The sequence below is a fragment of the Ptychodera flava genome, chromosome 2, assembly GCF_041260155.1.
Source record: "Ptychodera flava strain L36383 chromosome 2, AS_Pfla_20210202, whole genome shotgun sequence".
NCBI classification, from domain to species: domain Eukaryota; kingdom Metazoa; phylum Hemichordata; class Enteropneusta; family Ptychoderidae; genus Ptychodera; species Ptychodera flava.
In genome coordinates this window covers 37,086,273-37,334,009 of record NC_091929.1, presented here as the reverse complement: position 1 = coordinate 37,334,009, position 247,737 = coordinate 37,086,273, and the positions used below count along the sequence as shown (strand labels likewise).

Below are 247,737 nucleotides of genomic sequence, written 5' to 3'. Positions count from 1 at the left end.
TCGTGTTACTGCTAGCTGCTGGCACGGTTTTGTGTTGATCTGGGTTGCCTAGTGGGCATCTAGTGGGCAACGGAGAATTTCAGTAGTGGGGAGAGGGCAGTGGGGAGCTTGAATAGTTGTGGGGAGCGGGGAGACTATAGATACTGGAGGGCAGTGGGCATCAAAATTCAGTGGGAGGCACATTTTCCGTGTATGCCAGTGGGAGGGCAGTTACGAACAACTCTACTTTCCCCCTTCAAATTTTAGGTCAGGGTCAAAAGTAAGCAGAATTGGTGGTATATCAGCCTTCAAAACATGTTTTGTGATGATTTTGCGAAATTGATGAAATTTATAAATTACCAGTTGGCGGCACCTGCCAATGAGAGAGTAACAACACGTTGGTCTTCAGTGGTAAATAATTTGAGGGGAGACTGCTCACTGACAGCAAGAGAGTAATATTTAGCACGGATTTACCAACACGAGGTGTCTCCTTCGACAGCAAAAAAAAGGAAAATATTCACAAGGGAAACTAAAGATGAGTTGTGAGATATAAAAGCAAACATAAGAGGCGTTGAAGATGTAATAGAAAGCAGCAAGTGAAACTGACGGTCAAAAATTATAGTTATGTCTCATATGCAAAAAACTCATACTTTTGCTTGAGTCCTCCTGAGCTTTTAGACAAATTGCTGTTTAATGTTGGTTTGATAGTTGTCCCCCTTTCAACATTGAAATCACTTATTTAACGTGATGCTTGTTGATAAAACACGGTTTTCATGTTTTTCCATTCTCTGTGGTCCTTGGGGGAGTAAGCTAAAAGCTAGGGAGCCCTCTAAGCAATTAAATTATGCTAGGCTAAGGGGCCTGTTGGCGCCAATCTCTACGTCGAATTTATGATTGCTCAGTTTTATTGCTAAGTGGTAATGATTGATCCATTTTATTGAAAAGTGGTAATCCATGTACAAAGGGGTATGGCATTTTGTCAGTGACAGCGTAGATTACATTCTTTTAATAGATTGTCAAATTGTTTATTAATAATTGGTCCGCTTATGCCAACATGAAAGTTCAAAGGTCGAGCTGGTCCTTGCCATGCAAGGATCAGCCGCTTGCAGAACAGTGTGCAGTACTTGCTTACAGTAAATACAACACGTACGATCTGTAACCACGAAGATGCGAATAAAAATAGGCATGAAGGTTTATCCTCATTCTTGCTACAATACTTTCTTGAACAACTTACATCGAATATGCCGCATCACCACAGAGATTTAAATGACTGTAATTTCAAACATGCAATCGGTTTGTTTTGATTACACAAGCAAAGATCAAATCTTAATGTGGCGTATGGCGGAAAATGTTCTGCTTCAGCTATTGATCACCTTCAAGATTTAAATTGTTTCCCATTGTCTGACAGTAACAACAAAAGATCAGATCTTCAGACAGTTGAGTAGGAGATGCTCCACTGTCTGTGACCTAATAGGCCCAATTTCAGTTGAGTTTCCGTTTTCACAGTAAAGTGGTATGCGCCTCGAAATTAAAAGACTTAAACTTTCGCTCAAACTTTCTTCAAGGAATCTTTCAACCCTACACTTTTAAAATCAATGATAAAAATCGGGGTCACGGTGCAAAGTTTGGTACATGAGAAACAAATTACTCAAGATTTACCGATATTTGACATTCAAAATGGCCGCCCTCCACATGTTAACTCTATGGAGAAAAATAAAATTTCCGATTTTCAAAAAAACTAAGACGGTAAAAGTTTTTATCACTCAAAGACCTTCAAAATGAATCCCCACAAGTGGTATTTCAAAAAAGAATTTAAAAAGTTTGAGAGTGCAAATATCTGTCCCCGAGCCACATTCTACCCTAAATAATGACATTTCATCCCACTGAACTTTGAAAAGTCTTCACAAACTGTAGTATAGTAAATATGTATTGCTATCATATTTTACACGACAGCTGTGTTATCACAGGTAGAGACGACTTCAAGTTATCATAAAAAGGGATGTTTTACATGTAAATATATCATTTAAACTTTTGAATATATATTAAAATGTCCCTGGAAGATGGAAGCCGCCAACGATTTGAATATTTTAACCTAGCCCATTACAGTCTATTAGTCCCTCACCCCAACGCTTCACCTTGAAACTAAATTTGGTCCTCCTCCTATCATAAAACTTCGCACTATACAAAAGCCCCCATCCCTCTTTAGGCTGCACTGTTTTGCCTTACACGTATTGCAACCCCCCCCCCCCCCCCCCCCCACCCCACACAAAGAAATTTCTGGTTTAGGCCAGAGAAAAAAAAAATCTTGTTCATCGGATTTTTTGGACCAAGTCCCAGGAGCGGCGAGCGAAAATTTTTTTTTTTATTTTTTTTTAGGCTGAAGGTAAACGCGGTTCTCTGGCATTTTTGCACACATGCAGACAAGGCAAGATAATTGTTTTCCTTTTTACCAGAAATATCTCAGACAAGAAACACTGATACTGGTAACTGAATTCAATACTATATTTCCCAACAATAACATAGGCCATTACATTCACAGTTAGTGTTTGCACAACATATTGTGAGCATTTCAAAATTCTCTCAGAATAAAACTGAAATGTACAGCAAATCACTGAAATTCAACAATTCAGTATTGTCCTTTAATATTGTCCTGGTGGGACCTAGCATCTGAGTTTTTTTCATTTTACTTTGGCCCCATGTTTTGGCCTCTTTACCACTGTCTATACTCATATACACATTTTACACAATGGTCTAACAACACTGTACTGTGATCGGAGTGAAGTTATATAGTCATCATTCAGATCGTACTTTAACATCGACGCAACCATGTGTTTTGTCATTGCCGTAAATTTTTATACTTTCGATGCAATTTTCATTCAATCGGATGCACCGTCCATCTATATCTGCTGTCACGATCTTGTTGAACAAATCGCCGAACGTAATATCAGGACAAACACTGAATAGCGTCTCTGGAACTAACTGTTGGCCATCATGTCGAATGTTGGCGATCAAATTAATACTCATGATGTGACATGTACTAACCTTTACAAAACGAGCAAATTTCTGGCCAAATCGACCTACTTTGCGTTGTGATTCGCCAAATTCAGACGTCACAACAACGTGTTGGCGGTCAACTAAGTCCGAACACGCATGAAGTCTCATTCAAAATCCCGTGCCCGCGAAAACCCGACACAGTGTAGGGCGCCACCAGCGGCAGTACTAAAAATGTTTGAAGTAAGAATTTGCCAGGATCAAAAAAAAAAAAAAATTTTCCAAATATGCCAAAGTAGAAGCGGCGATTCCGATGAACAATTTATTTTTTCTTCCTGGCCTTATTAGCTGCTTAGCGAACGAAAATATATTCCCGCCGCTAAGAAGCGAAAAGTACCAACAAGTCCCAAAAGAAGTAATTTTCGCAAACTCTTCACTTTCGACTGCCCAGGTTCAAGAGCAAGTCGTTGAGCAAATACGATACATTTCGGCATGAGTTTTGGACAAGAATAAAAAAAACACTGTCTCTCAAACTAGATAAGTAAAGCCCAACGAGCTGTAGATATCTTTTAGCATTATTTTTATGATTTTACTTTCAAGCTAAAATAAGTTTGTGAGAATGTACCCATTCAGGTGTGTGTATGCACACTGCTAACTACCAGCTGGGACTGTATGTGTAATTTTAAACAAGATAAAGATTTGCCCAAACATTAAATCGCAACCCCAAGCGGAAAAGTAAAAACCGTGGATACTGTGCATATCTGCACTGAAATCTTCACATAAACTGCACAGAGAAGTCCTATGTAATGCATAGGGGTGAATTTTTCAACTGTGACATTGTATGTTCTGTTTCCTTTTTAATATAAATTTATCAATTTTTGAAAATGGCAGGAAATCAAAATGACCGTTAAAAATTGAAGTTGCTTGTAGAATTCTTTACTGTGCAAAGGAATGGTTTCCTAATGCAGTAAAACCCATATCCCTTCAGAGGGTAGAATTCAGAGAAAACCAGGAGAGAATAGGAAGATATTTTGAGGTCAAAATTTCAAGATTTACAACTAGTGGGGCTTTAAACCTTTGATGCATAAACAAGCATCTTTTGCTCATTGTAAAGTACAGGGTCTTCCTCTCGTCCCAAACTCATGGCGAAATACCCAATATTCAACGTGTCAGAACAGCCTGTATGTGTGGAATATCAAAGGTTATTTTTCAAAATTGAATGGTGGTCTAACTAGAATTACATGTACGTGTACTTTGTCTGTGGTAACTTTGCATATTGTACGAAATGTGTTGTGTTTGCAAACCCGATGCATATTTCAACATCCTTCAGGAAGAATATGAAGACAGTGTGCTTGTTTTATGGCATAAAAACGATTGAAAAGTATCATGCACTGAAGCTATTTCCCTATAGACTGAGTAGAAAATACTCACACCGCGTCTCCATCTGTCCGGGAAACAGTCGGGGAAGGTAAATATGTTGCCTAACAAGATGACATGCTACGGTTACCCTGCCCCATGGAAATAATTCCTGTTATTTAGTGCGCTGAGATCATAGGTGAGGTATGCGGAACATACAATTATCGAGACAGGTGCTATATTTTTCGGACACGTCATTTGTTATGTTACATGTTTAGATGTATGTCTGGTTGTTTTTTCTAAAAAATCCTCACCCCCTTCTTTCATAATACAACGAAAACTAAACTAAATTCACATCAAGATTGAAACACTGTGGTACATCACTGTTAATTTGTCTTTGATTTCTACAAATTCTCAAACAACTTCGATGTAAGTCTGGGGGGTTGCTGCATACTTACTAGTTTTTAAAGGAATGTTATCTTGATTTGCGACATCAACGGCGGCCGATAAAGGGCAAGTAATCCATGCAAACAAATATTGAGGGGCGCTATTGATACCGGTCTTCCGGTTGCTTGTCTTACAGGTCAGATGAATTGATAATTATTTACCTTTAGATGCAGAGAGAGAGAGAGAGAGAGAGAGAGAGAGAGAGAGAGAGAGAGAGAGAGAGAGAGAGAGAGAGAGAGAGAGAGAGGGAGAGAGAGGAGAGAGAGAGAGAGAGAAAGAGAGAGAGAGAGAGAGGAGAGACGGGGAGAGGAGGGAGAGAGATCCTACATGGACGGCACAGGTATAGAGATCAGTACAAGTCGAATTCCATTTACAGATTTAGCGCTCCTTGGACAACCTGACTTTCAACATGTTCAAGTGACTACTTAGGGGAACACCATTTGATTTCGGGGGGGGGGGGTATGGAGGATTTTGAGAAAAAAAAATTTGTCGCCAGGTGAGATAGAAGAAGAAAAAAATTGATCCTGCCATGGCCTGAGAAAAAAAAATTGTCATAACAGACAGAAGTGAAAAAAAAATTGTCACAATACACCAGAAATTAGTAAAATTTGGTAACCCTATTCTCATGTATTCTTTGCCGGCGCGCCGCCATAGGCGGCGCAAATGTTTTTACCACAAGCAATTCTTATGTTTTTTTCCCAGCACTTATGATATAAGCATGCACTACATAGGTCTACTTTACACCTCAGTACACTCAATGTTTTCCTTAATTCCCTTTTCTGACCCAAGAAAAAATCATATTCAGGATTTCTGTTGCAATATCTCAATGGCATAGGCACTATCTAAAGGGGACTTTTTGACTTCTGTAAATTGTGAAAATTTTAAAACACAAGACAGGAGTCAATAAACTAGTGTTAAAATCAATATATTATTCTCTCAATATAAATATATTAGGAAGATGTACAAGTTGACAATGAAAAATTGAGGAACAACAAATATAATGAAATACAAGGGAGGGGGTCACTAAAAAATTGAAAACTTCAGGGGGGCGTTACTCAAAATGTGGCGAGGAAGAAGGGGGGCAGGGTTACTCAATTTTTTGGGCGAAATAAATTTAAACCATCTCAGCTTGCACCATTGCACACATCCATTTCTCAAAATTTTCAATGCGAGAGGGGGGCACCCCCTCTCGTTTGCTCTCCCCCCCTTGGGTCTTCTAACAGTTTTACTTGTAAAAGACAAATTTAAAATACCTATCGGATTGCACTACACTGCACCGTGGCGCACATCAATTTCTCAAATTTTCACAGGATCTAGGACAAAACTGAACTGTTGTGAATTCATCCTTTATTATCACAGAAACACGTTTCATTTACCTCAGTTCAATGACCATTTTGACAGTTAAACATACCATATTCATGCTTTTCATTAGAAGCTGGCAGCTGGAGAAATGACACAAGAAGGTCACAGATTTTCCGTTCCTGTATATTTATTTATCTTCAGTCTCTGGCAAACAGAACTTGTATTGCCATTGTTTGGTTGTTGAATATTGTGACACAAACACTGATCATGCATAAAATGTGAAAAAATATTGCAGTATGCAATGTCATTTTCAAACAGCTTTACTGAGTGCAAAATAACCTGAAACTCCTCTCAGATTGCACCATTAAACACATCAATTTCCCAAAATTTCCAATACGAGAGGGGGAAACCCCCTCTCGTGCTCTCCCCCTTGGGGTGTTCTAACAGTTTCACATAGTAAAAAAATTAAAAACCACTCTCAGATTGCATCAGACTGCATTATTGCACACATCAATATCTGAAAAATTTCCATGCAAGATAGGGGAAAGCCCATGTGACACTTTCCCCCTAAGCCTCTCGCGTGTTCCCCCCCCCCCTGTACTTTCAAATTCTGCCCGGTCAGATATCCTAGTGAAAACCCTGTCATAATACCCATCCAAATTAACAATATACTATATGGTTAGATACTGCGTGAGCTTTTATATCTTTATTTTATTGTGACTTGCAATTTCATTTTGATGGGTTCACCTTTTTTGAACCATCATGAGATAACTGATGATAGTCTAGCAGAGTACATCAGGATTTCAAAGGTCTTTACTGTTGCTGTATTTTGTAAATTTTACAAATACATGTATTTGTATTTAACTTTTCTAAGTGGGGGGTATCAGTCAAAATTTCAGAGTTAGAGAGGGGAGTTACTCAAATTCATCATGGTTGACGGGGGGGGGTGTCACTCGAAATTTCTGAGTTTCAGGCCGTAAATAATGACAACGCATCACAAACTTGATGACAAAGAAAAAAAAAATTTGCATTGCTACTCCATTTGAAAAAAAAAATTGACGCAGCTCTGACAGTAGAAAAAAAATTGCTGTCACTGTGACAGGAAAAAAAAATTTGCTCCCATACCCATTTCCTCCATATCCCCCCCCCCCCCAAAAAAAATCAAATGGTTCTCCCCTTATCATGGAGCTGCAGTGAAACTTTAATGTTCTTGGCTTGGACTGTGAACATGTCTAAACGCTGTGATCATGTCGCGATGTGTGAATATGAATATCCCATGAATGCATTTCTAAAGATATTTGGGGGGGGGGTGGTTGATAATGACATGACCGTGTGCGCAAATACAAATGGCAATGCGCTGTAGTGCAAGCTGCGACCTCTGATGAACTTTAGATGGGTTCAAATTGTCAAGCTGTGCGAAGCGAACTGGTCTGTTTGTTGATGTTGAACAAAGGCTAACAGTTAAGCGTCTGGGTGTGTTCGATCGCTCAATTGAATTGACTTGACAATCACGCCGTAATATCGGTCATGGCTGACCAATGAATTGAACTACTGTGAAATACGTCCGCACGCAGCTGGGGTAGGTCGGGAGAGGGTCCCCTACCCGTGTGAACACACTTGGTAGCGAAGGTGTTTGGGAACAGACGTCCAGGGATTCAAAGTCGATTAAACTCCATACTGTTGCTCTTTTGGAATCATTTGTTAAAGCCCCAGTATTTGTAACTTTTAACAATTTTTTTCATATTTTTGATTAAAATGACATCCTCAGTATGTGAAAGTAGACCATAATTAATACTGAATCGCATGGTTTGCATGCCCAGCCCGCCTCACGATTAACAGTAAAAGGAGTGAAAAATGACTTCTTGTCCGGACCAGAAGTCAGCTTTGTTGACACACGAAACGAAACGTAATCACACCACTGCGCATGCTCAACCACATCTACGCAAGTTTTACTGTGGCGTCCGTAGAAACCATACGCTCTTCGAAAAGGTCTGGTCCATCGAAACTGGAGACTCAGCTAAAAACGCGCGAAAGTTGGGTGAAATACCGGAAAGATATAAATATGTAAGTGTTTACAGATTGTTCCGACTATAATGAGCCGTGCAAACAAACGTCTTGAACAGCTAAACTAACGACGGAGGCAGTCGATTGTAAGCTTCATGCAAGGCACTGCACGTTGTGACCGATGGTACGGAGATCAAGTTTGCTGATATATTGAGAGAGAAAACATGTATGAATAAAAATTCAACACTTCACCATTGTAATCATTGAACTAGTCGTTTCTTCCATTATGGAGTATAATGAAAATTTCGTGGAAAATAAATGACGGGACTGATTCTGCTCCGTCTACTCAAACGAAGTTTTGTGTACGGCCAGGCTACGCTGCAGGCAACACAGCCTATCAACTTCGCATATCGTTGCCGTACGGCGTAATTGAAAACGCTCAGAAAGGAAAAATTATATCTTGAATGCAGTACAAAAGTCTTACTTATTAAATTTAAAAGTATTTCAAAATAACATCGAACGTAACGGGTATCTAATCCTCACAAGGAGTACAGTAGTACAACAAGTATCGGCTAGCTGCGATGCGATGGAGCTCCAGGCATTGTAAGCTTTAGTTCGAACACAAGAGAGATCCCGGCCTCACTGCAAAGTCGTCCCCTGCGCACCCGGCCCGACAGCAAACTAACCTCCTGGTTTGATTCTGTTGTTTGTATATTTTTTGTATAAAATTCATGATACATATCTGACTTTCACAACTGTACAATTTGCTCAGGACTGTGAATTTGACTGCAGTCTACAGACGATCGGAGGGAGCTAAGGCAGGCCCCAAATTTGCATGGACAATGCCCGGGACAATAGTCGCGGCTCGATGAGAAAGCGGGTGAGAAAGTCATTCACATTAAACCTAAATGAAGTGATCAATACAAAACTTTTAAACATCACTGGTTCTGAAAATTTATGATCAACGGTTCTGACCTACGGATTTTACACTGCGACGTTGTTTTTTGTGTGTTTGGCCGGCTACTAGTCCTGTAAGGCTGTACTACATGGAGGTCGCCATCGTAGACTGTATGTGCAGCGGGGCCGGGCCGAGATTGGTGTGGGGCCTGCAGCAAGGTAAATTGACAGCGTCCATTGCAGAATGCCCGCGTGCTATCCTTTCTCGTTTGGGAGGAAATTTACCGCTGTATTCAGAATGCCTTTTTACCAGTATAAAAGCTCAGTAATTGATGCATCAAGAGCCAAGAGTCTGTAAATTTCTTAGCAGTAGCTCCATTGTTATTTTTCTAAATTTTCGCTGAGATACAGCAGTGATCGGGACCAGTATACGCACTGCAGTGCGTATACTGGTCCCGATCGTTCGATCGTTCTGACTCAGGCGTTCACAGCTGTTTAGGGAGCCGTCATTATTTACGATCTGGGGGTCGGAGGAATTACATTAGAAACTCCGAAATTTTGAGTCACACCCCAGCCAACCATGATGACTTTGAGTAACCCCCTCTCTAACGGAAAGGTTGGCTTATTACCTGAGCCCATGTAACAATATGTAGATATAAAGCTCACCTAATAAGCAGTCTCCAACCATATAGTATTGTTAAATTTGGATGGGTAGCATGTCATTATAAAGGTTGTTGAACTCAAGTCAAATAAAATATAAATTTCTATGATAATATAGCCTAAAGGATGAATTCACAACAGTTCAGTTTTGTCCTAGATCCTGTGCACTTATAGTGATATCTGTCGATAACATTTCTCCATGACCCAGCCTTTCCTTCCAACCCTGGTAACGACTGCAGAAAACTACTGCGTGACATCATCATCACCACTGTTGATCCTCATCTTTAATGTCGCTGGTGCCATTGCGTACATGAACAACGATATCATTCTCATCGTCACTATCTTCTCTTTCATAATAAGTATTGCTATTAGTAGCAGCTACTTGTAGTTTTTTGCCTTGCTTCATCTAGTTGATATTTATTTGTACTGTTAGAGTATTTATTTTCTTTTTATTTAATATGTATCAGAGTAAAATATATATAATCAACTAATCATTATGTCATTGAAGACAGAGTAAGACAAAGAAACAACATTTTCAGCACCCCCTTAAAACTTTCAATTTTTGAATGACCCCCAGGTCGTAAATACTGACGGTTCCCTTACTTGCTGCCAAAGGCCATCGCGTTCACTGCACTCGACAGCCTACCATACATTGCCAAACTATGTTGCTTCGATTTCGCAATCACCTTGCCGCTAAAGCGACAATCAGCTGAAATTTATTACTTCAAGTTACTCAATTTTGATAGCTATTTGCCAACAGAAGTGAGCCAAGTGTATATAGTGTCGTCTTGATTTTACATCGGTACCCGGAGTTCTGAGTGACCAACTGCAGGGTGCGCATCGGTGCACTGCCGACTGCAGTTTGAATAATCCGTATATAACGCACACGGTACCAGAATAGAATGTCAGCCTCCTCTGCCAAAGTTCTGTATCCTCTGAAACACAGTAGCAGTACGTATTTGAACGGAGAAGAACAAAATAAAACCATTCGCAGGTCATTCAGCCGGCGACCATGGGCGATTACCCAGGCAGTGTGGCGTGGCAAGGCATGGCCCCAGGAATGTTGCTGGCTCGATGATGTCATCAGTATCGGCGTTCTCGATCACGTGCACAGCCTACAAGTTGTCAACAAACCCGCGCGGCAATCCAACTCGATCGGGCAATATTTAGCGTTTGTATGTCACTACAGGAGCACAAATTTGGCTTATTTCTTTACTGAACAACATTTCACGATGGATGTAAGAGAATAATATGTAATTTCGAACATAAAAAGGTTAAAAGTTACAAATACTGGGGCTTTAATCTGCTATAGTCAACGACACTATCAGTGAACCTTCAGTCTGCATTAGGGTGCAACAAGGTCCTAGCCTAGATTCCTTTTCCGTCCGCTTGCCTCCGTACCTCCGTCCCCACTACGGGGACGTAGTGGGACGGAGGTACGGAGGCAAGCGGACGGAGAAGGAATCTAGGCTAACAAGGCCCTTGCTCTGTCCAGTTTGGGTCAAACAAAAAGGTGTATGTTTCTTGTAACCCGACCTATCCTATTCAAAGCCTCCAACCTTAAACTCTTTTTCCATTTTCAAATTCACACATGGTTTTGCTGAATTTCGCTGTTTCTTGATGGGTCAGGCTGAAATAAGATATATAAAAAAGTTCCCGACCGCCCTTGTTAAGGTAGTATGCGCCTCGAAAGTGAAAGACTTAAACTTTTGCTCAAATCTTTCCTCAATGAATCTGTTGACAATTCTCTTTCAAAATCAAGAAAAAAATCGGGGATCACTCTTCAAATTTTAGTACTGGAGAGAAAATTAAGATTTATTGACAGTCGAAATTCAAAATGACCGCCATCCCTGTGTTAACTCTATGGAGAAAAATAAAATTTTCGAATTTGGAAAACTAAGCCAATGAAATTTTTTCTCACACCAAGAGCTTTAAAATGAACCCCCACAAGTGGTAGATTAGAAAAGAATTGGAAAAGTTTGAGAGTCTGAATATCTGTCCCCGAGGCGTATTCTACCTTGACGGAAACACATTTCCCCCTAAAACGCCTGACCACATTGCCAGCTCAGATTACCTAAGGTAGTATGCACATTGAAACTGGAAGACTTAAATATTTAGGTCACGCTTTCCTTCAGGAAATTTTAAACCATTTTCCTTCAAAATTAAGAATAAAATTCAGAGGCCACAGCGCAATTTTTTTTAATTGGTACTAGAGAAACACATACCTAAGGCCAAAATTTACCGACATTTGAAATTCAATATTACAAAAACAGGAAATTCGTAGTCTTCTCTCTGATAACCATTTAAGGGTGGCCATGGTCCGTTCCTGTGTGAACTCTACGGGAATTTTTTTTCTATTTTCAAAAAATAAGACGACGAAACTTTAATTAGTATCCGAGGGCTTCAACACCAGAAAACCCATCACCATACCTAAGCCTGCCGCACACGAGAGAAATTAGCTGAGCAAAATTTCATTCGAGGCTGTTTGCTCAGCTAGTTTACCCTCGTGTGCGGTCGATTTTTCGTGAGTTTTTGTCCTCGCGAGGCGTTGAGCAAAATATCCAACCTGTTTGATATTTTTTGCCTCGCGAGGCAAATTCCTCACCGTGTGCGCCGGAGAAAGTCATTTTCCTCACGTCTTTTTGACTAAAAGCGCGCGACGTGTTGAGATCACATGACAGTGCAAAATGACCGCCCGTAGCCTGGCCCGTAGCATTGAAAACGCAGTCGCTTGCGGTTCGATACACGGCGAATGCCGTCAAAATACATAACAAAAAGATAGATTGACCTATCTTTCTAATGCGTACAGCAGCCTTTGCCGTGTATTGAACCACAATACAGTAAGGTGTACAGTAAGGTGTACGGAATCGCGTGGTTGTCAGTCCTGAACACACGGAATCAACGCTGACCTACAATGTAGCTGTGGGTCCGTAGCTGTGGTGTTTTTTACGGGCTGTGGTGGCGGGGTTAAAATCGTGAAAGTCAAAACCAGCCCGTAAAAGGCAGGAATCCCGTCTGACAACACCACAGCTATGGACCCACAGCTAACGCTGACCACGCTGACCACGACACCGATCCTTGTGATCAGTCATAAAAATAAACAAACAACAATAATAACACATAATTTAGTAAACTGACCTTCAATTACTGATCCTCTACTATCTTGAACTTCACCTTTTCTAACTTTGGGAAATGTTGTTTTATTCCAGTGTAAAAGAACGTCGCGTCGTAGTACCGTGAAAGGACTCTGTGTGCATACCGTATGGGCGTCAACGTGGACGACAAAAAAGTGTATTGTGGCAGTACCCCCAAGGCAACAATAATCGGTTTTCACATGATTGATATATGAATAAAGAAGGAGCTATACGAAAGTAGCGTACACGTGATGGGGTGTGATAAGCGGTCAAAGGGTAAAATCTAGGGAAGGGTGCTCAAAAATTTGGAAATCGTTGCAAAAAAAAAAACAAACAAAAAACTACGAAAAGCGAGTCATTGTCAATGACACGGTCCCAGCAAAGATAACTATGATTGGATCTGTTGTTCCACTTCAATTGATTCTGACAGGAGACCATACAGTTGAAATAAACATGACATGACATGAGTTTTTTTAAAGTTTTGATAAGAAGTTTGCTCGTCATTCACAGTTTGTACAGGTAGGGTACATAATCCGTAGGCTTAGGCCTACAAGCTTCTTGTCGGGTATGGTCAGGCCTAGGTCTTTTAGTTATAATGTAAGCATATACTTTTAAACAGCAGCTCAATTGATTTTCAAAATTAAGCATTGTAAAGTTGCATTGCAGTCGAGTTGTATAGACAATGTACATAATATAATTTCGATCATTGAATTAAGGTAGAACGCTCCTCGGGGACAAATATTCGGACTCTCAAACTTTTACAATTCTTTTCTGATCTACCACTTGTGGGGGTTCATTTTAAAGCTCTTGGTGTGAGAAAGACTTTCAACGCCTTAGATTTTCAAACAGTTTTTTTATTTTCCCCGTAGAGTTAACTCGTCGATCATTTTCGAAAATTTCAAATATCGGTACAAATGTTAGGTAAGTTGTTCCTCTAGTACCAAAGTTTGCACGGTGACCCGTCATCATTTGGTACGAGAATGGATGAAAGTTTTGTTAAGCAAAGTTTGACAGAACTTTAGGTCTTTCATTCACAAGGTGCGAACTACCTTGAATGAAAATGGAAAACGAAATTGAGCGTTGGTTTTAGGCAACTGTATAATAGGTACGCAAATATACTTTGGAAGATAACCTGTTCGACGTTATTGGGTATGTGTTTACTTATATATACATTTAATGTATCCCATTGGACTTTCATATAACAAAATATTTGTTATCAATTTTTATAGCTATATTTATAAATCGCTTTCCACTTTTGCTACTACACTGAAAATGCTCCCTGTATAATATTCCCTGGAATTCAGAAAGAAATGGTCACTCCGTTTCTAGTCTCTAGTCTTACTTCCTCTAGCCTCTTGCCAAACTTGGCAAACCCAGTTTCAATTATATTGGTCAAAGAGTGTCTGAGTTATGATTCAAGACGGACGGGAACCAAATTTATACCTCCTTTCCCAACCGACTGTTTGTCCAGCGTGGTCCGCAGTGACGAAACATTTGAAGCCATGCTTTTGACAAAATAAATCATACTAAGTCTTGAAGATCAGCCGAAAAACTTGTGGATATCGGGGTTTGGGAGTATGCATACCAACCGAGAGAATGTCAAATTTTGGTGCAGATGAGAAATTTGTGAGTTGATTTTTTAACCATCCCCTCCTGAAGTCCCATTATATGGTCCGCCCATCGGTCTCCCCTCGCTGCTCTGAATGCTCCGTCTCGCCATTGGTGGCGCCGACGACAACCTGTCCAGGTTTTTAAAAGGTTCAGAGAATCAAGGAGATATAAAATCGAGTTGAAATAAATGGACGGGCATGTATAAAATTAAACTTTAATGGCATTTAAATTCATCTAAAGAAAGGACTAAGAGGGGTCACTTTTATAAACTTCCCAAGTCGGGCTAAACCCCACTTTCAAGTTGCGAAACTGGTACTTTCAGCTCTATACCGGACGCTATGGAGTCCTGAAATTGCCAATCCATGTGGGCAACAGAATTACTCCATATCTACAGGTCGCAGTGAAGAAAGCTCTCTGACAATTAATTGAACTTTACACGATACGTCCCGATCTTTTAATCTTATGATTGAGCTCCAGGTACAGCATGAAAAAAAGTTCTTCGCAGATGAATGTTAGAGGTCGCCCTACACTTCAGCATAACTGATATCCCCTCAATCTATAGCTGCCCCACTGTGTAGCTGCCCACCCCTGTTGAAAACAATATAATCTCCCAGCGCCATGATAAGTGGACACATCTGCCGATGTGATTGTGTGTATGTGTTGTCTATAGATGTCACTTTCATCGTGTCGGCTATGACGAAAGGAAGGGACTCGCCATGAGGTTTCTGCGAAAGTTTGGGCTCAAAACGCGAGTTCCTCTTCTCTTCTACCTTTTGATCGTCGTGGGGATTTGTCTGACACTGTTAGTCTTCAGAAACATCGAAAATGGTCGACATAACTCCCAATACTACGCGGATCGCAGTCACGTTGATCTCGAACGACGATGGGCCGAGTTCAGCAGGTAATGGTCACTATGTGTGTGTACGTGTGCCATAACATTGCAATATCCTTTATATAAGTTTTAATCTCCTGGTTTTATGCATCAGGGACGCGTGCAAAACCATTTGTCCTTCATGGGTCGCTGGATGTGCGACAACTTTACCCTACAACTTACATAAAGCAACCAGGCGATTATGATTCGTGTAAATGAGCTCGGTGAAATGGGAAGATATTCAGTAGATGATTTCACAGACTGAGTGACGCTGTCATAATCAGAGCCCTTAGGAAGACCCCGCGATAAAGACGCCAGTATCACCTATATCATCATCAGTTTTTGTCAATGTAGCGAGTACCTCCATGGTTTCTGTCAACAAGCATGAACCGTCAATCTTTTATGTCCACAGAGTTGTGCGTCTCACCACAGTTCCTCAACCCACAGTGCCTCAACCCATCCGGACTGGGGTCTCGCAAAATAGTCTGGACGGCATCTGGGGCTTAGGATATATATGATTAATGAAGTAATAATACCATAGATGTGCACATTATTAACACGGAAATCGACTTAAATTTTAACCCGCAATGTTTACGCAAATTGCCCAGCGCAACGCTACCCGTCAATATGTGTACTTTCAGCAACAGTTATCGCCATGGGTGGACAACCCGTAACTGTATTGCCCAGTGAAGGTACCTTGCAGGTATGATCGTCATAATGGGGGATGGACCATTTGATATCCGGGGGGGGGGGGTGGTGTCTACAAGATTTACAAAAAAAAAGATTCCCAGCAGATGACAATAAAAAAGCCAAAGAAGTCTTGAACCCCCACCCCCAAAGAAGATGGGAGAGTTGAAAAAATGTATAATGGTTCTGGTAAAAATATCTTGCTACCTCATCAATCTTCCAGACAGTGACCCCGCCCAGGATATCAAATGGTCCATCCCTTTTGATGTGATGGACATGCCAACATTCGGAATTTCATAAATAGTACCGACTGAAACTATGCTTCAATATTCTAACCCTATTCAGCTTCGGAAAAATCTAATTACACCCTCATCGGTTATGTTTCTGTCTCCTAGTAATTGTTGCCGGTATTCAACATTCTTACTGTTTGTAGTCAGGATTTCAGTCAAATTAGTTTCACCTTCGGAACTTATAACACTAACAGCCTCAGGGTTTTGCAATGCCATGGTACGGTCACAATATTGCATCTTCAGAACCTATAACACTAACAGCCTCAGGGCTTTGCAATGCCATGGTACAGTCACAATATTGCTCAGTCGTACCATTATCAACTATATATTGCAGCTATAGAATGAAAGGGTAAAAATATTTTCATAGCAATTTTCCCAAACATTTATGCAGATATCTACAATTTAGTTCAAGTCTTGATGATAATCTTCATACAAAAAGTGTTAGGGGTACTTCCAAGGTCAAATGCGCATGTAATATGGAGTGAGTTTGGTGTTTACAACACATAATCCACAATATTTATAGCAGAAAAGAGAATAATATCGTTTGGAGAAGAAAAGTCTCCCATGATAAATACCAATCAACATTTTTGGTAATGCTAGACCAGTTTACCGTTACATTTAGTCAGCATACTGTTGAACAGTGTGATACATGTACAGTGACATTTTGCAGTTATCGTAAGTGTAACTTACAGGGAGATGGCTGTAAATTTTCATAATATTTCAAATCTTTTTGTATGTAAAATGCTTCTTCTGTTTTGCCTAAAACCATCTTGAAATTACTCAACACTAACCTTGATAACAGGACACAATACATACTGTATCGTACGATATGCATTCATATAATTGTAAACAAATGAATTTTGGTCCGGACAAGAATTCACTAACAGGCTTTGTTGACAATTTGAATACTGGGTATTTGGGACATAGTTGTAAGAGCAGCACAAGAAAGTGTTCTAGCATTGTACAAGCTGCCGCTATAAACACCTCAGCTAAGACTTCAGTTTGGAAAATATTTTGTTGAATCTAGATGCTAGAGCAGATCTCACGACTTGTAACATTAATATGACATACCCGTATTAGTTTAATAATACATTTATCTCCTGATTCTTTTTTGTAGGAATAAACATTTATTCATTTATTTAATCAGAAATCTGAAGCATATCAGTTTCTTCATGTTCATTATTCATCATCCGGAAACTATTTACTCATGATGCAGTACTCTGTCAAAATTAGAGTGAAATTAAAAGTTAATTATGCTCATTATTAATAAATTTATCCCTGTGTATCATGTGAAAAATACGATGAGATAATATTCAGGGGGAAAGAACTACAATAAAAATTTTGTGTTTTGAAACAATACATTGGTTGCTAACAATTAAGGGTAAAAGAGAAGGATGATAAAATATTTCTGCAGGTTGTACTCTTTTAAAAGATTGTGTCAATCAATTTATGGAAAACAGATACCTCAAATAAGACACCGTATTCTATTTTTGTTTCCCTTCCCATAGATTACTTGATACCAATAACTTGAAATGTATGTGCTGGTGTTTCAACTGTTGTACTGACATGTTTTGTCTTTTGAACAACTCGTCTTACTCATATGAGAAAGATGTGAAAAATTCAGATTTTGATAACGGAATTTTAAGTCGCTGTGACTTTCAAAATATTTCAAAATATTGTTGTGATTTTACATATATCAGTATTGGAGGATGTATATCTGCCTGGTATTAGTATTACACTTGACAAAGTAAATTACGCATGGCTCGATTTGAAGTGGTAAATGTTACGCTATCAGTATCTATTTGGTGCATCCGGAGTCATTTCCACCGATATGTAGCTTCATATAATTTAGACATTAAAGGTACAAAGTCGGCCATTTTTCATGAATTTTGTTTGATACAAGATACTACTTATATTATTTGACATGTTGAAAGATACTGAATGAATGGGTGACCATGCATATAATTCGACCCCGGTTAGATACGATACATGAAACCATTGAGAAAATGAATTAATAATGGTCATGATCATTAATTCATTTTCGCGATGGTTTCGTTTATCTTGTCTAAAAACAGGGTCGCAAATATGCATGGTCACCCATTCTCACGTACAATGGCTCGGCCATCACAATTCTGAAGAATCAAAGGATACTTGTCTGAAAATTGATGTAGTTTCTGTGATAAATCTTCTCAGAGTCAGACTAAAAGAAGATGAAATGAACTAGCCATCTATATTTGATTAGATGCTAGCCTGTCTTTCGTGTACTTCAGTGTGACAGTGGCATACTCGTTCTCTGTGTTCACCATTTATATGCAGACTATTTATTTGCCAGTGTCTGTACTTGACCCACGTTTCTTAATGTCTGATTTCAGATTACTTGGCTTTATCGAAAATTTGTGTGGATGGAACACTTGACAAAAAAAGTTTATCTCCTTCAATTCATTTGTTTGCAGCAGAAATACATCTCACCTGCTGCTAAACAATGTTTCAACTTTTGCAGAGTTGATTCCTTTATGATCGACTCATATTACTGGCTGATAACTGCACCTGACAGTGTTGGCAACACCTCGATTCAGACAATATGTCTAGTTCATCAAATGCCAACGGGTCAATGCAAACCTCTGTAATGGATGATAATCTTGCTTTAGTGTTCACTGAAATACTTGTGTCTACACATACAGTATTTATCAATATTTTTACCTTAGTTATTTATTAATAAGCTGTTTATATGCAAGCAAGATATCACCAGGGTTCTAGCTATAAACCTATAGAATGTATGATACAATGATGCCAAGAATTTAAAAATAAAAAATGCAACTTTGTGAAAGCCTAAATATTGCATTGTGTAATACATTCACATAGCATTAGGACTTTCTCATAAATGAGTGAAAAAAAGTGATTTTAAACAGGTACAGAATTTCTTCAATATAGATACTGTGTTCAGTTACCATATGTCATGGGTATAGAAATATCCGCAAAGGACAATGTGCACATTATGGGCAACATATTGTTCACAGGATTTTCACGTTTATGAAAATTGATATACGATGCGGTAGGGGATAATGTCCCATCTCGTTTGAGTTCAAAATACGGAACTGAAAAGGTCTGTTAATTGGAAATTTGAAATTTACCTGGCGGAAGTCACGACCTTAATTAGACATGCCAACGAGGAAAGCGATAATCAGACGCAGTTACGGACAACATGTCTGTCCTTGAGCAAAATGTAATATGCTAGTGTTTGCAAATTGATGAAGGGAGTTATACAATTTTTTGTTACCAGTTTTTGTCACTCTCTGCCATGAAAGGATCATCTTGTATAATGAATATCTTATGTAATATTCAATATCATATGTGATATTCAATATCTTATGTAATATTCAAAATCAAATGTAGAAAAAATTGCTAAACATTGCAGTGGCGATTGTCCCATTTATGTTTTAGGAAAAGATTAAAAAATAATGAATGTTCTGTGAAGTCTAGTGTAAAATAATATTGAAGATCAATTACGGTTTAAGATTTAGTCAATAGGTTACATAATAATTGTGAATAAAGTTAGTATTACAATATTATAGTTGAAGTTGAGAGGTATTATTTTCAGTCTTTGTAAAAACCACTCAAAGTAAAAATAAATAGTAAATGAATAAAAAATAAATAAATAGACTGATAAGTGTATAGGTAATTGTTCATGCTCCAATAGACAAACGATACCAAAATAAATGAAAAAAGGATATTTTTACCATGAACAATCCGTGTACACTGTTAGCATAAACAAATCATTTAAACTTTAATACTGGGTACATGAATACCTTCTAAGAAAGATACATATATAACAAATACATTTCTGGTAACCATGGTCAGATGAAAAACAGTCAAATCAATATGCTGCTCGAACCTGTGCATTCAACAATGGCGCCTTGAAGTGGTCAATTCAACTCGATATATTGTCTTCATCTTTCTGTAAAGTAGAGGGCAATTGGTAATAACGCCTACACTGTGACCGTCATGCCACATACAAATGTGATACTCCAGGCTAAGCGCACTTTGTATCTACAATGTTAAATCATTTATCTATCCACCCTGCTACACAGGATAATCCATTTGTCCACAAGCGTCTGTTTCTATTTCAGTCAAGTCGCTTTCACATCACCATTTTATCACCATTTTTCAACCAATCTCATTGTGAACTTGTACAGGTCTGTGCTCATGGTCACAAGTTCACAATGAGATTGGTTGAAAAATGGTGATAAAATGGTGATGTGAAAGCTACTTGACTGATATAGGGTGACACGTAATAACTGTAACATTTAATGATATTTCATTGCTTTTACAACATAAAACACGCACTTTCTTTTTCTCCCTAGGTTATGTTGAACAAGAAAATATTAGCTTTAATACAGATCAATCCATTGAGTACAATACGTTGGTAAATGTATGAGTTATATTTTCCACAATTTTCTGAAATGAGAAAAAACGGAAATGGTGCCCTTTAATTTGATATTTCAAAATGTGTGGGGAGACTGTGTTGCTATGGTGATTTGTCCAGCCTAGCCTATTTTCTCGTTATATTCACAACATTTGTCAGCAGTACCCAGGAGAGGATTGGGGGGGATTTACTGAGTTCCATGTCAAATACACGCCGTTCGACATAGTCTGTAGATGATATGTGGTCATATCTTTCTTCATAGCTTGTTAAAATGTAAAATTAAGAACAAACCAAACCTTTCATATATATTTCAGTTTTTAGTTACCTTGTCTTGTCTTATGATGAATTTGAAGTAATTTGTACTTTTCATAGAGTGTATTTTGTTGTGATATCTGTGTACCCTTTGACTGGCAATTAGTGCAAGACCTAGCCCTGGTTTCCAACTCAAAGCTATAGTACCAAACAAGGACAAGATTCTCGCCTAATTTACATACTTTTTAAAATATTTTTGTTTGACAAGTTGCCTGACATTACCAATTCAACATTTTATCCCAAATTTACATTTCAAACAACATAACTATACAAAGTGGCTGTCGTTGGTGATATCGTTATCAGTGTTGTACTGTTTTACAATGTCAGGGCCTCGGAAGATTAGGAAAGAGTGGTTGATATAGTTAACATTCAGCCTTGCCTACTTTATTAACCCTTTGCGCCAAAGTCAATTTTTGTTGCTTTTATAAAATATACTCCCGTCAATTTTTTTAGATGTTTGCCAAAATTTTAATAAAAAATTGTAACCAATGAGATGTGATGTCCATCTGGTCCAAAATTATCAAAAAAATTACAGAAAAATTCATAAAAATCTGTAAAATGTTGCACTAAAATTTTGGTGGGAAAATTGCAGCACTAAAAGGGTTAATAGTATTGATATGGGAAGTGAAACATTATGATCAAATGTGGTATCTACCAAAAATATCCACTAATTAATTAATTCTCTCGCACTGTACAAAGCTTTACCTTAACAACCACAATGGTGTCACGTTCAATTATGTTTAAGTTCATGCACGATTTTCAGGTGGGGAATGACAGAAAAGCAAAAAACTACTGATTGTTCCCCGTTAACCTGTTAAAGTACAGATGATTTTTTTCCAAACTGCTAAAATTTGCAATCAATAGTGTTTCCCCTGTGCTGTGATCAATTAAAAAATTAGTGAAATATATTGTGCCTGTATACAATTGAGGTAGAACATGCCTTGGGGACAGATATTCAGACTCTCAAATTTCTACAATTCTTTTCTGATCTACCACTTGTGGGGGCTCATTTTAAAGCTCTTGGAGAAAAAAAAACTTTCACCATCTTAGTTTTTCGAAAATCCAAACATTTAATTTTCCCCCGTAGAGTTAACACAGGAATGGCGGCCATTTTGAATTTCAAATATCGCAATATGTTGGGTAATCTGTTTCGCTAGCTCCAAACTTTGCACAGTGACCCCGATACTTATTGTTGATTTGGTAAGAGAATGGTTGAAAGTTTCATTTCCTAAAGTTTGAGCAAAAGTTGAAGTCTTTCACTTTAGAGGAGCATACTACCTTAATACATTTTCTCTGTTTGCAATTGATACAATTTGCTCATTTTTCAGGCACAATGCTGATCTCTTCGATGACAAACATGAAGGAGACTACCTGAGTCTGAATTTACTGATGTATGATGGTGATAGCAGGGGCAGACACAAAAACGAAACATTGCTGGCTGACCGTAGGAGACAAGATGTGGCTGATAGACTGTGGCAGCTGCGTCCACAGGGAGATAAGTTGTCACAATTCAACATAGTGAAGCCTTGCACCAGGCCACGTCATAACATCACGTTTTTGAAAATTCACAAGACTGGAAGTTCAACTGTACAGAATATGTTACTCAGATATGGCCGCCGTCACAATTTGAAGTTTGTCCTGCCGCCACGTGGGCACTACCTAGGCTACCCATATTTTTTCCAAAAGTCAAATATGCTTGAATCTCCAGACGGTATTTATAACATATTCTGTCACCACACAAGATTTAATAACCATGTAATTACGGAAATCATGCCTCCGAACACAATCTTTGTCACAATTCTACGAGACCCTGTCACGGTATTTGAAAGCGCGTTCACGTACTTCCTCATCGGCAGAAGATGTGGCTATGCAGATGATGACCCCCTAGCTCTGCAGAAATTCTTAGAAGATCCAAGAGCATGCTATAACAGATTGACGAAACGTTCACATGTACGAAATAATCTCTTCTTCGATTTTGGCATGGAGGAAGGTGACTTTGACAGTGATGAGTTGATCGATAACGCAATCAGGATGATTGATCAGAAGTTTTCGCTCGTAATGATCGCAGAATATTTTGAGGAATCAATCATTCTACTTAAAAATTTACTCTGCTGGGATTTTGGTGACATCAAATACTTTAAAATGAACGCCCGAAATGAGGAGTCCATCAAACAAGTCACAGACGATATGAAACGGAAAATCCTGTCATGGAACAGTGCTGATAAAAGACTTTATGATTACTTTAACCAGACATTCTGGAGAAAAGTAAAACAGTATGGCCTGAATGAAATGACACGCGATGTAAGCGAACTGAGAGAAATTAATCAACTCTGGAAACATAAGTGTTTGCAGTCGGACGAGATCACAGAAAAAGGGGCCGGCAACTTTAAGATTTTTCAACCACCAGGAGTCAAGATCAACAACTTTCAACTCAGACCTGAAGCAGAACACAACACGGAGTGTAAAATGATGGTGCTTCCTGAAATACAGTTCACCAGCGAGCTGAGGAAGAGACAATTTCCACAACTACAGCAGCAAAGTCCAAAACGAAAGAGAATGAATCAAAGAGTATTGGTTTTATAAATCTTTACATGTACAACTTGATGTGGAGTCTATCACACCAATTTGTTTTTTATCGTGTCAAACCGACTGTTTATGAACTGAGCAGACAGTTTCAGTAACAGCATTGATGAGGTGTCCGGAGTGCACAAAAATGTTTCCATATAAAAGTGGTGTTGAAGGAAAGACATGAGTAAAAGTATGTGAAAGCAGCCCTTTTGATATGAACTGCAAGGGCTTTCTTAGGGGGCTTCTATGACTTCCCAAATGACTCCTTAGGTTACTGATGATTACTGATGATGGCAAGTTTCTTGTGTGCTAGATAGCAGTGGATGAGGGACACAGTATTGTTTAACAGCCTTTCCTCATTGCTGACGTATCAAGCTGAAGCAGTGCATGTGCTTTTGACAAGAGTGAAAATTTGATGTTTTTGTCAGTCATCCATCCCTGCAGATAGTTGTCTGCAGAAATGCAATATATTTTATAATTTCTTAGATATTGAGGCATCAAACCGGTGCTGTTTTTAATGTTCTTTCACCAGGGTCGCTCTGGGTTCCAAAAAAATAGTTTATACCACTGTAGGTGTTTGAATACAATTTGTTGTATGCAGTCAACGGACCATTTTTTAATACGTCCAAGTCCACGAGAATTGATTCACCATTGACAAAATGTTTATGAAGTACAGTTAGCAATTTTTACTGTGTATTTTTTAATGTATTATATAGTCACTTGTAAGACCGTAGACAACTGAAATAGAGATGGCATCATTTTCCACAGCTGTGCTGTGAATGGCTGTGACCTCAATTTGACCCTGAATTTGCAAATGAGAATGAAGAACTTCAAACTTTATTTTAATACAGAGTACATTTCTTGCACTCAGATTTCTACAGCAAGGTTCACGCTGTATCTCCCTCAAATGACTCTATAAGATTTCCTTGTAATCTAGATCAAGCATTTCAATTTTAGCACCAATACCCCAGGGTATTTGCTTTGAGTTCATTAAAGGTATATAGTCACCTGTAATCTAAATATGCCATATATGGTCAAAGGGGCGTTCCTTGGTATTCAAAATGCCCATGTGAGGGCGCTGTTTTTAAAAAGCGGCCACCCGCTTAAAATCTGTGATTGGTTAGATTTTCTCTTTCCATGGTAACTGTGGCAAAATTGGAACAGGTGACAGTATACCTTTAACCCTATCGCAAACAGTCATTTTATTGATGCCATTTTTGGGACTTTTACGCTCAAAATACAAATACTGGAAAGAACTCATGGTTGATAGCCGTCGTCAAGAGGTGCTGCAAATTAGCAATACACAGACATACCATACAGAAACAGCACAAACAGAATTGTGATGGCAGAATTGTGATCAGTGACTACCCACAGTACGTAGATGAGGAAAGCGCATAGATGATGTATTCATTGTCGAGTGGTGCTACTACTAGTTCAGCAATACAATGACATACAATACAGTAATAGCACTTTACGATTTGTCTCTGCTGGAATGTTATCAATGATAACTTTAATACAGTGTAAAGATTAGGAAACAGCATTTAACAATATCTGTGCTGAATGGGTGGAACAGAAGGCGACAGAGTATGGGACTCAATGCACTTTGAACTCATAAACTTTGCATTTAGGCTCACAATAGCACTAATCGCAAATGACATCACTATTTCTCATTAATATGCATAAATAAATATTTGTCTGCGTTTACCTCATAAAAGACGAATAAAACCTGCTAGTGTTACAATGGCTACTAAAAGTCACACTAATTCATATGAAATTATGGCTCAGACTACAAGTGCAACAACAGCCGCACATACAACAACAAAATTTGTCTGAATTTAATTTTTGGCAGCATTGTCCAATGTTGCGTGCATGCAGCTATTTTTAGTAACAAACCTGAAATCGCGATCAACGCCATTATCTTTTCACATTGATATCAACAAGCAGTGTGCTCAACTTTCAACATGATACCAAGAAATAATCGATTGTACTTAATTTTAGCAAATTTGATATTTATGTTTGTAAAGAGTTTTACTTTATGACAAGCCATATGTGGTGCCCAAATTCTTCTCGCAAAAAGCGCTACCATCACATGGGTAGGGGATTGTACATATCTCACACGCACATACAAGATCCATCTCTCCAAGTTTATGTAATTTTTCACCAGTTTTGTAATGTGTGCTTTTAAAACCAAAACAACCAAAGACTGCCAGATTTTTTATTTCTGACAAGTTCCAATTCCTGAAAATATGGCAGGGATATCACCCGTGGATATTTATCCTTTCTATTTATTGAAAAACATGTATTTTGTTCTTCCTGTATGCAATATTAAAGTTCTTTGAAATATGTTTTATTGGTCTATTATAGTTTTTTTGTTACAACAAGGTAAAATTGAAGCACCACTACGTAATCACAGTTATTCATCCCCATACTGGAGCAATTTTTCTTATTCATTAAATCTGTTCTTGTTTGATTGTAAGATGAAAAACAGTTGTTGCAAATCATATTTGGCATTGTCTGTCATCCAAGGAATTTAACATCAAAATTATTGCGGAAATTTTGTGATTCTTTACATAAATGAAAAAAAACTAAGTAGCAGGTTCTGTTTCTTGCCAAGAAAAGCAGTGGATACATTAGTTTTTGCCAAAGTCAAGTTTCTCTTTCAACATATAAACAAAAACAAAAGACTGCATGCTATTAAGTTTTGTTGATATGTGCTTGCTTTAATACTCTGAACAAATACTCTGAACAGCAAACTTATGAAATGCGTCATGGGTAAATCTTTGACATTGTCACTGATCATTATTTTAAGAGTGATTTTTCATTTTATTAAAATCCAGTTCAAAAATAGCTTTATAGCTTTGTGTGTTGTCTACCATTTTAGATATCTTAAAATGGCATACACTTACCTGTTCAACACTATGGTTTGGCCCAAACTTATTGTTATCAATGGTGATGGTGGACCAGTATACATGGAGTAGGGGCGGACAGGTTAAATGAGAAAAACACATCTACATTCATCTGATATTGATCCTGTAGGGCACTCTGCATCACAGTGACATTTCAGCTCAAGACAAAGATGAATTATTCAAGTCGGTGGTGGCTAGAGAGACACGACTCGAAGGTAAAATGTGCTACAGAGACAGATATGAGGACACTCAGATTTTTACAATCCTTTTCTGCTCTACCACATGAAGGGGCTCAATTTAAACCTACTGGATCTAGAAAAATAATTCACCTCCGTAGTTTTTTGAAAATTATTTTTCCTATAGAGTAAACACAGTTATGGCGGCCATTTTGAATTTCAAATTTTGGTAATATTAGGTTGTTCCTCTAGTGCCAAACTTTGTATGATGACACCTTTTTATTCTTGATTTGGTAAGAGAATGGTTTAAGTTTCCTTTGGAAAAGTTTGAGTAAGAGTTTAAGGCTTTCACTTTCGAGGCACATATGATACTCCCTTACATTTAAAAGTGGCGGCAAAGGATACCACAAATGTTGCTTATTTTCAGTGATATTCCAAATGTGTGTTGAAACTGAAAATTGGTCTCTCTGTACTCAAAAGGCTTTAGGTACGTAGATGTGTGGATCCAGGTGTTTTTTGAAAGCTTAAAAGTTACGGTGTTTTTCAATAAATTGCTGTCAATCTTGCTTTGTACACTACTGTGAAGCATACTCTATGATAATTTGCACACGTGAGATTCATGGGGTGCTAGGTGCACTGAGTGGATGAAAAAAACATAATTGCTTTGAAAGTGATTGACCAGCAAGAGATCTGTGGATTTTTTTCATTTATATCAAATAGTTGAGTGCCCTCACAGATGACAGATAAATTATGAGAGTGGTCAAACAGGTGAATTAGGACAAGCAAAGCATTGTCTACAGTGCAAAATAAACTCAAAATCACAAACCACCTTCCCTGTGTCACACATTGCTCATTATAAATTACTTGAGACAGACAGTTCAAGTGTTCACACTGTTTTATTTGCATGCGATGTAAAATACCCCAAGCCATGTCTAGAGCAGCGACATTATTAAGTATTAAATATTCATGCTACAAAAGTTGATATAGTGTAAATTTTTGCTTTGTAAAAATCATATTTCCAGCTTACACTACCAGCCTGAATAATTGCACAAAGTCAGTTGACTCAATTGCTGTTTAATGGATTTCTCAAACAGATAGCATAAATTAAAATCACTAGAGTTCTGACAAAATACAAGAAGAAGTAATTCTTACATCTGACGGCCGATTACCATGGCACCAAATATACCATGGTGAGAGATTAGGTTAAGGCTTTCAATTGCTCCCATAATGCATTATGACATGACATCACTTCCTGTTTGGCACATGCAAATCTTCTATGCCCGATCCGTATTAGCTATACTGGCATTTCTAGTCTAAAGGTTACTTGCTTGAGATATGATCCTCATATCAAGATAGCAAAGTCTGGGAAAGTTGACAAGTTTCTCTGAAACTTTTGAAGTTCAAAACTTACGCATATAAAGCCTGAGGAAAAGAGTTGGGCTGCAATGTGTTTTATACATTTCTTCATAGAAAAAGTAACACCAACCAACCTGTAATACCCTTAATATCTACGCATTTTTATAAAATATTTTACAACACACAATTCCATGTTCAACAATGCCATTTTAGATTGGTCCATGGAAGCATTTATTTCATGGCAACGGTACACTCCAAAACTTTCTTTCTATTCACTGAAACTATCATAATGGATATTTCAGAATAGGACTAGTAATTGCCTATGAATCTAACTTTGTCCATGTCTTCGTCCAGTTGAGCATCTGTACATCCTTGATCTCATTGTAGACTTTGCATATGTCAAAGGTCAAATTAGCATAAGTATTGTGAGAACCAATCAAATACATTATATATCTTATATTGTAATCTTTCTTATATATTCTAATTAAAAAGTAAATTAAATAAATCATTACTGATAGCAGAATTTGAAACTGTTGTTTTCTTGGTTTGCCTGATTGGCTGGCTTATGTCATCACACCTGCTAAATAGCCAATCAGAAACAAGCTGTGACAGTTTTACAGCTGAGATGACACGGCTAAAACGCTTTATTTGTGTTCAAGTCAACATTGTGAAAATTTGGTGTCCACAGGGTGGAATTTTGTGCTTTCCACACAATGTAATGGTAGAATTCAACATGTACGAATTTCTCAGTTTATCCTGACAAACTTGGTAAATGAAACCATTATGCTGTTTAGCACCTATCAGCATAGAATACTGGCTGCACATTTCTGACACAAACTTTACATTCTTTAAAATTATATCCTTTGTTTTCATTTCTGATCTCTGAGCGTACACATATATTTGAAATTAATACACAGCTTCAAAATTTTCTGATCTGTGAACTTATATCAATTGCACCATATTCACTTCAATCTTGAATCTTACATCAAATATCCAAAAAACATATAATATCAAAAACTTGGATAGAGCAAAACTTCATGATCTTAGGCAGGAATACAAATCCCAAATTTCATGTGGAAAATGAAGTGTCCATATTTAAATGCAATTTCCAGGAAAATTTGACAAACAATACTGTGTACATTGTATCTATCATGTGCCTTCTTGGTCACATGACTGTCATGTGGTCTCTCCATCACATGATTAAAAATTATTTCTATAACGAATGCCATGTTTTGGAAGTAAATTGAAATCTCTTCTGATTGGAAAAAAAAGGTATATATTGTATCAAGGGTGGATCAGCAGTTCATAAATAGGACAAATAATACAACATGAATCACTAGGAAGTATAGAAGCATTGTGGTGCGGATTCCAGGTCTTGTACGGAGAAGTCTGTAACAGTAGTTGCTGAAAGAAAAAGAGAAATTGTATGTGAGTGATTGTGAAGGATACAAATATAAGACTTTGATAGAAACAGGTGCATATGTTGGTATTTTTTTACAACGGAAATACATAATGTATTAATGGAGCTGAAAATGTGAGCTGAAAAATCTGGTTGGATATATCAACATTGACCGCATTTATTTGTTTTCCAATCTGTGGAAGCACTATTCACACCTTTTGAACATTTGACCTTCCTTATTCAATCAATGAATTGTAACATACAAAATCCATTCAGTGCCAGCTGTAGTTTTTTCAACCAAAATTTTAGTGCAACATTTTCCAATATTTATGAATTTTTCTGTAACTTTTTTGACAATTTTGGACTAAATGGACATCATGTTTTATTGGCTACAGTTTTTGATCAAAATTTTTGGAAGAATCTGAAAAAATTGTCTGAATCTGACAAAAAAAATAGTCTGGGTTATAGGCGACAAAAATTGACTTTGGCACTATAAAGGTTAATGGTACAACAGCCTAAATAAAACAATTTATTCAAATTTGTAGTCAGATATGGTCATATCTCTTCAACCTCATTGCAGTATTGTGTTCCTTTAAAAAGCACCAAAGAAAAGACAAATTGTTTTCTTTGGTCATATTAATTTCTGAAATGCATTAGTCTAGAAACTTTAATGAGCTGCCATTTTATAAACATGAGGCCACCTCTGTCATTTTGAACTAACAATAGACAAAGGTCATCAAATGACTCCCATCATTTATTTTATTGATGACATTAATTTCAGTGTATCAGAACTGGATCTTTTTTACAGAACACATCCTGGCCATGATTCAGAAGCCTTCTAAAATGTCGTCTCTTTTCTCTTTCTGTCAGTGAATTCACTTCAGAGTAGCAAGTTGATTCTGTGTGTTCACAAATCATTCCCACGGCAGCTGTTTGTGTCACGTTTTACCCAAACCCACACACGTCATGTTATCATCCTAGTTTATTTCAACACATATATCCTACTAACTGAGAACAATACAGGTGCTGATACGAAAATCATCTGCTTTGTGCAAATTTCACATTTTCTAGGCAAATTTCAAAATGAATTTTACGAGATCATTAAAGTGGGTTCCATTATCGTATCATGACTCTAATATAGTGAAATGTCCCACAGCAAATTTCAACAACAGAAATATCTGATTGTCAAAACTCCACAATCTGAAAGGGCAATGATTCATTTTAATACACTGATTTCGCTGGTAAGCTGAATCTGAGTCTGAAAAGGTTCCTGACGATCAGTCTGTTTTTCAAGAAGCGAAGAATTGTCAGATAAAAATCTCAAATGATCACAGAAATTTAACAGAGAATAGGAGACTGAGAGGAAAATATTTGGGAAACTAGGTGGCATTTACTTTGGCAAAGCAGTCTTTCAGAGAGCACCACAGTGTACGACTATCACCATCTAGACATCTATAACAACATGCATCCAAACTGTCTCCCCTGAACTAAGTGTATTTGTTTGTTCTGGAACATCACATCAGCATACAAACATATGGCACATGTCAGCTCAACATCAGAGTAATAATGACAGCCCATACACATATCCCACTTACAATGTATTATTAATTCACTATCATGTGTAAATGTTTCATGTACCACAAGGAACACCCTCATTGTTTGAATTTTTGCACAAATAAGAACATCTAACGTCTGGTAGATTATTTATGAAGATCGGATGAGTTGTCGTGCAAACATGATCAAATTTCAATGTTACACAAGTCAACACAAAAGACTCGTTAATCTAGTGATGAACAATACTGCACACATAGTCTTTACAGTCTATGTGACAACCACGACCATATGTCAATTCAGAAACCTCGTTATATTTTAAAAGGACAAGCACAGAGTAAATATAACAGAGACATTGGCCAATCATTATAGGCAAAGAATCGGAAAATTTGCCTTGTAGTTACTCAGTATGAACTGTAACTATCAACAGCATACAGTCACAGCACCAAATAAAAAATCTCTATTGAATTCTCACCACTCCAATGAAAAGTAATGGCAGTAAAATTCTAAAAAGTCTCCTTTGATGTGATGGCTGAGGTACAAATTGTTCTAATGGCTGTGACTGGCACCAGACCCAGTATTGCCATCAATACAAATAATCTGAGCACAGCACTGATATTATGATGACCCTAAGCCATGCAAGATTTTGAAACCAAATCTCAGCATTTTCTCACAGCCACCAACTGACTGCATTGCAGTATGGGTACTGAGGGCCCCAGTGTTAGGCACTTGCAGCAAAAAAAGGCAAAAACTACCAGAAATATTGAATTTAACAAGATTTTGTGTAAATTCAAAAGCGTTTGCAGGAACTCCTATTACACAAAGCAATTTGCCTACCGCATATGCATGGTAGTTGATTATGAATTTCCACTTGGCTGACACTAAAATAATGTACACCACTATAACACTTGTGCTGCCTTGTCATACTGACTTTGCCTGGCCTACCTCATGTACCATATAAGGATATATGCAAATTAGCAGAAACAAACTATCTTTAACTTTTCAACTTAATTTTTGATGCTGTATAGATAGAATGGTGTGAGAACGGTTGAACTAAACTTACCTACGACCTCTGAACCATCTTCTTACTTGAGTTGTAAATGAGTTTGCATTACGAGCTGATTGAGAAGAAATGAAAGACAGACATCAGATGATACTTCATGAAGTTTGGATATTTCATATTCTGAATGAAAGCTGATGTTTGTTATTCGGCTTTAGCTTGATAAGGAAAAGAATTCTCAAAAGTTAGAGCAATACTGTCAACTATTTTGGAACACCAACTATATGTCCATGCTATTTGATTTCAAGATTTGAATGTAACTGGGAAACAATTCACGGTTTGAGAAAAGTGATGGAATCACAACATGAAAGTGAAAACCTCAATGCAACAACATTGAATACCAGAACACTAGCTGAGTTTTGTGTGCAGTTACACACAACATATGGATATGTATGTATAGCGATATGCAACAATCCCTTTTATAAGTTTCCACTGCTTAGAACATATGAGGAACAGTCAATGCTATCACATTGTCAAAACGTGTACATATATTTAGCAAACCCATATCATAGAGTTTGTAAGATTATAAAACAATCTGATGCAACAAATAAATACACTGATAACAAACACACAAACAAACGAATCAATCAATCAATCAATACAAGATTGTGGGTATCAGAAAAGGACAGGCTGTAGAGAATACTTACTCAGCGTATAGCTAGTCTGTCTATAGTTATTAAAATACTTACTCAGTGTACAGTTAGTTTGTCTAGTTCTCACAATACTTACTCAGTGTATAGCTGGTTTGTCTGGTTCTCAGAATACTTACTCAGTGTATAGCTAGTTTGTCTAGTTCTCACAATACTTACTCAGTGTATAGCTAGTTTGTCTAGTTCTCACAATACTTACTCAGTGTATAGCTAGTTTGTCTAGTTCTCACAATACTTACTCAGTGTATAGCTAGTTTGTCTAGTTCTCAGAATACTTACTCAGTGTATAGCTAGTTTGTCTAGTTCTCAGAATACTTACTCAGTGTATAGCTAGTTTGTCTAGTTCTCAGATTACTTACTCAGTGTATAGCTAGTTTGTCTGGTTCTCAGAATACTTACTCAGTGTATAGCTAGTTTGTCTAGTTCTCAGAATACTTACTCAGTGTATAGCTAGTTTGTCTAGTTCTCAGAATACTTACTCAGTGTATAGCTAGTTTGTCTAGTTCTCAGAATACTTACTCAGTGTATAGCTAGTTTGTCTAGTTCTCACAATACTTACTCAGTGTATAGCTAGTTTGTCTAGTTCTCACAATACTTACTCAGTGTATAGCTAGTTTGTCTAGTTCTCACAATACTTACTCAGTGTATAGCTAGTTTGTCTAGTTCTCACAATACTTACTCAGTGTATAGCTAGTTTGTCTAGTTCTCAGAATACTTACTCAGTGTATAGCTAGTTTGTCTAGTTCTCAGAATACTTACTCAGTGTATAGCTAGTTTGTCTAGTTCTCAGATTACTTACTCAGTGTATAGCTAGTTTGTCTGGTTCTCAGAATACTTACTCAGTGTATAGCTAGTTTGTCTAGTTCTCACAATACTTACTCAGTGTATAGCTAGTTTGTCTAGTTCTCACAATACTTACTCAGTGTATAGCTAGTTTGTCTAGTTCTCACAATACTTACTCAGTGTATAGCTAGTTTGTCTAGTTCTCACAATACTTACTCAGTGTATAGCTAGTTGTCTAGTTCTCACAATACTTACTCAGTGTATAGCTAGTTTGTCTAGTTCTCACAATACTTACTCAGTGTATAGCTAGTCTGTCTAGTTATTAAATACTTACTCAGTGTACAGTTAGTTTGTCTATAGTTATTAAAATACTTACTCAGTGTACAGTTAGTTTGTCTAGTTCTCACAATACTTACTCAGTGTATAGCTGGTTTGTCTGGTTCTCAGCAATGGTTCTCTGTCATCTTCAGGGTCTATTGTAAGTAGAAATTCTTTACTTGGTGGTCTTGGCGGTTGACTTTCTTCAAGTCTGAGTTGTTCCTGGGCTTGCATCAGTTGCTCTTCTACTTGAAGTCTCCGTTCTCTCTCAAGTTGAAGGGCAGACTGTGGACGTCAGATGCAAAACAAAATGTTACAATCAAACAAATCCATACATATATTTAATATATTCCTTTTTTATGAAAAGCTTTGTAGCAAGCGGCCATTTATTACTTTTGACTTCTAATTTCTCTTTATTCTGGGTAATATGCAAATGTGTGCACATATTTGACTGTAGAAGTGTGTATGTCTACATTTCAATGTATGAACATTTTTATTGTAACAAAACATTGCAGACAGCTTACTAATGATGCGTGAGTACACCCCAGCCTAACAGCTGCTTTCTCGTTTGAGTGTATTTCTGCTTCAATGACTACTGTGTGTTCACTGTATATGAATGCCTTTCTTTCTGAGTATAATTTTTGTATTTACAGAGCAATCTGTGTATTCTATTTTTCTATTACAATTTGTATATTGTGGTTGGAGGTCTAAAGTACTGAGCTGAAATTTACTGAATATATATTAATATATACATTATGAACATATGGACATATTCATGCATGCTACCCAATGCCAGTTACATAATATCATATATTCTGCATTAATGCAACAGTTTGGTATATCTATATTTTGAGTATATATGTCTTGGGGTAAGTATATTTTTATCTGTTTATGTTTTTAGAAATGTACATCCATCTGTATGTGTATACAAGTTTGCTTGTCAGTATGTTTTTCTCTATCAGATAATACACTGACGAAAATCTCGCTCCATCTCATCCTGAATAATCTATGAGTGTCACTAAACCCTGTGTCTCCCTGTCATCAGATACAATGTGCCCTGAAAACCAAGAAGCCTGTACTAGAAACCAAACCATCAGGAGATTGATCAACAGTGGCAGCAATGAAACACCCAAGGCAGTGAAACCCTTTGATACAGCATGCTCTGCTAATCCACCATATCAGAGAGGAGTGAGTGATATGATACAAACAGAGCAGTGATCTCTACTGCAGCAGCAATACAATCAGTGCAGTCTAGTAGAGTACAATGAGTAAATCACGCCACCTTGTATTGATAATATAAGCAAGATTTCATTCACTTTAATCTCTGATCCATTATTGGTTAACCAGCCTCATCATTTTCCTTAAGCAGAATTCCATTTTTGAAAGCGAAAAACCACTTTGGTCAGGCATTTATTTACGAATCAAAATTGTCCAGAAACTGGAAACATGCCAAAAGTGTGGATGAATCGTACCTTAACTCCCACTCACAGAGAGAATAGATAAAGAACAAGATTTCAGGAATGAGATAGATTTATGCCATGCTAATAACTGCTTTGCCTAATTTCAAACCTCAGCTTAGAATAGAGTAAGGTTAGGTTTGATACTCGTCACTATTTATGATCAATGTTATGGAGGTCATGGACAATTTGGAGATGCCATATCAAAAAAGTAAAGAAGAATAAAAAACTGACTTTTTGGCTTTTATTCACATCTTCCATGACACAGTAATTTTATCTTCAAGTCTTGTTGGTTTATAACACAAAAAGCATAAAACAAATTATTGCTTTGCTTCTCTAAAATTGCGAGAAAGACATAGCCTTCATAAAGCAAAATTTCAAAATGCAGCTTACTCCAACGGTGCTATTCTGGAATGTAAGAATGTGCAGCGTTCTACAGAGTCAGTATGCTCAAAAGATCACGTGATGGCAGTAAAGCAACAAAAATTGACTTTGGCATGCAACGGGTTTTACAGTTAGGGTAGCCTTAGGCTCTTAGCTTCTGGAAATTCTTAATGCCATACCCAAATGAAATCATTCCAATGTTGGACTTCCTTTCGTTTTTATTGACATCTTTTACGCCACTATGTATTATTTGTACATTATATCAGAGAAATTTCACCATTTGCTGTCAACACAACAAAGCCTGCTCCAAGCACCATATCCCATGATTCCAAATGGCAGGGGGTTAAAGGTCACAGAGAAGTCATGGATGGATGTTATTCCACCAAAGACACAAGTGCACAACCCAATGTCAACAAAAGCTGACATATTTCAGCCAAAAGAAATGGAATGAAATTACGGCAAACCATGCTGTCCATACAATTTATGAGTGCAGTACTCACTGTGGACAAGAGCCTACACTGTACCTTCTTTGTCTAAAAACAGAAAATTAAAAACTTTCCTTAAGAAATCTTAAACTTTCTGATGTTTCTCTAGTATGGTACAGGGTTATATTTTCAATTTTTGCCTTGCAAAATCAATAAAATGAATAAAGGCTTTTAGTTTATTACACCAACAGGTTGTTTTAAACTGACAATCATTTTCATGATATCTCCATGAAATCGATACCGGACAGGATTTTTCAAAAGTTTCGTGGCAGATTGTCGCTAACAAGCACTTTTGAAATGCTGTGTAATTCATACACCTTAGAATGACAGTCAAATGATCCACTTTACAGCAATGATGGTATTACTGGGCTAAATTTGGACTCACCTCAAGCTGTGCATTATCTTGTGCAAACTCTGAACGAGCCTGTTCAGATTCTTCAATACTGTGTCAAATGAAATGAAAATAAATTTTTAGTCACTCCATTCATAATGTTAATGCACTTTGATGCAGCCACATGCATTTAGCTGACATGTCAATATACGGATGAAAATGGCGTGTTACCGGGATTTGAAGTTGATTAAAGTGTTCATATTGTAATATTAGGTTGAAATATTCATAGTACAAATGAAATTGTACATTCTACTGAATTCAGTGATTCTAACCAATGCTTAGGGGCATTTTGCCCCTGCATCCAATATGAAGAAGGCACACAAAACGTTTTAAGTGCGGATCACGGAAACAAACAGTTGTTACAGGACAAAAACCCTGAGTTTTGTTGCTACAAATATTTGAGGAAACAAAAAATTGCTAAAATTATATAAATATCATATGTTATAAATATCATTACTGCAGCATTGTGATCACACAAGTCTGAGAATCTATTTGTCTAAGTACAGATAACAGATAACATACCGTTTACTTAGCATTATTAATTCACCCTCACTGATCTGTATCATGGATGGTTCCATTGTTGTGTTGGGGGAGTCAGCTTGGGTGGTGGGTGAGTCCGTTTCTGTGATATCTGGTGGCATTGCTATTGAAGTAGATTCAGTTAGAACATCCTGTTGTGCAGCCATCAATGGAGTTTCCTCAACTCTCTGCAGTTCAGTCCTCTCAACAATAGACTCTTCAACCTGCAGCAATCAGAAACAACCGACACCTTAATTAAGGAAGAAAGCGCCTCGGGGACAGATATTCGGACTCTCAAATTTCTACAATTCTTTTCTGGTCTACCACTTGTGGGGGCTCATTTTAAAGCTCTTAGAGAAAGAAAAACTTTCTCAGTCTTAGTTTTTTAAAAATCAAAATCCTATTTTTACCCTATAGAGTTAACACAGGGATGGCGGCCATTTTGAATTTCAATTATCGCAAAATGTTGAGTAATTTGTTTCGCTCGTTCCAAACTTTGCACGGTGACCCATGATTTTTATTGTTGATTTGATAAGAGAATGGTCGAAAGTGTTATTTAGGAATGTTTGAACAAAGGTTTAAGTCTTTCACTCTCGAGGCACATACTATCTTAAACCCATTTCAGTTTATTCCAACTGTGGTGGATAGTACGCCATACACTAAACCAAACTACTGACAAATAAAATATCACATACAGGCCTTATTGTTGTACTTCAATATTTCTCAGAAAAAATATATTTGCTAGAGCAATTATGCTTCTTTGATACCATTTACATTTATGAACAAAGTATGCAAACTAATGAGAAAGTTGTCAGATTTTAATACAGATAAAGTTTATGAATTTTTAGTGGATAGAGAGAGAGAGAGAGAGAGAGAGAGAGAGAGAGAGAGAGAGAGAGAGAGCGCAAGTGAACACTTTTGAGATTTACCTGTAGCTTATTCTGATAACTGTTTGCTAATTCTTGATATTGTTTGTCTAATAGCTGATATTGCATTTGTAACTCTAGAAGTCTGTTCTCGCTCTCCTGAAGACCTCTAGTTCCATGCTGTAACTGAATGGCTAGGTTGTTCTTCTCTTCCATGACTTTGGTCAGCTTGGTGGTCAGTTCTTGAACCCTGGGAAATGGTGAGTAGGTGTTGACAGAGGCAGGTAATCAGATGGAAGGAGGAAGGGATGGAAACAGGGACAGCAATCGGATGGGAGGAGGGTGGGATGGAGACAGAGACAGGCAATAAGATGGGAGGAGGAAGGGATAGAGACAGGCAGCAATCAGATGGGAGGAGGGTGGGATGGAGACAGAGACAGGCAATAAGATGGGAGGAGGAAGGGATAGAGACAGGCAGCAATCAGATGGGAGGAGGGTGGGATGGAGACAGAGACAGGCAATAAGATGGGAGGAGGAAGGGATAGAGACAGGCAGCAATCAGATGGGAGGAGGGTGGGATGGAGACAGAGACAGGCAATAAGATGGGAGGAGGAAGGGATAGAGACAGGCAGCAATCAGATGGGAGGAGGATGGGATGGCGACAGAGACAGCCAATAAGATGGGAGGAGGAAGGGATAGAGACAGGCAGCAATCAGATGGGAGGAGGGAGGGAGGGGGAAGGAGACAGGAACAACAATCAAGAGGGACAGAGACAGTGAAAGACAGAGATGAAGACAGATGGAAATACACAAACAGAAGGACATAGAAATAAAACATCAGAATTACAGTGACAAAATCCACACATATGGACACCAAGGCAGAATAAAGACAAGACATTGGTTATCACAATGTGTATCTTACTTTGTAAATCTAAATAACTGCATGACATTGGAGATACTATATATCACCATCTTCTGTGAGGACATGAATTTTCCTTTCCATCCTTTCAACTTTACAACTTTACTGTAGTAGTTTTAACAAGTTGTCAGTGAAAATAATGAAAATATGGTGAAGTGACTCTATCACTGTTGCTTAATCAGTGAAACCTAGAATTCATATGGACAATGGTGCAAACAAAACAGACTGCAGAAACGTAGATAGAACTGTAAGCATTCATGTGTATACATTTCTCTTCATGTCTTTAATTGTACTGCTATATTGTCTTCAGTGTGTTTTCCATGGAACACTGTAGTTATCAGAGGGAGATATTTATTTGGAGTATCAGTAGGTCCGTTGCTATGATCTTAGTGACATATCAACTCTGCAGCAATAATCAACACAGGTTACACTCACATCAGATATGCATCACAATTTAATATTTAAAGCAGCCTATGTACAACATGACATTGATGTCAGAAATCTTAGACTGTACCGGTATAATCTGATATCTCTGCCATGCATCACACTTTACTTTATCTGTTCATCCCTGATCTATTGTAAACAGATCCACACTCACCATTGATAACAAAAGGTTAGGGCCAAACCATGGTGGTAAAAGGGTTATATAGCCTATTTTGTGAAAGTATTACCAGATATCTTTGCCATGCATCACACTTATTTAACCTGTTTACCATTATAGTTTGGCCCAATTCTATAGCTTTCTATGGTAAAGTTGGATTCTACACAGGGAAATAGGGGTGAATCTATTACCTGATATCTTTGCCATGGAATCCATGCATGAAATCTTCAAATTCCTGATGTAGCCGCTGCCGTTCTTCCTCAGAATAATGCAAATCTTCCGTCAGCTTCCTCACCTGTTCCGTGCTCACCCGTTCAAGTTCATTCCGTTGATTTTTCAAGTCCTTGTTTTCAACCCTGAGGTCGTTGACCTCAACCTCATATCTTGCAATGTCAGATTTGCATGTCACATTTTCCTGACTCAGCTCAGTCAGATCCTTCTCAAGTGAGTCAGTCCTTGTTTGCAACTTATCTTTTTCATCGCGAAGCTCACCCACTTCTGCCTCAAACTTTTCAATTGCACTTTTTTGAGAAATGCTTTCAGCACTGAGCTGTTTCACTTGTTTTTCGAGAGAATCCCGTTCCTGTTCTATTCTATCACTTTCCTCTCTCAGTGTTTTACAATCATGAATGTGCTGACTTGAAATCCTTTCTATCTCACTTGCTAACTTTACATTTTGACTTCGCATTTCGTCATTTTCGTTTTCCGATTCTTCAAAACGTTCTCGTAACGACCTCAATTCTGTTTCAGCGGAATCTTTTTCCTCTTCAATGCCACGCAAGTATTTTTGTAAGTTTGTGAATTTCTCTAATTCAGTCATAAACTGTTTATTTTCCTCTGCAAGTTCATCAATCTGGGATTCAAGTTCTTGTTCCCGAGCCTGAACTTGCCAGAGTTCGTTATTTAATTCCTCATGTGTCGTTTTCAGTGAGTTCATTTGATTGGTCAACTCCCTGTTCCGTTGCTTGACAGCGTCCATTTCCTCCACTTCTTTCTTCAGCTCGTTCATTTCCCACGTCAGTTTCTCCTTTTCGCCTTCACTTTCACTTAAAGCGTTCCTCACCTTGTCCACTTCACTTTCATATTGTGCCCTGGTTTCCGTGTTTTTCCGGTCCATTTCAGATTTGATGTTTTCCAGCTGCACTTTAATCTCAGAGTTTTGTTTTTCCAAAAGAGTTCTCAATTTCTGCAGTTCAGCTTGAAGTTCATTATTTTCATTTTTTGTGGCTTTGTACTCACTTTTCATTTTCACAAGGTGGCTGTGGTAAAGTGTATTTTTCTGATTCAGTTTTTCAAACTCTGCATTTTGTTCTTCTTTTTCTGCGTTCACAGCGACAAGTTCAAGTTCAACTGAATTAACCTGAGCCTCCTTCTCATTCAAACTCTGTTGCAATGAAGTGAGTGTATTTTTCAAAGCCTCACATTCCTCCACGGCTTTTCTGTACTTTTCCGACACTGAAGTGAGTTCATTTTTAACAGATGTGGATTCGTGTGTCTTTTCATCAGAAGATTGGCGTAGTGTCTCCACCTCGTATTTTGCATGTTGCATTTGTGTCTGCCACTCATCTCTCTCCTTGATCAATCCTTCACTGACTTCCACTTTTTCATTCTCAAGTTCCTCTACTTTCGATTCCAAATCTTCACAAGCTAGCTTCATATTTTGTATCTGGCTTTGTAGTTTTTCACTTTGTCTCCTCAGAAAATCCTTTTCATTCTGCGATGATTCCAGATCCCATTTCAGCTCAGAGATCAATTCTTCAGAGTTCTCATGTTCAGTGCGCAGTCTTTCTAACTCAGAGCTCGACTCCTGAAGTCTCTCACACTGTTCTTTCAAATCAGCCTTTTCCGCACTCAACTCATCCACTGTCTGTTTCAGATCTGTGATCGCTTCTCCAAGTCTCTCGCATTCTGTCCTCGAATCTTCTAGCTGTCCTTTGTGATTTTGCAACTCGGCTTCAGCTTGATGTTTCTGCTCTGCTATCTCGTTCAACTGTTTCATTATTTCTTCACTATTCTGTCCAGTCATGGCATTTGTCATTTCCAATTCTCTGATTTGCTTTTCCATGTCAAGTTTCTGCAATTGAAGGTTTTCCATTTCTTCCATAATGCTGTTCTTTTGAACATTAGTCTCCTCTAGCTCATGTTGAATCCGTTCTCTCTCCGTCATAAACTCTGACCTTAATTTGTCATTTTCAATCTGTGATATATTTAGATTTCCCTCCAAACTTTCAGATCTCTCTACGTGGGTCTGTACCTCTGCCTGTAGATTGGATTTTTCATCTTCAAGTTCCCTGAGCTGTTCTGCAAACTCCTGACTGACAGATTGAAGTCTCTCTTCTAGTTGTTTCTTCTCATCAGTAAGTTGCCTGGTCACAGAATGAGCTTCATCAATTTCTTTGTACAATGCCTCTATACCTTCTTTTTGAAATTCCTGTCTTTCTCGGACCATTTCTTCCAGCTGCTTCTGCAAAGTGTCATTTTCCTGTTCTTTGGCCAGTTTCTCTGATTTCAGATTTTCTGCATTGAGTGACAGCTGCTCAATGGTTTCTGCAAATTCTGCCTCCTTGCTTTTCAGGTTTTCTTCCAAAATTTCTCTTTCATTTTGCAAAACTGAAATATTGTTCTGAGTTTTCACTGCTTCCTCTTTTGCGTCCTTCAGGGCATCTTGATACTGCTGCAAAGATCGTTCATTATCTTCAATTCTCAATTTTAAATCTTTGACTTCTTGCTCTGCGATATTCTTCTCCTCTTGTTGTATTGCCAACTGCTCCTGTAACTCCATGAGCCTGTCCTGAGCATGTTGGAGGTCTCCTAGTATCTGTTCCTGCCCAGCACTTTGTTGACTGAGCTCTTCTTCCTTTGAAGCATACTCCCTCTTTTGGGTGTCCAGCTCATTTTGTAGCTTGAGTTGCTCTTCCTCCTTCAGTTCACACTCCCTCCTTTGTTTGGCAAGCTCATTCTGTAACTGTAGAAGATCTTCCTCTTTCGAAGCACACTCCCTCTTCTGAGTATCAAGATCACTGTTGAGCTGTCCAATATTCAGAGTCAGTTTTTCTATAACACTGTCTTTTTCTGAGACAGCACTTTTGGTTGCCTCAAGGTCTTCTCTCAGTCGTTGCTGGATCTCACTCTCTCCTCCCCTTGAATCTCTCAAAACCTTCAACTCTTCTTTCAAGTCATCTCTTTCCTTTGCGGAGGTGTCTCCCTTTACTTTCAACTCTTTCGCTTTCTCTAACAATTTTCCGTATCTCTTTTTGACATTCTCAATTTCTGTCTTAAGTTTTTCAAGCTCAGCTTCATGACTCTCCTTCTGTTCCGACAGACTTGTTTCCAAGTCCGATAGTTTGCTGTCTTTCTCACTGAAACTCACATTCAATGATTCCAGGTGGCTGTCTCTTTCTCTAGCTTGTTGCCGCAAGAGTTCCACTTCTTCCTGAGCCCTCTGTAGTTCTGCTTCAAGCGCTTCAACCTGCTTTGCATTGTTCTCGGAAGACTCCTTCAAAGCCCCAACCTCACTCCTCTGGAGTGACTCTGCCTGATGTAGCTGAGCCGTTGTTTGCTCAATCACTTTCTCTTTCTGAACAGTGGCTTCTTGCAGATTACTGACATACAACTCGTAATCCTTGATTCTGTTATTTAGTTCAATTCTTTCTTCTTGAAGCTCTTCTACATGGTTTTCAACCTGAGCTTTTTCTTCTCGCAATTTATTGATAGATTTATTTCTCTCCTCAATCAATGTCTTCTGATTGGTGAGTCGTTCCTGCATCCCTTCCAACTCCTGATTAAACATGGTCTCTTTTTGACTGATGACTTTGTGTAAGTTCTGCAACTCCTCTTGCCAGCGGCTGTCATTTCCTTGATAATTCTCTTGTAGGTTTTCAATGGTGATGGACTTTGTTTTGGATTCTTCTTCAAGCTGCTGGGTGTAGACGCCGGAAGCATCAAGCTTCTCTTGAAGAGCTACAACCCTCGCTTCAGCCTGCTCACACTGATCAATCAGATTCTCCATTTCTTGAAATTTCTCCGAGATATCGGCATCTTTCCTCTGAATTTCTTCGTTTTTCTGTATCATCTCATTCTCCTTGGATTCTTTTTCCTCTTCCATTTGCTGTATGTACTTCCCGGCAGAGTCAAGCTTTTCCTGCAGGGATGCAACTTCTCCCACACTTTGCTGGTACTTCTGTAGCAGAGACGCAATTTCATCATCCTTGTTAGCGATTTCTGTTTGCTTCATTTCAATTTCTGCATCTCTCTTGGCTATCTCATCATCACGTAACTGCTGGACAACCTTCCTTGAAGCCTCTAACTCTTCTTGCAATGCCATGGCAACTGCATCCCTCTCCTGGAACTTGTGCGTCATGCTCTCCATCTCAGTATCTTTGTTTGTGATTCTTTCCTCAAATTCTTGTATATTTCTGTCCCTTTGCTGTAGTGCCTCTTTCAACTGAATCATCTCAAAGTCAAAATTACTATCCTTTTCTTGCACCTGCATTTTCAAACTTTCCATCAAGTTATCCTTGTCTGCAACTTGCCCGACAAGTCTCTTCACTTCCTGTTCTTTTTCAGAGATACTCTTTTTCATGGATTCTATTTGAGCCACGAACGTTTCCTCATTGTCGATAACTTTCTGTGTCAACTGTTCAACCATTTCCTTTTTCTCATGCAGGTCCAATGCAGCCTTTTCAAACTTGCCTTTCAGGTTTTCATAACTTTCCTGAGTCACCTTGAGCTCAGATTCCAGTTCTTGGATCCTCTTTCCGGTGAGATCCAACATTGCTGCCTTTTCCTGTTTCATTTCCGTCTCCCTCTTCACGCTTTCCGTCTCCTGTTGTAGCTGCTCCTTCAAGTCAGAGTTCATCTGTGTCAGTTCTTCCAGCTGACCTTGAAGTCTGAGGACCTGTTCTTTGTGCGTCTCTTCCATGCTCATTTTAGATTCATTGGCTTCTTTCTGCAAACCCTCCACCTCAATGTCTCTTGTTCGCACAGATTCCTGAGCCGTGAAAAGCTCTTCAGTCAGTTTTGTTATCTGCCCACCATACTGGTTCTGCATGTTTTCTATAGTTTGCTGCTTTTCTCTTCCTTCTGCTTCCAATTTTTGTTGAATTTCTTTTAGATTTTGAATCTCCGCAGACATTGTATTGTTCCTCCGGCAGACCTCCTCTAGCTGCTCAGTGAACTGACTGGCTCCCCTCTTTGCAACCTCCAGCTTTCCTTCAGTCTCAGCAAGCTGTTTTCTCAATTGTTCAACCTCCCTCTGTGAGACATCTAGATGTTCCTTCATCTCTGCAGACAAAGTTTTCATGCCATGAAGCTGTTCTGACAATTGTTCTCCTTCCCTCTGAGCACTGTTTAATTGTTCATCAAGACTAGCCGACTTCTCTTCCTCTTCTTGTAACTTCTCTTTGGTATTTCTCAGTTCATCTTGGTTGCAATTCAAATCTTCCTGCAATTTTGACAAGCTACCTTGAGTCTCAGAGAGCTGGTTTTGAGCTTACTCTAACTCTTTCATCAGCTCCCTTTCCTTGACTTGGAACTGTTCCTGAAGCATTGAAGCAATCTTCTGCTTTTCTGTAGCTTCCTCTTTCAGTGTTTGAATTGTTGCCATAGAAACTTGCAACTCTTCGTTCATAGCTTGTACTTCACCTTCTTTACTCTCCATATCTTGAACAAGTTGCTGTTTGTTTCTCTCCACTTCCTGTTGAAGAGAGTGTATTTCCTGCTCTTGTTTTTCTACAGTTGAACTGAATGTTTGCTCCATGGTGGTGAAATTTTGATCTTTCTCCGCCACCTGTTCGTTTAGCTTCTTTAACTCAGAATCATGGTCTTGCATCAATGTCTCGATCTTCAACTTACTTTCTTCTTTGAAAGAAGCAAGCTCATCATTTGTCTTTTCTAGCAGTTCCTTGGTATTCTCCAACTGCTCTCTGTGATCACTGATGGTTTTTTCACATCCGCGGATCTGTTCTTCAAGTTGCTGGATTGCTGCAATTTTAGCCTGCATGATTTCTGTGGTTGCCGACAGATTTTTATCAAGCTGAGCCGCTCTCTCTCCTGTGCTAAACCTAGCTCAGTATTCAGCAGAGATTCTTTCTCAGATCCCTCCTGTCCAAGCATTTCTATGACTTTGTTCTTCTCATGGAGCTGGCTGGTTAGGCCTTCGATCTCTCTGTTTGCAGTTTGTAGTTTCTCTTTACTAATTTCAATATCTTGTTGTGCGCCCTCTAACTGATTCAACAACTCACTGATGGTTCCTTGCAAATTATCTTTGCTCATTTCATTTTCCTGTTTCAGATTATCAATATGGCTAACATATTTTTCAATTTCTTTCAAAGATGACGCTTTTTGCGTCACAATTTCTTGTTTCAGAACTTCAATGTCAGACAGGTGTCTGACGACCTCTTCTTTCTCTGCCTTCACACTTGTTTGAAGATCTCCATTTGCCAAATTTAGCTGACGGGTCTGTTCCATCTCTTGGTTGAGTTGTGATGTTTTCTCTGCTAATTCATCTGAAATTACTTGTATGTTAGCCTTCAGTGAGTCATTCAAAGCTTGCTGTTCTTGCACTTGGACATTAAACTTGTCCCTTGCCACAACTGTGCTTTGTAAATCAGTCTTTGTCTGTTCTAACTCAGCTTCAACACTCTGACGCAGCTCTTCCAGACGATCTTCATTTCCTCTAGCATTATGTTCTATCAACTCAATGACAGTCTCTTTCTCTTTGACAACCATTTTCAGATTATCCTTCTCAGCTTCGCTTGACTTCAGTCTGTTCTTGAACTCTTCTACTGTTCTTTCAAACAGCTCCTGCTGCTGGGTGCATTCCTCCTGTAACTCTGTAATTTGACTCTTTGCCATGTTCAAATCTTGACTTAGAACATTCACCTCCTGTGCGGCATTCTGCTTTGCACTCTCCAGATGGTGGACTTTTTCCTGGATCTGTTTATTAAGTTCTTCCATGTCTTTATTCTGTGACTGCAACCGCTCTGTCAGTCTTGTAATGTGTCCCTGGAAAGACTCCTCATTCTGTTTTATCTCGTCCTGTAACCTAGCAACCATCTGGGCACTATCCCTGGCTTGTTCCTCTAGAGCTGTCTTCTCATCTAAAGCTTGCTGTCTGCTTTCTTCCAGCTTGGTCAATTCCTCTCTCAATGTTGTCTGGCTCTCTTCAGCTGCTGTTTTCACACTTTCCAGAGTCTCATTCATCTTTAGGATTTCACTCTCACGATTTTTAAGCTCCTGTTCAGTATCTGACTGCAAGACTCTGAATTTTTCTGACATCTCATTCCTCTCTTTTTCAAACCCTTGTATCAAATCTGTCAATTCTTTCTCCTTTTCAATCAAGCTCTCCCTCAAGGAACCCATCTGATTTTTGGCTTCATCAAATTCTCGAAGCAGAGACGACTTTTCAACTTCTAATGTTCTGAGCTCATCTTCTACACTTTGCAGTTTAGTGTTGCTTTCTCTCACCTCATCCTCTAGACTCTGTACTTTAAGAATTGTCTTGGATTTCTCTTCATCAAGGTTTCCTAATTGCGCCTGCAGAGCAGAAAATCTCTCCTCAGCTAAGTGAATGCTTTCTTCTAACTCACGGATCTTACCATCTTGAGCAACTGCAATCTCTGTCTTCTCCATAACCCTTGCCTGCAGAGACTCGCTTTCTGTTACAAGTGACTGAAGCTCTTCTTGCAAATTCTTAACTTGGGCATCTTTCCCCTGTATCTCATCTGTTCTCTTGGCGAGCAACTCCTGCAGTGAATTCACTTCTTCTGCCAGTGTTTCACGATCTTTCTCCAGAGAGACGACCTCAGCAATCTTCTTCTGAAGTTCATCCTCCTTCCCAGCCAAGGTCTCCCCAAGCTTGTTCAGCTCCCTGATCACTGTCTCTTTTTCTTCACTGAGTGCTTTCACAGCCTTCTCTTTCTCTTGTATTTCATCTAAAGCTTGCTGTTCCAGTTTTTCACATTGTTCTACTTTAGACTGCAGTCCTCTTTCAAGATCTGCAATTTTCCCTTCAGAGCTCAGCTTGGTTTCTTCTAAATCATGTTTTGTTCTTTCAAGTTCTTTCTTTGCATCATCAAGAGCTTCTCTGAAACTCTCTATGTGCTTTTGATGTTCCTCTTTCTCGTCTGTTGACCTTGCTCTTTCTTCCTCCAGGGCGTTATTCAGACTACTCAGATCATCTTGAAGGCTTTGTAACTGCAGTTCTGATCGCTGCATCAATGCCTGCTGTTGCTGCTTCTCTTCTGTCAGTTGTTGTTCAGCCTGCAGTAACTGTTCCTGAGTTGACTTCAACTCTGTCTGAAGTCTTTGATGGTCCTCATTCTGTTGAGCTAGCTGTGTCTCTAAGTCTTTTGAAGCTAGTGTCAGATTTTCAATCTCACTTTGCAGCCCTGAGATCTGCTTTGTGGAAGAGTCATCTAGTTTTGTATATTCTTCCTTTGCTGCCTTCAGTTGCTCTTGATAGCTTGTTTCCTTGTCCTGTATGAGCTGCAGCGTTTGTATCAACTGATCCTGGACTGATTTACACTGACTGTCTTTGTCATGCAGTTCCTGTTGACTGGTTTTGAAGTCTTCACCCATCTTCTGGACTGCCTCTTCCAATCGTTGCTTCTCACTCTGCTGCTGTGCTAACTCTCTCTCCAGATCGCTGACCTGCTCGAGCAGAGAGGTGATTTTCGATTCCACCTTCATTCCTTCTACGGATTGATTCTCCTGAAGGACTTCAATCTCTCGTCTTGCACTGTTGATTTCCAGACCCATCTCTTGTATCTCTAGACTCTGCTGTTGCAGCTTCGCAGACATATCCTCAATGGTCCGTTTCCTTTTCTCAATCTCCTCATCCTTCTCTCTTCCCTGCATCTGTAAATCTTCATTCTCTTTCTTGCCGTGTTCAAGTCTATTTTCCAGCTGTCCCTTCTCTGCACTGAACTTTGCCCTCTCTTCTTCGATAGATCTATTTGCATGATCTAGTTCGGTCTGTAATGTCTCCAGAGCAACTTCAAGTTCATCACTCCTTTGAATTGAATCTTTTTCCTTTTCTTGAGTCCTGCCCAGCTCCACCTGAAGTTCTGCGATTTCAGTCTCTTTGCTGGCAAACTTTTCGGCTAATGATTGCACCTCAGCTTCTCTCTGCTCAAGTCTCTCACTCACACCTGCAAACATCTGTTCCTTTTCGTTCAGCTTCTCATCAACAGCACCCTTCTCAATGGCAAGGTTGGATAGTTGCTGGGTTAATGACACAATTTGGTTTTCGCAGTCAGATTTCTGCTGTTCCAATGCTGACAGCTGCTGTCTAATATTTTGGCACTCACTTTCCAAAGAATCTGTGTTTTCACTCTGTAATACAAAAAATGTATCTTTTTAGTTATACCTCCTTCTTCAAATATCTATTGATAAAATGAAACGTAGAGAGCTCTACTCTACTCTCAAAAGCATTCTATTTTCTGTCTTTTTTTTTTTTACATGACCACTAAATTAATCGTGAACTATGTTGTAATAAAATACAGTTTTATATTGATCTTGCTATGAAAGTAACAACTATGACAGTTCATGATTTATGTGTTTTTACAAAGGTCAGGTTCTTCTATGGCTCACGTTTTGACGCATGGCAGTTGTACCATATACCTTGTGACAACTCACTGTTTTCAAAGCATCTGACATCACTTTTACCCATGGCTAGGGTGTCAATACATACACTTGTTCCTTGGATTAGACTGCAATGCATACAAGTATCTTAAACATAAATAAAACTTCAGATTGACCTACCTGTGATAGAACTGTTCCTTGCAGTTTGTCTATTTCAATGTTTCTTTCTCTCATCACATTCTCCAAGTCTCGGTTAACAGAGTTCATTTCATCAATCTTTTCCAGTAAACTTGTCTTTTCTTTGACTAGTTCATCAAGTGTATTCTGTGAGGAAAGAAAAATTAAGCCCAAATCAAACTTATTAGAAATAAATTTCATTCCTGTAATGAAGGATTTGTTTGATATAATCCTGAAAATTATCCATAAATCCTGGCACATCAACTGTTCCTGATGAAAAAGGAAAAGGCATTTCATCAAAGGAGGTCTATGTTTACCTTTATATAAACTAAAATGGAGACAGAAAGGCAGAAAGAGACTGTTCTGTTGTAATTTTCTCAGTCTTGTTTTATAGAGTTCAAAAACAAAGAGTACTAATGCCAACCTAACCCTTTCATAATGAGGCTTTGATGATGTCTTACTTACTTTTGGTTACAATATATTACCTCACAATAGCAGATTTGAAACAATCAGACAGGTGGTTTTGGAGAAGACGATTTTTTGACCCAAACCGGAAAAATTGCCCCTGAAAATTTCACCACAATGTGAACAATTCTAATCTAGTCACCTTAAGGAACCTGCATTCTAAGTTTCAACCAATCTTGGCTGTGGTTACAGAACTTTGGCAATTTGTAAGATTTTGCATTTTTTACATCATTTGCATATTCTGATACTAACATGTTCATTGAACAAATTCACATCTCCACCCCTGGGTGCACCTGTACACCAAATACTAAGATGGCAGGTACTGTTGTTTTGGAAGTTTTTGATGTGGACAGACATACATACATACATACATATATACAGACATGCACATGCCACTGACTTACCATAAGCTCTCTTTAGTACATATACATATACAAAATGTGAGCTAAAAAACTTGAATCTTTTTAAAATGCAATGTTACCTGTTTTTGTTTGTTGCTCTCTCCCTGTTCTTTAACATGTTCCTGGAGTTCTGTTATTTGATTCTGATACTGCTTTCTTTCATTTTCAATTTCAAAGAGAGGGCGATGTTCATTTTCAATCTTGTTGAGCAGGGATTGCACCTCTTCTTGTAGCTCCCTTTTGGATGAATCCAAACCTTAAACACAAAATGGAAGGGTTAAGATAAGTTTCTCTCTGATCAAATCGCTTCATACTCTCTTTTGAATAAACTTACTTTGAAGTTGTTTTATATTGAGGGTGTCATTTCTTCACCATAATAAAATAACCGCGCTTTCTCCTTTGAATAGACTGCATTTGTACTTGTCATAATAAGTTTTTGATTGCCTATGTGTACTTGTTTGAAATGGTTATTAAATTCAGTAGACCTTCAAATTATTATGAAATCACCATTTCTGCTGCTGCTTCAACTATACTAATACTTTGAGCACAGTTTCTTTGTTAAACATAATGTGCATTGATGATCACCAAATTTATATTAATTTGTTTCTTATTCTTTGAAGAAAAACAGCTTGAAGAAGCTTTTTTCTTTGAAAGGACATTTCCAAGGAGAAAATGTAGAAGTTTTTGATGGGGTCAAACAGTTCCCTTTATGTTAAGGTTTAGGTTTCAGCTACTGTAGTACACGTTATCAGTCTTATTTCCGGAATATTGATGAGAAATTTTGTCTTCAAATATGACCAGACCCTGCTGCATGTGAAGAACATTTGTTGCAAATTTGTTTTCCATTTAAGGACATGAACGAGTACAAATGACCCTTTGAGTGCTATACTTTTTCAACAATTCAAGAACAACGTTTTACCAAATTTTATGTAAATTTTTTATAGTTTTGGACCAAATAGACAAACTTTTCATTTACTTTTTGAAAAAAAAATTTTTGTCTGAAAAAAATTGTCTATCTGAAAAATATTGTTAGCGATAAATTCTATAAAGGCAACAAACATTGACTTTGGCACTCAAAGGGTTAGGGGGGGGGGCCGTTGCTGTACATTTTTCACAGCCTCTTTTTTGTATGTCAATTGCAAGTTCTTGTTCTACCTCTCAAAGCATCTTGAAACATCCACTATTTAGCTTGTCAACACAGCATCTATATGTGTAGAATTTACTGTTATCGTTTCTTTTTGAATTCTAGTCCAGACCAGAATTCACTCCTAAACAATACCAATGCAGTTAGCACATGTACAGGCTGAGTTGACAAGCTGAATACTCTGTATGTCAACATGCTGTGGGAGACAGAACAAGAAACTGTGGTTGACATTAAAATAATAATGGAGAAAAATATCAAAAGTTGCAGCCACTGCCCCTTTAAAGAATTTACATTTTGTGACAAAAGTTCAATTTTAAAAGATGGAAATCTGCTGCTGTATGACTGCACAGTTAACATATACTCACTATCTTTCTCTTCTTCTAGCTGTACAAGTCGTAGTTCAAGGGTCACTTTGTCCTGTTCAAGGCTGGATTTCTTTTCTTCCGTGTCTTTCAACATCTCTTGGAGTTGCACCAGGCTTTCCTTCATACTATCAATGGTTTCATTCTGTGTGGCCTGTAAGTTGTTATCAAAACTGAGCATAATGTAGTCTTCATTGTTGATGAACACACCAGTGAATACATAAAATGTATTCTTTTACATATGTAGTTATGTCTTTTGCTCATTTTCTGAGGAACAACATCACTTCATAACTCATCATATAGTAGTATTTCACAGCTGCATATGAAAAGCATTTTCAGTGAAAATCGTTGACAATCTCTGATTCCAAAACCAAAGTTTCTAAAAGTTCACCTCTTACACCCAAATATTGCAAAGAAAAATTGCATTTCCAAGTATAACCTTAAACCCATTCCAAAAGCATTCTGGTTTCACACAAGAGCAATATTTTCAATTAATGTCTGTTAATGTATGAGAGAACTCCTATTTCACCCTCACTCAACTTCTATGTAAGTCAAAATGCAATGAAGAAGTGTAAGTTACTCATTCACCCCTATTTCCAGTATAGAGGTCCATCTGTACCATTAAGACAATAGGACACTACCAAATATTTGAGTTTGCGGGTTTGAATGATTTGCTAGAACAAGTGATAAATGAGAATGCGCACATCCAATATGCTGTGGTACACACTTGATGTCCTTTGTTTGTAAATTCATACTGACACTGACTTGAAAAAGCAGTAAGCTTTGAAAAAAGTCATAAAACATCAAACAGACCAAAAGAAGCCTGGAACCGTGAAATGTACATTCTTATGCCTGGATGGATACAGGAATTTCAAAATAGAAGCAGTCTATGTGGAACTATTGCAGATGATGTGTTCATGTACATTACTTGGCATATAAGCTAATTATCATGATACATAGCTTGTGCATCTGTCTAACTACAGACTGGTGTTTGGTTTTACCAGATGAACAACTTTGATATTGGAATGCAATGAACTGCAGCTATGTGAATGTTGGTCTACTGTGATTTGGTGGCTACATGTAATGACCGTGGGATGTGATCTGTGATGTGCTGCTCTGATTTTAATGGACATAAAGGTTTAAACTTGAAGGTTGTGTTGGCTATGAGATCTGTTGATGACAGTGTAACGTTATTACGTGGGTTTCTGATAGTTTTAGATAATTTGTATAAAATTATGAAGAAACTTGTTTGCCATTTGTAAGACTTGTAGCTATTTGTCAAATCAAATGTCGATCTCGGTCACTGCATTGGGGCACTGAAATATTCATTATAACCACCATTTACACTTTCATTCAACTAGTTGTGAAATATAGTATTTCACTCCAAAACCAAGGCATTTTCTTGCAATATGATAAAAGGCACATTATGGCAATAATAATGATATTCAGACAATCAACGTTCCACCGAGAACCAATGTGATTATAGAGAAAGAGAATTAATGATTGTTTATACCACATCACCCAAATCAGCAAACAATATTACTCAGATTTGTGTCATTACTTAAAAGAGTGTTTTGTTGGCCATGCAGGCAGAAAAGGGAATATTTACAAAGAAATTATAGTTTCTAAATTTAAAGTATTGCCAAAGTTTCTGAAAAGTGCGCATTTTTGGTGAAATGTAGGCATGCAGCGTTTGTCTAATAACTTACAAGATTCAATTCATTCCTTTTCTGCACATCTTCAAGTTCCAGAATTCTGGCTTCGAAACTTACGCGAGATTTCCGTTCCGCGTCACGCTCCTCTTTGGTTTGTTCAAGCGAGGATTTGAGTTCTTGGCATTCGTGTTCGTGGTTTTGTCTGAGTCCTTCTTCTGTCTGCTTAAAGGTTTGATGCATCTGTTATAGCACAGACATTATGAATATAGATGCATACAAAGCTACAGAAGCAAAATCAAGTTTAACACACTCATGGACAATACATTGCACACGACAGCTTGGTAAACTACTGAAATACACTGGCAGAATTGAACACTGTAGTAGGATTCTGAACCATATTTACACATTTCACAAAGTGACTTAGATCACGGCACTACTTTTTGAAGAAAGATATTTTCTGACATACAATTTGCAGTGCAGACAAACTTTCCTGTGTCAATCATCCACTATTAAGCTTGCCAACACAGCACCTATAAGTGTAGAATGCACTGTTATTGTTTATATTTGAATTCTAGTCCAGACCAGAATTCACTTGTAAACAATAACAAGCTCAACATGCTTAGGGAGTAGAACAAGAAACTGGTAGCCATGATAAACAAAATTGTCGAAAAAACTCTTCAGTATTTGGTGGTAATTTCAATTTATTTTTAGTACATTATTATTCAGTTTCATGTAATCTGTACTTCAAATCCTGTGAAGTGTCCACCCCTGTGTGTTGGTTCAATCCTGCTAGTTTCAATACAGCAGCTTGACCATTACAGAGCTTACAGGGGTGACAGCATCATCTATTTACCTGTTCCATTTTCTCTTCCATCTCACAGACTGTTGTTTCATACTTCCCTTTTTCTTCTTTGGTCTCTGTGAGAGTTTCTTCAAGTTGTTGTTTTTCATTGTTGAGTTGTTCAATTGTGTGTTGCAAATCAGCTGAGAATGAAACAATAACAGTCTGTTATGTTTCCTTTGTAAAACAGTAGTAATAACGTACATTTTACAGATTTTTCTTTTTACTACATACTGATAATATTGATCATGAAAAATGTGCCAAGTTTGTCCTTGTGAAAATGTTATTAAGTGTATTTCTGAAAGGAAATTACAAAAAATAAATATTTATGCTATACTTTTCAAAGGAATCTGCAAATTTTCAAGCTTTAGAAACTGCAAATAGAATAAAATGTAAAACAGCACCGGAAAACAAATTACTTCAAGGAAAACTGTATTACTCAGAAAGTGCCTGACAAAATGCCTACAACTGGAATGTGGATGTTTAGTCAACCAAAAGTGAATAGGGCTACTTTAATATAATTGGTTATTTGAGCTTGGCTGTCTCTTTGAGTTTAATCTCTGTGACAATTGCTCCCAGCATGACCTTCTCTCTAGTCTATTGTATTACCACTGACACTTTGCCAAGCTGTGATGTAATCACTCATTGCTTGGTAATTTCACTGTTTTGTTTACAACATTCAAGTCTATAGGACAAACCCAGTGCAGTGAAACATTCACCATAGTTTTGAAGCATTTGGATCGCAATACTTGGGCAGTGGGGTCAAGGACATAATATCAAACTTAAATCCCAAAATTTCTGACCAAGGTTGTTTAATCCATAGTCAAAGAAAGTCCTGTTTTGCCAGGAGGATTATAAGCATGATGTGTAGTTGAAATACTATTGTGTTGCAGTTATCTTCTTGACTAAATTTCATGTGATCATAATTTCTAAAATAAAAGTCTTTTAGGGAGATATACAATAATGCAATTTCTGAATTTGGCCTCAGTATTTGCTCACAAAGGTCACATTAGCAGAGAATGGCACTCTTGTTGTGTGTCTACACAAGTCAGATATGCATTGAAATTCACAAAGTTCTGTCATCACACAGTCCTCTCCTTGATAGGAGCATCTTGCTGGCACAACCTTATCACCACAATGGTTTAGCCAAAATTAATTGTTATCAATGATGATTGTAGACAATTTTTTAAAATTCTGTTTTAGCATAGCAACTGACAACTTCAGAATCATTAGATCTTCCAGTAGTGGTATGCCAGGCCTTTTGATGGTTCATTATTTGTGCCTTTTAATTCTATTGTCAGTGCTCTATGTAGTTTGCTGCTCCTGCTGTGTTTAGTGAGCCCCTTTAAAAGGTTTGCAATAAATGAATGACTGAATGAATGAATATATCAACACATACACCTGTTTACAGGGAATTTGGGATGAACAGGGTTCGCAAAGTTTTCTCATAATGCCCTTTACATTGGGCATGTTACTGTTTCAAGGGGCAGTCCTAAATCCCTGGTTCTCACATCATTGGTTGTTGACACTGTTCATGTGATTTTAGTCCTTTGTTCTCCTTTGGAAGTTGTGCAGAGTTAGTCAATTTGAGCAGAGACAAAGCTGGATCAAAACCCTGTCCCTTTAAAAATACTGGCGATTGAGTGTTTTCTAACGCTTACCTTGCTTGGCGACCATTTCATCAAAATCAACAAGTTTGAGTTGTAGCTGACCTTTCTCATCTTCTAATTCTGTTATCTGACATTTCAAGACACTTACTTCATCAGCCAGGGAATCAGACTGCAAAGATAACAACATCAACGTTACACATGGTATTGACTTAAGATCCACAGTCTATGCAGAGAAAAAATGTGTCTAGCCAGTATGAAAACACAGTGGAAAACACAGAAATCAGGCCATCTCATCAATCGCAATATTTTATTCAAAAGTTACAGCTCTGTTAGCAGTACCTTTTGACATTTGTTCTTTCGTAAAACACAGTTCTTCAATTTTTCATTTTGAAAAAACTGAGATTGTGAAAATGTTGCTTATTCAAAGAGCTTTAAGGTAAACCCCCACAAGTGGTACATGTAGACCAAAACAGGACCGTAAAAATCTGAGTCTAAATATCTGTCTCAGAGGAACATTCTACCTTAAGGTAGTATGCACCTCGAAAGTGAAAGACTTAAACTTTTGCTCAAACTTTCCTCAAGGAATCTTTCAACCATTCTCTTTCAAAATCAAGAATAAAAATCGGGGTCACCATGCAAATTTCAGTAACAGAGAAATAAAAAACCCAAGATTTACTGATATTTGAAATTCAAAATGGCCGCCATTTCTGTGTTAACTCTATGAAGAAAAACAAAATTTTCGAATTTCGAAAAACTAAGCCTGTAAAATGTTTTCTTTCACCAAGAGCTTTAAAATGAACCCCAACAAGTGGTATATCAGAAAGAATTGAAAGAGTTTGAGGGTGTGAATATCTGTCCCCGAGGCGAAGTCTACCTTAATGAATATAACTACAAAGGGCAAACACATGAAGGTGTAGAATTTCTGTTCTCTGGTGATGACATTACATTTACCATCTTGGTATTATCATCTTCATAAAACATTATTAGTAATTCTGGGAATGATTTGCCAACGCATCAACCTCCCACCAAATATAATGCTGTGAATGAAACCATCTTGTTGCCTGACTAATATAAAGCTACTGAATTGAGAATTGAAGGAATATATAAGGATACCTGACATCTGACATTAAAATTGACCACACAAATACTGAAAGTCAATATGGATATCCTTTCCGCGATAAAATCAATTATTAATTCAACATTATTATCCTTTTAATGTGGGAAATTATTTCAGCTCGAGAGGGTTCAATTTAATTTCCATGCTCAAACAGACTTAAATTACATGGCGTCAACCGACACAGGTTTTGAATTTTTTGATGAGCTGATTCTACCTTGGTGTGGTTATTCTTTGAATTATAAATAAAGCACACTGATGTCACTGTACTTTCGTCAGAATAATTTGTACAAACTGAAAATTTTGCCTAAATATTAAACGTTAATGATGAGAAATGTCTTGTCTGAGAAAAAGTACACCATTGTGGAATATTCAACAAAGAGGTGCTTGTGAAAGGCTACAGCTGGTCATTACGGGAAAGCTCCTATTAACTTAGGAATACCCGACTTCCCTAGAGGATCAATTTCACAGACCTGCCTTTCCTACAATGGCACTACAATGGCACCAGCTGGATTAGATAAACATAACAATGGAACATTCACACCTTGGGGATTAAAAGTCTTCTGTTTGTCACCCGAGTTGGTCAGGCAAGAACTCGGGTTTCAGGTACATGTACCATGCAAGTTAATGCAGCCTTCCTCTAACCATGGAGGTAGTAGAGAAGGAGTCACAACTGAGATAATTACGTTTATTACTATTGTGCACCATTGGTTTAATCCCTTTATGTCCATTGTTTAACACCCCTTTCCCGCCATCTGCGTTGCCGACGGTATCTTCGCAACCGAACCGAGTGAAATTAACCTCGGTTTGCTAATGCGACTCAGTTTCTCCACAGTGTCATAACACATGCGCAAAGACTGTATTTGCGTAGCTTGGGTCAAGTGCGTCAAGATAGTGTAAGAACCGACACGTGCCGTCCACGAAAAGTGAAGTTACAAGGAATTTAAGTTTTTCATTCTCAAAATCTTGGTAATTTTAACGTCGTTTTTTATACACTTTACATTCGATCGCAGGAACCTTTCCTTGTTAGAATGAAAGTTCTGATCACGAACTTTTCAATCATGTACTGAGTATGGTGCAGCGGACTGCAGCACTGCCGTGAGCGTGGGTTAAACTTGTAGCGTTTCCCGGGTGTTTAATGACGCGACGCGACGCCAGCGACGCCATAGGCGACGCTGCGACGCTTTGTTTCAATGCATCGTACGTGTTGTTTTTATATCGCGACCATTCATTAAAGTCATGGACGTAGCAGTTAAAAGCTATGCTTTCTTATTTAACCTTATCATTAATGCCAGTACAACATGATAAAACACGGCAAGAACCAAGAACTGGATTTGGAAAAAAGTTGGCGTGTTAACAATGCTGCTCTACGATGTATGGCATTTTTTTTGTAATCGCAAGCTATCATCAACTCCGTCTCCGCGCCTTTGCAGATACAAAAGTTCCCTTCCTCAATTATCTGTTCCTCGACCTCTTTAACATCGTGTACATCAAAATCAGTGGAACGACTCGAACTTCCCGACGCGACGCTTGGACACGTGATGCCATGTTTGAAGATCTGTCAACTGCCGAGGGACGGCCGAAACATCCGAACAACCCCGAACGAACTTAATCTTGTTTCCTAAATCCGAGAAAACGCGTTCGCAAGTCCCGTTGGTGCTAATGGAGTAGTTAGTAAGGCAAACAGCGGCAAAACACATGGTCCCTTTGATCTCCGCCTAATTGTGACTCCTTCTCTACTACCTCCATGCTCTAATGTTACATTTCGTACTTTTGTTGATTTGAAAGAGTGCTATAAAAGCTTTAAAATTACAACTTTCCCGAATTGTGAAATTCATTTTTTTCCTTTGCACTCCATGGTTTATTATTTTTCCATTGTTGAGATGATTTCTAACTACACTGATCAACTAAGAAGATCAAAGTAGACTTTACAATTTTGAAGAATGAAAAATATTAGGATTGACTGGTAATAACAATTAACTTGTCTATATCAAGTGGCTTATCTATAACAGTAGACTAGACTATATGAAGTGGCTAATCTACATAAGGTGGCTAGTGGCTAATGTATAACAAGTGGCTGGTTGATAACAAATGGCTATTCTTTAACAGTTGCTAGTCCATAACAAGAGGCTAATCAGCAACAAATGGCTGGTGTAAAACAAGTTCCTAGTCTATAACAAGGGACTAGGCTATATTACAAGTGGACAGTCTACAACATATGGCTGGTGTATAACAAATTGCTGGTCTATAACAAGTGGCCAGTCTACACGTATAACGGATTGCTGGTATATTACATATGGCTGGTCTATAACTTACAGGTAACATTACCCTAATTCACCCTGAAAATCAAAATGCTTATTTGACATAATGTCACCATAGAGGGCAGTCATTTAAATTTCATTTCCTGGTTTTTCTGATCTAAAATCTTCACTGTGAATCTTGACTTTTGATCTACATTGTGAGGAAGAGTTAGTTTTTAACTAAAGTATGAGTAAAAAGTCAAAAACTATCCACGCGTGTATCATTTACATACGCACTGACACAAAGTAATATCTGTTATTTAATAAGTTACCTTTTTAAGTTCTTCAAGTTCTGCTTCAAGTTTTTTTATTGTAGCTTTGGCATGAGCCTTAGCCTTGAGAGCTTTAGTCTCTGCATCTTTCAAAGCTTTGGTCTTCTCCTTCAAGGTTTTATCCTTTTTCTCCATCTGTGCACGTAGCTTCACCAGCTCATCCGACTGTTCCTGTTGCTGGGTTTGTGAGACGCTGTCCTTTTCCTGATGCTCTGTCCTTGCCTGTCCGAGCGCTTGCCGGGTTTGTTCCAGCTCGCTTTCCAGATGCTGGCAGCTCTCTTCCAGAGATGAACACTTCACCACCATTTCCTCTGCGTTTCTTTGCAACTCAGTTATAGAATTCTGCAGAGTGGCAATACCTGTAGATTTTTCACTCAATTCTGTCTCATACTTTTCCTTTATTCCAGCTATTTCAGACTTCCACTCTTCCTCCTTGGACACAAACGCTTCCTGCCACTTCCGGGACTGATCAGCTGCAATGTGGAACTTCTCCGTCAACGACCTCACCATCGAGCCTTGCTCCAGAATATGTCTCTCCTTATCACCAATCTCCCTCTGTAACATTTCGATCACTTTCAATTTGCCGTCCAAAATTTCCTCTTTCTCCTGAAGTTTCAGCTGCAGGGATTTCACCGCCTCTTCCTGAGCGCTGGAATCGGTCTTGGAAGCCAGATCAAGAAGTTGCTGCTCATGTTCGGCTTGAAGCAACTTGATTTTCTCTTCTCTGTTTTGCAGCATAAGTTCAGTCTCATTCAGTTTTTCCTTGTAGTAGTTATCAACTTCATGCAGTCTCTGCTGATAACCCTCCTGTTCTTGGTGTAGCTGCGATTCCCTCACCGACAGCTGTTCCTGATACTGGCTCTGTGTTTCCTCACCAATCTCCACCTTTTGGCTGAGTTTCTCCAATGCAGCAGTCTGCACTGAAATGGTTTGGTCTTTCTGTCCCAGTTCACCCTGTAGCACCTGTGGACAGTCAACACGCCCCTCATTACTAACCCTGTGCCCCTACACTCATTTTGGTACAGTCCTCAATACAGCAACCTGTACGTTGACTTTTCTAATTTCCAATTACATTATTTTAAATAATCAAATAAATGAGAAACACATATCGTCTTTGCTTTTGAAATTGTCTGACAGAAATGATAGATGTAGTATTTTTTATTTCAACAATTTTCTCTTGATTGCAAAAAATATGCATTATGACACAAAGGAATGTCAATTTCACTTAATTGACTTTTAAATCCATCAGTATTTCCAATCAGGATTGTAAATATGTCCTTTTCCTCATGAAAAATGTTCAGAATCTCATAATTTGAAATCTTAGGTGTGAACATGTGGGCACACTTTTACACCCAGACACAATATAATTTTTAATCATTCTTATAAAAAAGAATAAAGGTTTTTCCATAAAGAGAAGGGAAACAACAGAACTGCCAGAGAAGTTCGATGACTGCTCTACATAATTGATTCCCATTTTCAATAACCTTTGACATTTCATGACCTATGACCTCTTGACAGATTTCCTTGGCTGAACTTTCAACCCTGTATCGGAAGAAGCAAAATATATGGATGCGAGTAGAGGGTGGCAGGCAACATGAGCAGCAGGTTTCTAGCATGCCATGCAATAACTTTTCATGCAATTTCCAGAGATCACAAGGAGACAGATAGAGCTTCATATTCCTAAAACTAATCTAGTGAAGTTGAAAGGGCAATTCTGCAGCCTGAACATCTGCATATCCAAATCATTTAGCCAATCACTTCACTCAACAGCACTTTTTTCATGACAAATTTGCATAATGTATCAGGTGATATGCTGAAAATTTAAATTTGTTGACAGAACATAGACAGAGGCAGCCATTAGCTGTATGCACAGGGGACAATAAACATATTTCAAAAGTTCTTTAAATAACATTGCAGATTTGCCAAGTGCTGGCATACAGATGTTTTAAGGATTTTATGAACTCAAAGGTTAGAAATTGAGCATATTGGAAGGTACGCTGTGGATAACTTCATTGGCAAGGCTTTCACTATGCCAGAATATTTTAAATTTTCTGCATTCCAATTTTCCTGTGAAACCTGAGCGATTTCATGGCAGCTGAAAATATCAGTGTTACGATGACTGCTAAACAGACTGCCATACAGCATGCTTATGCTGTCTTTCAAGTCAGTGCACAGACAATACCATATGATTGGCTAAACAATAGATGCAGACCCCCTGCAGTGAATGCAATTCATAAAGTACCAGGATGTGTGACCTCCATGGGTCACTGATGCTTTTTCCACCATTCTTACCTTTATTACTTTATCTCTACCTTCGATCACCTCATTTTTGTCTTTGACGTGATCTCGTAGCTCTGTGATTTGCTGGTCTTTTTCAAGCAGTTTAGTGTTCAACTCTACCACCATCCTATCCTTATACACCATCTGAGCGTACATTTCTTGGAATTTGTTTGACTCTGCTTCTACCTGTTCCTATGGCAACACACATGCAGGTGATTACGGATAAAGCATGCTACAACACACGGAAATTTCCACTTTTAGGCATTCTATTCTTTAACCACATTTTCAATTCAGGATATAAAATTCATGACATTTTCTGTGCCATTGCGCAAATCTTTCATAAATATGCTGGTATTAGTGAATTTTCTGATACAGACATATACACATGATAAAATATGAAGGCAATTTTGGATTTTAAATCAGGGTCATAGGTCAACATCTTTTGTGTGTAATACCAGCAATGTTAAACAAAAGTTACATATATTGATGTTTTGGTTTATTTCTCAGTGGAACATTTACGATTTTTTTTACGATTCAAATTGTGCATATTTCCTCATATTAAACGTCACTGAAATTAATGTCACTTTATATATGTTGACATGAATACAACTTGAAACTGTTTCAATAAACTTAAACTTTGCAGCAATGACACTGATTCACTGATTTCTAGAACGTAAATTTGCAATGATTGTTTATCGACAGTAGATGGAAATTTCCATGTGTTGTTTGTTTGATGAAATTCTTTGCCGTTTTTGTGATAATCAAAGCTGATGGTAGGTATTCCTGCAAAATAAAGTGTTACTGACACCATTGCATGGATATTCCCTGCACAGTCCACCAACCATGCAAACCATACACAATTCAAAATCATGGCTTGAAATATATCACTCTGACTAGAAAAATTACGCCCATGATAAGTACTAGTTATGCACGTTGGTATTTGGGTATGAGGCAATATTTTCCTTCAAATCTTCCTCTTAAATTAAAAGATGTTTTTTCAATATCATTATGGTTTTTGACTCATTCAACTGCAATCTAAATGTGATTCAGAGTCATTTGCATAAAGAAGACTTAGGTATAGCAAAGTAAATTTTCAAAGAGACTCCCTAGCAAAGTTACTAAATGTATTGGGAAGACTGACAGTGGGATTACAGTCCTACCAACAATATTTCATATTCTGACAAGAGTAAATTTATTTTCTTTTAAGATAACAAATCATTTGTATATTGTTCAAGCCATGATGAGTAAGTAAGTTATAAATCACAACATTTGTTAAATTACCAATGCCATACCAATTGTTAAATTACACCATTCCCCCATGCAGAGTTTCTGCACTTTCCATACATGCAACATTTGATGCTGATCTGAATGTTAGGGGAATACACACAGTCTTCATCGTATGTTACTAAGGAAGTGTTGTTATATTTGTTAATTCAACTTGGCTACAAGTAGCATCTAGAAACCGAATTCAATAATATAATTCTGTGACTGCCAATACTGGCAACAGATCACTGTCCTTACATGAACTTTAGCATTTCAAGTTTTCTTCTCACTTTTCCATCACCACAATCATCATAATTATCGTCATTATTATCCCCGATGATGCTGACTCTTATCCAAATTAATCATCACATCCACCACCACACTGACCCTACCCATCACCATACGTTAAAACCCTTTAATGTGAACAGTAGCTCAGCTGGAGGGATTGTCACTATCCAACAAGGATATACATCCCTTATCAAACTGAACTGAACTGAAGATTGATATGAGTGACCTTTGACCTTTTCTATTCTCCCATGAGTATCCTGCACTTTAGTGATGACACTGTCTGTAATTTTCTTCACCATAACTGAGTATCTCTATAATACACAGGTGTAAACACTGATCTTTCTGTTTTGTCAAATCTCCATATTTTCATCAGCAAACTTTGATACAAGTATTTTAAGATTTCTTTGAAACAAGATTATCACCAGTAGAAATGTGAATGATTATTCACACACTGTGCGTACACTGATAGCAAATGGAAGTTTACCTCTGTAATGGAAGCCCCACCACTACGCATTGCCTCAATGATAGCTTCACGTTTCTCAATAACTTTTTCCTTCTCCAAAAGTTCTCCCATCAAATTCCTTTCCTTCTGTTGCAGTTCCTGGATCAGCTTGTCCTGCTCCGACAGTTTATCTTCAATCTCTTTCACTTGATTATCCCGTGCTGCCATCACGTCTTTCAACTCCTTTTCAAGTTTTTTGATAGTTTTGTTTTTCTCCTTGATGGTGTTTTCTCGGTCTTCTAGTTTCTTCTTCACGACGACTAGTTTCCCTCTGGTGGGAGAATCATGCTGTGCTCCTTCACCAGCCTGCAAAATAAAACATCTTAAATTATTTCTGATTGTTTGCGAAACAACTGTTGATAAATGATTGCCTAGATCTGCATTTTGGACTGTGCCTTGAAGGTTTATTTCAGTTGGCTGTATCATACGGTAGACTATTGTGTGAAGTTTGAAAACAAATTGGTGTTTCAGCCTGCATGCAGCTCGAATTCTGTGAAATGACATATTTTCCAACGACTCAGCTGACAATATCTATTCCAGATCAAGTATGTGTAAGTATTGATATTATTTTAAAGTATCATTACATGTATTTTAGGACACAAAATATGAACTTGTGTGAAACATAGGTAATCATCTGACTGCAGCACTGCTGTTCATACATCTTTTTATAGTAGCATTTTTTCACAAAGTTCAGGCCAGTAAAAACCTTTTTTTTTTCGTTTGTTCATTAAAAAATCATGTGTAATGACACAGAATGCTACCAACTTATTACCCATCATGTCTTCATACTCTTTCAGTGTACAGCTTTGCCTGTTTGCCGTATTGTCAGAAACAATCCTTAACAGTGTCAGCTTTACATGTATAACCGTAACAGCTGCCACACGGAGATAGATTTCGCTGGACCTAATAGTATTTGTGGTGTTGATGAAAAGTTCAACACAGCAAAAGCTACTGTACGTACAACGTACAATACACACCTGGGTCTCACCACCGGGTTTGTCTTTCTTGATTTCTTCCAGCTGTGACGTCAGAGATGAGATTTTGGCTTTGGCTTGTAACTTGAACTTGGAGAACTTGGCATTAGAATCCTGTCAGAGATGACATATAAACAGTTATGTTAACGCCATGTCATCTGAATCACGTACTCTTTGACTCACAGCAATTTCTCAAAATTTCTTTGTGTCAGCCCTGTGACAGTACATCTAATGTGTAAGATTTTCTTGTGTCATGGAGGCTTATTTCCTAACACCATGTATCTGTCTAACATATAAGTTAGTCTTGGGCTTCCACATGTACCTGCAGCATTTCTAACATCCCCTTTCAACATTAGAATACCTTTCCCGCAGGTTAAAACATGCTAGCACTGATCAAGAATGCTGCTACCTGTATATGTATACCTACCGGTAGTTGGTTAAAAGGTAAGGTCAAACCTGTCTTAGTGGTCACCCTCACAGAGTGGTCACCTTGTGGCAGTCCCATGACATTTTTAACATGCTAAAGGCCCTCTACAGAGCCACAACCCCTCTTATGTGGTCAGTGGCCACATGGAATTGCTGCAAGTTGGTACAAAACCTGTGCATAATGGTCTGACTCTGATTGACCACTGTCAAAGATATTTGCTCGGAATGAAAGCAAGAAATGAGATTATTTTGACTGATTTTATATCAGCATGACAGGTCTTTCAGAAATTAAATTCATGTATTTCAATTTTCAAAAGATTTACAATATTGCAATTTTTTGAAGTTTATATCTGTCCCTAAATTCACCACTCAGCATACCACTTACACTGAAAGTAATGCCGCACCCACCCTCTATGGGAAGGCCACCTCCATATACTGCTCACTTTTTCTTGGTCCCTTGTGAGACACAGGTTTGACTGTACAAGCATCCATGGAGCTCTAAATTCAAGCACAACATCATCAGAAAATATGTACTGACCTCAAGTTGTTTGTCCTTGTCCCTGAGTTGCTTGTCTTTCTCTCTGAGCAGATCTTTCAACTGACTGAGCTGCTGTAGTTGTTGTTGTATCTGCTCCTCTGTGTCTGCCGCTGAGACAAAGCTGGCGTCATCCACGCTGCTGTCAAGTGTCTGTGCACCAAAAAATAATATAAACTGACTCATTGAGCACCTTCAAAAAATCCTTTTGAATGGGGCAGTCACTGTTACATCAAGTTGCATGAAATTTCTTTATGTTTGTCTTGTATTTTTTTTTTGATTACAAACTACAGCCTGTAACTTAATCCCAGTGATGCCAATGATGTAATCTGACATATAAGATCAGTACATGCCACAAAAGTACTACAACATTCAGGATCTATACATTCAAAGATGTTTAAAATTCAAGGACTTTAAAGCAAGTTTTTAGAAATTTTTAAGGACTTTTTGAGCTCCAAATACCGTTTTCAAGGTATCATTTTTTACAATATATCATTTTTACACATCATTTTACATATCACTTTTACAATATCTTAATTGTTGAAAATTGTGGGTGGATTTAAATTCCTAGGACTTTCCCCGACTCTATTCATTTTCAAGGACTTTTCCAGGAATTCCAGGTTTTGAAAATCAAGGATTTTCCCATGAGTGTACAGACACTATGTCTTCATTTCTTGTAAAATGGATTCCACATATGGCAACTGTTCCTTTTATAAATTTGATGTGATTGCATAAGGATCTAAACATAACCCTTTGAGTGTTGTAATTTTCCCACCAAAATTTTAGTGCAACATTTTACTGATTTTTATTAATTTTTCTGTAATTTTTTTGATAATTTTGGACCAAATGAACATCACATCTCATTGGCTACAGTTTTTCATCAAAATTTTAGCAAAAATCTGAAAAAAATTGACTGTCTATATTCATAAAAAGGGACAAAAATCGACTTTGGCACTCAAAGTTACCCACATATTCTGTAAAGGCGCAGGTTTCTTATCAGTTTATTATGTTTGACTGGATACAATGTTCATATAGGAGAAAAAAAGGACTGATATCATGTAAAAAGTCAATGTCATCAAGTACCAATGAACCGGGGATTGAGGAATGGTGCTTTAAAATCTTGAAATACATGTAGATGTATTCAGTATTCTGCTATCATTGACATATACATTATGTATATTACTAAATATTGTCCAGTATTATGTTACAGCTTTGTCAATACCCAGTGAATTTTATGACGTCGTCCTCAGATTATTACGGTTTTATCCACTACTGTGGCCCCAGATGTATTCTACATCTACAAATTCACAGACATTGCCGAAACTATAAAATAATAGCAATAATGTACCTCCCTCCCAGCCCATAGTTGACTCAAGCAATCTTTGCACTCTATAACATACTTGGCTTCTCCTCATACATTATATCATGAAAAATTTGCTTGGTTCCACTATGTCAAACAAAAATTGTGTTATGGACAAAAATGGATTTTGTTCTGGTGTAACAGTTCTGTTGTGCCAATTATGATGATGTTGACCCTTTGAGTGCTGTAATTTTTCCCACCAAAAATTTAGTGCAACATTTTACCAATTTTGATGAATTTTTAGCTTATGTTTTTGATAAATTTGGACAAAATGGCCATCACATTTCATAGACTACAGTTTCTCATCAAAATTTTGGCAAAAATCTGAAAAAAAATTTGACTGGGCTATATTTTATAAAGGCTGCAAAAATTGACTTTGGCGCTCAAAGGGTTAATAACAATGCAATGGGCAGATTGCATTGTTAGAGGTTATCCAATATCCATTGTGGTAATTGAAGCAGAAACTGCCCTCGGAATTTGCAAAGGACTACTAAGAGAAAATTTGTAAATACCAACCTCACAGATGAGTGGTTCATCCAATGTTTACATAACCAGAGGAGTTCAATTAATTTGAAAATGGGGGTGTGCGGGTGACTTTTCTTACCTTATCCGGGGACTGGGCTGTCTCAGTACCAGCGCCTCCACCAGTCACAGTACCCTGCACCCCCTGGGCAAAATTGGACAGTCGGCCCCACATTGTTCACTGCTGCAATGAAAATATACAGAACAAAATCTCCATGAATTGTTGAAAACACTGTAAACATGATCTCAAGGGCAACCTTGAAAGTAGCTACAGTCCTGTAGCTCGAGGTTTTGCCTGGGTATCTGGTTTTGCCGTCTGACCCACATACCCAAGCAAAACCTCGAGCTACAGTACTGCAGCTACCATGAAAAGGGGATCAACAGAAATATAACAACAGCCACGCAATTTTCTCCAACCACAGATAATAACGCACAGAACCCTCTGTATTGTATATATACATAAATCCATTGTACACAGGTAAATACAGGCCAATAGTCATCATATTTCATTGAGGTGTTGTGTTACATTTTCATTTTCCCTAACCTTTCCCTGAAATCAAATAATATAGATGCATCTGCTACAATTGAAAAATGTACAACTTAATAGGCATGATACAACAAGTAGGGAAGCTATAGATTCGCAAAATAACACCCTAGGTAGAATTATTTGGGAAATAACCGCCCAGGTTTCCCCATACAGTATTGTACCAATATATTATTGATGGAGAATAATACAGCAATCCCATTGTTGGAGACACTAAAATAACAGTGAAATATTCAAAATATAGCACAGCTGGAACACACGTGAGCTTTCAGTGGAAGAAAACAAAATTTTCACATTTTAAGCCGGAGTTGCAACACGCTGCCATACCAGGATAAAGTAACAGTAATAAATGACCACAGCAATGGGTATACCACTTGGTCTCTTAACCAGTTCACTCCATATTTTCACTTGCTACTTCTCCGGCATAATCCAGTGGTATGCCCATTGCTGGATCATAGATATACATATATACATGTATATGGTTTATTGCTTAACCATATATCTGCATGCTCATTATGTGTGTGTATGTGCATTGGGTTTATATATTTCAGCAATAACACATCCACAGACCATATTCTTTTTCACTTAGTCTACCACAATACCTTGAGTGTTTTTAAGAGGTTTCAACTGGTTTCATAGCTAATCAACAGCCTATATTTAAACCTGCCGACAAAAGCGGTCAGTGCAATTATATCAACATTTGTGTTTACGGCATTATAATTTCTTTCCTCTGTCATTTTAGAACCAAACGCAGAAGGGAGTAGAATAAAAAAATGTATATGTATAAAAGAAAAGTATATGACATGTATTAAAATTATATGTATTTACCACTGAATCACTGCATTTGTCATGGTGTATCCCAGTCACCACTTTGTGCTTCCGTTTCCTTGCACATGAGAATCATAATCATATTTGATCTTAGTGTTCAAATAATTTTGAAATTAATTGTCTCATCTGGTTCCATAGCAACATTCTGATTACTGTTTTACGCAATAAAGTCAACATTCTTAGACTTAGAGCATAAAAATGTTACATTTGTGGTCTGAATTTAGTAGTTTAATGTTTAAATGATATTGATAACCATTCATTACATATGTAATGCCGCACGTTCCAAGCATTGAACAAATATTGACCAGCTTTGATTCCAAGTGACTGATTATTATCCAAAATTCAAATAGAAACACTTCAAATTTTCTAGGTTACGCAAAAATATTTCACTAAGTTAAAATATCCGCAGCCAGTTGTGTCGTTTTGATAGTCTGAACTGGTGGTGTTGCAAATCAACTGGGACTAGCCTGTGCTTAGCTGAAATATTATGATAGGATGGTGTAGGAGGCATGATTTCAGTATAGATGAACTTTCCCCTAAGCCAAGGGCTGAGGGCACTATGTACTTTGGGCCTACACTTGTTTGAATTTTTGTCATGAGGATCTTTGTGGAAAAAAATAGCCTACATTAAAATAGCAAGCAGCAGCTGACAACACTGTTTCATTTGTGTGTTTTCTGCTTGCAAATAATGGTACAATTTTAAATACTTCCTATAATCTAGGTCATGGTTTATGATTCGTAATATACATTTACATCTGGTGTAATCTGATGAGATGAATGTCAATTCCATGGGTAATAACTCTTGGTATCCCGATACAATTGCATGAAATATGTGTTTTCAATTTCAGCATTCCATAAAATTTGTTTTAAATAGATCAACAGAAGATGGTTACAACATAATATTATTGCAGTACAACCATTAAAGCCTAGCCATCAAATAATGTCTCAGTGTGATTGTAACAGATTCTGTCACTATCTATTTAATACTTTTTCTAACTGTACAGTCATAGATACATATAGAGTGACCACTGCAAACTATGATTTCCACCAATAGAGGACCATTTCCTATACTGTATATGCATTTTTAAATGTTCTCAATGCATTTAGTTTCTGTGTTAGTATCTGATGTTTGGCAATTATTTCCAGGTTTGAAATCCCAGCTTGACTTTCACTTTCAGTTGCCTGGCATATTTTGCAAAGCTCTACCCTGGCCATAAAATACATCCTCACCCAATCTCTCAGAAAAATACCACACCTTTTCATGGGAATATTTGATATTATTAGTGTAAAGCAATTTGCTGTATAAATCATAGACAGTAGAAGCTATGTAAAAATGCAGTCTTAATTCATCAACTAAATGTTATACAAATAAAAATTGTTAGAGCCATGATCCTATATTCTACACTATTTTCATTCATAAAGTTCATCGACGCTGCTCATACGCAACATACATGTACGTGCAAACTGGTTGTATGCTTTAAACCATTTCAGCCTAGTTGGCTTCTGGGACAGAATCACAGTAAATCCAGTGGTCCTGCAATGTTTTTTATGGTCTTGCATTTTTCTTTTCATAATCTACATCAAGATTCATCAGTCTGGTCATCCTGAGGTAATTATAATATTACCAAAATATTAAACTACCCAGTTCAGCATCTTAGGACACAGATTATATTTGACCCTGTAAACACATTAACCCCCTCATTTGTGCATTCCACTATGGCTTTTTCAAAATACCTGTATCAGAAAATTGTGGATAACAGGCGAAAACACGATTCCACATCTGAGAATTTAAACTACCTAATAATAACACATGCTGTGAAATAACAAGCCACACTGTGCCTGCAAACAATAGAACATAAACTCAGATTTCACTTTATTACGAAACAATGAGACCGGCTCGTTATAACGCTGTCACATTTACATCATAATACACATTACGACAAGAAATATTCAAAGATGAGCTTTATATAGATCACAGCTGTTATTTAACTGTAATTCTTTTCTGAGATTGAAAATTTTCATGTCAATCTGAGCAGTATGGAATTTTTACATACATGTGTATGATGAAATCTGCTTGGCATTGAGCTAGAAAGGTATAATAATTAATTAACTAACATCCTTTCATGCCATTCAGAACGGAATTTTGTTTCCATGCTGTGACTCTGTGAAAACAACCAATCTGAAATCACAGCTACATGTGTGAGTGATATTATAACAACAGCATGTCATCTTGCAATAAATAGCATGATGCAACACTGACATCAAAGTAAATGATATTCTGTGTACAGACATTGTACATGCATAAAGTTGCAATGCTTTGCTCACGTTAATTTTTCCACAAGCAGAGTTTGTAGAGTGCTAATTGTTTTCAATTTTGAGTCAGTGGATAATAAACTGGCAATGAAAAGATTATCTGATCAGAAGGCCGCAAGAATCATGTTATCATGAGAACAACTTCCCGGACACTTTCTTAAAATTTTCGTCCAGAAAACGGAAAGCCATCAGTGGAACCTGTCATATGATGGAGTTTCTGACCGACATGGTACAGTTCAGATGGCGTTGTACTGTGCCACAAGGCATGACTACAAACAAGTTATAAACAATATTTTGCTATTTATGTCATGGTGTATTGACAAATCTTAAATTAACCACTTAAATCCAATACCTGCCAAGTTTTATTGTAGCCTTTATGATGTATTGTATGCAGGGAATCTACAGTTTCAACTTACAATGTTATGCCAAGCATGTACAACATGGGCTTTGCATAAAGAGAGAAAATTATTAATGAATTTATGGCACCATAATTGCTCAGACTAAATAGCGAATATATAATTATGAACACCAATTCCAATAAAAAGTAAATACTCTCTTTAACTTTACTCAGCTATGATTTAAACCAAGAATATTCACACAAGTATACACACTAGCCTATACCTAATGATATCAATTGTAAGAATCCAAAAGATTACTTGTAAACACCAAGAAGTGGTGATTTCTGTTACATCAACATCAGTTCTGATACCCAACCAGTACCAGTAATGCTAAGCGATGGTGATGTTTATATTGAGGCTCTACCATTGTAATTTACATACAGTAGTTTGACTTGTTCCAAGTCTATGGACATATAAACATCAAAACAGAGTAAATTAAAACATACGCAAGCAGACTGTGGCATAGATCCTGGGGTGAACAAGATACTTGGCTGACCTGCAACTGCTGCATATGCAACTAGGGCCAGTCTAACAGCTTCTGTAAATTTGTTTATTATGAGGGATGTAAGGCAGTGTGCCTGACACTAAATTGGTATACCATTGACTTTAACATAATATTAGATTTCTCTAAGACTCTGGAAAATTTTAGAAATTATACATTACACATCTTGGGAAAGGGCTGATTCAAAGTATGAATATCGAGAAATTATTCAAACAAGTTGGCGAGTTATATCGCAGTACCTCCAAGTAGAGCAACTGAGATTGAGAGTAGATTGAGAATGAGATTCTCCATGACTATGGCATCTTTATTATTGTTTTATTTGTTGGTATGACGTGACTGAATCTCAGAGGACAAATTTGGGCAGCTGATTCTGTCACAAGAATGGGAAAATATCCACTAACTCATTGTCAACAAAATTATGTGTACCTGCGAAAAGTTTGGATATCGTGGTCCTATGAAAAAGTGCTAAAAGCTTGACATCCCCTCTTTCTTTAAATTTTTCATGCTTTTCATTTTTTCAAATTAAAAACTTTCTAACTTAGCGAGTTGATATAAATTTTAAATAACTCTTATATAAGTCAACTGGTTATGTCTTTATTCCAGGCTGATGTTTTGCGTAGATGTTAAGTTTAATTGTGAAATAAATTAATTTAACACTAATTTAATAGATTTAGAGTGAATCAATGAAAATGTTGGTGGCAAATTAATGTTTGCTTCAAACAGTGCAATGAAGCTGGAAGACATATCATTTGTGATATAATTCAAACTTTGTGTAAACTTGTTATGAAAATTCCAGATACCCTAACGTTATTTTCCCATAGAACTATAACATTTTCTAGTGTCTATGATAGAACTGAGGTCCTGGCGGCTCACACTGTGGACCTCTGCTCCATGATTACGCCATTCCTTCAATTCCATACATATCCATGAATCAGGTCGCAGGGAAATCACATCTGACTAAACGTTCGTTCTTTATTATTCGTTTTATGACGCTCAAATGTAACACAATATTTCACACTTGTCTTGATAATCGCAGAAACTGTCTCTTGGTGTTTTCTGATCTTTATAAACGACGTAAACGATGAAAAGTGTGATCCAAACATGTTCTTGTTTACTTTATGTGTGCATAGAAGTAAGGAGCGATTCTCTCCGTATCGATAGCGCTGTGACACTGACGGTGAAACCACTCATGCATATTCACTGCCGCCACGTGAACATTCGTCATAGTTTTCTCAAGACGACAGCATAAATCTTAAACTTACCTTCCAGCGCAAGCTAACTATAGCCTTGGTGTCATTTATGCTCAAACGTGGCCAACTTTCAGATATTCCACTGAGCCGACTTAGATTGCTCGTAAAATGAGGAACACCATCCGTGGTACCACTATTATTGGACTAGCAAAGAACCATGGGTTTACGATCTTACCTAACTATTTTATCAATATTTCACCGCTTCTTAATCCCCTGCGTAAGCTAGCTCTTCATGGTCAGTGTGGCAAGTAGCAGAGCCTAAAATTTTCCGAGTTTACGACAATTCTACTGGTGCAGTAACAGCTGTACCAAGTCGGCCATCTTGGCATACGTCAGCAAGCTAATCTGCCTGTGAACTGTAGGTGGCGCAAGCCGTGACCTCAAAACAAGTGCATGATGCCAACTTGAAGTGGGCATCACTTGATTACGACCATGCTGAGTTTAGTTTATGACCATGCTGCTGAGAGATCGAGGGAATGACAACTCGAGAAAGTTTGTCTGGGCTTGTACATTTGCCTATGTGGTACGTCGAGGCATAACACCGACAGTGCAGTGATCTTTTTTATTCTAATTGTCAGTTTTCAACACTGTATTATCCAGTTACATTGCAGCTTCGAATACTGGATAAATTTCAGAAAAACTACCGATTGTTTTTGTCATATACAGTTGCTGCTCCTGATGTTTTTAGTGAGCCCCTGCTTTAAAAGAGTTGCAACAAATAAATAAATACAGTACAAATTATTTTTAAAACTGATACTTTCAAGATAGTTGGGTTTCACATTTGATATTAGGTCACCTGACTGAGACATCACAGTCAAAACTGGTTCAACAAACACTTGCAAAGTTGTCAGAACCTTTCTGTTGATTCTATGCCAATAGAGGACTTTAGGGATACACCAACTTTAAGTGTTAATGCATTAATGCTTGTCGATGTTAGCATGTGGATTACTGGTATGATGTGAGGGAGGGACAAGGTCATGTTAGGTCAACCTGTTCGATCTTTAGCACAGCTAATAGTTTCAAAAAAAAATTCTCCTTGGAAGAGGACTGCATGACTGAACTCAGTTTGGAAGTCGATTGTATCAATAAACTTGCACTGCTGGTTGTTAAATGGTCTTCTTGTGATCTACATGGTTGTTCAAACCATCTCATACAGAGTGAAAAGGCGCAAGTGACTGTCAACAGTCTATACATAGTGTATGATAGATTTTTTATCCAGCAATGTTAGTTTACCACCAGCAGGCCAAATAAAATCCAGTATTTTAGAATACTGCTGTAGAGCTCTGAATACAGTCAACATGAAAATATTTGCTACTGTTGACTGCCTTGAACTTAAATTTGTGACTTCTTTGCATGTACAGAAAGCAGACCTCAATGAAATTCATCTTTGCGAATATTAACCAGTTAAACGAAATTGTTCTGAACTTTTTGCAGCTGAACTTTGATCACAAAACAGATATGAAAAAAGATAAAACTCAGAGAAAAGGAGATAAAAGAATGAAAGACAATGAGCCATCATTAAACGGGCAACAGTTCTTTATTTACAAAGATCTCGCCATTTGTACAGTCAGACTGTATCATCAAGAAGTCCATTTAATAGAGACGCTGTGGTTTGCCCATGGTGCTCTTGACATACAAGGAGCGTACATTCTGCCAGTTCTTTTTCAGAAGTGACACCAGGAAGTTGATTGCCAAGTTTGTGTTAGCAACAAGGTCATCATCACTCATCTCTATGTGTCCAACAGCAACCGCCAAACACAACACCTGAAATAAAAAATAATTTGCAGAAACTTACTGCATTTGATATATTGAGGTTATGGTAGATTGCACATCAGGGACAGATATTCAGACTCAAATTTTCAATATTCTTCTCTGATCTACTACTTTTATGGCTTATTTTACATCACAGAAGTACTGAACCTAAGCATCAAAATCAGAATAGAATGTATAAAGAGTGTCTCACCTTCTTCATTTGGAACTTGATAGTTGCTTTGACTTCCTCAATCTTATTTGCCATGGACTCGTTGTGAGTGAGAAGAGTGGGAAACTTTCCAGCTTTGTTGAGACCTGGACCAAGCAGACGTGGAATCTGTTTGATGAGGGAGTCTGATGCTAAGAAGGCATCGTACTTCTTGGCTGTGAAGAAAAGAAGAAAAATTGTTACAATTTTAATGCACTTTTGAACTGTCCAAGCTGTTCATGTGATTAGTTCCAATTAATTTCAATAGTCTAACTAAAATTATCTGCTTTACATCAACACCAGATTTCCACACAAGGATCCACTGTTCAGCTTCCCTACAAAAAATTCAGTAGAAGACGACATTCCATTCCTTATATGACAATAATACAACAGGTTTAGTAAGTATCAGTTCTCAGAATTTATATGTAGAAATCCACAGAGGTATTCAGATAATACATGCGAAAAGATTTATTCATCACTGAACTGACTGTATGTAAAGTCATGTATTACACTTTGAAGTGTGCCATGAAAATGGCCTCAGAAATACTGAACACAATTTGACATAGGCTGAATCTTCTGCCGAAAGCTATGGTTATTGAGAACCTTAAATTGTGTTGGGAAGGCATCTTTTTGAAAGTGACCCAAATTCTCAAACTAGCATTTTGAATTGCAATTATTGTCCCTCCCAAAAGGTACTGGTCAGGGCCTCTTCAACATGAGTTCAAAAGCTTGAAGGAATATAGTGTTGGAAGTTGTGCTAACCCAAAGTAGTATAGATATTAAATGAACGGCATCTTTTTGAAGAGGCTGACAAGTTTTTAAATTATTTTTCTTCTGTCTAATGGGTAGTAGTCTTACTAGTAAAAATACAAAATGTGAGAGAAATGTGAAATCTTCAACCAGCAGGTGATGTTGCCAGCCAGAGCATATTATCAATAGTAGGAATATTTACCTAGCTTCTTGACCAGCTTCTTATTCTTGTTCAGTTTCTTCAAAGCTTCAGCATCCATACATGGGAAATTGTTTGCCTTGGCTTCATCACAATGCTGCTGATCTCCAAGAACACAAACACTGAATTTAGGCCTGGGGATGTGCTTCAGCCTGTAAAATTGACAAAGCCATTCATAAATTATAATTCAGGTAGAATGTGCCCCAGGGACAGATATTCTGACTCTCAAATTTATACAATTCTCTTCTGATCTACCAGTTGTGGAGTTCATTTTAAAGCTCTTGGAGTAAGAAAACTTTTCATTCTTAGCTTTTCCAAAATCGAAAACTGTATTTTTCCCCATGGAGTGAACAAAGCAATGGGATTCCATTTTGAATTTCAAATATCAGTAAATGCTGGGTATTATGTTTCTCTAGTATCAAACTATGTACGGTAACCTGATTTTTATTCTCAATTTAGTAAGAGGCTGGTTAAAGTTTCATTGAGAAAAGTTTAGCAAAAGTTCAAGTCTTTCACTCGAAGGCATGTTATACCTAGATGACAGTTGCCAATCTATTTCACTTATGATACTCATTTATGGCAAGAGTTCTAGGTCTACATATGTATTCAGCAGTAATACAGGGGAATTAAACTAAAACATGACAGACAAAATGACAATGTTTGGGAGAACTTTTCCACATAATGCATTAGTTTTCCTTGAAAATTTGTTTACAAAACTAGGGAGCTGTCATGCTGTTTGAGGTTTTTCGTAGCAAACATGAATTTGTTTTATTTGTCCACATTATAAGGAAATCTTGGGCCATATAACAAAGTTTTGATTTCCAAAATCTGACCGATGAGTTTGAGTTGCTAAAATTTTCATTAGAAGAAATGAAGAAGACGTCTTTTAAAATCTTTAGGCTCATTAGTAACAAAGGCACACCTCATTCAAAATTCATTTCGTTTCAAGGTTTTTTGTTGCAGAAACACAGTAATGATAAAACAACCAATGATCACTATCAATTCATGCAAAACCACGGTTAGACGGTAATGCCGTGCACACAAAAACCCAAAAGTTTTATGTTGAACATACTAAAATAACAGATGCGGCATAGTGCCTCCCCAGTTTTTTAAAGACCCTGGGTATAGGTCCGTTGGGAGCTTTTGCACCCAACTGCCCCACTGGGGTTAGACGTATTGAAGTCCAGCATACTTTACTGTTCCAGAGAAACGCTTGTCTTTCTGTGGATCATAATTTTTCAAGTTGATCTGCAGTTCAACTGTTTCTGTGAATTTTCTTTTCTTCTCCTTACTGCCCTTGAGAACTTCATTGATGGCGTCGTAAAGGCTATCCCTTGTGATTTTGCTGCAAGTGGAATATCGGTAGGTGAGTGCGCTGGATAGGGATGAGATCTACATCTTTTGTTAATAAATGTCTTTTTTACGTCTTCGTCGTCATCATCATCGACGGGGTGCATCCGGTGGCTGTTCACACAGGCACGCGACACGTCACTTTGCGATCAGTACCGATTCACAGTACAGAGAGAAAGCTTCCTCTCTTATCTGTGAATCAGTAATGATCCCAAAGTGATGTGTCGCGTGCCTGTGGCTCTTCATGACGTTTACAATATGATAAGGCCATCTTAAACGATAGTTGTTGCTACTGCTCTTTCGTTTTCTTTCTCATTGTATTTGCTGATATGCCAGATTGGCAGACAGTTCAATAAAGATTCTATATTCTAGTATTCTATTCCCGCTATTCAATGTGTGAAAAGTTACATAGCATTGTTTAGCTGAGTTAACTGGTACATGTTGAATATTTCTGAAATTGTTAAATCATAAAACATCCCTGTGAGTCTGCCATTCTACAAATTGCGCTTTCACTCGTGACATTTCATCTCTTTCGAGCTGTTGTGCAATTGGGGAGGGGGTTATAGTAATGGCGTACGTTAGAAGAACGGGCGATGAAACAGAAACGGAACGCCACGGTCCGATATAATGTATCTGCCGGCAACGTAAGATGCAACCCATGGTATTGCCAATAGTCTTGGGGGTCGAAATTTGCCAGCCATACCCGAATGCGAACAGTATGGAAGGAACGATCGATTGGCCTGGCGGGCACAACCCCCGCAGCTGTCTATACATGCTGTAGCAGAAGGGTGTAATAATTTTTTTCCCCCATGCACAGTGTATCAGAGTGTTTTCTTCAAAATTTATACTGGACAATATATTGTTTACTTATTCGGTTTTTTATTCTAAAATCTGCCGGAAAAAGTGTCGACTTAAAGGCGATGGCGAACGATTTTAGGATTGCGGAGTGTCGGGTCTCACCTCATCTTGGCTGGTGATGGCGGAAAGAGAACGTCACAGCGAGGCTACAGAAGCCTCCTAAACACAAACAAGCTCAAATATTGATGGTATGAGTGTTGGGGAAAAACATCTAAAATCTGGTGATCAAACTGTAATAAAGGTTTATCGAAACTAATTAGATACAAAATAAAGAGAATTCATGTGTAAAAATGTGGCATTCGTTCTATCTTTTCGCACTAAAATATTTTACTATTACTGCACTTGCGACTGAGGATATCTCGTATTCTGCGAGAATCATTGATCTCGCTTGATGGATGCGAGAAGTGAGCCTGACTTCCTGTATTTCCTTCCGCCATGTTGTGATGGAGAAATGAACTAGCGAAAAATGAAGCTCCACAGATGAAGCGGCTTAAGATTACTCCTGACTTTGTCTTTTAATTTCGAGGTGAAATATGTTGCCCGGGGAAAACACGCAACTGGTGGCGACGGAGGTATGTCATAGATTTTTTTGTATTGAAATGCTGTATACGAAATCTGCATTCTAGGCTGGCAACACTATTTTTTGTAAATTCTTACGCACATCAGATTATCCGTACCGTTTCTTTCGTTTCGGAGCGACGCAGCGTTGAAGTGAAGCGACTCATTTCTTCTCTTCAATGGGCTTTGCAACGGTAGTTCACAAATCAGTAGTTTTTCGCTCACGCCATTTTCACCCTCATGCGATAAGGCACGCGGCCGATTGAATGAACTACAATAGTTGAGCTGCTCAGATCAGAGCCCACACGAACTCCGTCGCGTCCACAAAGACCATGACACTGAAATTTTGCCTCCTTCACCTTACAATTTCAAAATTGTTGCCGATAATTGCAAGAGGCATTTAGCGGGAAAAGTCAGCCCTGGCCCCAGGTAGCCGGCAGTCAGGAAGATACGAAAAGTTTCGTTCGATTTCTCAAGTCATACTTTAATCACAGGTTCAAAATTTAATCTTCATTGCGAATCATGCTGTGGGTCGAAGGTCAGTTTCAAGTTGTCAGTATATCTTCATCCACCCCCGTGCTGTTTCATCCTTTAATGGAGACAATTGCACAAGGTAGAATCTTGCTTTGAGAGGTGAGAAAAACCATAGCGACGGACTGTTTCGTGCTATGATAACGATTAAACCAGCCATTAAATCATACATGTATGAGATTTGATTTCACTTCAGATCATCTGTGCTCAGGAGCACAGGTAAGGGTCATATGGGTAAATATAAATAAACCACATTGGTTGTATGGCTTCTCCTCGTGATCCTTTCGCATCTCTTTCACTGTATTTGTCTGTAATAATATAATTGACTTGACAAGCCATTTTAAAATAGGCTCTAAGAGAAATGAGTGTAAATATGTGTGAAACTTATTAAAACTGCACAAATTCTGTGACAAGTTAACACAGTAAATGTCATCAACAGTATGTATGATTATGTGCAGTGATGTTGCTGATAGAAATAAGAGTTCTTACGAAAAGGAATTATGTCCAAAGTATACTTTGCTTCTCTAGTAAAGTAAAATCATCAAGCGTGTCAATGAAATTAACCTACATTGTGTACAGAAATCAGTATTTTTCACTCAAATAGAATGAAGGTTTGTCAGAAAGTCATAACTGGAATACCAGTGGATATCTATCGAAAACATTTGGTACCTGGGGAAAGTTTTATTTATGGATCGATGTCACCTAGCAAGCACTTCATATGAGCTTAGCAATAATAATTGTATATATGGATCAGGGACTCTTTACACACTGGCAAACTTATATGTGCAACATGTCCTCAATATCAAGTTACAGTTAATGGACAACAGCCATCTTACAAGGGGGCATTTGATATAAACATAGCATTGCTCCCCAGTGAAAGTGTCAGGAAAAAGTCATTGAACTTAAGAAATCAATGTCTGCCTTATTTCATTGAAAAAAAAAAACCTCTTCAGTTACGAGAACACAGCTGTTATCAAGTGAAAATTTCTCTTGTGCATGTAGAGTGGAAAGTAAACATCGAATGTTTAGTTATGTTTGTGTTACTGTAAATGAAGTAAAGAAGTGTTACTAATAATGGGAACTCTTCATAAGTTTCATTATTTGTATTCTACAACACAAGTTAGGTATGGTTTTATTCAGCTTTTTAAGTTAGTATGCGCTTCGAAAGTGAAAGACTTAAACTTTTGCTCAAATTTTCCACAAGGAATACGGTACTTCTCTTTCAAAATCAAGGATAAAATTAGGGGTCACCATGCAAATTTTGGGAGTAGAGACAAAAAATTAACCAAGATATACAGATGAAATTTGAAATGGCAGCCATCCCTGTGTTAATTCTATGGAGAAAAATAAAATTTTTGATTCGCAAAAAACTAAGACAGTGAAAGTTTTTCTTACTCAAAGGGCTTCAAAAATGAACCCCACAGGTGGTAGATCAGGGAAGAATTGAAAAAGTTTGAGAGTTTGAATAATTGTCCCTAAGGCGCATTCTAGTGTTCTACCTTAAGTTACCAACATAGTACTCTGTGTGCTATATTAAACACTATTCAATTGATGACAAATGAATTCTTGTCCAGACTGAATTTCCCTCGTCAACAATCCTTGGACATTGTACATATTGTCCGGCTGTGTTGATTATATGAATGCTATGCATTTCTCTATAATTTTATGAATAGAAATAGGAACTGTATTCAAAAAAACTGCAAAAATACATGAAAATACATGAAAATTTATTGATTATAGAACTGTAAAGTTCCTATTATCATTTAGTGAGGGAAGTCCTGGCAATTTTCACCATTCACACTTCATGTGTACATGTACCCTCTCTCAACCCAATATGACATGCTACTCTTATTTCTATAATCGTCAGTTTAATTCTGTATAATTTGTGTTACAGATTGTCTTTAGTGCTGTAGTATTCTGTTCACTTCTGCAGAATAGTCCCAAATTACTCGCAGTGGCAAAGATATTGACTCAAATTTTCATGTGAATTGTCCATCAGTCATGTGTTCACATATGTATTGTATACATATGTATATTTGCATGTTTGCATATGTGCATGTGTGTGTGTAAATGCGATGGTGAAACTCATTTGTGAAGTAGCTAATAAACTCTCTGTTACTGTACATGTGTTTCAGGTTGCTTGCGTAGCGGATGCTCCAAAAATTCTGTGCATAATTCGAGATACAACCAACCCACAATGGCAGACCTGCAATATCACTATTAACTTACCGGCTAACTGTAGATGTAGGGAACTTTCTGATGAAGTGGCCAAACAAGCTAACTATGAGGCAGACAGCTTTGAATTGTACTGGCTGAGAAATGGACAAGATGCCGGTGAAGAGGTAAGATACAATTGGGTTGAAAGGTCACAGGTCGTCAGTTGAGCATGTGCAAGACCATTTGTCAATGTGATATTGACGGTAACATTTCATTGTTCAATATGAACATACTGTAATGATTTGAATGGTGTTTTCTTATACTTTCATAATGCCAGACGAGTGACATCGCTTTGATTTGGCCAACTAATACGAATAACTTTAGTTTTGATGAAATTGACAGAGCCAGAGTGAGAGAGGACATGATACATTAACATGAGCCTAGTCTTTTTTCACACATGAAACTCCCAATGGGTTTGTAGATCTGGCTTGCGGGATGTGTTCATCAAAAATATTCAGTGCATCTTTGATTTCCTTTATGGTCAGAACTTGTAGCTACATGTAGTATGTACATTGATTTGCAGTAGAAATCACTCCTGGCCCGTGGGTAAAATAATTGTTGGTAAACAGAAAAGTTGGGACATTCTGAAACGATAACCTATACCCAGTATGACCTGTAGCTGAAATATTCTTTTCTATTCGTGACAGAGTCAAAACTTTATAACTCCTCATGTGGTCACCTGGCCATTCCAGTCCATTATCTACATCCCCCTCCTTTCACAAACATCTCACATACTCTCACTTTGCCGGCCACCCATAATAAACAGGTTGCCATTCCTTCAGTTCAAAGAGCCATCTGTGTTCCTCTGTGATATTCATTGTGTGAATACATATTTTGACACGTAATTGAATGACTATCTGTGGTAACATTCACTGAAAGTATTCTGTCACCAATCACTCTGTTCACAAGAGGGTTTATCATTGAAGAAATGTGTATTTTTTATTTACTTACCATCCGTGAGTGATTCTTATCAGGCCATCAATCAGGCTTTCACAGAGTTTCAGGACTGCGTATGGAGTAACGTGTTCATTATTAAAATTTGATCACCGAAGTAAACATGTAGGGTAACCGTTCCATCACCAATAATGGTATGATAACATAGTTGGTTGACTGTGACAGACTGAAGAGCATGTGTGAAGAGCATTGTTGTCTGTGGTCTTCTAAGTTCTCTGCTCCAGAATATGTACACTGCATGCTACTGGCTCTTACAGCAGTTATTGTTTGAATCGTACGTGTTTCTCAGAAATATTCAAATAATTACCAGATACACTGAGATATTGGTTTGTTACCTGTGCTAGTGTTTTCTCTGGACATGTTGTACAGCATTGTGAGTCAGCCAGTGGTCGACTTGTCCTTCGCGTGTATAGTTCTAATCAGTGGATTTGACCTTGGTCCTCAAAGACAATGTCACAGACTGATTGTTAGAATGGTTCAATGACAAAAGATAACAATGGTCTGAGGAAGAAGAGGACCAATGACGCCAGACATTCAAATGAAAACAATGTCACATGACCTTGGAAGTGAATTCTTTCTGATTCACATTTAATGACACTACTAATAAAACATATTGTACAGTGTGTGAATAGATCAGAATTAGAAGGTGAACCACAAACTGCCGTGTTTCTCAACAACACTTCCTGTTAGCTACGTAAGACACCAAAAGTTCTAGCTCTGATCTCCATGAAAAGACATTTGATGTTTCTCATGGGTACATGTTCACACTACAGTGTGATAAGCACAGTAAGTATACAAATTAATTTTCGCAGTGAACATGCCCAACTGGCAAATAGGACTGACAAGGTCTGCAAAATGCTGTATTTTCTTTTCTAGGCTTTGATAAACGACCATGGTGATGTGACATTGCTAGACATGGGTATGTTGACCAACAATAAGAAAAACCACCTACAGATCAGAGATAAAAATGGCGAACAGCCCGTACCAATACCGACATCAGAAAACATGGCAAGAAAGGTACGGTAATACCATCGTGTTTTAGATTTTCACAGCATTTGAATCTTGCTTCTTGGCTATTTTTTGGAAGTCATCGTGTCCTAACATATAATCAATGTGCCCTCCAACTTCAAGTATTTTGAATTCTTATTGTCAAATCAGGAATTTCAGGAAATTGCCTCAAGCTTGTCCAATAGTATACCAATACATATAATATTTTTAAAAATTTTATGAGTCAAAAAAGAAGGCTCGATTCTACACCAAACTGGTTTAGAGAAGGTATGTTTGTATTTTTGTGTGCTCTGTGTACACTGAGTGTTTTATTTTTGCCATTGATGTGAGGTCATTCGAACACAAATAGCACTCCTGTGTCTTTCTTACTAGTGCTGACTTGTAAACGTTTGGCTTAACCTAGTGAGAACGAGACTTGAGTTACAAAACATGGACATGAGGTGATGGCTGACAAACAATAGGACACATCTGATAACAGACACTGTGATAGATATAGAGACATGACTGTGTCAGGGACAGGAATAGTATGGTTATGCAATACATGAAATCAATCAGTTTAAGATGCATGTAGTATGCGCCTCCTATGTGAAAGACTTAAACATTTGCTCAAACTTTCATTAAGGAATCTTTCAACTATTCTCTTTCAAAATCAAGAATAAAAATCAGGGGTCACCCTGCAAATTTTATCACTAGAGAAAAAAATAACCCAAGATTTACCGATATTTAAAATTCAAAATGGCTGCCATTCCTATATTAACTCTGTGGAGAAAAATAAAATTTTGAATTTCAAAAAACTAAGCCGTTGAAAAGTTTTCTTACACCAAGAGCGATAAAATGAACCCCCACAAGTGGTATATCAGAAAAGAATTGTAAAAGTTTGAAAATTTGAGTCTGAATAATTGTCGCCGAGGCACTTTATACCTTATTGAGAGAATATGAAAAAATAATTCAAGAAATCGATAACGAACACACATTTTATAAATCATCCCATCAAGGTATTCATCATCCTCCTTTCCTTGTCTTTCATCTTTGTCTTGAATTCTTTTCAATATTATTCATGTTTCAGCACATCTTACTATCTAAATTTTTTACCTATCAATTGATGTTTTTAACAAAATATATGTACATTTACGTGTGCACACATTTACAGATTCATAAAGAGGAGGTACATTGTCAGAGAAAATTTCAGCATTAAAATAATCAGTGTGAAGCTTGATTCATTACAAACAGCTACAGGCAAGCCAGTCACTAGTGAAAGTTAATACCTGCGTTTGTATTGCATTATAGCCGGATACAGTTGGTACAGAACTTACCAGCATAGAGGGTGCTACAGCAGCTAGCACAGATGTCTCCACATCGTACAACACAAGCCCTCCAGAGTATCCGTACACTTCGTATGCATCTGTCCTCAAACCTGATACTGGTGAGTCTATTCTCAGTTGTACCACAGTCATTTACATTTTTATTGCGAGTGATTTTCTTGAAGAATATTTTGGTTGTACTTCCACCATTTTCATGCACTCCATTCAACGACTTCATGGACTGACTTTACTCAGAACGCTACTCCAAAAAGTGTCAACTCTAAGCCACATTGACTGTTTTAAGGACAATTCATAAAATTGATGGTTTTTGAAACAGTGTTGTAACTAGGAATTAGCAAATATTTCTTTTTATGTATTTAAAAAAAGAATGTTTTTTCTATGAGACCTTGAATTTGGATGACTACAAGATCCACTGAACTTCGCAGTGAGAGAAATATTCATCGTAGAACTTGATAATTTTTACTCCACAAATTTTCTCTACATGTAAGTTGTTAAAAACAGTTTGTGCAGAAGACTTACAATCTGTAGCACTTATTAGGTCCAAAGTACTTTTAATTATGGTAGACAATTAAAGACATTCATATTTTAGGACAGTAGTAGAAGAGAGAATCATCGTGGGGTATATAGTAATGAATTATTGTTAAATGAGCTTTCCATAGAAAGTTTCTGTGTTTGATCTATGAATATTGTTGTAGTATGTCACTGTCAAATTTTGGTGGCTTTTAATAACATAATCATTTATTCACAGGTTTTGTTGGATTGGTAAACCAGGCGATGACATGTTACTTAAATAGTCTGCTACAAACACTGTACATGACCCCTGAATTCAGAAATGCTCTGTACAGGTATGTCTCAACATGACACTTCATTGAAAATAGTTTTTGGTAGTTTAAGCAAATACCTGTTGAGTCAGCATGGTGTCATATTCTCTAGCAGGGCATATCCTGTTGCTCAAAAATCTAAAGAGTGTAACCCTTTGAATGCCACAGTCAATTTTTGTCACCCTTATAAAATGTAAACCAGTCAATTTTTTTCCAGATTTTCTCGAAAATTTTGACCAAAAACTGCAGCCAATGAAAAATGATGTCTATTTGGTCCAAAATTATCAAAAAAATTACAGAAAAATTCATAAAAATTGGTAAAATGTTGTACTAAAATTTTTGTGGGAAAATTACAGCACTCAAAGAGTTACTGAAGATAAAGTGAAGTTTATTGGTGTGTGATTATATCCAAGTTATTATTGTACAGTATCAATGGATGAGGTGACAACATGTTCATTATTCTACAGGTGGGAGTTTGACGGCACTGACTCCGGAGAGATGAACAAGAGTATACCATACCAGGAAGCCAGTAAGAGTATTCCGTATCAGCTGCAGAGATTGTTTGTACAGATGCAAACCAGTGAAAAGAAATCTGTTGAGACGACAGATGTGACAAAATCCTTCGGGTGGGACAGCACTGAGGGTATGTACAGTGTCATTGAACCTCTGAGTGCCAAAGTCAATTTTTGACACCTTTATAAAATGTGCCCCAGTCAAATTTTTTTCAGATTTTTGTCAAAATTTTGGTGAAAAATTGTAGCCAATGAAACGTGATGTCCATTTGATCCAAAATTATAAAAAAATTGCAGAAAAATTAATAAAAATTGGGTGAAATGTTGCACTGAAATTTTGGCGGGAAAAATTACAGCACTCAAAGGGTTAAACCTGTTCACTGTTATGGTGGTTTGTGTTGATCCGTTGGCAATACAGGACCGAGACATACTGTAGTAGGAGATGGTTTGGATTACAGTGGTTTGCATTGAACCGTTGACAACACAGAAGCTAGACTTCTCGTCTAAATTGAGGAGTTGCCAACACTGTCATGTGTGATATTGTCTCACGATAGTACGCTGCGAAAGTTGAAACATTGCCTGGAAAGGGGTCCTGTGTAGTCCACACATGTACCGCTAACTGTCAAGAACGCATCATTTTGTAAGCGTTGTTTGTGCAGATCTGGTGGTGTTGTTTTGGCTATGCCTAACCTCCTTCCAGACAATATTTCAACTTTTGCAGTGTTGATTTCTTTGTTATCGACTGATATTACTGCTAGACGATAGTTACACCTGATGGTGTTGCTCACATTCGGGTAACACCATTGATAGTTACTCTGCTGTTCAGTACCTTTATCCTGCAGACTTTCAAAAATCAATTTTCTAGATGTTGGGAGTATGGGAGCTTGCTAATTACTTGTCATGGACCAAAATTTCAATGTTATTTTCCACTTGACATTTCTTGTAGCTTGGCAACAGCACGATGTTCAGGAGCTATGCAGGGTCATGTTCGACGCTTTGGAGATGAAGTTCAAAAACACAGAACAAGCCGATCTCATCAATCAACTTTACCAGGGAAAGATGAAAGACTATGTCAAATGTCTAGAAGTAAGTCAATTTTGACCCTAAGTTCTTTTGGATATTGAAATTCAAAATAAAAATCAATGAAAAGCACTGTGGAAAAAAGATAGAATGTTTGCTAGTGAAGTAAGCAGCAGTTTAGCAACTCATTATTTCAGCATTGTTTTTGCTCATGCTACAGAGACTCCTCATCAAAAGCAAACCAAAAGTACAATGGGAATTTACTGTCTATCAAATATGTGAACTCTCAACATATTCATATTGTCTTACTTAAATACTTTTGTTTCTGTACAGTGTGACTATGAGAGTGCTAGAACTGATTCATTCTTAGATATTCCGCTGACTATCAGACCATTTGGATCAACACAGTCCTATGGTAGTGTGGTAAGTTGTATCTTTGCACTATACCTTGGTCACATGACACGTAACTCCCTGTCCACCAGGCTTTATCTCTCACCATACAGATTTGCCAATGAACTGTCCAGATGTCTTTGAAGCTGTTAACTGTTACCACCAGTTCCATATTAAGTGCACAAATGACCACTTCATGTATTGCAACAGGTTTTCATAGGAGGTCATGGGGTCAGTCGTACCATAATCATGCAAACAGCTGTTTATGAAAATGTAATTCAGTGTATTGAACTTCGACTCTCATACGTGAAACACATATGTTTCAACTGAAAATTCTTATGAATTTTTATGAATTTTTCTGTAATATTTGGATAGTTTTGAACCAAATGGACATCACATTTCATTGGCAACAGTTTTTATCAAAATTTTGGCAAGAATCTGAAAATATTAACTTGGGTACACATATGTTTTATAAAGGCAAAAAAATTGACATTGGCACTCAAATGGTTAATTACCCAGTGATGTTCAATAGGTGATTACCCCACATCACAGTCTGCTATATCATGTTAGACATCAACTTGCTACCATCAACATGACTGCACAGACTTACACACCAAGTCATACTCTTTTAACAAGATGATTTACTGTATTTCAATGTCAGATGTAGTCTGGTTCCCTGACCCATTTCCCCGGTAGAGGGCGTGGGGAAATATGGGGTCAGGTACCGGGTAGCCATCTTGAACAGAATTTTGTTCAAGATGGCGGAGGTTAGTCACCTGACAGAACATGCTACAACAAATATGGCTGCTACCATGAAAACGCCGGTCAAAATTCGACTGGATCAGAATTATGTTTGAACACTGTTATCCGAACCAAAAACATTGGCACACGAGACGGGAAACATAAACTGAAAGGATTAATCCAGAAGTACGGGGAAATAGAGGTGATTGAAGGCTGGCTGTAATATCGCAGCAGTACTTGTTGCAATTGCGTGTATCGAACGCGCTAGGGTCATTGAGGTCATCGACGACAGTGGCGTGACCCAATGACCCGAGCACGTTCGATACACGCCACAAGTACTGCTGTGATATCACAGCTAATTGAAAGCAAACTATCCGTATTTGTTGGAACTGTGAACGACGATTGATTTCGATGGATAGAATGGTGTCCAAATTTCGTGAAAAATGCCAGGCATCATGTCGACGTTCTAAAAGTATTAAGAGGTGTGCTAAGTCACAGTGGCTAAATCATAGAGGTAGAGAGTCTTTCTTTCTACCTCCACGGCTTTGTGGTACAAACAAGAAGTTGGTGTCAAGTGAGCCTGAAAGTGCAAAACCCAAGAAAGATGAGAAAAAGTTACAGGTGTTACTTTCATCCAATCACAGCTTGTTTTATTTTAACCCAATAGCGTCCATGTTTACATTAGCTGGTACCTGACCCTATATTTCCCCACGCCCTCTACCGGGGAAATGGGTCAGGGAACCAGACTATGTCAGATGAAGGTTGAAATGATTTGTTGAAATCACTCTTTGACAGAGCTAAAAAAAATATTTAGTAATCGTGCATAATTTTTCATGTAAAGAGAGACTGTTTTATATGTAATTTGATATTCTCTTTTCATTATCTAAATGAATTATCCTGGCAAAAAGAAGTTATATTCAAAATATCAGTTTTCAAAGCCATGCTGTGTTTGTGCCTAAACTCCCACCCCTTATATTCACTGATTTCAATTCCATGTAATTTCCCCTTCATATAACTGAAGACTCACGAACGTGGCTCCGTAATTAGCAACAACGGTACATGTCGTCCAGATGCTGTCATGTGGAGTTAAATTGCTTGAACAATTTTGATGATAATTTTTGCAAATCGCTGTTCATGATAAACTAACAAAACTCCCAATTTTAAATCATTTCTCTAATTTCTGTACCTACAGACAAAAGCCATGGAAGCTTTTGTGCAGCCAGAAATCCTAGACGGCAGTAATCAGGTAGATATCAAGTATTTGACGGAGAAAATATGTTGCATTCTTCCGACTTTGAAATATTGCCTTTGTAGATTGTAAAATTTTGTTTTCATCCATTACTACATATCAACGCTGTGATAGAAAACACAAAGTGAATTCAAAACGTAGTGAGAGGGTGTCAGAGTTAAAATAAATGTACAGCTTTGCTACTGTCTGAATATAAAAGTTTTGTGAACTTTTATCCCGAGTACAAGGAAGCAAGCATTTACTTTTTCGCTTTCTTTATACGTCATTCTAATTGTAATAAAATTCATAAACTATTAAGTGATCATAACGGTTTATATATCTCAATCCTAAATAGAACTGAAAAAAATTATTTTTTCATTTTCTTCACAATTCAGGGTAATTTTAATAAAGTTCTCAACACTTGAGCCAAATTGATCTATTTTCACCATTTATTTTCCAGTACTTTTGTGAAAAGTGTAATAAAAAATGTGACGCTCACAAAGGGCTGAAATTCCTCAAGTTTCCGTACCTGCTGACCCTACAGCTGAAACGGTTTGACTTTGACTACAGTACTATGCACAGAATTAAACTTAATGATCAGTAAGTATGTTTTCTTTTTATCTGGAGTCAAAATGTTACTATAACAGTGTACAGTTTACCAAGACAAAGAAAGATTTGGCCATTTTTGCAAAAAAATTAGCAAGGTGAAACATTTTGTCTTTACCCTTTTAAATATCTAGGCTATTGTTTTTAGCTCCCATAGCCATATGTATATATGGCAATGGAAGCTATTCTTATAGGCTAGGGAAATGTCTGTATGTATGTATGTCTGTATGTCTGTATGTCTGTGTGTCTGTATGTCTGTATGTCTGTATGTCTGTATGTCTGTCCGTCAACATCAAAAACTCCAAAACCGCTGTACATTTCATCTTGATATTTGGTGTGTACATGGATGATGGGCTGTAGATGAGATTTTGTTCAAATGAAGTTGTCATTGCCAAAAAATATGCAAATTAAGTGAAAAAATGTAAAAACAGTCAAAATTGAAAAAACTCAATAACCACTGAGCAGATTACATGAAAAATTAGCATGTAATTACTTTGGGCTGACATGAAATGATTGTGCACATCTTGGGTCAGTATCTTGGACTTGCTATTTTTCATGAATTTTTTTGTAATTTTCTCCCATTTTTGCAAAAAATCTCCTGCTCTGAAACCACAAGTCCGATTGATTTGAAACTTGGTATGGAAGTGCATAGGAGTGACCTTTCCCAAATTTGGGCAAATCGTGGTGAAATTTGCATATTTTTAGTTTACACATCCATAGACTCCCATGTATAAGGCAGATCTCCATAGACTCCCATGTATAAGGCCACGAAAAATAAAAATTTAGTTTCTCCATCGTATTCATATTGCAAAAAGGATGCAGTGACACAATGTTTAGTCCCCACGGATGAAGTCCAGTGAGCTTATAGATTGGGTCATGTCCGTCTGTTCGTCCATCCGTGAGTCCATCCGTTCACGCAGATATCTCGGATATTTTGACAAAATGTCATGTGACCTTGATGACCTTTGATCTCAAATATACATATTTGTCCATAACTCAGTAACCACAAGTGCTACCACCCTTCATATATGGTATGATGGGACAGCTTGTGACGCCACATATTGTACCTCATTAATTATGCACATATCTAATTTTGAGCGAGCCAATAGAGCTAGAGGTCTGATTTTTGGTATATAGGGATAACTTAGCAAAACAATTTTTTTGACAAAATGTCACGTGACCTTGGTGACCTTTGACCTCAAATATACATATTTGTCCATAAATCAGTAACCACAAGTGCTACAGCCTTCATGTATGGTATGATGGGACACCTTATGACGCCACATATTGTACCTCATTAATTATGCGCATATCTAATTTTGAGCGAGCCAATAGAGCTAGAGGTCTGATTTTTGGTATATAGGGATAACTTAGCAATACAATTTTTTTGACAAAATGTCACGTGACCTCGGTGACCTTTGACCTCAAATATACATATTTGTCCATAACTCAGTAACAACAAGTGCTACAGCCTTCATGTATGGTATGATGGGACACCTTATGACGCCACATATTGTACCTCATTAATTATGTGCATATCTAATTTTGAGCGATCCAATAGAGCTAGAGGTCTGATTTTTGGTATATAGGGATAACTTAGCAATACAATTTTTTTGACAAAATGTCACGTGACCTCGGTGACCTTTGACCTAAAATATACATATTTGTCCATAACTCAGTAACCACAAGTGCTACAGCCTTCATGTATGGTATGATGGGACACCTTATGACGCCACATATTGTACCTCATTAATTATGTGCATATCTAATTTTGAGCGAGCCAATAGAGCTAGAGGTCTGATTTTTGGTATATAGGAATAACTTAGCAATACAATTTTTTGACAAAATGTCACGTGACCTTAGTGACCTTTGACCTCAAATATACATATTTGTCCATAACTCAGTAACCACAAGTGCTACAGCCTTCATGTATGGTATGATGGACACCTTATGACGCCACATATTGTACCTCATTAATTATGCACATATCTAATTTTGAGCGAGCCAATAGAGCTAGAGGTCTGATTTTTGGTATATAGGGATAACTTAGCAAAACAATTTTTTTGACAAAATGTCACGTGACCTCGGTGACCTTTGACCTCAAATATACATATTTTTCCATAACTCGGTAACCACAAGTGCTACACCCTTCATGTTTGGTATGATTGGACACCTTATGACGCCACATACTGTACCTCAATAATTATGCCTATATCTCATTCTGAGCGAGCCAATAGAGCTGGAAGTCTGATTTTTGGTATATAGGGATAACTATAGGAGAGAAATTTTTTTGACCAAATGTCATGTGACCTCGATGACCTTTTCCCTAAAATATATGTTTATGTCAATAAATAAGTAACCACAAGTGCTATGTCCTTTGTATTTAGTAGGATGGGAGACCTTATGACAACACACGCTTTACCTCATTAATTATGTACACATCTAATTCTGGGCAAGCGAATAGAGCTAGAGATCTGATTTTTTGGCATATAGGGATTAATTAGCAATATAATTTTTTTTTTCAAAATGTCATGTGACCTCGATGACCTTTGACCTTGATTATACATATATATGCATATCTCAGTAATCCACAAGTTCTATACCCTCCAATTTTGATAGGATATAGACCTTAAGATGTCACATCTTGTACCTCATTTATTATGCGCATATGTATTTATTGGCTGGCCAATACTGCTAGAGGTCTGATCTTTTTTCCCGATTTAGTACCCCAGTGATACTTCTTAATGACCACATTTTCCTGCCCCATCAAGACTAATACTCCTATTACAAGTGGGGACTATGTCATTGTAAATGACTTGTTGAGTTAATGGTTGTATCACAGTATTCGATATATCTAATTCTGTATTTTTTCCATTTTATATTCTGAATAATTACATTAAACATATTTCACTGTCTCCAGTACATTTCATTTAAGTATTTTCACTTCATGCACTTTATCCCTTTCACACATGTTCAAATATCTGACCAGAGGGAGCTACAGTGTCATTGACGCTATTTTTGTCAGTGTGATTTTATGACCATTTTTAATTTCAAATGTCGCAAAATGTTGGGCAATTTGTTTCACTAGTACCAAACTTAGCACGGTTTTTCACGCATTTTAATTTGTGATTTGGTAAGAGAATAGTTGAAAGTTTCATTTAGGAAAGTCTGAGCAAAAGGTGCATACTACATTAATTACCCTCCCATTACACATTTCACCTGACATGAACTTTGATCCATAACAGATAGACATGTCCGATGTACTGTACACTATGGATCATTTATGTACACAAAGAAAAGAACAGAGATTGATAACGAAGACTTCTCATGTACCAAAGCCTCACATTGGAATGTGTGATTTTGTTTTCCAGAATGACGTTTCCTGCAATATTGGATCTCAGTCCCTTCATCACAGATGATAAGCAGGTAAGAAAGACAGTTGTCATTTTGCTACATGTCCTTGTCCCAAACATCTAATACGTGTCATCCTAACTAAATACATTCACGTATGCAAAGTATATATAAATGAGAATTTATTTTTATTATGCAGATGGCAAGTTCATTATCGATATTCATTGGTCTAAAACCAAGCACTATGAAGTAATAAAAATAATATTTATTTCTTAAAAAACGTCTTCCATGTGAAAAGACATCTCAAGGTACCTTACACTACAGTTATAAAAATAGAGTTAAAGAATATAGTCAAAAGTCATGCAAATTGCTCTCTATAAAAACTTTTTAAGTGAGACTTAAAAACATTAAAATTTCAGCACATAGTGGGGTGGCAGCCTGTTCTACAGCTGTGGGGTACATACAGAAAATGACTAATGACCGTGAAGTTGCATGGACGTTCAACTGCATATCAAACAACTATAAATATGTCTGTAATTGAGCTATTCTCAGTGGTTTCATATTCAATATATAGTTCATCAGTTTCTCTCGAAACAAATTTATTTATCACATTCTGCAACAATTCCCAGAAAATTCAATCCTTGATCTGTAGTTAAGTGCAACCTGCAATTCACAAATTTTTGTGGCACACATGACATTTCTATACTCGCTGTTCTGTGCCTTCTAGAGTAAATCTGATGCTGAAAGCAATACGGACAGCGGTGCAGAGAATGAAGACAGTTGCCATAGTAACAACAGCAGTGACTGTCAAGATGATGCTGTAGATGAAGGTATTGACATTGAGCAGTCAGCAGGCGCTGACAGTGGACAGTCTAACAAACAGAATAAGGTATATACATCAATTCAGACATTTTCATCATTGTAACAAATTATTACTTTTTGAGTCAGTACTGTTAGTCAGGCAAGATGGCAGGGTTGTGTGTAACTGAGCCATACCGCAATGTAACATAACCTAAGGGGGCTTTTAGGTTACAATAACAAACTTACCATATGACAAGGAGTTTACTCTGGAGAAGATGGGCCCAAGTGTTACTGAGATGAACTGCAGTGGTAAAATGGTTCAAACCTAATAAAAAGAATCACATCATTATGTACAGTAGACTTTTGTTCGGATTCAAACTCACAACTTACGGCACCCAGTCACCTGGCTCAATATCTATTTCTAATTTGAATTTTTGGATGTTTTCTTGCAAGAGTTGTTATTTTGCATGTAAGAATATATGCTTTTTCAAAGTGGGTGTTTTTAACTTGTAAACATAACATTTGGTGATTGGTCAGTTTTGCTCACACTGTTACCATCATTTCTGTGGAACACATTGGATCCACATTAGCTCATTTTGCACCAGGGACATTTCTATTGACTGTACTATCTATATGTGCTGTCTTGTTCGTGCAGGATGGATGGACGTACGAGTTATTCTCTATCATGGTACATTCAGGAAGTGCTGCTGGTGGCCATTATTATGCATACATCAAGTAAGCAGTAAATAACAATCTTGTTGTGAGATGGCTTTCATATATATCAGAGTTATTGTCAGTGATAATATCTATATCTATATCTCTATAGCATATGACATCATATGAAACTGGTATGTTGACTCAAACTCTGAACCCGGAGAAGTTCATAATAGGATGATAAAATGGAAGGTTGGCTCTGCTATCACAAGATAACACTTCTTTTAATGGTTTGTGTCTCTTTTCATAACCAGGTCCTTCACCGATCAGCAGTGGTATTGTTTCAATGATCAGCATGTATCAACGATAACACAGGATGACATCCGTAAGACCTACGGTGGCTCAGCGGGGACACACAAAGGCTACTATCTTAGTGCCTATTCCAGCTCTACCAATGCCTACATGCTAATGTACCGGCAGGTGCTTCCAGAAAAGAATAAACGTAATATATTCTTCTGTTCGGGCTTAAGCATATTGCTTTAACCCTTTCACCCCCAGTTCCCTGTGTACAGGTCCAACTTTACCATAGAAAACAATGGGTTAGGGTCAAACCATAGTGGTGAAAGGGTTAATGGTTTATGTCAAAACAAAGACGTGTACAATGTCTGTACCCTACAATGTCTGTACCCTTTGGGCACCAAAGTAAATTTTTGTTACCTTTATAAAAATGTACCCTTGTCAAATTTTTTTAAAGATTTTGGCCAAAATTTTGATAAATAATTGTAGCCAATGAAATGTGATGTCAATTTGGGCCAAAATTATCAAAACAAATACAGAAAAATTCATAGAATTTTGAATAATGTTGGACTGAAATTTTGGCAGGAAAAACATTGCAGCACTCAAAGGGTTAAGATGTTTGGTATTAGATAGAGCAATGCAGTTTGGCACATATCCAAGATTAAAAATTATGAAATTAGCGATAATTGTAGAAAGGATGTTTCTGTTTATTCTTTATGTTGTCTAGATATGGCAAACCAGAGTTGTTCTTAGGGTGATACCAACCGGTAAATTTCACAGGGGTGTAATTTTGTATATCTGTACAATAATGTGCAAGCACTAATGTGCCGCCTCCCTGCCCGTAAAGGATGGAAGCAAACCTTGTACGACATAATCTACGAGTTGAAGCTGAGGATATTATGGAGTTCAAAGTTTACTTAAGTCCATTATGGGCCTGCGGGAGTGCATTATTGCTATTATTTGTATTTTGGCAGTGCCAGTGAATTTGTAGATAAAGAAACACATGGACCACAATGCTGGATAATTGGAAACATTATTAATAATCTGAGGGTATGACGTCACAAAATTCACTGATATTGACAAAGCTGTATAATGCTGGACAACAGAGATGTACCAGGGTTCCCAAACCATAACGCCAATATTTCCAAGTTGTAGCAAAAACTGATATTTTGTTGTTAACAACAGCTTACATTAAAGAGGCAGAATTCCCTCCACACATCGTGCAGCTTGTAAAACAACTCAAACTACAAGAAGAACTTGAACGAAAACAGAGAGAAATTGAGCGCAATACCTGTAAAGTAAGTCACAGGGATGTAGAAAATTTGGGTTACAGGTGTATAGGCAGTTACAAGTAGTGTGTGTTGGCAACATTACACTTGTGCAAAAATGTCCCTATATTACATTGAACTGATATTTTCATAGACAGCTAATTTTAGCTTACAACCAGTTGTTTTTGCTGCCTGTTAGCTATTTTCTACATCTCTGAGTCAGTCATTTTCCTTCTAACAGTCTAACAGAGCATAGCTTTAACAGGCCAGTAATGCTAACTTTTGATAATGTTGTTGCTATTCATTTGCTTTAATGTCAACCATAATTTCTTGTCCTGCTCCCAAAAGCATGTTGATTTACACAATATTTCAGCTTGTCAACTCAGCCTGTACATGTGTAAAGTGCGTCGTTATTATTGACAAGTGAATTCTGGTCTGGATCAGAATTCAAATGTAAACAATAACAGTTCATTTTACACATATAGACGCTAAGTTGACAAGCTATATAGCAGGTATTTTAACATTCATTGGGAGTAGAACAAGAACTCGCAATTGACATGCAAAATAAAAATTATGAAAAATCATCACAAGATAGTATTGCTGGCCCTGTAATGTTTTGCCTTTTCTGTGAAGTTTTCACAACGTATAACTTTAATAAACTAGTACTCTTTCAAAACTGAAATTGTTTGATTTGCTTCAAATTTGTAAAGCTGCTGAAATCATGCATTATCAGCCTTACACTTACTTAATATTGTCACCGTGTTTCTTGTGGATACTTTCAGCTTTGTAAGTCTTGGATGCAAAAGAAGTTGGTTCCATCTGTCCATTGCCAATACTTATACATGCCTCAACTGAAATTATTTAACTTGGTACAAGGACAATGTATTATGATCTACTTACGCATATCAATGTGTGATTGCACCAATCACAAGCATAAAGTGTTACAATCGTAAAGGAATCAACAGTTCCCGAAAACAGTTGATCAGACAGGGACTATGTCATTCATGATGACTTGTTTTACAGATGACATTAAACATCCATCTTATTTCCATTCTGCAGATCAAGTTATTTGGTTTTCATCCAGAGAAGAATAAAATGGTGGAGAAAAAACTTGAAGTTCACAAAGAAAAGACACTGAGAGATGCAACAGAATTAGCTCATGTGGTGAGTTACTCTGTGATATGGGGTTGAATACTGCCCACTGTGCAGAAATAGCGATATCAAGACCGCATTGAGAAAGCTCAGTTAGCTTGAGTGGGATGTGTGTTCTACCGGTATAAGCCAAATTGATGTGGAGTTAAAAACTGTCCACATTGGTCTATCAGCTTTATCCAGACTCCATGGTGTTAGCTACCCTTGTGAGCTGTGTGTCCTACGAGCCAAATTGAAACGAGATTAAAAAATGTCGACAGTGTAGTATTACCTTATCAATTCTGCATAGAGTAACTTGCATGATGAGCTGTGTGTGCTAGAAGCCAGGTTTACACGACGGTATACCAAGGGATTTTGACCAGTTTACGACATATGTGCACAGGCGATAACAAGTGCATAAATGGAGTGGTACACCCACTGCTGAGGTGGTTACTTGCTATTGTATCAGAATATTAAATTGAAATTCTGGCCGGTGTGAAACGATGCAGAATTTTTCTCAAGCTTAGAGCTTGTGCCTAATCCAACAATGCTATATTGCCAATATAGCATGGTTATTTTCATGTTTTGACCAGTCAGATCGCAGCATTTGCACCATCAATATTGTTATGATGTAAAATAATTTCTGTAATGAATCTTGCTGTACAGCTTTTGGACTTAGATGAGGTGGTACCATTAGAGCTGTGCCGCTTGGTGAAATACGATGAATTCCATGATTCCTTGGAGAAATCGTTTGAAGGAGAAGACGATACCAGTATTGGGACCATCCTAGGTGGTGTGAAATCATCCTATTCTTTTGATTTGTTGATGGAAACAAGGAGACCAGAGCAAACATTCCAGGTGTACAAACCAGGTGGTGAGTAACTTTTAGCTCTTTATATGTCATGCAAAATATATAACTTAGTCCACTGACAGTCTGTTTTGTCAGTTATCTGTATGTATGTATATGTGTGTGTGTGTATGTGTGTATGTATGTATGTATACGTATGTATATATGTAATATGTATTTATTATGTACATATGTCTGTCTGTATGTACATATGTACGTATATACGTGCATATGTATGTCTGTCAACAGCAAAAAATTAAGATTACTGCACCTGTCACTACATTCTATCAAGCTATGCAGATTAAGAGAAATTTTCTGCCTGATGAAGTCCGACTCAGTTAAAAAAGATAAATCAGTTCATATTGACCTGCAGTTATGCTGAATTCATCAATGTGTACAACATCAAATTCAGGATGAATACCAGATGCCAAATACCACCAGTATTTCCTACCATTGTACTGTGGAACATCTACTCAGGAACATGTCAGAGTTCAAGAACTACACGTTGTGTACTTTGAGTGTAAAGTTTTATTTTCAGTATCTGAATTAGTCTGTATCTGTTGACATTTTGTAGGTGTGACCGTGAAAGTCTATGAAGTAGATATAGCAGCTGATATAATGTGCCCACCTATCACTATCAGAGCTGGTCTGTCAGACACTATTGATGAATTTAAACACTTAGTAGCAGAGGTAAGTCTATTTTACAGAGCCTTGATAATTCTGTTGTATAAGCACAATAGATTGCAATGTCACAACATACGTTGTAAACGTTTTACCCACACACATCACTTATCAGATATGACAATGGAGCAGGAAATCTTCATAAAATCGGAAAGCCAGAATTCTTGAGTACATGAACTTACAGATTATGTTTTTGATGCAATGGTTTATTTTTATCGACAAATTCCTTCAGGTAACTGGAAAAGTCTACAAGACTAGCATGCGTGTTGTGCTTGAAAGATACTACAATGACTTAAGACTGTTGACCGTTCCAAACAAGTCACTCAAAGCTGAAGGTTTCTTCAGAAGTAACAAGGTACGTGAATGACAGCATCCCCCCATGATGGCGCCCTGTGTGATAGCGCCCTCTGGTGTTATGACAAATTGCATTACTTCTTTTATAGACTTACTGTTTACAAATGTGTATATCTTACTATCCATATGCTTTGAGTCCTTAAGATAAAAAAAAGTGAAATGGTTTCTAGAATAAATATTTGAAGATATGACAACATATAAATCCTCTTATGACAACTGTATCAAGTATGTAAGTATACTGTCACAAATATCAAATAATTGTAAGTTTCAATGAGAGTTGTGAAAGAAGGAAAGTTCATTTGACCATTTAGAGTTAATGAAGAAGCAAACATCATGAGTGTTTTCAACCTTCAAAATTCCTGGTGGAGAATTGATCTGGAAAATCATACCGAGACAAATTGGAAATGTGTGCTTAGGTGTGCTCAGCATCCTGCGGAATGAGGAACTTTATGTCACGCAAGTTTTCTCTTGCACATTGTTTTACTTATCAAATTGAAAATTCTTATATAAGAGTGATACAAGGAGAATGGGAGGAATAGGCTTCTTTGGAGGAGCGTCAAATTGTCGTTTTGTGTGTATGGTCATTTCCTTATGACTCTTCATGTGTTCATATTCAGGTGTTTATTGAGTGCCATGACGACGAGGACTCAAGTCGGCCGTTTTTGGAGTCCAGATTATATGAAGTGATTGACAGATATGCACACACTATACGTGTGTACATCTCGTTACCCGCTCCCCTGCCAGGTAATACAGCTACATCCTGATAGAAATGCATATATATATGGTGGTGGACTATTGTGGACCAGGTGAAATAAGTCAATATCATGCCAGACAGACATTTCAATTGCACAGGTCAATGACGAAATATATATAACTATGGTGGTGGGCTATTGTTGATCAGGGTAATAAGTCAATATCATGCCAGACAGTCATTTCAATGGTTCTACTCTGGAATAAAAAGGACGCGATGTGTTCTACAGACTCAATGCGCCCAAATAATCACGTGATGCCGGTACAAACAAGCCCACACGTGTACTAACGCATATGGAAATACACGTACGTCTATGCGCGTTTGCGCACATGGCTTTGTTTGTACCGTGGTCGATTCGAATTCCGGGTTTGGCCTATTGCACAGGTCAGTAATAGAAATATATATAACCATGGTGGTGGGCTATTGTTGATCAAGGCAATAAGCGAATATCATTCCAGACAAGCATTTCAATAGCACAGGTCAATATTAAAAATGAATAGTTATGTACATTAGAGGGTCAACAAGTAAAATTATCACACTTTCGTCAATAATTTACAAGTCAGTTATAAGCAAGGCCCTTTTGTACTGGTCATCATTTGAGGTTAGTAATTTATAGCTCTGTAATACTCACAAGTCATTTTTTTGTACTTTTTTGCGGAATAATTTCACAGACCAGCCTCCAGCGTATGGTGACATTGAAGGTGAAGCAGGTGATATTAGGACTTTGGAAAACAAACTTAATGATATGCACCTGTCAGATGTGACCTCGGTGAACTCTGAAACTGATGGGGCTAAAGGTCACAGCGACCCACATATGTCAGGAGACAATGTAGGTCAGGGTGACCCAATCAACAGTTGTGACCTTGGGACTTCAAGTCAGGGTGCAACAGCCCAGGAGGGCTGCAGTAATGACCAGGACAATGAACTCACAGCAGGTCAAGGGTCAATTCCAGGGCAAGTTGATATTCCACAAACGGAGAATTGGGATGAGCCAGCTCAGAACGGGGAAAATGATAGTGTGGCCAATTACAGAACTGCGAACTGTTCACTGGTTGGGAATCCAGTACAGGTTTCTGACCAAACACAAGAATTAGATTCAAATCACTTGTCTGACTTTACCACGGCCAGAGACAATGCTGTAGATTCCACTCCAACCAGGGACACAGATCAAATAATCAATTCCTCAGCCGTGGCAGGGAGTTCAGGGGTCACAGACAGGACAGATGACGCCCCTGCTGAAACCAGCAATACATGTGAACAATGTGATAGGAACAAAGAACAGAGTGACCAACAATCCATGGACTCAGAGAAAAATAATGCTAGTGTCGATAGCAAAACTGAGAATGTTTCAGAGAGTGAAACGAAAGACAAACGACACTCAAAAAGCAGAAAGAAATGGTATATAAATGTAGAAAAGTATAGAGAAGATGAAAACGAAACAAGTATGTATACGAGTCTCATATTCAACCATAAACAGTGTGTTCTTTTGTGTAGCTAAATGTTGTGTACGTAGAATAGAATTTGTAGTTTTATACCTGATTGACAATCATGTATGAAACTACGAATACGCGATGACTTCTCAAATGAGGTGGAATTTGTAAGAGATATTAGCAAGTTTTGAGTTCATAAAGAATTTGACAGGCTTGCAGTTTCTTCCTGACCACCAATGGTGAACTCTGACCCCTTTGTGATAAAGTATATGTGATGCATGTCTTTCGATATTTGTACAGATTTATTTCATTCCAACATTCCAAGTTGTTGAAGATCAACATTTTCACTTAGATCATTACAATCGGTACATCAGAACAACATGATAGCATTGTTTTTATGTGGATTTTTTCACAGTATTGATGGTGCATGTTGATAAACGTATAACATTAGGTGCTATCAAGAAATCCCTAGAACCTTACGTCGGTACAACATCCCAAAATTTTAAGGTGAGTAATGCTTTTGTGTGAGGGGTCAATGTGAGGAGGGAGCAGAAAAGAGGGCCGGTTGTATTTATTCTTCAGTGTGACTCTAGAGGGCTCCCTTCTGTTAGCAGTCAGCAATACCAATTTGATACACGGCCTGTTTCGCAACCTTCATTGGAAAAATTGAAAAATACAGTCAATATTTTGCATTGTGTATATAGATACAAGAGATATTTTCAAGAAAAGAAGTGGGTCTTTTTTACCACACCGACAGGCAGTCAATGTGTTGTAATATTTGCAAATAGTGTTTTCATAAGGTTAGAGGACTAGTGTGATCTCCCAAATCCTTACAACAATTCTGCTAATTTCTTCAGTGTGGGATGGGAACCCTAATAACATGACTGTAAACTCCAGTGGCACTTACCAGCCCATCATAGTGTTACTTGTAACAATAGACTAAAGCACATTGTAAATCACTTGTTTTCACAAAACCTAAAACCTACGCATAAATATAGTTACTATAATGTCATTCTGTACATATTATCCCAGAAAGCAAACATTGTTTATTTAGCCATGAACTGCTTTAACTTGTTCACCCCCATTTTGCCTGTAAACAGGTCCAAACTCATCATTGATACCAACAGGTTAAGGCCAAACCATGGTGGTGAAAGGGTTAAGGTAGACTGCACCACAGGGACAAATTTTTATGATAATTCTCCATTCTGCTGCCTGTTTGGACACTTCATCTTACTTTGTAAAAAATCAAAAATTCAATCTTTCTCCTACAGATTATATATAGAATAGAGTGGCCATTTAGAATTTCAAAAACTGGTTAATTTTACAAAGTTTCTCCCATAATCCAAAATTTGCACAGTGACCCCTGATATTTATTCTTGAATGTAAAATAGAATTGTTCTGAGTTTTGTTGGGGAAAGTTTGAGCAAAGGTTTAAAATTTTACTGTTTCGGTGTATGCATTGCGTACTAATTATACAATTTGTTTGTATGTTCCCAGGTGTACAGAGTATATCCCAATAACCAAGAGTTTGAGTGTATACGGCTAAACGAAAACCTCTCATCATTTGGAGATGATAGTAAACTTTCAGTCAGGCTTGGTAGAGCTCTGAAGAAAGGTGAATACAGGGTCAAAATATATCAGTTGATGGCCAACGATCCAGAGGTAAGTGACCAATCATAAACAAGCTTTTACGTTTTGATCAGAATCATACAAATGTGTGCACCTTTTTCATTGGTTAAATTGATACAAAAAGTGACCAGTCAGAATTTAGATTACAAGATGCCTAGTATAATCCACATGAGATATTCATATCACAGATTGTTATTTGAGATATGCACTTGATACCAGAAGAGCATTGTAGTGCATTAGCTAGAACCAGTTTCCTTTCACATCACCCATCCCTTTACCTGCCAGACAATATCACTTCCCCATCTGCGGAAAAGCAGTATTGAGCCAAAACCATACGTAGTTTCACCCACTTGGCTTGGTATTCTATAACAGCTTTAGTCTGTAAAAATCATATTTACAGTATCTCTGTCTTCAGGGACCTTCAAATCTTCAAGTCTTGTTTTGCTTCAAGTCTTAATCAACTTGACCTGATGGTGAAATATGAACTTGGCAGGTAAAGGGGTATATTTGAAAGTACCGTAAAGGGTCAAGTCAACTTCATCTGTCTTCTTAAGAAACTGATTAACTCAACACCATCGTATCTTGCAAAACCAATGTGAAATTGCCGCCTATCATACATCATACAGGAGAATATTACCATTATTCCGCTCAGTAGCTGTGTAAATTTTTGTATGAGTGGGTATTTTCCAAAGGAATGACTGTGTTGCAGACAAAAGACCAATTTGAAATTGCAGCCGAACTAGCATCGCAACATTAGGGATATCATCATACAAAGCAAATACATGTAATTGACACTCCGTGTATCCATGCTTCTGTTTCACAGCCGTGTAAATTCCTGTTTGAGTGGATATTTGCCAAAGGGATGACGGTGTTGGAGTCCAAACTTCAACTCATGGAAGAGCTGAGCAGAACACACAACATTAATGTTTCACTGGATAGGTAAGTCTGTATGTGGAGATAATATTCCTGAAATACATGTACCGGTACTATAGCAACAGCTACAAGTAAACACATACATGTCAATAAATTCTGTTGAAAAGTCAACAATTTGAACAAACAGCTTACTCATGCTAGGGTTCACGTTTGTACAGTTATCTATTCAACTGTGTATGTAGAGTTGCACTTTCATAGATGGCGTTTCCCAAGCTACGTACACGCAATAATGTAAATCCTCTTTTCAAGTACACTTTTTGATTCACACACATCTACAGACAAAAATATCTCTCCAATCATTTTTATCGTGCATGACTGTGCCAAATGATAGTTACAATAACACATGACTTAAAGGGGCAGTTCTCAATCCCTGGTTCTGACATTAGTGGTTGTTGACATTGACTGTTGATGTAATTTTAATCCTTTGTTCTCAGTTGAAAGTGGTGCGTAGTTGGTCAATTTGCTCAGACATAAAGCTGATAAAAAGAACCTGCCTCTTTAAGAACTATGATGGTTGTCTTCTAGTTAAACTATTGTTTCAGATATTTTTGTGCGTATAGTCTGCACAAACTTGATCATTCTGTATAAGAGGACTCCTGCCAGTCGGTCATTTTCCTGTGAAAGCAAAAATACCATCTGGTGTTGAAAAAGAAACCTTCTTTACACTTACTAGGTGAATTATTTTTGCATCAAATTCACTTATTTAACCATCTGTGTGCCACTATCAGGTTTCGTCTTCGGAAGAAAACTTGGAAAAATCCCGGAACCATCTTCCTGGATGAGCAAACGTATGAGGATGACATACCGGTGTTTCCAAACTGGGAAGTCTTTGTGCAGATCTTAGATGGTAAGTGAAACCAGGTGACTAGAAATGGAAAAGGTTTTGAGTCCCCCGTATAAAGCAGTCTCTTGGGGGCGCTCTTTGTGCCTTGCTGTACCGAGTAGTTTGATAGTAATCACCAACTTTTGGTCATTCTCACACACTGTCAACACAGTAATAGCAGCCTTTGCCAGACCTGACACATTGTCAAGAGATAAATATTATCATAAACCTGGTCATGTCACATTTGTAACAGACACAGTGAGAAGAAGATAGGATATTGTCCCTCACAAGGGGGAAGACGGAATGCCAAGATGAGATGGAATACTGTGATTTATTCAGCTCTGTGGAAATCAACTGGTCATAAACTTGAAGGTTCTGTCACTTGCATGAAGCTACATTCTTGAAATGTAACCTTTCTAAATCCTCTGCACACCCTTTTTCATCAGACATTGGTATAACCTCTATTGTTTCTGATCAGGCAGTTTGAACCATGGATACACAAATAGGGGTGCCTGTCTGTTGCCAAAAGTCTACTTGTATCATCAAGGGGAAGCGACTGAAAAAAGATGTTATTTCCACTTTGCTTTCAGAGCCAGAGAAGTTGAAATCCATGTCTGATTTGGCGTTGTTTGTGAAGAGATGGCGACCGTCGGAGTTGAAACTTGATCCCTTCCAAGAAGTGACACTGGTGTCCAATGCCACCGTGGAGGAATTAAAGAAACGGGTCAGTCTTCTCAATGATATCAGCTGCAGACATCAACTGTAAAATTGTTCATAAACTGCAAGAATTTTGCATTGGAGATCACTTTGCCCACTGTATACCAGTAAAACTGTTGGATTTCTGAATGGCATCCCTAAGATAGCTTTGTGAAGCAACTGGACCCCCTATGATTATGTTAATTTGTAAAATAGCAGGATGCAAGCCCAGCATTTTCCAGGGTTTTTAACTAAACCACAAGGGAATGAATGACATAATTAAACCCATGGCACTCAATTCGAAGTAGTCAACGGTGAAAAAAATTCATGCTACATTTAGCACTTGTCATGACAACTATTTAGTGCTCATATTTTCCCAGTGTCATTTTGCAAGATGCTAGGGAGTCCAAGACTTTGTATCAATTTACAAGATACCAGTTGGTCTCATTGAACATTGACGTCATTCCTATGAAATTTTCACCGAGTGTATGGAAAGTCCGATTACATTGTATTGCATCATTTATAGAGAAATCCTCAGTACAGCGGATTCACTTCTTAGTCCTTTCTACACTAGAAAACAATACTCAAATATTACATTCCTCATATATTGAACGTCCTGTGCCCCATAGGATGCAATGGTAACTTGTTGGTTGGTACAGAGCAGGCCACATAGTCACCATTTGCCTGAAAGTGAACCGGAACTATTTTTACAACATGACATCTTCAGGATTTAAAAATGTGTAAATTAAACATATTTTACATAGATAATCACTTGACAATAAACCTAAAAATTTAGAGTGAAAACTATGGTAATAAAAAACATTATAGCCCAAACGCAGGGCTATGTACGTACCCTCCTGACATCAGGCAAAGGGTCACCTATGCTTGGCCACATACCGGTACATGTCGTCCCTTGTTTTGTCTTGAACATATATTCTTTTCAAATGGATATATACAGGGAATAGTGGTGAAAGTTTTGATGACCAGATCAAGAAGTTCTGACAAAATAAATATAATTTACATCTCTTTGTGATGTTGCTGAATTATTTCATAGTACACTTTTATTTACATATGCCATGAATAGAATGCCGATGACATTGAACTGTCAACATTTTTATTTGTTAGATATCTGCATTGAGTGATTTAGCGGTGGAAGATGTAGAATTTGCTAAAGGACGCGGCACATTCCCATGTGAGGTTTCTGTACTGGATATCCAGAGTGAATTGGAGTGGGACCCGCCAGTGACTTCACTGAATGTATGTCCATTGTATATATGTGATGATGGACAAGTTGTATACTATAGGTAAGTCAGTATATCTCATCACACACTTAGAGTTCTTGCCCATACATCGCTCAGATTTGCTTTTCAGTGATGGCATGTTCCGTTTCATGGCTGCCCAGTGGCAAATTGTTCTGAATTTGTCATACCTACTCTCATAACATACAGGTATAGCCACACATATTCCACAAATTTAACCCTTTTCCTGCCGAGCGCCCCTGTCCGTTATCGGTCAAAACCGGCCCCCTTTTCCGTGTCTACAGAAGATAGGCTCTCCTGCACGCTTTCCTGCCAGGCATTTGGCGGGAAAATACCGCATTTTCGGGGTACGATTACCGACCATATACGTGTTAGACTTCAAAAATTTTTGCATGCCCGTATAGAGGGGCAACCGCTGATGAGGTTGTGTCCAGAAAATGACGAGGTCACGGGCGTTGTTTGCCCCGGGGGACATGCACTTTTATGCCCTTTTCTAGCTTACTTTCGCGGAAGTAAAGCTCGTTCGCCGGCACGCACGGCCACACCGGGGAAACATCACCTCGCTCGTGGGTTAGTAGAAGACCCAGGGGTTAGTGCTATGGGTGCGGCAGCACCCTCAAACCTATCCTGTTTCCCCTGGGTTGTGTCACTTGGCCACGTACTTTGAACGACTTGGAAGAGTCGCACAGTGCAGTCTGCTTTGACGTAGTGTCAACGACATAGCTTCGCCATTGAGGAAGGCGTGTACGTAGTTTGGCCAGTTCAGTGCACACTTAGCTCGTTAGTGTTACCGTTTCCTAACAGGTTAGTTGTGCAGTTGTTACTAAGGTGCAGTTTTGTACCACCTTAGCTCTGGACAGTGCAACTGCTCTATGCACTAACCCAAACGACAGATGGTCGGTACAACGTCTACGTCGCACGAGCACAGCCTCCGTTGGCTGTGCCCCTCCCACGTGATACAACGCACGTTCATCCATTACTATAGCGTCCTTACGGATCTGCCAAAAACGAAAGTGGGGGTAAAAACAAAAGAAACGAAAATATGCGATCCATAGATAGTATTTTATTTGGGAATAATTTACATTATGCCGAACAATAAATCTCGGAGTCTGTCTCGACGTCCGAGTGCATGGTCCGTGTTTCAAAAATTAAAAAGGGGGGTGGCAGATCCGTGTTACAAAAATTATAATCGTGGGCATTGTACAAAATAATCCGTCTAAACAAAACAAAACAAACGAAAATATGCGATCCATAGATATAATTTTATTCGGGAATAATTTACATTATGCCGAACAATAAATCTCGGAGTCTGTCTCGACGTCCGAGTGCATGGTCCGTGTTTCAAAAATTAAAAAGGGGAGTGGCAGATCCGTGTTACAAAAATTATAATCGGGGGAATTGTACAAAATAATCCGTCTAAACAAAACAAAACAAACGAAAATGCGATCCATAGATATAATTTTATTCGGAATAATTTACATTATGCCGAATAATAAATCTCAGAGTCTGTCTCGACGTCCGAGTGCATGGTCCGTGTACAAAGATTACAATCGGGGGATTGTACAAAATAATCCGTGTTTCAATTTACAATCAGCGGGATCGTAAAGCACAAACAAACGGCACACACCGTGCTCAAATGTGATCATGGTCCGTGTTAAGAATACAGTCAAGCCACTGTGAGGCGAAGCTATCCCCTGTCCGTTATTTACGTCGGGTTCTCTTGCTGATGGGTGTCGTCGGGGCTGTGTGAGTAGAGGTCTGCACGCCAAAGCTCCTCTTACCTCGTAGCATCATGCGATGATGAAAGCCGCAAAACACCTCGCCCTCGTGAAGATGAACCCCGCACAGACTACATCCTTTGGACGTCTCAGACAGTCGTCCGCTCGCAGTGGTCTTACCCTCTCTGCTGCATACTTTACAGCATTTCTGCCGCCCCTCCAAACGGCTGACAACGTGCATCGGCTGATTTTGTGGATTTATGTACGAGGCAAGAGAAACGGTGGCCTCGACCTCTCTCACACTGGGCTGCGATCGCCCACAATAACCGCCAATGAGTTGTTTCCCGACACGCAGATGAAACATCTTATGGGTCAGCTTACTATCAGGGTGTACATGCTTGAAGCATATATATGCATTTACCAGGGCAACATCAATCAGGTAACATGCCAGATATGTCCACCATCTGTGATTCTTGCGCCCAGTGTGAAAGTACTTGCGCTTCTGGTTGGCTCGGTCGACACCTCCCATGTACCGGCGATAATTATACAGCGACAGAGGCACTTGTCGCTGCTCGTCTCCCTCCCCCACTGGCACGCACTCCAAGGGTGGATAGACCGTATTCAAGATCAGCACCTGAGCGTTACTATCCTGATAAGCAGTGATGTTAAGACGAGAGTCCGTTCTGGTCGTGGCTTTCATATCCCCAACAGACAGAGGAAGGCGCTTCCTCTTACCCGGCGGAATTAATTGAGGGGGCATGGTGCGACGATTACGGCGGTTAAAACTCCCGACCATGTAGATCCCGGTCTCCATCAGCTCTCTAGCAGTAACGACCGTGCTAAACAGGCTATCACAAAATAGGCTGTGATTATATCCACAAAATGGCTGGACCAGCTCCATCGTAATTCTTTTCACCACACCTCGCTCCTGCCGTCTCCCATCAGTCCGATCCCGAAATTTCACACCTAGGTACGGTGCAAAGTTAGCGATGTATGCAGTGGTGGAGTCGCATAGCTGCCATATCTTAAAACCGTCTCGGTCAGGCTTATGCGGTAATCTCTGCTTAAATTTAGAACGGCCCTTGAATCGCACCATGCCCTCGTCGATGGAGATCTCTCTACCCATCTTATAATTATTACGCACCTGTCAACTATGGGCTCCATCCATGGATTGATTTTATAAAGGGGATCCTCCTGACACCGACGTCGGCGGCGTGCCTCATCAGGATCACGACGTGGATCGTTCTCTGGGTCTGCCAGATGAAAATATCGCATAAGCTGCTGAAAGCGACTGCGGGTAATCACAGTAGAAATACCCTGGTTTCTCAGAAATGGATCGCTAGACCAATAATCCTCCACTGATGATTTACGGTCGATACCCATACAGACTAAGACGCCAATGAACGCCTGCACCTCTCGGTAGTCAGCGTTACGCCAGTATTTATCGATCTTTCTAGCGATATATCGCTGGTGGAACTTGGCGTATTTATTAGTCTCGTCCTTTGCCAATCTGATCAGTGTAGCTGGAATAAACTTAAAAAGTAATCGATCTCACGGAGTGGCTGGGCAAGGTGAAAGTCGGTCCTCTCTCATGGTCAAAATCGGTCTCCTCAAATATATTAGCATCGGTAGTTTCCGACATACGCCAGACAGGAGGGGTGTCGTCCTCCGCCAACACAGCAGCAACGTCATCATCGTCGTCAGAGCTTGCCTCACCTACATACTGCCTGTCATAAAAGTCATCGTCCTCTGCCGCATCCTCGTCAACCTCCGAGTCGGACTCAGCGGTGATATCACCGTCGTCTGGGCGTCTGGGCCTGAACTCGCCCGTAGCGGCATCAAGGATCATATCTGGCTCAAAATCAGGTGGGCTATCCTGATAACGAACCCTCCGCACTATCTTTTTCGGCGGGGACATCGCAGCACACGAAACTATGGCAGGAGCGGGCTGGGCAGCCTCTGCTGATGACGAGGACTCAAGCTCTTTCTCACTGGGCACAGGAACCTCTCCTGACGCAGGATGAGGGCTCATGGTGCACGCAACAGGTGGTGTCTCTCCGGAGCAGCGGGGAGAACCAATGGCATCAGCCGTCTCGTTACTAACTGTCTCACTAGCAGCAGCAGACGTAGTCTGTGCAGGTGAAGTATCTCCCACAAGAGCAGCAGATGTCTCTGCAGGTGAAGTAGTCTCTCCCGGAGCAGCCGGGTGAGAACCACTGGCAACCGGTGACCCACCATCATCATCATCGGTAGAACGATCAGTCTTACGTTTACGCTTACCACTGGGTTTTTCAGCCGGAGATAGCTTCGCCTTACGGGCGCGTTTCTTGCCCGACTTCTTAGAACGTTTACTAGGGACATCACAACGATCGCTACCACTACCGCCCGGAGACTCTGCATCTTTGAGCTTCAGTCGTCTGCTCGCCTTCAGAAAACTTTTGCGGTCCGTCAAGCTCATGTCTGGAACAGTGTCGACAGACTAGCAGGTCCCACCCTTTTAAAGCCACAGGGAAACAAAGCCCTGGACATGATTGGACGCAGGGGTGTTTATATATGCAGCCACCTGTTATTATAATGAACCTACGGCAATCAGGCCACCAACCGGCGCTGACATTCCTACCCGTCATGTAAATTGCCTGTCCGTACCATTTGATATGCTAATAATACTCGTTTGCAATGCAAATCCCTCGAGCACTTAGCATACCATAGTCAATGTCATTAGCATCTCAACTTGACATTCCGTCCAGCTGGGTACGTGGCATGCGCACCTGCCACCCAAGGACGTTGGCCCAAGCCCATGCTCAGTACGGGTGGGAAACCCGTATCTTTAACCTCATGTCCCTTCTAAGTACGCCCGAGCAGGGCGTATTGTCATCCAAGTCGGTGACAAGCCAACCCGACTGATCGCCCATTAAGCAGTAATGGACTGGCCGTCTCGTTCTTGTACGGCAACGAACAGTGCTTCAGCGGCTTGTTTTAGGTCATAACCGTTGCCTTCCGAGCGGCTTACCCAACTAAGGCGGTCAAAGATGAAGGATACCAAAATTGTCAACAGCTGTCTCGGCCTCATCCGTTGGGCAAACATGGCTCCTTCAAATAACGTGGCCAGCACGTCTACGTCATCAGCGGTGATGACGACCCGTCATTGACGCCCGAGTGCGTAAAACTCGGAATATACCGACAGGTACCTCTACCTGAGTCGGTCATACTACGGTATAAACCAAACACAGGTCTGCCAACTCCCGTTAGACTCGGCCGTTAGCCGAACTTCACAGGGACAACATAGGCGTAACAAGTCAGTGAACAACGGTTCACGCACCTAACCGCAGCCGCCAAGTCAGTGAACAATGGGATCGAATTTCGAGGCCTTGTTCGTGAATGGCAAGGCTGAGGCGGTGTGTTTCGTTGCACGGCTTGAACGTCTAGAGCCAAGTGCAGCCGACAACGTCCGACATCTGACTGGGTAGTCTTTTCGAGAAGGTAACAAGTCGGTTAAAAGCGGTGGTTACCCTTCACAAATGTCGCTCAAGTCCGTTCGGATCAGTTCCATGTCAGGGACTAATCAAGCCGAGTCCGTCAAATCCGTCCGCACTTCCCGTCAATCAGGACTAAGTCCGTGATTTTCGTCTCGCACCATTGGCAAAAATTGCACCGCCAGCTGAGGCGGTCTTAGGCGGTTGCCTTATAGATTAGCGTTGCCGAGACGGTCAATTTCGGCCGCAATCTATATAGTGCCTCAGAGCCAAGTTAGACCAAACTCCGCTAGGATACGTCACCGTGCTAACCTGCCAAGTACGCTACTTGTCCCCCCCAAAAAACCAGTCCCCCAACGGGGTAGGGGACTGGCTGGGTAGCTTCTGCACCTTTCCCTGTCCTTGGACTCCCTGTGAACCCATTTCGAGAGCAAACGCCGTTCCTCGCCCAAAACCTGTCCTCGAACGACCCCTAGCGTGAGCAAGGGTTTGCTACACGTAGTTCCGTCGACTAGGCAGGAAGGGGGTACCAAAAAGTAGCCCGATTTCCACCGCCTTAGCAGGATAACGGCCGTGGCTGCTCAGCTTCTAGCTACACCGAATTTCAAGCGGATTTTCACCGACTTGGCAGGAAAAGGGTTAACTAAACAAATTTCATTTGTACTTGGTACATCAACAGTGCACATGTAAATCAATACAAGCTCAATACTTTCTCAGACATTTTCAGGACATACTTTGACCAATTTCACTTCTCTGTGATTTCTGTCGATAGTTTCCAAATTTATTAACCAAGTGGGGACTATGTCATTTATTATGACTTGTTTCTTTTAGAATAATAAAATGACTGACCACTCAACATGCCTTCACATGTTTTTCTTTCAGGGACAGACGAGAGGAAATGAAAGAATTGTCAGATGATGAAAGAAAGGAAATACAGAAGAAAGAAAGTGCCAAGTAAGAATTTTATCAATATATATTTTTTTTTTTTGGTGCTGTTTTGCATTACGAAAGCTGATCTTCAAACAATTATTTGGCTTGTAGAATGATAGTCATCCAATAGGGATTCTGGAAAATGTGATTTTGCTAAATGCTGCATTTTCATCTAATACAAATTGTCATTAAATGAGTTTGTTTCATTTTCTTGGGAAATTTAGAAGCACCAATCATTATTTTCCTTTCAAAAATTTTATCACTTATTCTCTGCAAGGTGATTACTGATTGGTCTTCCATTTGTCAGTAATTCTTAAAGGTTGTTGATAAAATTGGGAAAAAAGCAGAGTTAAAATTTCATTACTGGTTTTTCCTTCAGATGGGTCAACTCTGGCCAACGGATTACTTACTCTCCTAAGAAAGAAAAGGCACTGAAGATCTACACAGACACATCTCCTCCACAGAAAAGCTTGACCTCTGAGGATTGACCTACTGACCTTTGACCCAGCAACTCCCATCATGCAACATTTACAACTGCAAAGCTTTACATTCTGTTCCTCAGTGATATGCACATGAAAGTATTCACTTTTGAAATGACAGCGTCACAGACGAATGTATTCAAAAAAGAGAGATTTCTCAGAGAATGACTGAACTTGTAGCCAGTGAAAAGAAGTACACTGTACGTCCCCGTGTAAAAAAGCGAACAGTACTTTTAGAGAACAGTGGTGTGAAAATCAATCTTTGATTGGGACCAAAGGAAAGAAATAGCAAATTAGAAATTACCAGGTAATACATGTGAAGCGTAACTATCTTGGTAGAATAATGCAGGTTATTACATCTCATGATAATTACAAACCGTATTGTCCCCTCTTCCTGTTTTAGCGGTCCATCTTTACCACAGGAAACAATAGGACTTAACCAAAACAATGGTGTGAAAAGGGGATGTCAGCCATCTAATCCTAGTGTGACTGTTAATCTTAGATACTGTGAAAGGTTCCGCAATCAGATTTCAAATAAAGGAACTTGCATCTTCAGGGGCTGTCTGGGGAATTATTATTTTGCTTTGTTTCCAAAATTGAAATTTTTAAATATTGAAACTTTCTGCCCTATTGTGCAAGCCTAAAAATTTCGTGTATGTGTGTTTTTTGTACAGCTTATTTGAGTTGCAATGACGCATATCCCAAGTTCTTCATCAAATGTGAACGAACTAACCCTGGTGAATTTAATTATTCCAATGCTATAAATAATATAAACTTGGCATCGTCTAATTTTCAACAAGTCTCAAAAATTTTTTATTCAATAGCTATAATTTTCGGAATGATGAATATATTTGACAATATAATTGCCATCAATATAAAGTAAACGGTGGTTTGACTCTAATGAGTAATATGTTGCATGTGAGCCATCAAATGTGCAATAATTTATGAGTTACCAGACATGTAACAGCCAGGTGGTACTCAGTGAAATGTAAATTACAAGCCGTCATTTGAGATATCCGTACTAGGTTCCATAGAAACAACATTTATAAATCAATATGATTCCAGTTCTGGCATACAGGTTTTGTACGGCGGATGTACAGCTCTCCTGTAACTTTCTACAAGAATGAGTTGTAAGTTTGGTACTTTAAAGTGCTGGGAAGAACTTTGAATTGCTGTGTACGACATGAATTTGGTACGCATTCTTTCATTCTTTGTACCAGCGTAGTCAAATTTTTTCTGCTGGCCAGCACATAAAACAATCTTGGGATATTGAATCAATGAAATTTTCTCTGCTGATATCAGCATGACATGTAGTATGAAAAACAAACAGTCAATGTCAATGTCAGTGTTGACCCCCCAGCCATCTCTGAATGTCATTAAAGCCCATACTTTTCATCCTTTCATCCCTATTTCCTGTATATGGATCCTTCCACCACATAAAAACAAGTGGGTCATACAATAGTCTGTCTGTGAAGGGATTCATGTTGTTTGACCTGTGAATGGCAAAATGGGATGTGTAAACTTTTGTAAACCTTGGCATATTTTTTTGTGCTTGAAACACTTGGTGCAGTTTCCAATCTTCTGTTACCCCCATAGCATTAGATTTGGTATGTTCTTAGTATTCTTTATTTGAATAGCATGGACCTACACACAAGGAAAGGGAGTAATAGCTTCGGTGTCCTCTTGCAACACTGCCACCATATGTAACAAGATTGTAATCATGTCTTGTAAGAAAACCTTCAAAGAAGTAACAAGTGCCAGTTTTTGGACTGCTGTAGCAAAATTATGTCTGCGTAACACTGAATCACACTACTGTCTGATACTCTGATACCTCCACTTGCTTTTGTTTAAAAACGTCAAATTTAGACAAACAAAAACAAGAGCTGATGTCGTTCCAAAACTTGGTGTTAGCAACACAGCGTGTGTTTTGCCGTCCTTTCCTTGCCGTTGTAGCATTCTTCCGGAACATTTCAGTCACGTGCCATTTCACATCTACCACCTTGGTGTTTTCTGGTTCACTTTTGTCACTTTCTTCCCATTTCGTCCTCACAATTTCAATTTAAACCCTTTCAATTGTCAAGCAGTTTGTAACATTTCTACATGCTTGGTTTAAGTCACTGCCCTCTGGTCTTAGTATTTTACCAAGATGAGTCCGAGAAAGTTTCCCAGCTGTACATTTTCACCATGTATTGGACAAAAACCTGCAGGAATATTTCGCCACAGACCTTCCAACTTGTCACCATTTTCTGGTTTCAGATATTAATGAATTTGTCTTCAAAGCAAAGCAAAGTTTTGTAAATAGGAAAATTTGAATACCTAACATCCCTTCTGTTGACCATTTGTTTTATTCCAAATTTCTCCCTTTCTACCAAGAATGGTTTGCGCATTCGGCAAGTTGATAACCAAATTGTGAGAGAACTGCATTTACAAAGTACCAACTTCTATTCATCCACTCAATCACTCTACATTTCTGGTCAGAGATTGGAACTATCATAAATGTCATCTTCACACTTCAGCCCATCATTCATACTTGTTCCTCTCATAAATTTCAATGGTTAGTACAGATACGTGAGGAAATGTTTTGATCACTGTATTGTGGATCAATATTTCTTACTTGTCAGTCTTGGCAAATATCCACAGCCATGTTCTGTTGTATCTGAATTGTATTCTATAAAGTGGTAGAAAAAGGAGGAGAGAGATATTAAAATGAAAATACCAGAATTACTTTCTGCTTGGGTCTGGAATATTTTAATTCAGGCATCATGGCTCATAAGCTGGTGTGACTCATACAGGCAGATTACACCTCTAACTTTACAGACTATTCGCAATTAATTTTACTGTGTGTCATTCACTGATTTGAACAGCTTACCAGCCATTGCGTTGGGTTTTGTCTTTGCCAACTGAAGGCTAAAGTGCAGTATTTTACTAGAACTTGTACACTGTCAACCATCTGTCACAGTTCAAAAAAAAAGTGTAATTAGTGTAATAAACAAGTAACACAATCTATGGTGTGTGTGTCTTGGTCAATTTCATCAATAGTTTTGCATATCGAGCTATCTAAGTACGTGTGTTTAGGCCGATCAAACAAATTGTGCTGTTCCGATAACCCAACCTACCCTATTTTTTACCTGCCGACCCTAAACTTTTTAGAGCTACTTAAACATGGAAGTAAAAAAAGAAAGAAAGCCGGTACAATCATGCATTCGTTACTTAGCATTTGATTTTTGCTTGAACAAGGATGTCTTTTATGGTTTTTTTCCATTTAATATGTGTGATACATGTTTAGCTCATGTTTGGTATGTATATAAACACCAAAAAGAGCTTATATGGTGAGTCGGTAGCGTCTGTGTGTATGTATGTATGTATGTATGTCCGTCACATGCAAAAGCTCCCACACCGCCACACCTACCATCTCAGTATTTGGTGTACAGGTAGACCCTGGGGTTGAGATGTGACATTGTTCAAATGAACCTGTCAGTGTCAAAAATATGCAAATGAGGTAAGAAAAAGGGGAAATCCTGCAAATGTGCAGGAGTGGTGGCATTAACTGAAACAGCCCAATCTGAGTCAGAGCTTCTATGATCTCTAACCTATTTGTATGAAGTGTATCTATAGTATTATGCGTAGGAGTGGTGGCAGTAACTGAAACAGATTGTGAGTCATTTCCTGTCATTGTTCATGAACTGTCACATATTGGCAGACCTGCTCAAAAAAAGAGGGACTGTGTTGAAACATTCCTCTGCTATGCATGTTGCTAAAGTTAACCTCCAGTACCTAAAGTTTAAGACCTTATTTACTTATGTCATTCTTGTTTTTCTTGTTTAAATATTTCTTGAATGGACCGATCCAAACCAAATATGAGCACACAGTCCTTGACGGTATTTTTCTGGAAATGTTGTGGCCAGTGGTTGACCGCCTTGAACCCCTGAAAAATGCATATTTATAAATAAAAATATTTAGAAAAAAAAAATTCGGCCGACCTACCTACCCTATTTTTGAAAACCATGTTATCAGAACAGCACAATTTATTTATTTTTTTGGCCTTATATGATATTTTACATTAAAATGGTTAAGAATAGCACAATGGAACTTTGCCTCATGAAATGTGCTTCAGTAGACGTAGTGGAAATGAACCAAAATGGGTATAGCTTTGAAAAGTGGTGAAATTTCACTTTATCCTTCCAATACGGTTCTCTGCTGTTGAGGGTGGACTGCCTGGAAGTAGTGTGGTATCAGCCAATTCAGTTGATTTGCATGAAGCAATAAAAGCAAATGTGATTCCAACAGCGTTATTTTCTCAGTAATTTGACAGAAAACTTAGAAAGGAAAGCTGTAGTGAAAAATTATCGATAAAAGGTGCATTGTTACCTCAGGTTTCAAGTAGCAGTGATTGAAATGGCGCGTGTGAGAGAACCTGCAAAAAATGCAAACTCAGCAATTTTCAGTGAGCTTTGTAAATATGTTATGGTGTACATTCAATGCCTTTGTTTCTTCCTTCATCAGCAAACCATTTGTAAAAGAATATTTTGAATCTACACTGATAGGAAATACCAATTCTTTCGTTTTAATCAGCTGCCTTCATCTTAGAGTGCCATGCACTTGAAAAAACCTCAGCCTCCCACAAATCTGACTGCCTGGACTGTTATTCCTCCATGGCCTGATCAGTAATAGAAACAAAGTTAGTCCCCTTACTGCAAATGACAAACATGCCCTCTTGATATTTCAATGTCACTGAAACAGGAAAAAAATACCAACCTTTCTGCCACGACCCGTACCACTTATTAACTTTTTTATCACATATAGTTTTGTTGGTCGATTGCGCTCTATAAAAACATGCGAAACAAAGAAAGTCATGTCACACACACTGATGTATATTTTCAAATAGTTCCTTTATTTCATTCACATACCACTCTTGTATTGGTACATAAATATTGGTGTTTAGTATGTTGATACATTGGTATGATACAGTGCTGCAGAGAAAATTCATAGAAAACAGCAGGCATCCGGTCCTGCTTACTATTCTTGCATGGTGTACACTAACTGTGGAAACACAACTATCTGTTGGCAGGGTAGCATGCGTCGCCATGCGGGTCATCAAAATGTCAACCCCGCAACGGTGGGGGTTGACCTTTTGATGACCTGTATCGTGACGCACGCTACCCCACCAACAGATAGCTGCACTTCCACAACTAAATGTACACCTGATTCACCTTACCCTAATATCTCAACAAACAAACATAAACAAATGTCAATAAAAAAAAATCAGCCAGAGAAGGCATAACAAAAAGAAAAGGTTGGAGAGTTGGAGAAAAAATAATGCTTCCTCAATCTTCTAGACCCCCCCCCCCCCCCCCCGATATCAAATGTGCCACCCCGTGGTATTGACCACGTTTACATAAAGAGCTACAATGGGCAGATGGCAGGAAATGAAAAGTATGTGAACTATTCACAACCTTGATACTCTTAAAATTGATCCTCGGCACTTGGACCTGCACATAGTTTTTAATTAATGACATAATGGTTGTAAATAGTTCACATCCTTTTTTTTTTAGTTTATGTTGGATAAATCTTAATAAATATAAATCAAATAAATAAAATTCGAAATGCCAATGAAAACAGCACTTAAGTTAATTACAAAGAGTGTAATGCTTTCTACTGTAGGGCTGATTATGACATCTGCAATTATCCTGGATCCAAATTTCTTATCTGATCTACGTCAGACACCCCTACTGTACTGAAAATAACTACAAATGGAATGATCCTGAGATAGACAGTGATACCTTGTAGCAGTTTATGTCCACCGGTTGACATCTTTTTTGTATTGTATCATGTAATGTGTTCGTAAGTACAGCTATGTCATTCATAGATACAAAAAAGTCTGAACATTGTTTCTAAGGCACAGGTGGACTTGTCAGACTTTTATACAAAGGAAAAGATAAAAAAGAAAGAACTTTTATGAAAAGGTATTCTGCAACATCTTACTCTTTATTTGCCACTGATTGAGCTTCAAATCAAACACATGCTTTTGTGAGTAATTAGTGGGTGTTGGTTACCCTACCAAATTAACACTCTGGGCTTTTAATGAGCTCCAGGTGTGGCCCATTTTTAGAATAAACGCCCTTGACCCATTATCAGAAAACTCCCATACCACTTAGAAAATCAGATCTGTAGAAATATTCGATCACTGCAAGTGACTAATCTGTCAGGATGTGTACACTATAGGGAGCATTTGTTTTTTATGGAGAAGGGGTCAGGGGAAATCAGGGGGGTGTTGACTTTTACAAAACTATTTTTATAAGGGGGTCAAATTTTACAATCAGTGGCTTTGGAGGGGGATCAAATTTTTGTGTGGAGTTATGGCCAAAAAATAACAGAATTGACCCAAGAGTACATAAAACACATGGCTGTATTCTGTCTGAACAGCTGACAACACACAGAACAAAGGAGTTAGAGTTCAGCAAACATATAAACACTAAGGGGCCGTTGATAATAAAAGCTGACGCACAAGACACGTAATTCCTTAGTTTTACTTGAAACCCCCTCCCTCCCTCCCCCCTCAAAACAAAAGTTCTTATGCGAAATCAATTTTGTATTATGATGCCGTTTCTGACAAACCCACACGCACTTCTCCGATCCACATGCCCATGAAAAAATACCGGAAGTGCACATTAATTAATAAACCTCCACTTTACGCGTTTAACTTTTTAAGACACAGAACATTTTAATGTATTTTTGCACGTAGGAAAATGTTTCACGTTGAAAAAGCAGACAAGGTTTTATTCACATCTATGTCTTTCGTTGTCTTTTCTGTCTCCGTATTTTGTGGTCATTCTATTCTCGATGAACGCAAAGGTAGTATTGCATTCTTGCTGCAAAGTCGCACTTCTTAAACAACGGACGAAAATCCTTATGCAATTTTGACGCATATAAAACGAAATGAGCTTTTACCCCCTCCCCTCTAACGAAAGAACTACGTTTGTCGTGCGTAAACTTTTATTGTCAATGGCCCCTAAATTCTTTTAAGTGAAATGCACAGTGGTTCCAAAGTTTTTGCAATCAGACGAGGGAATTCTTAAAAAAACATATTTGGTATTAAAAAAAACAGCAAAACTTGTCCCCCAAAATACAATATTGCAAGTTTCATCACAATTTCAACAACGCTGATTTAGGTCATCCCAAGGGACCTTTCAGACCAAAGTCCAAAGCAATCTGACAAGCAGTTCAAAAATATTGTCTGACACCAGAGTGGCTCAATTGATATATCCTATAATTGCCCTTTTGTGTGAATGTTTTGCCACACTCTTTGCATTCATACGTCTGAGGTTTGAATGGATCAGATTGTGTTTCCTAAGACTGCTCTTTGCTGTAGATGTCTTACCAAACTCTTTGCATTCATATAGTCTGACACACCTGAATGGATCGATCTCTGATTCTAAGACTATCATTTTCTGTGAATGTTTTACAACACTTTGCATTCATACAGTCTGGGGCCATAATGGGTCAATATCTGCCCCTAAGAGTGCTTCTATCTTTGAATGTTTTACCACTTCCTTCACATTTACATGGTCAGAGGTTTGAATGGAACTTCACATTGTGTTTCGTAAGGCTGCCCTTTTGTGTGAATGTTTTACCACACTCTTTGCATTCATATGGTTTGAAATCCGAATGGGTGAATCTGTGCTCCCGAAGGCGGCCCTTAATTGTGAATGTTTTGCCACAGTCTTTGCATTCATACGGTTTGAGGCCTGAATGGGTCAATCTGTGCCGTGTAAGAGCGCTGATATCTTTGAATGTTTTACCACATACTTCACACTCATATGGTCTGAGGTTTGAATGGACCAAAGTGTGCATATCACAGTGGTCCTTACGTGTGAAAATCTTACCACAAACTTTGCATTCATATGGTTTGACTCCAAGATGGGTCAATCTGTGCTCGTTAAAATGGCCAATACCTCTGAATGTTTTACCACACACTTTACATTCATACGGTTTGAGACCTGAATGGGTCAGACTGTGGCTTCTCAGAGAGTTTCTATCTTTGAATGTTTTACCACATACTTCACATTCATATGGTCTGAGGTTTGAATGGACCAGGTTGTGTCTTCTAAGATTGTCCTTTTGTGTGAATGTTTTACCACACTCTTTGCATTCATGCGGTCTGACACTAGAATGGGTCAATCTGTGCTCCCTAAGCTGTTCCTTATGTGTGAATGTTGTGCTACACTCTTTACATTCATATGGTCTGAGGCCTGAATGGGTCAATCTGTGCTCCCTAAGAGCACTATTATTTTTTAATGTTTTACCACAAAAGTCACATTCACATGGTCCTAGTTTTGAATGGACCAAATTGTGTCTCGTAAGACCACGCTTTCGTGTGAATGTTTTACCACACTCTTTGCATTCATACGGTTTGACACCAGAATGGGTCAATCTGTGCTCCCTAAGCAGTTCATTACGTGTGAATGTTTTACCACACTCTTTGCATTCATACGGTCTGAGGCCTGAATGGGTCAATCTGTGCTTCCTAAGAGTGCTTTTATCTTTGAATGATTTACCACATACTTCACATTCATATGGTCTGAGGTCTGAATGGACCAAAATGTGCGTACTAAGATAGTCGCTACGTGCGAATGTTTTACCACACTCTTTGCATTCATATGGTTTGAGACCAGAATGGATCCGTCTGTGCACACGAAGATGGCGCTTTAGTGTGAATGTTTTACCACACTCTTTACATTCATATGGTCTGAGGTCTGAATGGACCGATCTGTGCTCACTAAGAGCACTATTATCTGTGAATGTTTTACCACACACTTCACATTCATGTTGTCTGAGGTTGGAATGGACCAAATTGTGCTTATTAAGGCTGCTCTTTTGTGTGAATGTTTTCCCACACTCTTTGCATTCATATGGTCTGAGACCAGAATGGACGAGTCTACTGCTATGTTTCCTAAGACTGCCCTTACTTTTGAATGTTTTACCACACTCTTTGCATTCATATGGCCTGATGCCTGAATGGATCAACCTGTGCTCCCTTAGAGTGGTTCTATCTTTGAATGTTTTACCACATACTTCACATAAATATCGTCTGAAGTTTGAATGGACCGAGTTGTGCTTACTAAGATTGCTCTGTTGTGTGAATGTTTTACCACAAACTTGGCATTCATATGGTCTTGGGTCTGAATGGATTAGTCTGTGCTTCCTGAGGCTGTCCTTTTGAGTGAATGTTTCACCACAATCCATGCATTGATGTGCTCTGTTATTTCCTTCAACATTGTCATTCAGTGCACTTTTCCAAACCAATGTTGTACCACTTTCTGAAGAATAAGACTCTTCTATTTGCAATGGGCAATCCTTTACAAGCCTTGTTTTCCAATCACCTCTTTCACACTCCTGGCTCTTATTACTGCGTACCTGTACCAGTGCATTCTGTGAGTTATTTTCATCATTATTCAGATGACTCTCAGACAAACTGAAGGAATCTTTGTCTTCTGTAGATTGGTTGTCAACGTGGTCATGCTGTGCAGTAAAGTCTTCTCTATCCTTTTCTGTGTTAAGGCTGCCATACTCCAAGGTGACATGACCATTCTGGACAAGACTCTGTATTACCATTGTTGCCTCTGTTTGTAGATAGAAGGGTATAGAAAAGTGCATTATAGCAATATTTCTTACAAGGGTTGAGTTAGGACAGTTAAATTTGGTAAATTAAGAGTTTTAATGATTATTCTAAAAGCAATTGACAAAACTTCAAAATTTTAACAGATTAATAACTTTATCACATGGAATAAGTCAAAGAGGATACGTATATTGCATTCATGAGGGGAATAGGCAACTGAAGTTGTGAGTTGAAATCTGATTAATCATTTACTGAATTAAAGGTGAAAGGCCAGGAAAGGAACTGCTTATTTTGGATTCATTTAATAAGAAAAAATAAATGACAATGAAGCAAATGTTATCCTACAGAGAGTAATGCTAACCTCATGTAATTTCAGTATTATGCACAGCAGTGGCAATTAATAGTCGCGCCAGCGGCTTACTGACTACGCATGCGCTTATTCATAATATACTATGCGAGTAACCGGAAGTGTACCCTTCTTTCATGGGCGCCGCCATGTTTTATTTTTGAGTACTCGTAAATAAACAAATACGAAAGAAATTACTATTATATAACATGCCATTTATAAAATATACCTCTTTTATTAGCCAGTAAATGTTATTATGCACCTTATCGCTGATACAAAATATCGTTAATACAGATAAAGGGAGAAAACTGTCGTGCATATGAACGGGGGCATACGCAAAGAATGCTGGGATTGAATTTTAGAAGAGCGCCCCCTGTGTCAATAATTAGATTCAAAAATTGCCAGTTTTAGACGGAACGCTGTTACGCTGTAGTTTTCAGCTTGCAAGTGGAAGGTTGGCAGTGCGGTTACCATTGCAACGATAATGATTGCACAATACGTCCCTTGTTTAACGCGATAGGCTGTTATCATTCTAAAAATTGCCAATTTTTGTCCAAAATTTTTACACGTTACAGAAAATCTATACCTGCACTGCTGCAGGGTTTGACGTGTACGTACGTGAACTGCTTTCATCAGAGGGAAACTGGGCATAGTTGTCATATAAACGTTTATGAAATAACAATAATTACATTTTATCATGAATCAATACAAATAACATTGCCAATCTTAACCCCTGGCGCGACACCAAGGCTGAGCCCTATATAATATTATTTGAGATGACAAATCATTAAATTTACATGATTTTAAAATGTACATGTTGCTAATGCACTCATGCAAACTTCTTGCATTACAGAAATTCACTTATTCAGGGATGCACTCAAGTAATTTTGAGTAGCTTTTAAGTAGCTCTCATGCATACTTATGGCAGACATAATATAAATGATAGACAGTGTATACTCCAGGTTTTTCTCATATCTCAATAGAGAATTGTCCTCCCTGCTTGAAAATCCTGGAGGGGACCAACAATACAGTATGCTAATTAGTTATGCAAATGAGGTTTCAGCCACACAAACAGACTTTTTAGGGGACGTCGATAATAAAAGCTGACGCACGACAAACGTAATTCTTTCATTTAGGGAGGGAGGGGGTTAAAGCTCATTTTGTTTTGTGTGCGTCAAAATCGCATAAGGATATTCGTCTATTGTTTTCGAGGTGCGACTTTGCAGCAAGAACGCAATACTACCTTTGCGTTCATCGAGAACAGAATGACCACAAAATACGGAGACAGAAAAGACAACAAAAAGACATAAACGTGAAATAAAACTTGTATGCTTTTCAACGTGAAACATGTACGTGAAATATTTTCCCACGTGCAAAATATATTAAAATGTTCTGTGTCTTAAAAAGTGATACGCGTAAAGTGGAGGTTTATTAATTAATCTGCACTTCCGGTATTTTTCATGGGCATCCGGATAGGAGAGATGCGAGTGAGTTTGTCAGAAATGGCATCATAATACGTCGTTTTACGAAATTGATTTCGCATAAGAACTTTCGTTTTGAGGGGGAGGGAGGGGGTTTCAAGTAAAACGAAGGAATTACGTTTCTTGTGCGTCAGCTTTTATTATCAAAGGCCCATCAGTGACACATAGAGATACTGGCAGATATTGCAGATACCGCCCTGTTTAATCCCTTGAAAACACCAAAATGCTACATGTACTTGTATGTAATTCAACCAGTATCCAATGACAGCGTAATCAAACACGCTGTCATTAAACACGTGTGCCAGTATAACAGATGTGAACAAGTTTGAAATGCTGGCACAACGACAGACCATGTACTTAAACAACTGCTGTATCAACACACATGAAACCGAGCCTCATATAGAGCCTTATTTTTACCTGCTATCACTGTTTGGTGGAGGGACTGTGCTGCTATAGATGATGTGTCGTCTTGACTTTTCTGACATACGGTACTTGAAAGACACTCAAACGATTTTCCTAACACATGTAGTTGGTCAAACAGTCTTGCAGCTTTACAAATTGCTGAACATTCTGAGAAAATACAGAACACATCACTTACATATTAAGCCACACAAAATCAATGTATCATGACTGCATATGGCAGTAAAATTCATTTGGGTCAATCGTGCCGTGTCAGACACTTGCATACATTTCAAGCCTCACATACAACTGAGGTAAAGTGATGGAGATCCCTTATGATTCATTACGATTTTTACCATCACTGCATTGTGGTGTGATTTTCCTTGTTGCTGTTTGATATTTACATCCTATCACTTATTTGTCATTACAAATTCGCATACATTTTTACACATTGTATGAGGAAAACTACGGTAGAATTTTATTTGTAGGGTACCCTCCAGCTGTGATGTCATTTATTTTTAAATTTTCGACCAATGGCCGCGACCGCAGTTCAACTGTTGGTACATGCTGGCTGCAGTACTGTAGCTCGAGGTTTTGCCTGGGTATAGGGGTTGGACCGCAAAACCAGATTTGCATTCCAACCCAAATACCCAGGCAAAACCTTGACCTACAGATGTACAGCTAGGTACAAGCTAGCTCCAGGGTAGGTATTGCAAGAGTGTACGGCTTCGGCTACGCTGCCTCGCAAGTCGCGAGTTTGGAATTGACGCGACGTGGCCAAAGCCGGGCACTCTCGCCATAGCATTAGCTCCAGCATCCATGCACGGAGCTACTCCGTTTTTAGCTCCATGGTACAAGCGTCTATAGACAGAAGAGGCGTGAAACAATATATTACTTCACAAATGGACACATTCTGTAATCTTCGATAGACCGATGGGGACTACTTTAAGGGGCTGACATACATGGTGGAGTAAATACCTTTAGGACTGAAGAGAATGTCACATGTATATCTGCCACTGGAGAAAATGTTACTGGTCTGATACTCTCGACCCCGAAGAGTAGCGCTGTTATTGTTCATTATTCCCGCCGATGTCATCTTGATACAACGATTCCTGTCGCACAAACCCTAAAAAAACGTGGAAACACTCAGGAAATGTAACCACAGGTGAAAATAACAGAAGAAATGGCGATTTACAACCTCGGTATGCTGCTGGCGTAAGTTGCTACCTGTTGAAGAAGACCCATTCAAACGTTTGACCTTTGAACTACCATATCATTGTTGGGGGCGCTTTTCGCTGATGGGCTTGTGGCTGCCCGAGTCATCCTGTAAACTGTTCCTCCATGGATGAATACATTATGTTTCGAAAATAAGATGATTAACAGAGCTAAGAATTTTATCCCAAGTTTTCAAGCCTTGTAAGACTTGAAGGAGAAGGGTTCGTCCTGAAAGAATTTATATGATGATCTTTTTAGTTGAATAACTTCACTTGACACATTCACAAATATGTAGATTTGTTTTATTTATCACTTTTTGGAAAAAAATTATCTTTTTCAAAAAAAGTTGCTGTGTCCTGAACGCATCTATATGATGATATGGATTTTTATTTTGATATTTCTCTTTCGCTTCTTTTAGTAAAATGATTAATTTTTTCTGACAAGTTGCATTGTAATGTCAGTCATTTGCTCGACCATTCATATTTATGTAGATTTGTTCCATTCGCCCCTTTGTTGGAATAAGTTTTTTTCAAAAAAAGAGGCTTGCTTGCTGGCATGCTGCAATACGAGTTACATAATCCGTAACATTATTCGGCTAAACATTTCTTCCAGAAATCAAGAAATGTTGAAATATAGGCAAATTTCATTTTTTCACTGTTTCCCATGACCATTTACATTAACAGTGGACCAAATTTAAATCTTCGAGTTTAGATTTGTTTTCTTAATGCTATATTTCTGAATTAAGAATAACACGTTCAGCATGGTAGCTTTATCAACCAATCTTATCTTTAATCAATAAATGTACACAAAAAATTACAAATGGAGTCAATATGATTAAAATCAGATGTAGAGTATGACAACCTCTGTACTTGTGCGGTATTCTCTTGCTGTTGCCTCTGAGAGGTGACAGAGGTCGCCGTACTCTACATCTGATTTTAATCAGATTGAAATGGTCCAGGAGTAAAATGCTCAACTGACACAAATATCTGGTTGTGCAATGTTGACAGCAAATGGATAACATGGATGATAACAGTGGTTTACATTTACAAGATACAACTATAAGATTCTGTGTGTGAAAAACTTGCAAAAATGCTGAGTCAGCAGTTTTTCTTAGCATGATTTGTATGTCATGGTGTGCATTTCAAGTCAGTAGTGTTGTCAGCAAACCCTTGTTTCTTCCCTCATCACAAAACCATTTGTAAGAGAATGTTTTAGAAATCTACACTGAAAGGAAATAACACTGCTTTAGTTTCAATCGGCTCTCTTCATCTTTGAGTGAAGAGTATTTGTATATTAAAAATCCACAGAAAACCTCAGCCTCCAACCACATCTTACTCCATGAACTTGAGCCCTTTTTAACTCGGTGCTGGTGACATAGGTGCCCACCTGATATATTCACGTCGATGACACAGGACAAAAAATACCAACCTTCAAGGCATGACAGTACGACTCATGAACTTTTTTCACAGATAGTTTTGTTGGTTGATTGCCCTTGATGAAAACATGCAAACAAACCAAATCAAGTCACATACACTGATGTATATTTTCAAATAGTTCCTTTATTTCATTCACATGTCACTCTTCTATTTTTACATAATATCGGTGTTTACTATGTCATTCGCATTTATGGGAAATTCTAAGAAAATAATACCCAGGTATTATGGCCTGGTTACTATTCTTGCATAATTCAAATTACCTCTAATATCTCAACAAACCAAAAACATCAGATACTATTACATTGAGCTATTTTCAATCCTGTCAGGTAAACTGGAATGGCTGTACTACAGGGTATTCAGTAGTCATTAATGATAATAAAGAAATATGAACATATTATTATTATTATGAAGAAATAGGAAAAAAATAATATTAAAGAAAAACGGAAAATATTAAAATTATTATCATCATCATTATGAAACACAATTGCACACATTGAATTCCTATGAAAATTACCCAGCCTCTTTCAAAACCTACTCTTTCTATATGTATATAGTCTATTTCTTTAACAATTTTCATATTTTCCATTTTTCTTTATAAATATAAAATAATAATAATATAATAATAATTTTCATATTTATTTATTATCATTAATGACTACTGAATACCCTAAGGCTGTACTTTCAATGCCCAATGCAGGTAGACTGTTATTTCATACTCTGACTACAGGACTCCTTATGCAACTTCTATTTAGGTGAAAATAGATGCTGAGAGCTCAATATGACTGTCATAGTGATTTCCTAGTCTCTGCTCATTCAGAAATAAATACAAGAAAATCAGGATATTGATTTTGAGTATCTAAACTTTATTTATGTGATGTTCTGAAATGCAAAATGTTAATATCTTAAAGGAAAGTCAGTGAGATTTTCATCTGCAAGTCTTCAAGCATATAAGGCATCCTAATTCAGTGGGAGGGTGTATTTTCTGCACATGTCAATGGAAAGGCAGTTATGGACAGCTCTACTTTCCCCTCATAATTGTTAGCAATCTCCCTACAGAGATTGTAGCGGCCTGGAAAATTAAAACATAGCTAGGGAGTCTCAGCAGTAGCCACACTAATCTCTGCCACAGGGGACAGATTTCACCAACTTTTTGGGTATTCCGCGTTTTTCATGATATACATTATTTGTCTTTTTTATATATAATACTTTGAACCAAAAAATTTAGATAAATTAATAATACACTAGTTTCAATATTGATACTTGATTCCGTGAACACTTGCAAAACATAGACCTTGCTCTAGGTTACATGGATGTGAATCAATGATTCAAAATGTATGCCCCAACGGCTGTCAGCTTTGCAGACGCGATTTTCAAAGTTTTAGCAGATTATTTATTATTTTTACTTGTGTATAATGTATTATTTTTACCAGTGTGCAGAAATTGCGATCTCTAGCTAGATAGCTCCTATCAAAATCTGCTATTTTCGCCACATTTAAACAGCTGGGCATGCGCAGGACTGAAAGAAGTTTAGAATATTCAAATTTTCCTGCAGCAGAGATTGGTGGGGGGCGTGTGGTCAACGACTTGGAAACCCTCTAGCTTGGTTTGAATTATCCATACAGCACTGCTGCCCCTAAGCCCTTTAATCTCTGTGTGGAGATTGAATTGTTAGGTAAATGTCAAAAATCGGTAAAATCAGTATGTATCACCTCATGGACTTAGAGATATAGATAATGATGCAATCCCCCATTTAATTTATACTTTACCCATTTTATGAATAAATACCCAGGGCTTATTATCAGGAAACTCCATTAAGACTTATAAGATTAGATCTGTAGAAATGTATTGATCACTGCTAGCAACTTCTCTCTCAGGATGTGTACACTAAGGGAGCCCTTACTTGTATTAGGGAGGCCAACTGAAATTTTGAAATGTTCAATCTGCATTTTAATTAATGTAGTTTTTTAGATTTCAATGAGAGAAGCTAAACATTTTTTTAATTTTCGAAATTGGATGAACGGTTACAATTTTATAGCTTTTTAAAACATTCACTTTTACTCTTTCTGTAGAAAGACAATACATATAATAACAATGGGAACAATGGGACAAAAATGAAGGAGTTTTTAGCTGAAATTTACAGTAAATTTGCTGTAACTTTGTTAATAAAACATCTTTTTGTACCAAATTTGGCATGGAGATAGATTTCAATGGCACACACAAATGTATCCTAAAATTACGCGATTACGATGGTGGCCATATTGGATTTATCCATGGCAACTGATGAACGACACTTACGAGAAATGACAAAATGAAAATATTAAGCTCAAATGGCATAAGTGATATATCAAATTGAATGTCTTTTTGAGCTGATGACACTTTTGAATAGCTCTACTGCATTAAAACTACCTACAAAAAGTATTTTATCCAAATAAAGGCTTTCAAAACATCACCACTGGGGCCATGTGGAGTTTTGACATTATTTGGTAAAGGCTTCTTCAATTTTATCAGTTTCTGAACAATTTGAAACTTAGAATTTAATTTAAGGATTATTGGTTAAAACCATGTTCCAAAATTATTGATCATCTTTAAAATTCAGGAGTAAATTGAATGAGAAGTCGATGTTTGGAGGTGCTAAAAATTGCACACTTGTCATGGTAAAGTTATCAGCAACTAAGATGGTCTCATCATACCACCTGTCAGACATGCAAATTTCCTTTGTTACAAATATTTAAAAAAATCAATACCCTTTCTTTTGCCAACACAGATGCAACTTATTCCCTTAGTTTCCTTGAAAATATTGTGTATGTCGACAAAATCACAAAATTGCTATCTCCTCTGCGCAAAAGGGATTGATCTTCTCATTATTCACCGTGAGAAATTAGAGAATTATGATTATCAAAACTATGGTCCCAGAATTTTGATATATGGACCGAGCTGTTCTGTGTACAGAAGAAATTTGCTCCAGTTCAATGAGTGATCTCCGTGTGTACGGATCATGGAGAATTGTGGGTAGCCTCACTTACTGTGAAGCGTGGTCAATATCTCCGTCAATAAATACGTGAGCTGTTCAAAATTTCTCATTTTTCTAGCAAAAATTCAAAAGAAATAATGATAAACTGCGTACTAGAGGACGTTTCACTGAGAGTTGGTCGGGTTAGGTCTCGGAAAAATCGCTCTCAATTTTTTGTCTCGGATTTGGTCATATACCGGTACACTGCCCTATGTTGGTGAAGAACCTTATATCGCGAGAAAGAGCGAGATCTGGGCTTTCAAATGAGTATTCGATGTAAGGGATGTTTGATTGGCTCACCTTCAAAAATGCGTTTCAAAATCAGCGATGTAAATATTAGGTGCTGCCATGTTTCAGATCGCCGTTCCCGGTACCGTTTCTAGCTCAATTTTGCAGTTTATTCAAAAAGTAAGTAGTTCATATAAAGAAATAAAAAAATATGAGAGAATAGATGCATTTTTAATTTTTAGCCTCATGTATTTTTTTCCACAATTTTCTTTCCCGTTATCGATGTTTTTCAATTTTGAACATGACTAAGTCACTGGTGATTGAGTGTCAATTCAGCACGTCCAGGGCGACCTGCTGGCCTCCCTACTTGTGTATTTTTTTAACACACTCTTTGCATTCATACAGTTTGACACTGAAGTTGGTGAATCTGTGCTCCCTAGGACAGCCCTTAATTGTATGTTTTACCGCAAAATTTGCATTCACATGGTTTTACATTGCAATGGGTCAATATGTGCTCCCTACGTTTGTACACATGTGTGAATGTTTTACCACTCTTTGCATTCATACGGTTTGACATCCAAATTGGTGAAAATGTGCTCTCTAAGACGGCCCTTAATTGTGAATATATTAACACAATCTTAGCATTCATAACGCCTGAGGTCTGAATGGGTCAATCTGTGCTCACTAAGACTGCTCTTTAGTGTGAATGTTTTACCACACACTTCACACTCATATAGTTTGAGGTTTGAATGGATGAAATTGTCTCTCATAAGAGTGTTCTTCCGTGGACATGATTTACGACACTCTTTGCATTGCTAAGTAAAAACGCAGCAAGACTACAGATCGTAGCTGTATCAGTGTATGGCATAGTGGTACCACGATAACTGAAACCGCTGTGGAAACATCGCGTAGTAAACTTGTCATTATGGATTGTTGCGGTGCAAAATATCAAAACTATATAACATAATACAAACATGAGCGTGTGGTGTCCATCTGTGCTCCCAAAGATATCCCTTACTTATGAAAGTTTTACCACAATCTTTGCATTCATACAGCCTGAATGGGTCAATCTGTGCTTCCTACAAGTGCTTCTATCTTTGAAAGCTTCACCACATACTTCACACTCATATGGTCTGAGACCAGAATGGATCAAATTGTGGTGCCTAAGTTGGCCCATATGTACAAATGATTTACCACACTCTTTGCATTCATACGGTTTGAGGCCTGAATGGATCAGTGTGTGCCTCCTAAGAGTGCTTCTATCTTTGAATGTTTTACAACACACTTCACACTCATATGGTCTGAGGTTGGAATGAACCAATTCTGCACACTAAGACTACTCTTTTGTTTGAATGTTTTACCACACTCTTTGCATTCATACAGTTTTGAGGCCTGAATGGATCAGTGTGTGCCTCCTAAGAGTGCTTCTATCTTTGAATGTTTTACCACACACTTCACACTCATAGGGTCTGAGGTTTGAATGAACCACATTGTGCTTACTAAGAGTACTCTTTTGTTTGAATGTTTTACCACACTCGTTGCATTCATACCGCCTGAGGTCTGAATGGGTCAATCTGTGCTCACTAAGATTTATCTTTAGTGTGAATGTTTTACCACACACTTCACACTCATATGGTCTGAGGTTGGAATGGATCAAATTGTGCCTACGAAGGGCCCTCATTTGTGTAATGTTTTACCACACTCTTTGCATTCATAGCGCCTGAGGTCTGAATGGATCAATCTGTGTTCCCTAAGAGTGCTCTTTCGTGTGAATGTTTTACCACACACTTCACACTCATATGGTCTGAGGTTTGAATGGATCAAATTGTGGTGCCTAAGTTGCTCCATACGTACGAATGAGTTACCACACTCTTTGCATTCATACGGTTTGAGGCCTGAATGGATCAATCTGTGCTTTTTAAGATTGCCTCTATCTTTGAATGATTTACCACACACTTCACACTCATATGGTCTGAGGTTGGAATGAACCAAATTGTGCACACTAAGACTACTCTTGTGTTTGAATGTTTTACCACACTCTTTGCATTCATACTGCCTGAGGTCTGAATGGATCAATCTGTGCTTTTTAAGATTGCCTCTATCTTTGAATGATTTACCACACACTTCACACTCATATGGTCTGAGGTTGGAATGAACCACATTGTGCACACTAAGACTACTCTTGTGCTTGAATGTTTTACCACACTCTTTGCATTCATACCGCCTGAGGTCTGAATGGGTCAATCTGTGCTCACTAAGATTTCTGTTTAGTGTGAATGTTTTACCACACACTTCACACTCATATGGTCTGAGACCAGAATGGATCAAATTGTGGTACCTCAGGTGGTCCATACATACAAATGTTTTACCACAATCTTTGCATTCATATGGTCTGAGCCCTGAATGGATCAATCTGTGCTTCCTAAGATTGCTTCTATCTTTGAATGATTTACCACATACTTCACACTCATATGGTCTGAGGTTGGAATGGACTGAGTTGTGCTTACTAAGATTACTCTTTTGTGTGAATGTTTTACCACACTCTTTGCATTCATACGGTCTGAGGCCTGAATGGGTCAATCTGTGCTTCCTAAGAATGTCCTCTTGTGTGAATGTTTCACCACAATCCGTATATGCATGTGGTCTGTTCTTTCTTTCAACATTGCCATTTAGTGCACACTTCCAAACTAATGTTGTCCAACTTTCTGAACAGAAAGAAGACTCTTCTATTTGCAATGGGCAATCCTTCACAAACCTTGTTTTCCAATCACCTCTTTCACACTCCTGGCTCTTATTACTGCGTACCTGTACCAGTGCATTCTGTGAGTTATTTTCATCATTATTCGAATGACTCTCAGACAAACTGAAGGAATCTTTGTCCTCTGTAGATTGGTTGTCAACGTGGTCATGCTGTGCAGTAAAGGCCTTTTCTGTGTTAAGGCTGCCACACTCCAAGGTGACATGACCATTTTGGACAAGACTCTGTATTACCATTGTTGCCTCTGTTTGTAGATAGAAGGGTATAGAAAAGTGTATTATAGCAATATTTTTTACAAGGATTGGGTTAGGACAGTTAAATTCAGTAAATTAACAGTTTTAATGATTATTCTAAAAGCAATTGACAAACTCCAAAATTTTAACAGATTAATGTCTTTATCACATGGAATAAGTCAAAGGGGATACGTATATTGCATTCTATATATGTATGTATGTATAAAGGGCTCGAAAATTCTCGCCGCCCGACGCCCGTGACAAGTGAATTTTGAGTCCGGGCAAGTGAAAATAACATTCTCTTAGCCCGATGGACAAGTGAATTCCAATGGGGCCACTGCATGACTGTACGTACGCGCTGCCACTGCCCTCTAGCTCTTTTGAGTGTACTGCTTTCGATACGGCCGGCCGATAAAATAGCTCTGTTCTACTTGGTTACAAAATGGCAAAATATTGACGTCTTTGCATGCTCTTATGTTTTTTCTTCTCATGAAATCATGTCACGATGCCTCCTCAACAGAAAACTACAGCTTACAATAAAATGTTGTAAGATGTTGAAACAGTTTACCCTCCTTCCTACAAAGTTGCAATGTATTGAAACACTTTACTCTCCTTTCTACAAAGTTACAAATTCCCTGGTACGTGAAGCAAACATTGTTGCTGTTCGATACTGCAATCAAAGTCCCTCATGGACGGACCATGCTACAATACATCATGGACGTATTACGACCATGAATAAACTGAGACTTGGCTTTGCCTCCGTGAGTCCCACGTACCGGTCGTCTATAGTCCAAGTTTTACCTACTTTGCTTGAATCAAAATTTGACCTGCAATTACTCAGTAAAAACCATAGTAAAAACCATTATTTCAAAAGAAACTTTCACAAAAAGAGTCATAATACAAGGGAAAAGGAGAAAAACTTGAGGTTTCCTGAAAGGTCAAATCTGGGTCATCTTATGTGATGTCATGAATGAAGACCCCATAAGTACACAATTATGGTTCAAAAGAAACCACCTAGGGAGGTCCAATAGGTACTGTGCTAAATGGCATTTAGCTTGACTGTAGTTATGGCAAAGGGAAATTGTCAACAGTAGTTGCAGTAAGCATATCCATTTCAAATCATCACATTTTAGAGCTGCAATTTTTGCATGGTTCCTTAACATCAAAGCAACAATTCAAAAGTAAAACAATTAAAATTATCCATTTGGACTATTTCAAACTGCTTAACTTTTACAAGAAATGATGTGATTCTGAATGATTTTAATATTTCTGCAGATTCCTCCAGTTTAATGATGTAATAGTGAACATCACCAGACATTTCTTGATGATATCAAAATATCAAATGAAAATGTTCCTGGGCTACAATGTTATCATTATCATTAAAACTATTATTATTACTCTTAAAAATATTGGGAAATGAATTGAACAATATCATTGTGTCTTGTTTTAAAGGATTTTGGTCTGACCCTTTTTGTCTCAAGAAAAATACTTATGCTGAAGATGATATTGAGCCTGCTTGATCACAACTATGACACAACACCACAATACTTGTATCTACACTGCCACTATGCTACCAAATGCTTTCTTCTGCATGGAAAATTTGTATTTGTGTGGCTAACAAAATTTGCGTCATGACTTAAAGACTGCATAAATGTGCCACATAAGGAGCTTGTAGTGTATATCATCAGTTGTCATACTGTGAACACTGACTGAATGCTGCAGAAGTATTCTGTATCTGTGGTAATATACACTTCACATTGCTACCTGATTTTTAGAATTGCCACCTAATTATTTCTTGTGGCAAAAGTTTACCACCAAAAATGAAAAAGTATTTCAATCCCTTTAATGTCAAAAAAACACAGATAATTAATGTAAAAAAATACCACAATTATACGGTGTCGCTCAAATTTGATCAGAATTGGTATATACCAGTATGGGTTACCAATGATCAACAATAAATGTTGTTTCTATCTGTTCAGTGGAGGAAAATTCTATGTTGATGTTATGGCAATGATTTCTGCACAGTAAAACCAGAAAAAAATACCGCAATTATACGGTGTCGCTCAAATTTGATCAGAATTGGTATATACCAGTATGGGTTACCAATGATCAACAATAAATGTTGTTTCTATCTGTTCAGTGGAGGAAAATTCTATGTTGATATTATGACAATGATTTCTGCACAGTACAACCAGAAAAACAACAAGAAATATTTAAACCAGAAAAACAGGAATGACAAAAGTAATTAAGGTCTGAAACTTTAGGTACTGGAGGTCAACTTTAGCAACATGCATAGCAGAAACAAGCCCCTCTTAGTTTGAGTATAGACGGTCTTCCCCCCTTCTACTGTCTATGGTTTCATCAGGTCTGTTAATGTGTACCAGTTCATAAACAATGACAGGAAATGATTCAAGATCAGTGGAGTTGGCCTGTTTCTTACTGGCCTGCACATTTGCAGCATTTCACTTTTTCTTACCTCATTTGCACATTTTTGACACTGATGTGTTCATTTGAACAAAATCACATCTAAACCCCTACATCTACCTGTACACCAAATACTGAGATGGTAGCTTTGGCGGTATGGGAGCCTTTGTGTGTGACGGACATACATCCGCACATACCCACAATATACAGACATACAGACATGCAAATCAGATGCAAATGAACTGATTCAGCTTATACGATAACCTCACATTGGTACACCAAATGTGAGCTAAGCAACAAGAAATATTTTAACCAGAAAAACAAGATTGACAAAAGTAATTAAGGTCTAACTTTAGGTACTGGAGGTCAACTTAGCAACATGTATAGCAGAAACAAGCCCCTCTTAGTTTAGTATAAACGGTCTTCCCCCATCTACTGTCTATGGTTGCAGCTGGTCTGTTAATATGTAACAGTTCATAAACAATGACAGGAAATGAGTCAAGATCAGAGTTTGCCTGTTTCTCACTGGCATGTCCTGCACATTTGCAGGATTTCACTTTTTCTTACCTCATTTGCACATTTTTGACACTGGTGTGTTCATTTGGACAAATTCACATCTCAACCCCCACATCTACCTGTACACCAATACTGAGATGGTAGCTTTGGCGGTATGGGAGCCTTTGTGTGTGACGGACATACATCCGTATATACCCACAAATATACAGACATAAATGCAAATAAGATGCAAATGAACTGATTCAGCTTATAAGATAACCTCACATTGGTACACAAATGTGAGCTAAAAACTAAGCAAATATTTCTTTAATGAAACTAAATGATACTAAAAGTTTCACGTGGGCACAATTTGACACAACACTGGTGGCCTGTTACCCTTAGTGCACCTACCTGACTTGCCTATTTATTGGCAGTAACACCAGGTACCAGGTCATGACGACACACAATGACACTGTACTGTTGTTGTTTTATTGAAATACATTACATGTTCCCCAAAAATTGAATTTATCCCCCATTAAGACCTACTATGGGTCACTGTGTCCCCATGCTAGCAAAAGCTGGCTGAAACACTATGCATGTATACGTTACATAAGATATTATTTTTGATACACAGAATAAGGACACAAATTTATCAGTAAGTTACAGCTACTGTTTCTTTACAATGACATGAATAAAACCATACACATTTACTCCTTAAATCATCTGAAATTCAGGGCAAGTGAATTTTTCTTCCGGACAAGTGAAATTGAAAATTCACTTGCCCTATGGCAAGTGAATTAAAAAAAATTCGAGCCCTGGTATATAATAATTATATATGCATACTTATGGCAGACTTATATAAATGATAGACAGTGTATACTCCAGGTTTCTCTCATACCACAATAGAATGCCCTCCTACTTGAAAATCTGGGAGGGAACCAACAATACAGCATGCCAATTAGTTATGCAAATGAGGTTTCAGCCATACAAAATCTTAAGGTGGGTTTACACGTGTATTTTTTTAAACCTGAGGGAATCTGATTAGTATCTCTGTAAATATTCGTTATCAGCGATCTAAGCGATCTCACGTTTACACGTCATGCACAAGGTATAAATTTAGTTCGGGTCAAGCGAAAGAAATAACGCCACCAACAATACAGTAGTCTTCATAACAACATATAGCCCGTACATCGAAACGACAAAAATCAAGCAAGCCCTGACAGAAAACTGGAGTGAACTTGAAACTGTTCCAAAACCAACCAATAATCGCATATAGAAGGAACAGAAATATAAGCGACACACTTATAAGCGCCAGACTTCACAAAAACTACAATAGCTCAAACTCAGGTTCACACGAACCTACACAAACACAACAAGACCAAACAGTAGACATTCTAGCTTCCCTACCAAACGTAAGTGGAACAACATATTATAAAATAAAAACAATCAACCATTCAACACGTCTCACCAATCAAAAATGAATTTTAAGCGACTGATGAAGAAAACTCTGTTTTCGAAACGTAGCGCGAAAGGATCACAGTGTCAGTAGTCTCTCCACTCCAGTGCGGATTAACACAGGACAAGTAGATTACGGGTACGTCTCGCCATGGCCAAGCAACATTTTACATAAAACAGTTAAACATGATATACACTTATATTATACACAATATCATACACAAAACGCAAACAACCCAAATATGAACGATGTGTGGAGTTGCTTTCCCTTTACTACCAGTTGCTTTCCCTTTACTACCTACAACTCATCGTAAAATGGCATCGTTTTTCTAGCTCTGCCACTACGACGGTTGTTGTCGGACACGGACTTGAACTGAGCTCGCAACCGTTTGATTTTGTTGTGGCATTGTTCCGCTGTCCTCTCGAGTCCCTTCTCCCTGGCCTTGGCAGCGACGACTTCATACACTTGCCGATCCCTCGACGTGCCGTCCATCATACGGATGACATTTTCGTCTCTCCAGATTGATTAGTAGCCTGATCTCTTCCTGCGGCCAATTGTTGCCGCAATTGCGAGAGCATACTTGAACACCGTCCATTGTGGTAATGACGGCAAGCACGAAAACAGGATATAGTTCGGCGTTTAGTTCGGTGTTCTGGTCACACGTGTAAATAGGCCATTGTTTAGTACGGAGCACCGAACCCAGAGGTCGCGTTTACGCAAAAAACATGCGTATTTGACGCAAAAATATTTTTTTTTACGCAAAAATGAAATGTCGTGCGTAAATGATGACGCGTAGGAAATATCGTTCAGTGCTTCCACAACCTGTGTCGTCAGCTCACGCAACAGAGCAGCGACCTAAAAAACACAGTGCACAGCACAATCGCTAGTCGAGCTTGTTGCTTTCTTTCTTTCACAAATTAGCATATCAATGCACCGCGCGCGTTGGAAGGGTGTATAAATCAATCATGAGGGCTCAGCGTGCTTGGTCTTCTCAGCTGAGTCAAAATGTATCAATTTTACGAAGAACGATTCGATAAGAAATAAAGATTGCAACATTTCAAAATTTCCGTTAACCGTACACAAATTGCCTCATAATATTTTCGATGTTTGTTGAGACGGTAATTGCACGATGCCAAAAAAATACAACCAAGTTTACTGTCTTATCACTTCACTCAAACACCCATCACTGGAATGACTGCAAATAGTGATACGCTAGCTGCTGCAGCAGGTAGGAGTAAAATAACAAGGTCAGTCAAAAATAATGAGTTTACAGGCCCAGATACTGCCAGTGCCACTGCTGATGAAACGGCCGTAGATAAGCTTGCCGAAAGTCGAGAGGGTTTGACAACAAACGACTCCCCAAAGAAAGAGCCAAGATCGTAACAGTAAGAAAATACCGCCCTGAATGGGAAAATGAGTTTCAGTGGTTGGAAAAGCAAAGGTTGTCATTAGGCGGTCGCGAAGTCGACAGAATGTTTTGTACAGTATGTCACAGTGGTGGAATGAAAACACATTCACCAGTCTTTACGGATGCGGCGATCTCCAGATATCGGCTTTGAAGCGACACCGAGATACGGAAGAACACAGAACTGCTGTCAAAAACAAACCTCTGAAATCACGCATGCAGAACGTCTTATCAGAAAACTCTGCCAAGAAAGTGGACTCTCACACTGCAATGATGCGTATCGTGTATACCATGGCGAAAAATGAAATGCCAGACTCCGTTTTTTCGTCGCTGATCGAACTTAATCAACAAAATGAATGTAAAGCCCTTTGCGATGTCCCGACCTACAAACATCATAGCAGCATAGAAGAAATGCAGCAGGCAATCGCCCAAGTTATCAATGAAGATCTGTATGAGGAAATTGAAGCCAGTCCTCTAATATCTGTAATAGTCGATGAGACAGTGAACATCACCATTGACAAGAAACTGATCATGTTTCTAAGAATCATCAAAAATGGCAAACCAAAGAATATATTTGCAGGAAACATCACAATCACCGCTGGCAATGCAGAGACTGTGACAGCCGCGATATTTTCTCAACTTGAGAAAATGAATATCGATACTGCCAAGGTCATCGGCCTGGCTCTGACGGAGCATCTGTTATGACTGGACGGCACAATGGCGTTGGTGTTCGTATGCAGCGGGTAAACCCGTTTTTGACGCAAATCCATTGCGCTGCACACAGAGTCGCATTGGCATCTTCAGACGCAACCAAGGGGATTGAACCAGTAGCTAACTACAGGCGTACTGTCAACTCCATCTACAACTACTTTGAATATTCGGCCTCCCGATATGAGCGTCTACGGGAACTGAACAGGGCCTTGGATAACGCAGACTTTTTAAGTCTAAAACAACCTTGCTCCGTACGTTGGTTGTCACTGTCAAGGGCAGTAAAAGCCATCGAATGTAACTGGCCAGCATTGATAATGGAGTTAGACGAAGACGCGCGCAATAACCCAACTGCCGATGGAATTCTACGACAGATAAAGCAGTTCTCTTTCGTAGCTTTAACCCATACTTTGTCCGACGTACTTCCTGTAATGGATCGACTGAATTTAGTGTTTCAACGCGAGAACGTGAATTTGTCGGTGGTGAAACCCGTGGTCAGTGCTACGATTGCCAGTCCAGCTGAGTTGCGACGTAATGGTATGTCTGGTGTGAAAGAGCAGCAATTTGAACGGGAGTTTCGACAGACTGATCGTCACTTCAGAGGGCACCGCCTCACGTATGCGTCAGATGTCAATGTCAATGCCTATAACGGGGTTCGCCGTGGGTTCATTGATCATCTAATAGCAAGTCTCCATGAGCGATTTCCCGACCAAGATCTTCACATACTCAGCTGTTTAGACAGGGTTCTAAATGTACATAAATACCCCGCTGAAAACCTGAATGATTACGCTATGGCTGAAATGGAAGTGCTGGCTGATTTCTATGGTACACCAAGACGCAACGATGACAACGTGGAGGTCCCACCTATTGTAAACGGGGATGATTTACGTGAACAGTTCGTGACGGTAAAACGTTCCCTGGCGGGTCACGGCGTTTGTACATTTGAAGAAGCTTGTGGTGTCCTCATTGAAGATTACGCGGACATTTTTCCAGAGTTCAAGGTTTTGGCAACTTTGGCATTAGTTTTGCCGATGTCAAGCGTGCCATGTGAGCGAGGTTTTAGTACACAGAACAGAATCAAGACAGCCCGGCGCAGTCGACTAACGGACAAACACGTTGACACTTTGATGCTGATTTCGATACACGGGCCCGAGCTACCTGACTTTGATATAGATCGTGCCGTCACAGCGTTTAATGCAAAGAACAGAAAGAAATAATTATATAACAACAATATGACAATATGACAATAACGTTCGAGAGACGATTGTCCGAAAACTGTAAACTGTAGATTTTGCATGTGTTCAGCCATAGTGCTGGTGTGTTCACTCTGGTTCAATGCCAGTGACACAATCGGAATTTTTACAGAGCAACTTGATGGATCCATAAAGAATTAAAAAAAAAACAGAAAGATTTTGATTACCCACCGTTTTGCTGACATCAAATCCTGACTTTGTAATGGTGTCTGACCCCAGTGTTGTATTTTGGGGCGTTTATTATTGAACATTTATCGTTGAGTTTGATCATCGTTCTTTTGATCGCATTGTTACAAAATTGATGTGTACATGTAATGGGATGCTCATCGTTGACTGGAAATGATTCAAGTTGTATCCGGTAATGTTTAGTTACGTTCTCGTGGCTACATTGTTCTGTTAATTGAAGTAAACACGCTTTTGACGCACAGTCAAATGATTTTGACGCATTTTTTTCATTGAACGCGTAAAAAATCCGCACAACAAAATATTTTACCGCGACCTCTGGAACCTGGACCAGCCCTCCGACACCGAATTATTTAGTTCTTTGTTAGTTCGGTGTTGTCTGTTCACACGTCCAACTGACACAGGTTTAAATTTATTCCGGTGTCAACTCCGGACTTAACTCACACGTGTAACCCCCTTTTAGTGACACATACAGATACTGGCAGATATTGCAGATACCGCCCTGTTTAATCCCTGGAAAACACCAAAATGCTACTCAACCAGTATCCCATGACAACATTATCAAACATGTATGCTAGCATAGCAGATGTGAACAAGCCTGCAATGCTGGCGCAATGACAGATCATGTACATTCACCACTGCTATATCAACACACATGAAACCCTCATATACCTTACCTGCTATAGATGATGTATGTTGTCCTGATTTTTCTGACATATGGTGCTTGAAAGACTCTCAAACGATTTTCCTAACTCACGTAGTTGGTCAAACTGTCTTGCAGCTTTACAAATTGCTGAACATTCTGAGAAAATACAGAACACATCACTTACATATTAAGCCACGCAGAATTGATGTATCATGACTGCATATGGCAGTAAAATTCATTTGGGTCAAATGCGGTCCTACTAAAAACTGCCCGGCAATGCCCAGCACTGCCCGGCGACAAATGGGCACTGCCCGGCACGAAATAAGCGCATCAGCTATCACAAGAAGTCGATATCTACATACCACAGACCACTAACTCCTATTAAAAACCTAAAAAAACGATAGTTCAAGGCCACGAAAACGTCGAGATAGTTACGGCGTCCGTAACCCTACACTGGGCCGGCCCTATGCAATCTTGTTTACATAACCATACTATTTACTGAGAGAAGGGATAGTAGCTTATCGAAATTTAAACCAAACTTCGCCTTGTACTTTGAAGTCTTGCTGGATGGGGTGTCCGAAAGCAGTGCTTGCATATTGCATTGACAGTTCCAGATTCCCGGTTCTTTTTTTTTCCACTTTTGATGTTATCGATGTACAATTCATTATTCTGAGGGCCGGCCCAGCGTAAGGTTACAAACGCGCCGTAACTAAAGACCAAGAAATCGACGTTTTCGAGGCTTGAACTATCGTTTTTTAGGTTTTTAATAAGAGTTAGTGGTCTGTGGTATGTAGACATAAACTTCTTGTGATAACTGACGCGCTTATTTCATGCCGGGCAGTGCCCTGTTTGTTGCCGGGCATTGCCGGGCAGTTTTTAGTAGGACCCGGTCAAATGTACTGTGTCAGACATTTGCACACATCTCAAGCCTCACATACAACTGAGGTAAAGTACTGGAGATACCTTATGATTCATTACGATTTTTACCATCACTGCACAGTGGTGTGATTTTCCTTCTTGGTGTTTGATATTTACATCCTATCACTTATTTGTCATTAAAAATTCACATACATTTTATTGTATGAGGAAAACTATGGTAGAATTTTATTCGTAGGGAACCCTCCAGCTGTGATGTCATTTATTTTTAAATTTTCGACCAATGGCCGCGAGCGCAGTTCAACTGTTGGTACATGCTGGCTGCATTACTGTAGCTCGAGGTTTTGCCTGGGTATAGGAGTTGGACCGCAAAACCAGATTTGCATTCCAACCCAAACACCCAGGCAAAAACTTGAACTTCAGATGTACAGCTAGGTACAAGCTAGCTCCAGGGTAGGTATTGCCAGAGTGTACGGCTTCGGCTACGATGCCTCGCAAGTCGCGAGTTGGGAAGTGACGCGGCGTGGCTAAAGCCGGGCACTCTCGAGCTAGCTCCATGCATGGAGCTACTCCGTTTTTAGCTCCATGGTACAAGCATCTATTAGACAGAAGAGGCGAGAAACCATATATTACTTCACAAATGGACACATTCTGTAATCTTCGATAGACCGATGGGGACTTATTTAATGGGCTGACATACATGGTGGAGTAAATACCTTTAGGACTGAAGAGAATGTCACATGTATATCTGCCACTGGAGACAGTGTTGTAACTGGTCTGATACTCTCGACCCGAAGAGTAGCGCTGTTATTGTTCATTTTTGCCGCCGATGTCATCTTGATGCAACGATTCCTGTCGCACAAACCCTAAAACAACGTGGAAACACTCAGGAAATGTAATCACAGGTGAAAATTACAGAAGAAATAGCGATTTTCAGCCTCGGTAAGCTGCTCGCCTAAGCTGCCACCCATTGAAGAGGACCCATTCAAACGTTTGACCTTTGACCTTCAAACTAAACCTATAAAATATCATTGTTGGGGCGCTTTTCGCTGATAGGCTTGTGGCTGCCTGAGTCATCATGTCATCCTGTAAACTGTTCATGGATGAATACCGGTACATTATGTTTCGTAAATAAGATGATAAACAGAGCTGAGAATTTTATTCCAAAGTTTTCAAGCCTTGTAAGACTTGAAGGAGAAGGGTTCGTCCTGAAAGAATTTATATGATGATCTTTTTTAGTTGAATTACTTGTTTCAGATAAGTGTAATTTTGTTCAAACACTTGACACATTCACAAATAAGTAGATTTGTTTTATTTATCACGTTTTGGAAAAAAATTATCTTTGTCAAAAAAAGTTGCTGCGTCCTGAACGCATCTATATGATGATATGGATTTTTATTTAGATATTTCTCTTTCGCTTCTTTTAGTAAAATGATTAATTTTTTCTGACAAGTTGCATTGTAATGTCAGTCATTTGCTCGACCATTCATATTTATGTAGATTTGTTCCATTCGCCCCTTTGTTGGAATAAGTTTTTTCAAAAAAGACGCTTGCTTGCTGGCATGCTGCAGTATGAGTTACATAATCCATAACATTATTCGGCTAAACATTTCTTCCAGAAATCAAGAAATGTCGAAATAGGCAAATTTCATTATTTCACTGTTTCACACGACCATTTCCATTAACAGTGGACCAAATTTCAATCTTCGAGTTTAGATTTTTCTGAATGCTATATTTCTGAATTAAGAATAACACGTTCAGGATGGTAGCTTTATCAACCAATCTTATCTTTAATCAATAAATGCACACAAAAATTACAAATGGAGTCAATCTGATTAAAATCAGATGTAGAGTATGATGACCTCTGTACTTGTGCGGTATTCTCTTGCTGTCGCCTCTGAGAGGTGACAGAGGTCGCCGTACTCTATATCTGATTTTAATCAGATTGAAATGGAGTAAAATGCTCAACTGACACTGACACAAATATCTGGTTGTGCAATGTTGACAGCAAATTGAAATGAGAAATTTGCACCACATGATTCTTACTTTCATTTTGGGATGAGGTGGGGGCTTCTGATGGATAACAGGTGGTTTACATTCACAAGATACAACTATAAGATTCTGTGTGTGAAAAACGTGCAAAAATGCTGAGTCAGCAGATTTTCTTAGCATGATTTGTATGTCATGGTGTGCATTTCAAGTCAGTAGTATTGTCAGCTAACCCTTGTTTCTTCCCTGTTCACAAAACCATTTGTAAGAGAATGTTTTAGAAATCTACACTGAAAGGAAATAACACTGATTCAGTTTCAATCAGCTCCCTTTATCTTTGAGTGAAAAGTATTTGTATATTAAAAATCCACAGAAAACCTCAGCCACCAACCAAATCTTACTCCATGAACTTGAGCCCTTCTAACTCGGTGCTGGTGACATAGGTGACCACCGGACATATTCACGTCGATGACACAGGACAAAAAATACCAACCTTTCAGGCATGACACGACTCATGAACTTTTTTTCACAGATAGTTTTGTTGGTCGATTGCCCTCAATAAAATATGCAAACAAATACACTGATGTATATTTTCAAATAGTTCCTTTATTTCATTCACATGTCACTCTTGTATTTTTACATAAATATTTGTGTTTAATATGTCAGTACATAGGTATTGTACAGTATTGTAGGGAATTCTAAGAAAATAATACCCAGGTATCATGGCCTGGTTACTATTCTTGCATAATGTATACCTGATTCAATTTACCTCTAATATCTCGACAAACCAAAAAATCAGATACTATTACGTTCAACGTTTCAATCCTGTCAGGTAGACTGGAATGGCTGTACTACAGGGTATTCAGTAGTCATTAATGACAATAGAGAAATATGAAAATATTATTATTAATTTAAAGAAATATGAAAAAAATTAATATTAAAGAAAAATGGAAAACATAAAAATATTGTTATTATTATTATTATCATCACCATTATGAAACACAATTGGACACATTGAATTCCTATAAAAATTACCAAGCCTCTTTCAAAAACTACTCTTTCTATATGTATATAGTCTATTTCTTTAATAATTTTCATATTTTCCATATTTCTTTATAATAACAAAATAATAATAATAAATTAATAATTTTCATATTTCTTTATTATCATTAATGACTACTGAATACCCTAAGGCTGTACTTTCACTGCCCAATGCAGGTAGGCCGTATTTTGTACTCTGACTACAGGACTCCTCATTACGGGAAAGCTCCATTAACTTAGGAATACCCTACTTCCCTAGACGATCAATTTCACAGATCAGCCTTTCCTACAATGGCACTACAATAGCACCAGCTGGATTAGATAAACATAACAATGGAACATTGACACCTTGGGGATTAAATGTCTTCTGTTTGTCACCCAAGTTGGTCAGGCAAGGACTCCGGTTTCAGGTACCATGCAAGTTAATGCAGTCTTCCCCTAATGTAATATGCAACTTCTGTATAGGTGAAACTAGATGCTGAGAGCTCAATATGACTGTCATAGTGATTTCCTAGTCTCTGCTCATTCAGAAATAAATACAAGAAAATCTGGATGTTGATTTAGAGTATCAACACTTTATTTATGTGATGTTCTGAAATGCAAAATGTTAATATCTTAAAGGAAAGTCAGTGAGATTTTCATCTGCAAGTCTTCAAGCATATAAGGCATCCTAATTCAGTGAGAGGGCGTATTTTCTACATATGTCACTGGAAAGGCAGTTATGTACAGCTCTACTTTCCCCTCATAATTGTTAGCAATCTCCCTACAGAGATTGTAGCGGCCTGGAAAATTAAAACATTGCTAGGGAGTCTCAGCAGTAGCCACACTCATCTCTGCCACAGGCGACAGATTTCACCAACTTTTCGGCTGACTCGCAGCGTGTTTGCAAGGTTATATCTGATTGGTCGATTGTCACTATTCACAGCAACTTAGGGAGTTTATTTGTATTATTTCATTATAACGGTACAATTCTGCCAACCAATTGGATAACAGCTTCGAAATCGCTGCAAGTCGCCCCAACTTTTTGGGTATTCCGCGTTTTTCATGATATACATTATTTGTCTTTTTTACATATAATACTTTGAACCAAAAAATTTAGATAAATTAATAATACACTAGTTTCAATATTGATACTTGATTCCGTGAACACTTGCAAAATATAGACCTTGCTCTAGGTTACATGGATGTGAATCGATGATTCAAAATGTATGAACCAACGGCTGTCAGCTTTGCAGACGCGATTTTCAAAGTTTTAGCAGATTATTTATTATTTTTACTAGTGTATAATGTATTATTTTTCCCAGCGTGCAGAAATTGCGGTCTCTAGCTAGATAGCTCCTATCAAAATCTGCTATTTCCGCCACATTTAAACAGTTGGGCATGCGCAGGACTGAAAGAAGTAGTATGTATCACCTCATGGACTTTGACACATAGATATGCAATCCCCCTATTTAATTTACACTTTACCCATTTTATGAATAAATGCCAAGGCCGCATTATCAGAAAACTCCATTAAGACTTAGAGGATTAGATCTGTAGAAATGTATTGATCACTGCTAGCGACTTATCTGTCAGGATGTGTACACTAAGGGAGCCCTTACTTGTGTATTTTTTTAACACACTCTTTGCATTCACACAGTTTGATACAAAGTTGGTGAATCTGTGCTCCGTAAGACAGCCCTTAATTGTATGTTTTACCGCAATATTACGATGCTGAAGTTATTTTCGTATTCGTTTTCGTATCGTTTTCGTATTCGTATTCGTATTCGTATTGGAGTCACTGACAAAATTTTTTATTTTTAGTCCAAATTTCGTACGTATTATATCAAAGTTCTGTCTTTACAGAACTTAAAGTGCTTTTTATATGACAATATATCAATACTTCAATATTTGAGAATGTAACTTGAAAAAGATCCAATCTTTTAGGCCCTAGATTGAAAGATATCGTTGCTATAATTAGAGGAGAGATTTTAAAAACAAACGGCCAGTACACAGGCACTCCTTAGCTGGGTAGTGTGTTGAATAGATCGATTTTCGGTTCGATCTATCGATCCCGTTGTCGATATGCGCGCCATTGTAACCAAAATACTCACTAGGTTACAGTGGCGGGCATACTGACCACGGGATCGATAGATCGAGCCGAAGATCGATCTATTTAGCAGACTACCAAGCTATTAGCGCCTGTGGGTCAGTAGTAGTCTTTTGAGGAAAGATTTTTTAAACAAACATCATTTTCGTATTCGTATTCGTATTCGTATTAACTTCTATCACAACAACCAACTTAAACATTCTGTTGACATCACTAGTATCGATAATGGAAATTTAGCTGACCCGCCCAATCTGACGAGTTGTAAACTTAAAAGGTAATTTTCTTGTTTTAAACTGATATCTCTGAGAAAGTGATCGTCATAACGACAGTGAATGCAGGGCTCAACGTTATCGCATGCCCCTAAGTCGATGACATGCTATATTTAGACTGCTGTCGCAAAGAAAATATCATCTCATATGATGTGGGGAAAGCGTCATAAAAGAAAACGAGATGAATAAAATGGTATCATAGGCCTATGTCCCGATCGGTACATTTGTTTCCCTAATAAAGATTAAATTAATGTGTGAGCTGTTGTCAGAGTCTTTATTTCAGTACGGCCCATCTCTTTTTCTTTCCTTGCGTTTGCGTCAACTGTCATTGCCAGAACATGTTGATCAACTTGCGTTATGATAAGATACACCAGAATGCATGGAAATTAATTTGTATCGCGAAATATCGAGAAATACCTGTATTCTATGATAAATAGACTTCAGCTAGTCTAGTAGCTGTCGCAACTGGCTCGATCGGTTTCCGTCATTTGTTACTGTGCGATCCAGTTTTAGTGTTACGCAGTTTGCCCCGCTCTTCAACTCCGTTCTGCAGGTCACTCCAAAAACTTCCAGCAGTACTATTTTGGGGGACCAATTAAGCCGCTAGCCGGTAGATAGCTACTTTTTTCAACAAAAACTCTGAATAGAAATGCAGCAACTATCAACTTTCGATAGATATTTTGTAGGCAAGAGAACAAAACTCAAACGTATAGCTGTGATATCGAAGCGGTACTTGTGGCGTGTATCGAACTCGCTCGGGTCATTGAGGTCATCGCCACAGTCCCATCCGTGGTCTGTTCTCTACTACCTCCATGGTTCTACATAATTGCAGTCGCTACCCGGCAGATTTGCCATGATATTTCAACAAAGTTGCTTGCTATTGAGATCTAGCTGAAAACAAAAACCTTTATGAAACAGGATAATCCAGTACAAGCTTGATGAAATCGATGCTTTGATCTGCTTTCCAAAGGACGATTTCCGGAAATGGTCCAGCCGGTCACATGCCACTAAACGCAAATATTCATTACGCACGTGAACGCATGAAACATGTTGCAGTTACTGGTTGCTTGTTTTCCCTTGTCAGCTATATTTTGATGACATTTTATGCTGGGATTATGATTGGTTCAATTGAAAGTGATGTGACAGCACTAAAACTGCTTCTGATACTTGATTGGATTGTAGTAAAATTTATCATTAAATTCATGGGATACTTTGACAGATCATTCAAGATAACATCAGCAGACACATTGGCAGAGCTGTGCAGTGGAGAGAACGCGCTCAAACCTCTGAGTAACTCCGCTCAACGGCTATTTTGGGGTCGTGGCCTTTCAGGACAATGCTCCGTGAACACTGAGCGAATATATGTTGTATTTGATCACGTATACGGTATGGAGAAATGTCTTGAAAAAAATTCAGTCGCAATCTCATAAAATTTGGTCGCCTATGCGACTGAAAATGGTCGCTAGTTTGAGCCCTGATTGAATGTAATTATACATGAATTATCGGTCGGTCCGGTTTTATGTTATTATTGCTCACATCTTTACTCTGAAAGATAAACTACCCATTGTCATTGATTTCTGTTACTTTCTCTCCTGTAGCAGCACGTACAACTTTGTCGTAACTTGCAATTTTATAATTTTGCCTTACCGCACTCCCTGAGTTTTGTAAAGTATTGTATTGTATTGTTATTATAATTTATTTCAGGTCTACGTAGAGCCATATCAAAATCAAGTAAAATACTTGAAATACAAATTGTAAATGGATATGATCATTCTAAAGTGAGTCCAAAAGGATGACCGGATATAACAATTTTCACATTTTTTTATTCAGATGGTTGTCCTGGACAAGTCCCCCGTTCATCATAGCTTTCAACAGTCACCCGTTTTGCAGCGCCTCACAAAAATCTGCCCTCCCCGCAAAACAATGGTACAGTCCAGGGCAGCTCCTTTGCATCCGCTCTCACGAGTCCCATTACTTGGCACTGACCACCTGATTTCGGGGTGCATCCAGCTGCCCGGTCAAGAGACATTGGCATGCGAAGATGCTGCCTTACCAGATCCCAACCGATTTTAAGTATTTTTTTCCAAATAAAATGAAGTGAACAAATTCTTTAAAATCTACAAATGCAAATTTATGTAAATTTAACCAAATTTGGCAGATGAAATTACGAATCAAATTATCACAATATTTAAACCTCAGTAAATATCGTATATTGCACGTTTCATACCTGAAACCTGGACTAAAAATAAAAAATTCTGTCATTGACTCCAATACGAATACGAATACGAATACGAAAACGAATACGAAAACGAATACGAAAATAACTTCAGCATCGTGCAATATTTGCATTCACATGCTTTGACATTGCAATGGGTCAATATGTGCTCCCTAAGTTGGTACTCATGTGTGAATGTTTTACCACACTCTTCATATGGTTTGACATCCAAATTGGTGAAAATGTACTCTCTAAGATAGCCGTTAGTTGTGAAAGTTTTACCAAAATCTTGGCATTCATGGTCCGAGGCCTGAATGGGTCAATCTGTGCCCTGTAAGAGCGCTTCTTTTTTTGAATGTTTTACCACATATTTCACACTCATATGGTCTTAAGTTTGAATGGACCAAAATGTGCATCCTAAGAGAGTCGGTACGTGTGAATGTTTTACCACACTCTTTGCATTCATATGGTTTGAGATCAGAATGGATCAGTCTGTGCCTCCTCAGATTTCTTGTATCTTTGAATGTTGTACCACACACTACACATTACATGGTCTGAGGTTGGAATGGACCAAATTGTGCTTATTAAAGCTGCTCTTTTGTGTGAATGTTTTACCACACACTATGCATTCATATGGTTTAAGACCAGAATGGATGATTCTATGCTCCCTAAGATTGCCCTTACTTTTGAATGTTTTACCACACTCTTTGCATTCATATAGTCTGAGGTTTGAATGGATCAAATTGTGTCTCGTGAATGGAATGGACCAAAGTGTGCGTACTAAGACAGTCGCTACGTGCGAATGTTTTACCACACTCTTTGCATTCATACGGTCTGAGGTTTGAATGGATCAAATTGTGTCTCGTGAATGGAATGGACCAAAGTGTGCGTACTAAGACAGTCGCTACGTGCGAATGTTTTACCACACTCTTTGCATTCATATGGTCTGAGACCAGAATGGATGATTCCATGCCTCCTAAGATTGCCCTTACTTTTGAATGTTTTACCACACTCTTTGCATTCATATGGTCTGAGGTTTGAATGGGTCAATCTGTGCTCACTAAGCCTGCTCTTTAGTGTGAATGGTTTACCACACACTACACATTCATATAGTCTGAGGTTTGAATGGATCAAATTGTGTCTCGTAAGACTCTTCTTCCATGTAAATGATTTACCACACTCTTTGCATTCAAATGGTTTAACACCCAAATGGGTCAATCTGTGCTCCAAAAGATAGCCCTTACTTGTGAAAGTTTTACCATAATCTTTGCATTCATACGGACTGAGGCCTAAATGGATCAATCTGTGCCTCCTCAGATTTCCTGCAGTGCTGCATGTTTTACCACATACTTCACACTCATATGGTCTAAGGTTGGAATGGACCAAATTGTGCTGCCTAAGGTGGTCCATACGTACAAATGTTTTACCACACTCTTTGCATTCATACGGTCTGAGGCCTAAATGGATCGAACTGTGCTTCCTGAGACCTCTTCTATCTTTGAATGTTTTACCACACATTCCACATTCATATGGTCTGAGGTTTGAATGGACCAAATTGTGAACACTAAGACTACTCTTTTGTTTGAATGTTTTACCACACTCTTTGCATTCATACAGTCTGAGGTCTGAATGGATCAATCTGTGCTGACTAAGAATGTCCTCTTGTCTGAATGTTTCACCACAATCCGTATATGCATGTGCTCTGTTCTTTCTTTCAACATTGTCATTTAGTGCACATTTCCAAACTAATGTTGTACCACTTTCTGAAGAATGAGACTCTTCTACCATAACATTCTGTGAGTTATTTTCATCATTATTCATGTCACTCTCAGACAAACTGATGAAATCTTTGTCTTCTGTAGATTGGTTGTCAACATGGTCATGCTGTGTAGTAAAGTCTTCTCTATCCTTTTCTGTGTTAAGGCTGCCATACTCTAAGGTGACATGGCCATTCTGGACAAGACTCTGTATTATCATTGTTGCCTCTGTTTGTAGAGTGAAGGGTATAGAAAAGTGCATTATAGCAATATTTCTTACAAGGGTTGAGTTAGGACAGTTAAATTTGGTAAATTAAGAGTTTTAATGATTATTCTAAGCGATTGACAAAACTCCAAAATTTTAACAGATTAATAACTTTATCACATGGAATAAGTCAAAGCGGATACGTATATATTGCATTCATGAGGGGAATAGGCAACTGAAGTTGTGAGTTGAAATCTGATTAATCATTTACTGAATTAAAGGTGAAAGACCAGTAAAGGACTGCTTATTGTGGATTCATTAAATAAATGACAATGAAGCAAATGTTATCCTACAGAGAGCACCAGTAATGCTAACTTCATGTATCTTCAGTATTTTGCACAGCAGTGGCAATTAATATTTGAGATGACAAATCATTAAATTTACATGATTTTAAAATGAACATGTTGCTCCTGACACTCATGCAAACTTCTTGCATTACAGAAATTTACTTATTAAGGGATGCACTCAAGTAATTTTGAGTAGCTTTTAAGTAGCTCTCATGCATACTCATGGCAGACTTCATATAAATGATAGACAGTGTATACTCCAGGTTTCTCACATATCACAATAGAGAATTGTCCTCCCCGCTTGAAAATCCGAGAGGGGACCAACAATACAGTATGCTAATTAGTTATGCAAATGAGGTTTCAGCCACACAAACAGGATACTTTTTAGGGGACGTCGATAATAAAAGCTGACGCATGACAAACGTAATTCTTTCATTTATTGAGGGAGGGGGTTAAAGCTCATTTCGTTTTGTGTGCGTCAAAATCGCATAAGGGTTTTCTATTGTTTTCGAGGAGCGACTTGCAGTGAGAACGCAATACTACCTTCCCATTCATCGACAACAAAATGACCACAAAATATGGAAACAGAAAAGACAACAAAAAGACATAAATGTGAAATAAAACTTGTGTGCTTTTTCAACGTGAAACAGGTACGTGAAACATTTTCCTACGTGCAAAATACGTAAAAATTTTCTGTGTCTTAAAAAGTGATATTCGTAAAGTGGAGGTTTATTAATTAATCTGCACTTCCGGTATTTTTTCATGGGCATCCGGATAGGAGAGGTGCTAGTGGGTTTGTCAGAAACGGCATCATAATACACGTCGTTTTACGAAATTGATTTCGCATACGCACTTTCGTTTGAGGGGGAAGGGAGGGGGTTTCAAGTAAAATGAAGGAATTACTTACGTTTCTTGTGCGTCAGCTTTTATTATCGAAGGCCCCTTAGTGACACATAGAGATACTGGCAGATATGGCAGATACTGCCGCTGTTTAATCCCTTGAAAACACCAAAATGCTACATGTACTTGTATGTAATTCAACCAGTATCCAACGACAGCATAATCAAACATGTGTGCTTGTATAACAGATGTGAACAAGCCTGAAATGCTGGCGCAATGACAGATCAGTTGCAACCACTGCTGTATCAACACACATGAAACCCAGCCTCATATAGAGCCTTACCTGCTATAGATGATGTGTCGTCTTGACTTTTCAGACATACGGTACTTGAAAGACACTCAAACGAATTTCCTAACACATGTAGTTGGTCAAACAGTCTTGCAGCTTTACAAATTGCTGAACATTCTGAGAAAATACAGAACACATCACTTACATATTAAGCCACACAGAATTGATGTATCATGACTGCATATGGCAGTAAAATTCATTTGGGTCAAATGTACTGTGTCAGACACTTGCATACATCTCAAACCTCACATATAACTGAGCTAAAGTGCTGGAGGAAAAAAAAAGACCCTTATGATTCATTACGATTTTTACCATCACTGCACTGTGTGATTTTCCTTGTGATATTTACATCGTATCACTTATTTGTCATTAAAAATTCGCATACATTTATACACATTGTATGAGGAAAACTACGGTAGAATTTTATTTTTAGGGTAACCTCCAGCTGTTAATGTCATTTATTTTTAAGTTTTCGACCAATGGCCACGACCGCAGTTCAACTGTTGGTACACGCTGGCTGCAGTACTGTAGCTCGAGGTTTTGCCTGGGTATAGGGGTTGGACCGCAAAACTAGATTTGCATTCCAACCCAAATACCCAGGCAAAACCTTGACCTACAGAACTACAGCTAGGTACCTAGCTACAGCTAGGTACCACCTCCATGGTACAAGCTAGCTCCAGGGTAGGTATTGCGAGAGTGTACGGCTTCGGCTACACTGCCTCGCAAGTCGCGAGTCGGACGCGAGTTGGGAAGTGACGCGGCGTGGCCAAAGCCGGGCACTCTCGCCATAGCACTAGCTCCATCCTCCATGCACGGAGCTACTCCGTTTTTAGCTCCATGGTACAAGCATCTATAGACAGAAGAGGCGAGAAACCATATATTACTTCACAAATGGACACATTCTGTAATCATCGATAGACCGATGGGGACTTATTCAAGGGGCTGACATACATGGTGGAGTAAATACCTTTAGGACACAGGCGACCCAATAGGTTCTGAGTTTTTCACACTGTTTCTCTATCATTTTCTCTTCTTTCTTCATGCTCTGAATGATCGGAATAAATAAAATAAATGGTTTATATAACCTAACCTAGCCTCTGTGACTCTTTATTTATTTTACACTCCATTACAAGGACGTATATCTCTCATACACACATGCTGTAATTAATTAGTCAATACAACTAATTATGCTAATCCGTGGACTTATCAGAGGTTGGTCAACATCGGAAAGATAGTGATGTTAATGAAAAAGGGGAAGGTATGAAGATCTTGGAAACATGTCCCGAGGACGTCCGTAAACCTAGTGGACGCTTATATATTCATGATATGTGCAAACAAACACTGCTCATTATTCAAAAATAAACGGGAAGTTAGATTGAAAGGAACGCTGGAAACGCGCATGCTTTTCGTTGCCAAGCGCCAAATGCTAACATAACTAATTATGGTCCTGCTCCATGTAACAAATGCCACCCAGAAAGTATCGACCGACCAAGCAGAAAAAGATCACCGGAGTGGCCGTTTCATGAGTTTTTCAACAAAATTATATAGATGTATGTTTCACGTCGTCGTTTTCTGGGAGTGTATATACCAAGTATAAATTTACAAACCGCGTCGTGATTCAAGGCACAATGGTGACACATTAGCAACAGCACGCACTGGAGAATTTTTGCCAGCACTGTGAATTTTTAAACCAGTCACCTTCATTTCTCTGCACTCGCTATTAAGTCCATGTCTACCGGTAACATCGTTATTTTCTGTCTCAAAGTACGTACCAGCAACAGGCCTTTGACGTCAAAGTCGGTTGTTTTCTGGTATACGGTAGCAACCAAGCTCATGACTAGAATGACTCTACGGCGTCAAAGAGTTAATCTCGCCGGTTACTTTTTTCGCCTAATAAAAGAGAGTCGGTCGCTACATGGAGCTAGTTTCTAGCTCCATGGTCGCTACTAGTCTAAGGAATTCATCGATTTTCAATCGCGCCTTATGCTGTTAGTGCACAAAATTCCCGAAAGAAGCGGCGCACGGGATATAAAACTTCGTTTGTACTGTTAGGCTAGCTTTGGGTCCATAGCTGTGGTGTTTTCGGAAGGGATTTACGGCTGGTTTTGACTTTAACGTCACCACCACAGCCATGGGAACGTCCATGTTCTGCCCGACAGCACGCTTGTCGCAACTTTGTTTGTCGATATTTCGAAAATTTTCCACCCAAATTAAATATTGCCAACACTCATCGACAACATGGTTATTAGGGGCCTACCACTACCAGAAATCCGCTCAAAAATCACCAAACTATCGCCGTTTCCAGCTTTTTCCGACATGACTACTCGCAGACCGTTCTTTTTCTGGCGTACAAGCGATTGACGAGGCTCAGTGCAGCCCGTCACTAAAGTCACGTCAGCGGTGACCTCGCAACATCGAAACACAAACTGACATCACCGTTAAGAAGCCTGTGAGAATTTTTAGCAGCACTGTGAATTTTTTAAACCAGTCACCGTCATTTCTATTCACTCGCTATTATCTCCATGTCTGCCGGTAACATATCGTTATGGAGAAGTTTAGTTACACGTAATTACGTTCCATCATCAGCTGATCAGTGATAAACATACGTCGCGTACGTGTAGAACATACGTTCGGAACGGCAAACAACACCTCTACACATACAAAATGTGGTCACAATTACGTGTAGTATTTTTTAGATATTCTTGATTATTTCCGCGAATTTAGACAAGAAACCTTGTAAACTATCATGGAAAACATCTTTGATATCATAATATTTCGTAGAGTTTGCACCAGCGTAAGAAGTACTTGCTATATGATTTCCTTACATGGACGAAATGTTGTTGTCTCATTCCACTTGTTATCTGACGCCGCCCCAAAGAGTTCTCCAAACCATATAAAAAACTGTACCAAAGAAAATCGGCTGATTTAATTCGAGGATACGAGCTAGAATATTCCTCATATAAAAATTAATGTTTCTTAAAACCATGTTAAAACTTAAACGAATTTCCAATGTTTGTGAGAAAAAATACAGCAAAATTATTATTACGGGCAGACCACCGTCCCTCCACCCACGGACGATGGGCAGACAAAACCTTAGCAACACCACCCGATTGAGAGAACCACGTACACGAACTTTGACCCTATTCAAAATCAGACTTGTCCCTGGGAAATATGTTTACAAGTTTGCCCACATATAAACAACGTAAAGGTCAAAGGTTTCAACTTCCGACTTCCTGCTTTACGGACGTCCTCATGCCATGAACTGCAGGCAAGGCACTGGCAGGGTTTGCACTGTTTGCGACCATTTAAACGTTTGAAATTAGAGTAGCTGACTCTCCTCGGCCATCGAAATACATTGGCTGCAGTAGATTGTGGATAAATGGTCATGACTGGCCGCAATTTGGTAATTTCTGGACACATTTCAGGAGAGCTTCTCTGCTGACTCGCAGCGATTTTCCAAGGTTGGAACTGATTGGTTGGTGTGTTTGAGTGACAGGCTCCGCCCCAACGGTTTTAGGATAGCGCGCAATCCCAATCCTTGTGGAGCCAGCCCCAAGAGCTGGAACTTTTGACATTATTTTCATGATTTTACATTCAAACCACGATTTGTCCCTGTAGATGAACTTACTCTATTGGGCGTGCATACGCGTATCATCGACCTTAGCTGTGGAAACGCAGCTATCTGTTGGCGGGGTTGCGTGCGTCTTTATGTGGGTCAAAGGTCAACCCCGCCACGGATATCCGTGGCGGGGTTGACCTTTGACCCACATAAAGACGCACGCAACCCGCCAACAGATAGCTGCGTTTCCACAGCTACATCGACCTTCGTTCGTGACTGGACGTTTATTCACAGATTCAACATGGCGTCGTCCATCGCTAAGCGTGGACGGGGCCCGCGCGGACACCCTGTTACTACGAGCTCGGCAAAAAAGCGAAGGCAGCTGCGTGGCAATGCATTGAAGCGTCAATGCAAGATATACATCGGCAACCAGATCACAAGATGGCAGGATTTAAAGGATGAACTGGGCCTTTCTAATCCCGATTTGGCGGCAGAATTGATCGACAGGTAAGGGTAATGAGACTGTGAGAGTGCGGCCCGACGCGTCTAGCGTTACTAAGTTCACATAATTTGTGCCTCGGGGACACATTGTTCTTCGTAGTCTGAACATTTTCATGGTTTTCTAAGCCAACCATTCCTGCCCAGTATATTTCGGTCCCAAACGCTTCGTCACCGGGACCCAAGACGTTTTGGCACTGCTTTGTTTCCGATTGGGCTACCATGTACTACTGAACCGTGTTTGCAAAGAATATACACATTTGCCAACCACGTCTACACAGCAGGCCGACAATAAACGTGTGCCAAACAAACGATTTTTTCCCCGAATTGTGTAATTCGTATGTACTGTATCTATCATGTGGTTTAGTCACGGCTGTATCCATGCATGCATGGATGTAAAAAATAGACACCCATGATCCATGTAGCTCTGCGTGGCGGGGCTGTGTGTTAGTACTGTTACCACCGTATACTGTAACGCTGGTAACACAGCCCTGCCATGCAGAGGCTACAGTATATAGTCCGTGGGCTAGAGGGGGTCTACGTGCACCCCCCCCACAGGATAACAAACCTGTATTTTTCAGAACCCTTGGGATCCCTAGAATACGAAATGGAATTTTAACAGAAAAAATATAGGGACGCAATAGCTGTTATGGTCATGTTTGAAGGGTACCGCAAAATCACGATTTTCCAAGCCAAATGCATTTCGTCAAATCTGTCTTCTTGTAAGTCATGTGCTGAGCCACGGTCCGTGGCTGAGCTCATTTTTGAACATAACCTCACTTGTTTGGTATCATTAGAAAGGAATTTATTCCTCTTTAAGATGACATATTGCATTATGCAATATCTTCCACAGTTTTTGTCAAATATAACCAAAACTTACCCCTTACCCCAAAATTTAACATTACAAATTACAGAAAATCTCAAATTCTACCAATTTTTTAGCTAGGCATAATAAAAAATGCAATGCTTTGTCTGAAATCTGTTTTATTTGATACAGGGACATGTCAGAAATATGAAATAGACTTTTAACAGAAAAACTATTGGGAATCTACAGCTGTAACAGTCATATTTTGAAGGGTACCGCAAAATAATAGTGTTGCAGATTTGCATGCATTTTTGTTAAAACTGTCTTCCTATAAGTTATCTGCTGAGCTTGTTGTTGAATATAACCTGGCTTGTTAGGTATCATTAGAAAGATAATTTACTAATCTTTAGAATGACATATTGTAACATGCAATATCTTCTATAGTTTTCATGATATATAACCCAAACCTACCCCATACCCCAAAGTTTACATTGAAAATTTCAGTTATAGCTAAAACCAAATTCTACAATTTTTTTAGCTTGACACAAAAAATCTGGCCGTTTTTGCTATTAAATCTGTTTTATTTGGTACAGGGACATGTCAGAAATATGAAATAGACTTTTAACAGAAAAAATATTGGGAATCTACAGCTGTAACAGTCATATTTTGAAGGGTACCGCAAAATAATAGTGTTGCAGATTTGCATGCATTTTTGTTAAAACTGTCTTCCTATAAGTTATCTGCTGAGCTTGTTGTTGAATATAACCTGGTTTGTTAGGTATCATTAGAAAGATAATTTACTAATCTTTAGAATGACATATTGTAACATGCAATATTTTCTATAGTTTTCATGATATATAACCCAAACCTACCCCATACCCCAAAGTTTACATTGAAAATTTCAAACCAAATTCTACAATTTTTTAGCTAGAAACAAAAAATCTGGCCATTTTTGCTATTAAATCTGTTTTATTTGGTACAGGGACATGTGATATTATGAAATAGACTTTTAACAGAAAAATATTGGGAATCTACATCTGTAACAGTCATATTTTGAAGGGTACCGCAAAATATCAGTGTTGCAGATTTGCATGCATTGTTGTTAAATCTGTCTTTTATAAGTTATCTGCTGAGCTTGTTTTTGAATATAACCTGGCTTGTTAGGTATCATTAGAAAGATAATTTACTAATGACTAATTTAAAATGACCCTTCAAAACATGACCATAACAGCTATTGCGTCCCTATATTTTTTCTGTTAAAATTCCATTTCGTATTCTAGGGATCCCAAGGGTTCTGAAAATACAGGTTTGTTATCCTGTGGGGGGGTGCATATAGACCCCCTCTAGCCCACGGACTAATATCATGCTACAGCGCAGGTCCGAAGGCAAACTAAGGTTATGCTCGCTAAAAATTTGACCGCTGTGGTTAAAAGAGTCGGCAAAAACCCCCCACGGACAAGATAAAAGGTTAGAGAAGAATACTTAGCATTTTAAATAATTTGGTGAAAAATCATTGAAATATCGGAAACAACTGTCTAAACGTCATGGGTCCAAGTTCCATGACCAATAGTACAGAGATAGCGTTATTTAAATGTAAAACAGTGTCTCCAAATCTAATCGAAAGCTTTTAGTATGTTATACAGCTTCATGAATTTTTTGTCAACAAGAATTCGATCAAAACTTACAACATAGCAATTCATAGCGCATTTGAAATTTCTTACCTTTTTTTTTTAAAAAAAAGAACATTATGGGAAGGGGCGGCTGATTGATCGCTAAAATAACATGTACATTTTATAAGGCATTTGTAACATATTTTGGTTTCCCTTTTTTCATAAATTACTTCAGTTATCACAGGACCAGGAGTCATGAAGTGTTGCCGGAACAAGCATTACCACCTGTAAATGAGCCTTCTTCCTTAGGCATTCAGCATCACCTCATATAATTGAGCAACTATATGAGTTGTCTAGTACATCATCAGTTTCATCTGGTCATGGGTAAGATATCATTTCACTTCTTTGTGTAATGTTAAATGTAACTGGTCGACATTTCACTGTATGGAAAGATGAATAACAACAAACAAGAATAGTTGTTTGTTCAGTCATTATGGTAGCTGTACAATGTTCAAACTTTCCAAACAAAGAAGTGTTATTTGTTTATGAGAAATCTGTGCAGCTGTATGATCAACAAAGTAGACAGTGTATGCTGTTGACAGCTGAGGTACTAGAACTGACAACGTAGTAATGATCTGGTCTCAGTGGCTTTTACATAATAACTTGATTCCATTTATTTCTATTTCAGAAGAAAAAATGTGCCAAAACAGCCCACATCATCAACGCCAGCAGGTCAGCAACTGACTGCAAGTACATTTAAAATGTCTGAGATGTCTGAAGAGATGTCTTCCATTGTATCCACAGATCAAGGGTAAGATAAACATTGTGTAATGAACTTCTCATGGCCCTGGTGTACATGTTTGAGAAGGAAACCAGAACTCCAAGCAATAGGATAGAAATCACGTTAGACCACTGTATCCTGCAGCTGTAGTTTAAATATTACTAACAAAGAAAAATAGTTAACTGAAAGAGATGGCTAAGATCTTGATGTACTTGTTGGACAGATCAAAAGTATCTTTTACTCAAATTGGTGTCTGCTCATGTGCATGTGAATTTAAATTTCTCTGAAAGTCACAAAATTTCCGTGAAAGTCAAAAATCTTTTCCATTGTAAATGTTTTCTGTTTGTTCAAAGTTACCTATGCCAAGTTAGATAATTATGTATGAATTATTTCCTGTGCTTGGGTATGCTTACAATGTCTTTTCATGTTTTTAATCCAGTGACATGTTGATGTCAGGAGTGGAGGAAATGCAAGACAAGGAACCCCAAACAGAAACAGAACCAACAACAAGGTACATAAGCTCAATTTATTTTAGTGTCACTCTACATAATTTCTAGAACACACTAAATAACTTCTACAACAATATGTAATCTTTTGTGACATCCTAATGACGAATGTAACTATTTAACTTCCACATTGCAGTGCTAGTGGCAGAATGGGAAGAGGAAAAAAGAGTACCATATCAGAATCTTTTGTGGACCCATTTGAGTAAGTCCTTTTAGTATTTTGAAAGAAAAGACAATAAGTAGTATGACAACAGACCGGCATATCACTAATATAAGCTTTATCAATATTGTTGATTACTTTAATATTGTTCAACACTTTGGAAGAGATATATATTTCGTGATATATGTACTGACTATTTTAATAGTTGCACAATTTGCCTTGTGATAATCATGACATTATGTGTTTCACCTCCAGTGTGAGTATAGATGAGACAATTGATCCAACCGATGATTATGATCATATTGATCTGTCATACTATGATGGAGATCCGGATTATGAACCAAGCTTCAATATAACTATACAGTAAGTAAAACAATTTATTGTACAAGGGTTTTGTCAGGTGTACGTAGCTGGCTACAAATTGGTCCTGTACAAAGAGGGCACATGGTGTGTAACATAACCATGACACTGGTCTGCCATAACTGCTGTTGGGACACTATGATATACATGCATTTGTGTTTGCATATCTTTGCTATAGTCTGAAGTTCATGCATGTAATGTTCATAAGGTTCAAAATCCTTAAAATTCATTGAATTTTCAAACACTATTACAAAGATGAAGTTTACCACAAGAAATCATGTCAAATTGATATGTCTACATGTGCTGATACAATATGTTGATTTGAGTAGTGACAACACTTCCCTGCAATAAATCCTGGAAAAATTTAATTTTCTATTGTGGTACTTTTACACAATTGAAATTCTGAGTAATGTTTTCAATGCAGGGCATAATTTTTATCGCAAACAGACTACTTATCCATCATTAGCAACACATTAGTAAATACATCGTGCTAAACAACTCTTATCATAATTTGAAATTTGAAATTAGCATGTATATTGATACTTCTCACAGGTCCCATGGAATTGACATGGAAGACTTTCCATCTGACCATTCAGAGTTTGATGACAGAAGTGATGAAGACACCTCTCCCAATATACAGGAACAAGGAGAATCGGGTGTAACAAGAGTGAGAAGTGAGGCAGATGTTAACAGACTTATTGAAGAGGACTTCTATTTGATAAGTCTAGGCCAGTTACTTTTGTTGGCCAAAGCTGAACTCAAGTCAACATGCAGCAACTCAGACTGTAAAGGAATGCTGACCATTTCAACAAATACAGTAGGGTCAGCACTGTATCTATCATGGGTATGTACATTGTCTTTGACCCTAATGTAATACTTTGATTCAGTCAGTGACACTTCATGTCTCTGGCCTTTCATAATGTTCTACTTTAAACTGGGTACAAGGTGACGTGCAATGACATACATAACATACTACAGACTTAATGTCCTCATGACAGCATGGCTCTCATCACGCTAGGAAGATTGACGTATACAGTGTTCACTGCTGTTATGTAAAGAATTTTGACTAAGTCATAATTACTGTGGATTCATGTTGTTACAGCCATATTATACATAGGTGAAGTATCAGGCCGTTCACATCCTAACAGTTTTGAACATCTTGTGAATGTACATAACTGTAACAAACCCTGTAGGTTCAACACTTCTCCATGTCTGTTATCAATACAGACACAAATTTCATCAATGTGATCACAGAAATAGTGGACAGAGACTACAGAACTGTATACGTGAACGTTCAATATGTATGTTGCATGCCTGTGAAAGCAGCTGTAAATCCAACGAAAAACACAGGCCATTCCCTATATCAAAGATAGATCAGGGCCTGTTCTGTGATCTAAGGGGTTGCTGTGTGAATATCTTGTTAAATCCTGTACAAGATTCTGAGTTTGATCATAATGTTCATATGTCCAGAGTACATAGTATTATTATACAAATCTGTAGTTACAAACAGAGTTAATGTTAAACTTATCTTGATACTTTATTGTAGGTATGCCCTTCTGGTCATGTAGAATACAAGTGGTGCTCACAGCCCCTTCTCAAACGACGGCTTCACAGTGGAGACCTGCTTACATCGGCCTCCATACTGATGTCCGGAAACAATTACAGCAAAATTGCTTTATTTGCCAAGATGTTAAGGTTGAAGATAGTCAGTAGTAGTACATTCTTCAAAATACAGCGGCACTATCTAGTTCCATGTGTGGATGAATATTGGCTTTCACATCAACAGGAAATACTTACCAAGTATCAAGATAAGGAGATTGTTATTCTTGGTGAGTAACGTTACTGTAGCAGTGTTCTCACCAGAAAAAAATTTTTGTGGGACATTTTGTCTCGCTGACCAAAAAAAAGCGGGACAACGGATGATTTTTGTGAGACAATATATAAATATGTTCAAAAAGTCAAACTGCAAATACGAACCTTATTCTATGCATGGAAAACAACTCATTTAACTTAACAACTTTTTTGTAAACATTCGGTGAAAATATCAACTGATATTAAATATCAGTGCCTTTTAATGAAAAGTCTATGGGACTTTCGTTCTTTCCAGTGTGAAAGTCCATTTCGGGGCCCTCTACAATATCAGTAGTTGCTAGAGTGTCCAGCCGTTCAACTCCCAGTTGATTCCTGTCATTAGTTACTTTTTTTTCGCACACTAAACCCGCTTTCACAATAAGCAGAAGGAACAGGCCAAGTCAGCATTTATTTAGATCAGAAAACATATCCCTATGATGTTTGTAAACAATCATCAACTTTTGACGTGAAATTTTGGTCGCGCGCCAGCCAAGGCTAAAAATTTTGTCAATTGATTGAAGCATGGAAAAAAGACGTCCAATGCATGCGCAAGCCAAGAATTGATAATTTTTTGCATAATAAGAGAACTTTCCTCCAACTATTCCACATTTAAACCTCGGAACTACTTTTGGAATAATATTATCAATCGGCAGTGGGCCAGTTGTCAATCATTTCCAGTTGTATGTACTAGGTCGCGTGGGCGAGGAACGGAGCAAATGCCTGATAACATCACACAACACGTATCTCCCGCGAAGTTTATACATGATTCCAAACATAGCAAAGACCTAAAAATTATCTCAGACAAAGCTGCGTTATTTTTCGAGAACAAAAATTCACTGAATCTCAACGGCACAAACACTATAACGTCGTTCCCGTCAAGACACTGGTTGCCATGCGGAACTCACAGTATAATGCTACCACAGTACCAGCTTCGAGTTCGTTCTTTTCGAAAAATGTTCATGTAATTCCTTAGGGATATACAAGCTTTACATTCTTGTGTTTTCGTAGTTCGGATTATCGTTGTCGTAGCCTATGAAAATATTTATCGTGCCCATGACGCCTCCAGCTTCCGCGAATTCCGTGGACATCTACCGGTATGCATGCAAGGCGAACACGTCCAGTGCGTCAGACTACCACAGTCTCGTGTGGTTCAATACACGACGGCCGCTGTGTGGTATACGTAATGATAATGCATCCACACATCGGCCATCATGTATCGAATCACAAGTGACTGTGGCTTAAGTACGCCCTCTGACGGGTATTGCCTCCAGATTGCCTCGGTTTCAACCAGGAAGTGTAATTACTCGCGTCAATCATTTACGTCCATGGTGAGAAGTATTGGCTGTATGATACGGCCGGCCGCGCCGTACGGCTGGCACCACGAAAGTTTATAATTTCAAAGGCGCGCCACTATTGGCGCGCACGCCCAAGAAATCCGCGACAAAACAGAAAAATACGCGAGAATGTCGCGGAATCGCGGCCTGGTGAGAACGCTTCTGTAGTGACTGTTACTGTAGGACAGAGTACCGTACTATACACATTTGTCTTCGTCCAGCATGCATTCTATGTCATTTAAGAAAAATTTGTGCATTGAATAGACATGGCGCAATCCTTATGACAATGCACATTGACTGAGATTTGATTTCCACAAATTATTGAGAAATTTGCTTATATGAATATGTATTCATTGCTCTTAAAGTAGTAGAATTTTACGCTCAGTGTAATCATGGAGGTAGTGGTATATCTGCTTATTTTACGATATCACAAGGTGATGGAAGAATGAACTCTCCTGGATACTGTGCACAGTACTGTACATACACTATCATGGAAAACGAATCCAAAGACATTTTGGAGATTGTAACCATAGACAAACGTCAAACTGACAAAAAATCAACCATCATGGAAAGAGCAGCATTTCAAGAAGGGTTAAACCAGCTCCGTGATAAGGGACTGCAGATAAAAGAAGCAGTAACAGATGCCCACACTCAAATTGCATACCTGATGAGTAAGTTTGATAAATATTTCTCTTTTTAACTACCATATAAACAACAGCAAATCAACCTGCTTTTTTTAAAGTTGTTTCATCATACTAATATTTAACTGTAAAATTAACTACCGGTAGTCAGAATTAAAAAGAGCATGTAACAGCTTTCATGATAAATGAACTTTGTTCTTGATAACAAGAACATGACAACATGAAATAATTCAGTTGATATTGATCATATGTTGTTGCAGTCATAGCCAAGATGAGGGACTTAAAGGTTTGTTCATCCGTCTTTATCGTAAACCATCACTAGGACATCATATTACTCAATTCCTACCTCTTTGTTGTACTTTTTCATATAGCCAACCATTACACAAATTTAGCTACATTTATTCCACTAGTACTTGGAACATCAGCAGTGCACATACTTTCCCAGCCATTTTCCCAAATTCACTTCATCATGATTGCTGTCACCATGACGACTTCTGATGATGCTTTTGAAATTAATGAAAAGGGTGACTATGTCATTTACAATAACTTGTCTATTAAGTATGTAAAGGCAAGTCATGGGTTACTACATAGCTAATCCTGCAATGCATGAACCTATGCTGTAAATGAAACACTGAGCACCACCTTATTGGCAGTTAATCCTTCCTGTATCTCTTTTTGTGTAGAGACCACATACCCTGGTATCCCACATTCATTTGATATATGGCATGCTGCCAAGAACCTTGGGAAAAAAATAACGAAGGTTTGTTGCTGTTGCAATGTTAAATCATAGGTATATGTTTGTCATTTTTCATCAAGAATGATGCATCACTTGGTTTGAATTAGCTGTCCTCTGTAGTGTGAGCTGCTGCTATACATGCAATAATGCTTAGTTATTTATGCCACCATAAAGCCCATTTCACATACAAATAATTTTTTCCCTGACACCTACATTTTAATATACATGTACTGATATCTTAAATCGTTGTCAGTAAAGTGTTATCTTTTATGAGGATTGAGTCAAGTTTTTCTTTTATCTGCTTTCAAGGCTGGTCAGCAGAAGAACTGTAAAGCCCTTCAGAAATGGAGCAGGCATATCAGGAATCATTTTTGGTATTGCTGCCAAAAAGCTTCAACTTATGAAGAGTTCCTGGTAAGAGTGTATGAATGCCTTTTGAAATACAAAACGTTCAATTATTTCTGTTGATGGAAATCACACTTAGCAGTCCACTCGTATGGACATTATTTGGCCAAAGAAACAGAGTGAGGGAGGAGTGTTGCCGTACACATTTTCAATCTTATTATTCCCCCAGGACAGTGTCCGTGGGGACTTATAGGTTTTTGACAATATCCGTGCATGCATGTGTGCATGCGTGCGTGCGTCCGTTCACGCAGATATCTCGAAGATGCCTGGAGCTATTTAATTCAAACTTGGTTCAAGGATTACTTTATATGTCATACATATGCACGTTGATTTGTTTTGTTATAAGATCCAATATGGCTGCCGTAGGCCATTTTGTTACGATTTTTTCATGTATGGAGCCATAACTCAGACATATTTCCACCAGTATCATTCAAAGTTGGTACAAGGACATTGACCTATTTCATACATATGCACATCAATTTGTTTCATGGCATGTAGCATTATCATGTCAATTACTGAAGTTTCGTAATTAGGCCGATATATCAAGAAATACTGCATCAAAATTTCATGAAACTTGGTACAGATGTTAAGCTCACATTACTTTAACAGTGAAAAAGACATTTATCAGTGTCATTTTAATTAATTTGTAATTGCATATGTAATGAACTTTCCCAATTTGAGTGATATATCTACAAATACTGTGTCAAATTTGATGAAACTTGGTACAGATGTTGATCTCGTAATGTTGTAAATACTGCATCAAACGTTATAAAATATAGTACCGGTGATAATCTGTCAGTGTTACGATAGGATGCAATAATATTTGGCAATGTCATCCTGTCAATTAATTACTAATTGACTCATTTAATGACCTTTTGTAATTAGGATGGCGGCCTACATTGGTTTTATGTTGTCACCACCATAGAACTCATTCTTGGCCATTGAGCTCCATCTGTATCGCAGTATTTTTATCGCAGACCTAATTGAGGACTCTATCCTCTCTGAGGACTTGCAATTAAAGTACCCATTTACAAGTAGGGACTGTGTCATCAGCGATTACTTGTTTGTCTCATAATTTATGTTAAGTGTACATCTCACTCTCTAGACTCATAACATTTTATGATTTCATTTTAGGTAATAGAGACTGTCTATAGAAACTACTAGTGTGGTATTTTTCATTATGAGGAATGTTAAAATGTATGATAACTGAAGTATTTATTATGCTTCCATCACAGGGACTTTGGTGTGGTGTGATTCATCATGTTACAAATGAACACGAATGGGTCTTATCATATGGCCAGGGAACTAATTCTTGTAACCATGGACCTCTAACAGAATCTGCAGACAGTGACAAGGAATGGCTAGAAAAGGTTAGTCCAGCTCATGTAGCACTGGTGAAAATTGTCATGGACAAGAGATTTACAAATCAAATTCCCTACTTCGTAAATTGTAGGTAAGTTAGCAGGTTTATGTTAAATTACAAAGTAATACACTGATGGTAAATGATGGAAATTTGCTGCGGTACCTGCACATGTAACTCTAAACAGGAAGTCTTCAGTCCCTGGTTCTCGCATAAGATATTGTTGACACTGAGACTGTCCATGTGATTTTAGTCCCTTGTTTTCATAGGAATTTGTGCATCTAGTTAGTTAATTTGCTCACAGATAAAGCTGATAGAGAACCTCTCTTTTAAGTCCTCAAACTGACAGTAGCATATTCTGTTCCCACACATCTTTGATTCCTTTTGCTCGAATAATGCAAAGTTTGTTGGTTTCAATTTTTGCAGAAGTACTGCTGAGTTAGAGACATTCCAGCAGAGTATACTTGTGTATGCTGCAAAGAGGTTTTCATATGTGCCACCAGTATACAGAGCCCGGAATCGTTTAGCAGCAGTGGATCACAATGTTCACCACAGCAGGGAAATTATGAGAAACAAAAAGGGTGAAATTGTGTAAGTAGAACACGACATTTACTTTGCCAACTTTGCAGAACAGTAGTACTATTATTACTACTCATGTTGGAGTTTTTCATAGCCATATCACTGTTTGTCTTTTTTTTTGAATTTAGAGTCTTTGTTATCAGAATTTAATTTTATGTTCTTTCAAAGATTATATTTTTATGGCTCCATGAAAAACAGCCACTACCCTGGAGAAAGGCTAATTGGATTCCAATAAAGAACAGGAACAAGAATGTTGAACTTTTACCTCAGTGCTACTTTTGTATCACATTACATTCATGGAAGTTTTGGGGTGTATTTGATCTAGCAATGTCAAACTAGTACTGGGAGGTGCTGGCAGTAAGATCACATCCCTACCCTGTTTCAGCAAATCAAAAGGCATCATTGAAAGTTACTTTTGTAGGGATGTACTTCACAACCATGATTGAGAGGTCAATGTTACACTATCCAAACTTTTAATATTGCATTGTCTGTGTGCTCATGAATGACTGATAGACAATTATTTTTCCTCACACTGTCCTTGACACAACTTTTAGTATTATCATTTTAAGCCAAGGTCACAGAGAGACTGATGAGAACTACATTCTACTTCATTCAGCTATCATAGGCATTACAACAAGAAAAGTGGAAGGTGGAGTGCCTATCCAGTGAAGGTAAACAAGACATATCCACAAGTAGCTCCATTGAAAAAGCTTATTATAGAGAAACGACAGGCTGACCAGGGGGGAATGCAGAAGAAGAAGGATTTAGAACCCGCAGATCCACGAAGAATATCAGCACACGTTGCACCTCTGAGCCCACCGGCAACAGCTTCCATTGTCCAGGAGTATGTTTCACGTCGACAATGAATGCAGCAATGTGAATGAACTTTTGAAAGACCATAAAGCTTGCCACAGTTTTTGTAGCAAAATATAGCAAGGAAAAGTGTTAGGTGCTTTATAATGGGTATATTGTGCAATTCAAAGTCCAAATAATTTATAAATTATTATAAATTTTCTGTAGTCTTCAGTTACTATGTGATCAACAAATTATACAGTTTATTGGTGTACAACTAGGGTTGTAGCCCTGTAAAGGAGATATCCCATGACTCAGTCAGATTAAGAAACGTACATTGCTGTTTAAAAGTGCAAAATTTGTGGAATCCAAACACATTTGGCATACAAATGCAATTTTCAGCTGATTTTGTTGTTTTATCAGGTGCTGCCGTTAGGGTTAGGGTCAGAAGAAGCCTTTGGGCAACAAATGTGAGAGCTCACAAATCAAATTTTTTTGGGGGGTAAATTGATATACTCTAAGTAGGGCCACCAATAGCATAACCAAGACAAGCAATGGTAATATCTTTGACTAGAAACAACAGAGGTTACAATAAGGAGATTTTTGATGTTTGTGCTAAAAACGCTTTTATGTACAGTCAATGAGAATCAAATTCTTACACTGTATACTCCTTTGTTGAGGTAGTTAGTAAGCATTATTCTTCCTGAAGCAGTTTATCGATTTCTGTATATTTAAAGTTTTATTGTTGTTCTGTATAAGTTTTGTTGTTGTTGTTGTTTTCATATCGAACCACTCAGGAGGAAGAACTCTTCCGTCCCGCAGGCTTGTACATGCCCTGACATTTACAGCCCTGACATTTACCTCTCAATAAGCAGTGTCACCAGTGACAACAAAACAGCCAGGCCAGGTATAAATAAAGATTGTTCCGTTTTTGCAAGGTAACAGTGGTGGCTAGTGAATTTATTTAACTATTTCACATTTTATGCACCAGTTATGCACCATTTACTGGGATAGGAGCAAACACAAATTATTGTTTTCAACAGATTTATTCATTTTATAATGAAACATCAAAGGAAAAGTCAACATGTTTAAGTGTACAACATAATCACTGACAGAATAACATCAAATGTAACAACCGATTAAACTTAGGCCAATCTCCCAGGATTAAATCCTGTGTATTGTCCAAATCTGTCTGGGAACTTATCACGGATGGCCCACACACAACAACTAGGAATGACCCTTCTGTCCCCAGCACCCAATCTTCCATACTGCCACAATAAACTGCCTATACGCAGCATGTCTGTTACACTTATTCAGGTCTGCATCCTCGTTCAATGCCAAAACATCCCTTCGGTAAGCCCTAGCTATTGCCAGGACCCCTTCGTTCAAGCAGAAGATTCTCAAATCCTAAAAGATAAAGAAAGACAATGTTAGAGGTAATCTAGAGTTTTGGAAAAAATTGATTCCATTGATCCTACGTCTGTTTGGTCTAGATCAATGTATCCTATGATAAATCAGTGTTAACTTGAGTTTAGTTATTTTCATGATTTGGTGACTTTTAATGTGGAACTTTTGTGGAACTTTGAGTGAACATGACACATGGAAGTTAATTGTTATCAAAATTATCAAATTACAGACTGATGATTCTTGCAGATTTTTTGCATTGTCTTAAATAATACGATGACTTCACTGAGTACAGAGTCAGTGCAGCTACCTGTACTGCATGTTGATGCTTATAATAATCCCAAAGTCAGTGAATCAGGACTAACTTGCTGGATTGCTTTCAGTTTTCAGAAGCATGAGTAGCACAGTTTCAAAGCTTACAAGTTAACTACTCACCGGTGATTGTGACATACAGAATTCATGAGGTCTATCACAGCACTTTCTCTCTGGTTGTGTGGGCATTTCCCTACAAAATGTGCAAACACACCAATCTGGTTTGGAAGATGATTCTGACGGATGGTATCCGCCCACTCCAGGTTGTTGTGGTTGCGGTACTGCCAAGTTAAACACAAGACTTGGTTGGTTCTCAATAATCTTTAGCAGTTGGTCATTTTTTTCTGTCGTTCATTTGTTCTATCATGGCCTGAAAGAAAATGACAAATTTTTTACATGCATGTCTGTGCACCAAGTTTATAAAGACATCATTGTGACTGAGCATAAGAGCACACACCATGATAGTAAAATAGCTGTACCAGCACTAATGTGGACCCTTTGGGTCTGAAGATAAAGAAAAAGGCAATATTCACACACATATGTGATAAATGGCTTACCCGTAACGTTACCTTCCTCTGTTCTATATTGAGTAAGGCCTCATTACTTGATGTTGGTCTGGCTTCTGTGGTAGTATGTCTGCCCCTTCCTCTACCTCTTCCTCTTGCACGACCTCTGCCTCTGCCTCTACCCCTGCCTCTGCCCCTGCCTCTAACTGTGCTTGAAACATCGATGTGCTCTTGGCTGTCATCGGATGAAGGTGGCGGTGATGTCTATGTGAAATGTTGAGCAAACATGTCAAAACCAATGAAACAGACATTCCATGCTAAAGATACAATCCATCTCCCAAGAGCAAATCATTATGAAGACTATGAAAGGTCTAGCAGTCAGATTATGAAATTTGTATTCGTAGGGACCTTTGGCTGAAAAATGGGTACAAAAACAAGACAATGAAATATGTAGAAACACATGTACACATACACAGTGAAAAAAACAAGCAAAATAAATCTGAACACTAAATGATATGTATGCCGGAGCATTTCAAAGCGTTACATTAGAATCAACTTGCATACTCCTTTCTTTCAATTACTCTGCTATGCCATTTTCAGCGTCCATATAGTTTGCTCTTCACTTTCATGATGCTGTTCATTTTATTTTTAATCGACTTCCCATGTGCATAGGCCTTTATTTCTAGGGTCTCTTATTTATGTAAGTTTATAGTTATGCATGATTGTTTATCTTTCTTTGTGTTATAGTTTATTCACATCTTGTATTGACTGCACTCCTATTTTCTAAAGTATTTTATCTGTCAGTCGGTTTCTATTTAGCCAAAGACCATAGTGCTGCCACAAACATTTTTTGTGTGCGCTGCATATACAGCTGTAGTGGCTCACTTCTGGTGCTTCATTGTAGCTTTTACAGTCCAAACAAACTAGCGTTGTCTTGCAGATTCTCCCTCTTTCCTAACGTATCTTTGTTAAAATTCTATCAAAAAATAACGTCATATTCAAATAATAGAAATCGTGTTTCATTTTTCCATGTTGGGCTACGCTGCGCCCGAGATCAGAGAAAAACGCTCATGGGATACGCACTATAAACCCACGATAAATGCTTGGACTCTTTGAGGGTCAACTCAATCCGTGAAGGTAAAAATGCAAGTTTGATCATCGTAAATCCAGTTTGTTTAGCGTGAATCTAAATTCTTTTATCCTCTACGGTCATCGGTTCGAAAATAAGCAAGATGGATAGGCTATGATTATATAGTCTGAGATAAAAAGATCAGCCCGTGTGGTCAACATGAACTTCCGGCCGCAGCCGGTCATCACTCATCAGACAGCCCGGCCATGGAGTAACGTCGCGCCCAAAATCTACGGCTGTAAAGTGAGGCTTGCACTGCACTGCAAGCGATTTTTGTTTTTGCAATAAGACAGATCCGTCCTTTCGTCGTAGCCCCGAATAATACAATGCTGGATATCGCTGATGTGAAAGTATCGGGGAAAGTATTCACGTTCATGTAGACTCGACTGCAACGTAACTACTTTGCCGTAAGCAACAACGCATAAGCTTACAAACACAGGCGGCAGCGGAAAACTTTGCACATATGTCGTCGAGAAATCATAGCCGTTTATCGAAAAATCACAATTCTGCGAGTGTTGTGCGATTCTTACAACTCAAATCCTGGATTCAGGCCACAGCTTTGTGATCGGCATATTATTTCAGGCGTCCTACAAAGGTTTCTAAATCGCTAAAAGTTGCTGGATGTGTTTTCTCGATAGAAATGACGGTCAAAGTAAATACCTGATGAGTGAGAAAAGTCTGCATTCGAACATGAACATGTTGAATTTGCCAGACACGTGCACTTGTTTTGAAAAAAATATATACATATGTATTACTTACGTCTTCCGTCGAGTCCATTGTATGGTGATATGAGTTCACGAGAAGTTCACTCGGCCCATTTGTAAGTCACACGCCAAGTTCCCGTTCTCGTTTAAAATATCGCTGCGTGACGTTGCATTCATTGCGTTCTTAGTCACGTGAAGAGCCCCTGGAAATGGCGGCCGATTTCAAAATCCCGCGAAGATACCAAAACTTTATTCAACGAATCCGTCGCCAGTAGTAGACAAATGAATGTAAATGCAGGTAATGTGGCTTAATGGGGGTGATTTAAAATATATTGGAGAAGAATAGGACATATATATGCCAGGGAAAAATTAATGCTGAAGTTCCGAGTGCTCAAAACAGCAGAAAAAGCCCTGAGCTGAAAGCCTAGCTGTGATCAACAGTGCTCAACACAGAAAAGCCTGTGATCAACACTGATCAACATGATCAACAGTGCTCAACACAGAATAAGCCTAACTGTGATCAACAGTGCTCAACACAGAAAAGCCTGTGATCAACACTGATCAACATGATCAACACTGCTCAACACAGAAAAAGCCTAGCTGTGATCAACAGTGCTCAACACAGAAAAGCCTGTGATCAACACTGCTCAACACAGAAAAGCCTGTGATCAACACTGATCAACATGATCAACACAGAAAAAGCCTAGCTGTGATCAACACTGCTCAACACAGAAAAGCCTGTGATCAACACTGATCAACATGATCAACACTGCTCAACACAGAAAAAGCCTAGCTGTGATCAACAGTGCTCAACACAGAAAAGCCTGTGATCAACACTGATCAACATGATCAACAGTGCTCAACACAGAAAAAGCCTAGCTATGATCAACAGTGCTCAACACAGAAAAGCCTGTGATCAACACGATCAACAGTGCTCAACACAGAAAAGCCTGTGATCAACACTGATCAACATGATCAACACTGCTCAACACAGAAAAAAGCCTAGCTGTGATCAACACTGCTCAACACAGAAAAGCCTGTGATCAACACTGATCAACATGATCAACAGTGCTCAACACAGAAAAAGCCTAGCTATGATCAACAGTGCTCAACACAGAAAAGCCTGTGATCAACACGATCAACAGTGCTCAACACAGAAAAGCCTGTGATCAACACTGATCAACATGATCAACACTGCTCAACACAGAAAAACAAAACAAAAATTAGCCTAGCTGTGATCAACACTGCTCAACACAGAAAAGCCTGTGATCAACACTGATCAACATGATCAACAGTGCTCAACACAGAAAAAGCCTGTGATCAACAGGATCAACAGTGCTCAACACAGAAAAGCCTGTGATCAACACTGATCAACATGATCAACACTGCTCAACACAGAAAAAGCCTAGCTATGATCAACAGTGCTCAACACAGAAAAAGCCTAGCTGTGATCAACAGTGCTCAACACAGAAAAGCCTGTGATCAACACTGATCAACATGATCAACACTGCTCAACACAGAAAAGCCTGTGATCAACATGATCAACACTGCTCAACACAGAAAAAGCCTAATTGTGATCAACAGTGCTCAACACAGAAAAGCCTGTGATCAACACGATCAACAGTGCTCAACACAGAAAAGCCTGTGATCAACACTGATCAACATGATCAACACTGCTCAACACAGAAAAAGCCTAGCTATGATCAACAGTGCTCAACACAGAATAAGCCTAACTGTGATCAACACTGCTCAACACAGAAAAGCCTGTGATCAACACTGATCAACATGATCAACACTGCTCAACACAGAAAAAGCCTAGCTGTGATCAACAGTGCTCAACACAGAAAAGCCTGTGATCAACACGATCAACACTGCTCAACACAGAAAAGCCTGTGATCAACACTGATCAACATGATCAACACAGAAAAAGCCTAGCTGTGATCAACACTGCTCAACACAGAAAAGCCTGTGATCAACACTGATCAACATGATCAACAGTGCTCAACACAGAAAAAGCCTAGCTATGATCAACAGTGCTCAACACAGAAAAGCCTGTGATCAACACTGATCAACATGATCAACACTGCTCAACACAGAAAAAAGCCTAGCTATGATCAACAGTGCTCAACACAGAAAAGCCTGTGATCAATACGATCAACAGTGCTCAACACAGAAAAGCCTGTGATCAACACTGATCAACATGATCAACACTGCTCAACACAGAAAAAAGCCTAGCTGTGATCAACAGTGCTCAACACAGAAAAGCCTGTGATCAATACGATCAACAGTGCTCAACACAGAAAAGCCTGTGATCAACACGATCAACAGTGCTCAACACAGAAAAGCCTGTGATCAACACTGATCAACATGATCAACACTGCTCAACACAGAAAAGGCATAGCTGTGATCAACAGATCTCAACACAGAAAAAGCCTAGCTATGATCAACAGTGCTCAACACAGAAAAGCCTGTGATCAACACTGATCAACATAGAAAAGGTATAGCTGTGATCAACAGAGCTCAACACAGAAAAAGCCTAGCTATGATCAACAGAAAAAGAACGCAAGTTTAAAGCATGAACAAGCTGTCGTGAACGACATAATCCCTCAAAAAAACCCCAAAAAACCAAGTGTAGAACAAGCATATCAAATTTACATTAAAAAAAAATAGACGCACAAATAGTTAAGAACACTTAGCTTATTCCAATTTCTTACTACTGTGGTTTACAACGCTTTTCAGAATTAGAGCGCGAAGCCACTGCAGTGAACTGCAATAAAACTGCTTACACTAATTAGTTTCAGCTGTAGTCGTGGCCACTTTGGTGTTGAACAAGGCTACTGATAAAGACCAAAAAGTCTGCTTGTACAAAGGCAAAACTAGCTCTGTCTGAGGCTCGAGTTGTAAATGAGAGTTTACGATTGGCACCCTGTGTTCAAGATTAGGATACAATGTAACATTACCATGCACTGGTCCATGTACAAATCTTTTTTATCAACTTCCCCAGACAAACTGTCTGCATGGGACATACGATGTTGTCGACTTTGCCAGCTGGCTACAGCTGAAACTAATTAGTGTGAGCAGTTTTATTGCAGTTCACTGCAGTGGCTTCGCGCTCTAATTCTGAAAAGCGTTGTAATTGACAACATCGAACATAGCCACAACCGTCAATGCATTACTGCTTCTAGGTAAATTATGCACATATGCAAATTATATAATTTGAATCGGCCAACCAGCTACAACCTTCGAAACTGCTGCAAGTCAGCCCGAGCTTCTTACCTTCCCGTTTTAGTAACCATTCCTATCTTTCGCGATGTTGACCAATCCGTAAAATCCCTGATAAGTCCACGGATTAGCATAATTAGTTGTGTTGACTAGTTAATTACAGCATGTGTGTATGAGAGATATATATCCTTGTAATGGAGTGTAAAATAAATAAAGAGTCACAGAGGCTAGGTTAGGTTATATAAACCATTTATTTTATTTATTCCGATCATTCAGAGCATGAAGAAAGAAGAGAAAATGATAGAGAAAACAGTGTGAAAACTCAGAACCTATTGGGTCGCCTGTGTTTAGGACTGAAGAGAATGTCACGTGTATATCTGCCACTGGAGACAGTGTTGTAACTGGTCTGATACTCTCGACCCCGAAGAGTAGCGCTGTTATTGTTCATTATTCCCGCCGATGTCATCTTGATGCAACGATTCCTGTCGCACAAACCCTAAAACAACGTGGAAAACACTCAGGAAATGTAATCACAGGTGAAAATTACAGAAGAAATAGCGATTTTCAGCCTCGGTAAGCTGCTCGCCTAAGCTGCCACCTGTTGAAGAGCACCCATTCAAACGTTTGGCCTTTGACCTTCAAACTAAACCTATAAAAATATCATTGTTGGGGGCGCTTTTCGCTGATAGGCTGGTGGCTGCCTGAGTCATCATGTCATCCTGTAAACTGTTCATGGATGAATACCGGTACATTATGTTTCGTAAATAAGATGATAAACAGAGCTGAGAATTTTATTCCAAAGTTTTCAAGCCTTGTAAGACTTGAAGGAGAAGGGTTCGTCCTGAAAGAATTTATATGATGATCTTTTTAGTTGAATAACTTTTTTTTTTTTTAGATAAGTGTAATTTTGTTCAAACACTTGACACATTCACAAATAAGTAGATTTGTTTTATTTATCACGTTTTGGAAAAAAATTATCTTTGTCAAAAAAGTTGCTGCGTCCTGAACGCATCTATATGATGATATGGATTTTTATTTTGATATTTCTCTTTCACTTCTTTTAGTAAAATGATTAATTTTTTCTGACAAGTTGCATTGTAATGTTGGTCATTTGCTCGACCATTCATATTTATGTAGATTTGTTCCATTCGGCCCTTTGTTGGAATAAGTTTTTTCAAAAAGAGGCTTGCTTGCTGGCATGCTGCAGTATGAGTTACATAATCCATAACATTATTCGGCTAAACATTTCTTCCAGAAATCAAGAAATGTCGAAATAGGCAAATTTCATTATTTCACTGTTTCACACGACCATTTCCATTAACAGTGGACCAAATTTAAATCTTCGAGTTTAGATTTGTTTTCTGAATGCTATATTTCTGAATTAAGAATAACACGTTCAGGATGGTAGCTTTATCAACCAATCTTATCTTTAATCAATAAATGCACACAAAAAATTACAAATGGAGTCAATCTGATTAAAATCAGATGTAGAGTATGATGACCTCTGTACTTGTGCGGTATTCTCTTGCTGTCGCCTCTGAGAGGTGACAGAGGTCGCCGTACTCTATATATGATTTTAATCAGATTGAAATGGAGTAAAATGCTCAACTGACACAATATCTGGGGGGTTCCGATGGATAACAGGTGGTTTAGATTTACAACAGTGTTTGGGGGTCAGACATTAAAAAAGACAGTTTGGGGGAGTTGCATTTTATCTTTCCAATACCACTCTCTCCTGTTGAGGCTGGACAACCTGCAAGTATTCGATATCAGCTATTCCTTTGATTTGCATGAAGAACTAAAAACAAAGTCATTCTGACAGCTTTATTTTCTCAAAATTTTGACAGAAGACAAAGTAAGAGAATTTGCTGTGAAAAATAATTCAAAAACAGTGTGTTGTTATGCCAGATACCAAGATACAATTATAAGATTCTGTACGAGAAAAACTTGCAAAAATGCTGAGTCAGCAGTTTTTCTTAGCATGATTTGTATGTCATGGTGTGCATTTCAAGTCAGTAGTGTTGTCAGCTAAACCCTTGTTTCTTCCCTCATCACAAAACCATTTGTAAGAGAATGTTTTAGAAATCTACACTGAAAGGAAATAACACTGATTCAGTTTCAATCAGCTCCCTTTATCTTTGAGTGAAAAGTATTTGTATATTAAAAATCCACACAAAACCTCAGCCTCCAACCAAATCTTTCTCCATAAACTTGAGCCCTTTTTAACTCGGTGCTGGTGACATAGGTGACCACCTGATATATTCACGTCGATGACACAAGACAAACATGGGGCCCGGGGGCACCGACGTCCTTTGTGCCTCCTTACTGTTTATTATTTGCCATAAATGTGAAATTTGGCAAAAAGTCAAATTGTTTGGACATAAATGAAAGTTAATATGAAAGTGAATCAAGAATAAGAGATGGAACTCAATAGGATCAACAATATCTAAAACAGGAAACGGTGAACTTATATGATACAGAAGGGGAGAAAATTTAGCCACAAACTATTGTAATATTATGGACAATGGCTAATCTAAACCAAATTACTTAAACTGGATTGTTGGCATTGATTACACATGTATTTATTGTCCATCAAATAGAAAATAAATTTGGGCCATTGACTAAAAAACATTTGCTTGTTACACTCACCACACTTGTACTTAGTATTTGGAGTGTACACCTATCTACAATACCACAATGATAAAAAGTTTGGACTCTGAAGGTCAACAGTGCATCTTTAATGTATGAGACTAAATAAGCTTACCCCTCAAGTATGTATAGGCCAAAAACAATATTTAATTTTGAATTATGTAGTGCAGGAAGGACATAGAATATGGTGAAAAGCAAACTAAATATAAAAACTGAATATACAGTTATGGAAATGTTGTTTTACAGTCATGAGTATCTAGTGTGTGCCGAGAGACAAATATTAAAATTGGACAGTATCATCCTGACCAGAGTTTGTCTGAGTGGTTGTTTCCTTCTGATTTTCTGACACAGTGATAGGTACAAAATATTATGTTATTCACCATAGTTATGCAACATAGCTTGCATTTTGTTCACAGTAGAACTGAGTTTTACATGTAAGATAACTTTCTCATAAACTGTAAATTCTGGCTTGTGGCAGCTCAAACGTCGCAATACTACATTTTTTGATATGATATGGAGTGACTTGCACACATATGCAATATGCAGTGACAGTCGATATATTCATAGTAAGAGTCTACTACATTCAAGCATAATGATGTTCAATCAATCAATCAATCTTTTATTACTCAACACACACTGACAGAGAGTGTGGTATGGTACATTTCAGATGAAAGAACAACATGTCCAAAACTGAACACCATCAAATGGATATTAAAATCCAAGTAAATTGAATTGAAGTACAATTTATAACTCTGACTGTAAACAGCTAACTGTAGGTAGCTACTGGAGGGGTCAGCAAACACCAGAATTCCTTATAAATATAGCAAGGTTTAGAAAATTCTGTTCCATAATCTTTTTCATCTCTTCTACTTTTTCTTCGACACTCATAGTGATAGAAAAATCTGTTCCGCTTTTCTGGCACAAAATCAATCTCTCAGAAATATGACACTTGCATGTGAATAAAAGTGAAACTCATCATCTATTACATTACTATCACATCTCAAGCAAATTCTTTCATTTAAAGGTAAATGAGGTTTACATTTCCTACCAATTTCAACACGCAAATTATGATCACTCAGTCTATATTTTGTTAAACTTCTACGTAACCTGAAATCTGAAATATCTCTTAAATATTTTTCAAAACCAAACTTGGTCTTGAAGATTCTATAAGTGCGCAGTTTGTTACCACTTCCATTCTTCCTTGAATCATTGAAAAGGGTTCTCTTCCAAGTTTCTAAGTATTGATTTTCATACTCATGTTTTAACTTTTTACATAACTGAGAATAAGAATTTACTCTAAATTCACTGAAAACACGACTGTGATTGTAACTTCCCAAAACGTGATGAACAAATTTTGCCCATGGAGAATGATTTGTACATTTTCTCTAAGTGCATTTTTCAAAATATGGTCTCCTGGTAAATTATTTAATCTACACCAATATCTTATCACAGACATATTGAGCTTAATTTTACAAGGAAATCTACCTAGCTCAGATCTAATACCCTCAAAAGGGGTGCGTTTACTTACTCCTAAAATAAACTGAGATATGATATACAAAGACTTTCAACGCAGTTATCAACACTTGTAATTTCCGTCCCCCATATTTCAGAACAATATGAAAGAATTGGGACAATCAAACAATCAAAAAGTTTTAAACACAGCTTTGGATTCAGCATTTTTTCACACAATATAGACTTTTTAATGCTGAATAAAGCTTTCATAGCCTTATTTTTAAGATTAATCATATTTTGTTTGAACTTTCCATTAGGTGTAAAAACAACACCAACATATGTGTACTGATTCACTGCTTCAATCACACTTTTCTCAATAAAAAATTGCCGGTTCTTTATGAAACGGTATTGTTTTGTCTTATTGATATTGATTGAAAGGCCCATTATTTACTGCAAGCATGCAACTTATCTAAACAATTTTGTAAACCATCAGCTGATTTTGACATAAGTATCAAATCATCTGCATATAAAATACAATTTAACTTCTGATCTCCAATTTCGATAGGAGAATCAGAAATACCACCAAACTCGTGTGGAAGATCATTTAGGAAAATATTAAATAATGTTGGTGACATATTGCAACCTTGTTTCACGCCACATGAGGAAATAAACCCATCTGAAATACCACTGGACAGTTTCATTTTGTACTGAGTATCATCATACATAGACTTAACAACATTGTAAAAGCTACCAGATATACCCAACCTCTGCATTTTCAAAAAGAGGCCTTTTCTCCAAACACAATCAAATGCTTTTCTAAAGTCTACAAATGCCACATAAAGATTGTTTGATGAATTTTTCAATCTTTTCATGGAGAACATCTTATCAATAGCAGTCTTCAACAGAAAAACACAGATGTTGACAACTACATGCATGCCAGTGCACGATTTCAAAGTAGCCAGGAGGAAATTCTAATGGTCTTTTAGTGGAAATATAGGTATTAAACGACAGTGAAACAAACAACATTAGTTATCGTGACCTTGCTAAAGTGCAATCTCGGATCATGTATGATCTGATGATCATGCCAAATTACCATGTCGGATTATGCCGTAATTCTGAAGTGCGCGTAAATCGGTCAACATAAGCACACAGACTCTCGCCAGTCGCTTGTACTGCTTGGTCTCGCGTAGCTTTCGGTATTTATACAAGCTCGTGCCTTATACAAGGTCGTGCACTCGACCTTGCGCCTTCGGCGCTCGATCGGGTACGTTGGATTACTACCGCAAGTGACTCCGGATCCGGTCAAAAGAAGGCACGAGGACTGTCGACCCGACAGTCTAAAGCACACACTGTCCACAGGCGACCCATTAAGTATTACTGAGTTTTTCACAGTTTTCTCTATCATTTTCTCTTCTTTCTTCATGCTCTGAATGATCGGAATAAATATAATAAATGGTTTATATAACCTAACCTAGCCTCTGTGACTCTTTATTTATTTTACATTCCATTACAAGGACGTATATCTCTCATACACACATGCTGTAATTAATAAGTCAACACAACTAATTATGCTAATCCGTGGACTTATCAGAGGTTGGTCAACATCGGAAAGATAGTGATGTTAATGAAAAAGGAGAAGGTATGAAGATCTGGGGAAACATGTCCCGAGGACGTCCGTAAACCTAGTGGACGCTTATATATTCATGATATGCGCAAACAAACACTGCTCATTATTCAAAAATAAACGGGAAGTTATATCGAAAGGAACGCTGGAAACGCGCATGCTTTTCGTTGCCAAGCGCCAAATTCCAACATAACTAAGCAGACATGGTCCTGCTCCACCCAGAAAGTATCGACCGACCAAGCAGAAAAAGATCGCCGGAGTGGCCGTTTAATGAGTTTTTCAACAAACTTATATAGATGTTTGTTTCACGCCGTCGTTTTCTGGGAGTGTGTATACCAAGTATAATTTACCATGGAGGTAGTGAATTTACAAACCGCATCGTGATTCAAGGCACAATGGTGACACATTAGCAGGAGCACACACTGGAGAATTTTGGCCAGCACTGTGAATTTTTTAAACCAGTCACCTTCATTTCTCTGCACTCGCTATTAACTCCATGTCTACCGGTAACATATCGTTATTTTCTGCCTCAAAGTACGTACCAGCAACAGGCCTTTGACGTCAAAGTCGCGATCGGTTGTTTTCTGGTATACGGTAGCAACCAAGCTCATGACTAGAATGACTGTATGGCGTCAAAGAGTTAATCTCGCCGGTTACTTTTTTCGCGTAATAAAAGAGAGTTGGTCGCTACATGGAGCTAGTTTCTAGCTCCATGGTCGCTACTAGTCTAAGGAATTCATCGATTTTCAATCGTGCCATATGCTGTTAGTGCACAAAATTCCCGAAAGAAGCGGCGCACGGGCTATAAAACTTCGTTTGTACTGTTAGGCCATGGATGTAAAATATAGATCTATTTTTTTATATCCATGGTTAGGCTAGCTTTGGGTCCATAGCTGTGGTGTTTTCAGACGGGATTTCTGCCTTTTATGGCTGGTTTTGACTTTAACGTCACCACCACAGCCATGGGAACGTCCACAGTTACGAGTGGAATGATACGTACCGGCCGCCGCGTACTATGCATATAAGAAGGGAATTATATGCATAGTACGCGGCGGCCGGTACGTATCACTCCACTCGTAACTGTGGGAACGTCCATGATGTTCTGCCCGACAGCACGCTTGTTGCAACTTTGTTTGTCGATATTTCGAAAATTTTCCACCAAAATTGCCAACACTCATCGACAACATGGTTATTAGGGCTACCACTACAATCCTACAGAAATCCGCTCAAAAATCACCAAACTATCGCCGTTTTTCCAGCTTTTTCCGACATGACTACTCGCAGACCGTTCTTTTTCTGGCGTACTTGTAAGCGATTGACGAGGCTCAGTGTAGCCCGTCACTAAAGTCACCTGAGCGGTGACCTCGCAACATCGAAACACAAACTGACATCATCGGCCACTACGTTAAGAAGCCTGTGAGAATTTTTACCAGCACTGTGAATTTTGTAAACCAGTCACCGTCATTTCTATTCACTCGCTATTATCTCCATGTCTGCCGGTAACATATCGTTATTGAGAAGTTTAGTTACACGTAATTACGTTCCATCATCAGCTGATCGTGATAACCATACGTCGCGTACGTGTAGAACATACGTTCGTTCGGAACGGCAAACAACACCTCTACACATACAAATGTAGTCATAATTTCGTGTAGTATTTTTTAGATATTCTTGATGATTTCCGCGAATTTAGACAAGAAACCTTGTAAACTATCATGGAAAACATCTTTGATATCATAATATTTCGTAGAGTTTGCACCAGCGCAAGAAGTACTTGCTATATGATTTCCTTACATGAACGAAATGTTGTCTCATCCCACTTGTTATCTGACGCCGCCCCAAAGAGTTCTTATAAAAACTGTATCAAAGAAAATCGGCTGATTTAATTCGAGGATACGAGCTAGAATATTCCTCATATAAAAATTAATGTTTCTTAAAACTTAAACGAATTTCCAATGTTTGTGAGAAAAAATACAGCAAAATTATCGAGAACGCACAGCTAAACTGAAAGGCAGACCACCGTCCCTCCACCCACGGACGGTGGGCAGACAAAACCTTAGCAACACCACCCGATTGAGAGAACCACGCTTAACCACACGAACTTTGACCCTAGTCAAAATCAGACTTGTCCCTGGGAAATATGTTTACAAGTTTGCCCACATATAAACAACGTAAAGGTCAAAGGTTTCAACTTCCGACTTCCTGCTTTACGGACGTCCTCATGCCATGAACTGCAGGCAAGGCACTGGTAGGGTTTGCACTGTTCGCGACCATATACACGTTTGAAATTAGAGTAGCTGGCTCTCCTCGGCCATCGAAATACATTGGCTGCAGTAAATTTTGGATAAATGGTCATGACTGGCCGCAATTTGGTAATTTCTGGACACATTTCAGGAGAGCTTCTTACCTTCCCGTTTTAGTAACCATTCCTATCTTTCGCGATGTTGACCAACCCGTAAAATCCCTGATAAGTCCACGGATTAGCATAATTAGTTGTGTTGACTAATTAATTACAGCATGTGTGTATGAGAGATATACGTCCTTGTAATGGAGTGTAAAATAAATAAAGAGTCACAGAGGCTAGGTTAGGTTATATAAACCATTTATTTTATTTATTCCGATCATTCAGAGCATGAAGAAAGAAGAGAAAATGATAGAGAAAACAGTGTGAAAAACTCAGAACTTATTGGGTCGCCTGTGCACTGTCTTCAACAATGATGTCAAAATCAATGCACAACGGTCGAAATTACCCAAAATAAGCAACAGAAAACTTAAAGTTATCGCTGTGTCGAAAGGACAGTACATCAACATAAAACGACGCTAGTTTGTTATGACATGGAGGTAGAAGGACAGAGCGAATTCCCTCGCTCTCACCCAGCTATTACCATGGATGTAAAAAATAGACTAACGGGCCGCCGGTGGGATTGCCTCGCTAAAGCAATGGATTCGCCGGTAACGAAGGAGCGTTTCGTGCCAAAAAAATAGTACATGAGAGCAACAAAAATACAATCACTGTGAACTTCATATTTACAAAACATCATTAAATAAACGCTAAAAGCTTCAAAACGTCAAAATTCGCAAAAGACCGAGAAACAAGACGGCGTCGCCCGTCGGTTTGATTTTTCAAAGTCCTTGCCAGGAGCGACGCTAACTTGTTATATGCGCATGCGCATACTAAGGGGAGACCCATTTGATTTCGGGGGTACGTGGTATGCAGGAAGTGGGTATGGGAACTTTTTTTGTCAGAAAGACAGCATTTTTTATTTCAACTGTCACACCTGCATAAACTTTTTTTATCAAATGGAGTAGCAGTGCAATTTTTCAAATTTAAGCCAGTGTTTCACATATCACAGGATGGTTTTATATATTCATTTTACATTCCAACGAATGAAAACAAAATGGAAATTCTAGTATATATACAACTTTAAATTATAGAACACTTTTTTGGCAAATCAACAGTGATCAGTACTATACCTGCTTTTCTTTATAACAGTCAATTCCTTCTAAGTTCTCAGGGGAGATGTTATCTTTTGTGGTCAGAGAAACAAGGCTCACACATTGTATTTCATTATATTTGTTGTTCCTCAATTGACAACTTGTAATCTTTCTAACATATTTATGTTGAGAGAATAATATATTGGTTTTTACACTAGTTTATTGACTCATGTCTTGTGTTTTAAATTTTCACAATGTACAGAAGTCAAATAGTCCCATCTAGATATTGCCTGTACCATTGAGATATTGTAACAGAAATCCTGAAATATGATTTCTTGGGTCAGAAAAGGGAAGGAAAACATCGAGTGCACTGAGGTGTAAAGTAGTGAATGCTTACATCATAAGTGCTGGAAAAAAAACACATGAGAATGCTTGTGGTAAAAACATTTGCGCTGCCTATAGCAGCATGCTAGCAAAGAACACATGAGAATGAAGTTTCCAAAATTTTGCTCATTTCAACTGCATTGTGACAATTCCTTTTTTGTTTCTGTCTGTTATGAGAATTTTTTTTCTCAAGCCATTACAGGCTTATTTTTTTCTTTATTTCGCCTGCTGACAATTTTTTTTTCTCAAAATCCTCCATACCCCCCCCCCGAGAAATTAAGTGGTTCTTCCCTAAGTGAGTCCCTGACCTATGCGGGCCAGTGGATTACTTCCTCTGATATGCCTGCCGGTACCATCATTCTTCAGTCGATCAAAGGCGCCTTTCGTACCAAAAAATACACGACAGCCGTAAAAGTGCATCACTGTCAACTTCATAACTATAGAACATGTTAAAATACAAAGTGAAACGTTCACAAAGTAAAAACTGTTCCCAGACCGAGAAACAAGATGGCGTCCGATTCGATTCTTCAACTCAGATTTTGTCCTAGAGTTGTGCGCATGCGCAGACAGTAGCTTTAACGAAAGCGAGTCAAAATCAAGTAAATATAAAATAAAAATGGATAAAAATATTGTTTAAAAATAATACAAGGCATGTATCACCAAATTTTGAACATTTCTGACGGCATTTCAACTATACGAACACCCATGCCAAATATCACAATAATCAAATCAGTGGTTTTGAGGAAAAATTGAAAATAGTGGTTTTCACAAAAAAGCTAAAAAAGTGACTTTAAAATGATTCAATCAAAAAAAGAAAAAGACCGTTTGAGATACATGCCAAAGTGACCACCAGACCAAATTTCAGAAAAAGTTACTGAAGCGTTTCTGAGATACCTGCGTCCACAGCATACGGCCCACTGTATGCAACAACAGAGGCCGCGTCATCACATTAGTACTTTGGGCCAAAGGCCCAAAGGACTAAAAATACCAACCTTCAAGGCATGACAGTACGACTCATGAACTTTTTTTCACAGATAGTTTTGTTGGTTGATTGCCCTTGATGACAACATGCAAACAATTTAACCAAGTCCAGTCACATACACTGATGTATATTTTCAAATAGTTCCTTTATTTCATTCACATGTCACTCTTCTATTTTTACATAAATATCGGTGTTAACTATGTCATTCAGCATTTATGGGAAATTCTACGAAAATAATACCCAGGTATTATGGCCTGGTTACTATTCTTGCATAATTCAATTTACCTCTAATATCTCAACAAACCAAAAACATCAGATACTATTACATTGAGCTATTTTCAATCCTGTCAGGTAAACTGGAATGGCTGTAGTACAGGGTATTCAGTAGTCATTAATGATAATAAAGAAATATGAACATATTATTATTATGAAGAAATATGAAAAAAATAATATTAAAAAACAGAAAATATTAAAATTATTATCATCATTATGAAACACAATTGCACACATTGAATTCCTATGAAAATTACCCAGCCTCTTTCAAAACCTACTCTTTCTTTATGTATATAGTCTATTTCTTTAACAATTTTCATATTTTCCATTTTTCTTTATAAATACAAAATAATAATAATATAATAATAATTTCATATTTCTTTATTATCATTAATGACTACTGAATACCCTAAGGCTGTACTTTCAATGCCCAATGCAGGTAGACTGTTATTTCATACTCTGACTACAGGACTCCTTATGCAACTTCTATTTTGGTGAAAATAGATGCTGAGAGCTCAATATGACTGTCATAGTGATTTCCTAGTCTCTGCTCATTCAGAAATAAATACAAGAAACTCTGGATGTTGATTTAGAGTATCTAAACTTTATTTATGTGATGTTCTGAAATGCAAAATGTTAATATCTTAAAGGAAAGTCAGTGAGATTTTCATCTGCAAGTCTTCAAGCTTACAAGGCATCATAATTTAGTGGGAGGGCGTATTTTCTGCATATGTCAGTGGAAAGGCAGTTATGTACAGCTCTACTTTCCCTCATAATTGTTAGCAATCTCCCGACAGAGATTGTAGCGGCGTGGAAAATTAAAACATAGCTAGGGAGTCTCAGCAGTAGCCACACTAATCTCTGCCACAGGCGACGGTTTTCACCAACTTTTTGGGTATTCAATGTATTATTTGTCTTTTTTATATATAATACTTTGAACCAAAAAATTTAAATATCAATAATACACTAGTTTCAATATTGATACTTGATTCCGTGAACACTTGCAAAACATAGACCTTGCTCTAGGTTACATGGATGTGAATCGATGATTCAAAATGTATGCCCCAACGGCTGTCAGCTTTGCAGACGCGATTTTCAAAGTTTTAGCAGATTATTTATTATTTTTACTTGTGTATGTATTATTTTTAAAAGTGTGCAGAAATTGCGATCTCTAGCTAGATAGCTCCTATCAAAATCTGCTATTTTCGCCACATTTAAACAGCTGGGCATGCACAGGACTGAAAGAAGTTTAGAATATTCAAATTGTCCTGCAGCAGAGATCGGTGGGGGGCGTGTGGTCAACGACTTGGAAACCCTCTAGCTTGGTTTGAATTATCCACACAGAGCTGCTGCCCCTAAGCCCTTTAATCTCTGTGTGGAGATTGAATTGTTGGGTAAATGTCAAAAATCGGTAAAATCAGTATGTATCACCTCATGGACTTAGAGATATAGATAATGATGCAATCCCCCCATTTAATTTTATACTTTACCCATTTTATGAATAAATACCCAGGGCGCATTATCAGAAAACTCCATTAAGACTTAGAAGATTAGATCTGTAGAAATGTATTGATCACAGCTAGCGACTTATCTGTCAGGATGTGTACACTAAGGGAGCCCTTACTTGTATTAGGGAGGCCAACTGAAATTTTGAAATGTTCAATCTGCATTTTAATTAATGTAGTTTTTTAGATTTCAATGAGAGAAGCTAAACATTTTTTTAATTTTCGAAATTGGATGAACGGTTACAATTTTATAGCTTTTTAAAACATTCACTTTTACTCTTTCTGTAGAAAGACAATACATATAATAACAATGGGAACAATGGGACAAAAATGAAGGAGTTTTAGCTGAAATTTACAGTAAATTTGCTGTAACTTTGTTAATAAAACATCTTTTTGTACCAAATTTGGCATGGAGATAGATTTCAATGGCACACACAAATGTATCCTAAAATTACGCGATTACGATGGTGGCCATATTGGATTTATCCATGGCAACTGATGAACGACACTTAACGAGAAATGACAAAATGAAAATATTAAGCTCAAATGGCATAAGTGATATATCAAATTGAATGTCTTTTTGAGCTGATGACACTTTTGAATAGCTCTACTGCATTAAAACTACCTACAAAAAGTATTTTATCCAAATAAAGGCTTTCAAAACATCACCACTGGGGCCATGTGGAGTTTTGACATTATTTGGTAAAGGCTTCTTCAATTTTATCAGTTTCTGAACAATTTGAAACTTAGAATTTAATTTAAGGATTATTGGTTAAAACCATGTTCCAAAATTATTGATCATCTTTAAAATTCAGGAGTAAATTGAATGAGAAGTCGATGTTTGGAGGTGCTAAAAATTGCATACTTGTCATGGTAAAGTTATCAGCAACTAAGATGGTCTCATCATACCACCTGTCAGACATGCAAATTTCCTTTGTTACAAATATTTAAAAAAATCGATACCCTTTCTTTTGCCAACACAGATGCAACTTATTCCCTTAGTTTCCTTGAAAATATTGTGTATGTCGACAAAATCACAAAATTGCTATCTCCTCTGCGCAAAAGGGATTGATCTTCTCATTATTCACCGTGAGAAATTAGAGAATTATGATTATCAAAACTATGGTCCCAGAATTTTGATATATGGACCGAGCTGTTCTGTGTACAGAAGAAATTTGCTCCAGTTCAATGAGTGATCTCCGTGTGTACGGATCATGGAGAATTGTGGGTAGCCTCACTTACTGTGAAGCGTGGTCAATATCTCCGTCAATAAATACGTGAGCTGTTCAAAATTTCTCATTTTTCTAGCAAAAATTCAAAAGAAATAATGATAAACTGCGTACTAGAGGACGTTTCACTGAGAGTTGGTCGGGTTAGGTCTCGGAAAAATCGCTCTCAATTTTTTGTCTCGGATTTGGTCATATACACTGCCCTATGTTGGTGAAGAACCTTATATCGCGAGAAAGAGCGAGATCTGGGCTTTCAAATGAGTATTCGATGTAAGGGATGTTTTGATTGGCTCACCTTCAAAAATGCGTTTCAAAATCAGCGATGTAAATATTAGGTGCTGCCATGTTTCAGATCGCCGTTCCCGGTACCGTTTCTAGCTCAATTTTGCAGTTTATTCAAAAAGTAAGTAGTTCATATAAAGAAATAAAAACATATGAGAGAATAGATGCATTTTTAATTTTTAGCCTCATGTATTTTTTCCACAATTTTCTTTCCCGTTATCGATGTTTTTCAATTTTGAACATGACTAAGTCACTGGTGATTGAGTGTCAATTCAGCACGTCCAGGGCGACCTGCTGGCCTCCCTACTTGTGTATTTTTTTAACACACTCTTTGCATTCATACAGTTTGACACTGAAGTTGGTGAATCTGTGCTCCCTAAGACAGCCCTTAATTGTACGGTATGTTTTACCGCAATATTTGCATTCACATGGTTTGACATTGCAATGGGTCAATATGTGCTCCCTACGTTGGTACACATGTGTGAATGTTTTACCACACTCTTTGCATTCATATGGTTTGACATCCAAATTGGTGAAAATGTGCTCTCTAAGACGGCCCTTAATTGTGAATATATTAAACACAATCTTAGCATTCATAACGCCTGAGGTCTGAATGGGTCAATCTGTGCTCACTAAGACTGCTCTTTAGTGTGAATGTTTTACCACACACTTCACACTCATATAGTTTGAGGTTTGAATGGATGAAATTGTCTCTCATAAGAGTGTTCTTCCGTGGACATGATTTACGACACTCTTTGCATTGCTAAGTAAAAACGCAGCAAGACTACAGATCGTAGCTGTATCAGTGTATGGCATAGTGGTACCACGATAACTGAAACCGCTGTGGAAACATCGCGTAGTAAACTTGTCATTATGGATTGTTGCGGTGCAAAATATCAAAACACATTAAAAACTATATAACATAATACAACATGAGCTTGTGGTGTCCATCTGTGCTCCCAAAGATATCCCTTACTTATGAAAGTTTTACCACAATCTTTGCATTCATACAGCCTGAATGGGTCAATCTGTGCTTCCTACAAGTGCTTCTATCTTTGAAAGCTTCACCACATACTTCACACTCATATGGTCTGAGACCAGAATGGATCAAATTGTGGTGCCTAAGTTGGCCCATATGTACAAATGATTTACCACACTCTTTGCATTCATACGGTTTGAGGCCTGAATGGATCAGTGTGTGCCTCCTAAGAGTGCTTCTATCTTTGAATGTTTTACAACACACTTCACACTCATATGGTCTGAGGTTGGAATGAACCAATTCTGCACACTAAGACTACTCTTTTGTTTGAATGTTTTACCACACTCTTTGCATTCATACAGTTTTGAGGCCTGAATGGATCAGTGTGTGCCTCCTAAGAGTGCTTCTATCTTTGAATGTTTTACAACACACTTCACACTCATATGGTCTGAGGTTTGAATGAACCACATTGTGCTTACTAAGAGTACTCTTTTGCTTAAATTTTTTACCACACTTTTTGCATTCATACCGCCTGAGGTCTGAATGGGTCAATCTGTGCTCACTAAGATTTCTGTTTAGTGTGAATGTTTTACCACACACTTCACACTCATATGGTCTGAGGTTGGAATGGACCAAATTGTGCCTACGAAGGGCCCTCATTTGTGTAAATGTTTTACCACACACTTTGCATTCATAGCGCCTGAGGCCTGAATGGATCAATCTGTGCTCACTAAGAGTGCTCTTCCGTGTGAATGTTTTACCACACACTTCACACTCATATGGTCTGAGGTTTGAATGAATCAAATTGTGGTGCCTAAGTTGCTCCATACGTACGAATGAGTTACCACACTCTTTGCATTCATACGGTTTGAGGCCTGAATGGATCAATCTGTGCTTTTTAAGATTGCCTCTATCTTTGAATGATTTACCACACACTTCACACTCATATGGTCTGAGGTTGGAATGAACCACATTGTGCACACTAAGACTACTCTTGTGCTTGAATGTTTTACCACACTCTTTGCATTCATACTGCCTGAGGTCTGAATGGATCAATCTGTGCTTTTTAAGATTGCCTCTATCTTTGAATGATTTACCACACACTTCACACTCACATGGTCTGAGGTTGGAATGAACCAAATTGTGCACACTAAGACTACTCTTGTGTTTGAATGTTTTACCACACTCTTTGCATTCATACTGCCTGAGGTCTGAATGGGTCAATCTGTGCTCACTAAGATTTATCTTTAGTGTGAATGTTTTACCACACACTTCACACTCATATGGTCTGAGACCAGAATGGATCAAATTGTGGTACCTAAGTTGGTCCATACGTACAAATGATTTTCCACACTCTTTGCATTCATACGGTTTGAGGCCTGAATGGATCAATCTGTGCTTCCTAAGATTGCTTCTATCTTTGAATGATTTACCACATACTTCACACTCATAGGGTCTGAGGTTTGAATGAACCAAGTTGTGCTTACCAAGATTACTCTTTTGTGTGAATGTTTTACCACACTCTTTGCATTCATACGGTCTGAGGCCTGAATGGGTCAATCTGTGCTTCCTAAGAATGTCCTCTTGTGTGAATGTTTCACCACAATCCGTATATGCATGTGGTCTGTTCTTTCTTTCAACATTGCCATTCAGTGCACTTTTCCAAACTAATGTTGTACCACTTTCTGTAGAGAAATAAGACTCTTGTATTTGCAATGGGCAATCCTTCACAACCCTTGTTTTCCAATCACCTCTTTCACACTCCTGGCTCTCATTACTGCGTACCTGTACCAGTGCATTCTGTGAGTTATTTTCATCTTTATTCGTATCACTCTCAGACAAACTGATGAAATCTTTGTCCTCTGTAGATTGGTTGTCAACGTGGTCATGCTGTGCAGTAAAGTCTTCTCTTTCCTTTTCTGTGTTAAGGCTGCCATACTCCAAAGTGACATGACCATTCTGGACAAGACTCTGTATTACCATTGTTGCCTCTGTTTGTAGATAGAAGGGTATAGAAAAGTGTATTATAGCAATATTTTTACAAGGATTGAGTTAGGACAGTTCAATTCAGTAAATTAAGAGTTTTAATGATTATTCTAAAAGCAATTGACAAAACTTCAAAATTTTAACGTTAACAGATTAATAACTTTATCACATGGAATAAGTCAAAGAGGATATGTATATTGCATTCTATATATGTATGTATACAGGGCTCGAAAATTCTCGTTGCCCGACGCCCGTGACAAGTGAATTTTGAGTTCGGGCAAGCGAAAATAACATTCTCTTAGCCCGACGGACAAGTGAATTCCAATGGGGCCATTGCATGACAGTACGTACGCGCTGCCACTCTCTAGCTCTTTAGAGTGTACTGCTTTCGATACGGCCGGCTGATAAAATAGCTCTGTTCTACTTGGTTATAAAATGGCAAAATATTGACGTCTTTGCATGCTCTTATGTTTTTTCTTCTCATGAAATCATGTCACGATGCCTCCTCAACAGAAAACTACAGCGTACAATCATGGACGTATTACGACCATGAATAAACTGAGGCTTGGCTTTGCCTCCGTGAGTCCCACGTACGGTCGTCTATAGTCCAAGTTTTACCTACTTTGCTTGAATCAAAATTTGACCTGCAATTACTCAGTTTTATAGTAAAAACCATTATTTCAAAGGAAACTTTCACAAAAAGAGTCATAATACAAGGGAAAAGGAGAAAAACTTGAGGTTTCCTGAAAGGTCAAATCTGGGTCATCTTATGTGATGTCATGAATGAAGACCCCATAAGTACACAATTATGGTTCAAAAGAAACCACCTAGGGAGGTCCAATAGGTACTGTGCTAAATGGCATTTAGCTTGACTGTAGTTATGGCAAAGGGAAATTGTCAACAGTAGTTGCAGTAAGCATATCCATTTCAAATCATCACATTTTAGAGCTGCAATTTTTGCATGGTTCCTTAACATCAAAGCAACAATTCAAAAGTAAAACAATTAAAATTATCCATTTGGACTATTTCAAACTGCTTTACATTTTACAAGAAATGATGTGATTCTGAATGATTTTAATATTTCTGCAGATTCCTCCAGTCTAATGATGTAACAGTGAACATCACCAGACATTTCTTGATGATATCAAAATATCAAATGAAAATGTTCCTGGGCTACAATGTTATCATTATCATTAAAATATTATTATTACTCTTAAAAATATTGGGAAATGAATTGAACAATATCACTGTGTTTTGTTTTAAAGGATTTGGGTCTGACCCATTTTGTCTCAAGAAAAATACTTATGCTGAAGATGATATTGAGCCTGCTTGATCACACCTATGACACAACACCACAAAACTTGTATCTACACTGCCACTATGCTACCGAATGCTTTCTTCAGTATGGAAAATTTGTATTTGTGTGGCTAACAAAATTTGCGTCATGACTTAGAGACTGCATAAATGTGCCACATAAGGAACTTGTAGTGTATATCATCAGTTGTCATACTGTGAACACTGACTGAATGCTGCAGAAGTATTCTGTATCTGTGGTAATATAACGGTACACTTCACAGTGCTACCTGATTTTTAGAATTGCCACCTAATCATTTCTTGTGGCAAAAGTTACCACCAAAAATGAAAAAGTATTTCAATCCCTTTAATGTCATAAAAAACACAGATAATTAATGTAAAAAAATACCACAATTATACGGTGTCGCTCAAATTTGATCAGAATTGGTATAAACCAGTATGGGTTACCAATGATCAACAATAAATGTTGTTTCTATCTGTTCAGTGGAGGAAAATTCTATGTTGATGTTATGGCAATGATTTCTGCACAGTACAACCAGAAAAACCACACGAAATATTTAAACCAGAAAAACAGGAATGACAAAAGTAATTAAGGTCTGAAACTTTAGGTACTGGAGGTCAACTTTAGCAACATGCATAGCAGAAACAAGCCCCTCTTAGTTTGAGTATAGACGGTCTTCGCCCCTTCTACTGTCTATGGTTTCATCAGGTCTGTTAATGTGTACCAGTTCATAAACAATGACAGGAAATGAGTCAAGATCAGTGGAGTTGGCCTGTTTCTTACTGGCCTGCACATTTGCAGGATTTCACTTTTTCTTACCTCATTTGCACATTTTTGACACTGATGTGTTCATTTGAACAAAATCACATCTCAACCCTACATCTACCTGTAAACAAATACTGAGATGGTAGCTTTGGCGGTATGGGAGCCTTTGTGTGTGACGGACATACATCCGCACATACCCACAAATATACAGACATACAGACATGCAAATCAGATGCAAATGAACTGATTCAGCTTATACGATAACCTCACATTGGTACACCAAATGTGAGCTAAACAACAAGAAATATTTTAACCAGAAAAACAAGATTGACAAAAGTAATTAAGGTCTAACTTTAGGTACTGGAGGTCAACTTTAGCAACATGTATAGCAGAAACAAGCCCCTCTTAGTTTAGTATAAACGGTCTTCCCCCATCTACTGTCTACGGTTGCAGCTGGTCTGTTAATATGTAACAGTTCATAAACAATAACAGGAAATGAGTCAAGATCAGTGGAGTTTGCCTGTTTCTCACTGGCATGTCCTGCACATTTGCAGGATTTCACTTTTTCTTACCTCATTTGCACATTTTTGACACTGATGTGTTCATTTGGACAAATTCACATCTCAACCCCTACATCTACCTGTACACCAAATACTGAGATGGTAGCTTTGGTGGTATGGGAGCCTTTGTGTGTGACGGACATACATCCGCACATACCCACAAATATACAGACATACAGACATGCAAATCAGATGCAAATGAACTGATTCAGCTTATACGATAACCTCACATTGGTACACCAAATGTGAGCTAAAAACTAAACAAATACTTCTTTAATAAAACTAAATGATACCGAAAGTTTCACGTGGGCACAATTTGACACAACACTGGTGGCCTGTTGATTTACTATGATTTACTATGATTGCCATGGCAAGAAAGGGAAGGAAGCCTTAAAGGCTTATATAATCCCTCATTCTGTTAATATGCTGGTCCAGTCTTATTTTAAAGTCCCACACAGTTTTGGCTTGAATAACATGCTCAGGTAAGTCATTCCAGTGGGAAACAGTCCGTTGAGTGAAAAAATATTTCCTAGTGTCCAATCTGACGGTTGATTTGCCGCCAGGTATTTTTCTTAATTGGTAAGAGAAAAAAAAACAAAAAACATCAGGTACCAGGTCATGACGACACACAATGACGCTGTACTGTTGTTGTTTTATTGAAATACATTACATGTTCACCAAAAATTGAATTTATCCCCATTAAGACCTACTATGGGTCACTGTGTCCCCATGCTAGCAAAAGCTGGCTGAAACACTGTGCATGTATACATTACATAAGATATTATTTTGATACACAGAATAAGGACACAAATTTATCAGTAAGTTACAGCTACTGTTTCTTTACAATGACATTAATAAAACCATACACATTTACTCCTTAAATCATCTGAAATTCAGGGCAAGTGAATTTTTCTTCCGGACAAGTGGAATTGAAAATTCACTTGCCCTATGGCAAGTGAATTTAAAAAAAAATTCGAGCCCTGGTATATAATAATTATATATGCATACTTATGGCAGACTTAATATAAATGATAGACAGTGTATACTCCAGGTTTCTCTCATATCACAATAGAAATTGTCCTCCCTGCTTGAAAATCTGGGAGGGAACCAACAAAACAGTATGCTAATTAGTTATGCAAATGAGGTTTCAGCCATACAAATCTTAGTGACACATACAGATACTGGCAGATATTGCAGATACCGCCCTGTTTAATCCCTGGAAAACACCAAAATGCTACATGTACTTGTATGTAATTCAACCAGTATCCCATAACAACATTATCAAACATGTATGCTAGCATAGCAGATGTGAACAAGCCTGCAATGCTGGCACAATGACAGATCATGTACACTCACCACTGCTATATCAACACACATGAAACCCTCATATACCTTACCTGCTATAGATGATATGTTGTCCTGATTTTTCTGACATATGGTGCTTGAAAGACTCTCAAACGATTTTCCTAACACATGTAGTTGGTCAAACTGTCTTGCAGCTTTACAAATTGCTGAACATTCTGAGAAAATAAAGAACACATCACTTACATATTAAGCCACGCAGAATTGATGTATCATGACTGCATATGGCAGTAAAATTCATTTGGGTCAAATGTACTGTGTCAGACACTTGCATACATCTCAAGCCTCACATACAACTGAGGTAAAGTACTGGAGATACCTTATGATTCATTACGATTTTTACCATCACTGCATTGTGGTGTGATTTTCCTTGTTGCTGTTTGATATTTACATCCTATCACTTATTTGTCATTAAAAATTCACATACATTTATTGTATGAGGAAAACTATGGTAGAATTTTATTTGTAGGGTACCCTCCAGCTGTGATGTCATTTATTTTTAAATTTTCGACCAATAGCCGCGACCGCAGTTCAACTGTTGGTACTTACTGGCTGCAGTACTGTAGCTCGAGGTTTTGCCTGGGTATAGGGGTTGGACCGCAAAACTAGATTTGCATTCCAACCCAAATACCCAGGCAAAACCTTGACCTACAGATGTACAGAGTAGGTATTGCGAGAGTGTACGGCTTCGGCTACGCTGCCTCGCAAGTCGCGAGTTGGTAAGTGACGCGACGTAGCCAAAGCCGGGCACTTTCGCCATAGCTACTCCGTTCTTAGCTCCATGGTACAAGCATCTATTAGACAGAAGAGGCGAGAAACCATATATTACTTCACAAATGGACACATTCTGTAATCTTCGATAGACCGATGGGGACTTATTTAATGGGCTGACATACATGGTGGAGTAAATACCTTTAGGACTGAAGAGAATGTCACATGTATATCTGCCACTGGAGACAGTGTTGTAACTGGTCTGATACTCTCGAGCCCGAAGAGTAGCGCTGTTATTGTTCATTATTCCCGACGATATCATCTTCATACAACGATTCCTGTCGCACAAACCCTAAAACAACGTGGAAACACTCAGGAAATGTAACCACAGGTGAAAATTACAGAAGAAATGGCGATTTTCAGCCTCGGTATGCTGCTAGCCTAAGCTGCTACCTGTTGAAGAGGACCAATTCAAACGTTTGACCTTTGACCTTCGAACTAAACCTATAAAAATATCATTGTTGGGGGCGCTTTTCGCTGATAGGCTTATGGCTGCCTGAGTCATCCTGTAAACTGTTCCTCTATGGATGAATACATTATGTTTCGCAAATAAGATGATAAACAGAGCTGAGAGAATTTTATTCCAAAGTTTTCAAGCCTTGTAAGACTTGAAGGAGAAGGGTTCGTCCTGGAAGAATTTATATGATGATCTTTTTAGTTGAATAACTTTTTTTTTTCCCCCAGATAAGTGTAATTTTGTTCAAACACTTGACACATTCACAAATAAGTAGATTTGTTTTATTTATCACGTTTTGGAAAAAATTATCTTTGTCAAAAAGTTGCTGCGTCCTGAACGCATCTACATGATGATATGGATTTTTATTTTGATATTTCTCTTTCGCTTCTTTCAGTAAAATGATTAATTTTTTCTGACAAGTTGCATTGTAATGTCAGTCATTTGCTCGACCATTCATATTTATGTAGATTTGTTCCATTCGCCCCTTTGTTGGAATAAGTTTTTTCAAAAAAGAGGCTTGCTTGCTGGCATGCTGCAGTATGAGTTACATAATCCATAACATTATTCGGCTAAACATTTCTTCCAGAAATCAAGAAATGTCGAAATAGGCAAATTTCATTATTTCACTGTTTCACACGACCATTTCCATTAACAGTGGACCAAATTTCAATCTTCGAGTTTAGATTTTTCTGAATGCTATATTTCTGAATTAAGAATAACACGTTCAGGATGGTAGCTTTATCAACCAATCTTATCTTTAATCAATAAATGCACATAAAAAATTACAAATGGAGTCAATCTGATTAAAATCAGATGTAGAGTATGATGACCTCTGTACTTGTGCGGTATTCTCTTGCTGTCGCCTCTGAGAGGTAGATTCTGTGTGTGAAAAACGTGCAAAAATGCTGAGTCAGCAGATTTTCTTAGCATGATTTGTATGTCATGGTGTGCATTTAAAGTCAGTAGTATTGTCAGCTAACCCTTGTTTCTTCCCTGTTCACAAACCATTTGTAAGAGAATGTTTTAGAAATCTACACTGAAAGGAAATAACACTGATTCAGTTTCAATCAGCTCCCTTTATCTTTGAGTGAAAAGTATTTGTATATTAAAAATCCACAGAAAACCTCAGCCTCCAACCAAATCTTACTCCATGAACTTGAGCCCTTTTTAACTCGGTGCTGGTGACATAGGTGCCCACCTGATATATTCACGTCGATGACACAGGACAAAAAATACCAACCTTTCAGGCATGACACGACTCATGAACTTTTTTCACAGATAGTTTTGTTGGTTGATTGCCCTTGATAAAAATATGCAAACAAACCAAGTCCAGTCACATACACTGATGTATATTTTCAAATAGTCCCTTTATTTCATTCACATGTCACTCTTGTATTTTTACATAAATATTTGTGTTTAATATGTCAGTACATAGGTATTGTACAGTATTGTAGGGAAATTCTAAGAAAATAATACCCAGATATCATGGCCTGGTTACAATTCTTGCATAATGTATACCTGATTCAATTTACCTCTAATATCTCGACAAACCAAAAAAATCAGATACTATTACGTTCAACTTTTCAATCCTGTCAGGTAAACTGGAATGGCTGTACTACAGGGTATTCAGTAGTCATTAATGATAATAAAGAAATATGAAAATATTATTATTATTATGAAATATGAAAAAAAATTAATATTAAAGAAAAATGGAAAACATTAAAATTATTGTTATTATTATCATCATCATTATGAAACACAATTGGACACGTTGAATTCCTATAAAAATTACCAAGCCTCTTTCAAAAACTACTCTTTCTATATGTATATAGTCTATTTTCATATTTTCCATATTTCTTTATAATAACAAAATAATAATAATAAATTAATAATTTTCATATTTCTTTATTATCATTAATGACTACTGAATACCCTAAGGCTGTACTTTCACTGCCCAATGCAGGTAGGCCGTATTTTGTACTCTGACTACAGGACTCCTCATTACGGGAAAGCTCCATTAACTTAGGAATACCCTACTTCCCTAGACGATCAATTTCACAGATCAGCCTTTCCTACAATGGCACTACAATAGCACCAGCTGGATTAGATAAACATAACAATGGAACATTGACACCTTGGGGATTAAATGTCTTCTGTTTGTCACCCAAGTTGGTCAGGCAAGGACTCCGGTTTCAGGTACCATGCAAGTTAATGCAGTCTTCCCCTAATGTAATATGCAACTTCTGTATAGGTGAAACTAGATGCTGAGAGCTCAATATGACTGTCATAGTGATTTCCTAGTCTCTGCTCATTTAGAAATAAATACAAGACAATCAGGATGTTGATTTAGAGTATCTACACTTTATTTATGTGATGTTCTGAAATGCAAAATGTTAATATCTTAAAGGAAAGTCAGTGAGATTTTCATCTGCAAGTCTTCAAGCAGATAAGGCATCATAATTCAGTGGGAGGGGCATTTTCTGCATATGTCAGTGGAAAGGCAGTTATATACAGCTCTACTTCCCCTCATAATTGTTAGCAATCTCCCTACAGAGATTGTAGCGGCCTGGAAAATTAAAACATTGCTAGGGAGTCTCAGCAGTAGCCACACTCATCTCTGCCACAGAGGACAGATTTCACCAACTTTTCGGCTGACTCGCAGCGTGTTTGCAAGGTTATATCTGATTGGTCGATTGTCACTATTCACAGCAACTTAGGGAGTTTATTTGTATTATTTCATTATAACGGTACGATTCTGCCAACCAATTGGATAACAGCTTCGAAATCGCTGCGAGTTGGCCCCAACTTTTTGGGTATTCCGCGTTTTTCATGATATACATTATTTGTCTTTTTTACATATACTAGTAATACTTTTAACCAAAAAATTTAGATAAATTAATAATACACTAGTTTCAATATTGATACTTGATTCCATGAACACTTGCAAAATATAGACCTTGCTCTAGGTTACATGGATGTGAATCGATGATTCAAATGTATGCACCAACGGCTGTCAGCTTTGCAGACGCGATTTTCTCAGTTTTAGCAGATTATTTATTATTTTTACTAGTGTATAATGTATTATTTTTCCCAGCGTGCAGAGATTGCGGTCTCTAGCTAGATAGCTCCTATCAAAATCTGCTATTTCCGCCACATTTAAACAGTTGGGCATGCGCAGGACTGAAAGAAGTAGTATGTATCACCTCATGGACTTTGAGACATAGATATGCAATCCCCTATTTAATTTACACTTTACCCATTTTATGAATAAATGCCAAGGCCGCATTATCAGAAAACTCCATTAAGACTTAGAAGATTAGATCTGTAGAAATGTATTGATCACTGCTAGCGACTTATCTGTCAGGATGTGTACACTAAGGGAGCCCTTACTTGTGTATTTTTTTAACACACTCTTTGCATTCACACAGTTTGATACCAAAGTTGGTGAATCTGTGCTCCGTAAGACAACCCTTAATTACCGCAATATTTGCATTCACATGCTTTGACATTGCAATGGGTCAATATGTGCTCCCTAAGTTGGTACTCATGTGTGAATGTTTTACCACACTCTTCATATGGTTTGACATCCAAATTGGTGAAAATGTACTCTCTAAGATAGCCGTTAGTTGTGAAAGTTTTACCAAAATCTTGGCATTCATGGTCTGAGGCCTGAATGGGTCAATCTGTGCCCTGTAAGAGCGCTTCTTTTTTGAATGTTTTACCACATATTTCACACTCACTAAAGTTTGAATGGACCAAAATGTGCATCCTAAGAGAGTCGGTACGTGTGAATGTTTTACCACACTCTTTGCATTCATATGGTTTGAGATCAGAATGGATCAGTCTGCGCCTCCTCAGATTTCTTGTACCTCTGAATGTTGTACCACACACTACACATTACATGGTCTGAGGTTGGAATGGACCAAATTGTGCTTATTAAAGCTGCTCTTTTGTGTGAATGTTGTACCACACACTATGCATTCATATGGTTTAAGACCAGAATGGATGATTCTATGCTCCCTAAGATTGCCCTTACTTTTGAATGTTTTACCACACTCTTTGCATTCATATAGTCTGAGGTTTGAATGGATCAAATTGTGTCTCGTGAATGGAATGGACCAAAATGTGCGTACTAAGACAGTCGCTACGTGCGAATGTTTTACCACACTCTTTGCATTCATATGGTCTGAGACCAGAATGGATGATTCCATGCCTCCTAAGATTGCCCTTACTTTTGAATGTTTTACCACACTCTTTGCATTCATATGGTCTGAGGTTTGAATGGGTCAATCTGTGCTCACTAAGCCTGCTCTTTAGTGTGAATGGTTTACCACACACTACACATTCATATAGTCTGAGGTTTGAATGGATCAAATTGTGTCTCGTAAGACTCTTCTTCCATGTAAATGATTTACCACACTCTTTGCATTCAAATGGTTTAACACCCAAATGGGTCAATCTGTGCTCCAAAAGATAGCCCTTACTTGTGAAAGTTTTACCATAATCTTTGCATTCATACGGACTGAGGCCTAAATGGATCAATCTGTGCCTCCTCAGATTTCCTGCAGTGCTGCATGTTTTACCACATACTTCACACTCATATGGTCTGAGGTTTGAATGGACCAAATTGTGCTGCCTAAGGTGGTCCATGCGTACGAATGTTTTACCACAATCTTTGCATTCATACGGTCTGAGGCCTAAATGGATCGAACTGTGCTTCCTGAGACCTCTTCTATCTTTGAATGTCTTACCACACATTTCACATTCATATGGTCTGAGGTTTGAATGTACCAAATTGTGAACACTAAGACTACTCTTTTGTTTGAATGTTTTACCACACTCTTTGCATTCATACGGTCTGAGGCCTGAATGGGTCAATCTGTGCTGACGAAGAATGTCCTCTTGTCTGAATGTTTCACCCACAATCCGTATATGCATGTGCTCTGTTCTTTCTTTCAACATTGTCATTTAGTGCACATTTCCAAACTAATGTTGTACCACTTTCTGAAGAATGAGACTCTTCTACCATAACATTCTGTGAGTTATTTTCATCATTATTCATGTCACTCTCAGACAAACTGATGAAATCTTTGTCTTCTGTAGATTGGTTGTCAACATGGTCATGCTGTGTAGTAAAGTCTTCTCTATCCTTTTCTGTGTTAAGGCTGCCATACTCTAAGGTGACATGGCCATTCTGGACAAGACTCTGTATTACCATTGTTGCCTCTGTTTGTAGAGTGAAGGGTAAAGAAAAGTGCATTATAGCAATATTTCTTACAAGGGTTGAGTTAGGACAGTTAAATTTGGTAAATTAAGAGTTTTAATGATTATTCTAAAAGCAATTGACAAAACTTCAAAATTTTAACAGATTAATAACTTTATCACATGGAATAAGTCAAAGAGGATACGTATATTGCATTCATGAGGGGAACAGGCAACTGAAGTTGTGAGTTGAAATCTGATTAATCATTTACTGAATTAAAGGTGAAAGACCAGGAAAGGACTGCTTATTGTGGATTCATTAAATAAGAAAAAATAAATGACAATGAAGCAAATGTTATCCTACAGAGAGTACCAGTAATGCTAACTTCATGTATTTTCAGTATTATGCACAGCAGTGGCAATTAATATTTGAGATGACAAATCATTAAATTTACATGATTTTAAAATGAACATGTTGCTCCTGACACTCATGCAAACTTCTTGCATTACAGAAATTTACTTATTAAGGGATGCACTCAAGTAATTTTGAGTAGCTTTTAAGTAGCTCTCATGCATACTTATGGCAGACATAATATAAATGATAGACAGTGTATACTCCAGGTTTTTCTCATATCTCAATAGAGAATTGTCCTCCCTGCTTGAAAATCCTGGAGGGGACCAACAATACAGTATGCTAATTAGTTATGCAAATGAGGTTTCAGCCACACAAACAGGATACTTTTTAGGGGACGTCGATAATAAAAGCTGACGCACGACAAACGTAATTCTTTCATTTAGGGAGGGAGGGGGTTAAAGCTCATTTTGTTTTGTGTGCGTCAAAATCGCATAAGGATTTTCGTCTATTGTTTTCAAGGTGCGACTTTGCAGTGAGAACGCAATACTACCTTCCCATTCATCGACAACAAAATGACCACAAAATATGGAAACAGAAAAGACAACAAAAAGACATAAATTTGAAATAAAACTTGTATGCTTTTTCAACGTGAAACAGGTACGTGAAACATTTTCCTACGTGCAAAATACGTAAAAATTTTCTGTGTCTAAAAAGTGATATGCGTAAAGTGGAGGTTTATTAATTAATCTGCACTTCCGGTATTTTTCATGGGCATCCGGATAGGAGAGGTGCGAGTGGGTTTGTCAGAAACGGCATCATAATACGTCGTTTTACGAAATTGATTTCGCATAAGCACTTACGTTTGAGGGGGAAGGGAGGGGGTTTCAAGTAAAATGAAGGAATTGCGTTTCTTGTGCGTCAGCTTTTATTATCGAAGGCCCCTTAGTGACACATATGGCAGATACTGCCGCTGTCTAATCCCTTGAAAACACCAAAATGCTACATGTACTTGTATGTAATTCAACCAGTATCCAACGACAGCATAATCAAACATCACAGTGTGCTTGTATAACAGATGTGAACAAGCCTGAAATGCTGGCGCAATGACAGATCATGTAAACAACCACTGCTGTATCAACACACATGAAACCCAGCCTCATATAGAGCCTTACCTGCTATAGATGATGTGTCGTCTTGACTTTTCTTACTTGAAAGACACTCAAACGATTTTTCCAACACATGTAGTTGGTCAAACAGTCTTGCAGCTTTACAAATTGCTGAAATTTCTGAGAAAATACAGAACACATCATTTACATATTAAGCCATACAGAATTGATGTATCATGACTGCATATGGCAGTAAAATTCATTTGGGTCAAATGTACTGTGTCAGACACTTGCATACATCTCAAATCATAAACGCAACTACAAAGAACACTGTCCTCCAAGTCTAAATTTGCAGTAACGTAGTTCTTTTACCACCTCTCCATGAATTTGAACTGCTTGTAAAACTTGGCAACCAGTCTCTGTGTGTGTCACCATTGAAACTGATAGCTGCTGTAAAGATATAAACATACTACATGGTAAATTAGTTTACAGACATCTTACTGCGTCACCTGCTGTTTTAGTCTGTCTGATGTTGGCGCAAATTTGTAAAAGTTGACCACTAAAAGGGTAAATATGAGAGCAAACTGACAAACCTAATTAGGTAGTGTATCAATATCCAGCTGTATCTCATCGTCAAAATCATTGGTGCCGTTACTGTAAATCAACCAGTGATCGCGAAGCCTCCTGTACACGTACTGTACGTGTACAGGAGGCTTCGCGATCACTGGTTGATTTAAGTACCTGTGCAAGCATCTATAGACAGAAGAGGAATGAAACCATATATTACTTCACAAATGGACACACTCTGTAATCATCGATAGACCGATGGGGACTACTTTATGGGGTTGACATACATGGTGGAGGTAAATACCTTTAGGACTGAAGAGAATGTCACATGTATATCTGCCACTGGAGACAGTGTTGCTGGTCTGATACTCTCGACCCCGAAGAGTAGCGCTGTTATTGTTCATTATTCCCGACGATGTCATCTTGATACAACGATTCCTGTCGCACAAACCCTAAAACAACGTGGAAACACTCAGGAAATGTAACCACAGGTGAAAATTACAGAAGAAATAGCGATTTTCAGCCTCGGTCAAACGTTTGACCTTTGACGTTCGAACTAAACCTATCAAAATATCATTGTTGGGGGCGCTTTTCGCTGATAGGCTTATGGCTGCCTGAGTCATCCTGTAAACTGTTCCTCTATGGATGAATACATTATGTTTCTCAAATAAGATGATAAACAGAGCTGAGAGAATTTTATTCCAAAGTTTTCAAGCCTTGTAAGACTTGAAGGAGAAGGGTTCGTCCTGGAGGAATTTATATGATGATCTTTTTAGTTGAAGAACTTTTTTTTTTTTCTTTTTCCAGATAAGTGTAATTTTGTTCAAACACTTGACACATTCACAAATAAGTAGATTTGTTTTATTTATCACTTTTTGGAAAAAATTATCTTTTTCAAAAAAAGTTGCTGTGTCCTGAACGCATCTATATGATGATATGGATTTTTATTTTGATATTTCTCTTTCGCTTCTTTTAGTAAAATGATTAATATTTTCTGACAAGTTGCATTGTAATGTCAGTCATGTGCTCGACCATTCATATTTATGTAGATTTGTTCCATTCGCCCCTTTGTTGGAATAAGTTTTTTCAAAAAAGAGGCTTGCTTGCTGGCATGCTGCAGTATGAGTTTACATAATCCATAACATTATTCGGCTAAACATTTCTTCCAGAAATCAAGAAATGTCGAAATAGGCAAATTTCATTATTTCACTGTTTCACACGACCATTTCCATTAACAGTGGACCAAATTTCAATCTTCGAGTTTAGATTTTTCTGAATGCTATATTTCTGAATTAAGAATAACACGTTCAGCATGGTAGCTTTATCAACCAATCTTATCTTTAATCAATAAATGCACACAAAAAATTACAAATGGAGTCAATATGATTAAAATCAGATGTAGAGTATGATGACCTCTGTACTTGTGCGGTATTCTCTTGCTGTCGCCTCTGAGAGGTGACAGAGGTCGCCGTACTCTATATATGATTTTAATCAGATTGAAATGGAGTAAAATGCTCAACTGACACAAATATCTGGTTGTGCAATGTTGACAGCAAATTGAAATGAGAAATTTGCACCACGTGATTCTAACTTTCATTTGTGACATGGGATGAGGTGGGGGGTTCCGATGGATAACAGGTGGTTTAGATTTACAAGATACAACTATAAGATTCTGTGTGTGAAAAACGTGCAAAATGCTGAGTCAGCAGTTTTTCTTAGCATGATTTGTATGTCATGGTGTGCATTTAAAGTCAGTAGTATTGTCAGCTAACCCATGTTTCTTCCCTGTTCACAAAACCATTTGTAAGAGAATGTTTTAGAAATCTACACTGAAAGGAAATAACACTGATTCAGTTTCAAACAGCTCCCTTTATCTTTGAGTGAAAAGTATTTGTATATTAAAAATAGCGTCAATGACACTGTAGCTCCCATCCTGGACTATTTAGTGTTTGTTCTCTGGTCAGATATTTGAACATGTGTGAAAGGGATAAAGTGAATGAAGTGAAAATACTTAAATGAAATGTACTGGAGACAGTGAAATATGTTTAATGTAATTATTCAGAATATAAAATGGAAAAAAACAGAATTAGATATATCGAATACTGTGATACTACCATTAACTCAACAAGTCATTTACAATGACATAGTCCCCACTTGTAATAGGAGTATTAGTCTTGATGGGGCAGGAAAATGTGGTCATTAAGAAGTATCACTGGAGTGTATATGTTGAGATCTATGGGCACATAGGTCTATGTCGTTGTTCCCAATTTGAAACACATGAGGCATGTCTAAGTTATGTGTCTATAATTGGGAAAAAAGATCAGACCTCTAGCAGTATGGGCCAGCCAAGAAATACATATGCGCATTATAAATGAGGTACAAGATGTGACATCTTAAGGTCTAATATCCTATCAAAATTGGAGGGTATAGAACTTGTGGTTACTGAAATATGCATATATATGTATAATCAAGGTCAAAGATCATCGAGGTCACACGACATTTTGAAAAAAAATTATATTGCTAATTAATCCCTATATGCCAAAAAATCAGATCTCTAGCTCTATTCGCTTGCCCAGAATTAGATGTGTATATAATTAATGAGGTAAAGCGTGTGTTGTCATAAGGTCTCCCATCCTACTAAATACAAAGGACATAGCACTTGTGGTTACTTATTTATTGACATAAACATATATTTTAGGTAAAAGGTCATCGAGGTCACATGACATTTGGTCAAAAATTTCTCTCCTATAGTTATCCCTATATACCAAAAATCAGACATCCAGCTCTATTGGCTCGCTCAGAATGAGATATGCGCATAATTATTGACGTACAGTATGTGGCGTCATAAGGTGTCCAATCATACCGAACATGAAGGGTGTAGCACTTGTGGTTACCGAGTTATGGAAAAATATGTATATTTGAGGTCAAAGGTCACCGAGGTCACGTGACATTTTGTCAAAAAATTGTTTTGCTACGTTAATCCTATATACCAAAAATCAGACCTCTAGCTCTATTGGCTCGCTCAAAATTAGATATGTGCATAATTAATGAGGTACAATATGTGGCGTCATAAGCTGTCCCATCATACCATACATGAAGGGTGTAGCACTTGTGGTTACTGAGTTATGGACAAATATGTATATTTGAGGTCAAAGGTCACCGAGGTCACGTGACATTTGTCAAAAAAATTGTATTGCTAAGTTATCCCTATATACCAAAATCAGACCTCTAGCTCTATTGGCTCGCTCAAAATTAGATATGCGCATAATTAATGAGGTACAATATGTGGCGTCATAAGGTGTCCCATCATACCATACATGAAGGCTGTAGCACTTGTGGTTACTGAGTTATGGACAAATATGTATATTTGAGGTCAAAGGTCACCGAGGTCACGTGACATTTTGTCAAAAAAATTGTTTTGCTAAGTTATCCCTATATACCAAAAATCAGACCTCTAGCTCTATTGGCTCGCTCAAAATTAGATATGTGCATAATTAATTAGGTACAATATGTGGCGTCATAAGCTGTCCCATCATACCATATATGAAGGGTGGTAGCACTTGTGGTTACTGAGTTATGGACAAATATGTATATTTGAGATCAAAGGTCATCAAGGTCACATGACATTTTGTCAAAATATCCGAGATATCTGCGTGAACGGATGGACTCACGGATGGACGAACAAACGGACATGACCCAATCTATAAGCTCACTGGACTTCATCCGTGGGGACTAAAAATTGTGTCACTGCATCCTTTTTGCAATATGAATACGATGAGAAACTAAATTTTTATTTTTCGTGGCCTTATACATGGGAGTCTATGGAGATCTGCCTTATACATGGGAGTCTATGGACGTGTAAACTAAAAATATGCAAATTTCACCACGATTTGCCCAAATTTGGGAAAGGTCACTCCTATGCACTTCCATACCAAGTTTCAAATCAATCGGACTTGTGGTTTCAGAGCAGGAGATTTTTTGACCAAAAATGGGAGAAAATTACAAAAAAATTCATGAAAAATAGCAAGTCCAAGATACTGACCCAAGATGTGCACAATCATTTCATGTCAGCCCAAAGTACTTACATGCTAATTTTTCATGTAATCTGCTCAGTGGTTATTGAGTTTTTTCAATTTTGACTGTTTTTACATTTTTTTCACTTAATTTGCATATTTTTGGCAATGACAACTTCATTTGAACAAAATCTCATCTACAGCCCATCATCCATGTACACACCAAATATCAAGATGAAATGTACAGTGGTTTTGGAGTTTTTGATGTTGACGGACAGACATACAGACATACAGACATTTCCCTAGCCTATAAGAATAGCTTCCATTGCCATATATACATATGGCTATGGGAGCTAAAAATCCACAGAAAACCTCAGCCACCAACCAAATCTTACTCCATGAACTTGAGCCCTTTTTAACTCGGTGCTGGTGACATAGGTGCCCACCTGATATATTCACGTCAATGACACAGGACAAAAAATACCAACCTTTCAGGCATGACACCACTCATGAACTTTTTTCACAGATAGTTTTGTTGGTTGATTGCCCTTGATGAAAAAATGCAAACAAACCAAATCAAGTCACATACACTGATGTATATTTTCAAATAGTTCCTTTATTTCATTCACATGTCACTCTTGTATTTTTACATAAATATTGGTGTTTAATATGTCAATACATTGGTATTGTACAGCATTGTAGGGAAATTCTAAGAAAATAATAACAAGGTATCATGTCCTGGTTACTATTCTTGCATAATGTATACCTGATTCGATTTACCTCTAGTATCTCGACACCAAAAAAATCAGATACATTACGTTCAACTTTTCAATCCTGTCAGGTAAACTGGAATGGCTGTACTACAGGGTATTCAGTAGTCATTAATGATAATAAAGAAATATGAAAATATTATTATTATTATAAAGAAATATGAAAAAAATTAATATTAAAGAAAAATGGAAAACATTAAAATTATTGTTATTATTATTATTATCATCATCATTATGAAACACAATTGGACACGTTGAATTCCTATAAAAATTACCAAGCCTCTTTCAAAAACTACTCTTTCTATATGTATATAGTCTATTTCTTTAATAATTTTCATATTTTCCATATTTCTTTATAATAACAAAATAATAATAATATAATAATAATTTTCCTATTTCTTTATTATCATTAATGACTACTGAATACCCTAAGGCTGTACTTTCACTGCCCAATGCAGATAGGCCGTATTTCGTACTCAGACTACAGGACTCCTCATTACGGGAAAGCTCCATTAACTTAGGAATACCCTACTTCCCTAGACGATCAATTTCACAGACCTGCCTTTCCTACAATGGCACCACAATGGCACCAGCTGGATAAGATAAACATAACAATGGAACATTGACACCTTGGGGATTAAAAGTCTTCTGTTTGTCACCCAAGTTGGTCAGGCAAGGACTCGGGTTTCAGGTATCATGCAAGTTAAAGGTGCCCTTCTCAATCCCAGGTTCTCGCATTAGCAAATGTGTCAATAGCCCATTAACAGTTTGTCATTCTTTTGTTTTTCGTTGAATCTTTCATCAAGTAACTAATATTTATATTAGATAAATCTGATAATTGAGTGGGGGCTTTAATGCAGTCTTCCCCTAATGTAATATGCAACTTCTGTATAGCTGAAAATAGATGGTGAGAGCTCAATATGACTGTCATAGTGATTTCCTAGTCTCTGCTCATTTAGAAATAAATACAAGAAAATCAGGATGTTGATTTAGAGTATCAACACTTTATTTATGTGATGTTCTGAAATGCAAAATGTTCAAATCTCAAAGTAAAGTCAGTGAGATTTTCATCTTCAAGTCTTCAAGCATATAAGGCATCCTAATTCAGTGGGAGGGGGCATTTTCTGCATATATCAGTGGAAAGGCAGTTATATGCAACTCTACTTGCCCCTCATAATTGTTAGCAATCTCCCTACAGAGATTATAGCGGCCTGGAAAATTAAAACATTGCTAGGGAGCCTCAGCAGTAGCCACACTCATCTCTGCCACAGGGGACAGATTTCACCAACTTTTCGGCTGACTCGCAGCGTGTTTGCAAGGTTATATCTGATTGGTCGATTGTCACTATTCACAGCAACTTAGGGAGTTTATTTGTATTATTTCATTATAACGGTACGATTCTGCCAACCAATTGGATAACAGCTTCGAAATCGCTGCGAGTCGGCCCCAATTTTTTGGGTATTCCGCGTTTTTCATGATATACATTATTTGTCTTTTTTACATATACTAGTAATACTTTGAACCAAAAAATTTAGATAAATTAATAATACACTAGTTTCAATATTGATACTCGATTCCGTGAACACTTGCAAAACATAGACCTTGCTCTAGGTTACATGGATGTGAATCGATGATTCAAAATGTATGCCCCAACGGCTGTCAGCTTTGCAGACGCGATTTTCAAAGTTTTAGCAGATTATTTATTATTTTTACTAGTGTATAATGTATTATTTTTCCCAGCGTGCAGAAATTGCGGTCTCTAGCTAGATAGCTCCTATCAAAATCTGCTATTTCCGCCACATTTAAACAGTTGGGCATGCGCAGGACTGAAAGAAGTAGTATGTATCACCTCATGGACTTTGACACATAGATATGCAATCCCCCTATTTAATTTACACTTTACCCATTTTATGAATAAATGCCAAGGCCGCATTATCAGAAAACTCCATTAAGACTTAGAAGATTAGATCTGTAGAAATGTATTGATCACTGCTAGCGACTTATCTGTCAGGATGTGTACACTAAGGGAGCCCTCACTTGTGTATTTTTTTAACACACTCTTTGCATTCATACAGTTTGACACTGAAGTTGGTGAATCTGTGCTCCCTAAGACAGCCCTTAATTGTACGGTATGTACCACAATATTTGCATTCACATGGTTTGACATTGCAATGGATCAATATGTGCTCCCTGAATGTTTACCAAACTTTTTGTATTCATACGGTTTGACATCCAAATTGGTGAAAATGTGCTCTCCACGACAGTCCTTAATTGTGAATATTTTACCACAATCCTAGCATTTATGGTTTGAGGCCTGAATGGGTCAATCTGTGCTTCCTGAGAGTGCTTCTTTCTTTGAACGTTTTACCACATACTTCACATTCATATGGTCTAAAGTTTGAATGGACCAAAATATGCATCCTAAGAGAGTCGGTACGTGTGAATGTTTTACCACACTCTTTGCATTCATGTGGTTTGAGATCAGAATGAATCAGTCTGCGCCTCCTCAGATTTCTTGTATCTTTGAATGTTGTACCACACACTACACATACATGGTCTGAGGTTTGAATAGATCAAATTGTGTCTCGTGAATGGAATGGACCAAAATGTGAGTACTGAGACAGTCGCTACGTGCGAATGTTTTACCACACTCTTTGCATTCATATGGTCTGAGACCAGAATGGATGATTCCATGCCTCCTAAGATTGCCCTTACTTTTGAATGTTTTACCACACTCTTTGCATTCATATGGTCTGAGGTTTGAATGGGTCAACCTGTGCTCACTAAGCCTGCTCTTTAGTGTGAATGGTTTACCACACACTACACATTCATATAGTCTGAGGTTTGAATGGATCAAATTGTGTCTCGTAAGACTCTTCTTCCATGTAAATGATTTACCACACTCTTTGCATTCAAATGGTTTAACACCCAAATGGGTCAATCTGTGCTCCAAAAGATAGCCCTTACTTGTGAAAGTTTACCATAATCTTTGCATTCATACGGACTGAGGCCTAAATGGATCAATCTGTGCCTCCTCAGATTTCCTGCAGTGCTGCATGTTTTACCACATACTTCACACTCATATGGTCTGAGGTTTGAATGGACCAAATTGTGCTGCCTAAGGTGGTCCATGCGTACGAATGTTTTACCACAATCTTTGCATTCATACGGTCTGAGGCCTAAATGGATCGAACTGTGCTTCCTGAGACCTCTTCTATCTTTGAATGTCTTACCACACATTTCACATTCATATGGTCTGAGGTTGGAATCGACCAAATTGTGCTTACAAAGGATCCTCTTTTGTGTGAATGTTTTACCACACTCTTTGCATTCATACAGTCTGAGGTCTGAATGGATCAATCTGTGCTTCCTAAGAATGTCCTCTTCAGTGAATGTTTCACCACAATCCGTACATGCATGTGGTCTGTTCTTTCTTTCAACATTGTCATTTAGTGCACATTTCCAAACTAATGTTGTACCACTTTCTGAAGAATGAGACTCTTCTACCATAACATTCTGTGAGTTATTTTTATCTTCATTCGTGTCACTCTCAGACAAACTGATGAAATCTTTGTCTTCTGTAGATTGGTTGTCAACATGGTCATGCTGTGCAGTAAAGTCTTCTCTATCCTTTTCTGTGTTAAGGCTGCCATACTCCAAGGTGACATGACCATTCTGGACAAGACTCTGTATTACCATTGTTGCCTCTGTTTGTAGAGTGAAGGGTAAAGAAAAGTGCATTATAGCAATATTTCTTACAAGGGTTGAGTTAGGACAGTTAAATTTAGTAAATTAAGAGTTTTAATGATTATTCTAAAAGCGATTGACAAAACTCCAAAATTTTAACAGATTAATAACTTTATCAAATGGAATGAGTCAAAGGGGATACGTACCGTATATTGCATTCATGAGGGGAACAGGCAACTGAAGTTGTGAGTTGAAATCTGATTAATCATTTACTGAATTAAAGGTGAAAGACCAGTAAAGGACTGCTTATTGTGGATTCATTAAATAAATGACAATGAAGCAAATGTTATCCTACAGAGAGCACCAGTAATGCTAACTTCATGTATCTTCAGTATTCTGCACAGCAGTGGCAATTAATATTTGAGATGACAAATAATTGAATTCACATGATTTTAAAATGTACATGTTGCTCCTTACACTCATGCAAACTTCTTGCAACACAGAAATTCACTTATTCAGGGATGCACTCAAGTAATTTTGAGTAGCTTTTAAGTAGCTCTAATGCATACTCATGGCAGACTTCATATAAATGATAGACAAAGTAAATTCTCTCATATCACAATAGAGAATTGTCCTCCCTGCTTGAAAATCTGGGAGGGGACCAAAAATACAGTATGCCAATTAGTTATGCAAATGAGGTTTCAGCAACACAAATATACTTTTTAGGGGACGTCGATAATAAAAGCTGACTCACGACAAACGTAATTCTTTCGTTTAAGGAGGGAGGGGGTTAAAGCTCATTTTGTTTTGTGTGCTTCAAAATCGCATAAGGATTTTCTATTGTTTTCGAGGTGCGACTTTGCAGTGAGAACGCAATACTACCTTCCCATTCATCGATAACAAAATGACCACAAAATATGGAAACAGAAAAGACAACAAAAAGACATAAATTTGAAATAAAACTTGTATGCTTTTTCAACGTGAAACAGGTACGTGAAACATTTTCCTACGTGCAAATACATAAAAATTTTCTGTGTCTTAAAAAGTGATATGCGTAAAGTGGAGGTTTATTAATTAATCTGCACTTCCGGTATTTTTCATGGGCATCCGGATAGGAGAGGTGCGAGTGGGTTTGTAAGAAACGGCATCATAATACGTCGTTTTACGAAATTGATTTCGCATAAGAACTTTCATTTGAGGGGGGAGGGAGGGGGTTTCAAGTAAAACAAAGGAATTACGTTTCTTGTGCATCAGCTTTTATTATCGAAGGCCCCTTAGTGACACATAGAGATACTGGCAGATATGGCAGATACTGCCGCTGTTTAATCCCTTGAAAACACCAAAATGCTATATGTACTTGTATGTAATTCAACCAGTATCCAACAACAGCATACATGTGTGCTTGTATAACAGATGTGAACAAGCCTGAAATGCTGGCGCAATGACAGATCATGTAAATTCCCACTGCTATATCAACACACATGAAACCCAGCCTCATATAGAGCCTTACCTGCTATAGATGATGTGTCGTCTTGACTTTTCAGACATACGGTACTTGAAAGACACTCAAACGAATTTCCTAACACATGTAGTTGGTCAAAAAGTCTTGCAGCTTTATATATTGCTGAACATTCTGAGAAAATACAGAACACATCATTTACATATTAAGCCACACAGAATTGATGTATCATGACTGCAAATGGCAGTAAAATTCATTTGGGTCAAATGTACCGTGTCAGACACTTGCATACATCTCAAACTCACATATAACTGAGCTAAAGTGCTGGAGAAAAAAAAAAGACCCTTATGATTCATTACGATTTTTACCATCACTGCACTGTGGTGTGATTTTCCTTGTGATATTTACATCGTATCACTTATTTGTCATTAAAAATTCGCATACATTTTTACACATTGCATGAGGAAAACTATCGTAGAATTTTATTTTTAGGGTAACCTCCAGCTGTTAATGTCATTTATTTTTAAGTTTTCGACCAATGGCCGCGACCGCAGTTCAACTGTTGGTACATGCTGGCTGCAGTACTGTAGCTCGAGGTTTTGCCTGGGTATAGGGGTTGGACCGCAAAACTAGATTTGCATTCCAACCCAAATACCCAGGCAAAACCTTGACCTACAGAACTACAGCTAGGTACCTAGCTACAGCTAGGTACCACCTCCATGGTACAAGCTAGCTCCAGGGTAGGTATTGCCAGAGTGTACGGCTTCGGCTACGATGCCTCGCAAGTCGCGAGTTGGGAAGTGACGCGGCGTGGCCAAAGCCGGGCACTCTCGCCATAGCATTAGCTCCAGCATCCATGCACGGAGCTACTCCGTTTTTAGCTCCATGGTACAAGCATCTATAGACAGAAGAGGCGAGAAACCATATATTACTTCACAAATGGACACATTCTGTAATCTTCGATAGACCGATGGGGACTTATTTAATGGGCTGACATACATGGTGGAGTAAATACCTTTAGGACTGAAGAGAATGTCACATGTATATCTGCCACTGGAGACAGTGTTGTAACTGGTCTGATAGTACCCTCGACCCCGAAGAGTAGCGCTGTTATTGTTCATTATTCCCGACGATGTCATCTTGATACAATGATTCCTGTCGCACAAACCCTAAAACAACGTGGAAACACTCAGGAAATGTAACCACAGGTGAAAATTACAGAAGAAATGGCGATTTTCAGCCTCGGTATGCTGCTAGCCTAAGCTGCTACCTGTTGAAGAGGACCAATTCAAACGTTTGACCTTTGACCTTCGAACTAAACCTATAAAAATATCATTGTTGGGGGCGCTTTTCGCTGATAGGCTTATGGCTGCCTGAGTCATCCTGTAAACTGTTCCTCTATGGATGAATACATTATGTTTCGCAAATAAGATGATAAACAGAGCTGAGAATTTTATCCCAATGTTTTCAAGCCTTGTAAGACTTGAAGGAGAAGGGTGCGTCCTGAAAGAATTTATATGATGATCTTTTTTAGTTGAATTACTTGTTTCAGATAAGTGTAATTTTGTTCAAACACTTGACACATTCACAAATAAGTAGATTTGTTTTATTTATCACTTTTGGAAAAAAATTATCTTTTTCAAAAAGAGTTGCTGTGTCCTGAACGCATCTATATGATGATATGGATTTTTATTTTGATATTTCTCTTTCGCTTCTTTTAGTAAAATGATTAATTTTTTCTGACAAGTTGCATTGTAATGTCAGTCATAATTGCTTGAACATTCATATTTATGTAGATTTGTTCCATTCGCCCCTTTGTTGGAATAAATTTTTTTCAAAAAAAAGAGGCTTGCTTGCTGGCATGCTGCAGTATGAGTTACATAATCCGTAACATTATTCAGCTAAACATTTCTTCCAGAAATCAAGAAATGTCGAAATATAGACAAATTTCATTATTTCACTTTTTCACATGACCATTTACGTTAACAGTGGACCAAATTTAAACATTCGAGTTTTGTTTTCTTAATGCTATATTTCTGAATTAAGAATAACACGTTCAGCATGGTAGCTTTATCAACCAATCTTATCTTTAATCAATAAATGCACACAAAAAATTACAAATGGAGTCAATCTGATTAAAATCAGATGTAGTGTATGACGACCTCTGTACTTGTGCAGTATTCTCTTGCTGTCACCTCTGAGAGGTGACAGAGGTCGCCGAACTCTATATCTGATTTTAATCAGATTGAAATGGAGTAAAATGCTCAACTGACACAAATATCTGGTTGTGCAATGTTGACAGCAAATTGGAATTCTGTGTGAGAAAACTTAAAAAAATGCTGACTCAGCAGTTTTTCTTAGCATGATTTGTATGTCATGGTGTGCATTTCAAGTCAGTAGTATTGTCAGCTAACCCTTGTTTCTTCCCTGTTCACAAAACCTTTGTAAGAGAATGTTTTAGAAATCTACACTGAAAGGAAATAACACTGATTCAGTTTCAATCAGCTCCCTTTATCTTTGAGTGAAAAGTATTTGTATATTAAAAATCCACACAAAACCTCAGCCTCCAACCCAATCTTTCTCAATAAACTTGAGCCCTTTTTAACTCGGTGCTGGTGACATAGGTGACCACCGGACATATTCACGTCGATGACACAGGACAAAAAATACCAACCTTTCAGGCATGACACGACTCATGAACTTTTTTTCACAGATAGTTTTGTTGGTTGATTGCCCTTGATGAAAACATGCAAACAAACCAAGTCCAGACACATACACTGATGTATATTTTCAAATAATTCCTTTATTTCATTCACATGTCACTCTTGTATTTTTACATAAATATCGGTGTGTACTATGTCAATACACTGGTATTGTACAGCATTGTAGGCAAATTCTAAGAAAATAATACCCAGGTATCATGTCCTGGTTACTATTCTTGCATAATGTATACCTGATTTAATTTACCTCTAATATCTCGACAAACCAAAAAAATCAGATACTATTATGTTATACTTTCCAATCCTGTCAGATAAACTGGAATGGCTGTACTACAGGGTATTCAGTAGTCATTAATGGTAATAAAGAAATATGAAAATATCATTATTATCATTATAAAGAAATATGGAAAAAATTAATATTAATGAAAAATGGAAAATATTGAAATTATTGTTATTATTATCATCATCATTATGAAAGACAATTGGAAACATTGAATTCCTACGAAAATAACCCAACCTCTTTCAAAAACTACTCTTTCTATATGTATATAGTCTATTTCTTTAATAATTTTCATATTTTCCATATTTCTTTATAATAACAAAATAATAATAATATATTAATAATTTTCCTATTTCTTTATTATCATTAATGACTTCTGAATACCCTAAGGCTGTACTTTCACTGCCCAATGCAGGTAAGCCATATTTCATACTCTAACTACAGGACTCCTCATTACGGGAAAGCTCCATTAACTTAGGAATACCCTACTTCCCTAGAGGATCAATTTCACAGACCTGCCTTTCCTACAATGGCACTACAATGGCACCAGCTGGATTAGATAAACATAACAATGGAACATTCACACCTTGGGGATTAAAAGTCTTCTGTTTGTCACCCGAGTTGTTCAGGGCAAGGACTCGGGTTTCAGGTACCATGCAAGTAAATGCAGTCTTCCCCTAATGTTATGCAACCTCTGTATGGGTGAAAATAGATGATGAGAGCTCAATATGACTGTCATAGTGATTTCCTTGTCTCTGCTCATTCAGAAATAAATACAAGAAAATCTGGATCTTGATTTTGAGTATCTTCACTTTATTTATGTGAAGTTCTGAAATGCAAAATGTTAATATCTTAAAGGAAAGTCAGTGAGATTTTCATCTGCAAGTCTTCAAGCATATAAGGCATCCTAATTCAGTGAGAGGGCGTATTTTCTACATATGTCACTGGAAAGGCAGTTATGTACAGCTCTACTTTCCCCTCATAATTGTTAGCAATCTCCCTACAGAGATTGTAGCGGCCTGGAAAATTAAAACATTGCTAGGGAGTCTCAGCAGTAGCCACACTCATCTCTGCCACAGGGGACAGATTTCACCAACTTTTTGGGTATTCCGCGTTTTTCATGATATACATTATTTGTCTTATATAATACTTCAAACCAAAAAAATTAGATAAATTAATAATACACTAGTTTCAATATTGATACTCATGATCACTTGCAAAACATAGACTTTACTCTTGGTTTCATGGATGTGAATCGATGATTCAAAATGTATGCCCCAACGGCTGTCAGCTTTGCAGATGCGATTTTCAAAGTTTTAGCATTTATTATTTTTACTAGTGCATAAGGAATTATTTTAACCTGCGTGCGGAAATTGCGGCCTCTAGCTAGATAGTTCCTATCAAAATCTGCTATTTCCCCACGTTTAAACAGTTGGGTATGCGCAGGATACAAGAAGATTAGAATATTCAAATTTTCCTGCAGCAGAGATTGGTGGGGGGCGTGTGGTCAACGACTTGGAAACCCTCTAGCTTGGTTTGAATTATCCACACAGAACTGGGCACACAGTCCATGTAGCCGACAATGAGATGCAAATGATATGCGGTCAAGGTCTCCTCAACTAACTTTCAGCTGGTTCTTCACTTTCTACTATTTTTATAGTATTTTTACAAAGGCACAGACTTATTCTACCTGCAACTTAAAACTGATAGTGATTTTGTAGCTCATTCTTTACTATTTTTCATAGTTTTTGGTAGCCGGTAACACACACTTCGTGTTCGTGTCGGCTACATGGACGATCTGCCCAGCACTGCTGTCCCAAAGCCCTTCAATCTCTGTGTGGAGATTGAATTGTTGGGTAAATGTTAAAAATCAGTATGTATCACCTCATGGACTTAGAGATATAGATAACAATGCTTCCCCCCCCCCCATTTAATTTACACTTTACCCATTTTATGAATAAATGCCCTTAGCACATTATCAGAAAACTCCATTAAAGGGCCGTTCACATTAGCCAAAAAAGACTCGGCCCTTGTCCTAGCCAGGTTCGTGGCCGACCAAAAAACAGGTGTGAACGGTTTCTGGCCGGCCACTGTCCGGACAATTTCTGTCCTAGTCGAGAGGGGTGGTTTGTGGCCGACCCAGGTCTCTGGCCGAGCAGTAAACAGCGTATGTGAACGCGTTTTGTCCGACTCAGGTCCCAGTTGACGCCCTCTGTAGTTGACATGCAGTGTAATCTTTGACCTATTCGACGATTCAGTATCATTTTAGACATGGTGAGTCGAGGAGTCAACTGGGCTACGGAAGAAATAAAGTGTCTTTTAGGCATTTGGAACGAAGATATGGTGAAAAATCTGATGGACGGCACGTCAAGGGATCGAATCGCCTACAATATCATCTCACAGCGTTTGTCAGAGCATGGGTTTGATCGTAGTATCTAATTGTAAAGAAGTGTCCATCCTGTTCTGAGTCCGGATAAAGGTGAACTTCAGACCACAGTACGCGTAGATTGAGTGAATATAGATCAGGCGACACAGGAATTAACGTTGCGCTCGAAACTTTATTTCCCCAGGTCAGCCTGATGGCTGCCTGCAGGGGCAACTCTTAGCTCCGAGAGCCTGGGGATATGCTCACTCCAAGGTCCCCAAAGTCCGACTCCCAAATTTACAATACTTTGTCGACAAGAAACTTGCCAAAGCTAGTTTCACAATGATTAATACGTAGTATGCATGAGACATGTCGAAACACCATTGTTTTATATCCAAGCTGTGAAAATATGAAAAGCTATACTTAACAGCTGCAGTTCTGATAAAAGTTCGACTACATTTTCTTTCTATTGTCCAACCTTGCGTGAGACATTTCATGCATAATCATAGGAATTCACGAGACACGCGGGTGCTGGAATGCGCTGCCATTGAATTTAAACAAAAGAGACTTGAAAATGTAATTTGCCGCCAATTTTGAAGAATTACACCTCCAGTAAATCGTGAGAATTCAAGCCCAAGAGGCGAAATGTTGAAATTTGGCGAATTACTAGAATGAAGATTTTACAGAAACCGGTACAAATTATAGAAACATGACAGTAGCCCAGATCAATGCAAACGTAAGATGAAACATTTGAAGTCCGTATTCAAAAAAGTTTCTAATAATAATAGGACAAGCGGTCGGGGAAGAAAGACCTGTATGTTTTAGTACGAAAAACTTAGCCAGATTATGGGCAGCAGACCTGCAGTAAATCCCGCTGCAGGCTCGGTTGTGGACAGTTGCAGACGCTACCAAATGATCTAGGTTAGGACAGCGTTGAACGTAATGTGAACGCAGACAAAAGATTAGCTTATCTTCTCACATTCTGCCGGATTAGTTCTGGCCGGCCCTGGGCCTAGATGTGAACCCCATATAAGACTTAGAAGATTAGATCTGTAGAAATGTATTGATCACAGCTAGCGACTTATCTGTCAGGATGTGTACACTAAGGGAGCCCTCACTTGTGTATTTTTTTAACACACTCTTTGCATTCATACAGTTTGACACTGAAGTTGGTGAATCTGTGCTCCATAAGACAGCCCTTAATTGTACGGTATGTTTTACCGCAATATTTGCATTCACATGGTTTGACATTGCAATGGGTCAATATGTGCTCCCTACGTTGGTACACATGTGTGAATGTTTACCACACTCTTTGCATTCATATGGTTTGACATCCAAATTGGAGAAAATGTGCTCTCTAAGACGGCCCTTAACCCTTTTCCTGCCAAGTCCATATTTCATCATCAGGTCAAGATGGTTAAAATTAATGAAACACAACATATTCCATATGACGTATTTTAACATAATACTGTACATTTGATAGCTGTGGAAACATAATACTGTAAAGTAAGTTGATTTTTTTTGGACAAAAGATGTTATAACCATAGACCCTCGAGAAAAACGGGACAGGCAACTGCTGAGGTTTCTTTGTGCGATCTATCTTTGAATACATTAAAGTTTATTTGCCAAGCGGTCCCCGACAACAATACTTCGTACTTAACACTGAATCTCATTAACGATCAAACTGACGTTCTGAATATGTACTTTTTGCTCTTGCATGGCACGTTCCGAGTAATGACACAGATAATTTTGAGGTTTTTTGATACTAGTCATGGTGAATGTTCTGGTAACGATGAAGATCACATTTTGGATTCAAGCCGAAGCCAACGGGAAAAAACTAGACGATAAAAACTGTGTACATTTAGCCATAGACGCTACAGAAAACTCTTGCTAGATATCGACAATATAAGTTTACATTCCCTACCATAAAAATCACCGATAACAACAAACATTTACAAGTTAGACAGGTTTACACTTCCCCAGTCCTGCGAAACGAAAATCTGACCTTTATTTCATCTGTCACGCAACATTTGACGAAAATCAGGGAACACAAAAAATGACTACTCCATCGGAGCTCAAATACACGACCTCTAACATTTTGGTACTGTTTTAGCCTAAAGAAACACCAAAGTTCGGATAAGCTACACATGTTTACATCCGCAAAGTACTAGAAAATACATTTGTAACACTGACTTTCGCTGTCAGGAGAAACTTCGCGATAAATCGGGACTATCCATCGGTTGATGGATTCAGAAGCAGTAAGGTAGACATGCATTTACACAAAGCTGAACGCTGTCCTCGTAAATTTGGCCGTTCACAGTTTTCAAACAACAACATTTCAGTAGTTAACATACATACTTTACCGAATCATGGAGCACTCCTCGCACAGAAAATATTCCGACAGTTAAAAAACTGCAAAACCGAGGGAAAATTCGGAGATACACGGACGATTGCGGAATGTAAACAACTCTGTGATGTCAACTGCTGTCAAGTCTGGAACTGCAGCGGTATGTGTTTCGGATTTCTATTCGAAACTTTGTCACTTTACAGCAACATACTGACTCCCTGCAGACTTCTAGTTGCGTCGAATCTCGCTACCAATATGTAAAAAGTACTTTAAAACCATTTTGACGAATTCTTCTCAAAGTAGTTGTAACACTTTTATTTCTAAAAATGGACTTGCGGGTAATCCGAAATAACTTGTAATCCGAAACATTATTACCGTTTACCCGCATGCACGTGTCTATGACCGGACGTTGTGCAGTCCCCGACCCATTAACACCTCTTAATTATTCCAAGATAGATCGCAAGCTGCTAATCCCATAGACCCTTTGTTCTCTATCGCAGTTGCCTGTCCCGTTTTTCTCGAGGGTCTATGCTATAACATACCAGCCAAGTGGGTGAAAATATGTCATGTTTTGGCTAAACACCGCTTTTTACTGACTTGGCTGATGGGGAAGTGATACAGTTATTACTGTCTGGCAGGAAAAGGGTTAATTGTAAATATATTAACACAATCTTAGCATTCATAACGCCTGAGGTCTGAATGGGTCAATCTGTGCTCATTAAGATTTCTCTTTAGTGTGAATGATTTAAAAAGAGGGTCAAAGACAACTATGCTCTTTACCTTAACTCAATTGCAGATGATATACCAACCAATCCTAAGCGTTTTTGGACATTGCTGCAGTCACGTAAGCGTATAAAAGGTTTCCATCTGTTCTTACGTACAATAATGATTTAAAGGCGAGCTCTGATTTTGAAAAGGCCAATTTGTTTTGTAAATTTTTCAATTCAGTTTTCAATAACAATATTGCTGCTGATATTCCCGATGTTGCTACTATAATTGACGACCAATTTTCTATTGATATTGATGTCGATAGTGTCAGGAAAGAGTTGCTTTGCATTAGCACCAGCAAAGCTATAGGAAGTGATGGCATTCCTAATATGTTTTTGAGGGAATGTGCAAATGAACTTGCTATACCAATTACCATCTTATTCAATAGGTCTATTAAAGAGGGGATTTTCCTGATATCTGGAAACGTGCAAACATTATCCCTATTTTCAAATTAGGAAGTCGTTCAAAAGTTGAACATTACCGGCCGATTTCCATTTTACCAAGTCTGTCTAAAATCTTTGAAAAGATAGTTCACAGACAACTCTCACATCATGTTTCCAATTCCATATCTACTAATCAGCATGGCTTTGTTTCAGGTAGATCTTGTATCACTAATTTATCTATTCTTATGAAAGATCTCCTCTTAGCAGTTAACAGCAAATCACAATGTGATATCATTTATACCGATTTTGCTAAAGCATTCGATAGTATAAATCATAAACTTTTACTTCATAAGTTGACTTCTTTTGGTGTCCAGGGCACTTATCTGAAATGGTTTAATTCATATCTTGATAACAGGCTACACAGAGTGATTATAAAAAATGCTTTTTCTGAGTGGACTCCCGTCCTTTCGGGCGTTCCTCAGGGTTCTCACCTTGGTCCACTTTTATTTATTCTTTTCATTAATGACATCTCTGATAATCTTGTGTCGGATTCGTTACTTTTTGCCGATGACATGAAGATTTATCGTATCATTGATTCGGATAATGACTCTTTATTGCTGCAATCTGATATCGATAGAATTGTCAGCTGGTCCGACACTTGGTTATTGAATCTTAATCCTACTAAATGTAAAGTTCTTACTGTTTCATTGAAAAGAAATGTTCATATTTTCCCTTACAAACTCGACACTCATGCATTGAGTAGAGTCAGTAGCATGAGAGATCTCGGTGTTATTATTGACCAAAGATTATATTTTTGTGACCATGTAAATAACATGATTCAAGGTGCTAGAAAAGCTCTCGGTTTTATTATGAGGAATAGCCATTGTATTAACAGTGTGCACGTTTTAAAATTATTGTACTTTACCTTGGTAAGGTCTAAGCTTGAATATGCTTCTGTTATTTGGAATAGTAATAGTAAACACCAGTCTGATAGAATTGAAAGAGTACAGCATAAATTTTTAACATTTCTTCATAAAAGAATTACTGGTTTTTACAGTGATGACATTGACTCGTTGTGCAATATTTACAATTTACAGTCATTAAAATCAAGGAGGACTATATTTGATTATATATTTTTATACAAATGCATAAATGCAAAGTTTAATGTTAATGCTTTAGCTTCATTTTTTAGTATTCATGTACCAAGGTTTTCAACTCGGCGTACTACTTTGTTTCATGTGCCATTTGGTAGAGTTAATTGTGTTCGTGACTCTCTTTTTAGTAGAATTCCGAGACAATTTAATTTGCTTTTAAACGAATACAATGACATTGATCCTTTTTCTGTAAATTTAAATGGTTTTAAAAATGTTTTAAAACATTATTTTTTCAGTATTTGTTAAAGTTTGTTCGTCTTGTCTTCTTGCTGTAACTCTGTATCTGTATTTTTACTAACAGTCTTCCATAAATGGCCTCGGCTGTGGAAGTCATTATTAATAAAATAAAATAAAAAAATAAAATAAATTTACCACACACTTCACACTCATATGGTCTGAGGTTGAATGAACCAAATTGTGCACACTAAGACTACTCTTTTGTTTGAATGTTTTACCACACTCTTTGCATTCATACAGTTCTGGGCCTGAATGGATCAGTGTGTGCCTCCTAAGAGTGCTTCTATCTTTGAATGTTTTACCACACACTTCACACTCATATGGTCTGAGGTTTGAATGGACCAAATTGTGCCTACGAAGGGCCCTCATTTGTGTGAATGTTTTACCACACTCTTTGCATTCATAGCGCCTGAGGTCGGAATGGATCAATCTGTGTTCACTAAGTGTGCTCTTTCGTGTGAATGTTTTACCACACACTTCACACTCATATGGTCTGAGGTTTGAATGGATCAAATTGTGGTGCCTAAGTTGCTCCATACGTACGAATGAGTTACCACACTCTTTGCATTCATACGGTTTTGAGGCCTGAATGGATCAATCTGTGCTTCCTAAGATTGCTTCTATCTTTGAATGTTTTACCACATACTTCACACTCATATGGTCTGAGTTGGAATGGACCGAGTTGTGCTTACTAAGACTACTCTTTTGTTTGAATGTTTTACCACACTCTTTGCATTCATATGGTCTTAGGCCTGAATGGGTCAATCTGTGCTGACTAAGATTTATCTTTAGTGTGAATGTTTTACTGCACACTTCACACTCATATGGTCTGAGACCAGAATGGATCAAATTGTGGTACCTCAGTTGGTCCATACGTACAAATGATTTACCACACTCTTTGCATTCATACAGTCTGAGGCCTGAATGGAACAAACTGTGCTTCCTAAGATTGCTTCTATCTTTGAATGTTGTACCACACACTTCACACTCATATGGTCTGAGGTTGGAATGGACCGAGTTGTGCTTACTAAGATTACTCTTTTGTGTGAATGTTTTACCACACTCTTTGCATTCATACGGTCTGAGGTCTGAATGGATCAATCTGTGCTCACTAAGACCGCTCTTTAATGTAAATGTTTTACCACACTCTTTGCATTCATACCGCTGGAGGCCTGAATGGGCCAATCTGTGCTCACTGAGACCGCTCTTTAGTGTGAATGTTTTACCACATATTTCACATTCATATGGTCTGATGTTTGAATGGACCAATTTGTGTCTCGCAAGACTGTTCTTCCTTGGAAACGATTTACCACACTCTTTGCATTCATATGGTTTGACACCCAAATGGATCCATCTGTGCTCCAAAGATAGCCCTTACTTGTGAAAGTTTTACCAGAATCTTTGCATTCATACAGTCTGAGACCTGGATGGGTCAATCTGTGCTTCCTACAAGTGCTTCTATCTTTGAATGTTTTACCACATACTTCACACTGATATGGTCTGAGGTTTGAATGGACCAAATGTGCTGCCTAAGTTGGTCCATACGTACAAATGTTTTACCACACTCTTTGCATTCATACCGTCTGAGGCCTGAATGGATCAGTCTGTGCCTCCTCAGATTTCCTGCAGTGTTGTATGATTTACCACATTCTTCGCATTCATATGGTCTGAGGTTTGAATGACTCAATCTGTCCTTCCTAAGAATGTCCTCTTGTGTGAATGTTTCACCACAATCCGTATATGCATGTGGTCTCTTCTTTCTTTCAATATTGCCATTTAGTCCACATTTCCTAACTAATGTTGTACCACTTTCTGAAGAGAAACAAGACTCTTCTATTTGCAATGGGCAATCCTTTACAAGCTTTGTTTCCCCATCCTCTCTATCACACTCCTGGCTCTTATTACTGCATACCTGTACCAGTGCATTCTGTGAGTTATTTTCATCATTATTCATGTCACTCTCAGACAAAATAACAGAATCTTTGTCTTCTGTAGATTGGTTGTCAACATGGTCATGCTGTGCAGTAAAGTCTTCTCTATCCTTTTCTGTGTTAAGGCTGCCACACTCCAAGGTGACATGACCATTCTGGACAAGACTGTGTATTACCATTGTTGCCTCTGTTTGTAGAGTAAAGGGTTTAGAAAAGTGCATTAAAGCAATATTTCACACAAGGGTTGAGTTAGGGACAGCTACAATATGTAAAATATCAGTTTTAATGATTATTTTAAAAACAATTGACAAAACTTCACAAAACTTTAACAGACTGATGACTTTGTCACATGGAATAATTCACAGGGATACTTTTGTTGCATTCATGAGAGGAATAGGTATCTGAGGTTGAAAGTTCAAATCTGATTGATCATTGCTGAATTTAATGCCAAAGACCAGAAGAGACAGTTATTGCGGACTCATGTACATATGGAAAAATAAATGACAATGAAGTAAATGTTATCCTACAAAGAGTAATGCTAACTTCACGTAATGTCAGCAAATGTGTAGCAGTGGCAATTAAAATTTGAGTTGACAAAAAATCAATTAACCCTTTTCCTGCCAAGTCGGTGAAAATCCGCTTGAAATTCGGTGTAGCTAGAAGCTGAGCAACCACGGCCGTTATTCTCCTAAGGCGGTGGAAATCGGGCTACTTTTGGTACCCCCTTTCCTGCCTAGTCGACGGAACTACGTGTAGCAAACCCTTGCTCACGCTAGGGGTCGTTCGAGGACAGGTTTTGGGCGAGGAACGGCGTTTGCTCTGGAAATGGGTTCACAGGGAGTCAGAGGACAGGGAAAGGTGCAGAAGCTACCCAGCCAGTCCCCCACCCGTGGGGGACTGTTTTTTTTGGGGGGACGAGTAGCGTACTTGGCAGGTTAGCACGGTGACGTATCCTAGCGGAGTTTGGTCTAACTTAGCTCTGAGCCACTACATAGATTGCGGCCGAAATTGACCGTCTCGGCAATGCTAATCTATAAGGCAACCGCCTAAGACCGCCTCAGCTGGCGGTGCAATTTTTGCCAATGGTGCGAGACGAAAATCACGGACTTAGTCCTGATTGACGGGAAGTGCGGACGGATTTGACGGACTCGGCTTGATTAGTCCCTGACATGGAACTGATCCGAACGGACTTGAGCGACATTTGTGAAGGGTAACCACCGCTTTTAACCGACTTGTTACCTTCTCGAAAAGACTACCCAGTCAGATGTCGGACGTTGTCGGCTACACTTGGCTAAGGACGTTCAAGCCGTGCAACGAAACACACCGCCTCAGCCTTGCCATTCACGAACAAGGCCTCGAAATTCGATCCCATTGTTCACTGACTTGGCGGCTGCGGTTAGGTGCGTGAACCGTTGTTCACCGACTTGTTACGCCTATGTTGTCCTGTGAAGTTCGGCTAACGGCCGAGTCTAACGGGAGTTGGCAGACCTGTGTTTGGTTTATACCGTGGTATAACCGACTCAGGTAGAGGTACCTGTCGGTATATTCCGAGTTTTACGCACTCGGGCGTCAATGACGGGTCGTCATCACCGCTGATGACGTAGACGTGCTGGCCATGTTATTTGAAGGAGCCATGATTGCCCAACGGATGAGGCTGAGACAGCTGTTGACAATTTTGGTATCCTTCATCTTTGACCGCCTTAGTGGGTAAGCCGCTCGGAAGGCAACGGTTATGACCTAAACAAGCCGCTGAAGCACTGTTCGTTGCCGTACAAGAACGAGACGGCCAGTCCATTACTGCTTAATGGGCGATCAGTCGGGTTGGCTTGTCACCGACTTGGATGACAATACGCCTTGCTCGGGCGTACTTAGAAGGGACATGAGGTTAAAGATACGGGTTTCCCACCCTACTGAGCATGGGCTTGGGCCAACGTCCTTGGGTGGCAGGTGCGCATGCCACGTACCCAGCTGGACGGAATGTCAAGTTGAGATGCTAATGACATTGACTTATGGTATGCTAAGTGCTCGAGGGATTTGCATTGCAAACGAGTATTATTAGCATATCAAATGGTACGGACAGGCAATTTACATGACGGGTAGGAATGTCAGCACCGGTTGGTGGCCTGATTGCCGTAGGTTCATTATAATAACAGGTGGCTGCATATATTAACACCCCTGCGTCCAATCATGTCCAGGGCTTTGTTTCCCTGTGGCTTTAAAAGGGTGGGACCTGCTAGTCTGTCGACACTGTTCCAGACATGAGCTTGACGGACCGCAAAAGTTTTCTGAAGGCGAGCAGACGACTGAAGCTCAAAGATGCAGAGTCTCCGGGCGGTAGTGGTAGCGATCGTTGTGATGTCCCTAGTAAACGTTCGAAGAAGTCGGGCAAGAAACGCGCCCGTAAGGCGAAGCTATCTCCGGCTGGAAAGCCCAGTGGTAAGCGTAAACGTAAGACTGATCGTTCTACCGATGATGATGGTGGGTCACCGGTTGCCAGTGGTTCTCACCCGGCTGCTCCGGGAGAGACTACTTCACCTGCAGAGACATCTGCTGCTCTTGTGGGAGATACTTCACCTGCACAGACTACGTCTGCTGCTGCTAGTGAGACAGTTAGTAACGAGACGGCTGATGCCATTGGTTCTTCCCCGGCTGCTCCGGGAGAGACACCACCTGTTGAGTGCACCATGAGCCCTCATCCTGCGTCAGGAGAGGTTCCTGTGCCCAGTGCGAAAGAGCTTGAGTCCTCGTCATCAGCAGAGGCTGCCCAGCCCGCTCCTGCCATAGTTTCGTGTGCTGCGATGTCCCCGCCGAAAAAGATAGTGCGGAGGGTTCGTTATCAGGATAGCCCACCTGATTTTGAGCCAGATATGATCCTTGATGCCGCTACGGGCGAGTTCAGGCCCAGACGCCCAGACGATGGTGATATCACCGCTGAGTCCGACTCGGAGGTTGACGAGGATGCGGCAGAGGACGATGACTTTTATGACAGGCAGTATGTAGGTGAGGCAAGCTCTGACGACGATGATGACGTTGCTGCTGTGTTGGCGGAGGATGACACCCCTCCTGTCTGGCGTATGTCGGAAACTACCGATGCTAATATATTTGAGGAGATCGATTTTGACCATGAGAGAGGACCGACTTTCACCTTGCCCAGCCACTCCCGTGAGATCGATTACTTTTTTAAGTTTATTCCAGCTACACTGATCAGATTGGCAAAGGACGAGACTAATAAATACGCCAAGTTCCACCAGCGATATATCGCTAAAAAGATCGATAAATACTGGCGTAACGCTGACTACCGAGAGGTGCAGGCGTTCATTGGCGTCTTAGTCTGTATGGGTATCGACCGTAAATCATCAGTGGAGGATTATTGGTCTAGCGATCCATTCTGAGAAACCAGGGTATTTCTACTGTGATTACCCGCAGTCGCTTTCAGCAGCTTATGCGATATTTTCATCTGGCAGACCCAGAGAACGATCCACGTCGTGATCCTGATGAGGCACGCCGCCGACGTCGGTGTCAGGAGGATCCCCTTTATAAAATCAATCCATGGATGGAGCCAATAGTTGACAGGTGCGTAAATAATTATAAGATGGGTAGAGAGATCTCCATCGACGAGGGCATGGTGCGATTCAAGGGCCGTTCTAAATTTAAGCAGAGATTACCGCATAAGCCTGACCGAGACGGTTTTAAGATATGGCAGCTATGCGACTCCACCACTGCATACATCGCCAACTTTGCACCGTACCTAGGTGTGAAATTTCGGGATCGGACTGATGGGAGACGGCAGGAGCGAGGTGTGGTGAAAAGAATTACGATGGAGCTGGTCCAGCCATTTTGTGGATATAATCACAGCCTATTTTGTGATAGCCTGTTTAGCACGGTCGTTACTGCTAGAGAGCTGATGGAGACCGGGATCTACATGGTCGGGAGTTTTAACCGCCGTAATCGTCGCACCATGCCCCCTCAATTAATTCCGCCGGGTAAGAGGAAGCGCCTTCCTCTGTCTGTTGGGGATATGAAAGCCACGACCAGAACGGACTCTCGTCTTAACATCACTGCTTATCAGGATAGTAACGCTCAGGTGCTGATCTTGAATACGGTCTATCCACCCTTGGAGTGCGTGCCAGTGGGGGAGGGAGACGAGCAGCGACAAGTGCCTCTGTCGCTGTATAATTATCGCCGGTACATGGGAGGTGTCGACCGAGCCAACCAGAAGCGCAAGTACTTTCACACTGGGCGCAAGAATCACAGATGGTGGACATATCTGGCATGTTACCTGATTGATGTTGCCTTGGTAAATGCATATATATGCTTCAAGCATGTACACCCTGATAGTAAGCTGACCCATAAGATGTTTCATCTGCGTGTCGGGAAACAACTCATTGGCGGTTATTGTGGGCGATCGCAGCCCAGTGTGAGAGAGGTCGAGGCCACCGTTTCTCTTTCCTCGTACATAAATCCACAAAATCAGCCGATGCACGTTGTCAGCCGTTTGGAGGGGCCGCAGAAATGCTGTAAAGTATGCAGCAGAGAGGGTAAGACCACTGCGAGCGGACGACTGTCTGAGACGTCCAAAGGATGTAGTCTGTGCGGGGTTCATCTTCACGAGGGCGAGTGTTTTGCGGCTTTTCATCATCGCATGATGCTACGAGGTAAGAGGAGCGTTGGCGTGCAGACCTCTACTCACACAGCCCCGACGACACCCATCAGCAAGAGAACCCGACGTAAATAACGGACAGGGGATAGCTTCGCCTTACAGTGGCTTGACTGACTATTCTTAACGGACCATGATCACATTTTGAGCACGGTTGTGCCGTTTGTTTGTGCTTTACGATCCCGCTGATTGTAAATTGAAACACGGATTATTTTGTACAATCCCCCCGATTGTAATCTTTGTAACACGGACCATGCACTCAGACGTCGAGACAGACTCTGAGATTTATTATTCGGCATAATGTAAATTATTCCCGAATAAAATTATATCTATGGATCGCATATTTTCGTTTGTTTTGTTTTGTTTAGACGGATTATTTTGTACAATTCCCCCGATTATAATTTTTGAAACACGGATCTGCCACCCCCCTTTTTAATTTTTGAAACACGGACCATGCACTCGGACGTCGAGACAGACTCCGAGATTTATTGTTCGGCATAATGTAATTATTCCCGAACAAAATACTATCTATGGATCGCATATTTTCGTTTCTTTGTTTTTACCCCCACTTTCGTTTTTGGCAGATCCGTAAGGACGCTATAGTAATGGATGAACGTGCGTTGTATCACGTGGGAGGGGCACAGCCCAACGGAGGCTGTGCTCGTGCGACGTAGACGTTGTACCGACCATCTGTCGTTTGGGTTAGTGCATGGAGCAGTTGCACTGTCCAGAGCTAAGGTGGTACAAAACTGCACCTTAGTAACAACTGCAAAACTAACCTGTTAGGAAACGGTAACACTAACGAGCTAAGTGTGCACTGAACTGGCCAAACTACGTACACGCCTTCCTTCAATGGCGGAACTATGTCGTTGACACTACGTCAAAGTGGACTGCACTGTGCGACTCTTCCAAGTCGTTCAAAGTACGTGGCCAAGTGACACAACCCAGGGGAAACAGGACAGGTTTGAGGGTGCTGCCGCACCCATAGCACTAACCCCTGGGTCTTCTACTAACCCACGAGCGAGGTGATGTTTCCCCGGTGTGGCCGTGCGTGCCGGCGAACGAGCTTTACTTCCGCGAAAGTAAGCTAGAAAAGGCATAAAAGTGCACGTCCCCCGGGGCAAACAACGCCCGTGACCTCGTCATTTTCTGGACACAACCTCATCAGCGGTTGCCCCTCTATACGGGCATGCAAACATTTTTGAAGTCTAACACGTATATGGTCGGTAATCGTACCCCGAAAATGCGGTATTTTCCCGCCAAATGCCTGGCAGGAAAGCGTGCAGAGGAGAGCCTATCTTCTGTAGACACGGAAAAGGGGGCCGGTTTTGACCGACTTGGCAGGATAACGGACAGGGGCGCTCGGCAGGAAAAGGGTTAACATGATTTTAAAATGTATGTGTTGCTCCTAACACCCATGCAAACTTCTTGCTTTACAGGAAATCAGGGATACGTAATCTTGAATAGCGTTTAATATCTTCTCTCATGCATTATGGCAGATTTTGTTTACAGTAGATTGCTTTAAAGCATTGACATTAGACGAACTATATAGACATATTGTCTTAATTGAGGTGTTGCCAACACTGAGGGGTGCAATTAACAGCTAAGCGGTAACATGATCGAGTCGATCATAACAAGTCAACTCTGCAAAAGTTGAAACATTGTCTAGAAGACGGTCAGACGTAGTCTAAACAACGTCACCATCACATATGTCCAAGCTCTGTCGAAGTCTTAACACTTGCTTTCAGGTGTAGTTGTTTTGACTACATCTGACCTGCTGCAAGACTGTGTTTCAACTTTGGCATAGTTGATTTCTCTGTGATCGACTTGAATTACTGCTCAGCTGATAATTACACCTGACAGTTTTGGCAACACCTCATTTAGACAAATATGTCTACTTCGCGTAAAGCAATGCTTCAAAGCAAACCACAGTAAATGATAGACAGCGTTTACTCCAGATTTCTCTCATATTGTAATAGGGAAACTCCCTCCCCCCAAAAAAAATCTGGGAAGGGACAAACAATACAGTATGCTAATTAGTTATGCAAATTGAGGTTTCGACCACATAGACAGACAGACATTTTAGTGACACTTACTGATGCTGGCAGATATGGCAGATTCTGCCACAGTTTAATCCATGGAATACACCAAATTGATAGAACTCATATGTTATGCAACAAGTATCCCATAACAACATTAGGCCAAACAAAAAAAATTGTGCTGTTCCGATAACCTGACCTACCCAAGTTTTTACCTGCCAACCCTAAACTTTTTAGAGCTACGTAAACACAGAAGTAAAAAAAAGAAAGATAAAACCGTAAAATCACGCGTTCGTTACATGGTATTTGAATTTTGCTGAAACGAGGATGTCGTATGTTTTGTTTTTCTTTTAATATGTATGATACATTTTTCTTGAAATGTTGTGGCCATGCAGTGTTTGACCACCCTGAACCCCTGAAAATACATATTTAAAAATAAAATTTTGTGGAAAAAAATTCTGGTCGACCTGACCTATTTTTGTAAACCATGTTATCGGAACAGCACAATTTATTTTTTTGGCCTTATAAAACGTGTGCTAGCGTAACAGATGTGAACAAGTCTGAAATGCTGGCTCAAAGACAGATCATGTACACTAACCTCTACTGTATCAACACACATGAAACCCTCATATACCTTACCTGCTATAGATGATATGTTGTCCTGATTTTTCTGACATATGGTGCTTGAAACACTCTCAAACAATTTTCCCAACACATGCAGTTGGTCAAACTGTCTTGCAGCTTTACAAATTGCTGAACATTCTGAGAAAATAAAGAACACGTCACTTACATATTAAAGCCACTCAGTATCATGACTGCATATGGCAGTAAAATTCATTTGTGTCAAATGTACTGTGTCAGACACTTGCATACATTTCAAGCCTCACATACAACTGAGGTAAAGTACTGGAGATACCTTATGATTCATTACGATTTTTACCATCACTGCACTGTGATTTTCCTTGTTGCTGTTTGATATTTACATCCTATCACTTATTTGTCATGTATTACAAATTCGCATACAGTTTTACACATTGTATGAGGAAAACTATGATAGAATTTCATTCGTAGGGTACCCTCCACCTGTGATGTCATTTATTTTTAAATTTTCGACCAATGTTCAACTGTTGGTACATGCTGGCTGCAGTACTGTAGTGTACCTCGAGGTTTTGCCTGGGTGTAAAAACCAGATTTGCAGTCCAACCCAAATACCCAGATAAAACCTTGACCTACAGTACTACAGCCAGGAACAACCTAGCTCCAGGGTAACCCTACGAGTACGGCGAGAGTGTACGGCTTCGGCTACGCTGCCTCACACAGTCACAGGTCGCGAGTCGGGAAGCGGTGCGGCGTGGCCAAAGCCGGACACTCTCGTCATACTCGTAGGGCTTAGCTCCATGCCCGGGCTCCATGGTACAAGCATAGACAGAAGAGGCGAGAAAACCATATTACTTCACGAATGGACACATTCTTTAATCCTCTATAGACCAATGGGAACTACTTTATGTGGTTGACATACATGGTGGAGTAAATACCTTTAGGACTGAAGAGAATGTCACGTGTATATCTGCCACTGGAGACGGTGTTGCTGGTTTGATACTTTCGACCCCGAAGAGTAGCGCTGTTATTGTTCATTATTCCCGCCGATGTCATCTTGATACTACGATTCCTGCCGCACAAACCCTAAAAAAACGTGGAAACACTCAGGAAATGTAACATAGGTGAAAATTACAGAAGAAACGGCGATTTTCAGGTTCTGCAGACTGCTCACCCAAACAGCCATGTGTTGTCGAGAACCCTTTCAAATGTTTTACCTTTGACCTCTGGAAGAAGCCAAAACATCATTATTGAGGGCGCTTTTCGATGACAGGCTTGCTGAGTCCGGCGATTAGCAGTTCGTGTTCACTCTTAATTTAGAGATGTATTTTGGAGCATTGCGCATGCGCAGTTCTACATTTGCATAAGCGACCCGTTCAACACGAAAATGGATTTTTCTCAGGGTACGCACACCGCACCGGGTGCTTTCGGCTCTTGTGTAAAGGCGATGGAGAGACATATTCGGGTCAAGCTTGGAAGCAGAAACAGTTTGGACTTTCAGTTAACGTCATTGCTACCAGCGAGGGTGGAAAGTTAGGATTTCCGGTAGATTTTATGCAATACTTTCAGCGATCCTCTCAGGGTTTCCGCCATGTTGTTTCTGTCAGAATATCCATGATTTCATTCAGCTATATTCAAATCCATCGTACAGTGTCTTTTTCGGCCGATTTTTTCATCCCACGTGAACAACACTGTCGATGAACAATTGGTGGACACAAAGGCCAGCATTTTATGGCCGTTGCGCCTTGGGGGACATTGGGGGACACTCGGCATTTCCTTACATGCATCGCGGCCTACTTCTATTTTTGGAAATTCCGACGTTTTAGCTTTGTATACGTACCAAGAATATAACGATCTCATGCATGGCGACTTATAGAACAGCCCGCGAAGGAATTCTTTTAGTGAAAAAAGTACAGCCTTCATTGTCCATAGTTTCATCCAAGTGTTCAGCTGCGTCAAGTGGTAGCCCTGCGTACAATAGTGTGTGTTCCGGCGCTATACGTCCTCCCATCCGTGTAACGCCAGGAACAAACAGCGTTGTACGCAGGGCCGGCTACGTCTAGTGGCAGTATACGAATTGAATCAAGTCATTGGTACGTACCGCACTTTAGATGGGTTCAAACTTAAACTGAGTTCGATGTTAAGTGATAAGAGGGGAAATACACCATTATAAATATTTAGGATTTTGATCTCGTTTGAAAATAAATATTGCATGTATCAGATATTGTAGAGTACAATAACAAATTGTCTTCTGGAGAGTCAAAACATTTTGATGTTAGGGTTGCCAAGCAAAGTTTTTGTTTTTTAGATGATATATGTATGGGGTCACATGGATAAGTAACCTGGCCCTGTGATTAGTCAATTTGGTGATGCATCTTCAAGGTCTGCAGTTTGGGTATTTCTACAAGAGATACCTTGAACTTAGTCAGTATTGTTATTCCAGTAATTTTGTATTGCTTTTCATGACTGAGGATCTGAATTAAAAAAGACACTAAAAAGACACTACTAAATCATATTGCAGTATCTTTATTATATTTCACAACACCATGAACATGTATAACAATATAAGTATTATAATTTTCAAATAAATACTCTTGCAGTAAATAAATGTTTCTCTGTCTTGTTTTTGTAGTACTTTATAGTGCTGCATGGACAGTCCTGTTGAGTAACTAACTATGAGTGATATTCTGCTGACATGTGTCTTTTATATTAACCTTATAAGAACAAATGCTTTCATTGCACTGTGCAAAAAATATGACGATAAAAAAATAAGAACAAAACCGAAAGAAAACCCTCAAACTAGGTTTTTGGAGGAAATGGTTTTCCCTAAAACAAGAGCAAAATCAAAACAACCTGAAAATCAGCCTATAAGCTTGACTAGACAAACGTTATAATGCACATGAAGCAAATTTTATTTAGGCAAATTTTATCATCCTGGTGTCGTACATCTGACTAAAATTCCCCTTCAATTGGTTTCCTTCCATTAGTCCAGATCCTCCCAACCGCTTCATGGCGAGACTCCTTTGGCGTCGTTGGCGTGTAGCAAAAGACTGAGGGGAAGGGAAATTAAATACAGTTTTAGAAACCTATGTCAGTTATGGAAGCCTAGCCCCCGAGGGTCATTGCGGAAGCTTTAGGTTTTGACGATCACCTGAGACGTACCTCTGCAGACTAGAGTGCAGTCGTCCATCGGAGCATCAACGTACGTTCACCGTGGCGATGGCGGAAGAAGTTTCTACCTCCATGCAGCATCATATTTATTATAAGCCATACACAGCCCCATGGCAATATATTCGAAATGATCAACATTAACAGGCAGGGAGGGACAAACAGTCGACGGTACAATGGCGAAGTTTAACACCAAAAGAAATACAACTGCCGTGCATGCAAACATGAAATACAAGTCCGGGCAGCGGGCTCTGCGTCGCAGGGTACCGGCGTTTTGTGGCCCCAACGCCGGTAAAACACACAGCCCTGCCACGCATGCAGGCAGGCCTTGCATCGTGCTCCCAGGAAGTTAAAAATTAAGCGCTGGTTCCACAAATTTATCATGGGATCACTGTAAAGAGGTTTATTAACCGTTGATTCCTGATCAATTGTAACTGTGGACCTGATTCGGCAAGTTTACCGTATACAGCAGAAGCTTCCGAAGGAGTACACACGGTGTAGACAGTCAGGCAGAAAAACTTAGCGCGATCCACGCGATCGGAGCTAGCTCTGACCTCTGACATTTAGGTACGATCAACTTCCTGCTCTACGCACGCGCAGCAAAGGGTCAACGGGTCAAAACGTTACTGCGAGTGCGCATAATACATCTCTAAATTAAGACTGAACACGAACTGATTAGAGAGGCAAACGAGAAGTTATAAAAAGGGCATTTCATTCAAAGATATGATGACTGTGGCAAAAAAGTTGTCGACACTGAAGAAAAATTAATGCACTCCAATTAAAGTGGCTTATGAAATTATTTGAGAAAAATCCAGATAAAGGGACCCCTAAATGGGCCAGCTTATCAAAATATTTCATAGCGAATTATGACAATAAACTGAATAGTGATTATCACTACCTCCATCTCAATTTCAAAGTCAACAACAAACGAACCCCGATGGTGTATGGGGATATGTTAAATACCTGGAAGTCACTTAGACTTACAAGAGTGAATCTACCAACATCAAAACGGAATCTTCTTAGAGAAGTTCTGTGGTATAATGACAATATTAAGAATGAAGGAAGTGTCCTCTTTTATGAAAAATGGTCAAAGAGTTGAATTTTAAAGCTTAAGGACATCTGGAATGATGGCAGAAATGACTGGCTTCAACAATGGGAAATAATGGGAAAATAATTGCAAAAATTAGAGGAGGTACAAATAGACATGTGCAAGAGGAAATTAAGACAGAGTATGAAACACTCCTCAATGCTATTCCAGATTCCTGGAAACAAATCATCAATTCAAACATTCAAACTGAAGAAAACTATGATATTTTAGACTTAGAGAATTATGGTCTGACCACAGGGTACTCAGTAGCCATTAATGTCAATAAAGAAATATGAAAAATATTATTATTAATAAAGAAATATTAAAAAAATATATGAAATTATTATTAATAATAACAAAAAATGAAAATATGAAAAATTGCAATCATCGTCATCATCATCAACATCATCATTCAGCATAATTGGCAGTGTTGAATTCTTAACAAAGTTCGCCCGCCTCAACTAAAGTACTCTTTTTATAAGGAAGAGTACTTTAGTTGAGGCGGGCGAACTTTGTTAAGAATTCAACACTGCCAATGATGCTGAATGATGATGTTGATGATGATGACGATGATTACAATTTTCATATTTTCATTTTTTATTATTAATAATAATTTCATATTTTTTAATATTTCTTTATTAATAATAATATTTTTCATATTTCTTTATTGACATTAATGGCTACTGAGTACCCTATGGTCTGACAAAAAGTGATGTAGAAACCAAGTCACTTTATTGGAAATTAGTTGATAAGAAATGGCATGCAGTCAAAGGTCACATTGGTCAAAAATGGGCTGAGAATCTAAGTCTCACTGATAGTTACAAAGCTACTTTTAATAGCCATCTAATTCAACAGGAATTGTCAGCAATTGACAGTAAATGACTTAAATTGGAAGATTTCCACAGAGGCCAAGTCACAGTAAGCTTGGCCAAAACTTTCAATTTAAGTGATGGAAAATGCCATATTTGTGGCCAAGAAGAAACACTGTAACACATCTTATTTGAGTAGTGTAAATATGTTAAAGAAATCTGGCAGAAATGACACTATTTCCTTCTTTGTCAGAAAACACAACTTTGATAATAATATCAATATCAGGAATCGAACATTATAATAATGCAACATCTGACATTATTTACTGTATTACTTCCTTTGTAAAATACACAGTTTGGAAAGTTCGAAATTCGGTTACTCTTGATGGGATTAAAGTTTCCCTTCAATCCTATGTTATGCAATTAAAATGTTATCTTTCCTCATACATTATATTTCACTTATAAGATGATGAACAAAGCTGAGGATTTTATCGCAAAGTTTTCAAGCCTTGTAAGACTTGAAGGAAAAGAATGCATCCTGAATGCATTCATATGATGATCTTTGTAATTAAACAGCTAATTATTTGGTTTTTTTTCAGACAAGTTGCATTGTAATTTTAATGCATTCACAGTTATGTAGATTTGTTTTATTTGCGACTGTTGAAATAAATTTATCTTTTTCAAAAAAAAAAAAAAGTTAGCCGGCCATCCCTTCAATCACAGTCCCTCTATCCAATATGCTTCAATCTTATATTTATATGAAATTAAACTGTTATCTTTCCTTATCGATGAATATATTATATTTCACTACTAATATGATGAACAAAGCTGAGGATTTTATTGCAAAGTTGTCAAACTTTGTAAGACTTTAAGGAGAAGGATGCGTCCTCAAAGAATTTATATGATGATTTTTTTAGTGAAATGACTGATTTTTTTCTTTTTCAGACAAGTTGAATTGTAATTTTGTTCAAACGCTCGACAAATTCACCGTTATCGAGATTTGTTTTTCACTTTGTTGGAATAAATTCATCTTTTTAAAAATAAAAGAAGGCTGGAAGAATGCATCCTGAACGCAGTTAAATGATGATATGGTTTATTTTAGTTTGATATTCCTCTTTTGCTTCTTTTTTAGTAAAATGATTAATTTTTTCTGACCAGTTGCTTTGCAATTTTGTTCATTTGCTTGACACATTTACAGTCATGCAGATTTGTTTTATTTGTCACTATGTTGGAATAAATTTATCTTTCTCAAAAAAGTGGCTTGACGATGCGTCCTGAACGCATCTAAGCTTATACGATGATACAGTTTTTTATTTTGATATTTTTTTTACTTCTTTTTTGTAAAATAATTAAATTTTCTTACAAGTTGCTCCGCAATTTAGTTCATCTGCTTGAAACATTCACAGTTATGTAGATTGGTTTCATTCGCCACTTTCTTGGAATATTTTTTTTTCAAAAAACTCAGGCGTTACTTGCTGGCATGCTTGGGGCCCATATGAGTTATACAATCCATGACATTATTCAGCCAACCATTTCTATCACCCAGAAATCAAGAAATGGAAGTCCAAAAATGGGCAAATTTCATTAATTCACTGGTTCACATGACCATTTACATTAAAATAAAGTGGACTAAATTTCAAGCTTCCAGCTTAGATGTGTATTCTTAGCGCTGTATTTCTGAATTAAGAATAACACGTTCAGCTTGGTTGCTTTATCAGCCAACCTTATTTTTAATCAATAAATGAACACAAAAAATTACAAATGGACAAAAATGCTAAACTGACAAAACCTCTACTTTTGCAATGTTGAGAAATTTGCACCACATGATTCCAACTTTCATTTTTAAAGGGGGGGGGGTGTCCCAATGGAAAGCAGGTGGTTTAGTTTAAGAGTGTTTGGGGGCCTATGACATTGGAAAGACAGTTTCAGGGAGTTGCATTTTGTCTTTCCAATACCACTCTCTCCTGTTGAAGATGGACCGTCCTACCTGCAAGTATTCGGTATCAGCCAATTCCTTTGATTTGCATGAAGAACTAAAAACTGTATGTCATTCTGACAGCTTTATTTTCTCAAAATTTTGACAGAAGACAAAGTAAGAGAATTTGCTGTGAAAAATAATTAAAAACAGTGTGTTGTATATGCCAGATACCAAGATACAATTATAAGATTCTGTGTGAGAAAACTTGCAAAAATGCTGAGTCAGCAGTTTTTCTTAGCATGATTTGTATGTCATGGTGTGCATTTCAAGTCAGTAGTGTTGTCAGCTAACCCTTGTTTCTTCCCTCATCACAAAACCATTTGTAAGAGAATGTTTTAGAAATCTACACTGAAAGGAAATAACACTGCTTTAGTTTCAATCGGCTCCCTTCATCTTTGAGTGAAAAGTATTCAGTTTGTATATTGAAAATCCACACAAAACCTCAGCCTCCAACAAATCTTACACCATGGACGTGAGCCCTTGTTAACTCAGTGATGGTGACATACGTGCCCACCTGATATATTCACGTCGATGACAGGACAAAAAGTACCAAATTTCCGGCTAAGACACCACTCATGAACTTTTTTAACAGATAGTTTTGTTCGTCGATAATGTCCATGATGAAAACATGCAAACAAACCAAGTAATAGTCACATACACTGATGTATATTTTCAAATAGTTCCTTTATTTCATTCAAATGTCACTCTTTACTGGTACATATACCCATAGCCACTTTAGTGTTGATTAAAGTCCACTTGATGCAGTCAGGAATTCTGTTTGCACAAAGGCAAAACTAGCTCTATCTGGGATCGTAAATGAGTTTACGATTGGCACCCAGTGTTCAAGATTGAGATACAATGTAATATTACCATGCACTGGTTCATGTACAAGTCTTGTTATTTCAATTTCCCCAGACACACTGTCTGCATTGGACACACAAGTTTGCCTGATGTTATAGCAGTGATCTCACAAAAGTTTGTTGCCTTAACAAACCAATTATCCCTTAGAGGCTTAATGAATGGAAGTGATATGTTATGTCTCAATTTTTAACACAGAGTGCCAATCGTTAGCTCTTATTTGCAACCCTTGGCATGGTCTGTTTCGTCTTTATACAAGCAGAATTTCTGTCTGTATCAAGTAGGCTTGGTCAACACTAAAGTGGCCACGGATGTATGTATTTGTGTTTAATATGTCAATATATTGATATGGTACAGCATTGTAGGGAAATTGGTAGAAAATAGTACCCAGGCATCCTGTACAAGAATAGCATAGTGTATTGACCCTTTTCACAAGTCTAGCGCCCTCCTGTGGCCTCTGTGAATTTGAAGTCAAAGCGAGGCCACTGGGGAAAACCCTGGGCAGGGGTTGGAGGGTTTTCCCCAGTGGCCTCGCTTTGACTTCGAATTCACAGTGGCCACAGGAGGGCGCTAGACTTATGAAAAGGGTCTATACCTTATACACCTTACCTCATATCTCGACAAACCAAAAATCAGACATTAATATGTCTTAACTTTTCAATACTGTCAGGTAATTGGAATGGCTGTACTTTCAATGCCCAATGCAGGTAGACTGTTATTTCATACTCTGACTACAGGACTCCTTATGCAACTTCTATTTAGGTGAAAATAGATGCTGAGAGTTCAATATGACTGTCATAGTGATTTCCTAGTCCCTGCTCATTCAGAAATAAATACAAGAAAATCAGGATGTTGATTTTGAGTATCTAAACTTTATTTATGTGATGTTCTGAAATGGGAAATGTTCAAATCTCAAAGGAAAGTCAGTGAGATTTTCATCTGCAAGTCTTCAAGCTTACAAGGCATCATAATTTAGTGGGAGGAGGGGGTATTTTCCTCATATGCCAGTGGAAAGGCAAGTTATGTACAGCTCTACTTTCCCCTCCCAATTGTCAGGTAAATGTCAGCAATGTGTAAAATCAGTATATACCACCTTATGGACTTAATTACAGATATAGATAATGATGCAATCCCACCCCCACCCCCCCCCCCCCACCCCAAAATTAATTTACACTTTACCCATTTTATGAATAAAGGCCCTGGGCCCATTATCAGAAAACTCTGTTAAGACTTATAAGATGAGATCTGTAGAAATGTATTGATCACTGGAAGCGACTTATCTCTCAGGATGTGTACACTAAAGGGCCCTTACTTGTGTATTTAACACAGTCTTTGCATTCATATAGTTTGATACCAAAGTGGGTGAATCTGTGTTCCCTAAGACAGCCCTTGAATATGTTTTACCACAATCTTTGCAGGCACATGGTTTGACATCAAAATGGGTCAATATGTGCTCCCTGAGTTGGTATGTATGTGTGAATGTTTTACCACAATCTTAGCATTCATATGGTCTGAGGACTGAATGGGTCAATCTGTGCTTCTGAAGAGTGCTTTTATCTTTGAATGATTTCCCACATACTTCACATTCATGTGGTCTGAGGTCTGATCGAATGAATCAAAATGTGTGTATTAAGTTGCTCCATGCGTGCGAAAGTTTTACCACACTCTTTGCATTCATACGGTCTGAGGCCTGGATGGGTGAATCTGTGCTTCCTAAGCGTGCTTCTATCATTGAATGATTTACCACATACATCACACTCATATGGTCTGAGGTTGGAATGGACCAAAATGTGCCTATTAAGTTGGTCCATACTTGTGAATGTTTTACCACACTCTTTGCATTCATACGGCCTGACGCCTAAATGGATCAATCTGTGCTTCTTCAGAGTGTTTCTATCTTTGAATGTTTTACAACATACCTCACACTCATACAGTCTGAGGTTGGAATGGACCGAGTTGTGCTTACTAAGATTACTCTTTTGTGTGAATGTTTTACCACACTCTTTGCATTCATACGGTCTGAGGCCTGAATGGGTCAATCTGTGTTCACTAAGATTGTTCTTTAGTGTGAATGTTTTACCACATATTTCACATTCATATGGTCTGATGTTTGAATGGACCAATTTGTGTCTCGCAAGACTGTTCTTCCTTGGAAACGATTTACCACACTCTTTGCATTCATATGGTTTGACACCCAAATGGATCCACCTGTGCTCCCAAAGATAGCCCTTCCTTGTGAATGTTTTATCACAATCTTTGCATTCATATGGTCTGAGGCCTGGATGGGTCAATCTGTGCTTCCTACAAGTGCTTCTATCTTTAAATGCTTTACCACATATTTCACACTCATATGGTCTGAAGTTTGAATGGACCAAAATGTGCGCACTAAGTTGGTCTTTACGAACGAATGTTTTACAACACTCTTTGCATTCATATGGTTTGAAACCAGAATGGATGAGTTCATGCTTCGTAAGACTGCCCTTACTTTTGAATGTTTTACCACACTCTTTGCATTCATAGCACCTGAGGCCAGAATGGGTCAACCTGTGCTGACTAAGACCGCTCTTTAGTGTGAATGGTTTACCACATACTTCACAGAAACATGGTCTGAGGTTTGAATGGACCAAATTGTGTCTCCCAAGACTGTTCTTCCGTGGAAATGATTTACCACACTCTTTGCATTCATATGGTCTGAGGCCTGGATGGGTCAATCTGTGCTCCCAAAGATAGCCCTTCCGTGGGAATGATTTACCACACTCTTTGCATTCATATGGTCTGAGGCCTGGATGGGTCAATCTGTGCTTCCTGCAAGTGCTTCTATCTTTGAATGCTTTACCACATACTTCACACTCGTATGGTCTGAGGTTTGAATGA

General features: G+C 38.4%; 12 protein-coding genes across 21 annotated transcripts in view; 3 read left to right on the top strand and 9 right to left on the bottom strand.

Moving 5' to 3' along the window:
• Window positions 1–14,993: 14,993 nt before the first annotated feature.
• On the top strand, window positions 14,994–25,878 carry LOC139120245 (galactosylceramide sulfotransferase-like). The gene is made up of 2 exons (XM_070684478.1): window positions 14,994–15,282; window positions 22,293–25,878. Exons 1-2 carry the CDS (start codon window positions 15,098–15,100, stop codon window positions 23,545–23,547), a joined length of 1,440 nt encoding a protein of 479 aa, XP_070540579.1. The 5' UTR covers window positions 14,994–15,097; the 3' UTR covers window positions 23,548–25,878.
• Window positions 25,879–27,672: 1,794 nt separating this feature from the next.
• Window positions 27,673–73,594, bottom strand: LOC139149959 (golgin subfamily B member 1-like). The gene is made up of 22 exons (XM_070722054.1): window positions 73,439–73,594; window positions 67,511–67,612; window positions 65,550–65,699; window positions 64,589–64,699; window positions 63,594–63,917; window positions 61,571–61,750; window positions 59,279–60,241; window positions 55,644–55,761; window positions 53,995–54,125; window positions 53,196–53,381; window positions 51,490–51,640; window positions 50,061–50,236; window positions 49,118–49,261; window positions 45,247–48,688; window positions 39,544–44,842; window positions 37,897–38,083; window positions 36,971–37,191; window positions 36,443–36,500; window positions 36,073–36,105; window positions 33,830–34,016; window positions 31,984–32,038; window positions 27,673–29,374 (listed from the first exon to the last, which is right to left on the bottom strand). Exons 2-22 carry the CDS (start codon window positions 67,601–67,603, stop codon window positions 29,266–29,268), a joined length of 12,318 nt encoding a protein of 4,105 aa, XP_070578155.1. The 5' UTR covers window positions 67,604–67,612; window positions 73,439–73,594; the 3' UTR covers window positions 27,673–29,265.
• Window positions 73,595–74,781: 1,187 nt separating this feature from the next.
• On the bottom strand, window positions 74,782–78,545 carry LOC139120237 (large ribosomal subunit protein uL1-like). The gene is made up of 5 exons (XM_070684467.1): window positions 78,483–78,545; window positions 77,365–77,517; window positions 76,176–76,324; window positions 75,227–75,399; window positions 74,782–75,027 (listed from the first exon to the last, which is right to left on the bottom strand). Exons 1-5 carry the CDS (start codon window positions 78,485–78,487, stop codon window positions 74,857–74,859), a joined length of 651 nt encoding a protein of 216 aa, XP_070540568.1. The 5' UTR covers window positions 78,488–78,545; the 3' UTR covers window positions 74,782–74,856.
• A 234-nt stretch (window positions 78,546–78,779) lies between these two features.
• Window positions 78,780–116,795, top strand: LOC139120230 (ubiquitin carboxyl-terminal hydrolase 47-like). Its single transcript, XM_070684453.1, has 29 exons — window positions 78,780–78,952; window positions 81,605–81,811; window positions 83,517–83,657; window positions 84,936–85,071; window positions 85,719–85,815; window positions 86,259–86,434; window positions 87,250–87,389; window positions 87,657–87,746; window positions 89,647–89,700; window positions 90,143–90,282; window positions 93,660–93,714; window positions 94,367–94,528; window positions 95,096–95,175; window positions 95,409–95,596; window positions 96,577–96,689; window positions 97,719–97,823; window positions 98,457–98,664; window positions 99,212–99,327; window positions 99,551–99,673; window positions 100,290–100,416; window positions 101,095–101,865; window positions 102,269–102,360; window positions 103,351–103,515; window positions 104,306–104,421; window positions 105,144–105,262; window positions 105,829–105,962; window positions 107,060–107,238; window positions 113,267–113,338; window positions 113,694–116,795. Exons 1-29 carry the CDS (start codon window positions 78,914–78,916, stop codon window positions 113,800–113,802), a joined length of 4,254 nt encoding a protein of 1,417 aa, XP_070540554.1. The 5' UTR covers window positions 78,780–78,913; the 3' UTR covers window positions 113,803–116,795.
• A 2,351-nt stretch (window positions 116,796–119,146) lies between these two features.
• On the bottom strand, window positions 119,147–126,937 carry LOC139120133 (zinc finger protein 420-like). 2 transcript variants are annotated; one of them, XM_070684283.1, is made up of 4 exons: window positions 126,614–126,937; window positions 125,654–125,806; window positions 124,675–124,764; window positions 119,147–123,413 (listed from the first exon to the last, which is right to left on the bottom strand). In XM_070684283.1, the coding sequence occupies exons 1-4, from the start codon at window positions 126,729–126,731 to the stop codon at window positions 121,360–121,362; spliced, it is 2,415 nt and encodes an 804-aa protein (XP_070540384.1). In that variant the 5' UTR covers window positions 126,732–126,937; the 3' UTR covers window positions 119,147–121,359. The 2 variants fall into 2 exon arrangements, with proteins under 2 accessions (XP_070540384.1, XP_070540391.1); XM_070684290.1 differs by lacking the exon at window positions 124,675–124,764 and having other exon boundaries at window positions 126,614–126,932.
• A 662-nt stretch (window positions 126,938–127,599) lies between these two features.
• On the bottom strand, window positions 127,600–200,294 carry LOC139120152 (zinc finger protein 708-like). 3 transcript variants are annotated; one of them, XM_070684321.1, is made up of 4 exons: window positions 178,664–178,954; window positions 155,057–155,181; window positions 152,404–153,549; window positions 151,668–152,123 (listed from the first exon to the last, which is right to left on the bottom strand). In XM_070684321.1, the coding sequence occupies exons 1-4, from the start codon at window positions 178,780–178,782 to the stop codon at window positions 152,110–152,112; spliced, it is 1,404 nt and encodes a 467-aa protein (XP_070540422.1). In that variant the 5' UTR covers window positions 178,783–178,954; the 3' UTR covers window positions 151,668–152,109. The 3 variants fall into 3 exon arrangements, with proteins under 3 accessions (XP_070540413.1, XP_070540430.1, XP_070540422.1); XM_070684312.1 differs by lacking the exons at window positions 151,668–152,123; window positions 152,404–153,549; window positions 178,664–178,954 and adding exons at window positions 127,600–134,526; window positions 200,011–200,294 and having other exon boundaries at window positions 155,057–155,179; XM_070684329.1 differs by lacking the exons at window positions 151,668–152,123; window positions 152,404–153,549; window positions 155,057–155,181; window positions 178,664–178,954 and adding exons at window positions 127,600–134,526; window positions 143,117–143,241; window positions 144,678–144,960.
• On the top strand, window positions 158,560–171,981 carry LOC139120114 (uncharacterized). 4 transcript variants are annotated; one of them, XR_011549046.1, is made up of 14 exons: window positions 158,914–159,128; window positions 161,770–161,918; window positions 162,223–162,345; window positions 162,755–162,826; window positions 162,958–163,023; window positions 163,237–163,344; window positions 163,894–164,185; window positions 164,888–165,170; window positions 166,961–167,197; window positions 167,851–167,927; window positions 168,213–168,317; window positions 169,544–169,678; window positions 170,095–170,259; window positions 170,864–171,981. XR_011549046.1 is itself a non-coding variant. In XM_070684216.1 (14 exons), the coding sequence occupies exons 3-14, from the start codon at window positions 162,296–162,298 to the stop codon at window positions 171,111–171,113; spliced, it is 1,923 nt and encodes a 640-aa protein (XP_070540317.1). In that variant the 5' UTR covers window positions 158,914–159,128; window positions 161,770–161,918; window positions 162,223–162,295; the 3' UTR covers window positions 171,114–171,981. The 4 variants fall into 4 exon arrangements, 2 of the variants coding, with proteins under 2 accessions (XP_070540308.1, XP_070540317.1); XM_070684216.1 differs by having other exon boundaries at window positions 169,544–169,761; XR_011549043.1 differs by lacking the exons at window positions 161,770–161,918; window positions 162,223–162,345 and adding an exon at window positions 158,560–158,721 and having other exon boundaries at window positions 158,886–159,128.
• Window positions 171,541–175,330, bottom strand: LOC139120128 (la-related protein 1-like). The gene is made up of 4 exons (XM_070684235.1): window positions 175,150–175,330; window positions 173,313–173,525; window positions 172,879–173,125; window positions 171,541–172,446 (listed from the first exon to the last, which is right to left on the bottom strand). The coding sequence occupies exons 1-3, from the start codon at window positions 175,165–175,167 to the stop codon at window positions 173,090–173,092; spliced, it is 267 nt and encodes an 88-aa protein (XP_070540336.1). The 5' UTR covers window positions 175,168–175,330; the 3' UTR covers window positions 171,541–172,446; window positions 172,879–173,089.
• On the bottom strand, window positions 188,043–208,134 carry LOC139120145 (zinc finger protein 708-like). Its single transcript, XM_070684303.1, has 3 exons — window positions 207,861–208,134; window positions 199,134–199,256; window positions 188,043–195,101 (listed from the first exon to the last, which is right to left on the bottom strand). Exons 1-3 carry the CDS (start codon window positions 207,976–207,978, stop codon window positions 193,465–193,467), a joined length of 1,878 nt encoding a protein of 625 aa, XP_070540404.1. The 5' UTR covers window positions 207,979–208,134; the 3' UTR covers window positions 188,043–193,464.
• On the bottom strand, window positions 201,698–207,172 carry LOC139120176 (zinc finger protein 154-like). The gene is made up of 3 exons (XM_070684339.1): window positions 207,056–207,172; window positions 204,406–205,552; window positions 201,698–204,237 (listed from the first exon to the last, which is right to left on the bottom strand). The coding sequence occupies exons 2-3, from the start codon at window positions 205,292–205,294 to the stop codon at window positions 204,224–204,226; spliced, it is 903 nt and encodes a 300-aa protein (XP_070540440.1). The 5' UTR covers window positions 205,295–205,552; window positions 207,056–207,172; the 3' UTR covers window positions 201,698–204,223.
• Window positions 208,135–212,165: 4,031 nt separating the features above from the next.
• On the bottom strand, window positions 212,166–238,188 carry LOC139120132 (zinc finger protein 154-like). 3 transcript variants are annotated; one of them, XR_011549047.1, is made up of 4 exons: window positions 237,902–238,188; window positions 237,006–237,128; window positions 229,118–229,857; window positions 212,166–216,046 (listed from the first exon to the last, which is right to left on the bottom strand). XR_011549047.1 is itself a non-coding variant. In XM_070684262.1 (3 exons), the coding sequence occupies exons 1-3, from the start codon at window positions 238,017–238,019 to the stop codon at window positions 215,277–215,279; spliced, it is 1,011 nt and encodes a 336-aa protein (XP_070540363.1). In that variant the 5' UTR covers window positions 238,020–238,187; the 3' UTR covers window positions 212,166–215,276. The 3 variants fall into 3 exon arrangements, 2 of the variants coding, with proteins under 2 accessions (XP_070540363.1, XP_070540352.1); XM_070684262.1 differs by lacking the exon at window positions 229,118–229,857 and having other exon boundaries at window positions 237,902–238,187; XM_070684251.1 differs by lacking the exons at window positions 229,118–229,857; window positions 237,006–237,128; window positions 237,902–238,188 and adding exons at window positions 217,537–217,659; window positions 218,501–218,787.
• A 7,527-nt stretch (window positions 238,189–245,715) lies between these two features.
• The window catches only part of LOC139120097 (zinc finger protein 665-like), a 4,308-nt gene continuing 2,286 nt past the window's right edge, over window positions 245,716–247,737 (bottom strand). Inside the window, exons 3-4 of one of the 2 annotated variants that reach the window (XM_070684197.1) lie at window positions 247,646–247,737; window positions 245,716–247,561 (exon numbers count right to left, since the gene is read on the bottom strand). The exon at window positions 247,646–247,737 is cut by the window's right edge and continues 694 nt beyond it. In XM_070684197.1, the coding sequence (XP_070540298.1) occupies window positions 246,450–247,561; window positions 247,646–247,737 (1,204 nt within the window). In that variant the 3' untranslated portion in view covers window positions 245,716–246,449. The other variant, XM_070684187.1, reaches the window with a different exon arrangement.

Coding starts and splice junctions, on each gene's coding strand:
- LOC139120132 (XM_070684251.1), bottom strand. CDS start 218,624: ATGACATCGTCGGGAATAATGAACAATAACAGCGCTACTCTTCGGGGT. Junction 217,660..218,500: donor CATTCTCTTCAGTCCTAAAG/GTATTTACTCCA, acceptor GTATTTTCTCAG/AATGTTCAGCAATATATAAA. Junction 216,047..217,536: donor CGACACATCATCTATAGCAG/GTAAGGCTCTAT, acceptor CTCTACAAACAG/AGGCAACAATGGTAATACAG.
- LOC139120114 (XM_070684207.1), top strand. CDS start 158,681: ATGAACTTACTCTATTGGGCGTGCATACGCGTATCATCGAC. Junction 163,024..163,236: donor TCTTTTGTGGACCCATTTGA/GTAAGTCCTTTT, acceptor TTTCACCTCCAG/TGTGAGTATAGATGAGACAA. Junction 164,186..164,887: donor CAGCACTGTATCTATCATGG/GTATGTACATTG, acceptor ACTTTATTGTAG/GTATGCCCTTCTGGTCATGT.
- LOC139120176 (XM_070684339.1), bottom strand. CDS start 205,294: ATGACAATGTTGAAAGAAAGAACAGAGCACATGCATATACGGATTGTG.
- LOC139120128 (XM_070684235.1), bottom strand. Junction 173,126..173,312: donor AGAGGAAGGTAACGTTACGG/GTAAGCCATTTA, acceptor ATTTTCTTTCAG/GCCATGATAGAACAAATGAA.
- LOC139149959 (XM_070722054.1), bottom strand. CDS start 67,603: ATGTGGGGCCGACTGTCCAATTTTGCCCAGGGGGTGCAGGGTACTGTG. Junction 64,700..65,549: donor ACAAGGACAAACAACTTGAG/GTCAGTACATAT, acceptor CATCTCTGACAG/GATTCTAATGCCAAGTTCTC. Junction 61,751..63,593: donor GTGGGGCTTCCATTACAGAG/GTAAACTTCCAT, acceptor GTGTTGCCATAG/GAACAGGTAGAAGCAGAGTC.
- LOC139120152 (XM_070684312.1), bottom strand. CDS start 200,137: ATGAAGATGATATCGTCGGGAATAATGAACAATAACAGCGCTACTCTT. Junction 155,180..200,010: donor CATTCTCTTCAGTCCTAAAG/GTATTTACTCCA, acceptor GTATTTTCTCAG/AATGTTCAGCAATTTGTAAA. Junction 134,527..155,056: donor CGACACATCATCTATAGCAG/GTAAGGCTCTAT, acceptor ATCTACAAACAG/AGGCAACAATGGTAATACAG.
- LOC139120133 (XM_070684283.1), bottom strand. CDS start 126,731: ATGACATCGGCGGGAATAATGAACAATAACAGCGCTACTCTTCGGGGT. Junction 124,765..125,653: donor CCACCAAACAGTGATAGCAG/GTAAAAATAAGG, acceptor GGTCCCCTCCAG/GATTTTCAAGCAGGGAGGAC. Junction 123,414..124,674: donor TTATATTATGTCTGCCATAA/GTATGCATGAGA, acceptor ATCTACAAACAG/AGGCAACAATGGTAATACAG.
- LOC139120237 (XM_070684467.1), bottom strand. Junction 75,400..76,175: donor GAAGCTGGTCAAGAAGCTAG/GTAAATATTCCT, acceptor TTTTCTTCACAG/CCAAGAAGTACGATGCCTTC. Junction 75,028..75,226: donor TCAAGTTCCAAATGAAGAAG/GTGAGACACTCT, acceptor TTTTTATTTCAG/GTGTTGTGTTTGGCGGTTGC.
- LOC139120145 (XM_070684303.1), bottom strand. CDS start 207,978: ATGACATCGTCGGGAATAATGAACAATAACAGCGCTACTCTTCGGGGT. Junction 199,257..207,860: donor CATTCTCTTCAGTCCTAAAG/GTATTTACCTCC, acceptor TTATTTTCTCAG/AATGTTCAGCAATTTGTAAA. Junction 195,102..199,133: donor CAACATATCATCTATAGCAG/GTAAGGTATATG, acceptor ATCTACAAACAG/AGGCAACAATGGTAATACAG.
- LOC139120230 (XM_070684453.1), top strand. CDS start 78,914: ATGTTGCCCGGGGAAAACACGCAACTGGTGGCGACGGAG. Junction 96,690..97,718: donor TTGAGCGCAATACCTGTAAA/GTAAGTCACAGG, acceptor TCCATTCTGCAG/ATCAAGTTATTTGGTTTTCA. Junction 99,674..100,289: donor GTTTCTTCAGAAGTAACAAG/GTACGTGAATGA, acceptor GTTCATATTCAG/GTGTTTATTGAGTGCCATGA.
- LOC139120245 (XM_070684478.1), top strand. CDS start 15,098: ATGAGGTTTCTGCGAAAGTTTGGGCTCAAAACGCGAGTTCCTCTTCTC. Junction 15,283..22,292: donor CGATGGGCCGAGTTCAGCAG/GTAATGGTCACT, acceptor CTCATTTTTCAG/GCACAATGCTGATCTCTTCG.